The sequence below is a fragment of the Drosophila gunungcola genome, unplaced genomic scaffold (genome assembly GCF_025200985.1).
Source record: "Drosophila gunungcola strain Sukarami unplaced genomic scaffold, Dgunungcola_SK_2 000001F, whole genome shotgun sequence".
NCBI lineage: Eukaryota > Metazoa > Arthropoda > Insecta > Diptera > Drosophilidae > Drosophila > Drosophila gunungcola.
The window spans coordinates 9,661,835-9,950,192 of NW_026453197.1; the positions used below are offsets into that span (position 1 = coordinate 9,661,835).

At 37.6% G+C, this 288,358-nt stretch overlaps 15 protein-coding genes across 24 annotated transcripts; 10 read left to right on the forward strand and 5 right to left on the reverse strand.

Annotated features, from left to right (window-relative positions):
- Positions 1 to 15,571: 15,571 nt before the first annotated feature.
- Positions 15,572 to 17,068, reverse strand: LOC128261981 (uncharacterized). The gene is given in 3 exon segments (XM_052995977.1): positions 15,572 to 15,678; positions 15,680 to 16,011; positions 16,483 to 17,068. Coding segments are annotated over 3 exon segments (618 nt in total). The 5' UTR covers positions 16,715 to 17,068; the 3' UTR covers positions 15,572 to 15,624.
- Positions 17,069 to 30,351: 13,283 nt separating this feature from the next.
- LOC128261780 (uncharacterized) lies at positions 30,352 to 31,067 on the reverse strand. Its single transcript, XM_052995642.1, has 2 exons — positions 30,925 to 31,067; positions 30,352 to 30,860 (listed from the first exon to the last, which is right to left on the reverse strand). Exons 1-2 carry the CDS (start codon positions 31,001 to 31,003, stop codon positions 30,499 to 30,501), a joined length of 441 nt encoding a protein of 146 aa, XP_052851602.1. The 5' UTR covers positions 31,004 to 31,067; the 3' UTR covers positions 30,352 to 30,498.
- Positions 31,068 to 35,395: 4,328 nt separating this feature from the next.
- Positions 35,396 to 102,212, reverse strand: LOC128262351 (kinesin-like protein KIF20B). 3 transcript variants are annotated; one of them, XM_052996543.1, is made up of 4 exons: positions 100,427 to 102,212; positions 100,147 to 100,243; positions 99,613 to 100,075; positions 35,396 to 35,411 (listed from the first exon to the last, which is right to left on the reverse strand). In XM_052996543.1, exons 1-3 carry the CDS (start codon positions 102,116 to 102,118, stop codon positions 99,639 to 99,641), a joined length of 2,226 nt encoding a protein of 741 aa, XP_052852503.1. In that variant the 5' UTR covers positions 102,119 to 102,212; the 3' UTR covers positions 35,396 to 35,411; positions 99,613 to 99,638. The 3 variants fall into 3 exon arrangements, with proteins under 3 accessions (XP_052852503.1, XP_052852502.1, XP_052852501.1); XM_052996542.1 differs by lacking the exon at positions 35,396 to 35,411 and adding an exon at positions 73,861 to 74,183; XM_052996541.1 differs by lacking the exon at positions 35,396 to 35,411 and having other exon boundaries at positions 99,574 to 100,075.
- On the forward strand, positions 62,112 to 63,176 carry LOC128262353 (uncharacterized). Its single transcript, XM_052996544.1, has one exon. It carries the CDS (start codon positions 62,264 to 62,266, stop codon positions 63,089 to 63,091), a length of 828 nt encoding a protein of 275 aa, XP_052852504.1. The 5' UTR covers positions 62,112 to 62,263; the 3' UTR covers positions 63,092 to 63,176.
- Positions 102,213 to 107,719: 5,507 nt separating the features above from the next.
- LOC128262244 (uncharacterized) lies at positions 107,720 to 144,014 on the forward strand. Of its 6 annotated transcripts, none has more exons than XM_052996392.1 (7): positions 107,720 to 108,344; positions 110,299 to 110,621; positions 130,082 to 130,290; positions 133,697 to 133,832; positions 142,405 to 142,667; positions 142,734 to 142,857; positions 142,926 to 144,014. In XM_052996392.1, exons 2-7 carry the CDS (start codon positions 110,435 to 110,437, stop codon positions 143,024 to 143,026), a joined length of 1,020 nt encoding a protein of 339 aa, XP_052852352.1. In that variant the 5' UTR covers positions 107,720 to 108,344; positions 110,299 to 110,434; the 3' UTR covers positions 143,027 to 144,014. The 6 variants fall into 6 exon arrangements, with proteins under 6 accessions (XP_052852352.1, XP_052852353.1, XP_052852354.1 ...); XM_052996393.1 differs by having other exon boundaries at positions 107,720 to 108,256; XM_052996394.1 differs by having other exon boundaries at positions 107,720 to 108,181.
- Positions 144,015 to 144,138: 124 nt separating this feature from the next.
- LOC128262245 (uncharacterized) lies at positions 144,139 to 145,635 on the forward strand. Its single transcript, XM_052996398.1, has one exon. It carries the CDS (start codon positions 144,285 to 144,287, stop codon positions 144,657 to 144,659), a length of 375 nt encoding a protein of 124 aa, XP_052852358.1. The 5' UTR covers positions 144,139 to 144,284; the 3' UTR covers positions 144,660 to 145,635.
- A 1,648-nt stretch (positions 145,636 to 147,283) lies between these two features.
- LOC128261684 (uncharacterized) lies at positions 147,284 to 147,898 on the forward strand. Its single transcript, XM_052995485.1, has one exon. It carries the CDS (start codon positions 147,433 to 147,435, stop codon positions 147,805 to 147,807), a length of 375 nt encoding a protein of 124 aa, XP_052851445.1. The 5' UTR covers positions 147,284 to 147,432; the 3' UTR covers positions 147,808 to 147,898.
- Positions 147,899 to 149,425: 1,527 nt separating this feature from the next.
- LOC128261995 (putative gustatory receptor 36a) lies at positions 149,426 to 150,902 on the forward strand. Its single transcript, XM_052995989.1, has 3 exons — positions 149,426 to 149,746; positions 149,930 to 150,684; positions 150,750 to 150,902. The coding sequence occupies exons 1-3, from the start codon at positions 149,479 to 149,481 to the stop codon at positions 150,900 to 150,902; spliced, it is 1,176 nt and encodes a 391-aa protein (XP_052851949.1). The 5' UTR covers positions 149,426 to 149,478.
- A 3,037-nt stretch (positions 150,903 to 153,939) lies between these two features.
- LOC128263483 (uncharacterized protein CG31750) lies at positions 153,940 to 155,453 on the forward strand. The gene is given in 4 exon segments (XM_052998554.1): positions 153,940 to 153,975; positions 154,799 to 155,077; positions 155,080 to 155,184; positions 155,187 to 155,453. Coding segments are annotated over 4 exon segments (687 nt in total).
- Positions 155,454 to 155,922: 469 nt separating this feature from the next.
- On the forward strand, positions 155,923 to 157,204 carry LOC128263484 (putative gustatory receptor 36c). The gene is given in 4 exon segments (XM_052998556.1): positions 155,923 to 156,193; positions 156,256 to 156,738; positions 156,741 to 156,967; positions 157,025 to 157,204. Coding segments are annotated over 4 exon segments (1,161 nt in total).
- Positions 157,205 to 157,408: 204 nt separating this feature from the next.
- Positions 157,409 to 158,781, forward strand: LOC128262354 (putative gustatory receptor 36c). Its single transcript, XM_052996545.1, has 3 exons — positions 157,409 to 157,754; positions 157,814 to 158,568; positions 158,629 to 158,781. Exons 1-3 carry the CDS (start codon positions 157,433 to 157,435, stop codon positions 158,779 to 158,781), a joined length of 1,230 nt encoding a protein of 409 aa, XP_052852505.1. The 5' UTR covers positions 157,409 to 157,432.
- Positions 158,782 to 163,423: 4,642 nt separating this feature from the next.
- On the reverse strand, positions 163,424 to 241,483 carry LOC128261586 (uncharacterized). Of its 2 annotated transcripts, XM_052995363.1 has the most exons (7): positions 241,099 to 241,483; positions 231,436 to 231,556; positions 173,793 to 174,004; positions 169,886 to 170,021; positions 166,797 to 167,062; positions 166,045 to 166,180; positions 163,424 to 165,978 (listed from the first exon to the last, which is right to left on the reverse strand). In XM_052995363.1, the coding sequence occupies exons 2-7, from the start codon at positions 231,488 to 231,490 to the stop codon at positions 165,698 to 165,700; spliced, it is 1,086 nt and encodes a 361-aa protein (XP_052851323.1). In that variant the 5' UTR covers positions 231,491 to 231,556; positions 241,099 to 241,483; the 3' UTR covers positions 163,424 to 165,697. The 2 variants fall into 2 exon arrangements, with proteins under 2 accessions (XP_052851323.1, XP_052851322.1); XM_052995362.1 differs by having other exon boundaries at positions 163,424 to 166,180.
- A 5,668-nt stretch (positions 241,484 to 247,151) lies between these two features.
- On the forward strand, positions 247,152 to 248,570 carry LOC128261337 (phenoloxidase-activating factor 2-like). 2 transcript variants are annotated; one of them, XM_052994988.1, is made up of 3 exons: positions 247,152 to 247,375; positions 247,450 to 247,494; positions 247,551 to 248,570. In XM_052994988.1, the coding sequence occupies exons 1-3, from the start codon at positions 247,193 to 247,195 to the stop codon at positions 248,454 to 248,456; spliced, it is 1,134 nt and encodes a 377-aa protein (XP_052850948.1). In that variant the 5' UTR covers positions 247,152 to 247,192; the 3' UTR covers positions 248,457 to 248,570. The 2 variants fall into 2 exon arrangements, with proteins under 2 accessions (XP_052850948.1, XP_052850950.1); XM_052994990.1 differs by having other exon boundaries at positions 247,453 to 247,494.
- Positions 248,571 to 265,505: 16,935 nt separating this feature from the next.
- Positions 265,506 to 266,572, forward strand: LOC128262101 (uncharacterized). Its single transcript, XM_052996165.1, is given in 4 exon segments — positions 265,506 to 265,576; positions 265,637 to 265,786; positions 265,866 to 266,167; positions 266,170 to 266,572. Coding segments are annotated over 4 exon segments (909 nt in total). The 5' UTR covers positions 265,506 to 265,512; the 3' UTR covers positions 266,563 to 266,572.
- A 3,948-nt stretch (positions 266,573 to 270,520) lies between these two features.
- LOC128261457 (uncharacterized) lies at positions 270,521 to 271,652 on the reverse strand. Its single transcript, XM_052995172.1, has one exon. It carries the CDS (start codon positions 271,521 to 271,523, stop codon positions 270,645 to 270,647), a length of 879 nt encoding a protein of 292 aa, XP_052851132.1. The 5' UTR covers positions 271,524 to 271,652; the 3' UTR covers positions 270,521 to 270,644.
- Between the last annotated feature and the right edge of the window lie 16,706 nt (positions 271,653 to 288,358).

Genomic DNA, 288,358 nt, shown 5'->3' on the forward strand with positions numbered 1-288,358 from the left:
AGCCAGAGTAGATTTAATTAACATTGAAATGGTTTCAATTACGATGGGGAATTAGCCGAACTTTTGTTGTACAACTTGGACCAGGCGCCTGATTGGGAAAACTAGTGTTTTTGCTGCACTTTGCGCAACTTGTCGACTCTTAAATCGGGTATTTTGAAGTCAGGAAAATGAGATGATAGGGGAGCAGTATGTATATAATAATCTCATAATTGCCACAACTAAGCTTAAGTCGTGCAAATGAAGTCTTGAGTTTCAGTCTACATATGCACTTGAACATGGACACGCCGAATTTCCATGTTGCCGAACCTGAGAGAAATTTGAAATTTCACAAAGATAGGTAAATAATCATGTGAAAAACAAGCACGGTATTTCGCAGTCGAAAAACGTACAAGTCCGTAATGTTATCCGCTCCCCATATTTCCCATTTCCCATGCAATAAATACAAAATACTTAAACTGCAATTTCGTTGCGCATACGCCATGTGTGGCACACAGTGCTACCGCTACCATCATCGTTCTTATCGTCATCCCCGCACCCATCATCATCATCATCTACATCGTTCTCCTTGCCATCGTCGTTGCTTAAAACAATTAGAAATGCAACATTGTTTTAATCTCTTTCGCATTTAACGCAAATTGCTGAGCATTAAGGCGCTTGCCGAAAACACCCGCAAAAGAGCAAAAGAAAAGTGAAAGAAGAAAATTCGTGGAAAAGCGAACCCAACGCTTGAGGTTTTCCAAGCTCGCTTTTGGCTTAGACAGCCAACGAGTGCAATAATTCGAATTTAAGCATTTTTTATGAGCTGCACAGCTTGTTCTCTCTGTCTGCCATTCAATTGTAGCTTATCCCCGTCCTTTTCCTCTGCTTTTGTGTTGCTTTTTGCATATGCAGATTTTCTCGGGACTTGTGTGGTGGGTTAATCAGTTGGGTTGATGTCACGCATTTGCGGTGTCCAAAATGGAAATGAAAACTTTGACATTGGGGTTGTGAGGATTTCAGGGATTATGGGATTCTATGATGCACTTGAAATTTATTAGAAACTTGCCTTACTGGTCAAAACATAGAGACAATGGAATACTAAATGTTAAAACTTTAAGACCTAAAACGAAGTGGAATTACAGACGTGTTTGTGATATTAGTAAATAAAGCAAAAAGAGCGACAAATTATTTTCAAAGTCTTTTAATATTAAAGACACTTTTCTAATCCGTTAAAAGCTTTGTCAACTAGAAATAGTTTGACAACAGATAAAAAATGCACTCCAACATTAAATAATGTTCAAGTGGGCACGCATATCTTATGTTTCTGCATACCCCCATAAACTCCAACATTTTTAGTAGCTATTTCACTCATCACCTCACTCACCTCCTAGTTTTGGTTTCATTTTTTCTTCAAGAATTTTTCTTTTTAATTTGTTTGAAGCGCGCTCGCGTTCTATCACACGCAACTAACCTCGTTAAGCGAGTTGAGCCGGCGAAATGCCACCTGCCACCCATTCACCTGCCTGCAAATGCCGCATGCCACACACCTGTCCTGACTCTTGGCTGAGCTGCCACTTGCAAGTTGCTTTTCTTACGCAACGCCAGCAGTGTGGCAAAGTTAGGTGTTTGCTAGCCAAGTTTTTATAACAGTTCATTTTTAGTCAATTTTAAAATGTTTTGGTACGAAATCTTGCCGTCACAATATATATAAAATATGCTTTGTTTAGAATAAAGTATCGCCAAAATATTTCCTAAGTTTTAAGTTTGAATTACTTTAATCTTTGTGTTATCATACCGCCACCATTAAATATGTTTTTATCAAGACAAAGCTGGTTTTTATTATCTATAGTTGTCAACAATATATCAAAAGTATTTTCTACGCATCACAATACTCCCCTAAACTATTTTTAAACCAAATGTTAGCTAGTTTTTATGAGCTACAGTTGGCAGCACTCGGCCTCACCCTCGGCATTAACACTTTGTCATGTTTGCCAAATTCTCTCTGAACCCATGACCTCGGTTTCTGTCTTAAAGGGGGCTTACAGAATGCGTGCGAATTTGGATGGCAGGCACCAATTAGTGTGGGCCAAATGCTGTTTCATGACGAAAATGAAAGGAAAGATTTTGATATTACTCAAGGCGGCCTTTGATTTCGTTAAGGTTGATGGATTTCCTTCTATTCCGCATTGGTTTTGTGCTCAATAACATTTATTTATACATTTATTGCTTGGCACAGCAATCAATTGCTGTGGCCAAGAATAAATAAAGCTTAATTGCGTAGGAGTCGCTCACGTACTATAGTGGGGGAAATGGAAAGAAAACCGGGATTTGGCATGCGGGCACACAGAGAAAACCATTTAAAGGTTATCCCCGGCATTATTTTATCAAAGGGAATTAACACGCATAACAACAACAGAAATAGCGGCAAGATCGACAGCGCTGCTTTTGTTCCCTTATCAACGATTGCAGCAGTGAAAAGCACGCAGGTGCACTTGAAAAAAATATGTAAATGAATTGGAGAACATTATCAAAATTAGGTTGTAGCACAGATACTTTAGAACCTCTTTTTAGAATATAGACTTCGATTGCATACTTTAAATCATATAACATTACGCAATTAAAATTAATTGGATTTATTATTTTACAACCAACACAAACCAAAACTTATAATTTAAAAAAAAAATTTACAAAATAATAAAAAAAGGAAAACATTTTACTTTAATATATATATATGAATTTTAATATCTTCAAAAAATTAACTTTTAACTTAACCCTTCGGTTTAAGTCAGTAGCAGGCTTTGCTTTTTATATTTTTGACCTGTTGGGCTTATGTCATGTGTATTTGTTTTCCGTGCAGCGAGGTCACCCGCATTGCGTGTATATGCAGTAAACGCAGCATGGGGCTTTAAGGCCCCAAACCAAAGCCCCTACAGTGGGGTCAGCAGTAAAAGCGTTAATAAATATTTGCTTTCCCGCCTCTATTTCGTACCGCCCCCCTCCCGTTTGCCAGTCAAATGTATACCTGTCATGGAGCTGCTTTGGGTCAATGGATTTGTCTTTGGATTAAACACTTTGTAGTTTAGGGCTTAGAAAGAAGCTCAAAATACACGAATGACCAAAAAGGGGATTCAAACTTTCACACAGACATGAAACCAGGTTCAAACGTTTCGATAAGGGTCAATAGTCACACGAAAATTGTGGCCACATAAAGGAATTAGCAACTTTAAATTGGGTAGATGCAAATTCGATTTAATTTGATACATTTTTCTAAGCTGTGTTTTATTAAACAACAAATTAAGATTTTTAATCAGGTTTTAACTTTATGTAAATATAAATTATTTGTTTTACGAATTAAGTACATTTTTTAAAACAATAAAATTGAGTAGAGAATAACCTTTAGTCATTAATTAAATATTTTTAAAACTGATGTATGCTTATTATGCGATTGGTTTCCATAAATGTTTTAAATATTACATTTTTATTGAAATTAATAAATATTTATCAAATAATATTTCCTTAATTTATGAAATTATGCAACCGGTTTGCATACTTACTTAAAAGTTTTTAGGGTCGGCTGCATTTTCTTTTATATTTATTTCCAAATTTATCTAGTACCTGTTTTATTTGCATTACTCATTCGCCCCGTGGGACAAGTGCCAATCTGCAGTCAATTTGCGGCAATATATCAATGTGTACTTTTTTTTCGCCGACTTTAGATCATACTTAAGATGTCATAAGCAGATGCCTTCGCCCCCAAATGTAGGTGTGGCCATCAAGGCCATTGGGCATGTGTTATGTGGATATCCTTGTTTCGGTCTCTCGGCCGCTCCGCTACAAATTGATCATAATCTGTAGGCCATTTATCTTGCCAACACAAGCATCCGAAATGGATCTGAGTTTGTTAGACGCTATTTGGGGGAGTGAAGGGGAATGGGTTTCTGGAGGGGATTGACAGCGGCGGCTCAAGATGAATGACCAGAGATGCTCATCGCACGATTGGGCAGCAGCATCGTCGCCATGAATGACACCGTCTGAATGGATGGCTTTGTTTGAATAGATGAATTGCCTGGCGCACACCCAGTCGGTTTTGGAATCCCTCCCCCTTTACCTTTTCACCATATTCTCCATTGCCCCACCAAACCGATTTGTTTCTGGTGTTATTTTTTGTTTTGTTATGGCGGCTATGCGCTAATTTGGCAATTTGTTTATCGATTTTGTTTTTGGCTTGTTTGCCGCTCCACAGCGTTAAGTGGCCAATAATCAAAATCACTTAAGCCAATGTGTTTGGATTAGTGGAGGAAAACAGGAGACAGGAGAACATGTTCGAAAAAAAAGCTGATGCATATAACCACGACGCATATATCAAAGATTTATTCGAAGTATTTTGACTGATCAAATTTATAAACATGGAAAATAAATTTAATAGTTCTAGTATTTCATTAAAATAAAAAAGTATTTAAGTAAGTCAATAATATACAAATTGTTCACTTAACAAATGAACCTCTACAGTTTGTTTATATTAACCATTTATCTCTTGCATGAGCAGATTCTGCGATAATAGAGCTTCCGGGTTAAATAAGCAATAGCACATGAAAATAAAAGATAAATCTATTGATGAAATAAAGTCATTATTCCACTACATTGGCTGCAATTTGCGTTGTTTTTCGGCTGCGCCACATTGTGTTTATGCCCCTGAGGGCTGCCAAAAGGTTAACCAGCATGCCGATGCCGCATTTTCCCCATTTTGCCATTTGCGATTTGCCACTTAAAGTCGCAGCTCCTTGACCCGATCACACACATTCCTTGCCACTTTTGTGCGACACAAATTTGTGGCTCAAGCAAACAAAGTAATACCGAGGGTGGCAGGCAGGGGGAAAAATCACTTTATGAGCACGCCATGCACATATTGATCAAGTGACAGGCTGGCTGAGTGACAAACAAACTGGGTCTCCTATGCTTATTATGCAAATATGCAGGCCAAATTGATTTGCTGCGGAGTGGGCGGATGAAAGGCGGGCGGTTACCACTCGCAACTGTGTCAGCAAGACGGAAAACAAAACGCGGCGTATGCGCAATTTCCCTTAACAACAACAACAACAAGAAAAAATTCACCGCAAAATGTATGCAAATATCTGGCATATACGTAGGAGGCAGAAGGCATACGCCACGTAAACAATATAGGGAATTGCTAGGCGCAAAATTGAAAAGAAATTGAAAATATATTATATAAACATATATATATGCAGATATATCGCACAGCCAACGGGCATCACCTGAGTGAATATGTGTGGGCTGAGAAATCTCAGATTAAACTAATTTTTGGCTTGTTGCATTGGCGCCAGCCACTGAAGTTGCCTTTGAATATTTAATAAGCCCAGAGAAAAAAAGATGCCAAACGCCAAAAGAACAGGAAGTGAAACGTAAAAATAGGCTGTGCCACATGGAATGGGGATACACTTTGGATTCAATAAGAATATTATAAGAATCTGAAATCACTTTATTAATTTTTTTTGAGTTGTTTGGGTTACAAATTGGGAAATTAGACGGAATTGGAAAACAATTTACAAGTTCTCTTTCTTAGATACATATATATGTGTATATTTACTGAAGGAGTTCAATGATTATTTAATATTCATCAAATAAAAACTCTAGCTTTAAACGAAACATTTGAAATTTATTTAAATTAATTTTAGGAACATCGGCTTTTGTAGTTATTCTAATTATTTAGGAAGTAGGAAACCCTCCACAAAAGTTTTTTGTATGTTCCCTGACCCTACAAATACCCAACAAATGACATAACCCAGTTTACATTTTCAGCCAAACTTCAAAGAGAAAATGCTCAACCAAAAACTTGTAGAGCACACACACACACTCCCACTTGATTGTCCTGAGGGAAATATAAATGAACTTGGCGGAAAAGCGGAAAAACCAAAGAGGGCCAAGGTGAATACAACTTCCACTTCCAGGATGAGGTTGGGGGTGTATTTTAGCCATGGCCGTGGCCCCTCAACGGGCTGGCATTTTCATGGCCATAAAGGGACCTCGACTTTTACACGAAAAGAATTTGTACACAAATTATTGAACGCACAAAGAAGTACAGTGCGTTGCGGGCGTGTAATGACAATGGTCACAAAACAGATTTCAACTTTTTATTTGTTGCTTATTTACTTTTGAAAAATATAAAACATGTTTAATCTTATGTGAATTCAATTTATTTAATCGTTACGAACTGCAAACAGTCTAAATTAATTTATGTAATAAAATAATATTTGATTTATCAAAAGCACATTTTATCTATTTAAGGAACTAATGATTTTTCGATAACGTTCAACAATTTTGTAACGCTCTACCTTTATTCGTTGGGGAAAAGGTTACTTTGTCCAACTGTGTGTGCTCACGACCCATAAATAAATTTGCGACAAAATAATTATAAAAATGAAAGAAAAAGGAAGCCTGGCCATAAAACTAAATTCACACAGACACTTTTTCGATTACAACTTTTTTGGTCCCGCTTGGAAATATAAATAAAATTGGGCAGCCATTGTGCCACGCCCCCAACTACCACCGCTGCCCCTCCTGTCTGAGTGCGTTTCCTCCCTTCACCCCGTTGGTCCGTCTCAAAGTCCGTGTCCTGTGACCACCTACACAATTTCTACTTAATGACACAACAATCACGAATGCCATAAAACATTTTCATGCTCGTGTCCACACACGTCTACATGTATATCCCCAAATTTATTTTGGATTTTTAAAACTATTTCCGTTGAATACCCAACGAAACGCAGAAAATTTGGTTGGGCAGTTGGTTTTTGGCCACTGGTTTGGGAATGCTTTTAGGGTTAACACCCTCGAATGGGAGTTTTGGTCTTGAAGCCAAATAAAGATGGTCCTTAATGGTCCCTTTCAATCGTTTTGTTTCGGGTGTTTTCTAAGAGATAAACTCAAAATTAAGTAATATGACAGCAACTTAAAACGTCTTTCAAGTTATTTTATTTATTCAAAGTATTTACGTTATATGATAAGGTAATTCAATATTCGCATAGGTAAACCAACTGACTTCCTTGTTTAGATTTTTGGCTTTGACCAGCCTCTGACCCCCCGCAGAAGTTTTTCTATTATATTCAAATTAAACTTTGGCGCTACCTGTCTGCCAGATGGTGGTAGGATTTTTGCCCCGGGCCAGCAAATTTGTTTTATTGCGATAGGAACAGAATGTTGCACACGTTAGATGTTTGATGGCTGTCTGACTCTAATGGGACCCGCTGGCCGTGACTTGTGGCACGTTCCGTCATTAAATTCAGAAAACGGGCCGGCGCTTAAAAGCGTCATTAATACGTGGCCACGCCGGCTCTGGCGCACTTTCTTGCCATTTATTTTGTTCATTTAATAATAAATTTCTCTGCACCTGAGCTGGATAGTCCAGAGTCCGAGTCCAAAGCCTCTGGTTCGCCTTGTGCATTTTAGCAAGTTATCAAGCACTTGACTGTAATTCTATTTATTGCTGCATTTGCCATGCCAAGCAGTTCTCGGTTAGGAGAAGAAGAGCGACCCACAAAAGGCCAAAACAGGACAGGCCTGGCAACATGAAATCGCCGGCGGTTCCGGCAGGAATAAATGCCCTCCACAGCAGGGCATCTGGGGATTCGAATGGCAGCAAACGTCGGCACTTTCCCAATAGATTTGTCCGCAGGAAACTCAAATAATGAAATTAGTAAAGTTCGTACAAGTTTCAAAAAGCAAAAAGGATTAGGTATTGTGGCTTTACCAATTTGTTTTAATAGAATCATAAATAGGAACTACCCTTTAGGAAAAAATTACTAACTTAAATATTATAATATAAATGTTTTACCATTTTATATTGAACGATTTTTCATACTGCAACATATCTAGACATAAAACCACCAAATTTATTTCCATAAATACAAATAAACTTGTGCAATAAATCCCAAAAAGTATTTGGCTACAAGCAAACTACATTTTTAACTGCTTCAAGGGACTGTGCAGGGGATATTTGCTGTTGGCCAAGTCTTTATGTTAAGCCCAAGGCCAAGAAGCCGCAGACTGCTAATGTTGCCATTGCAGCTGCTGCTGCAATTTTAACGGCCTTTTTCTCTAATTTCTCTGCAGTTGGCCATTTTCCGGGTGCGAGCTTAGCACTTGCGCTTTTCTTCCCAGGCTGGAAAAGGGCTTTGGGGGAACGGAAAAACTTAGGCATAAAGACGACTGGCAGAGTCAGAAGTTTATTTAGTTGGCGAGGCGATGCCTCTTCTCCACTCTCACAGAGTTACACTGACAGCCGTCGTCCATATTTCTTATTGATTTATCTGTTAATTAAAATTCCTAGCACGTAACTGGGTGTGTGCTTGGGTGGGGCTAAAGCACACGAAGATGCTCCGCTATGTACAACATATATATACACCATATAAAGTGCTTCACCACCCACACAGATACAGACAGGCAACACGAAATGCATTTCCACAGCTTGTCTTCAAATTGCAATGCTGTCTTTGTGTGGGTGAGTAAGACATACGGGTCGCCTTTTAATTTGATCAAATCCGCCCACCCAATGGAGGGTATTCCGGCTCTGTTGTCGTCGCATTTGATTTGATTGATTTCTCAAAAACAAAACACAACCAGCAACAAACAACAAACAACGCAACAATAAATAACTTTGGTGCACAACTTTCATCTGCTGACAATGCAAAGTTGTCAAACCCAAAAATAAGTTCAAAAAATAAACAAGTTGTTTGATTGAGCGATGTACAGAATACTCTACATTTTATTTTTTTTTTAAACAATTTATTTGACTATTTATATGACAATAAGTTTTTTTAACATTTTGTTTTGTTTTGTTCCTGCGTTTCTTTAAATTAAAATTTTTTTCAATTGTTGTTTTCCCATAGTACTAAAATATTCAATAATAAATAACGAAAACACAATTCCAAAAAGTGCCCTTAAGGCAAGCCCATTTTTTAAATTAATAAATTTATAAAATGTTGTACAATTTTTGTATGTTGTTCTACTTTTCTCCTAAAACCACTTTCGCTTTGTTCCCTGACTTATTCAGTAAACTCTCCTCGACAGACATTCCTAGGCAATCGAAACTTTGGACAAATTCAGGAGCCACAGAGACGACCAACTGGAAGTGTAGGGAACTATCTATGGCCGCATCTACAGGCGAGTAGCTACCAAAAAGTGACACAGACAGGCAGACGACAGAGACATAAGCATATTACAATATTACACTGTCACCGGAAATGGCTGTTACGGCAACAACAAGATGCTGGAGAAAAAAAAACAGGGAAAACCATGGGGGAAACTAAAAGAAAAGGCAAGCAGATTGTATGCGACAAATGGGAGATAATGTAGCTGGTGAGTGGGGACCTCGGGATGTGGGATGGGATCTGGATCCTGAACCGAAACCGAACCTAAGCGAAACGAAACGAAACGAAAGACGGCCTGTCTATGTCTGTGTGGCATTATTTTAACATTTTATGCTGGCACAACGAAAATCTGACAGTTGACTAGCGCAGAAAATATGCTCACAGGGATATATATGTGTGCTGTATGCAGGATGGAGGAAAAGGGAGGAAAATTGCTGCCGGAAACGAGGACGCAAAAGTGTTAAGCGAGGCCCTGCAGAATGAGGGATTCCTTTTGTGCCCGGGCGTTGATATTCAATCAGCGGCACTCATATATTCATCATCACCACCAGCTAACCCCACGGCCCCCACACACAAATATCCCTATGTCCCTGCTGGGACCCACCTAGGCCATCATAATTGACAAACCAGCTCACGTAGTGAATCAGTGATGAATGTTTTTATGCTTATTGTTGAGTTCACTGAGCGAAATGAGTTGTTTGTCTGTCCGTCCGCCAGTTCGTCCGTGCGCTCACGTATGTGTCAATGTGTGGGCATTAGCCCGACCAGCAAGGTGGGCGGAGTAGGTGGGGGGCATGGCACGTGCGCCCTTTGCACCGTGGAAAGATGAAAAACTCACATACAAATATTTATTTAAACTTAATCTGCTCTATATACCAAAGGGTCCATTTAAATACCTTAGTTACGGTAGGGATCTGTAGGGTATTTTTTTTTTAATATTAATTAGTCTACTTAACAGAAAAGAAGCGCGTAATTCAATTATAAAATTGGGATTTTGTTTTATATATTTCTTAAATGCCCTGTTAATTTGCCAAACAAACTTATTATAGGTTTTGGATCAGTTTTTTTGTATAGATTGTATTCAAGAACTACCTAGGACTCTTGATTGAGCTATAAAAAAATCACAGTTCAAAACAATCACTCTCAAAATACCTTAATAATACGTTAAATAGACGGAGGATTTATTAAAGAGATTTGCTATTACCGTCAAAAAATATTAAATATGGTTTAGTTTGAATTCCACTTTAAATTAGTGAACCGCAAACGATACAAAATATGGCTAATTTAAAAAACATTTTGTAGGCAAACTCAAGGGCTTCAAAGTAACCGAGGAAATAAAAACCGCAGAGCGACTGCCAGGGTTGCCACCACAAACACACAGGCGGCTACTCTGCTGTGGCTGTTGCATTCCGCGTTTTGCCAAACGGCAATCGAAATTATTAACATACATAGATGAATGACAGACATCGACGCGGCGGTTCGAGCTTCGTTGGGTTCCAGGGGGTCATAATAAATTAGGTTGATTGCTGTGGGGATTCGCACATACGATATATGTGCAGTGGTTGTTACACCCCCTCGATTCCTTCCTCGCTTGTTTTTTCTTTTTTTGCCCGAGGAAATTGTTTGTTTTGCGGCCACTTGAATTTCTCAAAAAGCGAATCAACTCTTTTGGGTATTTGATTACCAGTCTGAGTCGCTGGCCCATCATCAATTATTCGGTTGGAGGGCAAGTGAGAACGTCATAAACGGTGTCGGGCCTTGAGGATATATACCAAAGGAGCAGGACGACGGGGCAGGACTGCCGAGGAGAGCAACAATTGCAATAATTAGCGAATGATTTAAAACCGTCAGTAATCATCATTACCGTTGTCGTCGTCGTTGTCGTCTCCTCATCCTGTTTTCTACACTGCAAAGCAATGAATGCTTCACTTGAGAAAGTGTTGTTGAATTTATCCTAAGTTAAAATTCAAAATAAAATTTCTTATTTAAAATGTCCAAAGTATTTACCTAATTTTTTAACAATAAAAAAAAACACGCAGCTTCATATTCTGATTTATTTTAAAAGTATAATACTATTAATTTTTCTGTAGTGTACCTTCATTAACAAAGGCAGAGGGCCAGTACCGAACCAACGCGAATGAACCGCTGACGACCGCAGGCATTTCATTTAAGCTCGTGAAATTTTCAAGTGAAAATTTCGTTTGCGGTCTGCGCTGATGACGATAAATTGCGTCGCCATCGCACGGGCCACTATAAATAAGTTTCGCTCGGCTTGGCCCGACTTTTGACCCCGATTTAGGCCATGAAAAGGACAGGTGCACCCCATCAACGAAGGGCTTAAAAATGCTGCGCAATGCGTTCTTGTTCCGCAACTGAATGTAATTTCGATTTATCAAATTTCAGCCGGAAAGGGTTTAACTTGCCCACAAAGAAGCCGGTGAAATGTGTGCAGGTAGATTAGGAAGGAATCTAGTTGATCTATAGTGCAAGAATTATTTTGCTATTCCTGGGACTAAAGCACATAATTTTTTGTCCCACAAATCAAATAAATGTAAAGTTTAAGTACTAAATTATGCTAAAATGAATGAATTTAAAAATAGCATTTTTAAATACATAATTACTTATATTGATGTATATGTCTTTGAACAAATAGCCAGCTGTGTATTTAAAAATTCATAGAAAATCCTATCAGTGATTCATATTTGTTGAATCAAACTTCGATTTTGGACTGCATCAAGTGAAGCTATTATTTATCGATCAGTTTTCCGTGTTTGTCAGTTATAACTTATAGAATATTTTCGTGTGTCAACCTGTTGCTAAAATTTTATGGATGTCAGTTTTTTTTTTTTGGTTTAATGTGTATGTGTATGCCTACAGGGTAAAAATTCGAAAAGTGCGAATAGTTGAGTGGAAATGGCGTAGTTGAGAAAAGTTAAGAACGTCGATAATATATTTCATATTGGAAAGCCAAGAACAACGCACCCGATAGGAAAACTTGGCAAATACTAAAACCCGATGCCTGGAACACTTTACACATATTCACTGCAATACGACCACGAGCACATACAGCTGCGGTTAAAAAAATAGCTACGATATATTTATTTTTTCACAGAAATAAAAAAAACGCTTATTTGTAAGCTCTAGCAAAGGTTCTCTAAAAAAAAAGACACAAAATAATTAATATAAAAGTCTAAATTGAAGAATTCAGATAATGTTATTTCGACCTCAGCTGTTCGTACGTGTATCCATGAAATTCAAACAAATGGCAAAGTTAAATTTGAAAATAATAGAAAAACTTTCCGCAGTCACTCTGGCAAGCGGCAACAACACTAGCAATAACAGCACTAAAAACAACAACGAACAAACAATAACAATAATGCAACTAAAATGAAACTATTTCGAGTGAAATAAATCTGTTAGAATGTGCAAAACTCCACTGCCAGCGCATTGCGGCTTGCATTTTTCGAAGCGGACTCCAAACTGGAGATGTCTGAAGGAGGCGGTGGGTGGTGGGCTGTGGGCGGTGCCCTTGTGGGTGGAATGGGTGGCGTGGCAGCAGCAACTGGAAGTGGAATCATTTTTATTGCCAAACGTGTTTGTTGCTCAATTTAACTAAAAGTGCTGCCAACTAAAAGAGAGAAGTGGATAAAGGAGTAAAAGCAACAAAGAGAAAGATCCAAGGGAAAGTTCTTTAAAGGATGTCAGCAAATGTACCCTAGGAATGTTATTTATCCGATTTTAACCCTTTTTTTTAATATTTTAAAAGCCTTTATAGAAATCAATCATCTGTTAGTATAAATTAATCATACACATTTTTTAATACCTTACGAAAGTCTAAGTTGATTTTAAGGCAAAAGAAAAAAAATATCGGCTAAAATAAAAAAAAAATGTTGCTTAAATTAACATAAATAACCACATTGCCTAAGATCCCCTGTCGGAGTGAAATATCCCGCGGGATATTCAGCTTGTACTATAAACTGAAAGACAAGACAAACTTTTGTTGGTCATTGAACTGATTGCCATTTTAGTCGTTGCTATATCGTGGCATAAATATCACAAAATGAATTTATTTATAGGTGCATAAAGACAACCCGACTGTGTGGAGTGCACACATGTGTGGATATTTATTGCAGGCATTGTTTGGCCATATTCCTGTGCTGTCTATTTATTTGCCGCCTTCCGTTTTGCCGTTGTGTTTATTTGCGACTTTCTTTTTCTGGTCCGTTCTGTTTTATTTTGGTGATTTGAAATCGATGCATAAATAATGGTTTATGCCAGCGGCTATGGTTTCCCTTATTTCCACATTCTAGTAGAGGCCTGTACAGTGCGTTTCGTCACCTTAAATAAGAAATTAGTGTTTATATGCAAGTGAAGAATTTGTAGGGATTTATGTATATATTTTTAAAAATTGTAATATTAAATCTGAACTCCGAACTAAAAGCTAAATTGTGTAAACATATGCTTGAATATGCCGACGAGTATTGAAATGTCAAAACTAAACGAATTTGCAAAACCACGTTTTCAGACATCTAACACTTTTACGTGTTCGCAACGTACTGTCCTGCTGACGGTGAAGCCGCAAAATATCAGAAATGTGACAAACTTTTTCAATTGCACAATATACGGGCATAAATTTTATGCAATAAACAGCAACCCAGAAAAAGCCACCAAAAACCATGGTAAAAAGGAAAAAGTTGCAGTCGAAAAGGGCTAAAACAAAAGATTGCCAAATCAACAATCAGGCGAAAAGGGCGCGAAAGATCGTGAAAAGTTTTAGCCGCCTTCGTGACGTTTGCCAATTGCTGAATTCTCGATTCCAATGACAATCGCCGCAGGACGATACAGAAACAACAACAAGGCGAGTAATAGCGGCAAAAACAAGGTGATGGCACGCCCACTTACCCAGCTGGCGGTTCAACGCCCCCCAAAAAGGGCAAGGAGCGAACGGGTTTCGTCGCTTACGTGACTTGTTTCATAAACAAACAGAAGGCGCAGAAAATTGGCACAAAATTGCCAGCGAATCCTTGCCTAAGGACCAGAAATCGGGTGGCCCAGGTGTACTGGTGTCCTGCTGTCCCGGTGCTCACATGTCCCGCTGACATTGAGCGGCGTGAAAGTTTCGCCCTCTGCTCCATTGGCAATTTGGCACTTTTGCATACGAGTTGGTAATTGTTTCCGCCAAGCATTTGTGCAACTGCAGATGGGACCAAACTGTGTGTTTGCCGCTTTAATCATTCAAAAGTAGTGGACAGCTGCGTTGTCCTTGGCTCGGGACATCAGACATCAAAACCAGGATAGCTCTAAATGAGACATCGCAACGAAACGAAAGTTTTCTCATTACAAGACACACACACACACCCACACACACATCCAACCCCTTATGAGTTTTCCTTTCTTATCCAAAAAATGTCTGAAACTAAAATAATCAAGAAGCGAAAAAATGGAAAGTTGTCGCCACTTTGCTTAACAGGAAATGGCAAAAGTCTGCAGTAAAAAAAAGCAGTTGAATTTAATTGAGTTACAAATTAATTAAATATTCTAAAAAAAAGACATTTTTAATTTTTTTATAAATCAAACAATTTTAAAATATTGAACTTAGTAGAAGTAAAGTTTTGACTTCAAAGGTTATGTCTCTAAATTAGACAAAATGAAAAAATGTATAAAAAAATATAAATATAAAACCAAAAGATTTTCAAAACTTAGAATTTCTAAATCAATGGTTTAAATTTTGTATATGACTCTTAAATAATTCATTGTACACATTTAAGTAGTGTTTAATTTTCAGTGTAATTTAAAAGTGAAGGCTGTCCTACAGCCATGCAACCCATAGACAGGTGAATGAAGTTTTCTGCTGCCATCCGGGGGGATGCGTTCAGCAAAACTTTTCATGCATATTCAACATCATTAGAAAGTCAGGACAAAGTAGCTGAAGGCAGCAAGGCAAGAGCCTTCGTGGAAAGTAAAACAAACCCGTTCGGGGCGCTAAAATGTAGGCTATAAATTATGTCATAGGTATAGTCGACCTTTCTCCACGAAGCTTCCTTTCTCTCTGTCTGCTGTAAGTGGGCTTGAAAGGAGTGCATTTATAAAGTTTTGAAAAGCGTCTTAATTGCAAAGCTGTTTAAAGATTCCTGGGAGAATTTAGTTTATTGTTCAAACTTGAAGCGATTTAAATGCTGCACAATTGTAGGCAATAATTTATGTCCCAATGAGGAATCCGTTGTTTTAATTCAGCTACACTAAAAATATACAAAATTTATGATCATTTGATTTAATTTGTCCTTAAGTTATCGATTTGGCTAATGGCTTTTGGTATTTTTGTTTGCTTTCTTAGAGGCCAATGCATAATATTCCTCCAAAGTTAATATTTGTTTGTACCTAAAATATTATTTAAGCCCTTTATATATTTGAAGAGTGATATAACGTTTTAATAAGTCTAAATACATATTGAAAACGAATGAAATTCGCCAGTCCTTGCGGCCTACATGAGCAGACAGCATCTTTTGGTCGATCTGGAGGAGCGGCGATGGTGAAGGACCATTGCACTTTCCATCATCCACGGTTTCCTCCAGTTGCGAATGTGCATCTACATCTACATCCCCCACAATTTCGGGCCCTTCCATTGCCTGGCTGGTTGTTGTGCTGCCAGCAATGGGATCATAGGCCTCGGCTCCTATGTTCATGGCCTGATGTTGGTCGAACTCCAGTTCCCCAACCTCATTCTCGCCAGGATCCAGGCTGTAATCGAAGCGAGGATTGGGCACACGCCGCTGCTGCTGCGGGCTAACCTCACGCCAGATGGAATCGTAGCGGGGTCCATAGGATAAGTTCTCCGACGAGGCCGTGCTCCAGCGGGTATACGGTGAAACTGGAAATACAGTTTTGATTAATAAAGAAAATAACTAATTGATTTTTCAGAATTCGGTCATACAAATGTACAATAGTTTATAAGACAAGACAAGCACATTATTAAAAAAAATTATAAAGCTAATTGCACTTAATAGTTAAAAAGACAAACGAAAATTTGTTATGTAATTTGGATATATTTTATTTTATAACACTTGCTTTGCACTAAAAAAATATAATAAATTTTGTTTTTATTAAACATACAAAAATGAAATATAAAAAATATTATTTCGTAATTCGGGGTTACAGATTTCCAATGTTATTTTAGCGACTAGAGCAAAATAATATATAGAAATTACTAGCCACTGGAGAACACAATTATAGAATTTTCGAAGTAGATCAACAGAAAACGAAATATATTTTGGTGTTATGTATTGTATTTGTAAAATTATCCAACCAAATGCACTCCGAGTGTATTTGGCTAAGTACTTACAGTCATCGAAGAGTCTTTTGGCCACCTGGCTGGCCTTGAAGTCGGGCACAAAAACAGGGGCGTTGGGGTTGAGGCGGTGGTCCAGCGTGCGACTGCCGGCGGTAATTTCCGGCAGCGGGCGAGTGGGAGGCGTGTCAGCGGGAGTGGACTGCGGGGCGGCAGGTGTCGAATGCGCTCCGCCCAACTCCCGTGCAAATCCGCTGGTCGATGCGGTGTTAATGTCCTTGGACATGTTCTGCAGAACGCGTATCGCTTGAATAGTCTCTCGACTTTACATTTGACTTCCAACCGGACGATTTTTCGAACAGCTATTTCAGACTGTTTGATTTTCGATCTGACAAATAACGCAGTAAACTCTACTTGAATTGTTGAATACGGGTTGTAAACTATAGGGTTCCCAGTGGGTTTTGATTGGGGCTATTCGAACCCGTTCGTTTTGGCGTTATTTATTTACACAATTTTGGTAAAGTCCGATTATGTTCGTGTTTACCTCTCTAAGTGTCCGTTTAACTACTGATTAAACAATTGTGTTTCATTATTTGTGTGCGTAGTGTTTTGAATGTTCGAATTTTATAAATATCATTGGATGCACTACGGAAAGGCTACTTTGATGAAAATGACAATGCAAATGGATTAACCTGTGTTATGCATTATTCTTCATTTTTATTTTGAAACTTTTTTATTAAACGGATAACAAGTCCTTAAGCTTTTAAAGAAACCATTAGAAATCCGATTTTCATTTTCCATTTTCTATTTTAAGTCAAAATGATTTACTCAGCCCAAATCCTTTCTAAATAAACTGAACTTAACTTTCCCCACTTTGATTTAAATGAAATTTCTCTAATTTCTCTAATCTATTTATTCCTCTTATTGGAGCTTTGTCCGTAAGCTGCTCAATTTCGTAAACATGTATTTAATTGATTTCGTAAATGTTAAACTGTTGAACTTTCATCATTTGCTCTGCAAACCGAGAAGGAAATCAAATTTGACAAAATTTTAATTAAATAATGAAACTTACAAAAATTTTAATATGCCGTATAAATAAATTGGAATAAATTTCACACAAAGTGAGGTGAAATTCCCTAAACTCATCCGTATATTTTTCCTTGTCACTGTGTGTGTGCCAAATTTAATTTTGTGAAAACCGCAAATTGACAAATATTTTCGTTTGCATAACAAGAAGATGGCAAAGCACCCATTCAATCTGGCTGGTGAATTTTAATTGATTTGCGCTAAAATTTATTGATTTCATTTTGTCAACAGTTGTTGCCAGATGAACCGCAATGAACCCCTTAAAACCTCAGACCCATTCACCCATTCACCGATTTGCCCAACTTGAGCTCATTATGGCGACCCCCTTGGAGCCCAATATTTGCATTTATTCTGTGCGTGTGCTAATTTGCATGTGCGAGTGTGTTAAAACATAAATTAGTTGACTCTGTCGACACACCCACGCAATCAAATAAAATAAAGGGTAAGGTGGTATGGAAGGATTTGCCCCCAACTTGTTTTGGAATAGAGAATTTATGACCAATTCATTGCATTCGCGCTGCTGCTTCCGACCGATTTTCGCTAACCGAACTAATAGCGGTTTCAACTGTTTTAAGTTAATTGCGCAAATTACTTGCGCTAATTTATTGGCCAGCTTTCAATGGCCATTTTGTGGATTCGAGCTTTCCAGAAGAAGTTTATTTTTGTGTTTCGGTCAGAATAATTAAATTTGCATATATATTATCAGTACTTTCTGAACTGTTTTAGATAAACCCAAAAAAACTTAAGTCCACCAAATAATTGATACAATTAAACCTTCTCCCAAGAGTCATCAATGTGATGACCCCTGAAATTCATAAATCCCTTAATGTTGGGTAAAAGGGGGAAGAGGACCAAGTTTATTTAGTTACTCAATCAGGGACACAAGCAGCACTCGAGTTGTTGTCCAGTTTCAGTTCCAGTAGGCAGGCAAAGTAAATAAATGAAACGAAGTCTTCGCACTTTTGTAAGGTCGCTCCTCCTCAGTGTTGGCGGACCTCTTTCGAAGGACTAACAGCTCATGACAGGATAAAAAGAGATTGTTTGAGTGAAAATACAAAAAATAAAAATAAAGGCAGCTCTTAACTTTAACCAATGCAAAAACAGGTAAAAGGCTAGACAGCTTTATTTGCAATAATATTAAAGAATATGTCAATTAAGGTGATGCTTACATTTTAATATTTGGTTTTAAAACCTACGTTTTTCAAAAAAATTTTAACTTAAGTTTACAGACTTTGTTATTCTTACATATGAGACATAGACATTTTTTAATATGTGCTGTATTAAATTTTTGTAATGATTTGGTATTTTTTCAATTATAAAATTTATGTTTTAATTTTCCTTTTTTTTAGTTAAGTCACAAAATGACCAATGCAAACACAAATTTTCTCTTTTCTTCAAAAAACTTGACTAAAGGAAAAATCTGAATTTGAAGGGAAAATAGCCAGGCTGGCAGCTTCAGTCCACCTCCAGTCAGTCAGTCAGTCAGTCCGTCACCCACTTGGTCAGTCACTTGGGCTGCACATTCAAGTGTCACTGATTTGAGGATAAGCACTTCACAGGCAACTTGATAGCCCCCGCATTCCATTCTCGTTCCCGGTCCAGTTCGGTCTGGTTCTGGTTCTGGTCCCTCCTATATAGAGTAGGATTGGATCGGTAGTGCCGTGTGCCGAGTGCCGACGGGTTGGCTAGCTGGTTGCCTGGCCAGTCAGCCGTGGTTGGGAAATATCACAGCAGTACGCTCTCTCATTCGAGGGCCACTCGTGCAAAGCGAACTAATTTGAATATATAAAATCAGCAGCACTGCGGGGAAGCCCCACAGAAACAGAAGCAGAAACAGATACACATACATACATATATCTGTACAAAGACTGAAGATAGTCGGAGGGCAGAGGCCAAGGGGCACTTCGCAACTGAATGACTGAATGGACGAATGACTGTCCAGGGAAAATTGATGAAAACAAAGGCCGTCATTACGCTCGACCATCTTTTGTGCCGCTTTAATTGGTGTGCCTTAAATCGTTGACAAACTCGATTTAATCCGGCTAAAAGGGTTTCCATTTGATTCGTTGGTTAACATAAATGAAATTCATTTGTGAATAAGTCCCTCTGTTATGGACGATGATTGACAAAGGGACTTTCTTGTCATTTTAAATGGTTTGAATATTATATATATTTGTTAATTGGTTATTACTCTCCAACTGATAACTCTTTTACTGGAAACAGAACTATTACTAAACAAATTTGTTTAAAACCAAAAGAAAACAACTCAACACGAGTTCCGCTTTATTCAATGGTTCAGTTTACGTTTTACCACAAGAGTTTGTATTTTAAAGTCCTACCTCTTAACATTATTGACTCTTTAGCTTATTGATCTTACCATTTTTTATATACGCATTTCAGCTAGGCGTTCAAATCATTTATTTGGCTTTTGATCCTCTTACCCCTTTCTCTCTCTGCCGTTGCCTGGTTGTTCATTTAGCCCTCTTACTCCGTTCCTGTCCCCCGCCTTTCTCCACTTTCTCGCGCCCGCCTAAACAAACACACACACAGACAAGGTGTCCAAATTACTGCAGGTTGCTGGTGTAGTTCTGCCACGTGTTGTTGCTGTTGCATCAGGGTTGTTGGTGTCGTTGCTTGGTGTCAGTGCTGCCACCTTGTTGGCAAAAGCAACTGCAAAAGCGTGACAAAATAGGACAGTTTTGAAAACCGAATCTTATACTTCTCTTACAAAAAAAAGTACAGTTTAAAGGACACTTTAGGAAACCTAAAGAAAATATAATAGATATCAGATAGTTCAAAAGGTCATAAATTGAATAAGGTAAATATTATTTGGAAATATAAATGACAATTTTTATGTTTTTAAATCTTTTTTTATTTGTCCACTTCAAAAAGAGTCTTTGAAATGTTAACTGACCTTTTGACTAAATAGATTTATAGAAATCTTTCGAAAAAAACTGCATATTCTTATCATATTTGGTATTCATTTCTTCTTTCTTAAGTTCATTTGGCTGTTGGGGCCTTTAAATTCAGGGTAACATACCCTTTTTTAGGGTATAGAGAGAGACTACAGCGGCTCAAACAGTTGCAAATGTTGCATTTGCATGCATGGCCAGTCGGCAGCGAATTTCACCTGTCCCCTATCAACCCCCAACCCCCCACCCCCTAGCCCCATCCATCGTTTGGCCAGTTCAGGTGAATGTTGTCGCTGCTATTTAGACAAGTGACATATGCGCCAGGCACAGGTGAAAGGCGCCGGAGAATGGGGAGAAAGCGAGCGAGAGAGACAGCTCATGCAACATGCAAAATGGTGTGTCAGAAAGAAAAGCCGACTCGGTTTTTGTTTGCCACCGAGCATTTCACAAGCCCATCTCGGCTAACCACCCACAACGCCCACTCAGATCTGGATCTCCTGCATCAGGTAGATAAGAGAAGAGTGTCGCCGTCTCCATAAAAGGACTGTGGTTAGATTCCAGGACCAGTCCTTAATCTTAGGTAAGTTGAATTTCATATGGTTGAAAAACTGATCTGTAACTGAAAAATGTTCTTCAAATTTGTTGAAAGTTTTTGAGATCTTGTTTAAGGAATAAAAATCTCACCTATTAGCTTTTTTACGAAAAAAAAAAAATTGAAAAAATTTTTAAAATCGTAATATATTAAATTTTAAGAATAAAAATTCCAAAAGAATTTTGAAAGGCCACCTGCGTTTACGTATGTTTATTAAGAGGAAGCCTTGGCAGTGCGCAAATTGCAGGAAGCAACGGGCAGCGAACAAACAGGGCGACAAACAAACAAACAACCAGAGCTAAATAACAAACTCGTATGTGAATCTTTAGTTTCGCTTCGTTGCTGTGTGTTTTTTTTTGTCGCAGCTGTTGGCTCCTGTTTTTGACACTGTTCAGGGGAGCAGTCAGCGTTATATTCGTGTTTTTCTATTTGCCATTTTGCACTCTGCTCTGCTGTTGGCTTCCGTTTTTAGTTGCAATTAAACAAGCCAGTGCACCGCACAGACAGAAAAATAAAGGCAGGAGTGCAGAAAGTCCAACGCCAGCAAAGGACATCGCTCATCAGTGCAATGTCCAATTTGCATGCATTGCCCCCTGGTTCCTTCACTTTGAATACGGGGATGTATCCCTGTGAGTCCCTTGTTGTAACTCACAATCAGTTGTGCGAAGGTATATGGAAATAAGTGAGCCGAAGTAGCTTAAAATTGAATAAAAATCACATTTGAGACAAGGGGGACTCTTTAACTTGAACTTAACTTTTATAAGTGTTTTAATAAAAACTTATATGTGTGATGCAATTAATTAACATTTGATGTTCATTACATTAAAGTTTTTCAGAACAAATCTTTTTTTGTTAGAATGTTACTCAAAGGATATATTAGTATGCATTCGTTTGTCCAGTAACGAAGTGTGTATGTTAAAATAAAGTATTATATTTTTTGACGCTTTAAGAAACTATAAAAATTGTAAGCCTATATTTCAAAATGTCTAAAATAATATATATATCATCAATAAATGTTTTCTCTATATTTTGACTGTATTAATTACCTTTACCAAGAGTTATTAAACCATTAGAGAACTACTCCGATCATTGGATAAGTATCATTTATAGTGAGGTTGCCAGCCAACCGATGTTAAAACTCAATCAAAATTTGACGTCAGTCGATTAGCGCCAGTTTCAGCAGGTTTGCCGACAGTCAACGGAGCTCCAAACAGGAAAAAAAACGCGGACTGTAAATATTTACCTATAACATTTTTTAAGCGTTTTATGTTTGCACAGCAGTTGCCATGACAAAATATATGCAAACATGTATGAATATATGAGTAAAAAGTCAAGGCGCAGCTCGGCCGTATTTCTTTTTTTTTTGGTACGGCAAAAATTAAATTAAACATTTTTTATGCCTTCGATCCCGTGGCGTTTCGGGGCAAATAAATTTCTGTATCGCATGACATATGCATCAAGGTGGCGGTGTGGGCGTTGTGGGCGGTGCCTGTCGCAGCTGTCAATAAGTGCGTCGAGTTGACGGTAAAAATCAGGCAATGGTATTAAAATATGCTGTTAAAAGTGCAGATCCCCAACGAAAAAGCGGACCTGGTGTCCCCTTTGTTAATGCATTTCATGAGCCACAGCTGCCAGTGATGCGGTGCCACTTGCATGTGGCAAGTGAATTTAAGCTATACAAAGCAAACTTTGTATCGATTTCGGGCACCGATGTTGTACAGTCCATGTACCTTAGCCCTTTACTCTTTCGAATCTCCGAATCTCTTCCCAAAAGTTTTGACTTCAATTTAATTTGTTGCAAAGTTCGGGATAAGCTGAAGGATGAGAAGGGGGATATGATAGGGTCTTCAAATGTGTGCTTGCATAAGAGCATATTTATAAACGAGGGTTGATTTATTTGATTTAAGAAATAATACAAATTTAAATATGTTTATAATGTAATTTTTAGGTTATAATATGTCTATAATTTTTTTTTTTTTTATGTATAAGAAGTATTTATAGTCTTCAATAGTTAAAACTTGGGTTTCATTTACTTTTTCTTTTAATGTTTTATGGAATTGCAATGCTTTACAGTCTCAAATGTCTATAAAGCTTGAATTGATTACATCAACATACTTTTGCTGTCAAAAAGAAACATTGGTCCTATCTTAATTTTAGAAATCGAACTTCATTTTTAATTCTTAAACTTGAGAAACTACCTCCGCTCCGCATATGAAGAGGGCAACTTCAATTTGGCTTCGAATTGGGCTGGGCTAAATCTGTGAAATGGAGGAGGAAAAAGTTTTTAAATAGTTACACAAACTACAAAACGCTTTTCATTTTGCGTTCGGACCGGCGAAAACGGATTTACGGAGCATTCGGAACAAGCATTTTGGCCACTACCATTGCACTTGGAATTCGATTTAGCTGCACACAAGTATAAAGAAGTTTTATGAAAGAAAATGAAATGAAAATCCGGATGCAATCCCTCAAAGCCTGGTAAACTAAGAAAATCTTTAGTTTTTGGCTTTAAGCTTGTGGCAACAATTAAATGGCAATAAGCCGAAAAGAAAATAAGATTTCCGCCCTAGAGTCACATGGGAAAATCCTTTTTGGGAAGAATGAAAATACGGGGATATCAATTAGTAACTGGAATGGATGTATATCCACTTCGAAATTGTTTCGGACATGGGTCACTCATTAGGGCGTCTATATTGTTATACAGGGAGGCACATAAACTAATAAAATAATAATTAAATGTGTCAAAGTTTCCAAAGTGTAATTAATTATAATTATATAGAGAAAACTTGACCAAATCACATATACACATGGCAGGCGATTCAGAATGTGCCCATTAAAAGTACAGTGATTACTTTGATGAAGGATGTTTGTATTATAAAATATTAAATATTACTTCATTTTATTTTTGAGAGCCCTCTTCGATATTTTATAATTGAAATTTAAAATAACTAAAAATTAATTTAATTTAATTTTTATATATAATTTTATTAGTTTTTGGTGTTTTTACTGTCTGGAAACTTCAAAAGTTTTCTAGCATTAAATGTTTAATGGGCTTGTGAAAAAGCACCTGCAAGAGAAACAAAAAAATAATCACTTAAAGAATATAGTTTTTTAAGAAAGATTTTAAGTTTATATTCAGCTAACAGAGTTAAATTATAAAAATGGGTTCGAACGAAACTAAAAGAGTTATACTAATATATTGTTTAACCAATTTCTGAAAATTTGTTAGCTTTTAATCTTTGTCTAATTAATATATTTTTTACTGATAAGTATCGGATGCGTTCTCTCTTCAATATGCTCTTAGTGTTCTATATTTCCCCCCCAAAACACAAACTTATCTTCTCGTCTGGAAATTTTTGCTCACACTTCCGTTTGCCCACCCAATCCATCAGTTAATAAAAATGTGTCAAAATGAATGGGTTTTGAAAGTGGGGAATGGATAGAGAAAATGTCATAAGGTTGATCCCTCAGAGCAGATTGAAAAATAATAAATCATAGGAAACGATTTCAGAACAACACCGGTGGCAAGCCAAAACTTAAAGTCAGGACATAAAGTGCACCTGTGGGGTGTCTGTGTCTCCTGCGAACAGCAGCTGGCAACAATTTGCTACGTGCCTCATGTGCTCGTCCTGTAAACTATTATCCTCGCCCAAAAAATTTATAACAAAAGAGAAGCCAAGGGGAAAACGATGGGAGGGCTTTCATGTGTGTGCCAAATAAGTTTAATCACCTTGCTGAAAGTTAAAAAGGAACTAAGAGAAAAGGGACTTACAGGGAGGGAGCTCTAAAGAAAACTGATAACTTTCGCATTTAAATGATTTAAAGTGATGTTGTTAAAACAACAAGTATCTGCCAAAATTGTATTTTTAAAATATAAAATTTTTACTGTAGTAAGTAAAATTAAAACTATTTATTGTAGTATTATTTTTACCCTGTTTAATACTTTCTAAAGATATTTTTCCAAGAAACACAATCATTTCAAATAAAATTTTGTATGCCTATTAACTAACTAAATACTTAAATTTGTTTTATAAAATAACCTTAATATTAATAATGTATGGATTTTCACTGTACTCACATCCTTTTACTGGCATTTCCTTCAAGAGATAGTTGACATACTTTTTGAAGGCGTTGTAATTGAAGTGTTGCTTAAACAAAAGCTAAAACTTAAATTGCTGCGAAATTGTCTGTGCCAAGATGCCCTTCCCCTCCCTTCCCAAGGAAAATGGCAAACGTTAGCCATTTTTTGCAGTTTTTTAGTCGTTAGTTGTTGGTGCCACTCGAGTGGCACCGACTCCAAAGGAACAGCAGGATGTGGAAGCCGGAGTTGGAGGAGCAACATTTATGGCGTCGGCATCGCTGCTTAACTGTTCCGAGGACCACTTGACTGACGCAATGCTTTGACCAAGTAGCGGGTGACAAGCCAAGCGCCTTTGTGGCTGTCAAGTTGCTCCACGCCCCCTTTCACCCATCCAACCCCGTTTTTTGGCGCTGCTGCCTTCAACTCCACACATAAGTGCACTTGCACGGGGCCACAGAGACTGCAACAAAGTTGCCTTTGCCACGAATGCGACAGTGGTTACAAGCTCGAGCTCAGTCGCTCTCTGAAGAACTTAAAGCGGTGACCTTGAGTGGCTGTTGAAGGTGCCAGCTGAAGGGCTTATTTCTTAGTTAGATTTTGGGTCTTTGTTAAATATCAAATCTCAAAACGATATCAACAAGGGAAACGATCATAATTAATACATTTTTAAAAATTTCTCCCAAAAAAACAAATTTTTTTCAAAATGTTGACATTTTAATTGAGAGATTTTTTAGGCGAGATTTTTTACTTTGAGACCTGAGCCTGTGTCAGAAATCTGAAGTGTTCCATCTAAGAAAGTTATATTTAATTAAGTTATTGGTTTATTAATCTTAATGTACCATTAAATCCTTTCAAAATTTAAAATATAATATATATATATAACATTATATCTTAAAAAAGGTTTTAATAAAGTTTTTCAAACTTATAATGTTCTCAATTGTTTTTTTCAAATTTAAAATTTTAATGACCTTTAATTTCAAATGTATCACTTGTTCAACCACTATGCAGTGGCTGTCTCAAACGACGACATCGACGATGGGCACTTTGTCAAAACGTTGCCCCGTCCCTTTTGCTGTTTGCCAAATTAAATCTAAACCATCAGCCACAATAGCGCAACATCTCAGTGAACTTGGCAGAGGAGTTGGTATTTTCCGGGGGCTCAAACTACCCATGGGCACAAGTGTGTACAGTTGTGCGCGCAGACAACTATCGATTGCCGCGGCTTGAGGCGCAGCTGTATCCAAGTCAAAGATGCCGAGGGGTGGTAAAAGGAAAAAAATAAACTTTTGCTAATACAATAATAAAAAGTTACTACGTGCAGTGTTGCAAGAAGCCAGATAGACAGGGAGAGTGGGAAAACCAAGCAAAAATAATATAAAAAATTAAGTAAAAACTTTTCTCCGCTTTCACACTCGCCGAGAAGTTGGCGGAAACTTTTACTTAACGTTAACCTTAAAGGTGGGCAGGAGGTGGGCGTGGCGGATTAGTGTGGCCGCGACACTGATTAAATTTATCAGCAGGTCGAGTTGCACATGATGAACGGCAAAGAGGGGGCGGTAAGGCAAGTTACTGCAGCAACTTATGCAAAAATCCAGTGCAACAATCAAAATTCAATGAGACAGCGACACCGCAACAGCTGCCACCTCTTGCGGCAGCAACAGTTGTCAATTGCCAATGGCACTTGGCGATACCCGTGGCGTATGTGCACTCGGCGAAAACCGATCCAACATGAGATTCCATTAATGGTAATTAATAAATATATTAAACAGAGGTTCAAACGTGCCACAAGAATAATTAAAATCTTTATTTTTAGGTAAGTTAAATAACGTAAACAATTATAATTGGTAGAAACATACATTTTTATGTTAAAAGCAAGTGAACTATTTGAATTTGCTTCGAACATAAATCTAATTTAATGAAACCTAATGCTCAGAATATTTTTAGATACATTTTAAGCCTGGGGTTTTTAATATTTTAAAAACATTACAAAAAATATTTTCTAAGTGCTCACCAGTTTTGTAAGCCAATTGAATTGTAGTAACACGACAACGCAACATGGACAGTAATGAGTGGAAAACAGCAGTGAGTGGCAGTTGGCGAAGTTTAATATTGGATTAATGCAGGAATTGTCATAAGAATGGCAGTTATGTAATCGAGTTCGATGGCAAAAACATAAATGGAGAATGGAAGTCTCATAGCTGTACTTTGCCCCAGTTTCCATTACACACATCTGCAATCAAAATGCCAAAGGCTCGCAACCAAATGTCGCCTCGTTCCCTTCGAAAACGGTTGATCTGCTTCCCATTTTACAATATCTCACAAATATCACGCGTACAAATCATAAATGAGCCATAAATAACACATTGCCATCCAAAGTCATAAACACATACAGAACAAACAGAGGGTGTGCTGTCAGAAGAGTCAGTCTGGGATTTCAGTAATGATTATGTTGCGATTTACCCTGTGATATGCCATCGATATGCTTGTATTTAACACAAATATAGCCATAATGCTACCCTATCTATAACATGTAAGCAACTTAAAACTGATATTGATTTCTTTCTAGTTTACGTTTTATAGCCAATCAGTTATTTATAAACAAATTACCCGAAATATATTTTTACTTAAATCATTTTGTACCAACATACCCTAAGTTGTTTCAGGGGATATGCAAATGTCGGTACTTACGACCAGGATCCATAGATTTATAGATGACGAAGCTGGCTGGAACGTGCTTGAAACGTTGTTGTATTTTCTGCTTCTGTTTCTGCATATGTTTTCCATTGGCTTTTCTTTTTTGGGGCATTCTTTCGCCTCCACTCCAACCCCCTCAGATTTTCCCCAGCCCCCTTTATTAAAAGCTTTGCTTTTGTTGTTTTCTGGCGCTGGCAGTTGCGCTTGTTGATAAAATTTAATCATATTACACATATTTCGCTCTTTACGGTCTGTTACCCCAATATGGCCCCAGGATTTTTGGGGGCCTTTTGGCTCATGCATCCTGGAAGTATTTACTCTTGCTTACAGTTGTGCACCGCCGGCGAAAATGGCCAAAAATATTCAATTTGAAAATTAATGCCTTTAGGGTATTATTCATAAAACTCATGTGAGTGATGCAGCATGGAGTGAGTGAGAGGTGTACATATGCTTAAAATGCACTACTGCTGTATGGCTTCTATAACGAATCTTTCCCGCTTTCTCCATTTCCCCCCCCCCCCCCCCTCTTTTTTCCCAGCATATTTTTGCATGTATATTTTGGGCTACCCCCTTTCCCCACCACCATTGTAATTGCCCTGCGTCATTTGGCGCGTTGAAGTCTTGCCAGCAACCGCAAAAGTTTATTGTGCGCTATAAATTTAATGCAACAAACCATTTGACCGAGCAAACCCAAACTGACAATAAGGGAAAGCCGGAGAAAGGCGGCAATATATGGTAAAATAAAATGAAATCTCAAACCAAATTAAAGTTTGTAAATTCTTAGGAAAGTCATACGGCTTGGGCAAGGCAAAACTTAAATTTTTAGTCAATAGGAAATACGATTTTTGGTTTGATTTTTAATGATTTTTAATTGGGGCACTCGCACTTTATATATTAACTTACACTGTTACTCATTTCCCGACTTTTTACTTTGTGTTTGCTGTATCAAAACTGAGAAAATAAAAACCGCTTCTGAGCAATCGGTAAAAAAATCATAAATGTCAAGGTTAAATTTACTAAATGTCTCAATGATTGAATAATCGAAACATTGAGTGAAAGGGACAGGGATTCAGGGAATATCAATAAGCGAAGCGGCATAAAATGTTGTCGGAAATGATTGCGGAAATTACACTAAAACGCAAGAAAAGCATATGACGCCAGCATAAGAGAAAGGAAAATCCCAAGTGGAAGTGGAAGAAGGGCGGAAAAAGGTTGGGGGAAATGCCTCAACCGTCTGACTGGGTTAGAAATTTCACTCTATCCTCTTCTCAGACCCTATTGTTTTTAGATGTTTTACGGAATTCGTGGGAGAAAAATCATTTAAAATTCTATGCGTAAGGAAGCTTTTAATATGTTGAAAATAAATATGATGGGGTGGTCTCATACATATAAAGGTAGATATGAAAACATACAAATGAATACAAATATGAATACCTTTTTAAAATAAGCATACAACTCTGTTTCATTTATTTTTGCAATTGTATAGTGAAATGTATGACAACCATAAACGACTTTTGAAGATGATGAAAAGTCGTGGACATATAAAAATATTTAACCAAATAAAGAACTTAAAAACTTGAAGTAAACTAAGAAGTTGAACATAAAACACCCAAAACGCACCCAAGAATGTAACCTGTCTTTTTTTGGGGACCTCCGCTTATGCCAGGCGATCGGTTTAATGCCTTTACTTTCGTTCGTGTCGAAGCGCTAAATTATTTCGGTCGCGTGTGCATTTCAAACTCCTGGGAGGGCAAAACACGGAAAATGGCGAAGGACCAGAGCACCAAAGGACTTAGAAGCTTCTGTGCTAATTATGCCAATGGAGGTGATGGGACTTCTTGTGCATTTCACAAGTGCCTTTGGAAGTTCTTAGAATTTCCCACGCAACGCACCAAAGCTATATTATTGTACTCGAAATGTAGAATCACAAAGATCAAAAGCCACCATCTGCTGAATGCACCAATTTGGAATTAATTAATTTCGTTTCCACACATAGTCCTCCACAACAACATCGAATTGCAATATATATATTCATCGAGTATTTCGCGTTCAGTTATTCAATTGCTAAATATTTGCAGTTTGTGTACATAATTTGGAAGGAAAAATAAAAGACTGTAAGGGGAGAGCAAATAATGAGAGAAATATTTGGAAAACGCAAATTAATTATGCTTCACATGTATTTGTTTAAGTTATCTAATTAGAACCGAACACAATTCATTTTCGATTGTGTGTCGTAATATGCATTTGAATATTTATAGTAATACCTATTTAATTTAATATAGTACAAATTGCCAGCCTTTTTAAACCATTTTTGTTGGTTTCTTTTCCATGCCATTAAATGAATTAGCAAAGTTTTTTGGATAATAAAATGAATTATAAAGCAATTCTTTACAAAACGAACTCTAATTAAAAAATTTGCCTTTGCCTAATTGGAGTTTACGAAAATTTAATTCTAATTAGTGTGTACAGCATATCAAATGATTATGTATATTTTAAGCAAATTTCAAACCAGATATTAAATTTCAGTCTATGTATTTGTAAGAGAAAAGTATAATTCCAAATATTTAAATTATATGTTAACAAAGAGTTAGTTCTATCCAATATCAACAAAACATCTATCAGCGGTGCCTTTACGATATTCCAAAATACCATTTGGGTTTAAGGCCAGGTTAAAGAGGCCTTATTATTATACCTGATGCTTTTGCTTAGTCGTCGTCGGCGTCCTTCTTAACTTCGTCTGTGTTGTCCTCCCGATTGGTGTCCTCATCGTCGGAAGACAACTCTTGTGAATCCGTCAGAGCATCCTGGATAATAAGCTGGAGCATTTGCTGCTTGATTTCCGCACCCTCGATCAGGTGGGCTGGGTGGATGTAAGTACGATTGGCACAGCCGGCAACTGGGCAGCGAATGCCGGGGTTGTTCTTGATGAGGCCGTGCACAACGTCGCGGTCGTAAATGTGGCCACACACTGTGTTGCGAACGGGGTTCCTTAGGAGGGCTTTGGTCCAGGGATCGTATGGTGAGAAGATATTGACCCCAGGCAGCTCCATCGAGACTACGTCGTCGTCTGGCAGTACGACATTTGAAGTTTCTTAAAATATTTCTTTTTCTGCGCCCATGTGATAACTTACCATCGCTCATTTCCTTAAGCAACTTTGTGGTGTCCAAATGCGAGGTGAGATCCCCATCAACGTTGTGATTGAAGTCCATATTTCGTAAAAACTTATAAAAGATTTTAGAGCTTCTGCAAGTGACGCACAGGGTCGCTAATCGATTGTGGGCAATATCGATAGCCTTTGGCACATTTTATGCAGCCCTGATTTTCTGGTTCGATAGTAAGTTTAAAGTGGTTCCGGAACCAGTACTTAAAACCAGGCATTTTTTATGTTTGCAATTTATAATTATAATTTAAGACTAATAAGCTTTCTAAGCTTTTAAGAGTTTTATGAAATGTTGTAATATTTTCCAACTTCTTTAAATAAGTTTGAAAATTTTAATGAATTGGTTTTGTTTTCCAAAGTCTTGAAGCTCCACTTTCCCCTGGAACTTCAAACTTATCCTATCTAATTGCCATTTGTATAAGTTTAAAATAAAATTTTGACTTTGCCGGTGCATAAAAAATTGGCCAGACCCATAAATATAATTAGTTTGAGCCACGCCCACTTCGGTCTGGAGGTCAGAGGCAGCAGGCTTTTAACCAAACAGCTGCCAGAGTCACGGCCATGAAGGCAGAGCCACATGCATACACGGACAGAGCGCCAAAACTTTGCCAAATTAGTTCAAAGTTCAAAAATTTTCCTGGCCAAGCGGGAAGCGGGCGGCAGCAGCATGCTGGCCAACGAAAAAAAATGCAGGCCAACACCAAGTCAATTATTAAAAATAATTACTTTAGCCCAAGTTGCCAAAGCGAAATTTTCGTATTTGTATACTTCTTTATTATATTTTTCAGCAGTTTCCCCATCGAGGTCTGGAATGTGTTTAACTTGTCTTACGCAGAAAGCAACCAAAGATTTTGGGGATGTAGTTTAGATATATTTATTTTTTGTGTGGCTTATAATTAATCGCTTATTTTAAGCAACTAGTAAAAATTTATTTTTAAAGAACATACGTGTTTAATTGTAATAAATCTAACAATGTATTTAAAAAAAATATTTTATTAGATATTCAAATTGTGGGGTGCCTTCTAATTGGGCTTTTTTTTAAACAATAATTATCATTGCTTTGTTGTTTTGGGGTTTATGGTTCTTTTTAACTTAAACTTTTCCGGCTCGGGTTCTTTTAGCTGAACCAGACAAAAATGGCCCAAAACGCGTGGCATTCAAAATGCGAAATACCTAAAAAAACACGGCCAGCCACTCGGCCACACCCACTCCATCCCAATACCACCCACAGGGGCCACGCCCACTCTGGCTAAAAGGCAGGCAACTTACGCCATTTGTTATTTATAAAAGATTAAACCGCAAAAAAGCCAAAGGAGAGAAATGGATTGGGAACAGGGGCAGTAGAAAAATATAGAATACGGGTAAGATGGTGAAAACACTGAGGAAAAAACTGTATGCCTGCTTAATAAAAATCAATTCTAATTGAAAACATAATCGGTCTGGCTGTAGTGTACAATTTAGAATTTGTCATTTAATCATAATCAGATCCTAATACATTTTAAGTGCCATATATGTAGTTTTATGATTACACAGTCTAATTTCGACTTCTTTTTTATTTTTTGCCAGTGTGTAGAATCGTTTTATCTGTTTCGTGTGCTTGCCAACCGCAAAAGGCGATGACCAAAAAGAAAAAAAGAAAGTGAAATTATAATAATATTTAACTAAATATGCCTTCAGTGGGAAAGTGGGAGGGGGAGGCAACCCCCAACTTAATTCCCCCCTCTGCCCTCCTGTGTGTGTGCGGCCTTATTTATGGCCTCGACCCTAATTGAATTGCAGTTTATTTGAGCCTCTGAGCGGCGAGCTACTTGGACAAAAGCTTTGGCCCGCTACTCTGGCCACAGTTTTTTAATTAACTTTCTGCGCGACCGAAAGGTAATTTCTGCTCCTGTGTGTTTGTATGTTTTTGTGGACTGAAGCCAAATGATTTATACGAAACAATTATCAGTTTAAATGGCGTATTGAAATTTCTGCACAAAAGTTCCTCCACCTGAAAAGTGCCCTGGAATCGGGCTTTAATTTTATTATGCCGTCCAAGCTAACGAGATTAAAAAGTTTTGCCAACGCCTGTCACAGCTGCTGGGAAAATGGCAGGGGGAGGGGGCGGCTGGGAAAGCGGTGGAAAAGAGGAAAAATGGGAAAATTCAGGGGCCCAACTCAAAGTGTTTGCGATAGTTGCAGCTGAGAGCTGCAAGCTGCATTGCATTAGCCGTGAAAGAGGGAAAACTTGTTGCTGAAATGAAATGGCAACGGCCATTAGCAGAAGTTCCCAAAGTTGGCACTTTACTCGCCCGCCGCAACAATAAATCAAAGCTGAAATATGCAAACATCCCATACAAATCAAATGAAAGCCAAAACCAAAGCCACACAAATAAAAGACAAGCGCCAACCGAACTAATAGAAATCCCGGGACCCAATTCGATTGCAACTGCCAAAGCAAAAAAAACCAAGCGGAACTAGCGTGGCGCAAAAACCAAAAATATATATATGTAAAGTAAAAACAAGAAGCGGGCCATAAAAACGCCCTCGCTGCGGTGGTGGGCGTGGCCGGCAGCAATCGGCGTAAAAGGCGGCCAACGACTATATTGACGGCGGGAATGCGCGGGATAAAGAAATCAATTTGGTTTGATATCATACTCAAATTAAAGCGAATTGCGATTCTAGACGGAACCATTTTATTGGGACTTTGATTGCGGATTGGGTTCTGTGCTCTTTGAGAGTTTGAATGCTTTTGTTGATTTTTTACAATTACATTAGAAGAAGCGTGAGTGTTTATTAAAACAAAATTATTTTTAAATATTTAATGATATAAACCTAAAACAATTAAAAAATAAGGAAAACTCATTTGTTTTATTCGGTAAAAAATTTAATTGAATGCAGATTTTTATGATTTTGTAATCAAATATATCATTCACAGTTAATAAAAATAAAAACTGACACTATCATAACATAAAAATTTTAATTGTTAAAATTGTCTTAATATTTTGATAGTTATTTTTATTAATCTCATACATTTTTGAATGTTAAATCAAACCTAACTCCTCCCTTCACTCAAACCTAAGATCGCATTTTTCATTAATGCCATCATTTATTGATAGTTTTTCCCATCAATTGGAAAAAATAGTTATCCTCAAAGCAGCATCAATTGCAATCCGAATGAAATGGCGAAAAACTGCAATCAAAAATTTGTGAAAAAATTCGGGACAAATAAATGTTCACTGCGGTCAACTAAAACATGCAAATGGAATGGGAACATGTGATAGGAAAACCTAGAGTTGAAACCTATATGCTCGTCCTGTTTATTTTACGATACAATATTAAAGCGAAAGTTTGTAAATATTCTGTGTATATGTGCTTGCACAAAATTAAATGCCATAAAATGCAGCAGACGAGGGGAGCTGCAGTGCACAGACATTGGGAGGCAACCAACATATTTTAGCGACAAAACAATTAAAACTGCATGCTGAGCGAACTGCGAGAGGCATCTACGTTCAACCCTTCATTCCTCAGCCGGAGGCGAAATGAGCAGTTTCCGCCTCGCAGGGGGCGTGGCCAAAATGGATGGGGGCGTACACTCAAAAATGTATAAATTAAAAACTTTAAAGCCTTATAAAAAAAGTTCTGAAAACTAATCATGTAATTTTCTTGTTTATGTTTATGTATAGAAAATAATTAAGATCAGCAAGTTTATTTTATAAATGATTTGAAATAAATGAAAAATTGCTTGAGTAATATAAACAAATGAACAACAAATGTCTAAAATATTTTCAAAAATCAAGAAATATATAAAATAAATCTTTGTATTCTAAAAAACATATTTTTTTTCAGAAAACACTTTTTTTCAACATTAAATAAAACAATATGTTTAAATATTGCTTATGTTATTAAAATATTGGTTTTAGTTATTAAAATTTTTTTTTCAAAGTGCAGGACACCGCGAAGTCTAGTTGCAGCTTTAGCAAAGAGTGTCACGTTTGCGAGCCATAAATTTCACATTATTGCGCGCGTATCCGTGCATAGATTTTCATGCACATTTGCTTAATAAAACCCAGACCCCCGCTATTTTCATCCACCCCCAAATCCGCACCAAAGCAAAACAAAAAAAACACCAAAATCCAACTGAAAAAAAAGTGTAAATCAAAAGCGCGCCAGTGAACGAGCGCAGCGACGACAAAAACAAAATTTTGATGGCCCACATGGCGTATGCTTAACCACATCCGACTACACACTTCCGCGCATTTGGCGCTGGCCCTGAAAACCGCCACCGCTCTGGATTGTTAACAAATGACTCGATGTGGTTGCCCCCAGGGTTGAAAAGGGGGTGTTTTTTATCAGGGTTGCGGGGGCGGATGCCCGCCTGATTGCATATACATACCATATCTGTAATGACTCATTTCGCATGCCCATTTATATTCCCTCACAGAGGGTGGTATAATTTCGAGCGAGACTTTGTAGAGCTGAAAGGAAAGAGTGCAAAAGGTATTAAATATATTGTTTTGGGTTTTTTTTTTATATTTTTTAGGGAATTAAAAAAAGAGAATTTAAAAAAATTCACTGCTTTTAAAAAAAATAAATATATTCACTTAAAACCCAGCCAAACTTTTTAAAAAGTATGAATTAAGCTGTTATACATACTATATATACTTACAAAGCGGTCGTTGCTTAAAGTAAGACTCTCAAATATATTATATTGAGTTTTTAATAGGGATTCATAACAGTTAAATCACTTAAAAACTTGGGCTCTAAATTTTATTAACTTTATAAGCATTTTTTAATTTGAAAGAGTGTCTAAATATTCGTCTATAGAATCCAATCCTTCTATTTGTTTGATGAGGTATGGTTGCTTTTGTTCGTCGAATCAGCGCATCAGCACTTTGAGTGCCCGAGTGCAGCTGGTCAACATTTTCAAGTTGCAAATTACAATGGAGTGGATGTGGAGGACATGCTGTTAGCGGAGTGAGCGATTGGCGCTTCTCGGTGTGGCAGCTGCGGTCAAGGGGCGCCCATTAGTCGTCCGCCAAAAATGAAATCTATACGTGCGACGCCTTTAATTAGACGAGAGACAAACGCTGGAAACAAAGAACATGGAGTTCCATGTCTATGTATTCATACCCCCGAGTAGATCCCATTGCCTTTTGGCCAAATACATGAGAGTTGAGCACTTCAAAGGGCTGGTTATCACACGACCCCCGGGCATCGGTTTCTGTCCCCAATAACTGTCCACTATCTGCAGTTAAAGAAAAAATTACTATTCTTTTTTCGTTAACATTGGAAATAATTCTTTAAAGTTAAGTTGTTTTTTTATTGTTACCAAATATATCAATTATTTTGAAGGAATGTTATATATTTCTCAAATTTCTTTAGACGTTAAAAATATTGTTTTTACAATTTATTATCAATTATACATTAAAAAAATCAAAAATTCTATGAAATAAACACTTAATAGGCATTTTATTTTTTATATAATATATATAATAATACAACGAAATTGAGTGTGCGCAAATATAACTATATGCATTATGAAACACTTAAAAGGCATTTTTCTGACGTAAAATAGTATTTGCATTTTGGATACCAAACATTTCGTGAAGTTTATTTTTGTGAGTGTGAGTGTGAGTACGTGTAATTGGCGCAAGTAGGCTGCCATCGGGCATTTGGGGCATGCACCTAAGGGCCACGTAAGCTCTGCAACACAGATACTCACGCATACTGCCGCATTTGACCCGAGGCCATTGTGAGCTGCGTTGTTGGCGCCATGTTTTCTTTATGCATTGCAGCTCCTATCGAAGGGCCACAGTCTGGATCCCGTTCATCCATTAAGCCAAATGCTCACTTCATTGGCAGGCGAACGGGGCGAATGTGAGACATTCGATGCTGGGATTAAACTAGATGGAGTTGAACAAAGCTGGACGTTCGGAAATTGCTTCTATTGACCCATTTCATTCAGTCCAAAAACAGTAACAATATCAAACTAGAATTATGTATAGATTACAAGCTCTTAATTTAATACCACATGTTTACTTATTAATTGTTGTAGTTTTAATTATTGGTTTTTTTTAAGATACAAATTTTTAAATTTTATCTCCAAATTTAAAGCACATCTGTTTTTCAGTATTTTAGTTAGCAAGTTTATTATAGCGCGCAACTTAAGTTAAAAAAAAAACTAAATAAAATTAACAGCAATAAAGTCCTTCCATATTTAATAAAATTCGACTGCAAACTTTTTAATAAACATGCCAGAACCATAATTTAACACAACAAAAAAATGTCAAAGAATTTGAAAAATTTTTAATTGTTCGACTAAGTTTAGTTAAATAGTTTAAGCATTCCGCCCGTAGCAGGCCGTAAAATGAAAAATACGTAAGGAAAAACGAGAACGAAAGAAGCAAACCTGAAGAGTGTGTTAGAAATTTAAAATATTTTGCGGGACCCGCAGGTAATAGTCCCCTAATGGCGGCAACTTTGTGCCACCCACAAGGTCAACTACATGTGCCAGATAACCCTCTGCGCAAAACGCAAACTTTTTTTTATATCTGTTCGTTTTTGGACTGGAAAATGCTGACACTTGCAGTCGCGTCCAGCGATGGCTGCCAGCAACAATTTTGAGTTTATCACACGTGCCAAATTGTGCGGCCACTTCCTGCGGCGACAGGAGCAGCGGACAAGAAGTAGGAGCGGCCCCAGGACGGCAAACGTGGCTTGGTCTACGTGAGCCAAAACTACGAAACGAGTCGCCCCCAAAAAGTGTTAGCCAACTCTCAGCGGCACTGAGAAAAATATTAATCTACTTTTTTATTGATGGTGTCACTGAAAACCATAGGAGCTTATACAAAATTTAAAAGCAAAGTTGTTCTAGATTTTAAATATGTTGTTGCACATTTTCATACGAATTTATGCATAGTTTTAAGACCGTAGTGATTTCTGTTACGCCCTTAATTATATAAAAGTAGTAAACAAATTTGTAAATCAAGATTTACAGAATCTAGGATCTGCCATTTGATAATCTTTTAGTATATGTAAATGTTTTTTTTTTTATAAATTAGCAGCATTATCTATATATACATACAATTAAAAGGAATTCCTTAACAAAACATTTAACACACTACATTATTTTCTAAACTTTTCCAAAAGGAATAGTATTTTTTCGAATGCATTACCCGATCACGACGCATTTCCAGTTTTGATTTATGCAGCGGAGTTCAATGCAAAAAGTCAACTTTTGCTTGGCCTAGTGTGGCCATAAAGAACATAATTTATGTCGTTTCACTGATGGCTTTCCATGCGCTTAGGAGTTGAGTGCTTCGATGGGGTGTTGGCTCTCGCTCTCTTGTCACATCCCCCGATATTCCCAACCCCAAAACCCCACCCTTGTCTCCGATTTTGGCAATTGAATCGCTGGACCCAGAAGCAGGCACAAAGCGAATTGACCGGAAACGCGCCTAATTGACTCGACTTTTTCCACAGCTATTTTTCTGTTCTTTTCGACTTTCTTTTTGTCAAAATTTAAGTGCATTAGCCTATGTCCTTAGAATTATTATTACAATGGGCGATGACTTTACTTTGATTGGGTCCAACTCTTAGTTATACTCTATTCATATGTGCGTTTTTATTCTTAAGAAATGGATTACAAAAAAAAAAACAGAATGTGTTTAGCTACAACATGTTTTTTAAACAATTATTTAAGCTAAAGCAAAAGTTTACCAAACGAATTATAATGAATGCGAAACAATAGTTTAGATATTTTTATGTCAATTATTTTGCGTTGCACTATTGGTGTACTCTAATTATGTACATAGTACCAATCTAATAAGTAGCATTTTCAATTTTTTTATTCGAATATTCAGCAGAGCATTGCCAATTCCACGGTTGAAGTTCATTTCGCATTTTGCTCCTTTCTTGTGGTGGGTAAGCTCTTTTTGAGAAGACTTTCTACTATTGTTGTTGGCTTTTTATTTAGCCATTTTCATTGTTATGCGATTTTGTGGGCCATATTATTGTTACGGTTGCCGCTTGACCGGTTGCCCTAGCATCCGCATGCTGCCATCGTCGTCGCCCATCTTCGTTTATGTAATTTAATTCAATGTACCGTTTCAAATTGAATCTGTGAAAAGCTGCGCAAAGAAAAATAAGCTTCACAACGGACTAACGGAAATTTCCATTAGCCGTGGAAAAGCAAAATATCACAAAAGCCAAAAGCCCGAGATGGAAGACAGGTGCAGGTCTTGTTTCTCCCTGTGGCATCCGATTTAATTGAGCAGCGGACAGGAAATATATTTCCTTCTTTTCGATTCCCGGTAATGGCACTTTTCCATGATGCATGTCTTGAGGATTTTAAAATTTTATATTCCGTTTTAAGGGTCTGTCGCTGCCTTGGGCAACGGCTCAAAAAAACTCTTGGCTAATAATGGTTTTGTGCGATCCATTTATTAAATATAGACGGATATTAAATATAGAAATTTTTTTATAATATTTGTATATTTTTTGTAGTTTAGTTTTGCAAATTTTTAGAATATATTAGCTAAAAATGTCAGGAATAATATATCATTTAATAAATATGCAACAATAAGGCTAGCATAGCTATATCATTTATCATTAGCAATTATAAGCTGAATATCTGAATTTACAAAGAGTTAAGCTTAAGAATAAAATTATTAAAAAAACACAAAAATAACGCTCAAAACAAAATACAATCGTGCTTAACACGAGTTGAACCCGAAATAAAGGCAACTTTCAGGATACTTTTCGAAACCTCTCCCCCGAAAAATATTCTCACCGTTTGAGAGGACGCACACACACAACCAGGAAGTACTTAAAACTAAAACTGAACTTAAGGAAATTAATTGCAATAAACGTGGCGAGGAAGTTTTCGGTGAGCGAGGAAGAGGACATGCTGCGGGAACATGAGATGCCGTTTCGCCAGCAGGACGACTTGGCCGAAACTAATGAAGTGTCGCAATGGGATAATTAAGCTTTTAATCGCCGTGTCTGCAACGGTGTTAGTGGGTGGCTAATTCCATCTGAGCCAGCAGCCAGAAGCCAGCAGACAGCAGCCATGAGCCATGTGCCATGAGCCATGAGCCATGAGCCATGAGCCATGTGCCATGAGTTCCGGGAGAGCGTGTTAACGCTTTTAGTTTGGGCAGCGTAATTAGTGTTTTATGATCGATTTGTGTTCACACATAAAACCATAATTCAATTTGCCGGCACTTTAAAATGCTTAATGGCTGTGCGTCAAGAGGGTAGAGAGGTGTGTGTTCGGTTTTTGGGGTACTTGTGTGCGATGGTATGTTGTTGTGGCCCGTGAAGGGGCGGAGCTGCCAAAAGAGCCAAGTTAAACAGTTGGCCAAACAAACAGGCGGCCAGAGTGTACAAACACTGACACAGCCAAACATACTCGGAGATTTCCAACAAGAACAACAACTTTGTACAAGACCCAACGAACCAAGTACCAGGAACCAACGCCCTGAAAGAGGGGGCACGGCCAAAAGTCTCTTGGCCAAGATAAACACGAGAAGAAGAATTAGAAGAAGAATGGCAAGACACGGGAATTGGGGAGCAGCCGGCAGAAGACTCGGCTTAAAGCTGCCGCCGTGTGGAAATGGTAAAAGCCGCAGCTTTGAGGCTGTTAATCCTTTGAACACAATGGGGGAACAAGGCAAACGAGGGTTGCCCAAAAATAAATCAAAAAGTGACATACAAAAACTATAAACAGAAGCTCCAATAGTGATATTTTAAAATGTATTGAAGAAGGTCGCACTGTCAAAATAGTATAACATTTGCAAAAATAGATTTGTAGCCTCCAAATCAAAAAGTGACATAACCATATCTTATTTTATTGAAATTATTTCGCCCTATAATGGTGAGTCTTTCAAAGGAAGTAGCTTTTAGCCCAAATGTATAATTTGTCTGTTTGTCGACTTGATGCCTAAATCAATATTTTATTCTTGGAAGTTTGCAAAGATCTTTAGCACTGATTTAATGTATTTCTTGACAAATGTAACCCACAATAAATCTTACAACCTTGAACCAGCCCTCTTTTAAAGTACACACACACAGCAAGGAGTGTGGAAACACCACAATACACACATAGATATAGGTTCAGGCAAGCTTGAAGGACATTAAGCTGATTGTTTTGTTTGGCTTAACATTGAAATGTTGATATAAATTAATTAGTCCCAAAAAGGTCAACCAACACATTGCCTAAACACACTGGATCTACAGTTTCTGGTGACTGAACTCTTTGGTGACCCAAATCAAAATTAATAGAGCAAAAATTTTTAACGATTTGCAAAATTTACAACAATATTTTGACTTTACTCCTGTGAAATATTAAATTAGCATTCTTTCAGATAAATATTTTAAATGCTTATTAAAAGAAATCAATAAATTGTTTGATTTAATTTTTTTGAGTTGAGCTAATTGGGTAAGAGTTGGCCATATTTGCTACAAATTAAGTAGAGTTTACAACAGATTTTTAAATGAAGTAAACAATTGGATGAACTCAAAGTGAGGTAGCTAATTCGTTTAAAAATAAACGTATGTTTAATTGTTTTAACAACATATTCTAGAATTTTTATGTTAAAGCTGTATTCCATTTAGTAGGAATACACCGAAATCTTTTCATATTAATAGGAATTTCTTTTGTAGAGCTTATGACTGGTTTTAAGAGCTAAATTTTTCAATATCTCCAATATTTCCCAGTCCCAGTAAACTTTTTGGCTGATTAGCCTTGCCTCTAAACAATTGCCACGACTTGCACACAATAGATCTTCTGTCAATCAATTGGTGAAATACCTCTTAACAAATAGGTTTATAATTTACTTGTGAGCAACCTCCTATAGAGATGCAACAATGGACTAACAGGGAACAAAGGCCCCACAACATATTATGGCTATCTCATTACCCTCATGCCCCCTATTTCTAAGCGACTGTGTGTGCTAAATACACAAAATATGTCATGGCAAATGGACCTTAATATATGCAATTAAAACACAAAACGCTGGGCTTATTATGTGCGTACCACTCCCCTGTGTCTATATTATATACCTCATCTCCATTTTCACTGGCCAGCCACCAACAATGGGATTATTCAACGTGGCCTGTGTTGTTACTGTTCTGTTTGCCAACTGTGGCCAAATCAATTAAAAATTACGTATACGCGGTGTTAATATTTGGAAGAGTCTGCCATTTATTTGCACACGCACACACAATTTCCAGTTTTCAACAGAATTTCGGCGATGAATTAAGCAACCCGTGGATGAACTCAGGTTGAAATAAATAATGAGTTAAGGGACACAGAAAAAAGATGTTTTTATATTTATAAATCTCATTAATTTAATTTAAACAAAATTGACCCGCAAACTTATTATCGTAAAACCTCACCCAAGCAGTTCCTAAATATTTGTTGCATTTATATAACTTAATGTGTTAAAACTGAGAAAAAACTACCAATTAAATATGTGTAATATGTCAGTAAATAACAATCAATTTTTTTCGAGTGCAGGTATGTCGACCCTTTGATGGGCAATAAATTGTGTGAGGACTTTGTTAATTAAAAGGCAGCGTGTTTGGCAGATTTTGGTCGCTTTCTCATGTGTCTGTTTTTATGCTGCAGGAAATACGTGTAAATATTTTAGCTTGGCATCAACTGAAATAATCTCTTCCAGGTTAGGAAACTTTTTTGTGAAGGAAGTACATAAATGCCAAGAAAAACTACTAAAAAAATATAGAACTTTACAAACAGCAAAAAATCGTCAAAGGTGCGTGGGAGTTTGTTTGTTTCCGTGGATGTCACAACTTTCTGATGTCTGAGTAAAGCTGCAAGGCAACTGCGTTGGCCACTGTGACTGTGTGTCTATCTCAGAAGGTTTTTCCCACTCATCTGCATTTCCCCCAACATTTCCCGTCAGCCCGCTCAGCTCGTCTCACTTTCATTGCTGACACAAAAGTTTAAAGCAAATATGCAATGCGCTTGCCAAGCCAAGCCATGCTTCGTGGCATGCAGCAAATATCAACAACATTTTCCCGCTTTCCATGCAAAGCGAATGCAGCACAAAAATCCCGCCTTTCCCCCCCAAAGAAAAAACAAGCGAATGAAAATGGAAATTAGGGAGCAGCAAATGCAGATGCACTACGTACCAGTTTAACTTAATTTGTTGATGCTGTTTTTGTTTTAGTTCGCGAAATCGGTAAAGAATTAATCAATTCAAGTCAGGTTTGAATATTCAATCCACTCGGATCTTGAAGAGTCTTTTATTGGGCACATAACGAAAAGAATATTATTAAATTTTGTCAATAGTAAATGGTCTTTCTTTACCATAGAGATATACATAACTCCATTAGTGAATTTAATTACAATGTTGACGCTTTAAATATTTTAATATATATATTTTTAGTGTAACACAAAAAAAAGGAAACATGTTATTAACACAATTTTGTTTAATTTTTTTTTTTAATTTAAGTACTTCATTTTTTGTATTTAAATGGCTTGTCATCCCTTAAACAAATAAATACTTATAAGAAATGGATGATTTAACCCCCCGAAATGTCGCCTGTACTTTGCAGGGTATTTGACTTAAACTGAGAATGAACTTGTGCATTTATCTTGATGCCAGACGCCAGAGCAGCCAAGTTTGACTGGCTGATTGCAGCCACTGAACAACTCGCAGCGTTACTATGCCGACCAGGGGCTGCAGGGGGTTAAGATGTATGTTCGTGCGTGGCGAGAAAAAACCGGGGAAATGGCAGCGAACGAATGGCAAAGTCTTGCAATATTTTCTGTGACATTTATATCTCACCCGCCTGACTCCCTGGCATTTAAAAATTTATGCAATAAAGTTTGTCCGGCATGTGTGTGCGAATACTTATTAGATTTTTGTCCCAGAGATTTTCCACACTTTGCCATGTACAACTTTGCTGAAGGTCAAGTTAAGGGAGAGAGCCAAATGAAAGTCTTCAAATTCCTTAATTATTCCGGTGGAAAAGACGGTGGGCGGTGAGGCAGTGACTGGCCATTTGGCTGGCCTGCCAAATAAATCAGCCAAGAACTTGACAGACGCACTGAAGTTACTAATTTAATTTACATTTTTAATTTATTTTTGCGCTCAGCTTTTCCTTTGCCGTTGCTCACTCTGGCTCTAGCTTTTCCCCTGATTCTTTTGCCGTCAAGTGAATAAGTAATGAATTTACAACTTCTCGAGAAATCTCAAATTAAAAACAATAACACAAACGGGAGTACACCGAATGCGTATACAAATGGCAGTGACTGTGGCAGCGGAGGGAAATTACGGCACAAGTAAAAACAGGTGCCGGTTTTGCATATAGATTTCGGGCAAATGACTAATTAAAAACGGTTGGGGGCGTGGCACAGTTAGTCAGCAGAAACATAAAACAGGCAGGAACCAAAGTTGCGATGTTGCACTCAGGAAAAGCGGCCAGAACTCAACAGTTTTCAATTAAATTAAATTGAATTTATTTAAAAAAATCCATTTGTCAGAAATTTTATAATTTGTTAAATTATCCTTATATTTATAATTTTAAAATTAAGTAAAGACTATTGTATACAATTTCAATTTTCAAACACAAAAGGACTTAATACAATGAGGACAAACTTTAAGAACTGTTGGAACTTTAAGCAAGGACTTTGCTCCTTGTTCTTCTTCTTCCGCCTCCTTTTCTTTGGTTGTTGTTTTTGCATAGTCATTGCTGTTGTCTGCAATTGCACCCTTTGCCCCCTGGTTACCGTCATTTGCACCTCTTACACTTTACACTTGCAAAAATGTCGGCCACAGAGCTTCATGCATATGCAAATTGCATTTGCCCGACACTCGGATGCCGTCTCTATCACACACACTCGCCGTCCCGCTCTGTTTTCACCCCACCTTAACGCTGTTTGCTCCTGTCCAAACTGCAACTGAGATTGAGGCAAAGGTCCACCTGACTTGATCAGTGCAAGAGCAAGGGCACTTGGCTCATGTTTTCCCCACTACCTGTGCTTGTTTCTTGCTATCTCCCTCACGCAATCGGAACCTCTCACTCCCCCATGCATATGGATTTGACCCAAAACCCCAACCATAAATAGGTAAACATCTTACGAAATTAAAGTATGTGTTGGGTATTCGTGAGAATTGCTAATGGGATATTTTAAGGACTTTAAAATTACAGGAATAAACCATAAATTCGGATAAAGAATTTGTTAAAAAAAATAATGGGAAGAAATAGGTATGCAGTTAAACGCAAATACCTTTATGTTGGTCCTCAAAAGAAAAGGAATAAATCATAAGTACTAACATAACGTACCTCGGGAAAACATGATTATTATTTTTTAAAAATTATCAAAAATGATAATAATATTATAAGCACTATGCATTAATGCATTTGTTTTGGAGTTCTCCTGCGTGACCTGCAATTAAAACATGATATATTACTCATACGCCATGATGTACGGAATGCCGAACAATTAACACAAACAAACTATCTTACAACGTTAAAAAGACAATATAACCATTTACCCTTCATCCTTTATTTGCCTCCTACTACAAACAATTTTCTGTCCACCCCTTCAGTTGACTTTATCTATGCCATTTTGATGGACTCAATAAAAAAAGACATTTTCGCATAACAAAACAGAGCCCTTGATACTTGTTTCCAAATTTCTGCTGTTTGATTGCAGCCAACTCCACAAAAGCAAAGAAACGCAAGTTAGAAGAAGGCAAAACACTGCGTAAAATCAGAGAGCAGAGCGTAAAAATTAACTTTGTTAAAAAAGTACTGGGTTTTTTCTGCTCAAATGTCCATTGGACAGCGTACAGCAAAAAGGTTTATGAAAAAACACCTCAGCAAAGGGTCGACATGGAACGGGATAATGACGGGGTTTGGAAAGAAAAAAGTTACGCAAAATGAAAATTAAACGACGCTTAAAATTACTTTTTCGTCAAACTCTTTACGCGCTCGTGGATTTTAAGTGGGAAGTATGGTTCTTTCCGTGATTCTGTTTTACCTTCATTATGCACCTCAAACCAAACGCATTTTTTCTACCTTTTTCAGGTCAGATTCCGTAAACATTTTTTAACTTAACTGTAAATTTTAAGAAATCCCAAAATGCAATAATGGACATCGGTCAGTTTTCGTTACACATTATTTAGTTAGGCTTTTGGCTTTTAAATATTTTTGTTTTATTTACATTAGCATGTATTTTTTACATTTCAAAGTTAAAATCAACCATGGATCCCAGATTTTATGTCAAATTATGGTATTTTGTTGTTTGCCTTTCTCTCCGTTTTCATTGTATTCCTTTATTTGCTTTTGTTAAATTAAATTTTTTAATTAAGCGACGATTGTGGGTTTGCTTTGCGCTTTTCCGCTTTCTTTTTTTCTGTTTCGGTGTTATTTTATTGGGACCGTCGACATTAAAATGTTAATGAAGGCGCATTAACATATGACGGTCATAAAAAGGTATTAGCTCGGACAAACACACGGCGACGCAAACACTCACACACACACACACTAAGGCACATGAGCTCATGCAGTTAGTGCAGAATTGCCAGGAGATGGGCGAACACACCTGAATTTAACAGGAACTACCCGCTGACCGCTTGATCCTGCCCCATTCCATCCCCGCTGACTTTCCCAGCCCTGTCATCCCATGTCCTTTCTCAGCCCTCTTCTCTCTGCTTCACCTTGTGCCGCATAATCCCCTCAAATGGACACTGAAGGAATTAAATAGTCGTAAGAAGCTGTTTTTTAATGATTTGTCCGATTTTAATAAAATTTATATCGTAATTCTGTAATAAAATTCTGAGAATAAAACAAATTTTAAAACAGCGATAAAACGAACAAGGATAAAAATTAAGCTTTAATTTAATTTGTGACTAACTAAATTGAATAAAATAAATATTTTAGCCTCAAACATGATTTCTCTCAGTGGAGACACACAGAGCAGAAGACAAGAGAGGGTGGAGAATTAAGGGTGCCATTGAGTTTAGGACCTGCACACATGCTGACAGACCCCACTTACAGTCCGATGGTGGCCAAATGGCATAAAGTTGGAATACAAGTTGACTGGCTGCGGCTGCTCGAGCTTTGGTCCTGAATCTCCCGCTGGATATCCCACCTTAGCATTAGCATAACCATTGGCATTTTGTGTGATGTGAAGCGCAGTGTTTTTGGCCCTGGCAAATGTCACCGCAGTAGTTTCCATTCCCTCCTTTTTATTTGGGTCATTTTCGGAGATCAGTGTTGTCAGGACAACGATCAGGGCAGAGATGTGCCAATGAGGCTGAGACACAACCGTGAACACGAAAGCCGGATTAATTAGATATGCTAAAACCCTTGAGGAATTACAAGAGATTAAGTGGGGCGATGAAGAAATTATGGAATTAGAAGTTGTCAAATGCAATTCAAATGGATGGAATACGATTTAAAATAATAGTACCATATTTGGGGTAAATAATACTATAAATAAATATATATTTCGCAAATGTTATGAAAGGAAACATTTATTGATATCAAGAGTTTAATTAAGTAATACGAAAAGATAACCTTGGATCTATACTACCTCTATCATTTTATTATGGTGGTTTTTTGCCAGTTCCGAATGTTTTTCCTTTCTTTTTGTAGGCTTTTGAAATATAGGGATCATTTAAGTGACTCAGCGTCTCTAAATATCCCACATGTTTTTATGTTCGCAGTTGCTCTAGTTGGGCAAGTTAATTTGGCGGTTTTTGCTAAGCCAAAAATGCGCCGCATATTTAAAGAAGAAGTTGTGCCACCGAAAGAAATGCGGCAGTAAAAATTTCGTTTATTTTTCTCTCTCACTCACATGTATATTTATACGCACATAAATTTCGCTGGCCCTGGCAGAGCTTACATTTTTATGCATGGCAAAATGCCGGGCCGAAACGTCGCTAATAAGTTGGCCCAGAACGGGAACAAAGCCGCTGTATATATTCCATCCAAAACTATTCCCCCCACACACCACCGCATACCCATCGTTTCTGCACACATTTCACGCATTTTGATATGCAAACAAAATGCACTGAATAAAGCAGCCGCACATGGCACAAAAGGTTGGCCAACAAAAACACCACTGGAAAACGCAAAAACTGGGTGGGGGGGTTGGTAACAAAATAAAAAAGCACAGAACTAAAGGTAAAAACCGTCGAAATTTGCACGAGAACACAAAGAAGCAATTTAAAAAAAAGCAAATGGCAAATAGCACAGCAACAAATGCAAAAATGCAGTGAGAAAAAATTATATTCCATTCTCCCTTTTTAGCCACTACCAATAATAATTTACATTTAATTGACATGAAGAAAATATGAAGTGCCCTTCAAAAGACCTTACAAGCAACTAAAATGTCAACAATATAATGACAAGTGCCCTTTAATTTATAAGTAAAAATTGTAAATATGTATATATATCGTTAGGCTTTATAACTAAAATACTCTTACCCATTTTTTCTCTCTGTTGACAGGTGCAACAGGAAGGCTTCCATAATGCACATGGGTTGTGGATTCTGCGCTCCTCTTTTCTATCTGTGTGTTGTTTATTAAAAGTGTAAACAAAAGGCTCTTACTGGGAGCAACAAAAGGCTGAGCATGGCTTGTGTTGTTACTTTTTAGTGCAAACTGCATAATTTATAAACGTGTTCCATAGCTGATGGATGGCTAGAAGTAAGGCGATGCATCGGGATGTTGGCAAATATGGAGAGCGAAACGACATAAGAATATGCAAATATTGCGAATTTCGCTAGCAGAAGGTTGCAAAGAAATTTGGGACTACAACCGTATTTTCAGATGATATAAGCTGAAGTTTCTAGTGAATTCATTTGTTTTTTAACTCTCAACTTAACTTTTAATATAGTTGGGACTATTAGCGTGATTTCAATGATTTCAATATGCATTGAATTAAAATTTCCAGACACCATAAAACGCATTGCACCATGCAGCACCCACAAAAACAATCAGTTTTCTTCTTCTCGCGCTCGAATACCAAAAAGTGAAGGGAGACCCAACTGCCGTTTGTCAACAAGAACCAAATCGCGATTTTCGGCGAACGTGAGTGGACCGAGAGACCGGAATATACCAATAACTGGGGAAGATGCCTTCGACGGCGAAAACAATAACAAACAATATTTTGCAATAAACAAGCAAAATCAATTTTCGTTGCTGGAGCAGGCAATCAAGGCAACGAGATCACGCGACAGGGACACGCCCATTAGCCCCTAGTGCCCTAACTTTTTCATCTACCCCAAGAAATCATTGTTTACCAACTCGTTTTAAGTTCCCCTTGGGTTAAACACCGTTTTTGACGGGTCATTTGATGCACGTTTCTCTTCGAAGGGGGAAAATGACTTTCACCTGGACACGCACTCATCGAAACTGGCCAATTTGATCAGCTGATGGGGCATCCACACACTTGTTGCCAAATTTGCCATTTTAAATTAAGCTTTTCACTTGCTTTTTCAACATCTTCCGCTTTTCCTCACTCTCATTAGCCCAAGGAATTCATTAAAAAACACTGACAACTGGCAGATTCAAATAATAATAAAAAAGAAAGGAAGACGGAAAGGAAAAGAAAAAACCAAGTGACACAGAAGCGGCGGCAACAAATTAAAAGCCATAAAAGGCATCAAATTATGTGACGCACTTCTGGGTGTTGCCACAAACGGAAGAGGGAGTCGGAGGACTCGGGGGAAGGCCAAGTCAAGGCAGCCTATTTGTTAACCCCAGCGTGCCGGCAAACAAAGTTTTTCAATTTCAGACGCATAATAAGGCGACACAAAGAGACACGGCGGGAGGATGGGAATACAAAAAAAAAAAATTGAGGGGGAAGCGATAAAAAAAGTTAAAAACCTATCGTAGGAACTACTCTTTCTAAGTATTTTTTGAAAACAATTTCTACAATGAATAAATATTTAATTTTAATTTAATTTTAATTCGACAATACGTAAATCATTTTAAATCTTGTAACGGCTTATATGGAATACCGATTTTTTTGTTAAACTTATATATACAAAATAAATAATCTGTAAAAATACATTAAAAGTGTAGTAAAAAAATAAATGTTTACCTTATAAAAATTTTTCTAAAGTGCAATAAGCTTAGGACTTGCATACTCGTAAAACTTATTAATTGTTTTTATGATCTTTGAAAAAGAAGGAACTTTCTGTCAGGGTATAATGACAAGTAAAATGGCCAGAGAGAGTGGGACGAGGACATAGCGAGTGCCTTCGTCGTCTCAGTGGAAAATGAAATTATGAATGTGCGTTTGGCAACAACCGCACCCCAGACACCCACGTAGACCGACCTCACCTGGCGCCCATGCCCCCTATGGCCCCTCTACACCTGTGGTGTGTGCTCATTTTTCTGTCAAGGTGTCATAAATGACGCGACGTTGGCGGCATCGCCATTGCCATCGCATGCGAGTAAGTAAAATAAATGAGGCTCGGCACAATGGCAGCGACAGCAGGCAAAAATTGCGGTGGGTGGGTAACAGCCAAGTGGAACAAAAGCCAAATGAATGACACAAACCACGGAGCAACAGTGCCAAAAAAAGGAGGCATACAGTATCAGTTAAGTGAGCCCGAAATTACCCTAGAAATATATGAATAACAGGAGTTTTCTTTAAAAGTTGCTATAGAAATTTGTTTTATTGTATCATTAATTCCGAAAAGTCCAGACAAGTTCATGTAACTAAGAACATTAAACACTAAATATATTTAGAAATTATTTGTTATTAAGAAATTTAAAAGTATTATTTTATTAGTAAATAGCAATATCAATGCAAAACATTTTGTAGCTGTCAACTTAACTTAATTCAGAGGCCATTTACGATGCACCTAATACGCCCTGTAACATTAATTTCACGTGGTATGAATATCAGGTATAATGCCAGAAAGGTCATGGCGTACAGCCATTTTATTTATGACATTATTTGCATACGCTCAAATGAACGGTAAACATTTTTTAAGTCATAAAATAAAAATATAAGTAAAATTTTGGACGTTGCAATTTAAATGAGGTCGCTGATTGAGAGTGACAGGTTCATGGATTTGGCAGGCTAAAAATATCATTTGAAAATTATGATCCTGGTTGGGGTAAAACTTTTGGTTATTTGATAATTAACCCTGCTAATTTTGTGCGTTGATTTAATATATTTGCCTAAGCTCAGATGAGGAATCAGAAAAACAAAGCACAGAAGTTAGTAAGACCTCAGACAGATTCAAAACCAAACTAGCCAAATGCATTTTCCAAAAGCAGAGCATTTGTTATTCAAAATACTCATTTATACACCCTGCTCGCATCTTGTTCGGAAAACCCTTCAAAACGCAGGCAGCGAACGATGCTCAAAAAGAAATCCAATTTAATGACTGTGAAGCAGTCCCTGCGGATTCTTCAAGAACCCAACTCAACCGATGGACAACCGTTGCCCGATGACTTCTGCTGGTAGCAGATGCACTGAAAAAAAGTATATATTTTAATTTTTGTATAAAGTATTAAAGTTAATTATTACTTAAATAAAAGAGGATTAAAATGATGTTCGCAAGCTGAAGTGATTTTTAATTTACATTAATCTGGTTTACTATATTATTTTTTTTTGTTAGACAAACATTTGTGGTTTTACATCAAATTTATAACATTATTGTAACCGTAGCATTTCGTTTTCAATCTATTTTTTTTATTCAGAGTATTTTTTTTTCAAGTGCAACCCTCATTTTCATGCCGGATCCAAAGTCCGCGTCTTTGCTTTCATTGTGGCTGTCACTTTGGACGCAGAGCCACGTTAATGGCAAGTGTAAAATGCTTTAAGCCAAGACCAAGACCTCCATCAGCCTGAGAGGCAGAGGAGCAGTCCAACGCGAAGCATCGTTGGGAGCAAAAAAAGAGTTTAATTAACACGAAAATGGTTTCAATTACATAAAATTACGTTTCTTTGCAGTGACGATGCCATTGTAGTGGATCCTTTCTCTGCCTTTCTCCCTTGGTGTAAATGAGCTTACAGCAATGCAGTGGGTGTGGACCTAAGGGGCGGAGGCGGAGTGGGGGCGTGGCCAAGTTGATTTGGACACGGAGATTTATTGGGCGTCAGTTGAGCAAATTAGTTGAAATTGTCAGTTAGGGCTGTTGAAAAAGTTGCGACTGGTGCTTTGGCGGAGTTTTACGATGGTGTACTTGAAGTTTGTATCGGAGGGAAAATCTTTGACAACGGAGAAAGGAGAAAGGACTTGGGCACCCTCAGACAAATATAAGTTTTCATTAGTCTCTACATAGTAGATATGTGCTGAGCATTTATCTAAAGTATTACGGCTTTTACTTGTTTTGCTTCAAGGTCATTTTTTTTTGTTAAGTTCTAATATAAAAATAGAATAAATGTTTTATTGTATATCACCCAAGACAAATTGGCTAGATAAATGATTGCTAAATGTTTAAAACTTTTAAATAGGTATGCAGAAATTTGTTTTAAATCATTATTAAGTAAATTGCAATATTCTAATAAAAATAAAAAAAATTGTTGTCAAAAAACTGCATTTGTTTCAAATTTAAAGTTTGTTCGCTTTAATCTGCCAAAGCACTTTGTCCAACATTCAATTCGACTGGAGTTTTTCTCCATCGTTATCTGAAAAATTCCGGGTCGTGGTCCGTTTGCCATTATTGACACATTAATCAAACAATGGACAAGTACTTTCAATTTATTTTCCGCCATCATTTTAAAGCGCTTCCACTCGACGGAGGGGCAAACAAAGCGCAGACATACAGTCGAGGGTTCAGAGCACTTCGGTGACCTCGGCCTACGACGGGAACAGGAAACGGGGATCGGGGGGTTGGACTGCCCTTTCTGCAGATTAGCTATCATTATAAATATTGACCGACTGGCTGATGGACGGATGGACAGATAGAACGAACTGCAGACACGACACTGGACAGGACGCACTGCATACGACAAATTAGGTTGATTGCTTGGGGTCCAAGTACCTGTCTCTATTCCCGCCCTCTGTCAGCGTTTCAATTAAGGCCCGCTCTGGGAACTTTTTTCTTTACTTAATTCGATTCATCTATTTTGATAGCGGGCTTCGTGGAATGAAGGAATCGCGAAAACGGAGCCTGACATTTTTGTGCGATTTTGCTTTGCATATTTTAGCGCTATTTCTGTCGCATAACTTTAACCTGCGAGCGTGTGCAAAAATAGCAACAAATGCCACATACTTTTGGCTTAATAGTCATAAATTTCCTTTGTGCCATTTCTTGTGCCGAAACCCGTAAACTCTGGGTCCCTCCCTTTTACATTCGCCTGCTTTACGTTTCTCTTTTGACCCCAAAAAGGCGCAGGAATATTGCCTCGTTCCGCAGCTGATTTTATACAGCAACTTAATGGGGTAGTATAATTCAGATGAGAACGCGTGAAGTTTTTATGTGATTTTTCTAGTCTGGAATTAGCCGGCACAATATAAGATTTAGAGCAATGTTAGCTTCTCATATAAAATAAATATAAAAATATTTAATTTTGTTATTATTATATAAGTTCTAAAGCCTTACAAAATTTCTGCGATTGTAAAAGATTAAATACTTACCTCTGCTTATTATTAAAGTGAAATATTGGAAATGCTGCCTTAAACATAGCCTATAGTATAATGACAATACAAGTTTCCGTTTGCAAGTACTAAAACATTCCATTTCCTTCAGCCTTGTAAGTGTATACCGAATTTTCCTAATTCCCATTTAAATTTACTTGACTTTTGTTTACCCTCGACAAAAATTTAACGCCACATATTTTACTCATGAACATTCATCACATTGCAATGCAATTGAATTTCCATTTTTCACAGTACCAAAACACGCTCGTTTTTCACCCTTTAATAAAACACACACACACAAGCTAAAAACATTTATTAGAAGGCAGCCCCAAAATGTAGGCAATGCTTTTTACATTTACATTCTAATCAGCTATTAAAGTACAATTATTTACAACAAAGGTAGAGAGGGAGATACACACACATAGTTTCCCGTGCTGACTATAAATTAAATCACTGCGTTCTGACCTCGGGGGCGTGTGTAATTGATTTTGAATGACCACGCCCACGCCTAAAGTTACGTTTACCGCCCACCTCACTTCGCAGCAAGTTCAACAAGTTTTCAATTGAAATTGCTGTTAAATATTGATCTGGATTTACATGTTTTTACAAGTGCAACAGTTTGTTTAGCAAATGGTTCGCTTATTATTGCATTCGTATTTAAAGGTCGGTGGCCTTTTCGCAAAATGTAAATGTAAAGCAAGTTTTTTATCTCTGATTTATTTTAATTAAATCGGTATTAAAAAATAGGCAAAAGTAAATATGTATGTAAGTACATAGTCTCTCTTAGTTAGCTAAGTTTGGTTTATGTGCATTTATTTTTTAAAGCGGAAGTAAAAAGTGTAATTTAGTAGTTGGCATTAGGATTGCTATGCTGGTCGAAATAGTCACATGTTTAAATTCTCCGGGTTTTTTGTACAATTAACTTACTTTTTTTTTAGTTTTTGTTGAGATATTCAGTCGATTAACTAGGTCACTTTTGATAGCTTGCTCTGAGCTTTTTTTAATTTAAAATTAATTGAAGTAATTAATTCATAATGGAAAATAACTAAAATAAAAAAATGTACACTTAATTATGAAAATGAACAATCTATTGTCTGCATATTAAATTGTTGTTGCGCTTAGCTCTGGCTGTCCGAAATAATTGGCATAGCTGGAACGCGTGCCATGGAGATCAAGTGACCTGGACAAAAGCACACGCAGGAAGATTTACGTGGAGCTGGGGAAAAATTCCTTAGCGCTTTGTCTCCCATCGCACATTCTCGTGGGCATTTAAATTTTGTGAAGCAGCCATAAATTATGCGCTTTATCAGCGATAAAAGTAAATACAGTTGTTGCTACAAACACGCCTATTGGGAGGCGGTGGGCTTAGCAGTCTTACCTGGTCCTCCCCCGTTCAAATCCCCACCCAGCGGTACCTTTAGCTTTCCCTATTGGGTCAACTGTCCCTTGGATTGCGTATATAAAACAGGGGAGAATAATGTTGCCCATGGTAACTACTACGTAATACCCAGTATATATCTTCAATATTTTATACTTCATAATGCTTTCCAAAAATTAAAAAAATATTTAATGTGATAAAAACGCATTTAACTACATCGAATTTAAAACTTTTTTATTTATTGAAACTAAATTATTTCCTATCTTTAAATTAAAATCTCATAATCTTTTCTGTCCTTTAATCTTGGGCAGTACACATCATTTCTTATTTGGTCGTTTAATGATTATTGATTACATAATATAATATGTTTTTTTTCAAAGTTTATTTTCTTTACCAAAATTGCAGGGTATAGAGAAAGTCACCTGCAATAGGGACATGTAAATGAATAATTCAAAGTGTCCTGCAACGGTGTCCTGCGTCGAGCGTAATGCGTAAAGCACGCAAAAGATTACACTTACCAGGGCACATGTGTATGCGTGAGTATCTGTGTGAGTGCATATCTGAGAGTGTGTGTGTGTGTGTAGTTAACGCTTTATCTGAGGGGTGCCAAACCAGAGACGGCCTACAATAGCAACAACAGCATGCGACAAATATTTAACGTTGGCATATTTTTAACCCACACATACACAAAGAAAGGGAGCCTCACAAAAGGCCTTCACCACCCAACCCAGCTACGCCCACCATGAGCCCTCTCCTGGCTTATGCATGTTTTATCTTGCCCACGTGGAATTTGCGTGCGTTTAAACGTTTTCGATAAGGTTTCCCTTTTAACCCGCAGACGTTACCCCAGCCTCGAATTCACCCCCTCACCAACACACACACATTCAATGAAGCCTTGACTTGTTTATGTCTCTCTGTGTGTGTGACTGCAGCCGTGTGTGAGTGTGTGTCTGGCATATTTGAATATGCGTGTTAAGACCTCGGCTGATAAAAATGCCTTTGGTTAAACATTCTCACCCTTTGACCCTTGGGGTAGGCATGCATAACATACGATCCGGAGCCAAAAAATAAAAATAAAAACACGAAATATTTCCCTCGGTGGGGCATTGGAGCGTTAAAGATTTTCAAAAGATTTCACCGCATTTTATGGGGTTAAGCGGTGGCAATCGCCATTGATTGGATGTCCAGTTCAAGAGGCTTTTAAGCACCTGCGTTAAGAGAAATAAAAAAGTTTAAGTTTTACATAGCTTGCTCAAGTAAAAATGATGGATTTCGTTAATTTTTGTTATTCAAATGCTTTTTTATTTAATTTAAAAAATACTTATACTACTGGTTAACATAAGATAATTAAATATCAAATATTTACAACAAATTAAAGTTTAAGTTTACTATAAAACAAAGCCTCCTTACTCTCGATATTATTATTTTAAAGTTTATATATAGCCCTCAAAAAATATTGCTTCCAAAAATGTGCAGAGTCTGTGCGAACGCCAAAAAGCGCTTTAAGCTATTGTTATCGACATGGAGCGTCTGCAGTGGCGTTTCCGCGAACCCCCTTCAGAAAGGCGTATCGCGCATCGGGATCAAGGGCTGGGCAGTGCCGGCTTCGTGTTATTAAACGCGGATTAAGTGGCAGACCCGGGACCTGAACCACACCAAAACCACACCAGAAAACCGACCAGACGACCCCGGCCAGACTCCGTGGCTTGCATGTGCATAAATTATAATGCGACGCTTCCTGCCAAATACGCCCCTCTTTTCTGAATGGGATTGCCCGCTCCATCGCCATCGCCATCAAGTCCTCCAGCTCCAACTCCATCTGCAGGCTCTGCTTACTTTTACATAGTCCAATTTATCGTTACTTTGTTTGGCACACAATTTTATGCTTAATATGTGTCGGCGCACTTGCATATGGGGCTGTACGCTGGAAAAAAAGAGGTCGGAGTTTGATCTGGTAATTTTAATAAAGAAAATAAAATTATAAAATAAATTATTAAATGAAAAAACGTTAAAGACTTTTGATAGGTTGACTAGAAAAATGTATATTTTCATTTTATATTTTTATGATAGGCTGTTTTAGCATGTGCCAGACAAAAATATATTTTTCCTTAAGCTTTTTTTAATGGAAACAATATTTAGAAAAGGGTCTTTATTTTAGTTTGAATACCCGCGTACTGTTAAATCTATTAATGTACCCTCTTTTTTTTCCCCTAAATTTTATGTAAGCAATATTTTGTGTTTATATTAAATACTTTTTCCCAAGTGCATTGAAGACCCCCAACAAAGTTGGTACTTGGGTCCGGCTCATTCCTGCTGCTCGTTCCGGTCACGGCTTATCCTATCGAAGCACATGCAATATTTAAATTGCAGTCATGGCCGTAGCTACTCCATATCCATAACCGTATCTCGAGCAGGGTATCTGGTATCTGCCACCCATCCATGGATGCATACTCGTATCGTTCCCCGTTCGTTGACATGGCCAACGGCACTGGCATTGATCGGAGGAGCCCAGAAAAAGGACCCGAACCAGAGCCCCGAACTCACAGCTACTATGCAAAGTCACAACTGCATAAATTTACCACCAACTTTGCATATATCATAAGGGAAATGTGCAGAAGAATGTCATCTGCATGCGACTCCCACAAAACAAGAAGTTTTCTGAGTGGTTTGAAATCAAAAAGAATTAATCCTTAAAATACATTCATTAAAATAAGATTTAGAGAGATAATTATTGAAAATTTAATTGGTGTCATTAGATAATATTAAGAAACTTAAGAGAATTACAGAATTTGTGTAGAATTATTGTATTAATAATTTTATAAATAAAACCTGTTCAACTCTTTTCTGGATCATTTGCACAGCAAATAAAAATGATTTGTTACATAAATTCTAAGGCAACTCAAAAAATGAAATCCAGAAGAGCTGTGAGTGCAGAAACATTTACAAATACACAAGTTTTCCCATTGGCATTTGAAAACTAATTTAACGTAAATGAAAAGCCAATCGAATAATCAATAAGCAAACACAAACATGAAAGACAGCTGGCTAGTTTTTCACTTGCCAATTCCGATTGCCTTAAAAATGGCACTTCAGCTGAAGGACGGATGACCAAGCACTTCGGTGGTTAAACAATGGATACATGCTATTGCAGATGCATAAATTCGGGACTGAACCTACGTTTCCATTCAGTTCGATTTCCCCCCGGCAGTTGCATGTCACAAACGCTAAAACAACATGCACTTAAAAGAGTCAGTACATCGCCTCCGCCCCTCCGTCTAATGGATGTGTGTACTTGTGTGTGTGTGCTGTTGAGAAAATAAACAAAATGCTTGTTGATATTTTGTGGCAGCCAATGAAGCAAACAACTTTCTGTCCATCCGTTTGTCTTGTGTGTCCATAGCATCCGTTGGCCTGCAGCGGTATCGGCAAAATCAACAAGAGCCCGAGTCCCCAGCAAAACGGGATGGGGAATGGTCAGGTCAATCGTCCCGTTCCAAATCTGCTTCCATCTGCCCCATAATTGCAAAGAAAAGCGGAAAATATGTGTGCCAATCGGTCGGGATCAGATCCGAATCCACAGCTCAATCTCAACTGGAATTCGAGCTCAGTAGTGAGTTATTACGTTTCACTTGCTACCTTTTAAATCTTTTGCCGCAAATTGTAACAGGGCAAGACTGCGCCCCGCCAAAGTAACTGAGAAAGTAATCAAAAATTACAGAGTCTCAGGTGACAATTCATCGGCAAAACACAGAGGGCTTCAATGACTATCAAGTATAAAATGAAATAAAAATATCTTTAAGGTGGCTAAGCTTAAGACTTTAAAGTTTACTGGTTTTAAAACCTCATTCGTCTAATATTATTTGCTTATCGATAGGAAAATTTTTCGTTATTAAAAAGAGACAATCTTTGCAAATTGTTTTTAATTACTAACAAATTTATAAAATAGTTTTTATTGGAAGCTCTCTGTCTATGCTGGAAAGAATAAATTATATAATATGATTATGCTTTGTATCATTGACAAAATATTTATACATATTATTAAGTTATATCCGTATTTCTTAATGTGGTATTAACATTAGTTACAAAAACTTAAAAAAAGATTAGTATTTAAGATAAGTGTGAAGCGTAAGAATAACTGAATTACTGAACCCTCAATTTTGATCACCCTGAAAGACCAGACAGATTGTACCCACATCAAATCGCCATATCTAAGCCCCCGTCAGATTGACGTCTTTCCCCGTGTTCCACAACCAATTGTCAGCATTGTTGGCGACAGATTTTAGCCGCTTGTTAGTGGCCAACAGTGGCGTTCATAAATACACATCCCGAGAGCTGGGTTAGCATCGAATCCTTGTCACATGCTGGGCTACACCTTAAACCCCGCGTGCGTTGGATATTTTTCTGCGGCATTTCCCACTTTTCCCGCTTTTTCCGCTCAGAACCGCGCGTTCGACAACAAAGCAACGTTTACGGCAGAAACCGCAGCGCCGGGCACAAGGTAACCAGCACACACATCCCGAGTAAACCATATAAATAAACAAAGTTGTGCCCCTCATCCTTCGTGCTGCGTCCCTACGCACTTTGTCGTGGAGCGAGAAACGAGAGGCAAACTGTCGAAACTGTCAGGATGTCAAATAAGCGACAGTGGGTGGCAGACAGCAGGAAGTGCGGTGTTTTCGAGTCCAGAACTGTACAGAACAGAAGCAGAACCCACGGCAGTATCAGGATCAGTGGAAGGACCACGTCCACCCTAGGCATATTTATTGGAAATCTGAAACAGCTCGAATGTCGGCACTGGAAAAAAAACTGTAGTTCAAATTAACTACTTATCTTCAATTTTGATTTCACTTCCATTTGATTATACTTTAAAAACTCTACTAAACTAAATGCCGCCTGAAGAACAACATAAATGTTATTTAAAAGATATCTACAAAATAATTATTTAAAAAAGGAACATCTTGTGTCGGTGATTAAAAATAAATGTCTACCGCAGTTATCAATATAGTAAACCTTGTGTTAATTTTTCCAAGTGCTTTTCTCCACCCACTCCAGTGGCAGCCACTCCTGACCATGTATCCATGTCCGGCATCAGGCACAAAGAATTTGTTACATGAAATTGTTAACGGGCTGAAGCCGACGCCTCGACTCGACTGCGTTTGATGCCTTTTGCTGATATATGGCCAACCTTTGACATCCTTTAAACGAGCAACATGATGCTCTAGATTATGGCCAGGAGATTGGCTCGACTTTTCCCTGTTGGCTCCTCGGTTTGCCCGGATTGTCTCACTTGGGCGATACGTCAATGTGACAGTTTGATAATTTATTTTGTTCAAATTTTGTTTTTCCTTTGCTTGGGGGAAAGCGCTTAAATAAGTTATCAACGAGGACCGAGGGCCATGTAAATGGCAGCACGTAAATGAATGAAATTATTTTGCGACAAATTAAGGCAAATTTATGCGTCAAGGCGACAGGACAGGGGATTCGAGATGGTTTGGCGATGGTTTGGCGATGGGAGCCTGGAAGCCTTGTAACCGGAAACACAATCCACAGCCAAACAAACAAATGCGAAAACGGAACGGAACAAAGCGAGCCGAAACGAAACGAAACCAACTAAACAAACAAACAATGAAACGAAAACGGCAGTCTCGAAGTGGAAAAAGCGTAGAGTTTTCCTTCAGCGAAATCCGAGCAAGGCTTTGTGCAGCTGCCCTCTTTTCCGCACTTACCCCGCAAAACTCGGGCTAACTGGGTCCGCTCTGCACTTGTACATATCCAGATATATATATTTTTTATTTCCCAGCCTCACTCGCCGAATCAAATGTCAATAGAGAGTACATTTCATTCTGCCGGGTGATGCCTTTCCACCCATCAACACCCACTTTTCAGTTCCCGCATTGTAACTGTCACAGTGTTTGTTTGCGGATTTGGAGCTCTTTCCTCTTTGGTAACGCGCTTTTTTTTACCACGCCTGCCGTTATCCTTTAACGAAGGAGTAGCCACAATCTTAAAAAATCGGTTAATTAATTTCTAAATACATAAATTTAACTTAACAAACATTTACAAGAAATTTTAAGAAAAATCGACATTCCTATGCTGACCCGAAAATTTTTAAGTAATTGATGACAATTTTGGATTTTCTTGTGTTTTTTTTTCCTCAAGAGCATCTGAAGTTCATGGGTTTTCTTTGGAGACCCCTAATCCGCTTTCTGGTTCTGATTCTGGTTTTATTTCCGGGCATCTCCTCGATGCTGTCCGCCCCGTTTTCCAGCCATCGACTGAGATGCCCTGCGTTTGCTTTTTATTTGCACGGAAATGTATAATTTTTCCGAGTCAAATGTAAATACTTTTAGCGTATTTTTGTAAATTTCATTGGTTGGTTTGGCTTGCCTTGAATTTTTCGGTGCTGGAGCAGGGGGCGTGGCACATGCAAATGACATGCCTGATGCTGCGTAAATAATTTTAGCGCTCTCTCTTTTGGCATAAAATGCAAAATAAACATTTTATTCTTGGCAGAATTCGTTCTTTAAATGTGGGTCAAATGGTGTCCAAAAAAGGCACTTGTATCTCGAAACCAGATGCCGAAAATTCAGTTTAATTGTATGCGTATTTGCTGCTGCGGTTGTGTTTGAGATGGTGGAATTGTCACGTTTCAACAGCTCAATTTTCGGTTTTGGCGATACGCGAAGAAAACTTTTCAATCCAATTAAATTCATCGAAAGCCGAAATCTCGATTTGACAATTTATGCATCCTTGTGAGACACCGCTGGCATATTTATTCCCATCGTTGGCTAGACAATGGCGCCTGCGGCCCAATAAATAACGCTCCCTTCTTTTGACACAATCGAAATTGGCTAGCAAACAAATTTCTCTGGCCTTTTTTTGTTAATGTCAACTCGCACCAAAGGTCAAACTCTTAACCCGCGTTGTGGTAAAAAAAAATGTGACATCAAATTATGGAATGTAAGCGAATCTCTGCCATTATCAAAAACAATCTGGTAGCCATGGACCCAGACAGAAAAAAAATTTGGGTTCAATGGGAAGAACTGGTAGGGTGAAAATAATAAATTAAAATAAAATGTAATTCGTAGATAGACAGCTATGAAACAATTTGCAATCCGTACAAATCAAAAGCTTCTAGCAATGTAAAATCTGTTCTTTTGCTCAAAGACTACTATCTAGTTAACCAGTCACCCAAAACTCAAAATTTAAAGTTTAAAAGTGAGCTGGTATATCAAAACTCATTCCATATCTAGACTGGCAACGAGCCACATAAAATATTTTTAAAAATACACAAATAATAACAATAATATTAAAAATAAGTTAACAACCATTGTTTTCACACAATACAACTACTGACCATGACGGCTAAGAAGACAACGTTTGATTTGATGAGCCTGGGATATCCCATTCACTCGGATCCCTACGAAGTGCATTTCCAATCTTCGTCATCGCCAAAACTGCCCAGGGAACCAGTAATGTGCCTCAAGGAGCTGAGGCAAAAGTTGCACAAGGAGGCCAGGAACGTGATGCCGGACTTTTTCATGCGGGATCCATCCTCCAGTTCCGATGAGTCGGATGATTTGGATTTTCCGGAAACCCTGAGCGAACGGGCACGCCGCATGTCCTTCGCCCGTCGTCGCAAATTGCACTACAACGAGTTCGCCACGGTGGAGTTGGCCAGGCGCCTGATCCACGACGAGTTCGCCACATTAACAGACAGTCTATGCAGCGAGGATATCGACTTCATCCCCGAAATCGCCGAGGAGGAGTGCCATCCCTGTGAACACGATTCAACTGACTCGTACCCATACCTTCAATACGATCGCTTCACCACCCATTCACAGATTTCTGACGACAGTCTGCCTAAGGAGGATCCGGAGCCGGGATTCGATGGCAAGCATCACTGCTTCGAAAAGCTCATGGCTGGTGTCGTGGATCATCCGGCGGTGGTAAACATTCCCACTGAAACAGAACCAACAACAACACCCCCACCCCCGGAACCGGAAGTGGTTGACATACTAGTCGAGGAGGAGGAACCTCAAAACCACGACATTGGGAAAAAAGAGTCAAAGCACACGCGGGTCGCGGACAAAGGCAAGAACTGGGACCTTAGAGCTGTTAGGACCGAGACGAAAACCATTCGCTCGAAAAATGCTAAAAACCGAGTTAATCCGCGCACTTTATAAACTAAGATGGAGTGAAGAAATCACAGATCTTATTAAAACTTAAAATTTTAACTTGCAATGCCTGTAATACAAAAAGTTATTTTTTGTGCATACTCAAAAAAAACCTTTTCTTTGACATTTTTAAGAAATTTTCAAATATCGTTTTGGAAGCTTTAGATTATTTTAGATTTAGATTATTTGTTAAAATTTTGCCATTAGCTTCCTTGAATCAAAAAATATTTATTAATATGTCTCTTATGAAATGAGTAGCAATAACAGCCCTAATGGAATCAAAATGAATGTGTTGATACCAAAACCCTTTGTTAATGGTATTTAAAACCAAAAACTTAAAAATAATGTCAGAGTCCTTAACACACTCTACTTTATTTTAATCTTTGAGGCAAAGGGGGTCCTCACACGCAGACGCATCCAAACTAATTTAGACACCAAATAACCGTTATCGCCTCTGATCTCAAATGACTCCATCTAACAATTTCTTGGCCAGCACAGCTTAAAAAATATAGTTTTTGCAACCCAGACACCGCACAACTTTTTGGGCCATAATGGACCCAACCCACACAGACGCACACATGAGAGCACGAAGGACTTTCGAAGGGATAACTAAGTGAGCAACAACGATAATGACACCTAACGGGCTTCTCACTTTCACTTGCCTTGGTGTGCGTGAAAGGAGAAAGTAAGGACGAAGGATAGAACAGAGGAAGCATTTATTTTGGAAATGTAAATGTAAAGCTACAAAATTCTCAATATTGCGATCGATTATATTGCTTTTTTTAACTTAAAACATGAATTTACCAAAACATTGCAAGTTGATATCATCGACAAAAAATTTATAATAATATGCATATTTAACAACATACCCATATAAAAATAAACTATATGTGTTTGTAATACATAGTCAGCAACCAAATTTCGTTAATTAAATAAAACTCCGCTGTTTTAAAGCCAAAAAGTGTCAATTTCAATTTACATTTAAAATATAAACTTTAGGTATCTGTACAACCCATAACAATTATTTCACTTATTTCCACAAACGATTTTTTCTGCGCTTCTGTTATTATTTAAGAATCCATGTAAAGGCCAACATAGTTTGCGGTTTTGTGTATGTTAATATACTTTTGTTTCTTTTGGTATATTTTAATTACAAAACATGTGCTCTTGCTTTTGTTTTCGCTCGGTTTACAGTTCAATTTTATTTGCCTTGATATTTTTTTTTAGCTATAAAACGAAAAGAGCTTTGCTCAAAATTTGTCAGTTGATGATTAAAGTCTCTCACATGTTTTTTGTGCCAGATTTAATAAGTTAATCAAGAGCCAAGAGGCTTTAACGGAATTTGTGTGACTAAAATTGATATCATCGTAATTAAATTGACAGCACTAAAAGCATATTCGTTTGCCTCCCATTCAACATATTCAATTTCCAGTGCCATATATGCGATACAATTCGGAGCTGAAGCGTCGTCGAATTTTCGCTAATTTAACGTTCCTCTCGGCCATGAAATGAAAATAAATATCACGTCATACGATCTGCACCAAAAATCCGTTGTTGAGCTAATAAAGACTTTGTTGTCTGAGAAGGATAAAGCTGAAATTGTCTAGACATGCTCGGTTGCTTGAACCCCGGGCCTGTGGTCGCAGTCCCAGCTGCTGCCCTTCGTCTCAAGTTCAAAAGACAGAGCGAAGAGATTTCAATCCCTATTTTAGTACGTTGCGGGCACTTTTATGACATTTAATTGCCTTTTGCTTTTAGTCCACACACACTCCTCGCCTGGAAAGTTTGTTTTAACTAAGGGAAAAGGGACGAAAGGTCAGCACTGAATACAAGGGTTAATTGTTTTTTTTACCGATAAAGGTGTTTAGCTTGAGAGATATTTTTACAAAATGTTGCTTTAAATTGATAATCATAAATATAATCATTCAATATCATCATTTTAATATTGAATTTAAATATTAATAGATTTTATTTAGAAATCTAAATGTTTAGATTTTATATAATTGCTATTTCCAAATTTCAATTTAATAAAACGCTGTACATTTAAACACACACATTAAATACCTCTTTTTAAATCAAATTAATTATAAAGGGTATGCTTATGTGTTGGTATTAAACTTTTTCGCTGTAATTTTTGTTTTTTTTTTTTTGTGACTCATAAAGTGACACGTCATGCCGACGAATCAAGTCGAGTGGCTAGCAAGTGCCAGGTCCTAATCATCATTCAAACATTGTGGCCAGTCATCGTGACATATGTTAACCCGATCAAGTGTGTCCTTGTTTGTGTCCTTGTATACGTATGCTTTTGAGTCACCAGGACACAAAGCAATTGTCCATTGCATTCAGCGGCATTTGGCGAGACTTTGAGTTAATCAATGGGGGATGAGCAGAATTCATCGTTCTTCAATGGCAATCGAAGATACTGGCGATTGGTTATCGGCAATCATAAGTAGAATCTGTTTCGGAGTCCCTATTATGGTGATGGTTTGATCTATATTAACAGTTGGTATTCATTAATTTATTTTATATAATTTATTCATCCACTGGATAATAACATTGATATACTAAGGGTTGGTATTATTAATTTATTTATATAAAATTATATATCCACTTGGATACATAGAAATTTTTAAGTAATCAAATCATAAGCAGTTGAGCGCATCCCCCTGATGTCGCCTTGATTGATTGATTGGTATACCCCATTTGTAAGCACTTATGGGACAGTTTACCCTTCTGACCAACCGCCATCGAGCGTGAAGCTGTCAGAACGTGGGCCATTCTTGGGATTCGGGGTGGTGGAACGAACGATATCCATAAAATATGACTTTAAGCCGGGCATCACGTGCCACGTGAGTGTTGACCCCAAAAGGAAACCAAAAATCATAACTCAATGTCTAGCTAACCAAGTGCAAAGCGCGAAATTAGTTTACACTTGAACCATGGGCCACCTGTCCCGGACTGTCCGCCAACCTGGCCACCCCTCACCTGTTTTTCCCCTTGCCTTTTCCCCCCACCTTCCACCCACTCATTTTTGGGCTTCTTTTTGCTGCAGTTGCAGTTGCAGTCGCATTCGTGTTCATGCATAAACAAAATGGCTGCTGCAACAACCGGAAACTGACAGCAAACGACATTTGCGATATGCATCATATGTCTCCCCACTTTTCCGCCCGCCCCGCCCCCACTTTTCCGCTGTCACTTTCGGCGATCCGGGGCGGGGGGGAGTCAGCTACTTGGCATATTTCTGTCGTGTCATTGTTCCTCGTGCGTCTTTTTTTGCAGCTGCTCCACCTCCGGTTTTCCCGGGAAACCCCCGTTTTCCAAACTCCCCACCTCCACGCTGTCTGCGACTGTTAGCCTTGCAGGTGCAATTATGACGACGGGCATTGCATCGGTGTCTCTGAAAAAGTGGATGTGGGTGGTGGGATGGTGGGAAGTTGGACTGGTAACGAGCAAAAGCATGAGGCAGTGGGGTGGCAGTGTCAGCGACACATAAACATAACATCATCAGGCAACTTTTTGTAACTGTCAGAAAATGCCAGCTACAGCAAACAGAGAATGCATCTCACGGCTCATCAGTTAACTGCTGGAATACCCTTCAGCGTTGGTAGCTGAAAAATTTGCCACAAAAGCTTGAGCTTCAGTGAAATTCCATTAGATATATGAAAGGGCTATCCTTGTAAATATTGCCAATTTGCGATTAAAGAGCAAATTGCTTTGATAATTGATTTAAAATTCTACAGAGCGTACAAACCTATTTGTACTAATAATAATACAAATAAATGTAAACAGAAGCCACTATTTAAATGTTCTAAAACTACTTAAGAATTTATAATCTTAGTAAATAAATAAATAAGACAAAAGCTAAACAAATATAGGTAAATTTAAAAAAGAGTTTGTAGAGCATATCCCCAAAAGCTAAAAAAAACTAAGAACAGTGAACAAGTTGGAAACAAATGAATGTTGAATGAAACAACAACAGCAGCAAGAGGAGCAGAAACCCATATCCTGAGTTTGCTAAGGCTACAGAGATCATTCATAAATAAGAAATTTGAAGTATTACTCATGATAAGTTAAATTTTAAGTATTAAATGCTTTAAATATTTAATTCATTAAGTATTAATACTTTTAATAATTTGAATAATAGTATGATATTATTTCCTCCTTTCTTCCTAATTAATTCTAAATTAATTCTTAAAAATAAATGGTATATGAATACTTTAAAATTGCATTAAAATGTTTTTTCTTTCTGATATGTTTGATAAAAATTTAAATAAAATCATTGTATAAATCGATTGTTTAAACATCTGATTCCTTTCTGAAGGATACTTAGAATTTTAGGAGATTAGAGATATAAGGACGTCGTTAAGCGAGTGTTCACTGTAGTGACGAAGCTTGTGTCGCGTTTGTTCCAATTTCTGTAGCTTCTTTTGACGCTTCCACTGCCGCTGTTGCTGCATTTCCGGCTGCTGCTCCTGCTAAGCCGGCACAGTAAATCCTTAAAGCCCCCTCCACGCCCACTACCATGTCATGGCTCTAATGAGCTGAGTGTGTGTGTGTGTGTCTGTGCTAGTGTATGTTGCATTGTTGTTGACGTTTCAGCTGGCATATGATGCTTGTTAGTGAGTTTTCCCATCGCTGTTTTGCTTCTTTCGCTGGATGCCCCTTACCATGGGCCAGTGTGTGATCCTCCGGTCGGGGTTGAAATATTTTCATGAGTTTTGACAGTAATGTGTCGCAATGTTTGTCTCACTGTGTGTGTTTTTTTCCCCGCTTCCAGTAAGCCAACAGTAGCGCCATCTAGCGACGGAATGTCCGGACAGAGAAGGATATATCTGTAGATATATAAAGGGAAGCTTCCGTTTTCGTTTTCTTAATTTTAATTTTCTAGTGCTTTTGAATACAATGCGTTATTTTCATTCTTAGAATTCGGCTTGTCAAGTTGATCTTTAATATTATTGAACCAAGAACCATGTCTTTAAGATGACCAATCTCAAGTAAACTAAATAAAAATTATCAGACTAAAGTTGTATCATATAGTATGTTGTATGACCTTGGAAAATATATATAAAATTTGTTGAAAAGTATTGAGAAAGATAAGAAGTTAAAGAAATAAATATAAATACATAATGTCTAATATATCTTGTAGATAATTTAAACTTATAAAACTGCAGAATTCAGGTGAAAACTGGAACACCCTTTGTAGAGACTAAATACTGCAGAACAAGAAGGCGTAGATAGGGACATTAGTAGAGTAGCGAGGAGACAGGGACATGTTAGAATTCCGCTGCGCGTCGCGAGTGTTTAAGCGTTGATTACACTTTCGTGTTTTGGCGTTGCTTGTCACTTGTCTCTTGTTCCTGTACAAGTTACTCTGCTCCATTGTTTTTCCGGCTGTTGTTGCTCTAGTTGGTAGTTGTTCATTTGCCACATCTGTCTGCATTTGCATGTTGGTTGTGCACAACGAGACCGTTGACTCCTTCGTCCTCCAGCAGCCTTTTTGTGTCCCATATGCAGGCGGAAGTTAAGGAAGTTGGTACATGTGTACGATTGCATATTTTATGGGCATGTAAATATTCAAGTGCATTGTAAAATAAAATAAAGACATATAGATTGATTTTTTATTTACTGAATAAATAGTTGCGGTTTCTAAGCAAATGTTGCGTGTTTATTTGAGAACAAACCATTCACGAAAAATTATAGATAAATAACAGGGCTCAAAAATAAATTTTAATTGTCGAACGAAAAAATTAGATTTTATATTTTTGTATTTTATTAACTTTGCGACCACTTAATTTTATTTAATAACCAAACACAGTTATATAAAATTCTTCTTTAAAGTTTACTACTTTTCAGATTTACAGAATTTAGCTAATTAATGAATGAATGTTCTAAATAACTATTTTAGAATGTCAAGAATTGTGTAGATATTTTTTTTAAAGCCAAGTTCCCTCTTGAAATGGTAAAATTATACCATGAATTTTTAGTGGGATGCAATAAATACATCAGCGATTCATGATCTTTGATATAAATAATTGCATTTTGTTATGTGCCAAATTAAAATGAAATGCCATCATCATTTTTGATAGCATGTCAAATGTTGGGCATTAAGTTTTCAACCGAACCGAATTCCCTTTAGGGGACGACTGACTGACTGACTGGCTGACTGACTGGTGGGCCACAAATCTTGCGTCAGCGTCTGGTGTTGATTGCCACAATGGGCATTCTGCAGGGCAGGTTTGGGATCCACACCCACCACATGCCCACTGTACAGTGCGCATCCACACTGGCGGACGGAGAGAGAGCGAACGAGAGAAACAGTCGTAACAAGCGATATTTCATGTACATGCCATATATCAATGTCACTTTACTTTGGCAAACAGTTTCAGTTAATACACAATCAATGTACCAATGTGTTATCAATAATAAATTGCTGGCGATTTATCAGTCATTGCAGCAACGAAAACAACAACATAGGCAGAAGTTACTCTACCCAACAACCAATAGTCGAACACTAGCCAAAGTCTTAACTTAACTGGGAAAATATGAGAGTCACTGTTAAGATTCGAAGACGAAGATACCTGTTTTTGGTTGAGCTTTTAAAAATAACAAAATTGTTATAAGAGAAAGCACCCAATACCACAAATTTGTCAAAATTAAATTTAAGAAAATTAAGAAATATTATTGTTACTAAAAGTAATGGGGAAATCGGAGAATATATAGTTTAAACATTTTGTAATGAAAATGTATTTATTTATTTATTTTCTAGTCTACATAAATTGTTTTCAAAACTCTTTTTAACCGTTTTATGTATTAATCGAGACAACGTGATCTTCCTGAAGTTTCCATTAATCTACTTGGTCTATCAAGCGATCCAGCCGAGAAATAGGATATTCTCCTGGGAATGTGGGGGGAAAAAAATGGTGAACCTAAGGGAAACTTTGAAATCCTCCCACCCTCGACGTTCAACCACTGGCCGCACACAAAAGTCAAACATAAATCGCTCTACCATTCCCATTCCACCTTTTATTTCTGCCCTCTCACTCTTTGTAAAAATTATAGCTTTGGTTGTATGTGCAGAGTAAAAATGTCCTTATGCCCTTAAAAGTATTAATATATTATGAATACATATAAATAAAAGTTTATTGGTCTTGATTACCCTAAAAAATGCTTTATTATTTAAGTGTTTTTTAATTATAAAATAAAAAATGAATTCAATAAAGAATTGCTTTTGAGTTATGGTTTAAGAAAGGCGATGAAAAGCTGATTCATATAATATAAAAAAACGAAATCATTTTTTAAATGAGTATTGCTTTTTGATTTTTTTTGCATTTGAATCATTTTTTTCAGTGTTTATGTGTGTGCAAGTTATGCGCAGCATGCAGAACTATGCACGTGCTCGGTTGAAGTGTATAAATGTGCTGGTGGCGAATGGTCCCTTGCCAGGCGGTGGAAAAAGCCCCATGCCACGCCCCCTTTTCCACACCACCACCGCCCCTTTCCGCCTCCGTTGACTGCTTCACCGCTCCTTCGACAATGCGAGTCATGCGGTGGACTCATATCGGATGACAATTAGGCCCTGGTCATCAATTCCAAGTGCACAAGCGATAAATCTTTGGTAATTTGTATCTGTGTGTGTGTGGTGCTCCATCTCCATATCCCGGTCTCATTCTCTAAAGGGAGATGGAAGTTCGGGTGGGTGTGTGTGTGTGGACCATGGCAGGTTAAGTGCCGGCAACTCTGACTAAATGTGGCTAACCAAAAATGGAAATATTCGTTCCAGTTGGCGGTCTAATTGAAATTTTTTTTCATTTATGGTTTTTATAAATTTTGTGCTGGGAATAAATGAGCGGTTGATTCCTGTGATGAAAATAAGTTTATCTTGGTCTTTGGCAGAAGTTTTTGTGCAAGGACTTGTCAACTTGCGGAGGTATAAAACTCAATACAAGGTTAATATCATTTAACACTTTAAAAAACGTTTGATTTCTTTTTGAATTCTATGAAATTGTGTTTTTGACTAAAATTTTTAACCAAATATAAAGGCATACGACAAGAACATTTTAAAAATAAAAACAGTAAAATGATTTGAATAACTCATTCATATGTCACTGTAATCTTTAAATATTTTTCAATAAATATTAATAATCCTTGCTATTTTCCTCTAAACTTAAAATGCAATGGGCAACGACATTCGGGTTAAGAATTGTTATAAGTTGGGATTAAGTTTCCACCCCTCGAGAATTGATGTCAATCTAATTTGGTGACGTAGCAGCATTTGGCATTGTCTGAATGTTTTATCTGTCTATTTACACACGGCCAGCCACAAGGCTTTAATTTAAATAATTAATAAATTATAAAGCCGGCCCGGCTGACTGACTGCTCCCTGTTGGGAGCGGATGTTGGCTAAAAGTTTCTCATTAAACAAATATTTTCACAGCAGTTAAAATTTATGGTGCAAGCTAGACGCAAACACTGCGTAAATATATGTGCAAAATTTATGCGACGTTGCGAGTGGGAGTTTTTGGGTTGGCCGAGCTGCAGCGGGTGCAGTGCAGTGTAATGAAGGGGGAAGGGGCACAAGGACATGCCAAAGGACACACATACACATAATGCAAACATGTGACTTCCGCATGCGGTGCAAACACTTACGCACACTCCACCCCCGTTGCATTCATAAAGTTGCTCCCATAGTTGTTAACAACTCGAGCCAGTCTGTGGATGTCCTTGTGTGCCTTCCGACCGCTTGTAGCTGGGCTTGTACGGCAGGACCCTCTGGAAGCCCCTGAATGCCCCTGAAAGCCCACACCCATGGCCAGCGGATGAGTTTGGGGTTAAGGCAGCATAATGTGAAATAACTTATTGCCCTTAAAATGTCATTTATGTCAACGGTAAGATAAGTTACGCATACGCACTGTGGGTCCGCCCTCCCACACACACACACACACTTCCGTTTATCGTTTTGTGTTATTCTCTCCGCCTGGCGGGCTTCTGACAACAATTAAAGTCAACAGGAAATGTGACACATTTGCTTCTGGTAATGTAATATTTTCAATTATTTAGCATAAATGCATTGCACATCATTCACACTGAACGCAAGGCAAACGATTTGGGGTATTCTTAATACGTGCTCAGTAAGACTTGAGATAAGTTTGTAGTCATTAATGAAACTTCTGTTTAACATTAAGTTTCTAAGTTTAGGTCATAAAATATATATACTCCTCTGAAAATAATATTAACATTTTTTAAATTAATTTATTAATTTTTTACACTAGCCGTTTTTAATTTTGTCAACACACTGGCCAGATTGGCATTTCGCAAACCAACATATATTATTTTTTTTTTGTAAAAAAACAAATATATATAATTTTTCCATAAAAGAGCGCTTAAAACTTCGGCAATCACCGAGCAACTTTTTCCCTTCTTGTTTGTAAATTAACACGTGTTTTGCGTTTTACCATTCGAAATATCCTGCGGCCTTTCCAAAAACTAATTAGCTGCCTTGTTACAGCTCCACTCACAAACATAATTACACAAAAACAAGACATCCGTTCTCCTCAACGTTGACATACTGCATTGTGAACTGCGGTTTCAATTTTCAATGCATTACACAATTTGTTGTCCATGTAGACGTGTAAGTGTCTAAAGTAAGTCCCTTGGTTGAGCTTTGATTGTCGACTTGCATTGAATGATGTGCAATTTACTTTTATTGATATTTTTAGTATTGACTACTTTTAACATTTTTTAAGGGCAATCAATAGAAACCCTTGTCTTATTGTAGAATAGCTCAAAATTTGTGGTAATAATAATAAATAATTTGTATTCTACAGTTTAAGCCGGACCTATTTTTTGTTTGGTAAATTCAGTATACTTTATTGATTATGATCACAATTTGTTTAGTTCCTTTTTTAATGAGTTACTGGCTACTACTAATCCATAGAAACACAATAAAAAACCAATTTGTGTTGATACTTATCAACCATTTAATCCAATAGAAATTTAAGCACGCATATCCCACACACTCATTTAAATATCCGAAAAAGTTTAACAAATATAACGAGAGGCAACAAAACCATATACACCAACTACTTACCACGCATTTGGCCAAGCCAGAAAACGCCAAAAAAAAAAAACCCAAACACATTACCCACATTTAGTAGGGATAGAAAAATAGGTCTTTCTGGTGGCTAGATATACGGAGTCTAAACACATGTAATGCGGACAGGAAGCGGCATTGATAGAGGCAATTAACAGCTCGACACGCCATATTTCCTATATATGAAAAGGAATATTTATTCATGCCACGAAATAATCGGTATACTGAAAACAATTATGTTAATTAACTTAATCTATATGCATGAGATACAAAATTTAAGCCACTTGAAATTGAAAACAACTGAGTGTCGAATTTGCTTATTGTCATCAACAATATACATAATTCATGCGTTGCTAACTTCCAACTTTCTTAACTATCTTTTGCATGTCAACATATTTTTGATATTTTTAGAATAAGACTGAAGCATTTATTTGAGTGCAGAATTGCGAGCATCGGGGCATAACAAATACCAAAAATTTGGACACATAATTAAAAATACAAAAGCAAAAAGAAAGGCCAAAGGAAGTGAGCTGCTAATGGCTGTCGATGGCGATTAATTTATTGTTATTGCTTAGGTAAACACAAGGCGGTACCAGAATGAATCGAAATTGGAGACCATCCGCAGAAGGGGGCTGCATTATTAGTAAACCAAATGCGTAGCCATAAATTACCACTCAGCGAGATGCCCGAATGAATCTTGAGAGCAAAAACTTGGACCACAAAGGCAGATATGTAATGAAAATGGCTTGAACCTGAATGGAGTAGGGGGCTGGGACCGGTGGAGATGGTCCCACCACGGATTGGTCAGACGTGCATGGCCGCGCCCAAGGAACCGCTCACAAATTTGCGCTTTGAATTGATCGTGTCCTCGCATATTTTATTTGGTCAGCTCTCCCCCAACTCCGTTTCAATCAGCAGCGGAAAAGGCCCCTTCCTAATATTTGGTTTAGGTTTTCTGTTGCTTTTGTTGAAAGAAAACAAATTTGGGTAAAGTACACAATCCTTTGAGACCTAGAACGAAATATTAAAATATTGATTTAAAGTTTACTTAAACTGCAACCAGATTTATTTTCAATTCATTAACAACAATACAGGTTTCTCCGTTTGACCAAGAGAATGGTTTCTTTAAGTTAATTCTCTTTGTCGAACAACCAACAACAATCCATAGAGCGCTCCCCTTTCGGAAAAGCCATCTATTTCCTTAGCTTATTTCGTTTGTGTGCAAGGTGTTTTAATTAATTAGCTTTTTGTTTTTATGTTGGCACTCTCTTGCTGTTGCTTTTCCTTCTCGATGGCGTTTTTACGACAATGCGCGACTAATTTGTGTAAATTAAATTTATCGACCAGAAAATGCCACAGCAGCCGGCGACCCCTTAGTCATTTGCTACCCCTTCGGCGGCCCCATCTCACGTAAATTAATCATACGCAGTGGGGTTCGAGCGCAATGCAGCTGAAATTTGGGTCAGTTTACTGTTTGCTTGGCTTCGATTTCGTTTTTTGGGCTTTCCGCCCCGATTTTCGTTTGTTCTTCTCGCCGCTGTTTTCGATTTCCGTTTCGGGTACGTTAAGCATACGCAATGTGGTGCGGCTGCAATTGAAGCTGACCTGCTCATCATGCGCCACGCCTCTGCAACCAAATGTTGGCTTTTAATGGCCCAAGCCGTAAACAGTCAGCCTTACGAAATAGCCTGCCAAGTGCCCACTAAAGCCGAACTTCTTTTATTCTCACCTTACGCTGGGCCTGGCCAAATGCCAAAATGGCCCCTCCAACTTTACTGCCCTTCCCCTAGACACTCATGCACTTTCATTAAGTTTAATTAAATTCTCACTTTGTAAATGTCAATGCACAAAAACACACACAACAACGAGCGAAGGACTATCCATAAGCCAATGGAGGGGGGCCTTTCAAAATGGGAACGAATCAGTGATTCTGTAGGAAGTGGAGTTCAACTTTAAAGATGATATTGCAAAAGGTACAAATTATAATATCATAAATAATGATTAATTTTTTAGATCCTATTTAACTATCTGTGAATTATTTGAAAAATGTCTTAATGGTGACGGATTTCTGAAATACCTTTTCTTCTAAATGAATCAAAATAAAAATTCTAAATTTGTTTAAAGTGTATACTTTTTAAAACTATAATAAAATCTTGATTTGTAAGTATTAGCATTTAGTAATAGTAAATATTGCCCATATCCTCTTGCTGCCCTGTAATTTCCCCTGCGACAAGCTGAGCGAATTTATAGCCCTCGAGCATGGCGACAAAAATCTTTCGGCAAGCAGGCACAAATAACAACACGTTGTGGATTTTTATTCAGTTTTCGTAACGCCGCTTTGTGTTTTTTTTCTGCTTTGTTTTTGGTTCATTTTGCAGACATTGTTGGCTTTTAATTTGGCCTGCACGCAAAGGCAACAAAAGGTAACGGCTAACGGCTTATTATGCAACAAAAGTTTTCTATTTCTTTTGGCACTTCTCGCCGGTTCTCTCCTCATTCGCTTTGCTTTATTAATTTTTGCGTATTTTTCACGAGAAATTTTGCAGGCAGCCAAAGGCCAAATAAATTCAAGTCAAAAATTCTGCCATAAACTTAACCATAAATAATTCAAAATAAACTTGGGGCAGTGTGATTGTGTGCGAGTATTTTCGTGCTAGGATATTAACCCCAATTGCGCTTGGCACTTGTCGGGTTGCCTCCAGCCGTATTTTCCCCTTTTCCGCCGCCTCCCCTTTCGCCACGTCTTTTTTTTAAGTGTTTTCCTTAAGCGCCATAATCAGGCTCAGCGAGCGAAAGGAGAGAAAGGTGGAGAAAGACCCGTATAGAGAACACGCAAATATGCAAATATATGTGATATTTTCATGTGTGTGAGTTCTGGACTTCTGTGTGTGTGTGGGGTATAAATTTTGTGGAATGTTCGAGCTTCTTCTGTGTTTCTGGTTCCGCTTCTGTTGCTCCTAAAGCTGCTTAGAAGGCCGCCATGGGGCTAAGCAAACAACAAGCATCGACAACTCGCTGGATACCCTGCAGTGCGGCAGGATAAGAGGAGTTGATCAACTTAGCAATAGCACGCTTGCTCTTTAAAAAAATGTGAAAAAAGCTAATAAATATTAATTTCACTACATTTATTTATCAATACAGACTTAAAATATAAAATATTACAATTTATAGAGAAAAATCAAATCTGACAAATAATTTTACTTTAAAATAAGTAACACCTATCCAAAAACTTTAATTTAAATATATTTACTAATGGTAATATCTTTGAGTTCTGCTGCTGTTAAGACACAAATTTCTTAATATCCAACAAAACATTAAAATCGAATATTAACTTTTAAATTGGACAAAACTTCGCATTAGCATTTAAAGTGTTAGGGAACTTGTCTAAAGCACAAACTAAATTAAAGTATGAAAGGAAGGATTTCCCGATTCAACACAATGTTTAGGGTATTTCGTCTTCCCGAGACTTCCAATTACATTGCTTTTCTTGTACTTATGTCTTAGCTTGCTTGCTTGCACGTTCCACTCTTGGGCTTTTTTTTTACTTTTTGGAGCATTGTATTCTGTGTTGTATTTTTGGCCTATGCATGTTTAAAATTTTATGTTTGCCAATGTGTTTGGCATAAATGCGCGCCTCTCTCTGGGTTAGAAAGTGTGTTTGTCTTGTTGTCTAGGCCAATGTTTGGCACCATGTGGCATGCGGTAACATGCGCCTTGCATATAAATTTCCAATCAGCTGGGAGACAATTTTTAGAAAGCAGATTTTCTTGCAAATCCGGCTTTTGAAATCCTTGATTTTGTTTTAAAATTTGGTCTAATTAAATTTTCCGAACTATGTTGTGGTAAAAGCTTTCGGCTGACCTCAACCCGAATCAAAGCCTCAAAACTGTCAACGCATTTTGACCAGCAAATGCCCGAATTATGATGTCAACTTAGGAGTCAACACACAGCAACAGGGACACATGTACAACCTTTAACCCCCTAAACCTCCCATTGAACCACCCACACACACGTTCATTAATCATTACCAAAAGCTGAGAAATGTTCTCGTTGTTGGCCACAACGCGAACAAATTTAGCTTGGTATAATTGTCATGCATGTGGCATAAGGATCTTAGCAAGGAGACAACGACTACGGCATGACGAAAAAATTATATTTCATTTCGTGTTAAATTGCGCATAAATACTTATATGAAATGTGTGTGGGCGACTGCGTGGGCTTAGATGTTAGTTCTTGATGAGGCCAGTGACCCATTTTTATTGCTTTGCGACTTTATAGCAAGACCGAACCTTCGTGCTAAGACTTCTCAATTTTTATGCAAATGACTTGATTTGTAATAAGAAAGGTAAGAACTACTTAAATTTAAAATGGGGTTAATTTGTTCTTATATCTGCAAAATAATAAAATATTAACCATGTACAATTTTAAGAAAATTCATTGCAATATAGTGCAGAAGAAAGTTAAATTACTTAAATATAATTTTAAATATCTTTTCCCCAGTTATAAATTGTAACTTGATTATTCTGGCATTTAAAATATAATTCGGTTTCAAAGTGCAATACTGAATATTTCACTCTAATAAAGACCTTTAATTACAATTGGCCTGGTTTATAAAAATTGTTTATCCGCCCAAAAGTTTGTTTGAATCAGCGTCGAATGGCTTCAATTCAAGCGACGCTGCAATCGAGACTGAAGGCAGGTCGGAGTTCAAGAGCCGATATGTGGAGCCAAAGTGAGAGAAACCAGGCGAAACGAGAGCAATGCCGAGGTTAACAGAGAGTCAAATCGGGACACAACTTCTCTCAAAGCAGCTCTCATTTTCTCTAGAGAAGCTTTTGGTATTGAAACACCGCTGAGTTGAGACAAGCGGCATTGAAACGCAGCTTAGGTCTGTTCAAATTATCGTGGCTTTTCGGAATCATCGCGTTACCAAAAACAAAACTAACCTAAGGCTGCTCTGTGTCAGTAGCTGCACAAAGAAAAAATCATATTAATAATGCTTTTTTATTTTTTAAAATGTGAGCATATTTGTAATATTTATTAAATATGTTAATAAAACAAGAATTGAATAACAGAATGGAAAGTCAGCTCCTGCTTTTAGCATTATTTGCGGCTCACAAAAATTCAAATTTAAAACATTTAAGGACATAAATGGGATCCATTGTTGTAAGTACCTTAATCTTAAGGTATGTGAGTATTTTAAATTGTTCTATTAAGAAAATATTATTCAACAAAATGAGATGTGCTTTTGACAAACAAAAAAGTAAGCTAAAACCTAATTCTGAAAACTTAAAACATAAACAAATATTTTTCATATTTATGTTCCAACTTCTTTTCAGTGCTCTGCAGCACGGCAGGTGACCAAGTTTAGTGCTTTTTCGGGCCCAGAAATATATTCACTTAATGCACGCCCGTGTCCGTTTTGCTTGATGCGCCACGTTCTCAGTTGGCTGCCCCACAAGTCCTCCGCCCCTCGGCAAACATTTTTTTCGACCTGCCCCCTCGGTTTGTTCAGTGTATTTCTGTTTGTTTGTGTGTGTATGTGTGTGTGTGTGTGCTCTGACGGTACCGTTAACGCGTGACTTCGAGTGCCCTTAATGCTGTAAATGAATATTTAATGTTAAAAGCACTTGTCGAAAATGCAGCAGGAACGATGCCAGCAGTAGTAGCCTCAGCAGTAGGACCAACAACTGCAGCCCGGTTTGGTTAACAGGAAAAGGGGAGAAAAATGAAGGGAAATCGGTGGCAAAACAGGAGAAAAGTGCGGAACGGGGCGGAAAAGGGGTGTGGGAACGGGGAGCCCTTGTGTGCCGCTTCACTTAACGAGCAAGTTGATTTTAAATTGTTTTTGCAATTGGAGCATGCGATTAAATATAAATAGTTGCAGTCCAATTTGGACCAACTTTAAAGGCCCCCTTTGCAAATTAGCCTTAACTTTAACTGGCTCCGCATTTCCCAGTCTTTTGCCCGCTTTTCCTTGACCCTTGGCCGGCTGACATAAATAATGTTGTGCAGGCCCGGAGTGAGTTCTATTTCTTTGAAACGCTTTGCTGAACACTTGAAAAATTATTATATTAAATTTTGCAAAATAAGTAATACTTCCGTTTAATGGCAACATTTTTGATAGAATAAATATTTCGAACAGAGCACTTAATCTTTATTTTATACATTTATTAATAATATTTTTCATCAACCAAAAATTTTTCTAGACCTTATAATTAAAGAATTTGTTATCAGCTTAAATTTAGCTTATTTGATTGTAGTAATTTTTTATTAAGTAACATTACTAAATAGTAAAAATGTTTTATTCCAGGAACATAATCATCTTGTAGTCTTGGAATTTTCGTTGACATAGTATTTTATATTCCTTATTGTGCTCCTGACCTAAGACCGTCTAAATTTCGTAGTGTACTTCTGCCACTTAACGATGTCTGAGACAAATGTTTATAAACCGCTTAATTATTCACTTGGCCTTTTTCCACCCGCCGTCGTTTTCCACCCCCGAATTTTCATACTTTTCCCTTGTTTATGCGGTGCGTGAGTCAGTTTCTGTCTTGGGAAGCCTCGTGGCACGCAAAACAAATTGACACAAAGGCTCAGATTTTGCGGTGTTAAGTCGAGGCCGCATAAATCACGGAACTCCAAGGCTCACTGGCTGCTTATTTTTCCTTAAGCAGTTTTGCTCTATATTTCACAATTTCTCCCCCACTCCACGACTTTGGCTTTTTTCGGCTAATGAAAAATTCGCAGTGCTGAAAGGGCACTCATTTAGGCCCATATAAATAAAGCTAAGGGGAAATGAGAAGGAGCAAAAAGGGGAAAAAAAGGGTGCAGGCTAAGAGTTAGCCATTAAACTTATCAGTTTGGCTCGGGTTTTGCTCTTGGAAATGATGACCATCTCTGCTTAGCAGCAAAGTATGCAATGAAAGTTGTAGAGAATTATAAATTGCGTCTGGGGAAGATTTTTGGTAATGTTCTCAGAATCTCTCCATGTTTTATGTAAGCTCTTTAACTATCTTAGTATATTATCTGGACTTAACTAATAAAACCTAATAAATACTCCTGTTTGACTTAAAAAAAAATCCTTACATTCGCCTTATCTGATCTCTTTTCACCAATTTCTCTTTTATTTGCTGGATTGTGAACTTTACAATTTCACACACAAATGTGATTCTCAAGCTCTCCCCTTAAATATCCTTTCAAATGGCTTGCCAACAATCTCAGCACTTAGGGAGAGTTTCCCTCCCACCGGAGGTCCTTCACTTCATAGCAGGTCTCATGCTCGGCTGCAAATTGACCCGATTCACAATTGTTAATGCAACACGCACACGGCCAATTGGCAGCATGTCAACTCAACTCAAACTCAAAATTTATTTGCAACAACTGCAGAACTGCTGAGCTAAAGATACACTCATACACAAATTGGATCTGTAACTGCAATTTTAAGCCATCCGGTAAAAATAATTGGTAACAAGTATAACAATATTAAAGTTTACATTCCTAAAATATTGTATTTTTAAGGAAACATAATTATTAGATGACTGATTTTTTGATAGTTTTTGTAAATTTTCAAATAAATTACTGAAATGTAAATAAACGTATGAGTTATACAAGTGGTGATTGTGGGCTTACAGATATAGCCTTATCTTACAGTGTCGCGACATCCCGTCAGTCACTGTGTGGTAGACTAAATATAAACTGCACTTCAAATGACGGGGCAACTTCTGTCTCCGTCTGCATATGTGTGTGCGTTCTATTTTGCCTCGCTGTCATCACAATTGCTGTCATTGCACTTAACGCACTTGCGCCCATTCAGAGGCGTAGACCGAAGGGGGTGGACAGTTGAGGGGGAGTGGTAGCGGGATAAAACTGGGGGACAGCATCCTCATCTAGCGGCAACTGCCTGCAATTATGGCGTCTCAATGCGTTTTGTGCGTGGCTTTGGCAGTTAGCCTGGAAGCCTGCCGCTGCATACTTGCAGCACACGACGAACTGGGGACAGAGTTAAAAAGTACACTGGCAAATAAAACTTCCCGTTATTATATACATTTATATGTTAGATATTTTATTTGAACAAAAACTTTTAAATAAGTGAAATTTGTAATTAACATATTTTCAAATTATATTTAAATATTCGTTTATATGTTAGAACTACCATTTCCTTAAATATAAAAAAAAAATTGTTTCCGTAAACTATAGTTGTCTGTGCAGAGGAAGTGAGAAAGAGAAGGGAAAACAGGATGTAACAAGAGCCAACACTGGGTGGGAGCGAGACAGGAGCAGGGACAGTGGCGGACAAAAGCGTTTTGCCCAGACACAAAAGCTTTGAATGCCCACGGGGCAGCCATTAGCCTAATAACGCCATGCACCAACACACAGGCAGACGCATGCACATGAATCCCACACACAGGCACAGTGGAAAAATGTACTAAAAAATACATTCAAAAAATAAATATATAAATTATGATACTTAATTGAGTTTTAATTGAATCTTCCTACTTATGGTAATTTAATTTACAACAAAATAAGTACATTATTAAGGACTATAAAGAAAGGAATTAATAATGTTTTATACTCTTTTAAGTAGAATTTATAAATTAACTTCTTTTTATGGAGAGATGTATAATATTTCCTTTTAACTTAGGTGTTTTTTTTTTTTTAAATAAGTTTATTTTGTTTTTTTATAATGTTTCTTGTTACACAGTGCGGTGTATAAGACGAGGTGACACAGCAAACACAGGCGAGTACGAGTACACACTGCTGTCACGTGTGCAGCACGACCACAACAGCAACAACACGACAATGCCACAATAGTTGCAACAAACAGTCAAGTGTGAGGTGGTGCAAGGGAGAGGGCATTAGATGGGCGAGGGAGATAGACAGACAGACAGCGTGATGAACGTCGCCTCAGCTTCGTTACAATTAACATAAATAATAGCAAAGTGGTCGCTTGCTGTCGTTGTTCTCGTTATTCTCTTTGTTGGTGCTGCTGAAAAGTGGAAATATATTTTTCACTTTTCATTTCTAATTATGACGCCGGGGACATGCCCCAAATGCCACAAACAAAATGGTTTGTGTTCTGTATTTTGTAGTGCGGCCACAGAGTGAAAGGTGCGTTAAATTTGTGAAATAGATATTTATCGTAATTACTTTCGATTGGCCACTTGTTTTTGTGGGTCTGCAGTTCAAGCTTTGTTTAAATAGCTATAAGAGTAAATACTACTCGATAGATTTATTCCAAAAATAGGTTAGCAAGAGGTATTTATTTCATTAAAGCTTTATTTTAAAAATAATTCGAGCACTGCATTATTGCATTTAAGCCCTTTAAAAGTTAATTTAGACTGGTTTGGTTGGGTTTTTTGTTTTTATTGAAAATATCATATTAAGTACTTTTCGTACCTTACAAATGTCTTTAATAATTAAAATTAAATGCAACTAAAAATATATATTTATTCAGTTTCTTATCCCTTTGTTGTAGACTTTGTTTTTATATCTTACCCCTACTCCAATTTTGATTTGGGCAGGAACCAAGCTTACATCCAAATTGTATGGCCCCCGCCCAGAATTTGTGCTCGAAAGTCGCCCCAAAAACATTTTCGTCGTCAAACTGTCAAACTCCGTTTGAAGCCCCGCAGCAGTCAAAAGCTTTACTGCTTTTACCCCATGCTACCCGTGAAGTGCCCCTGCCAGCCGTCCATTCCTCTCATTCCTCAAAATGTGTGTGGCAACGTATGGTGGAAGCATTTTGTGGCATTCCGTTGCTTATGCAGTAACAGCAGCTTACGTTACGTATACGCAACGTCTGAGGTTTGGCAATAAAATTGCACATTGTTGTCCCTTACTGGTTGTTGCTGCTGCGGAAATTCCAACCATTGCAAGATTTATATGTTCCAGGCCGCTTAAGTGGTAGTCAGACATTGGTTTTAGGATCTCTCCCTTTCTTTATTTTGTACCCGGGATAAGACGACTTTATAAGTCTAGACGAGATGGAGTTGGGTGAGCCCGGGTGACATTCAAATGCCGAGCTAAATTTCCAGCTAGCTGCCGAGATTTATACGGGTTGGCAGCTTCTACCAGGGTCAAGCATAGTTCTTGGGCATGGAGAAAAACGCAAACTTTCTGCCAACATTTCCTGCACACCAAATTCAGTTGTCTTGTGCTATATATTTGTATATATATTTTTCTTTTGGCCAGATTATTGAGCAAGTTTTCTGGTATTTTGAGCACAACTTATGGTGCAAAAATTGAATTGAATTGCGAACTCGGGCAGAGGCTCAAGAGCAGGAACAGGACCCGACCGGAGTTCCTCGTGCCAACTTCCTACGAGTAGCAAGGAGGAAAAAGGAAGTCGCAGACCGTGCGAACCAAAACTTTTCTGCTTTTACACTCAACTTCCTTTCCACACACAAAATTTGTTTAATTAAAATTTTTGTGCAAAATCTGTAAATTGTTTTTGGTTCGTTTCGTTTGCTCATCGCTTTTGCCCGTTTTTTTCTGCTTTTTTTTTTTGCCAAAAAATAGTTTTGACAACACCCAAAATTATTGCCGCCAACTATGAAAATTGTTTAACTATTGCAAAAGGCTGGACAGAAAAAAAATATGGAAATGGAGCTTGAGATTGTTTTGGAACTATTTACTTACTAACTCTGTAAGTGTTTCTGTATTAAATTGAAGAATTTGAGATGGTACAACAAAAAACGTACTTGCTTTTAAATTATGCTTAATTTATAGCATACTTTTCGGGAGAAAGGCTTCGTCATTTTAAACCAAATCCTTTTTTAAGTCTTCTCTTACCCTTTAGCTAAAAGCTCATATTAAAGTACGCTTACAATTTTTTTTTCTAAAATGCCCGCAGTCTGTTTATAAATTTAAAATACCTTTATCATCAATTATTCACTAATGCGCACACAATATAGTTGTATAATTGTGACACCAACTGACAACAGTTTTTGTTATTCTCCTCTCACTACAAGCCAAATGCCACAGAAAATCCATCAATTTATCATGCGAAACGCAGTTTCGAGAAGTAGGTGTGGAAACTATCCGCAAAAATTCCCCCAAAAAGCGACAACGCACAAAATTATTCAAGTCAATGAACAATTTAATTTATCATTAATATTAAATCCGACAAAAGTGGTGGTCGCTCCAGGGGGGGAAGTGTCGCCTTGGCGTGCTGCCATCGCATGGTGCTTGAGCTAATCTCATATATCATCATCGCCATTGCTGTTATCTGCTAACGAATGACAGGAAACCGAACCGAACCGCTTCGCTCCTCTCTGAACTGAGCTGAATTGAACCGGAGCAGACCTGACCCCGACTCGCTTTTCGCTCTGGCTCGTCGAACAATTTTTGTAATATGTTTGATTTTACTTTCAAATGGGCGACCTCTCCTCCGCCATCCCCGTTGCCGTCCCGCATCCCCGATCTGCCATAATTCTGGCCAGCAAACTTGCTGGCATCAGCAGCATCAACAGTGCACTTGGAAAAATTATGGCCTTTGAAATTTTGTACACATAGCTTAAATAAATAAATAAATATATAAATGTATTCTTTTGATAGAACTAGAAATAAATACGAAATTTTAAACTCTGTTTTGATAGGCTACATATTGTAGCTCTAATGGATCGCACATATGATTAAAGGCACTCGAATTATATTAACATTTTTGGAAATATTAAGCACTTTTATAATTGTTTGTAAACTGACAATTTTCACCAGTCTAAGTTAACTTTTTATGTTTTTTTTTCCCAGTGCAACAGAAGCCGGGCCGAAAGCAGAAATCTGACCATTAATACTCAATTGGCTGTGCTTCCCGTGTGGATTGTGGTCGTGGCTGTAACCCCTCATCCGCAGGCTCCCCGCAATCCCGGAACGGTATTCCTATCTTTTCTGTGGGATACTCTACTGGGCTGGCTGCCGTCGTCATCTTTGTCGTCTTGTGCTGACACTTGAATTGAATCGAAATTGGTTATTAGCAATTCTTACGAGAATCGCAACGACCAACGGGAGAGAAATGCGGAGAAATCATGAGGTTGTGGGCGGAAAAGATGGAGAACGACGTTTGCTGGCTTGTTTTTCTGCCTTCCTGCTTGGCCGCATCACTTGAAAAGCGAATATGTTGACAAAAATGAAATTGGACAAGTTTGTAGGAAGGTGTTCGGCTTCGGTAAGTCTAGCTGTGTGCCATTAAAGAGGCTAAGGCTGAGCACAATCTAATGACCACTTAAAAAGGCGGGCTGATAACTAGAAATACATTTATCCTCTGAGAAATTAAGAACATTTAACAGATTATATTTTAATAATAAAACAACATAGGTTTTTATAAGTTACCTTCTAAAAATTCTGCAAAACTTGCATTTGCAGAACAAGCCCACTCATGCCCGTCCGATTCATGGATAACACTTACCAAGATTGCGAAAAAAATATATATAGATGGACATGTGCGGACGGATGTGGACGTGTGTGTATCTGCTACGCAATATTTATTTGCCACCTCATTTTTTATGGCCGCAAGTTGACGGCGAACGGGCGAACAAAGCCTGCCAATGGCAAGTCAACTTCTGCCAGTTTGATAGCCGCTCCGTGTCAATGCAAACAATGCAGTGGATAACACGAAGCTGTGGGCGTGGCCGGAAAAGGGGGCGTCGGCAGGATAACAGGAAGCATCGAACAGAGAGCGGACATATCAATGGTTATTTGGGGGCAAAATGAAATCGTTTTTGTGGGGTTGTGCATATAATAGTGGTTAAAGTACTAGCTCTCAGGGGAAATTGCTTTCTTTTACATGCTAAATTAAATATATTATATATTTACATACCTTTATTAATCTAAGTGTGACTACTTACTTTGTTTGTTCTCTTTTTGTCCGTTTTAGATGAAATTTAAGAAAGTTTAATTAATAAGAATAATTTTAGATTTGCCTAGCCTGTAAATGTACTTTTGTAAGATCTTCAATTTTAAACAAATTTTCTCTAACGAAAATTAAAATGAAATTCCTCATATTAAGAACGTAACGGAAACGGAATTTGATCAAATTAAGTAAAGAGTGTGTATCTTTTATAGTCATATTTATAATGATATTCATTCATTTGACAAAATAAAATCATCTCACATTCTATGGGCTAGTATTTTGGCCGATGGTGTAAGTGTGCCAGTTGCGTTTTCGTGGAATGGCAGCCATGTTTACGATTCGATCGCATTCGCACACGATTTTGATTTTGATTTGTTTGCAGAAAACTCGCTGCAGAGCTGGAGAGAGTGCATTCGCTCGGAATATCTAAGTTTGCCGGCTACCAGTTCCACAGTCGAGGCTCCTGCTTCTGGCTCAGTGGTTTTCTGCTGATGCTCGCACAAAAGCCAGCTACGAATCGCATGCTTTATGCATAAATAAACAAATCACTGAAATCAAAAACATTGAGAATGACTTCAAAACTCAATGTGCATCCAAGGACGAGTATGCATTCGCATTTCCATCGAAATGCAGTCGTTCAACATGTTTACTCAAAGTTTTTTGTCCGTGTTTATTTTCGAGAGTTTTCACTTCCTGTTTCGAAATTTTGTTCCCTTTAAGAAAATTCGTACTTCTCTCAACACTGAATAATAAATAGTTTCTTTGATGTAAACATATTCGGTTAAACAGTTTTTACAAAAATAAAAACAAATTTAAGAATTGTAAGGATTTTTAAACAATTTTGCTTCCTTAAACCATTAATAAAATATTAAATTTTCACCACCAGTTGTATCACTGGCCCATATAAAGAACCTTAAGAGCATAATAATTGGGTGCTTTCGAAGAACGCAAACGTCATAAAGCAATCATTTTTTTCAAAAGCTGCAGTCTCTAATTGGAAACGCATGTTAATGACTTTCACTCTTGCCAAAGCCAAATGAAGGTTATGCTTTGGCCTTCCACCCATTACTTCCATTTAGCTCGAGTTCCTTTGCCTTACCAAACATGTAATTTCATGCATATTCAGAACTCACATACGGCCCAAATGAAGTTGCCCCAATCATCATCCAATTAGAGCCGTAAAATTATACTAATTACAACTTTGAAATTAGAAATATGCAAATCTCAGGCGCTCTCTTCGTCTCTGCTGCGTCTAGAGCAGAGTTTGGACTGATTAAAAATTTCATCAAAACCGTATAATACATACTTAGAAAACGAGTATGAATGTCCGTGGGAGCTGCATATATTTGCTTAAATTATATTGACAACCGACGGTCGCCGTGCAAGGATACGGCTGCAAGACTCCTGATAAGTGAGCAAACCCAAAGCGAAGGCCATCAAAAAGTCTGCGCTTAGAGATTCAACCAAGCGGACACACACACGGACTTTCATACTCATGAAAGCCAAGCCAAGACCGTAATGCATAAATTATGACAAGGGGAAAACGCACAAGTTGCCAACTATATATGAGCCACATACACCTTCGCGTAAATAAATGAATAAAAATCTAAATTAAAAATACAAAATGGGGACTTAGAAAAACATAAAGGTTCGTATATAAAAGCATAGAGTTATCCACTTTAGCGTTAATGATTTCATACTAACGAATTATAATGTTAAAGCATTAAATTAAGGTAGCAAATTGAGAATATGAAAGTACTCTACCACAGTTTCTTTTTTAGGAATTATTCAACGCAATTAATCGAAAAAAGAATCGTTTAATAGGTTTGGAGACACTTTGTTGCCCAATTAGCGAGCTCATTTGGGAGGAGGCTTTGGGGGGTAGTTCCTGGCTCTTGGCAACCCCATCGTACAGTTCCATTTGAAGCATCTAAGATATGCCAAACACGCGTTGAAAGGAGTGGCGAGCGTTGGTCACGTTCCTGGCAAGTAAATTCAATCAATTTGCGAGGACGCAAACTAGTGGCAATTGTTGCCGAGCTCTTGGACAGGACATTCGCCTAATTGGTCGCTAATTGTAATGCATTTTAGCCAGCTGCACTCGAGGGTCACCTTGACGAAGGCGTTGAAGAAATACTGCTCTAACTCGTTACAATCCAAATAGTTTGGAAGATGTCAGGCTCAGACTTTTGGGAAGACTTCCTTTTCGTTTTGGGTCTGCCAATTTCCATCTACGCATTACTTGATCATTTTCCAATTGACAGCCCACAGCTGTTGCCCCGGCTTTTCCTGACTGCCTGTTTTCGAATTGTCAAATTAAAACGGAAAAATGTTGAATTTGATTAGCGAAGCGTTAAAGAAAAAGACACACAGTCCCAAAAGCAAAACGAGGGAACTAAGAAGGCCAAAGATAATGAGCCAGTGTTGAGGCGTCGTTTAAGCGAAACTTTTCGCCCTTTTCCGCCCTCCGTTTTTCCTTTGTACTCAAGCCGAACTAACGGCAGTTGTTACGATTCCAGGGATGGAAGTCTAAAAAAATAATGTTAAAATTGTGAAAGATTAAAAAAAATGTCATGCGTCCCAAAGAAAAAAATTAATTATTTCAGCATACATGGTTTTCTGTGTTTTTTGATTCAATGCTTAAATTGCTAACTTAAATGTGACAAAAACTTGTGTTGGCATTGAAAAATGTGAATTTCCATAATATTTTATCGTCTTTTTTTCTATTTTAGTAATGAGTTCTACGCAGCCCAGCCCTGGTAAAATAGTTATTCAGTCAAGCAGGAGGCAGCTATCATTGGCAGTTAAACGCTGAGTACAAGAGCAACTGCAGCTGCTATTCCGGCCACGCACCAAAGGCCACCGAAAAAAGGGGAAAAATGGAATGAATAGACGCTCCTTTGGTGGATAATTTCGTAATTATTTAACTTAATGGAAAACAAACTTAATTGTCAAGCGGCGAAAAAGAAAGCTGATGGAAAAAGTTCCCCAAATATAAAACTTCAATGCAGCTCTGCGCAAAATACAACCCTGAATAGGATGGAACCTGCCAACTTCCTGTAAATGAGCACTGCACTATTTTTGATGCGTTGGCTAGAGTGTTGTGAGTTTATTCGGGCGAAGGAAAGCAGGAGATTGGCGTGTTTTGCGCTTATCCCAAATGAACGAATTAAAGTGTAATTTTGCTTAATTATTTGTCTGTTGTTCAGTCTGAGGCTTTGACTAATTGACAGGGAAAAAAACGATAAAGGTACAAGAGGCGGGAACCAGCGAAAACTGCATGCCTTGCTATTCAACTTATTGCGCAAAGTTCAAAGGTTGCCATAATGAAAACGAACGGAAAATTGATAATCCCCTTGCCCTGCTATATTCCCAAGGACTTTCCTGAGCGGATAAAGTTTTACTTGCCGTCTGAGATCTTTGGTTATTAAGTGCTGCAAAAGTTCCCGGTCCCGAAAATGATAATTGGGCATTGAGAAGGAAGACCCCTTAGATCCCCAAGCCCCACTGTCGAAAGCTGCATTATTAACACAAAATAATGATAAAGTTCATGGCGAGCAACGCTTTACCCAATCGCGCAACCCATTCAATTATGTAAGTGTTCCCTCCTCAAGTTTCTGCGCGGCTAGAGATTTACAGCGAAACTTGGCCGGAGTTGCATTCTCTGGCGAAGCGAAGTCGCGATTGGATTGCAGTTCGGGCAGTTCGGGCCGCATCCTCGACAGCTCTTTTGGCAGTTTCCATCCTGATGGGTTTTCACTTTATTGTTGGGCGGAGACAGTGATGGCGGTTCAATGGACCTCCTAACGGAAATTGCTCAATAATCAGCTTTGGCCAGCTTAAACCATTTGAAAACGGGCCTGTGGGGGCAAAATATTCCAGGATGCCATTACAGGGTGAAAAATGTGGGGTATTGTGGAGATAAAATCCGCAAAAATAATCCGGGCAAATAGAGAACAGTTGAAAAATTGAAGGATCTAGTAACAAAGTTTCCTTTGCTTAAGGCAAAAAAAAACAAAACGATATTTTAAAGAACATTTTAAATAATTTCAAAAACAAATTCAACAATATTGAATAATAACATACATTTTAAACTTAATTTCTCTTTAAATCCAAGCAAAAACATTTACACTTTAAATAATTCAAAAATTTGTTGAGTAGAGAACTAATCCCTATTTTAGTTTGACATGAAAGCTTGCAAATTATAAATAAACCGCAATGTGTCACGGATGTTGAAAGCCAAAGATTCAATAACAAAAAATCCAATTAGGGCTTAGAAAGCATAAATGCAAATCTTATGTTAGAACAACAAATGAAAAGTTCCTGCAAAAAATTGAGAATGGGGAGCCCACAAAATTATGTTTACAAGGAGTAAAGCTTAAATAAGCTCCACCTTTCTTCCATATTTGCACCCATTTGTTCCTTGCATATATTTATTTAGTCGATGGCAATTAAAGTCGAGCTTTGCAAATTAAATGAAAACCATTTGCGCTCATTTCAAGCAGAATAAAATAATGCAAACTCTAATTTATACGAAACTGCGCGTATGCCAAACTGCGACCTCCTTTTAGCACTTGTTTTCCTTATTTTTTGTTAATTTTTCTCGCATTTTATTTTGTGTAGCTATTTTTTATTTTAGTTTTCCACTACTTTTTTAAATCAAAGCCAGCGAACGGGGGGTGTCCCACCAGCATAAGTGACGAGGGCCGGGGGAGCGGGCGGGTTGGCTAGGGTCGGGGCCAGTCCATTCCATTTCCAACTAAATAAATAAAAAGTGAATTTTTAATTAAAAGTTAAGTGGCAACTCATTTAAATTAATGTTGACTCAAGCGTCATAGCAAAACAGTTGGAGAGCCAAGTGGTGGAAAGGGGCAGAGTGCGGAAATTCGGGGCGTTGGGTAGGTGGGAAATGGAAAAAATAGTGCAAGGGGGGTTGGGAGCGTTGGCTGCGCTCCTTAATAAACACTATGCACCACAGGACCTTGACAGGGAAACACTCTGAAAATGAAGCAGAAGTGGAAAAAAGCCAAGGAAAATGGAGATGTATCACTGAAGCAATTAAGTTTCATATCAATAGTGAACACATATATTGACAATGAACTCTATGTCACTTATACGTTTTTTGTAGGTCTATCTATAATTTGTTCTAAGCCACAATTTGCGTATAATTGCACTTTACTGACACACATAAGAAATGACCAAAGGACCAAAGATTGTCGAAAAGGGATTAATTTACCCAGTTGCAAAGTCAAGTTCTTGGCCCAATACGTGAGTGATGAAAGTCGTCTGAAAATTGTCGAAAATTGCTCAAAACTTGTTTGATGACTATGTGTTAATTTTGACTGCCAGACATGGCCAATTAATTACAATTGATTCTGTGCGCACAGGTGTAACTGGGAACTCAGAAGTTGTCAATTCACTGTCCACGCATATTAAATTTGTTTGCCCAGGTTTATTGAACTGTTTGTCATCTGGGAATGGCCAAGGGGAGCACACACTTAGACCACCGACTGCTCCCAAATTGCAATTGATGTATTTACGTCCGTTTGCAATTTGCTACGTGTGCATGGAATATAGATTTCGCCCCCAAAATGTTCCGCCGATGGATGCAGTCAACCGTTGCCGATTCCGAGCCGAGTCCCAGACTCAGTCATTCACTCATTCATGCAGTCTAGTCTGACTGCTTGCACTGGAAAAAATCTTTTAATTGGGAGCAAGAAATAATCAGCTAAGAAAAATATGAGTCTAGTGAGTAACATTAAAAGCTTTAAATATTTTCTGAAATTTGAATTGTCCGAATAATGGTGCTTGAGTTAATCCATAAATTAGAAATGGCTCTCTATTGCAAATTATGTATAGTGTAAGTACATTTTAATTTTTTATGAAAGTGTAAAAAAAATATATATAAATATAATAATTAAATAAAGATAGGGGACCTATTTTTAAGATCATTGATATTTTTAAATTCTACAAATTAGTGCTGCGTTAGCTTATTTCATCAAATTATTTTAAAATTTTGCATTTTGATGTTCTTTGATAAACATAAATTTTTAAAAAAAATTTTTGTTGTGTGTATTTAAGTTAGTCTCTTGCTACATTTTCCCAGCCAGATTGTTGTATTGCTTTAATTGCATCATCCTACCCTCTCGTGCCTGCAATGCATTTAAATTTTCCAGCCTTCCCACCAATTTACCCTCCGCCTGTCTGTGTGTTTGAGAGAGTTTTCCCAGCTCAGTCAATATTATTGATCAGGCGTCAAATTTTGTGAGGTCTGAGTCAGAGTCGGTTGCACACACAAATTGTGGCAAATTTTCACAGTTTGGTCTATCCTCACAATTCACTGCCAGTGGGTGCAGGATACGCAGGAAAGTGTGGAGGAGTTCTGGCAGCCATTAGCCGGGGCAGTAATCGACCTCGATGAGAGACTTTCGAGCAATTAGCATTGGCCGGGAGCCGATGAAATCAATGGGTAACGCTGTTGATATGCTTTTCAATAAGGGCTTTGCAGATGATGATGAATTTTAAGCTGCTGATTGCGTTAGTCCACTCAGACACAAGATAACATGCACATCATTGTCGGTGTACCTTTTTGAATAGCAGAAAGTAAGTCCTTCTATTAAATGTAAATAATTATTACAAATTTAAAGTGCCAAAAATCCCATTTCAAAACTAATTCTGAAAACTCATTAAAATATCTGATATTGCATCTTATGAACAAATAATTAAAAGGTTCTACTTCTTATCTATTATATACAGAACAATTTTTTTACTTTTCCTTGTAAATACAAATTGTTTTGACTGTAAATTAACTTAAATTTCACATATATCATCATACTAAGCTTATTTCAGAACACATTAAGAAAAAACTAAAGCAAAAACCACTCCAATCCCTTCTCCACCCTGCCCACTTCCCAACAATGCGACGTTCTATTGCTTGGTGGTAGTAAAAATGAGTTGCCATTTTTTTGCTCTATTAATTTTTGTTGCCTCTAACTAGTGGACCCCTGAGGCCAAAGCCTTAAAGCCTGTAAAATTTAATTGAAGGCGGCGATAAGGGGGAAGTGAAGCGGGAAAAGAGGCGGAAGGAGAGAGTGAGGAATGGAAATAAAGTGAGGCATGCTAGACCACTTCCGCACGCACACATAGACGCGAAGGGAATTCGCCCAGGCGCCTGATTAATAAAACAAATACCATAAAAGAACTAGAAAACTAAAGTTGGCTTGAGGATCGAAGGTTTGAATACTCTTCCAGGCAATCTTTTTTATTTATGAATGAAACCAAGCTTTTAAATCTAATTGAACCGATAAAAATTATGTTATAAGCAATTAGTTATAGCAAATTTAGAACAAATTGCTCTAACAAACATTTTATTCTTTAGGAAGAATTTGTTAAGCTTAGTTTGTGCATCAGTTCTTAATAAATTGTAAAAACTCACAAAAAAAAATATACTTATATATTTACACAAAAGACTTGTATGATATTCTTTCAATACTTTGTTTTAATACTCTATTCAACGATGTACAAATAGAAAAAGAAGAGGAAACGCAAAATAAAAAGGAAGTATTTTTCCGCGGCATTTCCATATAAGCCATGTTTTCAATAACCGAGAACCGAGAGAAAACAGCAGAAAACTGACAAAGTTTCTTGCGCTTTTCGCAACTTTCTCTAGCTCATCCCGCCCACTTTTCCGCCGCCTTTTCCTGTCGCTCCGTCCCTTTCTATCTTTTGGTGACTGCCTTTTGCTTTTCGCCTTGGTTTGCCCCATTATTTGCGCATTTTATTTCCATTGAACATTTCATTGACACTTTGACAGCAGCATTGACATTTGCGTGACTCGGGTGATTAGAATATGCGCCTCCCAAGTTGCTTTCTCCGTGAGTTTCACCCCCGTTGGCTCTCTATTTCGGCCTTCAGTCTTATTATGCTTCGACTTAGTTTTTCATCGCTGCGCCATAAAATTGCCAGTGGAATTGGTGTGTGCAATTAATTTTATTTTACCCACAATGAAAGTAAATTTGTAATTTGTAATAAAATATTTACCTAAAATATTTTTTCCAATCTTTGCCTTGCAAAAATGTTATTCTTATTTAAAAATATTTATTTTTTGTATTTAATCAAAGATATAAGTGTAGGTTTTTAATGCAAGGGACTAATAAAATTGAAGATGCATGCTTAGTGTTTGCTTTATTTATTCTACTTGTATGTTTTAGCCGAATGCGAACTTAATAAATATATTAGACAAAGACACTGACTGTTTTATAAGAATACTTCTCCTTGATTGATTCGTCCTCGAATATCTGAACGTCTTTGTGGAGCATCTGCACTTCTCGAGCGCAAAATTTATTTGGCCAGTAATGCGATTCGCTTCACTTGTCGCTTCGTGTCGCATGGCTAATGCATGCACATCTATATACCCAGGTATATCCGGGATCCAATCCAACCTGGTTCGTAGATAAACGATTGTCGCTTAAAGCCCTTGATGTGCCAATTTTCATACTTGATGCTCACGTTTGGTTTCCTTTTACCGACTTGCCGGAAGATGTTGACAGTTGTGAAAGTGGACCGAGGTAGTTGTTGCATTTCACTTGGAGTTTTTACTATACAGTTATGACAGGAACTTTTGAACTTAAAGCATGCTCCCTCGCAAACGACAAGATATTTTTCTTGGCTAATTTAATATTCCTATATCACGCTGTGCCTCCAAAACCTTGTTTTCTCTAATTGAGTTTTCATCTGCTGCTGCCGATTTTTTGCCAGTTCTGGCCTGTTGTTTGAAATCAACTTTGGCAAGCCCAACCGCATCAAAATCCAATAAAAAGCTAATAAATTTAATAAAAAGCATGGCAAGACTGCGGAAAATACTTGAAGATACATTTTTGTAGGCTTTAAGATTAGGGATTAGGCAGTCAAAACAATATTATTATTATGTACTAAACAACTCAATGAAAAATATGTTTTTTAACTAAATAATAATCTTCACTCCTAATACCGCCTTATTCTTTTGCCACCTTGTCTAATTAATATAAGTAATCCGATTTTAATAAGCGGTAATTAAGCTTTTCGCCCAATTATATAGCACTTATCGTTGAACTGTCAACGAGTGTCACCTGATAGGATGCTTATTTGTATTCAGCCAAGTAATTGCACAGCACCCACCGAGTTGGGCGATTGCAGATGTGTAATGACCCGAGAACTGTCATTGCTCCATCACCCAGAAGGTAATGCACTTACATAACCAACCATTCATCTATCCATCGACCCATCATTCCAGCCATTTATCCATCTCTTGTTAACTCTAAACACAATCGAGTGACAGACAAAAGGCATAGGGAGCATGCAGTTTTAATATTACGTATACGCCTACGTGGTTCGCCTGACACACTGACTGACTGTTTGTCTGTGTTTGCACTCTAGTTTTTTACGATTCAGCTGCTTTTTTTGCCCTAAGCCTCAGGCATTTAATTGAACAAGTGAGCACTTTATTAAAATGTCACTCAACTGTGTTTAGTACGATATAGTAACAAAGGGCGGGCAGGTGGGATAAGGTGAGCATTTGATGGCGATGGTGTCAGGGGGCGACGACGTGGTCTGTGCAAATTTCATTACAGCAGTGTCAGGCATTTTGACAGCCAGTTGTACCTACATTTAGCATAGTCCTGGGAACAATAAGTGTTGGACAATACGCTTTTATTTAAAATTTCGACATTCGGTTGCTCTATGTTAGGATTTTTTTAAGTTGCAGTAGACACATAAAATGCATTTGTAGCTGTAGAAAATATATAAGGAGTATGTAAACATTGATTTGTTTTACAAATTTAGGTTATAATATTGTCGGTTTATATACATAGAGAAAATTTGAGCTATAAAGTAAAAGTGCTTACACTGTTTAGGGTTGTGTATATCTTAGAATAAATAAATTGTGATTGTTCAGATATGGTTACATGAGCCTCGTTAAAAATAACATTCCCTCAATGCCTGCCTATTACCGCGCATAAAAAGCTACAAAAACAGCAACAATAACAGGAACGGCAGCAGTTGCAGTCACGGATGCCGCAGTCGACTGCATTTAGCGTATGCATATTTAATATTTCCCAGGCAACTTGCAAGCGAAGCGAAACAACAACCAAAACTCCTGAAACTCTCTTCAGCCAAAGCCAAGGAACAACAGTTGAAAAAAGGGTTTTGAACTGGAGTAGGAAAAAGGAACATAGCTCATACTCGTATATCATTTGACCCTGCTAGCAGTTGCCCCCATATCCTTTTCCCCTCACCCGCTAACAAGAGGCAAACAACAGGAAAACCAAAAGAGTGCAAAAAGAGCGCAAAAAAAAAGTTTTGAAATGAAAAAGCAGTCAGCATATGAAATGAGTTTATTACTCAAAATGTTCCGCTGTGTGTGTGTGAGTTTGTGCGGCACGCTTTAAGTGGCATGCACCATGTGAGCGGCAAAGGGGGCGTGGCAGTCAACAGGAAGGGGCTGACGTTCTCTTTCTTCTCCGCTGACGAACCCACCGCGCGCTGCAGGCAAATAGTTAGCTAGATTTATTTATAAATAATTTCCAAGCATAAATCGCAGCCCAGCATAATCAAATTTGCGGCAGACAGTGAGTGGCGAAGGTACATGGCCACAGCGTTGAATCTTTTCGTTCGTATAAGCTATTGTCTTTATTATTCAACACGCTTTTTTGTGTAAAGAAAATATAGTTTTCATTCCATTATACGTCCTCATATTGCTAAAAAACATATTTTTGTAAAACACTTTTTAAACTAATGAGTTAAAAGTGAAAAATTGTTATACAGCATTTTTATAGTTGTATGGAATGGTTTTTAGGACATGTTCAAAGTTAAGTATCCTTTTTTACATTATTTTTTACATTTATTTAAAAAAATGATACAAGTTTGGGATGCGAAGCTACCATTTTACCTTGACTCCTTCATGATACTTGCAATATAGCGAAAACACTAACAGTTGCAGCATAAGCATCTGCATTTCGCTGCTAAGAAGGGAAATGCTTTGCAGGAAATGCTCTAAAATGCCAAACAGCGTTAATTGTGCGCGACAATTGCTGAAACAACAGCATTATAATATAATGCTGCAATTGCGGGTGCGGATGCGTTGGCAGCGGATACAGCGCAACGGAAATTGGCTTATAGATGCCGGGCCATAGATATTTAGCCTCGTCTTCCGTTCGACCAAATTGCAGATTGAAGATGCAAATTCCGACGTGCATCGCATATGTCCGCCCTAAATGCATTTGTGTGTTTGTCTGTCAGAGTGTGAGTGTGCTGCCGAGTACCTCAAATTGCTTTCAGTGTGGAGAAATATACCGTCGTCAAGAAAAAGTGACTTCTGGCAGAGGGTCTCTCAAAAAGTTGACCACACAAATTGTTAAACTTTTATTTAAGTCTTAAAAATGCACATAAAATATATTTTCGACAAATTGAATATATTTGAAATTAATTTATTTTACTTATTTACTTATTTTGAATACCATGTCCAAATATTTATTTTTTATTTCCAAATTCCACATTAGATAAATTCAACTGCTTTACGAAGGCCTCAACCTACCGCCTTGTTTTCCAACCATTTGAGTAAGCGCATCAGCTTTAGTTTTTCACATTTTTTCCTTAACATCCACATGGCCAAAGTTGGTTTTGCCTGAGGTGGCAAAGTAGGTTGGCAAAAGGTCGCTCCTCTGCATTAGCTGGTCTGCAAGGGGCTCAAGTGCAAAATCGAATTTAGCTAACGGAATTCCATCTAGCTTGCCAAGAATCTCGTAATATCGCTTTTTTAACTATTCCCCTTACTTTGGCCAGTCCCTTTATCTCTTTAGCCTACAAATTTTTCCCAAAAAAAATTCTTCTTTTCTAACCTCTTTTAACTGCAGCCGACGATGCGACGATGGCGATAAGCGCTTGAAACATGCGTGCTAAAAACACACATAAGTACACCCGTACAAAACCATTACACTTATAAAACAAATGTGAAAAAGTTTGACAACAATGAAGCGATCCTACAAGCCTATATTTACAGGTTGAGTTAAGAAACACTTAATTTTGTAATATTTATTGGCTTAAAAAGGTATTGCAATATTGGGCCATAACTTTGCCTGAAGTTAAACAAAATATTAAAAAAAAAACAAATTCAAATACAGCTGTTCATCGTGAAAATTTCACATATGGTACCTATTTCCTTTCAGTGCAAGCATGCACCTGTGTTCCCTCTAATGTTGGTCACAAAAACAACAAAAAATCGCCGAGTAAAGGGATGTTTTCATGGTGGGGGGGGCGGCATGGGAAAGGACTGCTTAGTTCGGGGTCAAAGGGTGCTGCAAATTCAGCTGGAGCAGCAGCATCAGCACCTTTGCCATTAACCCAACTCGGTTCGTTTTGGTTCGGTTTAAGCTGGATGCTGCTACTGCTGCTACTGCTGCTACTTCACCTTTTTTTTTACTATTAGTTTTCGCCACATGTTTGTGTGTGCTACCCCGCCCGAATCCCCCCGCTCGACAACCTTGCCTCGGGCATAGCTGCGCTCACCTGTTCGTTTTTTGTTTTTAAGTGCAACATGAAATGTGCATACCAAGGAGCAGGCCAAACCAGACACGGACATGAGCCTGGACAGACACTGGGTATTCCCCTCTTTTGCCGCCCAAAACCCCTTATACCTGACTTTCCCTGCCCCCCCGCCTCATCTGCATTCTGCTTGGCTCTTCCTAGGATGCCCCTCCAATTCACCACTGACTAATACACTCACTATCCATAGATATATGCCCGTGTGCCGACTATGTATCCAATGTTTTCGTACTCTTGTTTTAGGGCCCGGGAACTAAGATATATGGCAGCTGCCAAAAGATGCAAAACATGACTTTTCCTTACATACGTATTAAACAGTGCCCCACAAAACTTTGTGTACCACCAGCTTTGAATTTGGTTGATCTTTAAATTAAGTTGCTATTTAATAGTGGTCAGTTATTCACTTTCTGTTAAATAACTCGTTAGAAAGGTACTACAAATTATTTTTAACTATTTATTGTAGTTGAGTCTTTATTTCTGAAAAATAAATGGCCGTATAAGCAATAAGTTTATTCAATAAAAATAAGAGATAAATAAATATTTGTATTATTTATAAATTTCAAGTATGAATACTTTTGGGCAGTAGTATTTATTACGGCAGCCAGAACATGTCCCGCTGCGTGGTTTTCGAAGCTCAATGGAGAGAAAGTGTTGGGAGGGAAAAATGCACGTGTGTCTTTGACAGCTACTCAAAGTGAAATTCCTTGGAAATTAAAACCCCTGCCAGGTAAATTCAACCATTTCCATATTTGGCATAGCAAAATTTCTAGCTAATAAATGGCATACCTATATCATAATATCAATAATATTGGAAGAAAGACAATTAAAACGTTATGATAATATATATGGACTTAAAGCCCAGATTTTAACATTATCTTCATTGGTCTTGCAGGAAGTCAGGACTTACATACTAAGCCACTTACTAGTGCATTTTAAATTAAAACCTTTAAAGATATTTATTAAGACGGACTTAAGAGCTACCGTTTTCTCCCTTAGAAACTTTGAAAATCTTACCGACATTGAAAAGGCTTACTCCGTATTTACACCAACCTCTTGCTGGCTGGTCTAAGTGAGCGCAGTTGAGTCCTGAGCGACGACATCGAGCGATCGACGATGACCTCCAACTCCGAGTTCCTTCGCTCCAGGCGACTGCGTTCCAGACGGAGCTTGCCGACCACAACTCGCTTCGTTTCCAGGAGCGTCATGGTGGCATCATAGTCCCGCAACATGTCGGGGTAGTGCATCAGACAGCCGGCATTTCTCAGCTTCTTGGCCTGCTTCTTCAGTCGCTTGTGCTGGACCATTTCCGCATGGAGACGATCCCGGAGGTCCTTTCGCCGCTGCTCCTGCGTTCGCAGTCGGGACTTCATGTCTTCCAACAGCTCCTTGTTCGTTTGCTTCTTGTTCGTCAAATGAGCCATCGCATGTATTGAGTGAACGGTGCGATCACGCAGTCGCTTCAGCTCCAAGTCCTTCTCTTTGGGTTCAAAAACAAAAATAAAATTAATAATTAATAAACAAAAATGGGTATAATTTTTAATATTTTACCTTCAATCTTGATTCCCAACGCGTTATTGTGTGCTTGATTGGATATATATTCCACAACTTGCAGGCCATTGCCCAGACTTTCCATTTTCTCCGATTTCTTCAATAATTTTATTAATAAATAAACACTAGTTAAATTAAATTTACTAAAAAATATAAATGTAAAGTGAAGGTTTTTTGAATTTTGTGCACTGTATAGATATTCTACAAAGGCCACTTTAGTGATCTGTTGCAATTGGGAATAAGAAAAATATACACAAAAGCCACTCACATATGAACTTACATTTTTGATGGAATGCAATCGATGCTGAACGAAGATCAATTCCTCCCGAGCATCGGACATTTCGGCACGGATTTTGTTCATTTTTCGAAGGAGATCATCGACGACGTTTCTTAGGTGACCGCAGCCTTCCTTGCAAAGAGATTTCCGGACTTTATCCTCGAAATGGCTGATTTTCTCGGCATCCAGCTTGCGAACGAGTGACTCTTCCTTCCTTAAATCACAAATTCGTTTCAAGGACACCTTCTCAGTCTCGCTTTTTTCCTCCAATCGAGTGTCCAATTGCATCAGGGCAGTCATAAACCTTTCGCGATTTATGGTATCGACTTGCCTCGGCTCGCTCACTTGAACGAACTCCTTGTGGCGCACATAATATTCCGTAGTGAGCTTTTCGAGAAACTGATTTTGCTGTTTTTCGTATTGGTAGACGATGGCCATTTGATCCAGTTCCTCCAGCATTTTCACCTTATCCAATAGTCGCGCCCGTCGAACTGCAGTTCCTTCCGCAAACTGCACTGCTTCATTCAGTAAACCATCGAGGAATTGCTCAACCATCTCGCTGTTGGCCAAACGGGCTTGATATTTCGTATTCCCTGAGATGTCATCAAAGGCAGTTGCCCGGGGTTTAATACTTAACAAACATTCACGAATGTCCTCAATGCTCGCTTCATCTGGCACATCATCCTTTTCGATTTCCCCATCGCTTTCGATCGGAGTAGCGGAACTGAACGTTGAGCTGATTGTTTTTAGTTCCAGATTGTCGATGTTCTCGTTCTCCTCGTTGAAATCCGTTGAAGTCTCCGATTTACTCGGCTCTTGGCTACCTTCATCCACAGCTGCCACGAACACTTTCTCCTCTTCGGGATTTATATATATAATATCCGTACTGGCCGTGGCTGACAGTGTGTCTATATCAGGTAGCTTGTCAAATGCACTCAGAAAACTAATTCTACCGGCCTGGTCATCGTGATCTGGTTCCTCTACTCGAGAGTCCATTTCAGTTACAGAAGACTCTTGGTCGGACTCTAAAACTGTTAAGAGACTAGTTAAGACTTTTTTTGAGTCATTATCCGATAAACTTCTTATTTCTATTGAATTTGTATCAGATGATTTGAGGTATTGTAACTGATCTATATCTGTTTCTGATGTGTCTATGCTTTCTGCCTGCACTTTATTTTCTTGGTCTGCTGCATTTGGCTTGACAGCTCTTAGAAGATGTATGTGATGGCGATCCCGAGAATCGCCTGCCATACTTATCAATGACTCACTCTTCTTATTTCTCCTGTTGGATCTTCTTGAGGATATGCTGGGTGAAGCCGATGTGGTCGACGCCATAGAATTTAGGCTCGCCCGATCCGAGCTAGAATCCAAAAGCATAGTCCTAGAGAGGCGACCATGGGAAGTGAATTTTTCGCTCGATCCCCGTGATGCTTCTCTAAAGGATGCCCTGGACTTCTCCTCTTTCAGGATGGTACTCGTGGTGGCTTTCACTGACTCCGCTTTCTTTTTTGAAGTCCTGATATCCCTAGCCACTTTGCTAACCATCTTTGTCTCTTCAGTCTTTTTCTTTTTCTTTATTATGATTTCATTACCAATCGAGACAGTCGAACTGATCCTTGATCTTGGCTCGGAAGATATGGAGTTTCCTGTACTTTGCGATGCTTGCATAAAAGAGGCCCGTAGGGGAATACTCATGGTTGTGGTAAGTTTTAAAACAACGAAAACTGAAAGCAATAAATATAAAATAAATAACGAACGTTGGCGCAACGAAAACGAAAGTGTAAGTTTGATTTTTATTGATAGGTAACTAAACAAAAAAGACAGGTAACTTAATTTAAACATGATTCTGGAATTAAATACTAGCAAAAAACAAGTATATTGCAATTAAGAGGAGCTGAGATCTTCTAATCAATTATCTATTCTGTCCATCTATGAGAAAGTTGCTTTGATCAAAACGATTCCCCTCAAGTCAATAATAAAATTACACCCTTTAGCTTTTCGGTTTTGCCAGTTGAAACTCCACTTTTCACTTCAACCATCAATCCCAACATCATCCATAGACAGTATGCCAAACACCTCCTTGCGGCCATGAACATTTACCTGTTCTAAAAAAAAAAAGGAGAGAAGAAACCCAAATTCAACCGATTCTCCCTTTTTGGCTGACTAACTTTTTCATGCCCCCGTTTTCCCCGCGAGGAAGCTGCCTGTTGTTGGTTAATATCATCACTCATGTATGCCGCATACTAAAGAGAATTTATCATGTCTGTTGCTGCTGCCGCTGCTGCTGCTGTTGCTGTTGATGCAGCCATAAAAAATAGTAGAATCTGGCGAAAGGGAGGCGAATGCAGGGAGTCCTGACTAAAGGACCCACGGGGATCGAGGTTCGAGGTTCGAGACTCGAGGCTTTTGGGCATTCGTCTGCATTGCTTAGCCCCAAACTGTGGCGCCTGCCATTGTCGCTCAAGTGTTTCGGCAAACTGGCTTGCCATCTCTAAGGCAAGTGGTGGCGGAAGTGAGATGGCTAGAAGTTCCAGGACGAAGCAGAAAGGTCGGAAGGATATCTGTCTCACTAGGAAAAGGGGTAGCAAGTTCTCATTCGATTTTGACAGACTGAAGTAAGTGTGCTGGGAGTTTTTAACTATTAACCAATGTTAATTAAAAACCATTCTTTCATTATCATTTAGCTTACAATACATACCTATTTAAACAATAAAATATAAAATAATATATAATAAAATTTATATAGACAAAACCGTTTATTGTCTATTTGAATTTTATTAAATTTGTGAAGTTATAAACTAATTTAAATAAATTTAACTATTTAAAACACTGATTGAAAAGCAATCTTTAACTGCCATTTAGCATCTAGCAATTGTTCATTAAAATTAAAACGTTTTTGTCGGTATAAATTTTATTGAATTTATTTGCATGTATTTTAGTTTTTTTTAGTTATTTACTAACTTATTTCAATAATTTAACTGAGTATCCCAGCGGCGACGCCATTTTCGCAACACTTAGTTTAGTTTGATGTTGCTGCCACGGCTGCTGAATATTCGCAAATTCGTTTACGTTTACCTAGCCTCCTCCATGCCCCACTTTTGCCTCCTTCCCCCCGGGCGACCGCCATCAGCTAAGTAGATTTGGGATACCTGCATGCAGCTATGCTGCACCTGCAGCGTTTGAGTGGGTATATAGTATTTTTTGGGAAACGGTTTTTTTTTCAGCGACCCTCGCACTGCTTTTCTCTTTCCCTGGGATTTCTGGCAAATTGCCTAAAACTTTCTTTATATTTGATGTAATGAATTCCAGCGAGGAAGAAAACTAAACTAGATTTGAGATTGACAGAGAGAGAGAGAGAGAGTGGCCAAAAAAAAGGTTTTTCTGCTGGCCTTCAGAGCAAAACGAAAAAAAAAAACAGCGCCAACCAAAACGAAGTGAAGCATACATTGCGTATGCGTAATGTGTAACAGATACTCCACATACGCCACGTTTTATGTGTGTGTACGGTTGTGCGAGTTCCGTTTCCGCAATTAAAATGTTGATTACATGAAGTACGACTGCCGCTTGTTTGTTTCCCTTGTGCCACGCCCCCGTTTTGCCCATCCGATGCTGTGGACGCCACAAAGGAAAACGGAAATGATGTGTAGATGCGGGCGTTAGCGTTGGCTCTTAGCTGAGCTTTTCATTTGGCATTAACAACACTGGCGGAGTGGTGAAGGCAACAACAATGAGCAGAGACCATAAATTGCAAACATTTGGTTGTTTAGCGATAAGCAATCCGTTTGTGAAAGCAACGAGGAACGGGGAGTTTAATGACCCACCTAGATATTAAAGTCGAGACAAGAGATATACAAGAAAGTACCCTAATAGTAAAGTTCAACCAACGCAAGTTTGGAAATAGCCACACAAGCTGAAAAAGTCCTTAATTAACGAAGCACTATTTTTAGATATACAAAGCAATTATATATACAAAGCAATGGAAAATTTCTTGGGGCAAAGAAAACATGAGTTACTCATGTTTAATTTTTGCTTACATTCTTAACCATTATTATTTTTTTAATTATATTTTATATTATATTTTATAGTTCCCCTTAATTCGATTAAAAATCTTTGGCAAAACAAGTTTGTATCATCCATACTGATGTATTTAAAAATAAGAAAATATTCAATGTGGTTTAAAATGGTTTTTTAAAATTGTTAGTGCACAGTAAATTGTTCCGAAATTCAAAAAAAAAAAAAACAAAGACGCCAAGAAAAAGCAGAATGCTCCGATGGCTTGCAAAAACACGCCTTACACCGTAATTAAATCAATCATACGACCTGTTGGTAAGGAGGCCAAGACAGAAACAGAAGCGAAAGGAGCAGCCAAAAACAGCGAGTGGCCAGGGGGAGGCAACAGGCGTGACGAAGGCAACGCCCCCGCATACACCTGGAGAAATTCCCCGCCCCCCTTCGCCCCTGCCTACGAACACCTTGCTTAGCATAAATGAATATTTATAATTCAAACGCCTTTTTCCCATACTTTTTCCTTCAGTATGCAAAACAGCGGCGGCGACTGAAGATCCGCAAAGTGCTTTTTTTTTTTTTGGGAAAGAAGAAAGAGACAGCTGAATGTGGGTGGGGAGAGAGGAGAATAATTTTTTATGAATATTTATTTGTTTTTACGGAATCGAAGTTATGCATTTGCTGCTCGCTCTTTTCTTTGCTGAAAATAATGCTCTGTTAGACACACCGCCTGCCCCTCGAAGTGGCATCAAAGTTTTCCCTTCTTCGCCTGTTGAAAGGTGCGTAAGACAATTTAATTTATTTGATGCATTAAAGCAGAAATATTAACGCAATAAATCAATGGAAACAAAAGTTTTTCGTATTTTTCCCTTGTTGAGTTGCTGTTTCTTGTTTAAGTGTATTTCGTATTAATTTATGTGTGTGCCCTTAACCCTACCCCTGCACCTGCCCCATTTCAGCTTCCCTTTGGGCCAGGCCAAAAAAATGTTTTTCAGCGCGTATTTTTTTATGACAGCTGCGGGTAAAGTTATGGCAGAAAAAGTTGGCATTGGGGGTACGATTTCTCTGGAATGAGGGCTACTTTGAAATGTAACGATATGGAGAACAAAAATATAAAATATTTCTGAACAGAATAGCTTTCCAAAGATTTATATACATTAACACTATTATTCAATTTTAATTAATGGTGTTTAGATGCAAGAGTAAAAATGTATAATAATAAAAAAAATTTAACTTATCCTTAATTAAAAACCTTAGAGTATTGAAAGTTAAACTGCTACGTTTTTATTTTATTATTATTTATTTTTGTTTTAAAATGTATTCCCCTACCTAAATCTAGCAAAAATTCGACCAATTTAAAATTAAGAAATTTTTTCAAGTGCTTTTCTCTAATAATTCTTTATAATATAAAAAATATTTTTGCTTTATTCGTTAGCCTAGGATAACCTTTTTTTGCCAGCCAGAAATGTTTCTGGTTGAAAAGAAATCTCATCCAAAACAACCTAAGCCAGACTGAACCATTAGCTTTGTACGCAAAGTGGCGAGCTATTTCCTGGCCCCCCAAACTCCACTCTCATAGCCCAAACTCCACTTGTGCACCACATAAGCTTGAAAACTTCAAGTACTGCACCGATTTCAACCCGGCACAGGAATGAAGTGAAATGCCACTGACCCAGTGAGAGTATACAGATAAAATGAAAGGAGTTTTAGGAAAATGCTCAAAATCTAAACAATTTTTGAAGAATTAAGTTTATGCAATTTATATAGTTTAAAAAATGCATTATTAAAAAGTGTTTTCTTTGTATTGACTTTTATTTTATTTTATTTATTTTTTTTTTCTATTTAAAAACTATTTTTCTCAGTGTTGAGCAGTGGTCAGCGTATGAATTTGGAAGGGACAGAAACCAAAGAACTCAGGGAGTAAATACCTTCTCAAACCCAGAGATCAACCTTGAAAATGCTTATAGTTAGGTTTCGTTTTGAATTTTCCACGCAGAACGAAACTTTAACTCGATTAATGCGCACAAAGTGCTATAATTTGCATTATTTTTCATTTTCAATTTGAATTCCATTTTCGCTCGTTGGCACTGCTGTTGGCCAAACAAAAGTCGCTCATTTAACCCATTCGGTTGTGTGCATCGCATAGATAAAGTCATATATCAGGGATAATTTTTAAAGTCCTTCCACCCTTATCCCTTGTTCCTGACGTCATCAGTCGGAGTTTGGCTTTCTGGTCTGTTGGTTCATTAAATATTGTGATAATTTTTCATATTTATTTTTAAGTGGTTTACAGTGACAGTTAAATTTACATTTTATTTCATTAAGCAAAGCGCCATTTTTATTTGAATTTCCCATCCGTATTCACATGTGCTCATATATTCGTATTTATTATTTGTATATACATTTTTATTTGGTTCTTTGTTAAATGACGTTTAATTGAACGCCAGAAAATAATGTGCAATTGTTTTAATTTTTATTTGCCAGCCTTGAAACTTTAGCTGGAGTGTGTGTGTGACTTATGACTGAATATTAAATGAATGATTTTTTTTGCCAGACATAGCGTTCTCATACCTATATAACTAAAGGCTTCGTTTGACTATGCTTGTACTATTCAAGGTTTTTGTTTTAACAAATATTATTTGAGATCTGTTCAATTTTTCTACTCAGCTAAATATGTTAATATGTTAAATGGCTAACAGATTTATTTCCCAACACGAAATACCCGTATTAAAATCTGCTATAAACTCTAAATATCCCAAGTTTACAGAGAGCTGCTTCACATAACAACTTTTAATGTTAACTAACCTTCGCAACGTAATTGCGGTCATGAGGTTTTAATATGGATAATATTTGTATATTATTAGAGGGTTTTCTTGTTTTTAAATAATATAATATTAGTAATTACTATTACTTTTTGTATGTTTATTTCAGATTTTTTTAAACTATATATGACTTTTTTAAAATTATAAATTGTTAAGGGAAAATAACATTTAAAAGTTCTGTTGTATTTGGTACTTGACTCTAACAGATGTCCCTAGTGTTGGCCTGTTGACATCTGGCATGTTTATAGGAAAGTTCTTCTGTTAATCTAAAAACGTTCGGCAATGAAACAAACAAGGGGGAGGGAAAAAGAGAGAGAGAGCAAAGTCTTGCACTCGGAGCTTTTACTCTTTCGCTTTCGCTCAGCGAAGTACGTTTCACTATGGGAGCTTCGCGCGCTGGCCGTGCGATGGCGCCACTCGCATGCTAGGCACTGCGAACTCGAGTTTTTTTTAGTCACAATTTCAACTTTGAGGCGAACGCACGTCGTTTATGTCGCGCGCGTCTTTTCAAACCCCTGCTTTTTGAAAGAGCCCCACGAAAACCGAAACTGAAAACTGAGTCAAACGAACAACACGCACACTCGCCAGCTTTGTGTGCGTATGAGTGTGTGTGTGTGTGTGTGTGTGTGTGTGCGAGTGACCACTAAAAGTAATATCGTGTTTACAAAAAAGAAGTAAAATAGCCGTAATACTACACAAACAAAAACGAAAAAGTGCAAGTGCGACAGCAATCATAACAGAAACTTATTCAAGGCAAACCTGAGGAAGTGCATGCAGTGAAAATGGAAAATCTGTGAGCCTTACGCTTGAAATGCCGCCTTTGTTGTGCATGCCGAAAACATTTGTCAAGCATTTGTTGTTGTTGCTGGGAAAAGCTGAGAAAACTGTTGCGGTTGCGGTTAATTAAAGCGCGAAAAGTGGAACACAAGCAGTAATCATCCGACAACCCCAAAACTAGCCAAAATTAGAAATAGTCGAAACGACAGGAAAAGGGGGAAAACTAAAAGTAAATTTCTGTTAAAGCAAGGGCTAAACTTTTGCATCATCAGTTTTTATAGTTGGTTGTTATGGTTCTCTAAAATACCTTAAGAATAGTAAGCATACAAACTTGGGTTATACTTAGAAATTTGGTAAATATCATAGATTTTTTTAAAATAAAGGTCATAGTTTTCGAATTAAAACTAAAGTCAAAAAATATTATAATCATATAATCCTATATTAATGTGGTAAAATAAAGAACATTAAGCTTTAAAGTAAATTCACATAACAGTCACATGGATTTATAGAAAAGGATCCTAAATTGATGATAAAAATAAATATGTTATAATTAATCTTAATAGTTTTTTTTTCTTGGGAGAATACCAAGTTTAAGGTTACTACTCAAACGCTAGTCTAGCTTTTAATAAAAATAATTAAGCTGTATAGTTAATAAACTTACATATTTAAATTGAGCAATTTAAAAAGTCCGAAACGCTGAAAAATTCCAACTTGAAAATTTGCCATCATAAATTCCACTTTTAGCCAGAGAACATTTTAATCTTTAATTATATTTTGTCATTTTTTCTTGTCTCCCCGCTCCACCATCTCGCATTCTGGCTCCTGCTTCAGCTCCAATTTAGGCTAATTATGTTGCTTGGACGGGTTGGAGTAGATATAGTGTCCTGTATATAAGGCTTGGTCTTGGCCATTTATTTCGTGCTGCATATTTTTAGGCCCTCCACTTGCCGCTCTTTTCGGTTTTGCGGGTGAACGCGATTTTGTTGTTGCTGTAATTAAAATAACAGCTTCCAGTGTTGTTGCTTTATAACATATCTGCACCTGACTTGTTAGCTATTTAATTGTGTTTATCCAACCATTGTTGGCTTTAAATGAAAAAAAAAATGGCATACAAGCGGAAAAATGGAATATTTTTGTTAGCTGTCAAGTTATGACAGTACATTTAAATATATAAATATTTATAAATATTTGTTAATTGCCAGTGGTGTCGATAGGTTTGTAGGCCAATAAACAATATTCAACAAATGTGAAAAGTGGGTGCATGTATGTCAATTTTTTATGAAAAACTAAAGGATGTAACAAAGAAAGGGATATAAATGAATGCTTTTTTGTTTGTAAATATTTAAATATTATGAAAATGAAATTTCCGAGAGTCTTGTTAAATCCAAGCATTATTTTGCGCTTTTGTTTCTATTAAATAAGCTTCTTACTTATTCAAAACAATGGATTACATTTTACATTGCGCTGCAAGCTTAAAACGAGCTATGTGTAGTTATGATTTACCCTTTCCTTAAATTATACTTCCAAATTTTTGTTGCTTATAATTTCTCCCCTTAATTGATGACAATAATACAAAAATAATTTTGAACTAGATAACCGAATTGGCTATAAATTTCAACATAATCAGATGAGGCCATAACTCAGCAACCTTGATATATGAGTAATTCTCCGTGCGTCGACCCCAATTCTAAACATTCAGAGGTCCTGCCATAAACAACACTAAACCAATATATGATAATTGCATCTGCTTGCTTGTATTTAGAGTAGACATAATTTGTGTGATACATATTTAATAACTTAACATTGTTTTTAATAATATATAAGTACCATAAGTGCATATGTTTCTATAAATTATGATAAGTCATTTAAATATACATTTTTTTTAAGGCTTAAATTATTCTGCCACTTAGAGTTTCATTCACCAACTCAATTGCCTGGCAAGCGTTTTCCTGACGCTCTAAATCAACCAAGGGGTTAAAGAGCAATCGGGTACTGGAATTTTGAATTTATGTGGCAAGTCTTTCCTTCGCTTTTCCGCTTTTCCACGCTTTCCCCTCATCGAAACCGAGAAAAGGCTGCTGTGTAATTAATCTTGGCCCAAAATGCTTGAAAATTTATGTCTTTAACTTGACTGCAGTGCCGCTCCATGTGATGGAAGAAGCAAATGGGGGGCAGCAGGTCCTTTAATAGTTTTTGCCTTTAACTTTCCCGTTGTTTTCGTTCGCGTCGCGATTAAAAGTGATTAATAGCCAACATTTTATTACCGCACAGAGGCAGCACTAAAAGGGGAGCCCCCAGAACAACAACTTAATGTCCAAATGAAATAAGTGAAATTTTCACACCGAAATTAATAAAGACATTAGTGCGTGTGGGCGTGGCTCATTTGGGGCATTTAACGTTGGCAAATATGTGTGCCCTGGATCCCTTTACCCAGCACCAGCTGCCGCACCACCATAAAACCGAGCACCACCAATGCCACCAACAGCTGAGGGTGGAGCAACAGGCTCCGGGAACGAGGAAATCGGCCACAGGAAGGACGGCGGCCACGAGTTTGCAGATCTGGTATATCCTACATGTGATTCTAGTCCTAATCGGTGAGTTATAAATCTCTATCTCTATCTCTCCCTCTCTCTCTCAGTATAGAAAAGGTTCTTTTGGGCACATTTTAAATGGCTCATAATTAATGCCTGGGTTGCGGGACACTTTTTTGCAGTTTTATTTATTAACAAATATAATCGGGAGGGGTATGTTTAAGCACTAATGGGAAATGTGTGCCTTAGTTCGCCATAGTCCAGTGAGAAGCATTCATTTAAATAGGGTATCTAATTATACAAGTTTACCCATAAGGTTTACTAAAACAAATACAAATAATGGGAAATGAGATTTAAATAAATAAACAAGGCTGTTAGGGTTTTTGGAAGTCTTAATTCAACTAAAGTGATACTAATAGACTTTAAACTGATAATATAAAAACCGATACTTAACCTCTATGTCCAATTCAAATTATAGTTTTACTCTCACTACTATTTTAACTGCTAACAACTTTAAACTACTCTTTGGAAATCAAATATTTTAAACCAAAAATTTTGTTCTCACTAACAAAGAATTTTGGCTCGTTTTTCCAAAGAACTTTCAAGTGAAGTAACAAATATTTTAAATGTTTTTATAGAATTTATCAGAAAATCTGTAGCCAAACAAGATGTTTACGCATTTCATTACCAAACATTCTTACGGCATTGTTTCTGTGGATGAAAATCCAGCCTCCCCAAGACGAGTTCCTCGGAAAACCCCAAGAAAAACAATCAACAAATTGAAAGCCAAAGAGCAAAATAATCGAACAAGTCCAATGGCCATGGACAAAAGGGCAGATTGAGGACAAATTGGGGGACGCTGACGGAATAGAAATTAATAAATAGTCCATAATGTGATGCTTTTTATTGGGGTACATTGTTAATTTTGTTTGTTTTGGTAACAAAGAAGCTAAAATTGGTACTCTAGCTCTAAATAGCTCTAAATATTTCATTAACATCTCAATTTACTAAGCACTTGACCTAAAGTAGGTTGTCAAATAAGCAGATGCTGTTATAGTTAAAATAAGTAAATAAGCACTGTCATTTATTATCTTAAAGCAAGTTATTTTGATTTATAGTAATGGATGCTTTTCAAAGATAGAACGTTTGTTCAAAAGGGTGTGTTTTTGTTTCATATTCTCGAAATCTTTTGTTAAATGCTCTTGGTGCTTCAGCCAGTTAAGTTGACATTTCCGCTAGGGCAGGAACGTGAGGGTGTTACTAATAGGGGTGGCGAAAAAGCAGGGTGGCCAAAACTGTGGGTAGAGACTGTAACTGTCTTTTCATTATTTTCAAATCATATCACAAAAGCTAAAAGCGAAGGAGATGGGGATGAGGAAAGCTGAGCAGCGGAAACGGATATGGAGTCAAGCGAATGTTTGCACACCAGCGGGGATCTGCAGGTCCTTTTGCCCTCTCTCCCCATATCCTTCTGCTATCCTGTCTCCCCGCCTCGCCTGTGTGGGTGCGTTGGCTTAATTCAACGTCTCATTTGCATACATTAAAATGTCACATTTTACATGTCGTTTGTGCGTCTCGCCTTAAGCCTAACAGCAGTAACAGCATCCGCAGCAGAAGCCAACGTCAGTTAGCGTTAGGGATACTCCTACTCCTACTCGGAGCCAAGAAACCAAAGAGCCATCCAGCCAAACAGCCAACCAGCCAACCAGCCAACCAGCCATCCAGTCGGCCAGCCATCGAGGCCTTCGAAAGGCCCACAAGCACCGAGTCCTACACATAAACTACATTAGCAATTGGAGGCAGCCGAAGGCAGCCATGTAAAAATGGCTTAACGCGCAAATCTTTCAACTAAACATTAATCCTAATGGTTTTCAATTTTGTTGCGCCTTCTGTGGCAAGTCAAGTTCGCGTCTCTCTTTATTTTCCAGTCTGCTTTTTTTTTCGCAACCAACACACACTTTTCATTTTTTTCACTCTGACTTTGACTCTGGTTGTGGGCCCTGCTTTGCATGTTAATACGCTCTTTGATATTGCCGAGCAGCGCCTGCAGCCTGATTGCTTCTGACAGCGTCCCCACAAATCGCCCATCCACCCGGGGCAAACTGTAAATATGAAATTCGTTAAAATTTCATTGGAAATTCAGCTCCTTCTTATTGAATTTTGGCAAAAATAATGCTTAAGCACAAATAAAACAGCTCCACCTGCTTTCGCCTTTCTTCTCTACTTAAATATATATATATATGAAAAGGTATATCTATATCGCCTTCCCCTCTCATTAGCCGGTAACACAATTTCCCATTAATCAAGTCGGGCCCACAGTGGAAATCGCCCTTGACTCACTGCACAAAGAAAAGAAAAAAAATCGACAGGGGTCAAAATAATCATATGAAATGCGGTGGGTCACACCACCTCTCTCTTTCACTTAATTTTACAAGCTATCCTTTCTCTCTCTCTCCTTATTTGTTTATATATTTATATATTTTCTGGTAATTGATGTGAACTTTATTTTGATTGGGGGCTCAAAAGGTATGTCATTTATGATACGCTACAAAAGTTGGATTAACAATTTATAATTAGTACTGGGAAAAAATATCAAAATTAATAAGTTTGTTATACAAGACTTTGTGCTTAAAAGTTCAATAATATAGTTTTAGTCATTTAAAAGGTTTGTTATTCATTTTATAAGAATATTGGTGCCCATAAAAATATGCTATATTTATTGGATTGTATGTATTATTACCCATAAAAGTATGCTATATTTTTAATTTGTATGTATTATTACAAACTCTTATTATTTGCTGTATTTTTTTTGTGGGGATCATTGGAGATCAAGTCAATAATCCGACAGCATTTATATATTAGGATAAATATATTTTCTTTGCACATTTTCACAGAATACATCTCCAGCCAAAAACTACCCAGCAGATGATGCATATGTGGCCATTACGGGCTACATGTGTACACACTAACAAACCAACTGTGTACTTATTTTCCCACATCCCCTGATCCATACATTGCCATTAAATTGTCGCTGGCAAACTGAGCATAAGCTCAAGTAGGCTTTTGTTTAAATAAAACTGTGTCGCCACAATGGCCAAAGCAACTGAGTCTCTGTGTGTGTGGGTGAGCGTTTTTCCCTGCTCTGTGTTTGTTTTGATTATTCACACACGCACACTCAGATTGTTGCAATAGATAGAAAATACACACACATCCGTATCAATGTCCTGTGTTTGCCAGACAAAAACATTTTGAGCCACTAAGCTTTTGTTGAAGTTTATCTCTGCATTTGCCCAATTGGTGAAAGCACCTCGATTGTTTCTATTTTCCTTCCTCGTTTTGTTTTTTCTACTTTTATTTATTGTCGTTGACATAAGCAGCAGGTCGCAAAGGTGCCTCAAATACAAATAAATCATAGGGGGAGCGCAAATGTTCATCAACTGTAATCCAAAACATTCGTAAATATATCATGGCACTTTTTGGTGACAGCAATTTGATGGAACAAATTGCATAAAATGTGTTTGGTGTATAAATTATATAAGCATTAAAAATATATATATTTAATTTGTTGACTAGTTTAGTATTACAGTTTGGGTTTTATATGACGGTTAATTTTATTTATTTGATAAATTCCATGAAGTAATTGACTTTTGGTAGAAAATAAACTCAATTCAAATAGCCAATATCATAGGTTTACATTGGTTTGCTGATTATAAATATATTTAAATATACAATGGAATGTTACCCAATGCTTTTGTTAAATTAACTATTGCATGAGACCAAAAATCTTTAAATCTCTTTTGCGTTTTATTAAGTGATATTGATTTTCAATCAAAACTTTATATGCGTCTTTTCAATTAAAAGAAATGTCTAAAAGCCAACAAAAGAGGGCCAAGAGCACCCAGTGTCACAGGACAAGACAAACAGTTTGGGACCCAGTTTTTCGGTTCAGTTCGGTTCAATTTGGTCCGATCCGGTCAGAAAACGCCCCTAAGCAAATTGAAACAAAATAAAAGTCCGTGAGTTGACTTGGGCTTTTTTGTAGCCTCATTGAAATCATTAGAGCGTAGAAAAGCACAAAAAAGTGTATATTTGGGCTTCGGTAGGACTTAGCATGAATGTCTGCCGAGGCTCAGACGAACGACCGACTGACGCCTATTAATCATGCAGACTTCACATTCCATTAAGCAGTCAACGAGTGGGAGGTGGGAGGGTATAAAAAGAAAACGGAAGATGAAGACGTGTGAGGCTTGCCCAAAAATGTTCGAAGCATAATTCCTCAACATGGTCGGATTACGATGGGTCAAGCCAGGACTATGCCTAAACAAACTGGATCAATCACCCAGGTTAAGGGGCTGCTATAGGATACTCAACGGACTCACAGAAATTTGAGGCTTTGTACTCAAAAGGTTGAAAAAATCCACAACTGCCAGTCTAGTTATTGTGACATTAATCTTAAAACAAATTATTTAATAAATTAAAAAGAAAATAAGAAAATTAGAAAATGGAGTAAAAACTATTTATAAAGTTTTAAGTGTATAAACTTAACTTAATAATATACCCAATATAAATTTTATCTGTCATCGACTATCTACACATAATATCTAATAAACTAAATAGTTTTATTAACTATATAAATATAAAACACACTAATGTTGATTTTCTTCGAACTATCGTAAATCCCAAATTGATAAAATTGCTACCCTTTTTATTTTTAAAAACTCAATGTCCTGATAACCAGTCCTCTCAGTTTGCAACCCACCGCTTGCAGCATGTGCGAAGGTTCAAAGGGTAAGCGAGTAGAGAGCCTCAGCAAAAAGAGCAGACAGGAACAGAGAAGCGCAAACATGGAGCAGCAAACAAAGTCAGTGGCCATTTGTCTGCTCCCAACTTCTGGCTCCTAATGGCCAAAATATTGTATTACAACAAATTGTGCAGCTAGACCGAAAAAAGAGCAAGTCAAACGGGGAGAAAACACCCTTTAAAACGGACCCACGAAAGGGTCCGTGTCGCCCCTCGTTCCTCATCAGCTGCTGCTGCTGCTGCTGCTAACGATATGGAAAATTTATCAAAAAATCCAAGGGGCCGGCAACAACATGACACCGTCTGACCGACCGTTCGTCCAGGCATAAAATAATCAGCACAGTGAAGGATCCCCACAGGATGGGTGTGGGAAATTGGTAGGAAATTGTGCGGAGGCCGTAGGAAAAGGCAAATGTTGGGCTAAAAGGCTTTCCAGGTCAGACCTGGCAACCTCAACCTCAAGGGCGTTGATGGCCAGCAAATTGATTTGGATTCGCAGTCAGAAATTATCAAATGTGCAAATCGAGCAAAGAAATCTGTGTAGGGCATCGTGATAAGGAGTGGGGGATTAATATGGTTACAAAATCTGATACGGGTCAGAAAACAACGTGGTGAAATTTAGTCTTGTGTGTGAATACTCTTTCTTTATGTAAGTTTTTTAAATAATATAAATTTTTTATGATATATTAAAACATGTTTTAATATTTTCGTCTTTGGAAGAACTTAAATAAAATATTAAGCATGAAAGGATAACAGATTTTCTCATTATACTTATTATATATATAATTTATTAAAAAATTACAAAATGTTAATTGATTTTTTTTGAGCCAAGTTTTAAGTATATTACTTAAGGTGGACTAGTTCTGCCCATTCAAACTAAACAGAGCTTGACCTTCGGTATGCAAAAAGTGCACTTGATTAAGAGAAATTGCAGGCAAGCGAAAGCAAAAGGCTTGATACAATCGAGCCGGAGAAAGAGGGGGGTGTGTGAGTAAATAAGACGCTCACACCCACAATCAGAGCTCCGGCTAAGTCGTGTAAGCCGCTCAGCAAAGCGTAAAGACAATTCAATCGATGGCGCATACGCACACAATCACACTCGGGGAAAGTTCCTTGCTCACTTCGGGCCAAAGTGTTTGAAATATTTTCACTTGTGTCATTTCCTCGAACACATTCCCACGGAAGTTTAGGGATGGGCTCGTGTCTGGCCAAGGAAACATTACTTACATGTGCCTGCAACTCGAGCTGATTTATTCACGCATCATTTGCCACGCCCCCCGCCTGTCACGCGCCCATCGCTGCCAAGACGCTCTCAAGAATGGCCCTGGAAAATGGCAAATGGCAGCTCAATGTTGGTTTTTCGTTTTATTTTTTTAGGAGACCATTAAACGGTCAGTTCAAGGATATCTTGTAGGCACGGAACTGATCTCTTCAAGAATATATACCTTATATTGCCACTGCTGATATACAAAAATTTTAACGAATAATATGTATTGTGTTTTGAATGCTGTATAAAAATTTTTTCTTAACTTAAAATCATCATTTGTTGGGCCGCCAATTAATTTAAAATTTTATTTATTCCTAAAACATACATAGGTACATGTAAAATTATTAAAAAGCAATATTTAAAGTATTTCAAGAAAACACAAACATTTACTATCAAAAATATTGGTTGTCAAATTCAAAAATTGTTATTAATAATCTGTTATTTTGGGTCAATTGCCAAGTTTGATTTACTTACAAGGTATCTTTAGGTCTTCCCCTATCTGTTCTAGTCACATTTCTTGTGTTAGGTGCCTGCAGTGGATTTTTGGCAGTCACTGTGCGGCGCAAATAGAGCGGAAAAATTCCGCCTCCTGCTTTTGCTTTTTCTATTCCCTGACTCTGTTTTCCCAAAGTGAAAGTTGCCGGGGAAAGTTTGCCATTTGACTGGACCAGAGCACTGAGCTCTCGTAATTTATTTGGGCCGCTGGTAATCAATGCCTCCACTGAGTGTGCGGATGGGTTAAGCTTATCGCATCCGCTTCTCGGTCCGTTCCGTGGTCTTCAAGTTGTAAAGTGGCCCAAATAGATAAGGGGAAGGGCGGGATCGGGATGAGAGACAGTTTTATGGGCGCCAGTTGAAAGGTCACTGCAGATGGTCGATTTGTGGCCCTCACTTCCACGTTTTTCACAAGAATTTATGACGAACATGCTGCAACATCCTGTTAACATACCCATTTGCATATCCACATGCACATGGGCAGATTCAATGGTCCAGTAAAAAAAACGAAAAAGTACTGGTACAGTCACATCCATAACAATAAAGCCGCATTAGCAGCTGGCCCTGCTGCAAAACAATGCCGTCCGAAATGGTTAGCTAAATTATAACCATCATTTTAATGGTTATTTTCGTTTTATTTTTCTCTGTCGCAAAAACCAAGAGCTCAGCACAAAAATCGCCGCACAAATGATGCTCAAGATGGGCAACAGCAATAACAGCAACAAAAGAAATTTAGATCGTCATGGCAAGTACTTTTAGCATCGGCTTGAGTGGTACTTTTATACTCTTAAGTCAGCTTTGTGTTATAAAAATGGTATCTTCTACAATTTGTTAAGGAAACATACAACCCTTTAATTTTTTTGAAAGGCTGAACTAACAAATTTTTCTGTTTTAAATGATTTAGAAAACGCGAATATACAAAGGCAACATTTTATTTTGAATCTTTTAATTTTGGATTTAAGCGAAGCAATATCAAAACCTTATAATACTATCAGCAAAATTTGTAATTTTTATTGTTTGGCTTAATAAAATTGGAGTGATTTTCAGTCAGCTTAATATGCGCTTCGGCGTGTGGGTAGGGTATTCATAAATTTTTATCAAAATGCGCAGCACTTGTGTGCAGTTGTCGCCGCCACAAAGTAAAGAGAAATGCTGGGAAAAGCGCATAATGGCGGGGAAAAGCGGGGAAACTGCCAATGGCCTCAATGAGCGTTTGCGGGTGTATGGGTATGTGTTTGTGTGTGTGTGTGTGTGTGTGTGTGTGTGTGTGTGTGTGTGAGTGTAAGAGCTGAAGTGCAAGTGTGTGAGTGGGCATGCAGCTGCTTTCATTATGACGGGAAAATATTCCCCTTTCCCGCCGCCTGCTTAACTTTCCTTTTCTCTTTTTTACGCCCTCTGGAGTCGCTGCTTTTTGCTGCTTTGTGCATATCATAAAATTTTAATTGAATTCTGACATTTTACCATGCGGGAATGGGAGTAGAGATTACACCAACTTTACAGCTGTCAATAACTTTGATGTCGCCGAAAGTCTCTTTGCCCTCTTTTATTTATACGCCTCGTTTGGTTATTTTTTGCATGGAAATGGGCGAACTACTTTTCGGCTTTTGGCGTTGTTAACATTTCATTTTTGCCGCATTTCATTTTGTCTGCGATGCGTTTTATGAATTCAGTTATTCCGTTGGGTGCATATTCAATTTTTTATTCGCTCTCCCACCGCAGCTTGGGGTCTTCTTTATCCGCTCATCTCACCCACTCGGCTTTTCGTGGATTAATTTGGTTCGGAATAAAAAAAAATTTCCCCGACACTTTTAATGCAATTTTAATATGCGCGCGCAGCTTTATTAAACATTTAATATTTCCGCCATTTTTCTTGGTCTGCCCTCTACGCTGGTTAAAAGTTAATTACCATCCATATTTGTAAGCGCAGCACTTAATATATTCAATAAATTGAAATAAGAGCGAATATTCTTTTACTTGCTGTGTCCCAATGAGAAGAGGAAATATTTAAATTGAATTTTTCATTTTCCAATGAAAGCCAATGAGAAGCTTAAATAATGCTTTACTTATAAAAAGGAATAAAAGAAATTATTGGCCAATAATGGCCATTTTAAAACTTAAAGCCAAATTGCCATGTTTGTAACTCATCGATGAGCCATAAAACCATTTTTTTGCGGAAAATTATTTTTAAAACCTAAACAACTTCTAGATATGTTTGTGAAATCTACCCACACATGCTCTTTCCCGAAAAACGTCAAAGCAAATATCTATTTTATTATGCATTTGGCGCCTAATTAAAATTACGCTGGGAATGAAAGGACAAAACTCCGGAAGAAGTAATATAAAAATGTAAAATAAAAGCGAAGCTAAGGAAACAAAAATCATAAAAACAATAACAAAAAGTAATCAAAAAGTGGAGCACTTTACTTTTGTTTGTCCTTACCACACAGGGAAAATAAAGAGGGGTGAAAACGGGAAGGGGCAAGTCCGTTCGGGCAGATGTTTTTATAGCTCATAAATTCGTAAGATGCTGTGCGGAATTGCCAAGAGTCGGAGAGAGCGGAGAAAGCGTAGAAAAGGGAGGAACGGGCAACCAAACATCAGAATTCATTGGCTTCTTCTGCCAAGTTTTGTTTATCCTTTCGCTGCCATGGCATATAAACGCTTCTTTTTCCTCAGCTCTCCCCCAGCCAAATCAATACAAAATTGATGAATACAAATGATCATAAAAAACAATAAAAGGCAATGCCAAAAAGCAGCTGTATCTCAGGGTGGCAGGTCTTGTCCTGATTTGGTTATAAAAATCCCAACCACGTATTTTACTCTGTTTGCCTTTCACCCAACATTGTGGGCGAAAATTGGAATTGGAGCGAAGTAAAGATTTCCAGACAAATGCATTTTCGTTTATTATTCATATATGACTCTATATAACGACAGTCAGCCACTCATTTGAAATTAATTTCGCGGAATAAAGCACCAACCCAAAGATGTACCAGATAAAATATGAGAAAAAAAAGAAAAAGTTGGAAATTTAAGGGGCTGTAAACGGAGGATAAGGACGCGTCTCCACTTGAGCTTGTTGCTCGACTGCACTCGGCATCTATGGCAGCTTCCAAGGAGAAGCCAAGAATTGGAGAAATCGAGGGACTGTGAATCACCTTGTTTGATTTCAAGCGTATCGCTATCTAATGCAGACACCTATCCATACACAACAAAAAATTAGGTTAAAAGTCGCAACTTCAAAGCAAAAACAAAATAAATGTTTTTAAAAATATTTTAAGCACTTATAAATTTTTGAATGTTGTTGCTTTTGTCTGCCTCTAAAACCAAATCAACAAGCTTTTACTGTTTAACAACTTTGGAGTTCCATACATTTTTAAAACAAATATATATATTTTTATGGAATTAATAGTAAAAATTCTTAGTAAAAGCCAAAAAACGGATTATTTTCTCCAGTGTCTTATCAAAGAAAGTAACCAAGTGATAGCAAATATATGCATAAACACAAACACCCCCCAAAAATCAAGCACACACAACTCACAGATGTCTCTGATGGGAAATTGATTTCAATCAATCAAATGTTGTGATTACATTGCTGGGGAGCGAGTCCCAATCGCTATCCCTGTGCCAGACCTTTTGTGTGGGCCATTAGCAATAATTTACTTAAGGGCTTAAAAGGAGTCGAAGACACATGTGTCAACTGGTTAATAGAAGCCTTCTAGAAATGGAGTTCCCTTGCGGTTAGAGAACACAAAGCAATTTTTGCACTTGGTCAAAGCTAATCTTGTTGGCCTTTAATTAAATATTTCAACATTTAAATTAAGAAAAACATTTGATTTTAAAGGTTCACATTCTAAATCGCCGAGAATGAAAACATAAGCAATATTATTATTATATTATTATATTTTTTATAATTTAATTTAAGTTTTTCAACATTTAAATACAAAGAAAATTATTTTGAACAGCTCACATATTTTAAATTCCCTGCCTTCATTATGCTGACCCTAAGTTTTCCTAACTTAGCTTATTTTCTCTTGCCGATAATTTCAAAACAAAATTTGTATCTTTATAAGTATGCACTACATAGGCAATCGTATTATTTTTTTATTATTTGAGTAATTCCTTTCGTTGACCATCATTAAGCCACACTTTAAAGTATTTTCTCTTCAAATTCAAAAACTAATGACCTACAGAATGTCTCGTTTTCTGAATTTTTTTTGCCAATTGCATTAGTTTGATATTCTTCATCCTGCTGCCAGATGCAGTCACATAAAACCTCTTTTCCCCTTTACAACTGGCTTCTTTGTTGACGCTTCCGTTTCTTTTTATGATAAATTGATTGATATTTGAATTTAATGATAAGCTTTCTGTGAGACGATGGGAAATCAAAAGGAGTGGGGACCCAGACGCCCAGTTGGCAATTCAATTTGCCTGGCCTTTCATTTTTCAACTTCAACGACAGTGGCAGCCGCGTGTCTTTGGCTTCTGCCTCATGTCTTGTAGGATATGCAAATTTCTTGCCACATTTATTCCCCGCCTTTCTTGTTTTTTATCCTGTTGCTGTTGTCGGAGTCATTTTTGATAAGCAAACTTTTCCATTGATAATGATATTTTTATAGTGCGTTGACGAGCTTGAAGGGCATTAGGAGGAAAAGGCCTGAGATATTTTATATTGGGCTCCGGTATAATCTTTGTAAGAAAATCTAAAGTACAAGAATAGTTTGTTTGGACTTACTCTATTTGCGCTTTAAAAATATTTATTTATGTCTAATGAAACTGTATTAGGAAGCTTACTTAAATAATCGTTTTAGAATCCAATTTATATTTTTTAAAATAAGGAGGAACTATATAAAACCACCAGATTTTTTTTTTTTTTGCATTGGTTGTCATCAAGACAGAGGTAAAAACTAACGGCAATTATCGGCAATGCCGACGATTGGCAATCGATTTACAGGCCAATTTGCATAATCATTAAGTTCATATGCCGCCACACAAACACACGTGCACAAATACACTCGTAGGCAATAACTTTTACTTGAGCTTTAGAAGAAACAGCAGCAGAAAAAAAGGTTGGCATAAAATTTTGCTTGAATTTTTTATGCGAAATTGATTTTCCCCAACGCGGCTGCTTACCTCCCCTTTTTCTCATTGCCACTCCCAATCGAACATCCGGCCCAGACAATCTCCGCCCACATTTGGAAATGTCATGTATATTTACCTTTATCGGTTGATTTTCCATGGCGCTCTGCAATCCGAGTCAACATATTTCTTTTTGCATTCAGGGAAAAAATGTATGTTTTATTTATATTGTATTACAGTTATATATATTTTTTGATTCAATATTATGTCTAAGATTCAAGGTATATATTTATTATTAGTAAAATTTAAATGATAGGAAATTAAACATTTTGAACAAAATTTTTAAAAATAATTTTAGTCTTTTGATTAATAAGGCTTGCATTACAACCGATCTTTTTCGATTGTATTTTTCCAAGTGAAAATAAGGCAAAGGCTGAGAAAAAAGAGAAAGTTTTTCATAAATTCCTCTACCTTTACCTGGCTACGAAAATTGCTTAAACTCGTGATGGCCAAAGTCCGTTTTGGCCTCATTAAAGCGCCTCCGGTTAGAGCCGGGCCACTGAATTATTTATAATACTCTCGGTCGGTCCAAGACATCGTATATCCCTCGGCATGGTAATGTGCCATGGCCAAGTTGTCTTTATAAATATATATATGTATATCAGCCCCCTGCATCGCCCCTCTGAGGTGTGTGTCCATCCCCTGGGGCTGGTTGAATAAAAAGCAAAAGTTGAATAGGAAGTTCCTCAAATTATGCCAGAAGCAGTCAAAAATACAAAAAAAAACCCGGAGAGAAGGTAAAGTAAAAAAAAATTGTTCGGTAGGAAGCGTGCTTATGGCCTTTTATTTTAAATTCTCTGCTATGTATTTAGGCACATATTCTACGGCAGTCTATGAGCCAATTTTTTAGCTCAACTTTCGGTCCTGGCCTCGAGGCATACGTATATATTTTTTTGGAAAACTTCGAAAGGAACTTGAATTGAGAACGGTAATCAAATATTAATGTACGGTGGAAGGAAGTACGAAAAGAGGATGCAATAAGTGGGACGTAAGCTAATGGAGGATTTGTGGTGGTATTTGCAAGAACATGATAGTCCAGCTATTTGAATAAATCATCACGCGTTGCATACCCCAGAGATGTAATTCTATTTTTTTGCTTTAAAAGGCTCTAAAACGTAGATAAAAATATAGATTTGAATAAAATTAAGAATAATAATGATAATCACCACATTAAAGCCTAACATGTCTGTAATTTGTTTAGGCTTTTTCAGTATTCTCATCGTTAAGAGCTTAAGCCGATTTTCATCTCATGTTACTTCCAAGTCCCCTCGTTTTCTTCTTGACTGCATAATTCATATGGCAAAGGGCCGGGCCAACAGGCGAAGTTGCCCTGGCTGTTAGTTGGCTCAAAGAACCAGGCACTTGGCATCGCCTTAAGCCGCCTTTTTAGCGCCGCAAATTGCATTTAGCGCATTAATTTGACGCCTGTATACTGGATAAAAAGGAGAAGTTAAGCCCGCCACCTCTTTAATTAAAAGCAAAGATGATCTAGGTCCTGCATTATCGCACATTGTTTCTTTTCAATTTGTGCGAGGCCAGGGTAACAATTGAAGTATTACCATTGGAAAACTAAGTGAGCTCCGGGGATTTGTCGAGGTCACCAACTGCTCGTTTCTGCCGTCAACCACAGAAAGTGCACTGAAGGAAATGACTATATCATATCATAGTATATAGCTAAGATTATTACATATTGTGTTTTATTAGGAAACCTGTATTAAAAAGTGTATTTTCTTAAATATTTTTTCTTTTAGAATTAAAAAAAAACATTGTTTCTCTTTTTTCTGATTTTAGCATCTTTATTTCATATTTGAGTGGTTTACCTTTGCTTTATCTCTTATTCGTCACCTGACTCGAGTTGACTTTTGGTCGTCGTTGTTCGCTCTTTGATGTCTTGCGGTTGCTATTCCGCCCCGGAAAATCTCCCGGGAAAGCGGATGGGGGGACGACCTGACCCCAAACCAGGCGCGGAAATTGTGCGCCGCAATCTCTTAAGACCGGCGACAAATATACTTGGTCTGCCGTTCGAGGTTCGGGGATTTGGTGTGGGACCGGGGCTTTAGGCATTACCAAGACTTAACAGCAACTTCTGGGCTTTTGTCGTCGGCTGTCGCTTGTCTTCCGTCTGTCTGCGGGTTAAACGATGCGAGTGAACTCAGGTAGAAGAGGACACGCCGCTCGTAAATAATTAATCTGCCCGCAAAGTGCGATTATCAAAGTGTTGGAAAAATGTTAAATAGCTCCCGAGGGCAGCGATGCCGCCAACAACATTAAAATGTGGCGACAGTTCGTGCCTAAGCACTCAGAGAAAAGTTGAATGCCACGAAAATATATTAATACAAATAGGCTTTCTAATAAATATTTTTAAACTAAATTAAAACTCCAAGAAACATTTTCTTCTACTCCTCTATTAAGATTCAAATTGTTTGAGATTGTTTGAGGTGCACGTTCTTTTTTTTTCTTATTTTTGCGCAAAAGGGACACACATTCCTTTTCCAATTTAATTTACCGTAGTGTATCCTTTTCTGTCGCCTCTTTCGGGACATTTGTCCGCAGGCTATTCAACTTGGAGTTCTTAATATTTTTTGACTGCTTCAGTTGATGTTTTCCAATTATGCAAATAAAGGGATTAATTTGTTGCGGCTCTCGGGAGAAAGGGGCGGGGATATATGGGTGGGGAAGGCAGACACTGGAAATTGTTTTAAAGAATGCGCCAGGCGCTGATAAAAGTTTGTCCCAGTCGAGTTTTCACCCGCCCTCCTCCCATTTTCATTTCCTCGAGATAGCAAACTGTGCGACAACTATAAAAATTTCAATTACAAAAAGGGGGTTGAGAATTTTCGAAAGGATGGGTCCCGAAATTATATGAGAAGAATGGTGGGGCGGCACGAACAACTTCCAAAATTGACTTCATTAAAGTCGAAACAATTTTTGTCTGCGGACAAGTCGTCTATTTTGAACGTGTGGGAATGACATCGAAATGGTTGAAAGGAGTCAGGGAAATATGAGGCACAAAGATAATTTGCTAGACGTAATGAAAATCTTCTAGTTATGTAAATGAATTAAATATACATTTTAAAAGGTTATACTATCTTAGATTTGTAATTTTAGAGAATACTTAACACAAAACAATATAACGAAAAATATTTTAACACATATTTCCAGAACAAACACATTAATCGTCGTTAAATTTTCCGAATGGTTTTAGAACAACTTCTTTGCAAAAGGTCTACAAATGAAACACAATACTGCGCTTCATTTAATTTTATTTGTCTCCAAGTTTGGCTGGAGTCAATTTCAGTTCCGTGCGAGTGTATTTATTTTTGAGGGCTGTTACTTTTCTGGTTCCTTAGCATTTGTCTTACCCCTTTTACCCGCCATTTTATTTGCTTTTTCAATTGTCAGTTGAACTGGAAGTGGCTGCTGAGTATTAGGTCTAAATGGCGAATTTCAGGCGTTCCGCCAAAAAGGGGAAGAAGTGCCATCAAGAAACTCTTTATGGTGATATGGTGAGAATGGCGAAACTGGAGCCCTGAAAAGGAGGGTTATGTTGTGGGGGCGTTGCACAAATTAAACCCGAATGAAAAGTAAACGATGCATGAAATTACTTTGCTTCTTTTTTTTTAACTTTTTCTCATTTCTGCTGTTCGTTGTTGTAGGCAAAGGTCTTTTGCAGCACTCCCCTTGTTTTCCCTCCTTCTTGTTCGACTTTAGCTTTAGCTTTTGGCTTTTGACTTTGAGCGGAACGGGTTTCTTCTTTAATTTTCCACACACAGTGGCGTAAGAAAAGGGTTAAACACCAAAACATCCTTAAAAACATTTTTCAACAAATTCCTTTACTGGATAAGAGTAAAAAAGCTTCTTTAAAAATACATATTATTACACCTCTTCGGATAATAAAATTGTGTGTTAGTTGTACATAAATGTATCCTAGTTACGTTAGGAATTATAAACCATCATAACATTACACATTCTTTTATAAGGAGTTTTTAAAAATAAAGAGCACTTTTAACGTACTTGTTTACTAATATATGGCCAATTATTTTGCGCCTTAAACCATTTTCTACACTACACGAAAAGAAAACCTTTTCCGAATAAACACCTTTTTTAACCCCTATGCAGAAATCCCCTGCAAGCCACTGTCACTTCACTTCGTCTCAAGTTCCTCAGTTGTTTGTTGGCTTTTTTAATTTTTAATGTGCAGTCAGTTGTTGTTTCTGTACTCTGCAGTAGAAAAAGGGACACACACCATTTACGCAGTCAGTCCTGCTGCCGCAAGAGGAAGAGATGGCTAGAGGGAGGGGAGGGAATGTCCCAGGCCAATTTGCAAAGTCAAATGCCAGTCAACTGCAATTAAGGCGCTAAAATCGTGGGGAGTGTCCCCTTAAAAGGACGTGGGCCATGTGGCCTTAAATTAGCAGGATTATACATTGAATTTTGTATTCTTGAAAGTTTTAAATTTAAGTTCTTACTAAGCCATTGTAAATAAAGTGTTTATTGATTCTGGAGAAAATCCCGTGGCTTATAACTAAAAAGTCTGTAAAAAGTCGTTTAAATATTCAGAAAAGAAAGAACTTTTCCAAAAAATTTTGTAAAGTAGGTTATAACAAATGGTTTAAAGTAGTAAAGAATAAACTATTAACAGAAAATTAAACATTTATTTATGAATTAAAAAACTCCTTTCCCTTTTCACAATTTTATCTTTATATTGGCGTTGACCCTTTTTTAAGTATTCTAAAACACAAAAAGGTGTACGGCAGGCTCCTTACACTGACACAAATCCTTTGCTTATTAGCACATTCTATTGCACCACCAACTCCATTTGTTTGCCTTTTTCTTCTGTTGGGCCAACAAAAATATGCCGACACGGAAATGAATTTATAATGCATGATGTTTGGTGTTGTTGCAGCTGATTCGTATTTGGGGCTATAAAATATTCGAGCCCAAAAAAGCGGACTGCATGTGTGCCTTTGTGTGTGTTTGTGGAACAGCAAAAAGGCAAACAACTAACTCATTTTGTGGCTGCCATCGCTGTCTCTTCTTCTTTTTTATGCCGATTGTCTGCCACCGACAGACAAACACACACACACATACGCAAACACTAACACAGGCCAATCGACACACACAAACACACGTGGATAAAACCACGCTGAAAGCATTCGACGTATTTTTTATTGAAGGCGCGACTGCGATTTTGATTCCGATTGCGAATCCGCTGCTCTCTTTACCTTTCACCCTCCCTTTGTCTCTTTCTGCCCTGCTCTATGCACTTAGAGAAAAAACTCCAGCTAGTTCGGAATCAGCATTGGGCTTTTAAAAGTTAATTTCAGCAAGAACATACAACATACTCTATAAAATAAAATAATTAATTACACAGCGAAATTTGAAAATTACATTGAGTTGGTTTAGTTGCTTATAATTTAATATAGCTGAGTTTCATTTTTAGATCAATTACTCATTCGCCCCGTAACATCGATTCAGATGAATGATTTTAATACTGAAACAATTTTTTTTATTGAATATTGAGTGTTGTTTTATCCGCCAATTTTTATAAGCTTAAACACTATTTTACATTTTTTATGTATTACACATAGGCCACAGTGTACCATCCCTTGCAAATATATTTTAACAACTACATTTGGTATAGAAATGTTGAACTTTTAATTTGTTCGATGTTACTACTAAGTTCTTTATTTGTGTGCACATTGTTCAATATTTCAGATGCGACTGTGGCAGTGTGTGCATGACCTCCGGCTTCTGTTTTTGAGTTGGGCGTGTGACAGCTCAATATATTCGCCATTTGTCGCTGTATAAACCACACACACTGCCCCATTTCTTTCCCCACTTAAGGCTAGGTTCTCTGTCTATTTGCTGGCGGTACCACGGCTGCTAGTTGTCATATAAATGTGGCTTGCTGAGTGTCGCAAAACTGTTGAACGATGCTATAGACAACAGGAGATGCTCTCTCTGCACCTGCAACACCAATCTGCCACTTCCTAACAAAAAGAAAATGTAACACTGGTTCCACAATGGTAAAATCATAAGCCTGTTAGGAAATATATAAAGCAAAAAATATTAAAAAAGCAAGTCACAAAAATCTTTCTTAAAAAAGAAAATGCCTATGTGCTAAAAATAAATACTTCAATTAAATAATATTTTATCGGAAGAGAAAGACAATTAGAGTGCAGAACCATATGCTTATTTTTGGTGATTCCAGATTAACTTTCGTATAATGGTTAAAGAATTAGAGCCCAAAAGTTGAATGTGTAAATTCGTCAGTTACATTTTCTAAAAAACCACAAATTTTCATCCTTAAATTTGCATTTACTGGTTTCTCAAATTCGCCAATTTAACTGATCGTGTAAGTTACACATTTCCGTGTAGTAATTCATTTTCCTTATCAGGTAACCACTGTACCTCTAGTTCCTTGTGCATGAGTCCCTTTCCTTTACTTTACTTTCCCTTCGCTTCCTTATTCGTGTTGTTGTTGGAGCAGCAAATGCAGGAAAATCAATTTCGTTCTCCATTTGCAGTTGGCAATTTGCATAATAAGGTCGTTTGGCGCAATTTGCATGTGAATGTGATAAATTCAATGGCGGCGCTGCACGTTACACCACACACATATATACATACATACGAAACACTCACACACATGCATATTCGTCTGAGATGTCGTCTGTGTGAGTGCGAATATCTGTAGGCGTGTGCGTGAGTGTTTGTTTTTTCCCGCTTTCCCACAAAACGAACTCACTTTTTCACGTTTGACGTTTGGAAAAATGAAAAGTGTAGCGGTATATTAAATAAGTGGGTGCAACCCCACCCACACCAGTGCAAATATAACGGTTGCTGTCCTGGCCACTGTTACGGTTACCGTTATTCCTCCTGGGACTGGCCGAAAACCCGCCAAAATGTCGCGCAAGGCAAATATGGGGATATGTGCCTGGTTTTGCTGTTTGTGATTTAAACGCTTTTGGGATCTGTTTTGGGTACGAAATGTCCTTCGGGGGTATGCCAATTTTTGGGTTGGAAATGGTCTTGAAAGTATAATATCTATTAAACAGCATAGAAATCATTAAAGCAATCATAAAAATAGTGCTGGGAAACCTTAAGAGAGATTTATTTTATATATAAGCTTGATTCATAAATAAATAATTTAAATAATTAAATTCAATGTTGAAGCAAATAATTGAAAAACATTATTAAGACTTCATTTTGTAATCAAGAGGATTTCACCATTTATTTCAACCACATATTCATAGAATTTTAAGTAGAACGCTAGTGTAAAACCCTAATCATTATAATCATTATCTTAATGAAACTGAATATGACAATTACTTTCATATTTAAAGCAGAATGGAAAAAAAGTTTCCAACAGACAATCAAAGTATTTAATGCATATGGAAGTAAAGGGTATTGCCAGAGTATCAACAAGTCACCTGGTTGAGCCTAATGTTTTTTCCTCAAAACTTTGAGTTTTTTGCGCATGTGTTTTTGTTTCGCCTTACACGTGAATTGTGGACTGCAGTGACGTGCACTGGATTTCCCGGGATCTAAAAGCCGGAGTCCAGCAGGACAAGTCAAAATTCATGTGACATGGCCGAAAAGGCTTTTTGTGTTTGCTTTCTGGCCATTTGGGTGGGAAAATATGACCATCTGGAATCATAACAGCTGAAATATGAATGTGGCTTAGGGCATACGAATTAAGGGTTAACTTTGCGGCTGTTGCAATGGGAATGGAAATGGGAATGGCATTGCCAAGGGGATTCCATTAAAAATAATTTCGCCACACTAACAACCCTTTCTGTTTCTTTTCCCACGCTAATTGCAGACATTACCAGTTCGCTGACAATGACCGAGGTGAAGATACCCAATCACATAATGCGCCTGAAGAGCGCCACCCTGGGCTGTCGTTACGCCCTCGACGGGGAGTCCTTGTACTCGGTGAAATGGTATAAGGACGGCAACGAGATCTACCGCTATCTGCCACGCAACAAGCCCCCCGGAGAGGTGTTCCCACTGCCGGGCGTCAACATCGATGTAAGTGCCCCAAAATGGGTTATTTAAATAATAAAAATTAAAAAAACTTATAAATCGCTTCTAAAATTTAGGAACTATAAGTAATTCAAATCTAAGTAATTTTTAGAAATGTGTGCCTAGGCTCCATTTCAGTTTATTCAATAAACTTTATTGCCTAAAATTAAATTGCTGTCCTACTTTATTTACTTTCTCAATGTTGTGTTAGTGTAGCCAATTTAAAAAAAAAAATTACGGTCGGCGAAACGAAACTGACAAAGAAAATTTCATCTAATTACCTTTTTTTGGTATATCCAATTGTTATTATTAAATTATCTTCCAAGTCCAAATATAAACACTAAGCTCTCAACATTATATAATAACCGAATATGTTAAATTATTTTTCTCAGTGTTATTTAAAAACCGCAACAGGTGTTGCTTACTCAAAAAAAAAGGAGAAGGAAGCACAAAATTTAATTTAGAATTTTATTACAATTTATGGTGCTGATTGCATGGTTAGTGGGGGATGTTGCTTTGGATTTAGTGTTACGACCCGATCATAATGATTATTTTAAAACATGTAATTGCCACAAAGGCGAAGGAAACCCTTAGTGCTCTTTTACCACAGTTCCACTCATCCTCTTTTAACTTAGCTTGTTGCTGATTACGTCGTCGCTGGAATGAAAATTGCTGCCACGTAGTTTTGCCATTTAACTTTAATTTAATGTGGATGTAACCTCCCTTTGTTGCCCATAAAAATGTGTGTCCTGTGTAAGTTGTTTTTCCGCACCGCCCGCCAGCCCTGCATTTGCTCTTCCCCTCTGATTTAGCTAAGGTCACGTGTTGGTTTGCTTGCTTGGCGATCGAAAAGGTTAACGGAAATCACTTAAAGCTGTCAATATCCCAGACTAAGTTGATATCCCTCTGCTTGCCCTCCTTTCTTCGAGCCGCTCTAATAATAATAATTTGCCAAAAGCACTTAAGTGCGTCTACTTTGTACGGTGGGCAGTCAAAGCAAAGCCAGGCAAAGTTAGTCCTGCACGGTGGAAAAATTACTATTTTTCTGGCTAAAGTCAAACAAATCAACACTTATTTTAAGTTAAAAAAAATGTTACTATTTCCAATTATTAGAACTTTATCAACATTTTAAAAATTAATTTCGTGTTTTAATTTTTTTAAACAGTATACTTTTAAGTTATTGCAAATTGTAAATTTTATTCAAAAAAAATCATTTTTTCTCTTCGTGCTAAGCAAAGTAAATCCCGTCAATTGTCGGGGCTAACGTGGCGTATGAGCAATGTGCCAGCGTGTTTTATGGCCTGTGTGCGTGTGGCCAAGCGGCTGGAAAGGGAAAAAGCAGGAAAAGCCAAGGAAATGGGGTAGCAAGTGGAAAGAAAAACTCTGGCTAAAGGAGGCTTCTTAAGTGGAAGCATAATGCGTAATGCGGCATAATTTTCGTTTGGTTTCAATGTCTGCATTTCGATGCCGCCCTCTCGAAAAGGGTTGAAGGCCGAGTTGAGGGGAGGGAAATAATTAGAACAAAAGACGGGCTCTTCGGGGGTTACAGATGTGTGGTATGGCTGGGGAAAGCATGATAAAGTGGGAATAAATTCATGAGAGGTTTGCAAGTTGCACTGAAAAGGAAATTACTTAATTTAATTGAGGAATTTTGGTTGCAGACCGTTTCTTAATGCGAGATTCTAATTATCATTATTTGTAGTAGAAACTATGAGTTTTTAAAGCCTTTTTAAAGTCACTTTAAACCTGAAGGCATAGCTTCAATGGAATGTTTCTTCATTGTTGACGACCTTTGTTATCCGTTGTTCTTCTGTGGAATGTGGCTCCCTTTTACTTTTTGGCCACTGCAATCACAGCAAGATAAACAAGGTTAAAGCGCTGATTCTTTCAAGCCAAACCAAATTTGGAATTACAAATAAGAACTTCAATCTGCAGTCATGAGCGAAATGGCCGCGCATGTTTCGGGCAGTAGGGGGTTAAGGCGGCAACGAGAAAGCAATAAAGGGAGACTGCAATTTGAATTGCGGTTAGATTTGGTTTTTTGGCGAGCACAACCATTCTAGCCACAGCTTTCTTTAACCCGCCTTGCAGCCCAGTAAAAACGACCCCCTCAGCTAAATTTTTAGGAGGGGTGCTGACAACTTGAGCGTGCCGAAAGAATTGGCAAAAAGACGAGGACGCAGCTGCAGAATGAGAAGAAGAATCGGCTTAAGTACTGCCAAGAAGGCAACAAACAAAAGCCAGTCCACAGTCATTGTAAAGGACCGCAGAGGCAGCCAAGGGTTAAGGGGGAGACGACAGCCGAAAACAAGCAACAAACCAAAAATAATGTTGAACGTGACTTTTGTGATTGTTTACGCCGGAGAAAGGGAGTGGGTGAAATGTGGCCAGAGGAAAGTACAAAGCGAGAGCAAAGAATTTTCATAAAAATTTGCTCGAATCAAATGAAACTTTCTCACCGCATGTGTGTGCGTGTGCGTGTGTGTGTGTGTGTGTGTGTGTGTTTGTGCGTTGTGCGATAATAAAAGTGCAACTTAAAGGACTTGACTTGACTGCAATTGTTGCCCAGGGAAAATGAAAAGAGGGAAAACTATACGAGTGACTTTTACAACATACCGCCCTCACATGCGTATCTTCCATCTTTTATTCAGACTCTGTTGCGATTGTTTCTAGATATTTCATTTTCATTTGCTTGTTTGCTTTTTCGGTTCCGGCTCTTACGACTTTTTGGTTTATGACTTTTGCTTTCCTTTTTCTCGTTTCTCCTGGTCGCACACCCTTGAGAAAATTACATTTTCCGCCTACAGTGTGGCTAAACTAATAATAAACTGCCTTTCCCATCATCAATCTTCATTTTGCGTTGAATTTGTAAATGTTAAAAATCATCCATAGAAAAATCTTCAACTCTAATTGCCTTTGATTTTATGTCGATTCATTGCCACGCAATTTATCTTGCTTAATTTTTTTAGTCTTAAAAGAAGAGAGAGAAATGCGGGATATTTTAAAATGCTTATTTAATTTAAATTATAAATTAAGCATTGTTTCCAACTAAAATTTTGAATTAGAGCATATCGACATTTGTTAATTTGTATACATTTTAAGTTTAATAAATCATTAAAAGTGACAAACATTGTTAAATTAATTTAAGTTAAGAAAATGCCTGACTTACCCATCCCAAATTTTTTTTACTTTACTTTACTCCTTACATAAACTGCTGTGGGACAAAGTCCACTTATATATTTATTTATTTAGTTGTTTTTCTTGTTTTTGTTTGTCCTTTAAGTATAAAATCAACAAATAGTTATGTTTACTATGACTTAATGTTTTCACAACCAGTATAACTGATTTCCCACATATTTCTGTAAAATGGCAATAAAACACTCAATAATACCTTATTATTTTTCGTCCACAGCTGCGTAACTCCTCGGACACCCAGATCCTCCTGCGCCGCGTTACTTTGCAAAGTTCCGGAGTATATCGGTGCGAGGTGTCCGGCGAGGCGCCCGCATTCAACACCGTATCCGAATCGGAGACCATGACCGTTGTGGGTGAGTTTAACATAAGGGCGAAGGATAAATGTGGGCTGAGTGAGGGACGTATACTGAAAGCGAGGCACTTGGACAACAGGCGACAGCAGAAAATTTAATTAAAATGCTAATAGTGCCGGGCAGCCAACAATGTTGTGAATGACAGTGGCAAGTGATGGGGCATCTGAAGTTGCTGGAGCCCGAATGCAGAACTCAGCAACCGGAATGTGCAACATAATTGCTGGGAGTGGATAAAAAGTGGAGCCAAAAGGCAGCCGAAGGGGATTGACAGCGGCAAGTTAAAGGATAACAGCCAAGGACTCCGGATCCTGTCACCGGGCTGAAAAACTCGATTCCAGGCGAAACCATTTAAGAACGCATGCACGGCATCTGAAATCTGAGGTTGCTGAATGTAAATTGCATGCAGGTTGTCAGCTCTCTGTCGAGGAATCTTTGATGGGTTTCCCTTCATACAAAAACACGTGCTATATGAGGATTCCCCTTTTCGTGCGGAGAATGGCATACTAAGGTGGCCTACAGAGTGACAAGAGGGATATATCTTTAAATTGAAACGAACATTTGGGGGTCCTTAAAGGTGGGTGAAATTGAAAATATACTTTAAACTTTTAAATTGAAAAAAATGGACTTATACAGAAGCTCGCATTAATAAATGGCATTGAAATTCATTATTGCTATATAATTCTTTATTTCGAATGTCAAAAGCACAGATTATTTTTTTTAATTTTACTATTTAAAAAAAAATCTCGAAACACAATTTTGTAAGTACGTTTAATGGTAGTTCTTTTTAACTGCTAAAAACAACAAGTATGTATAGCCTACTTTTTTTAGAGAGGGTTATATTCATTGATTTGAAAACATGCACCAAAAAAGTTTCAATAGACTTGTATTTCGGAGTAAATTCTTCAAATATTAAATTTTCTCGGTTTTAATGCCACACTCTTGAGACCACATTAATCATCTTAATGAAATGAAATTCCTTGAGTTTCCTTGCTCTTTACTCGGCTGCAACTGAAGGCGGGCGACAATTTAAGGCGCCCGCTTTCCGCAGGTGGTGCATATCCTGATGGTGTTTGCTGTGGGGCTCTTTCACGGGGACCACCTGGTCGAGGTTGCTGGTCTCCGGTCTCCGGTCTCCGGTCGCCAGTCGCCAGTCTCCAATCTCCAGTTTCAGTCGCAGTTCGTAAATGGAATTCATGCTACATGGCAATGCGTTGCAAATGGCATTGTCGAGTCGTCTTAACTCCCTGGCTCCTTGTAAACTCGCTCGCTTTCCACTTGTTCGCTGCTTTTTAAAGGATTTCATCCTCCGCTCGGATTTTTTCGCCTTTCTTTGCGTTTCGCCTTGGCAACCGGAGACTCTACATTGTACTCCTTCTGTTCTGTGTGCCACCCCACTCTTAATACAACTGCATAATCTAAGCAAACAATTGAAATGGAATTTTCGCAGTCGACGTCTGCGCTGCGCTGCGTTGCCAACAAAAGGCGCACATATGTGTACAGTGAAGGGGCGTAGTCGTCGGCTAAGGTGGGCGTGGCCCGGCTGCCACTGTCATTGCAATTTTGAAGTAAAATTATGTTTTCATGTCCGACTTTCAAGTGGAAAAAAACTGGGCTAAGACAATGGCGCCATCTGGTGATGCAAAAAATATCGTTTGTCCTCTCACCATTTACATAAATCTGGGGAGCGTTCGTTGGAAAATAGCTTCTGAAAAAGACGGTTTTAGGCATTCCCAGATACCCTTAGCATATAAAAATAGCTTTTTAAATTGTATTATTGTGTAAAAAATAAATCAGGAACATTAAAATATGTTAAGCCAAACCAAAACCAACTTTTTTATTTCTTGAGCAAAAAACAAATATGAAATAAATTTTAGATCAGTTTTTTCCATGTGTAAAAAGTTTACTACTTTCTCAAAGCCCTCGCTCCTTACTTTTCTACAACATCCAAATTTCAAGTTTCACGAAACCCAATCAATTTTTCGGATTGCGCCTGAAGTTAATCACAAATTTATAAACTCATAAAAGAATCAAGCGGTTATCAATATGTGCAGCACCAGCAGCAGTCGCCAAGCAGGGGAATCCCCCCTGGGAACAACGAAGAACCACAGGGGCAAATCGAACCACCGACATCATCAGTGGAAGCCGCAGGCCCCGGGACAGAAACCTGCATTAACTTATGGCAACAAGGAGCAGGACATCGCCAAGAAAGGCGGCCACGCCCCTCACCCACGCACTAAGCACATTTCATGCTGATTTTCCTTTTGGCCATTCCCTCAGCTCACTCCCATCCCCCGATCCCGCCCACTTCAGCCCCTTTTGCCCGAAGACGCATTGGAATGTCGGGGAAATGGGAAATGGTTTTGCATATTAAACAATGTGTCTGGGCAGTCAAATTGAACGATATTCGAACCAAAGTCGCAAAGAAAAAACCAGAAAAAGTTTGGGGAAAAAAGGGAATGAAAGGACAAGCATTTGGAAGCTACAGTGGTCATTGGATATTCGAAGATCCCGGTTATCTAATATCTGAAACGAAGTACCACCCTCTTATTTTTATTGATCAATTCATGATTTCTATTTAGAAACCATAACAGATAGTGTTGTTTTTAAAATATATATTATCTTTCTTTGATACTCAACTAAAGTCGATTTCTTCATGATATGTTTTAAACTAAAAAGCCTTCTTTTAGCGTTTCATAAATACGAGAAACCACACTCGAATGTGTGATTTTGTTGTACAGTAGAGTATTATCTGTTATCTAAACCAACTGTGGGCATTGCAAGTCGCAGCAAGAAGTGGAAAGATGGTAGCCGAGTGGAGTAGCCAGAAACCTCATAATCAACAACTGTGTCAGCAGTGTCAGAGAAAGAGGATAGAGGGTTCTCGTAAGAGTTTGGGGACTGGGACCTTCGACCTGCTAATGCAAGTGAACCATAAAATGTGCTCTAGTGAAAGCCGATTGTTCCCAATGGGAGTTTGCCAATGTTGATTTAGCGATCGTAAAATGTCAGCGGCAACATTTCGGATGACGAAATGACTTGAAGTATGGATTTTCGCGGTCTTGAACTACGGGCTTTGATTTATTTTAAAATTTTGTTTAGAAATCTGTAATACTTAACTTTACTACCCATATAAGCATTTTATTATGTTAAAATACACCCAATGTAAATAATTGGGTGTTTTAATTTGAAAGTATTTGGATTTATTATTTAAGTATTATTAGTGGGCTTAGTTTTTAAGTCCCAGCATACTTCTAAGAACTAGGTTATTTCACTTTCAAACTGTGTTAAAGTGTGCCCCCGATTGGAAGCACTAAGCTTTAATGAGCGCCTTGCCTTTGGCCTCGTTTTGGATAATTTACAGCTCATTAGTGTGACCAGGCCAAGGAGCAACAATAAATATTATGGCAAAATGCCGCCCCCAGCCTTCGCCGGCACCAAACTTCGCTCATAGCTCATAAAAATCACATTTAACTTTGCTTGCCAGTGGGAGGTTGCCTGCGATTGTTAGTGAGGGGTCCTGTTTCAGGACCTTTATGCAGGCAATTGCTTTTTTATATTGTAAAATCGATAAGCGATCACATTATACGTCTGTGTATATGAGTGTGTCCGAGAAAATGATGGTGAAAAAAAAATAAATAAAAAAGAGATAGGTGGAGAAGAAACTCAGCGGGAAAACTGAGTTATATATGTGTTTGTCCTTTAAAGTGCACTTAACCATAAATTCAGGAACAGGATGAGGACCCGCAGAGACACCCAGAAAATCGGGCGGAGAGAGAGAGAGAGAGAGAGCAGGACATGTGCCAAGCGTTGAGAGCCTTGCGTGCTCATTAATTATAAAACAACGCGCGATTCGCAGCAGATACACTGGGCGAAATCGGGTTGCTTTAGCAAGTTATTAAAGCTTATAGAATACGGAAAATAAATAAAAAAATTACATATTCATGCAAACATTGTGTAAGTAAAAGGCAGTAGCTAAAGAATCCAATTTTTTTTATACTTTAGCAGCTCCTTTCCTTCTGTTTTCTAAAACGTTGTTTTCATTGTTTTTTTTTTTTAACACAGGAAGTAATTTTTAAAATAGCCCTTCAGTATGATTTATACAATGATTTTTGCCAGTTAGGGATCTGATTTAAGATCAGTTCGAATAATTTTCGCTCTGTATACACAAGCACACACGCATATTGTGGCAGTGGAGAATCCGATGCAGATGAGGATACCGCGGAAGGGCCGCGGAAATAACGGTAACTGTAATGTTGTCTTAACTCAAACATGCCGCAACTGAACCGAAAGATCCGAAGGCAAAGGGGAAAGGACTCGTATCGTGCATTAAAAATCGTTGCCATATGCAAAATTAAGGATAACAAACGGGGAATGTCAGGGGGTAAGGAGACTCCAAGGGGATGGGAATGGTCGGAGAGAAACGGAGCATAAAGTTACTGGGACATGGGAGGTGAAACGGAGAAGTCGAATGGCAACTGGAGCTGTTTTTGAGTTCACCACTGCTGAGGGAAACTGTCGCGAATTTACACTTTATCATACTCTTTCTATTTATCACAGTTTAATGTGTTTCTTCAATGTAGTTTCGTATTTCAATATTTAGTATTTTCTGTTCAGGTTTGACTATGGTTGAGAAAAAACACTTCAAAATTTAAGAAGGGAGTCTTAAAGACCAAGGTAGAAAAATAAGAAACTCCCGAATATCTCTTGCACTCAAATGGCTACTTTACATAATTTTATTGCATATATTAACATTTTCTCTTATACCAGACCACTGTCACCAGCAATTGAATTGAATAAATTTCGTATAACGAAGTGTAAATTATGTCTGAAAATATTTATTAAAATATTTTAGAGAAAGACAAAGAAATACTAAAGAAATAAGGGAGGTGGAAAAAACATTTAAGCAAAGAGCCCAACATGTGCATAACCCACACTCCGACACACACCCCCGATAGCTATAGGCCCTTTGCAAATAGAACAGGTGAATGCCTAAGGATGCTGCCACATACCACCCCCCATCAGCCTCATTGCCAAAATCCCAGCCACCTGACCTGGCTTATCACCTGCTCAGAAGAAGCTGCAAAATGCGCTTCGAGCGATGAAGGGAAGGCGCTTTTGGGGGGACGGTTGGGTGGCAACAAAAAATATACCGCAGCGTATTAAAAGAAGACCACCAACTGAGTAGGAAAGACTCGAAAAAAACCTAGATAGACAGACGCCCACTTTCAGTGCTTACTGTAGTTGTTTTGAATATACATACCTTGCATGGGGTAAACTATATGTTCACTGTGTATGTTCGGAGTGTGCATACTCTTGCACATAGTTTGCTATGGACTCGATAAGAAGGCGATGAATTTTAAAAAAATATTCATCACATTCAATGCGTTCTTTATTCTATATACCATGTGAGATATCAAAAATGTCTTCATTTTAAGCAAGCTGGTAATTTTCTGTAAAATGTTTAAAAAATTGTTTCTTAAAAATATATTTTCAAATATACTATATATGTAGGGTATATCCGTTTTGAGATTCTAAATCTAGAGTCCTCTCTTGTTGTAACCTGCGTCTATTTTTTGTTACTATTCTAGGTACTTATTGTTGCTGCTGGAAAGTGCTTCAGACATTTTTTTACTTGTTTTTTTTTTATTTTCTGGCTACTGCACAAAAGGTGTCCTCTCCTTCATTTTTCGCCACCGCCCACTCTTTTCGGCAACAGAAACTGCTTAGTCATAGGAAAATGCCGAAAATATACTTGAAGCATGTGGCTATTCGACATTTGGCCATTTCCCTTTTTGCTTTTAGTTTTCGGCTTATTGCAGGTCCTGTAACCTGCGGGTTTTTCTCCCCATCTCCACATTATTCCCCTCATCTGGCTCGATTCAGACCCTGTTGTCCCTCCTTCTTTTGTGTGTCCTCTATCGTTGCGTGCTAAGTCTGGCCAAAATAAATTGCCAACTCATACAGACATACGTGTCCCTTTTGCTCCATGAGCCCCTTCCCTTGTCTGGTTTTCTCTCACTAGATTTATGCCGCAATATAAAATTTAAGTGCGACAATATGGCGTTGACTTAAAAAATGCTCACCTAATATATATAAACAATTATCCGAACATAACCCCAATCCAAGCAGGTGAGCAGGGGGTTAAGCCAAAGACTTTGGGTCTTAGCAGGAAATGTATTTCGGGGCAATAAATATCGGGCCCAGATAAAGTTAAATTTATTTGGTCGTCCATTAATTTTTCTTTTGACAAGCAAAGAACGTTTAAGAGGATATGATACCATAAAACTTTAACATTTTAATAGCGTAATAGTTTCTTATGCGTTTTGTTATTCTAAAGATGTATCTTTATTTTTAAAACAATATTAATTTGATAATTACTTTTTTAATTGATCTTATCTGCAGATTCTATTTTTAGCAACACATTCGGAGAATTGTTTGAGGTTTGTTTGAACAAATGAAATTTAGAATAGCAACAAAGCGAACACAAGAAATCATCTTTTCAATCTCTACAAATGCGTTTATCAAAAATGCATTTCTCCAAGTTGAATTTTTAGATTGCGCCATGATTGGCCTTTGTGTGACCCTCTCTTCCATCTTTAACTCCTTTCCACCCAGAAAGTCAATTGCATGGAGTAAATTATGTTTATATGAGAGAGACGAGAACCAAAGCAAAGTAAACTTCACTTTATAAATTACAAATAAGCAAACGGAAGAGAAATATGCAATCCCGGAAAAGGGCAACCTGCCCAGGACTCTTACACTCAGCCAAAAAATATATATCTTTCAAAAATATTATACTCAAGTTTGTAGGTTCTACTCAGTTTTTCTATACAAATATCGTTTAGTTTAAAAATCAACAAACTTCCAAAATAAATCATGAAGATTTTAGTTTTTGATTTTCATATTCAAAAATTTTTTCCGAGTGCAAAATCTGGATTTTACTGAATCCACATCCGAACTGACCAAAAGCCACAACAAAAACACACAACGACTTCTAAGGAAAATTAATTTTTTGAAAACCATTAAAAATTAATTTTATTTTATGGCACACTCACCTACACAGAAGCCGCAATGTTATGAGAAAGAAGATTTCCCTTTTCAATTTTTCTCGGTTTTGGCAAGAACGAATATTTTTAATGCATACAGAAAACACTCGACTGAGATGAGAATGGTGGAGGGTAGGAGATATAGGGGACATGGGCAGCGCCTGAGGAGGAGTCCTGATTCTGGTCCTGTTCCCACTTGACTTGGTTTTTATTTCTGTACACGTTTTGTGGAGAAGGATAAAACGATGAAGGAGGTAGCCATTGAAAACAATAGCGATGTAAGAAAAGGGAGAACAAGCTTTAATATTTTCAGAAAGTTATTCTATTTATTTTATAATTGCATTGGCTAAGAAAAAAATATATAACTTTGGTGAAATCCACAATTATTTGAATGCAAATAAAATGAATAATTTAATTTAACTTTTTATTTTAATTTAATTTAAACTTTAGCTTGAAGAAAAATAAATGTTTTTCAGCTTACAATTAATTATTGCAGGCGTGTTGATAAATGTAGTTTGTACAATTTATTAGCCTAAATTAAATATTATACGTTGTAATTTAACAAAACAAATATTTTTAAGCTAATCTGACTTTTTTCTGCTTCTTATACCTTTAAAAGATTTATATATTATCATAGTTCTTCTTGGAGTTTACCCAATGGCGTTGGTAATGGGTGATGACCAGATGCCCTCCAGTGTCTATCCCCCAAAAACCCACCCATCCAAAGAAGCCCACACTCACAATTACGTTTACATGTGCTAAAAGAAATACACCCACAGAGAAGAGCATTGCAGGACAAACCCACGCTCACATGGCCAAATAAACTTTGAATAATCATTTCGTATGCCCAAAACGAAAGTTTTTTCTCTCAATTCCTTGTATTCTGTGCTTCACCTTCTGCCCCCATTTTCACATCCACCCACCGCCTGGCGAAAATCTCCACATAAATCTTGGAAATGCTTGGCCAGCCTTCATGAGGAAACTGCCTTTCCCCCGCACATTTCTTGTTTTACTTATGGGGCAGTGGGCCAAATAAGCGAAGCTGCATATAAAATAATAAAACAGAGTAGAGAGCGTGGCACAAAATGGCCAGCTAGTTCTCTTCTAGGAAATATTCAATTTCCCCGGCTCATTAAAATTAAATAACTAAGCTCGGGTGAGACTACAAATGAGGGAATGGCTAAAGCTATGGCTCCTCTAAGTAAGCAGGGGAATGAGAGGATTTCAGGGAAACTTAATTGAATTGCAACAAAACTTTGCTGGTCCAAAACAGTCATAAATGTCGGAATGTTATATGATTTTCTGAATGGGGCTAAAAAAACCTTGTATTTATTGGACTTACATTTTAGCCAATAGATAAAGAAATAGCTGGTAAGCCTGGGAATGCATTCAAGTAAGAATAAATGGGGAAAAAATTAAAAAGATCTGAAATTTTAAATTTAAAAAAAAAATGTTTTTTATTAAACATTTTTTTTTAACAGTTTATATCCTTCAACTATTTATGAAATTGTTATTATCCCTTTCAGTAACTCCCAACCACGGACCGAAGATAACCGGTGGGCAGCCGCGCTACCAAATTGGAGACACCGTCCGGGTGAATTGCACCTCGTCGCCGTCCAAGCCCGTCTGTCACCTAAGCTGGCTAATTAACGGGGAGCCAGTGCAGAAGACCCACCTGCGGCAGTTTGACAAGGTGGTGGTTAATCGGGATGGACTGGAGATGGCCCGCCTGGGATTGGAGTTCCGGGTGAGGGCTTACCACTTCAAGCACGGCGACATGAAGTTGAAGGTGGGTTGCAAGAAGAAATATAATTGAAAAGTGATTTTTAATTGACTTGGTGGTATATTCCCTTAGTGCGTGGCCAAGATCAGTTCATTATATCTGCAGAGCAACGAGGAGAGTGTGGAAAGCGATCGCCAGCAGCGGGCTCCGGCCTTGGAATCTCGTGAGACGGTGGCGGCCAAATCCAGCACGATTGGTATAAGCCTTAAATAAATATTTATTTTCTTTTTAAAAATTGCAAACTAATAAAACCTTTTCTTCCAGCCGCTGCCACTTCGAAACTTCCTTCTTGCCTAGTGGCATTACTGCCTTCACTTTTCCTGCTGCTGCTGTTTCAGGATTGGACCTGGCCCCGAAACAGTTAACTATTCAAAGAATAAGGACTTTAAAAACTTCAGCCCTTAAACTAGCACAGCCATTCGCAAAAAGCAGACATATCCTATGCCAAAAACTTTGAGACAAAAACCAAAGGAATTATTTATATCTCAACCTTTGGTTTAACGCGAAATTCAATAGATGTATGTGTGCATGAAAATGGGGAATGAGACCCCAATTAAGAGTCAGATATTATACTGAAATATCAAAATAGTAACTACTCAACACGAGCATTTAAGCAGAGGCTAAGCAACTGTAAATATTTACTTATAAATTTAGGCAATTGTCTGTAGTGTTAAGATATCGTTATTTAGGCAAAACATTCATTGATCTTTTGTGATATTTTCTTCATTTTGAAAGCGAAAGGAAGTAAAACAGTGTACGATATTATTTGGAGTCAAACAATTTTGTCTAACTTTGTCCTTCCTTTTCACTTTGTCTACCCTCTTTGGGCATATCAAAAGCAACAAAACATTTCGATTGTAAAAAACATATTTGCACTTTGATCTACATACCAAATCAAGTCTAAATCCTAACCCAACAAAACTTTTCATTAACATAAGAGTCTAAGCAAGTGTAAGAAAATTGTAAAGCAAAAACTCTAAACATTATCAACTGAAAAATATACAAATCATAATTAACAAAATACCAAGCAGAAAGTAAGCTTAGCTAAGATAAGGCAAAACTTAAATTTGCATTCCAAAAATTCCTCAAAGAGAAATATTATATGTAAGAACTTTTGATCAGAAGCCTGTAAATAGCCTGAGAAAACGCCAAGATAGCACAAGTTAAAAACTTTAGAATTTGGCAAAATATCTATCTAAGTGTGTGTATGTATCTGAATGTAATCAGTTTAATCAGTGCCAAGCTGCGAGATCTTTATTGAAAAGAGAGAAAATGCTAAAATAAATCTAGATATTCATGGGTCCCTCCACGTTTTTAAAATTATGATCGCTCACACGTTAAAAGTACTGAAATAAAAGAAACGGATTTTACATTCATTTAACAAGAGTTTTAAATCATGTAATTCCCATGTTGAAAAATTCCCTACTGTGGGTTAAAACATTTTAATCTAATTTAAAGATTTGAAAAAACTGGAAAACTAGAAAACAGATTTGAGCTTCTTTTTTATGGGATATTACTCATTGCTTATTTACTCACATTTGAAGAAATCTAATACTTCGTTAACACATTAAGCAAATAACTCAAAAACGTAAAAAAAAAGTTAATTCACACCTACCAAAAATAATGAAGGGATACGACCAGGTGATATTCACGAATGAGCTTTTGCACCATCGATCTGTGGGCAGCCAAATCGAGGAGACTCGTCGAACTTGGGAGGAGCGGTGCTCTTGGTTTCCGGCTGCCCAAAGGGATCTGTATTCGAGGTGCTCTAAGATTTACGAGGAGTGTTTGGAAAAGTACGGCAACAAAAATTACGAATTTTATGCGAATAGAAATCGCCTGAGGGTAGAACACAGGGTCAACACCAAATCATATAGAGATCGGGAGGAGAGAAGGTCCCACATGTCTATGGAGCACTTGAAGGGCTATAAGGCGTCCCCTACTTCAAATGGTCAATATGGCAGTGTTAAGCCAATGCAACTCTTCTACTGCTTTTAGATAATGAAGATAAACGATTTTGTTCTCCTCAAAATCCTCAGTTTCAATCAAATCAAACCATTCGTAAAAATGGAATTTAATAAACAGAAACATTATTGAAAAGCTTACATCATATTTTTTTAGTTTTTAAAACAACGATTGCCAGAACAATTAAATAATTGTCGAAAAAATATATTTTTAAAAATAATCGACAATCCCAAGCAATTTAGATTTTGTGAGCTCTTCTTCCAATATTTTAATTTGACTTACCCAAAAATAGTAGTAGTTCGTTCTGCCTATTAAGTCACCCATTAACAGGCGTGAAACACGCACAAATAACACAACAAAAAATAAAAAAAACAATAAAAAAAAGAAAAGAAATTAAAAAAAGGAAAACATAAAACGAACAACGAAATATTCCTTTACACCAAGCAAAATAATGAAGATAAATGATGAGGTGATATTTACGGATCAGTTATTGCAAAAAAGAACTGTGGGCAGCCAGATCGAGGAGACACGCCGATCTTGGGAAGAGCGGTGCTTCTGGTTCTGGCTGCTCAAAATGAATTTTACGGACGGTATTCACAGATTTACAAGGAGTGTTGCAAAACGGAATCGGCTGAGGGAGAAGTATAGGATCGATACCGATTCAAACAGAGATCGTGAGGCACGGTACTATCACATATCGATGGAGCATTTAAATTCCTATAAGGCATCCTTTACTTCCAATGCGTAGTATGGTAGCGTTCGGCCAATGCCCCTTTTTATGGCTTTAAAGATCACCTAATGATAATATTCAACCAGAATTTAAGTCGGCGGAAAAGATTTAGGACTGCGGTTTATTACATGGCAGATACATAAAATAAAATGTAATAGTAGTCTTAGCTGCACATAGTAAAAGCTAAGAAAAGCCCAGTAAATTAATAATTGTACAGTGTAAGCCCAGCCCAAATCACTTTTATGGCTAGCTGAACTTTCGAAAATAAAGCTAATTTAATAGTAATTCACGTCTGAATTGTTTTTTGCAATAACAAATTTATTAATTTAAAAAAAAATATTATTTAACTAAAAAATTCAATTGTTGCAGAATAAAATTGTACTCGATTTCCCTAAAAAATTGTAATTTAAAATTTCTTAAGGTATTCTTACACATAGTTTATCAATTTTATGTGAAATTAGAATTCCTTAATTCTGTCACATTTACTCATTGAGCTGGAGCTGAGTCATTCTCTGAGTTAACAAATTCTCCCCTTGAGAAATTAGCCATATGCATGATACTAATCCTTTGGCTTATGCTAATTTGGCTCAAACTGAGTCAGTGTTCCCTGAGGTATGATACCGCCTAAACGGGGCATTGGCAAAACAGTAAAAAAGGTGGAAATTGCCGGGGACATGCAAAAGGCGAAAATGCGCAACAAACCGCAATCGAATGCATTCATGTCCAAACAAAGTTACCAACAAGCAAACAAAAGGCCAAAAGCAGTTCATGACTCATGCGAGGGACAGAGGGGGATACATATATCGCATGTCTGCCGGGTTCACCTGGGCGTGAGAAATGCAATCCAAAGGCTCATTTGCATACAAAGCCGTTCGATTGTGGGCCAAAGGCAGCAGGGCCCTGGCTACAAATGCCCCGCAAACAGCTGCAGCTCTTGGCCAAATTTATCTCGTACAGCTTGGCATTGATCGACTGGCGGGGGGAAAACCCTTCAAACTTAACCAAAATGAGTGTTTCTTGTACATAGCCAGCGTCGTTTGAACTCAAATTTACTTAGGACCTAAGCAGGCAAAATCCTCGGCAATTCTCTAAGCATAATCTGCATTTAATTCTAAGCAAATCTTGTGCGTGTTGTAAATTTAAAAATAAAACAATAAAAACATAACTAAACCAGAAACCAAACCACGAGAGGAATATAAAATTTCCTTGTTGGTTTTAGCTAAGTCAAAAAACTAAACCTTCCTTCATTAACCTTCATCAATGTTAACGTTTCAGTTTAGCATTTATTTGTAAGTATTATGAAATCAAATGTTTGACAAACAAAATAAAAACCAAGTTAGTTTGTAAAACTGAACATGAAAATGAGAAATAAATTAAGTCCAGAAAAGCAAGCAAAAGGGAATGTCTTTTTATTCAATGAGGAGCTCATTTCCGTTTCCGGTTGGTTTCTTACCTTTATTTGTGTTGCTTGGCATCCCGTTTGTGCATTAGTTTTTGTAAGCCCTTTGGCGTCTTTGAAATAAACTGAAACAAAATCCATGGCAAAGCGAAGCAAAAACGTCAGACACTATTAAATAAAAAGGAAAAGGGTGCTTTAAGCCACAGCTTACCAATAAATGCTAAAATTAAATGCTGGTACTGTATTATAATTATATTATTTATTTATTTTTTTCATTATAATTAATAATTAAATATTAATTTAATATAAAGTAAAGCTTCAAAACAAGGGGTATTCGACAAATTATTAATTTTCTTTAAATGGTTTCTCGTATTGTGTTAATAAAAAAAGTTTATAATCTAAATAGTAAGCTTCAACTAAAGTGTTATTGTTTCGTAGTTTATTTATTATAGTGAGTTGTTAATGCAAAAAGGTTGTCATCAATGAAAGCAAAAATCAAAATTCAATTTCGGAATTAAAATCATAGCAAGCTTTTACTGCGCTACTGCCTGTCACTTTTTATATTTTCAGTAAGCAAGACCTATAAATTATACCTTAAAATATAGCAAACAAAAACAGAAAAGAGCATTATTTTTATACTTTATATTTTTGGTGATTATTTTAACTTCTTGTGCAAGATGAAGGAATACGGCGAGATCATATTCGTGGATCAGCTGAAACATTTTCGAGTTGTGGCCAGTCAGATTCAGAAAACTCGTAACGATTGGCAGAAGTATAGCTCCTGGTTTTCGGATGCCCAGAAAGAGAACTACTCCCAGTTGGCGTCTGTATATGCTGAAAGTTTGGAAAAGTACGGAGATGAAAAGTTTGGGTACTACGCAAAAAGGATTCGTCTGCGCCCGGAGTTTGCCGGCAAAACTAGAGCTGATACGAAACATGAAGATCGAGAGGCGCACATTTCGATGACACATCTAAAAGGATACAAGTTTTCAGTAACTTCCAATGGCGAATATGGAAGTGTGCGTCCATCAGAATTATTTTATTGTTTCTAAATTAGTTACCAGTTGCGTTTTAATTAATTTAGTCAAAAGACAATATCCAAAAATATCAAATGCTTTAACAAGACACTTTTTACGGGGGAAATACCGATTTCTTGTTGTATATCTTATAAAAATGGGTCAATACCACTTGATATGGAAGAGTGTCTAAGAACACATTAAAATATTATTCTTCAAGTGATTACCTTTTCCCCAATAACTTCTTACCCTCGAAGTCACTCATTTTCAACACTTGTGCGCATTGTGCAAAATTTATGGCGGAAACATTTAGGCATAAAAACTGCAGTAAACCAGAGGAGATCCATGCAAATGGCATTGTGGGCAGGGGATGGCGAAGGGCTTGTGGCGTGTTTTAAATTAATTTTATATACGAATTACCCGTCCCAGAGCGACACTTTAGCGGAACTGCCAAGCACTTGGCTCGTAAATTGGTAATGTTTGTAAGCCCAGTTTTATGGCACGGCGGTAGCCCAGTCTGTTTACCATAATTACCTGTTTATAATTAATTAAAATGCAATAAGCGTAAATTTGATAAAAGTGCCACGCACATGCTTACGTGGCAGCGATAATTTCGGGTAACTCCGATCGACTGCACAGTATCAGCCCTTTGAATACTTTTAAATTTATAATTATTGTGTTGAAAGTTAAATATATGCAAATTTGAGAATAGTTGAAAAATGTTGGGGGAACTAAAATAGTCTTAGAAGTGAAACCTTTTAATAATTTTAGTTGATTAATTTCCAAATAGGGTATAGATTTTCTTTTAAATATGATTAAAAAAGTGAAATCAATTTAAATTTGTAGATATGATGAATTACTTCTTATATCTTAATATAGTGAAAAAGTTTTCAGTGCTCTGTATGGCAGTGTTACTGGTAAATGGAATTAAATTAAGCAACTAAATTACAATCGAATAGATAATGCGCAATAATGGGAGGCCAAAATGATTGCATAAATTATTCAATGGCGTTGTGAAGCCGCTGAACCCCTTGCAACGTACAAAATTAGTGGGGAAACCGCGTTAAATTGCAGCATAAACACATTGGTTAATGCAATAACCCGGACAGCAACAACAACAACTCATTTAGGTGAGCTTGTTGTTTTTCTGCCCGTGTGTGCCACACGTATTGACCATGAATAACTAACGGAAGTGCACGAACTGCGGTCACGCCCCTCGCTCACCCACACATTAACTGCCCCTTTTCGTCCTACCAAATCGATGATTCATGGTGTGACGTTTAATTGCGGCTACAATTTTATTTATGACGACAAAAAGGGAAAGTGAAATAACGTATCCAACTATTTTTTGGAAAAACCTATTTTTAGTTGCATGCAATTTATTAATTTTTTTTTGTATATATTTTTAAAAATTCAAAACAGAGTTATCCAATTATTTTGTTTACAAAAATTTAAACCATGCCCTTTTTTTAAAGCAACAAATTTTAATATTTAACATAAAAATCGGAGCAGCGGTTTGTTTTGTTTTATTTTTCGCTATACCAATCAATGAATAATAATTCTTTATTTAATGGCAATTACCTACCTTTTCTAACTCCTAAAAATAATTGGACATTTCAATCAAATCAGTAGATCTGTGTCTGGAATCAGAACATTAGGCTTGTGGAAGTGCTTGTAACAAATTATGTGCCCTTTCAGTTTGCCAAAATGTTCAACTGGGCCGGATTGGTTTTAAGGGCAGTCTACTATTATGGACACCTAATCGGAGTCAGCAACTTTGAGTTCGACTGGCGGACTGGTCGCGTCTTTGCGGCCAGAAGAAGTACCTTCTATGCCATTGTCATCAATGGCATTATGTTTCTACTTTTGATTTTACAAAGTACCAAGAAAATGGACTATAACCTGATCATCGGCAAGTCAAACAAGCTGCTCCAATATGTTATCGCCATTGTATTTGGATTGAGGATGGCAGCAGGTTGGATTTTTAAGCTTACGTTGCTTATTTATTGTCCTGATATTTGTCCTTAATAAAAAGTCGAATTTAATTTAAAATTTAAATTTTTTGGAAAAAAAAATTTGACAATTTTTAAGGTTTGAAAATAAAATTGATATAAAATTATTTTCAAAATAATAATATTTAAAAAAATACTTTTTTCAGGGATTTCCGTCGTTCTTGTTAGATGGACCCGGAGAACCCAGATAATGCGCTTGGCCAGGATGGTGATTCCTCTATTTCTGGAAAAACCACAGGTTATAAGAATGTCCCGCTGGGGTATTCTCATTAAGTTCATCATTGCCTGCACGACTGACTTTCTACAAATGTCAATAATCTGGGAAGCAATGGGTTACGCGAAAGACAATCAAATTCTAGGAATGGTTTTGCAGTTTTGGATGTCGACCATTCTTAATATAGCCACATCGCACCATTACCTGTTAGTTCTCTTCGTTCGGGCCTACTATTATTTGCTTAGCACAGAGCTAAGACAGGTGATTGAAGTGAGCAGAAAGATAAGTTACCATCCCCAGCGGAATGGTGCTTTCATGACCAGATGTTGTTCTTTAGCGGATCAGCTGGAAAACGTAGCCAAACTCCAAAGTCAACTCCAGTCGATTGTTAACCAGGTGTATGATGTGTTCGGGATCCAGGGTCTGATGGTGTACGGCGGATACCAGATTGTTACGATAGCTACCACCTACCTCACCTATAGTATCCTCAAAAATGGCCACGAAAAACTGGAGATGACTTTGATATCGATGATCTTGTCATTCTGTTGGTGCTTCTTCTACTATCTGGATGCTGTCCTCAACCTTTTTAATATCCTAAATTTAATAGACGATCACAAGAAGTTGATACGTCAGTTGGAGGAGCGAACAATCTTTGCCTCACGCTTGGATGTTCGTTTAGAGGAAACTGTAAGATTATTTTAGCTTTATCAACAAACTTTTTTATATTAGACTTAAATATTTTTCCATTGCAGTTTGACAACTTACAACTACAGCTGGTACGGAACCCACTCAAAATTAAAGTACTCAACACATTTACCATTACCCGCAGTTCTACATCGGAAGTGTTTGGATCTCTTATAACGTATTCAATACTGCTAATTCAGTACGACATTGAATACTTTTAAATTAATTTGTGTGCTAGTAACAAAATATTTAACATTTCCGTACTTTTTTACTGAAAAATTATGACGATTCCTTATTGAAATAATCCGTTATATTTATAGAAGTATTCAATTTAATATATGTATGTAATGAAAAAGCAAAACCATATTTGTCTTAATACCTAGTCCATTAAATATATTGTAGTTTTGTTACGGTAGTTATTTCATCGATTATCGCCAAGGGTTTTCGCTTAATGTTTACATTAAGTTTATTTCTTCCTGGGAACATTTATCTACTAAAACCGATAAAAAAAAGTTATGGAATTAAAACTGCAGGTTTTTCGGAAACAAGGTAAGGAGTTATGTCGTAAAAATATCAACCAAAACATTCAAAACAAAATTTAAATGCAAATTTTTAGAGGCTTAAGCCACAAGAGTTTGAAGATATACAACTTTGAAATCGGATGCATGAAAGAAAAGTTATGGATTTAGAACTGAAGGGTTTTGGTCACTTTTCTGCAAAGACTATTTTTTCGGAGATTTAGAAAGGGGTTACATCATAAAAATGACAAACAATCGACCCGAAAATACAAACCAATCTTTGCACGCAGAGTTTTAGAGACTGAAGCCCCAATACTTAAAGGATATGCCATTTTGAAATCGGATGTTTGCAATAAAAGTTATGGAATTAAAACTGCAGGTTTTTGGTGCCTTTTTTAAAATGGTGTTTTTCAGAAATAGGTTAAGTAGTTATGTTGTAAAAATATCTACCCAAACTTTCAAAACAAAATTTAAATGCAAATTTTTAGAGGGTTAAGCCACAAGAGTTTGAAGATATACAACTTTGAAATCGGATGCGTGAAAGAAAAGTTATGGATTTAGAACTACAGGGTTTTGGTCACTTTTCTGCAAAGACAATTTTGTCGGAGATTTAGAAAGGGGTTACATCATAAAAATGACAAAAAATCGACCCAAAAATACAAACCAATTTTTAAACGCAGAATTGTAGAGACTGAAGCCCCAATACTTTAATGATATGCCATTTTGAAATCGGATGTTTGCAATAAAAGTTATCGAATTAAAACTGCAGGTTTTTGGTACCTTTTTTAAAATGGTGTTTTTCGGAAATAAGTTAAGGAGTTGTGTCGTTAAGATATAAACCCAAACTTTCAAAACGAAATTTAAATGCAAATTTTTAGAGGCTTAAGCCACAAGAGTTTGAAGATATACAACTTTGAAATCGGATGCGTGAAAGAAAAGTTATGGATTTAGAACTACAGGGTTTTGGTCACTTTTCTGCAAAGACAATTTTTTCGGAGATTTAGAAAGGGGTTACATCATAAAAATGAAAAAAAATCGACCCGAAATTACAAACCAATCTTTAAACGCAGAATTGTAGAGACTGAAGCCCCAATACTTTAATGATATGCCATTTTGAAATCGGATGTTTGCAATAAAAGTTATCGAATTAAAACTGCAGGTTCTTGGTGCCTTTTTTAAAATGGTGTTTTTCAGAAATAGGTTAAGTAGTTATGTCGTAAAAATATCTACCCAAACTTTCAAAACAAAATTTAAATGCAAATTTTTAGAGGCTTAAGCCACAAGAGTTTGAAGATATACAACTTTGAAATCGGATGCGTGAAAGAAAAGTTATGGATTTAGAACTACAGGGTTTTGGTCACTTTTCTGCAAAGACAATTTTTTCGGAGATTTAGAAAGGGGTTACATCATAAAAATTACAAAAAATCGACCCGAAAATACAAACCAATCTTTAAACGCAGTGTTTTAAAGACTGAAGCCCCAATACTTAAAGGATATGCCATTTTGAAATCGGATGTTTGCAATAAAAGTTATGGAATTAAAACTGCAGTTTTTTGGTGCCTTTTTTAAAATGGTGTTTTTCAGAAATAGGTTAAGTAGTTATGTCGTAAAAATATCTACCCAAACTTTCAAAACAAAATTTAAATGCAAATTTTTAGAGGCTTAAGCCACAAGAGTTTGAAGATATACAACTTTGAAATCGGATGCGTGAAAGAAAAGTTATGGAATTAGAACTACAGGGTTTTGGTCACTTTTCTGCAAAGACAATTTTTTCGGAGATTTAGAAAGGGGTTACATCATAAAAATGGCAAAAAATCGACCCGAAAATACAAACCAATTTTTAAACGCAGAATTTTAGAGACTGAAGCCCCAATTCTTTAATGATATGCCATTTTGAAATCTGATGTTTGCAAGGAAAGTTATGGAATTAAAACTGCAAGTTTTTGGTACCTGTTTTACAATGATGTTTTTCGGAAATTAATTAAGGAATTATGTCAAAAAAATTAAAAACCCAACATTTTAAAACAACATTTAAATGCAAATTTTTAGAGGCTTAAGCCACAAGAGTTTGAAGATATAAAACTTTGAAATCGGGTGCGTGAAAGAAAAGTTATGGATTTAAAACTACAGGGTTTTGGTCACTTTTCTGCAAAGACAATTTTTTCGGAGATTTAGAAGGGGTTACATCATAAAAATGAAAAAAAATCGACCCGAAATTACAAACCAATCTTTAAACGCAGAATTGTAGAGACTGAAGCCCCAATACTTTAATGATATGCCATTTTGAAATCGGATGTTTGCAATAAAAGTTATCGAATTAAAACTGCAGGTTTTTGGTACCTTTTTTAAAATGGTGTTTTTCGGAAATAAGTTAAGGAGTTGTGTCGTTAAGATATAAACCCAAACTTTCAAAACGAAATTTAAATGCAAATTTTTAGAGGCTTAAGCCACAAGAGTTTGAAGATATACAACTTTGAAATCGGATGCGTGAAAGAAAAGTTAGGGAATTAGAACTGAAGGGTTTTGGTCACTTTTATGCAAAGACGATTTTTTCGAAGATTTAGAAAGGGGTTACATCATAAAAATGACAAAAAATCGACCCGAAATTACGAACCAATCTTTAAACGCAGAATTGTAGAGACTGAAGCCCCAATACTTTAATGATATGCCATTTTTAAATCGGATGTTTGCAATAAAAGTTATCGAATTAAAACTGCAGGTTTTTGGTGCCTTTTTTAAAATGGTGTTTTTCAGAAATAGGTTAAGTAGTTATGTCGTAAAATATCTAGCCAAACTTTCAAAACGAAATTTAAATGCAAATTTTTAGAGGCTTAAGCCACAAGAGTTTGAAGATATACAACTTTGAAATCGGATGCGTGAAAGAAAAGTTAGGGATTTAGAACTGAAGGGTTTTGGTCACTTTTATGCAAAGACGATTTTTTCGGAGATTTAGAAAGGGGTTACATTATAAAAATGAAAAAAAATTGACCCGAAATTACAAACCAATTTTTAAACGCAGAGTTTTAGAGACTGAAGCCCCAATACTTTAATGATGTGCCATTTTGAAATCGGATGCTTGCAAGAAAAGTTATAGAATTAAAACTGCAGGTTTATGGTACATTGTTATACCATTGCAGAGGGTATTATAATTTCAGTCAGAAGTTTGCAACGCAGTGAAGGAGACGTTTTCGACCCTATAAGTCTATCCGTCCGTTTGTACGCAAACTAGTTTCTCAGCATTAAAGATATCTGCATGAAACTTTCCCAAAAGTTGACTTTCTATTGCAGGTAGGACATAAGTCGGAATGACCCATATCGGAAGACTATAGCATAGGATCAATAGGAAAAATAAATGAAAAAATAATTATAAGTCTGCAGTTTGTTATTTTTTTTTTAGTTCTTTGACATATAATTTGGTTAAATATTTTAGAATTAAGGTTTAAATTTTATCAAAAACGGACGACTATAACATTAAAGCTCCCATGGGAAAAATAAAAATATAAAAAAAAAAATTTTTTATGTAACTTTTCTGTTTTGTAATTTTTGTTTTCTTTGAAATTGATAAGCCTTCGTTTTTTTTTTATATCTTACTTTAGCAGATTTACCATCAGGAGGAGAGACCGAATAGAAGACAGTGTTTAAAGTTTCTGCAGCTGTTCCGCCTATATTCAAGGGTGAGCAATGGCCACCAGGAGATCCAGGTGCTGTGGCTTCCGGTGGCCGGTATACTTTTTTCCGATATTGTGGGGCTTGTCGGCAACTGGCCACCTATTATACACCACATCCTGAGAAACCGCCTTGTGGGTGAAGACGATAAATGGGATGTAGTATCCTGGAATTACCTGATCGGTGGCCAGGCACCCTTCGTTAGAATTCTTTTTTTTTTGCGCTGTGCAATGATCGCTTGGCTCGAATGCAGGCTTTTCTTAGATTGCAACTCCTCTTCGTCGACTTGTGCAATTAAACGGATAGTCAAAAATCTGGTGGGTGTCTTATATTATGTGGTTCAGCCTTCTTATAATCTCTCCACCACAGCAAACCTGTTTCGATCTACAGTTCAGAGTCCAGCCGATTAGAAATCACATATTAAGCATGGATCAAGAATGCGGATGCCCTTTTGTACTAGAATTCTTTGTTTGCACACTGTTTAACTCTATAAGCTATGTTCAGCTTGTTATATCCATTGACAGACACTCGTACAACTTATATTCACTATCGAATAATGTGTTACAGGTGAACAAAATTAATGAATAAAATCGTATAATGGTACTTGCAAGATTTTGTTTATTAAATACTTTTCTTTTTTCTCCATCCTACCTTGAGCTCGAAATAAACTTATCCACATTTATTGACCACTAATATGACACCTACACTCCATAAACATTTAGATTGCTTTTGCCAAAATAAATTCAATATATTTCAATATGTTAATTAAAACTTGTCTTGAATATCCCGACTTTAAGCCATGTCAAATATGGCTTTGTATAGGTATCGCTGCATGATTAAATGCTAGCCAGCTATACATTACCAACCAATCATAGTAGTTTGTGTAAAGCTTAAATTGTATAATGCATATATATTAGGATGTTTGTACATATATGTTAAAGCTTGTGGACTCCGATTGTTATCGAATCTAATCTGTAGATCAATGCGTTAGGTCATCGTCATGCATTTATTGCGCGCTCTAAAGGCCCAACGGCCAGGAAACTTTTAGTTTACTAAAATGCTCGACTGGACTAGTTGGATATTGGGGATGTTCTATTTGTATGGCCACATGATTGGTGTTAGCAACTTCGAGTTTGACTGGCGGACAGGTCGGGTTTTTAAGGCGAAAAGGAGTACCCTATACGCGATCGCGATCAACTTTGTCATTATCATTTCCTGTACTTACCACTGGACTAGGCACACAAATATGATGGTGGTGATCTTCGGAAAAGCAAACAAGTTGCACGAGTACGTCATCGTCATTATGACCGGTCTGAGGATCGCTGCAGGTAGTTAAAAGCATTTAATGAACTACTTACAAATACAAATGTTTTGCCGTTTTAATGGTAAGGTCTTGTCACTCTGGTGACTAGATGGCAATGGCGCTGCGAGATGATGGACTTGACAAGGAAGGTGATTCGCGTCTTTAATGCTAGGCCGCAAGTGAAGAGATTGTCTCGTTGGAATATTCTTTCCAAGTTCCTTACCGGAGCTCTGACCGACCTCCTTCAAGTACTGATCACCTTGGATGCAATGGGCCGTGTGGACTCGGAGTTCTATTTGGGAATGGCCCTGCAGTATTGGATGTTGGCCATTCTAAATTTGTCCATATCGCAGCATTACCTGATTATGCTTTTCGTGCGGACCCAATATCAGCTACTCAACGCCGATCTGAGACAGGTGATCGAAGAAACTAAGGAGTTGAGTAGGAATCCTCAGGGGCAGGGAGCTTTTATTACCAGGTGTTGTTCCCTGGCGGATCAGCTTGAGGATATAGCCAAACTTCAGAACCAGCTGCAGTCTATTGTCAACCAGTTGGAAGATATATTCGGCCTTCCACTGCCTACATGACCTACAGTATCCTCATACACGGCTACAAGGACATGCAGATGACACTGTATACTGTGATTCTGAACGTATTCTGGTGCTTCTTTTACTATCTGAATGGAATGCTAAATCTGTTTACCATGCTATATGTCCTTGATGATCACGGTGAAATGATAAGGCTACTAGAGGAACGAACCATATTCGCTCCAGGCTTGGATGTTCGCCTCGAGGAATCCGTAAGCTGTGGTCAGCTCATTTAAAATAATTTTTAAATAAAACTATTTTCCTCTCAGTTCGAACGTCTCCAGCTGCAGCTGATTAGGAACCCTTTAAAAATAAGTGCAATGCAATTGTATGGCGTCACTCGCAGCTCTACCATGGCAATGTTTGGAAATTTGATAACGCATTCAGTTGTACTTATTCAATATGACATGGAAAACTCTCTTCACAGCGCAACATTAAATTATTCATAAAAAATCACTTTAATTTTTCCTGCAATTAAATATTATTTCCTAATGATGACAGTTTTATTTGTACACCAGAAAATCGATATTGGTACAAACGACAATGAATAGGGTAATGAGTTTTTTATCTTGATCAGACAAATTCCCTGGTTAGTTTCCAAGTGATTTGATGGCATCACTGAAAGACAATTTAATTAAATATAACCCGTTAGGGCCCTATGTATATACCATAACTTAATGAGCATTCCTGGGAAAACAGCAGCGAGTGGTTCAATTCAGTTATACGAAATGGTCGACTGGGTCAGTTGGATTTTGGAGGCGGTCTACTCTTATGGTCACCTGATCGGTGCCAGCAACTTTGAGTTTAGCTGGCAAACAGGCCGGGTCTTCACTGCGAAATCGACTACTTTCTACGCCATTGCAATCAACTCGCTTATGGTTATTCTCTATTCCTATCAATGGATCGGGCCTACAAATGAAATGAATTTGGTCTTTGGGAAGGAAAACCAGCTGCACGAATGTGTTGTTATTATCATAACCGGAATGAGGATCTCTGGAGGTAGCTCAAATAGCTCATGGTATCTTAGCCACCTATTTGTAAACGTTTGAAGTTTTTAGGACTAGTTACGGTGCTTAACAGATGGCGTCAGCGTAGCCAGATAATGGACTTAACCCGAAACGTGCTTCGTCTGTTCTTAAACAGGCCGCAACCGAGGAAGATGGCACGCTGGAGAATATCTACCAAGCTCCTCACCGGATTTGTGACCGACCTTCTTCAAGTTATAATCACCTTGGATGCAGTGGGTCGCGTGAACTCCCAGTTCTACATGGGGATGGCCTTGCAGTTCTGGATGTCGGCCATTCTCAACTTGGCCGTATCGCAGCATTACCTGATAATGCTTTTAATTCTGACGCAGTACCAACAACTCAACTGTGAGCTGCGACAGGTGGTCGATGAGAGTAGGGAGTTGAGCAGGAATCCTCCGCGACAGGGGGTTTTCATGACCAGGTGTTGTTCCCTGGCGGATCGGTTGGAGAGCATAGCCCAGCTTCAGAGCCAGCTGCAGTCGATTGTGCACCAATCGGATCGAGTATTTGGGGTCCAGGGGATCACGGTCTACGGTGGCTATTACATGACCATGGTTGCCACTGCTTACCTGACCTATAGCATCCTTAAAAATGGCTACGAGGAAATGCACATGACCTTTAAAGCTGTGATCCTAAGCTACACTTGGTGGTTAGTTTACTACCTGGATGGCGCGCTCAGTATGTTCGTCATATTTTTTGTCCTGGACGAGCACAAAAAGATGATGGTTCTTTTGGAGGAGAGAACATTGTTTGCCGCTGACTTGGATGTGCGCCTGGAAGAATCCGTAAGATATATTTAAACCACAACTTATTTTTTTCTAGCTGAATGGAATTTTGAATTTTAGTATGAAAGCTTTCAGCTTCAGGTGACGCGAAACCCTTTTAAAATGGAAGTTATGAAATTATACGAAATCAATCGCAGCAGGACCATGGCCATGTTCGCAAGTTTCATAACGCATTCAATATACCTAATTCAATATGACATGGAAAACTTCTAACGAGTGATTCCCATTAAATATTTTGACATGTTCCTATAAAAGTAAATAAAATATTATCCACTGGATATTGTGTTTGTAATATTATGTTTGTCTGGCTAAGAGATATTTTTATAATTAATATTAAAAGCTTTATCACAAGAAACATAAGGATTGTTAAAAAACAATCCAGAACTTTAATCCGTAAATTGTATTGTAATGACCGGTTATTAATTAAAGCCGTTCTACTGATTTAACAATACCACTACATTTTGTTGCTCAATAACACCACCAACCGATCAACTTACTCACATTAAATTAATATTATCCCGGAGGCACCTTTAACAATAGAATCTAATCATTAGATCTCAGACCAAAAATAGCGCGACGTTAAATTAATTACCTTTTCCAGTAAAGCAGCAGCGAAGTCCTTTTTAATTTTACAAAATGGTCACAGTGCGGATGCCCTTTAGTCCTGGAATTATTCTTCTGCAGTTTAGTATAGCCAATAATATCGAATCTCTTATAGGTTTAGATAGTTTCTTTTAAAGTTATAACTATAGGATACAAATATTTCAAGGTTAGGTAATATTAGGTAATTACTTATAAGTTACCTTTTTACCTTCAGTTGTCCAATGCAATGCTCAAAAATTTGTAAAGCTTTTACTTAGTTCCTTGAATAAATTTAAATTACATCATTCTCAGTTCAATATACGGAAACGAATAACAACAATGTCATATTAAATTGTTACTCGACACAATTGCGTTTGCCACAAATCGCCTTTGGCTAAAACTGAACAAATTTAATTGCAATGTGATGTAATGTTGAAACAGAGAGAATGGCAAATTGAATTTATTTTTTGGCCATTTAATGGGAGACACGCTAACCAGGCTGGATGCCAATGTCAGGAAAAGTTTTGCCATTTTCCAGTGGCCTTTTTCGAATTTTGTTTGTTTGAGCTTGAGCTGTGGCCGGCGCACATAAATTTCAATTAACATAAATTTAATGCCAGCGCCCAAAGTTGGGCCAACAAACTCGGCCAACACGCACATGGACACACAAGCACACACACACACACAGAGAAAGCATTTTCAATTATTGTCTGCAGTTGAAAAGTTTGCTTTCCGAGTCCTCTAACCAACGAAAAAATATCTTCGCTTTTCACCCGAAAAGCATGCAGCTTTCCAGATCTAATGCACTTGACTCTTGAAAGGTTTAGGGCTGGTGGAGTGCCACTTTAAGCCGCATATAGCAAATGGTCAGAGGCAAAGCAAATTGCTGAAAGGCGCTTATGCAAAGCGATCAAAATGCGAGGCGACATAAACACAAAACGAGAAGAGAAAATCCAACCTTCAGGCAGGAAAACCAATTTGAAATTGTTATTTTAAGCGCAAGTAAATCGCAAGAAAAGGATTCAGTGTGGGTATGTGGGATGTGGGGTGTGGTCGTAAAAAATCAAATATCGGCTGAGTCTGCTGACGCTTAAGATGGCATCAACCATTTGCGGCCAGATAAGCCGGAAACGGGGCAACTTTCCTTTTGTTTAGATATATGAAAATTGCCACAACACATTGAAGGCTCCACCCCCCGCTGTCGACCATAAAATTTCCAGGTAACGAAAGGTATTTTCTGATGAAATCAGCACGAGATGAGGATGCGTGTGAGGGTTCCTGTTTTAAGGTTCGAATCTGAGAGTTGGGTCCGAGCTGCAAATCTTTGGAAGCCAATAAAAATGGCCAACATAATGAGCCAAACAACAGCAGCCTTCTCGATAAAATGTAAATTGGGTGAACTGATTTTATGTGCGCCTACTTCTGGGGTGAGTTTTTTAGTCCAATGGGAAACAAGGTATTCAAGGCTTTAAATCTTTAAATAGCTGAATACAAGAAATTTGTCCTAATGGATGTTGATTGAATTTATAAAGTATTCAACAATTTTTATGAAATGCATTTCTTGCATACATTAAGCTTAGTAGAAAACGTACATTTTGTAAAAAATTAAAGCTGCAATATCGTGCTGAAATTTATATATATTTTTTTTTTTGCTGCTTCCGGACTTGTGTTGCCATTTTCACCATCACGTAGCTGCAATGACACGAAATCATTTCCATTTCCCCGGATAAAATGGCTTTTAATGGGTCGGACCGGCGACCATCTAAGCCTGCATGCCAGAGTGTAGAAATGCTTTCCAGAATCTATATAATTTACGGCCTCGGCGATGCCGAATGATGTGCCAGAAATTGCAGCCAAGGACCCAGGGACTGGCCAAAACAGAAACTGACGGGAAGGCAGCAATTTTTTATTTATTTTTATGAGTAATTTGTTCGTTGCCACGCATTTTTATGGCAATGCAAGAAAGATGATTGTAGCCATTGCCGTTCCTGTCCATTTTTGTTTGTGCTTTGTCCATTGCCGACACACCGAACAGGAGCGGATTTATAATTCGGGGTTTTGAAAGGTATCTTCTTAAAGGTTTATTTAAGTACAAAAAAAAATTATTTTTATTATAAAAAGTAGTATTATTTAAATTTAAATCAGGATATCTGACATAAGTGCGCCTGTGGGAATGCGTAAAGTCCAAATGCGAAGTTTTGTGGGACGTTGCAAGGCGAAGAAGCCAGAATAAACAAAAGGCAATTACGTGGCAGTGGCAAGGACAGTGACGAAGCCAACTCATCCGACAAAGGCTGGATGAGGTCTACCGACCAACAATACCAAACCCGGCACCAAGGACAACAACACCGACTATGGACAGCAGCTGAAGTGGCACGTAATCTGCCAATGGGGCATGGCCAATGGACAGTGTCAGACACTTTTATTGCAAATCATTTCAAATGCTGCAAATGCTAACAACAATACCAGGCGACAACAACGAATGGCAACAAATAATGACAGCCGGCGACATGACATTGTGTGGATTGCTTTCTCCCAGCCCCTCACTTTCCCCAGAGTTTCCTCGAGTTGCAGGGAAATCGATTCGAGGTGCAATCATCCTGTCTGTCTGCCCCCGATAATTCAACTCAATCTGGTAATGGATAAGCAGAGTGGACAGCTAGGGAAAAGATTGCAGATGATTTCGGGAATCTTCACTGTAACTGAAGTATTAAAGTTAATATAGCCAAAATACCTAAATAAATTTAAGAATCAATATTAGTAGCTTAAATGAATAAAACCCGGAATTAATTCTATACTATTCTCACACTTTTTAAAACCCTACCAGTCCAAGTCTTCACATAACAAAATGTCTCCCAGGCTTACATGTCAAATGGAATATTCCTTCCAATTGAACGAGCCCAATTAAACTTTTCGGGCATATCGCCATCAGTTTTTAACAGCTTTCCCACGCCCACTTCACTAACTCACCGCCCACCGATTTGTATGAGCAGCTTAACTTATCATTGTGTGTCGGTGTGTGTGTGTGTGTGTGTCAGGTGAGGGGGCAATCAAAAAGTTTACCTGTGCCGCAAATTGATGCCTTCTTATCTGTGCGAAATCAAACATGAAACTTTTAAGCCCCAGACAATTGAGCTTAATATGCCGAAAGTATCTTCGAGATACCCGGCGATGACATCCCAAACTACAGATTAAGTGGAGCCGGAATTATGCCAAGCAAAATAGGGAATTAGCCACGATACGGACTTCTGTATGAGTTCGTGGCCAAATAAATAAACCCTGGGAAATCTGGATGTTGTTTTCATTAGAAGACAAATCTGATTTATGTGACATTTGATGGCGACGATAGCAGGTGGGCACTTCTTTCCGGCTGCTCATTTGCGGCCATTTGTCGGCTGGCTAATAAATCTGGGAAGTCAACTCCTGTTATCCCTGTATCACAGTCTCCCTGTAGCCCAGTATCCATGTATCCCTGGCACTTATAATTTGTTTGGCTTTGTCCTCGGTATTTATCAAATGTTCTTATTTCGTTGGCAGCTTATTAGTGAAGTCCAGTGAGGACGTAGCTAAGGTGCGACTTACGGATAAGTCCGTAGATATTTTCTATTTATTTTCCGGCTTTGTTGGTGCTGTGCTTTTGTCTTACGGTTTGGCTTGTCGTCTTGTTAGGGGAAAGAATTTTTGGAAACGCTACAGATTCCGCAAATTAAACTTTGGTTACCAGGACCACAGATTTTGTTGACTTCTATAACCTTTAAGTCTTTATATATAAATTAAGCTTGTAACTTGTAACTTCACTCACATCTGAGCTTTTAGTTTCCTTACATAATTTTCAAACCTTTTTTATAAAACATGTACGGACATCTCTACATCACATTGCTGTTCATGTTCATTTTTTCTGGCATTTTTACTTTTCGGGTAACTGCTCCTATTTTACTGCTAAATGTTTTGTGCCCTGTCTCCCCCTGTGCCTCGATTACTTTTTTATTTGTCGTCGAAGGTTGTTGTCACGTTCGGCGAGAACATTTTCACGTATTTGAAATATTTTCTTAAAATTACCCAATTTTCTTTGTGTTGCATCTAACGAAAATAAAAAGGAATACTGAGAAAGTACCTTCCTGCAACTGGACAGGTTAACTTTCCCTGTCTTTGCCATTTAATTGAAGCTTGCTTAGTGTTAAGGAACATAAACAAAGCGACCAAATCTTTCCCTTTCCTTCTTTAAGACACATGAATAAGCAGTCTTTCGTTTGATTTTGAAACAAATATGTTTTATTAATGAATTTCCACTCGTGCACTTCACAATTCTGCGTTCGGTTTTGGATCGCACATTGAATGAGGCTTAAAGATATTTACAGAGATTTCTCCTCTTCGTCTGGCATTTAAATTCAGTTGAAGTTACTTTATGGCATTTGATTTGAGTTGAGTTGTAAATAATTCCTATTTGCTTACGTGGCAGCTTGTTAGGTTTGAATTGTTTACGGTTTCACATAGAGTTTATCGTATAGATTCGAATGCATTTAGTTTTTTATGTTTATGCCTTTTTATACATCTAAAAGTTGTTATTTAAATACACAAATAATTTACACTTACAATTACCACACATTTATGTTTTGTTTTTCGAATTAACCGTAATTCAATTTATAGTTTTTTTTAGTATTTTTGCATTGTTTTTAAGTGTTTTGTTTTTAGTAATTTTTCAGTTAATTGCAGTTAATGGCGTCGATATTAAATAAGACTTAAAAAACAGTTACAGTTGACAACAATGCAAATTTATATATGTGTGTGTATTTTATCTATGCTTAAATTCGCATTCGCACACGCACTCACATATTCAGACGCTCACAATTGTACTCAATTAGCATTTGAATGTCCGCTCATCGATAATTAAATGTATAATTAATATTTTTTCAATTGTTTTTCGCTTACTATTAAAATTGGCTCTGGCATTTTGTTTTGTTTTGTTCATCTCGATTCTGTGATTTTTGTTTTGTTGCTGCTGCTGACATCTTAACTTTAATTTAGTTAGCTCATAATCATATTTACAGACAGAATTTATGGACAGTGGGAAAACAGTATGGAGACCATGGACAAAGCGCATTTCTATTTACACAATAAAATCCATTTCACTTCACTTCGTTTGATTTGTTTCATTTCACTTAATTTCAATTTTGAATGGCGTTCAAATTTGTTATTAAGGCTTCATCACAATCATTTTGCTATTGTTTAAATTTGTTTTCATTACTCATGCTCTTTTGATCTTTACTATTGTTTCTAACATTAGGCTAACTAAACTGTTTTCATTTTCGCTGGATGTTGGCTAAGTCGAACCCGGAATGTTATTAGTTTTTGCAGGAAGGATCAAACACACACAGAAGCACTCACTCGCTTTTAGTTAATACCCATTAGACTTTGGCAATTCATATAAATGTACGATATGTTTTTGTTAGTTTTAAGACTTTTCCAACAGTCACCAAGTTTTAATTTCTTAATTTGATTTGTTTTCTCTCCTTCCGTTACTTGTTTTTTTTTTTGTTTAATTTTAAATTAAGTGCTTTTTTGGTTTGCGTTTATGTGATTTCTTATCTGTAACATTATTCAAGTTTAACTAATTACAATTTTACATTATTTGATGCATGCTCAACGAACAACAAAAGTTTATAAAAAGAAGACATATTTTAGTTTAAACAGATTTGCGAGACAGTTTTACAGTACATGGCGAAAGTATTGATAGGAATAAGCCAAAAAAAAAGAAGAGAAATTGAGTTGAAATTTACGTTCAACTGATAACGCTCTATTATTTTATAAAAGCAACTATTTTTTTTTAAAAAGATTATTGCGGAGAATAATTGAGACATATATATTTTAAAGTATTCAATTACTTGGACGCTCATACTTTCGCCACGCACTGTACTGCTCACACTTAATCCCTAAAATTATTTTTATTTTTCCTTAGCTAACACATTCTTACACATTTTTATTTTTCCTATTTATTTAAAATTATGCATTACTTTTATTGTTAAACTCGTATTTTGCCTTGATCAACTTTTGTTGAAGGATTTTTCATTCTTCTCATTTTGTCCTCTATTCTGTGATATTTAAATTCTGTTTTTGCGTGAGTGAGCTTAACAATTATTAACATACAATACAGTTACATAAATATATATTTAACATTAACTATTTACAATTGGTTTGTTTTCTTTCGACACGGGTCTTAACATTTCCGAAGAGAGTTAAAACATTTGCACGCTTTTTCACATACAATTTTTCACGACCGCACACAATAAAGTTTTAAGTAATTGTAATTTATGCCCTAGATAGTTTTGGTTTTTTGATACAAATTAAATTCATGAAAGCTTTTGTTAACGGCATAAACAAATTATCTTCATTTCTTTCGTTTTTCTTGGATTTTTATATTTTTTTGCATTCTCTGTTTTTAATTTTCAGTGTGTTTCTTTGTTTCTTTTTCTATGCAAAGCGAAGACGGAAAAATCGGTGAAAAGTGTGTGTTGTGGAGGGAAAGAGCCGCCTTAGTGGCTTAATGCAGCTACCGTGCACTCAATGCCATTTTCCCCAGCAGCGTCGCGGATTTTCCGGCTCTCGCACTGCGCTTTTCCTCCTCGCGGCCAGCCAGCAACTCACTCGCCTCCGGAGCTCCACCGTTCGCCATCCCAGCGGGAGCAGTCCGATCCATCGATATCTTATCCACATTCATGTCCTTGGCGATCCCCTGCGCCAGGTTCGATGCCAATGCCACCACCACCGCCAGCGACACCAGGAGCAGGACGAGCGGTGATGCTGTGGAGGGCGGCGGAGCCGTGGAACTGGCTGCATTGGGGTGGACGAACAAGAGCGATAAGATTTTGGTCACAAATAGTTCCCGGTAAGACGTACCTTGGACGGGATCGGCGCGCGAGTTGCTGGCATAGGCCGTTTCCCGGGACTCGAGCGCTGGCGCCTTCTGCGGCCGGTCGCCCTCCACGGACTCCTCGTTGCTCCGCCAATACAAGGTCGACAACTCGGCTATGCACTGCAAGATCCAACAGATTGGGGTTAGCTGACTGAACTTTCGAAATACCATTAAACTTTCGCGACTCCACAGTGGCCAAAAACAAATGTGAACTAAAATCTTTAGGCCCCTTTCAAACTTATAAACTCAAACGCATTATCTGAAATCAGGCCTATACTTTCTTTAAACTTAAAACAATTCTGAAAATAAGAAAATATTTTCACACAACAGAAAGAAATTATAATATTGTGTATGAAATTTTATAAAATGGTCACTTCAAAATGGTGCTACAGAAATTACCTTGGCCTTGAACTGATTTATAAAGGAGTCAATGAGTATGAAATAAAAAATAGCTTTCATCCATGGATTTTTCGTATTAAAATTATATTTTTATTGTATATAACTTATTTTAAGACACCTTTATAAGTGATTTCAAAACCCTGGTGATTTCTGATCTTAATAAAACATTTTTAATTAATTTGTTTATGGTAAACTGTTAAACACACAGTTGCAAAATATTATTAAAACATAAAATTTTTATTTTTTGTTTATACCCAAACCATGTTCAAAATTGTTTTTGGAATTGTTTTGAGCCAAAAAGTTCGACAGTTGAAGTAATTTCAAATGCAACACTCACCTTAAGTTTCATGTCGCCATTGCGGAAGTGTTTCTGTTCCACTCGGAATTGTAGGCCCAGTACAGAGGTCTCCAGACCGTCGCGTCCCGAAACGATGGTGTTGTATTTGCGCAGCTTCTGCAGGTCAGCGGGCTCTCCATTCACTTGCCAGGATAGGTTTACGGCGGGTTTCGATCGTCCGGCGGTGCAATTGACCTTTACATAATCTCCAACCTGGTAACGCGGTCGTCCGCCACTGATTTTTGGTGCTCCTTGATCGGGCAGAACTAGAAGTCCAATGGAAATAAGTAAAAAACATCAGTTTAAAGGCTTGCCGTTTAACGAAATCGGGCAACTGGAAATTTCATTTACGGCCGCAGACATTTGGCGGTGACTGTGGACGGCGGGAGTTAGTAACTGAATTTTGCTATAAAACCATAGCAACCAGAGAAACAACAAGGGAGCTGACATAGGGACGGCTCCAAAGGGAAAAGAAACCCAGCGGAGCGCAGCCGGAAATTCAATAAAAGTTCCAGCCGCTGATGCACAGACGGACTTTGGCTAAAATTACAAACAGCAAGCAAAAAATAAATATGATAAAAATGCAGAAGCCCCATCAAAAAGTCTAGCTGAAGTGTCAACACTCTGAAATTCACTTTATCAATATTTTAGAACTAAAAGCAAATGGTATTTATCTCTTAGGCATTTATTGTAACTTTTTTAATTGAATCTTGTTTAGTTTTTAAGGGCATTAAGTTATTGTCAGAGCACTTTTAAGATTAAAAAGAATTGATTAGAAAAAATTTATGAAAATGCCTCTTTCTGCTAAATTTAAACACATCAGAGTCTGTGTCCCAAAATAAATCTAAGTCTGACCACCCAGTTAAAATGGCCTTAACGAGAGATCCGCAGGAATCTCTGTGGATCTCCGGGCTTCACAAACGGAAACGGAAATGGTTTCGACTTGTTGTTGCTGTTGTTGGCCTGGCTGTTGTTGTTTGCCTAAGGGGCCCCGAAAAATAGCATCTGTGGGTGGAATTCGGACTGCGTTGCGTTGGTATGGTTGAATGCTGGCTGGTGGGCGGTGAGTTGTGAGTTGGGAGTTGTGAGCCGTGGCATATGCCCGGCTCGTTCTGTTGGCGAAGCTTTTAAAAACTTTGATTGAAAGCCAAACATAACCAGTCGGGACGGGACCGCAGCAGTATGAGCAGCAACAAAACAACCGAAAGCCAGAAAACAAAAGCACAACAAAAGCCCCCGGTTAGAACAAAGACCTAGTCCACGTTAAACAATAAAAGGGAGACAGCCATAGCGAAATGGGGGCGGTGGGAGCAGGAGAGGGCGTGTTGGCACGCCCACACAAAAGTTTTATAATTGAACAAACGAAATGTCAACGCCAGTTCATAGAGCACCCCACTGCACGTGTGGTGGTAAGTGGGAGTACAAGAAGTGTGGTGTACACGTAACAAAATTATTTAATAATTATACCAATTTTTTATACTCATAAAACGTTTTTAAGAAAATTAAAATTACAATATCTAAGTTAAAAATAATTAATTAACAACAAGAGTCTCATTAAATTACTCTGTAAAAGCTTGTTTTCTTTAAAAGCTTTAAGAAAATATATCTTCTGAAATTGGTTATATAAAAAAAAAATATATATACTTGAAAATAAAAAGTATTATGAATATTATATATATAAATTGTTTTTTGTGCTGAAAAAAAAGAAGAACAGGATAATAACTCGCGTCTTAAAGCTACTGCTTTAGTTGTTGTTTTGTTTGTGTTTTCAGTTTTGTGGCGGCGTCTTAAGAAAATTTTTGGAATTGCCCTGCAGAAAATTTTGGTCATGACAGGAGCCATTGGACCCTGGGACAGACAACTTCCAAAATTAAGTTAAACTGTTAAGCTCTGGCAAGTTTTGCCAGGGGGCGAAAGTGGGAGTCCGGAGGAAGTTCACTAAGCTTATTTGGCATTAGAAGCATGAAATCAAATGAAGCCTGTCAAATGCACTGCAAATGCTTTTTGACTAAGCAAACACAATTCCGATTGAATAAAGCTGATTGGTTCAGGCTGCTGGAATCAGGTAGAGCTAGTAAACGAACGTAGCCAAGGCCAAGCTTAAGTCAATGGCACGGCCGGGAATTCGATGGCGATTAACGGACTAAGTGTGTTTACCTGATTAGTTTCTTTATTCAAACGAAAACTTCCTCGAAGTTTTGTTGGTTAAGTGTTAAATGAAGCTTGAGGTTTTCAACAGCGATTTCTCAAAATCCAATTTCTTTACAACTCTTTAAAAAATTAAAGTTTTCCTTGCAGCATTTCAATCAACAGTATCCGAAACACCTTTTCCTGTTATTTGTCAAAGTGTTTTAATTACTTTTCTTCTACACGTTTAACCCAAAAGTGATTTTTGGAGTTGAATTACTCATACTGACTAAAATATGACAAAACATTGATTAAAAATTGACATAAAACATATAATAAACTCCTAAATTGAAAGAATTAAAAAACAGTTTATTAAATAAATAAAAAATTATTATTATTAAATTCTTAAATAACATTAAGAACCAAAATATAAGACTAAGTATGTCTAAGGCCAGCTGAAAACATAAAATTAACAAATCACAAAAATTGCGATGAAAAAATACAAATAAAACTCTGATTTATTGATAAAACACTTAATACAAATTACAAATTTTAGTCCAAAACAAAAAACACTGTCACTGTTTGTGTTATTTTAATGCATAAAATAGTATAGATTAACTGGAAAATTTAGGTAGCATTTTATTCAGGTAAAATGAAAACACTCTAAGGAAAATTAACAAAATCCGTAAACACGAAACTGAAACCGTTTTATAGGGTTAATCCTGATACTCGCCATCCTGTGACAACTTTCAGGAGTCAAAGTCAAAGCGAGAGTCGGTTACCGACCGACAGGACCCCGTTCCCCGCTCTTAGCCACAGCATCTGGGCCACCAGCAGTCGACGCCAAATGGCCGCAATTTCTAATTAGAGTTATAAGTTTTCGCTCGACTCCGCACTAGCTGTATACATATAGACGGCATGGGCGTGGGGTAGTGCAGAGGGAATATATATATGCTACTTACACACAACAATCATGTCGCCGTGCTCGGTGACCGTTTGGAAAGAGGGCGCTTCGCCAGAAACCTCGCACCGGAAGCGGCCCGCCGACTGCAGATTGACGTTACGCAGCGTAACAATTGCGTCGCTCGAGTTGTGCAACTGCAATTAAAAACGAAAGCGAAAAAGAATGGTCATAATGAGGGGGAAATATCAGATGGGAAAGTGTTTTCCCGGCTCGAAGTATTTAATTCCCTAAACAGGATATGAGGCACTGATTTCTCCTGCACCATTAGCAGTAGGTCTCAAACTATTAAATATTTTTAAAAACAAATACTTCTTATTTTTTACAAAGTCAGTTTTTAAAAATGTTTTATTGTTTGTGTCACAAAGTTTAGAGAATTTCAGAGTATACAGTATTAATCACTAAATTTCTTAAATAATATTTATTTGTACATATAAGCCATATTCTGATTACCTACCAAATTTTGTACTAAATTAAAATTGGTTCCCAAAGTAAATTTACCTTATTATAAGAATAAAAGATTTTAAAAATCTATATTATATATATTTATTTAATTATCTTGCAATCGAAATTCAAAATTTAAATAATTAATATATTTATATATATTTATATAATATATTATATATATTTATTCAACCTACCTAATTTTGTTTTAATATTAAGCCAACAAGTTATTAAAAATAAAAATATAAATAGCAAATGCCCCAAAAAAACATATTCCGCTTAGGTGAGATGTGGTAAATGGGGCACACTAAAAATACAAACTTAAGCAAAGACAGTGTCTCGATGAAGTAAAAATACCTTCAATTAGGGTACAAAGAAGAAGACTTTGTCGAGTCGAGAGAGAAATCGTTGAGTGATGGCGACGCTGCAGAGGGCTGGTTAAAATTAATGTAACGAAAAGTGGGCAAAAAGTTGCAGTCCCACGGAAAAACCCCCCTTTTTTCTGTGACTCTTGGCGTTGTCATTGGCAGTTTCAATACCATCAGCCAGGGGCGTTGCGAGAGAGGGATCGGCGGGGGAGTGGCCTAGGCAGCCACTTTGGACGTTAATGTAACGTAATTGCTTTTGAAAACTGCCGCAGCTTCGCTTGTTTTTCAGGCTGCCCTTCTTTTTACTCGTTCTTCTTGTATTTCGCATTTGTTTTTTGTTTTTTATAAATGCCTTTTAAATGTCCGAGATGTCCGACGCCTTCTACTCCTTTAAAAAATCCCCCCTCAAAGGGTCATTGCTGAATGTCTGACCGAAAAAGGGTTAGGCAAATATTTCACTTGAACTTAAAGCCATTAAATCCGGGTCCAAATGGGAACGGGGATTGGGGAAGCGTTAAGGAGATCAGCTGCCTGTTGTTTAACCCTCGAAAGCCCCGCACCACCCACACTTTGTTATCTGGCCAAGCAGAAAAGTGCACTTTGTTATCTTTTATTGCGCATTCTTTGCCGGCCCACCCCCTCTCCTTGTTGTTTTAACCTAATTTATAGTTTACCACACAAACACACGGACACAAGGTAGAGTTGAGCCCAGGTAAACCGCACGTCTAAGTCCTAAGTTACCCGGAGTAACGGCCAACTATTGCCCAACTGCAATAAAACAAGGCGAAACGGCAACCAAAACCCCTTGCCCATTTATCTCCCCGCCGCAGTCACTCAAATCGATTATGCTAAAACAATATCCAGCAAATGTAGCCAGCACCCATACTCTCGAAAAGCACCGGGCACATCAATTGGTTATCGCTAACTGGCATCTTCTGTAGCTCCCATCGTACTCGTCCTCACTCGCAACATCAAAAACTTTACCGCCAGGCAGCGAAAAGAACAGTGCACAGTGGGGTGCATATAATAATGAAGTGCTTAAAATCAGGACCAAAATAATATATTTAAAAATTTGTATTTGTATTCGTACTCATAAGAGTTTACAAATAAAAGAGATTTTTGATTAGTTTGCAAAAAAAAAAACGAATATAAGATCTAATATCTATTTTTTTTCAAGATGTGCAAAAAAAAAAAATTTTTGATCATTTAATAAAAAGAAGTAAAAAAAGTTAGTTCGCTTAATTTTTTTGTTCATCGCTGACATTAGGTCATCCACCAAATATGAAAAAATTCGCTGGAACAAATAATTGTTTTTTTTTGATTAGAGCATAATGGTGTTGCCCCCATTGTGCCACCGAACGGAAATCGTTTAGCGGTAATGTGGAGCGTGGATTGTGGAGTGTGGAATCCGCTGCGGCAAGGGTAACGCGCTTTATGGACACTCTGGCGACCACGCCCACTACCGCCGGCAAACGCAAAAGCGCAACTTGAAATATTTATTGCACTTTACGAGCGACGGAGACGGACTGAGCCGGAGCGGGATGGAGCATATGCAAGAATGGGAAAGCAGATTTCACTTTTTCGGTAGCCAAATGGAGGAAATGCAGAGAAAGCGGGTCGAGATTTGGGGAAGGAAAAGCGAGCGAGGCATGTCGAATGTAACCATCAACTGACTGCGAATGTCTGCTCACGTGCTTATCTGAAACTCGCTTTTCCCATTCCCCTCTTTCACCCACAGCATTTCGCTTTTCCGATTTTCCAGCGGTTTGGGGTTTCGGTGGGTTAACGTCTAGTGCATTGTTACGTGCCAAAGTTTTAGTGGCTAAAATAATGGAGCAACGCCAAAAGAAGTGTCCTACACTACACTCATTCCATTTTTGCGGTCGATTTAACAGTTCGATCTACGAATGTTTTATCTTCCTTGACATATGTTTGGCATGCCACTTATATTTGCTCTTGAAACTCTATACTTGGCTTTAAGCGTTCCTCGAAGTAAATGTAAAACAGGATTGGTAATGCCTGAGACAAAAGGAATCTCAAGGCATAATAAACTGAAAACTTTGTTGAGTCCTAGGAAGCGTATACCTGAGGTATGTGCTGTGCCTTTGCCTTGAGTGTGTAATTTTGGCAACAAAAAACTGAAGGTGAAGTTTTGGCATTGAAAACTTTTAAAACTATTATCTTGCTTTCTACGGAATAATCTTAAATAACAAAGCTTCGGGCAGTTTTAAAACATTTTAGTCAGTTCCTTGATCCACACATATAACTTCAAATTTATTTAACTGTTAGCTAGATAACAAATAAAATTAGTGTGCTAAAGGGTTTGAATAAATGCAAAAAAAAACATGTTCTTAAGAAACATAATTAAATGGATTTAACTTTGTTTATTTTTATTTCGTAATCTAAAACTTTTATTATCTTTATCTTATCTTTATCTATATGTCTTACCTAATGAAACATTTTTCATTTGAGTTATCAAAATCCCAGTCTAACGCCAAGTTTCTTGCCTAGCTTTCCCAACTTCTAGCTACGATACCAAACGCTTAGTCTAGAACTTCTTTTGTGTGTTAGTTTAGAGACAAGGACTCACCAATCCGTGGTGTTGTCTTTCCTTTCCCCTTCTAAAATCACCTTAACCGCCGCACAAAACAATTCGGTTTCTTCCCTACACAAACGGCATAAAAGAAAATGGGGAGTGATGTACACAGAAACAAATCTGAAGTATAAAATATTTAACTGATCCCTGATACAATTTTAAACTAGATTTTATATTTATTTAAAAACATTATAGTGCTTAAATATGCTTATTAATTTAATGTGTAAAGATAGGATTATATTCTTTCCTCGGCTTATGTTTATATTATTGATAATTAATGCAGACATTTTTTCCGACACTCGTATGAAAAGCTTTTTCTGTGTAAGAATAAAAAGAATTAAAGAAGTATGAGAGACCTGGCGCACTGCATTTTTGTTTCGGCAGACACCACAAAAGTATGCAACGTTGTTTTTAATGTTTTGTTTCAGTACCACGCCAGCACAAACTATGTTTTTTTCAATGCCTTAGCTGTAAGGGGATATATATGAGGATATACTCACATCCACGATAACACCGGGCAAAAGGAAGGTCTGGGCGGGCGGCATGTCCCTCGGCACATAGCGGTAGAACTCGTTGCCATCCTTGTACCATTTCACGGAGTAGAGGGCCTCGCCGTCCAGATCGTACAGGCACTCCAACTGCGCCGGGGAGTCCTTAATTACGTACTTCGGAATGCGAACCTCGGTCAGTTTCAGGCCAGCAACGCTGAAATCTGCAATAAAATTAAAGAAGGAAGGTTAAATGAGTTAAAGCGTGCTTAAATTAAGTAATTAGAGTACAAGGGCATTGTGAAAAGGTTTGGGTTTAAGCTCGTAAATTAAACAACAGATAAGGTAAAATGAGCCTATTTTCAATATTAACATTGCCAAAGAATAATTTAAATATCTTATTTACAAATTTTTATTAACGTTCATATAATAACAACAAAATATAGTTTCATTATTTACAAGTCTGAAAAGCAAATTCCGATTATGTATACATTCAAAAAAAATTTTCCTTTTTATTTATTTTATTGTTACTCTGATAGCTTTGGATCACATCAATTTTTTACTACTCTGTAAAATGTTAAAGCCTTCTGAGAGAGAAAATAAACAAAAAAAGTGTACGAAATATTCCATTAGTGAATAAATCGCTTTTCGCAAACCATTTAAATTTTTGTTTTGTTTTATCTTTTCAGGTGCTTGAAAACTTTAATTGGCTGTGGGAGTCAGATGATGGCGCCTGATTGATTTATGTAGCTGCACATTTTTAATTAATTACCAAAGTTTATTTTCACTAGAGCCTGTGTCAACCGACCGACAAAATGAGCGATGGACTCGTCCCGAGCTCTTTAGTGCATAATGTATGTTTTGTATAATTTATAAAAAACATTTTACCAGTTTATCGACAACTCTTTCTCGTTTAATTTGCTAGAGTGCTCCGCAGCAGAGTGGTTATTTGTTTTTATATTATATTATATAGATTAATAAGTCAATGCGTTGACAGGGAATGATGTTTCGCTTCGACGACATGATTGAGGGTCCCCGATTCACATATTAAGTTGGGCGGGGCACACAACTTTTGCCGCTCAATGTGGCTTTGCCACAGTTTACCCACTTGGCTCGACTCGTTTTGATTCTTATACCATTTTATGGCAAACTTGTTTATTGTCAATATTGACAATGATACACGCTCGCACACAGTGGGCGTGGCAGAGATGTTTTATAGAGATATAGGACATATAGCCATCGCACACCCATCCACTCTTTTCGGCGTTTCCCACATTATTACACAGCCCGAGGATGACTGCTCTCTTGGCTTTCCCAAACCAGAGTTTTCTTGCTTTCCACCAATCGTTGCACACTACAAGTGTAATAAAATGTAAGAGGATATTATTGTTCACAAAGGCAAGGACAAGGCAGCACACACACAGGCGCATATCAATCACTATGACCACATCTGTATCCATATCCTTATCTTTACCTAAAGCCTTAGCTATGACTTGCAATTGTTGTAACTCCAGTTCAGTCCACTTGAGTTCAGTTGAATGCAATATCATGTCCAGTCGATGACAGAACATCTTTCAGATCAAAAGATGGTGAGGGACATTTTGACAAAAAGTCATTCATGATTTGCAATTAACTTATGGATAAGCCATTCAAACTGATTGAATTACTGTGCAGGAAATGGGATAAAAATGACGAACAAATACTTAAAGGTCAATCCGAATTTTTTTTTTTATTAAATCAGGTATTTAGTATAATTTAAAGGAGAAGAAGATGTAATATAAGAATTACATGTGTTTAATCAATAACACTAAAGCGAACAACAAAGCTGGCATCAGGGCTGCCAATAAACAGGATTTGCACAGATGCCAGAATCTTTAAGCACACGTGTGTACGGTTACATAAACGTAAACTTGTAACCATGGAGATGCGTACAGAAAGACAACCAGGTGGGAGAGTAAGAAGTACTTTAAGCTGCCACTTGCAGCAACTACCTTGCCACAATTTGCAGCAAAAGTTGCAACAAATGACAGTCAGCTGGGGAGGAGAAAAGCTGGCAGGCAACGCTGCGGAGAAAGGAATGCAGAGACTGTGGGACATTAATGAGACTGCATGGGTGAAGTTGTTGGTAGAGATTCTCTACACAAGCACCATGTCCTCTATGCGAAATGAACTCCTTTGGCGAACTTGCTGGCCAGCATCCAAAACAAAGAAAAATGCGCACGGGAAAAAGGGAAAATAAATACAGGAAAACGGAAAACAAACAGAAAAATTCTCATTTTATTTAGTTTTCCAGCGAATTTAGGTTACAAGCTTCCCTCTTCCATGCGCTGCTCTCATTAATTCTGCTTAAGAGTCGAACTGCAAATGGAACTGTGACGCAAAAGAAGTAGCCCATCCAAAAAAAATGTACTACAGTCAAGTCCTGGGACCGAAGACTTACTATCTAGTCGTAAACATTTAACAGCATCTAAAGAAAATCTCATAACAATAAACATGCACCACTGATCTTAAGGACTTAACTAAACTTAAAGGCAAAAATAATTAAGAACTAAACATTAAATTTAAAAACTCAAAATGTCATGTTATATTGAAACGAAACATGATTGGCATGAAATCCTAGAGAAATTGGACAAGTGTTTAACGCCAAAAGTGTTTAGTGAAAAGATTTTCATTTCTCATTGAAAGATATTGCAATTTATAACGAGGTCGCACTGTAGCCATCCATAGAAGAAGACAAGCAGCTGAAGCATTAATAGAGGCAGCAGCAGTTTCACCAAAAGTTTCGCTTTTTGGGTAATTTCAGTAACTTTGTCATTCGGGTGCCTTGACACACTCACAAACACAGTTGATATACACACACACACACACACACACACACACACAGACACACCAACACACTCACATCGCACATGCAGAATGTCAACAGGGCACACAATAGCTGTTCTTGTATCCTTTGGATCTTGCCGGAGTTGAAGTTCGGGTTTGAGTGGAATTAATATGCTCAGGCTGCGACCTTTGCCAAGTCAAAAATCAATTTCCCCATCATCAACACTATGCGAAAAAGTCGATCTAAAAAGAGTATTTAATTATTTGTACAACTTTATCTTTATTTGCAATTATCAGAACATGAACATGTAATTAATTATACCGCTTAAATTATTATAAAGGTTTTTCCTGAATCTTAGAATAGGTTTATTATGCCACCTTATAGAGGATTTATAGGATTTTTTAAGTAAAATTATCCTGTTCGTTTAAATATTATAAACATTTTTTTTATTTTCCTTATTTTCTCTAGCTCTAAATGAAACCTAATTTTTTCTGTGCACTCGCATCGAGAAAAGTAAATTTCGCTTTCTTTGCTGCTGCTTTTTCTTCTGTCAACTTTTTCTGTGGGCGACAAAAGTTTCCTTTCATACTTCATTGGGGTTAAGTGATTAAATTTGCAAAGGACACAAAAATACCCAGAAATGTTCGCTGAAGAAGTAACTAAAAGAGGGTGCGTAAAGTAAATTGTGAAAATGAATCAGCATAGAATGAAGTAAAATAAACTTTTGCACATATGACACGAAAATTTATGCCGGTCTTACCCACGATGATCTTATTTCCCCCTTTTTATGACATTATATGCGTGCATAATTGCTAACAAGTCGAAACTTTTGGTGGCAAATGCTTTCAGGCAGTTTGTTTTAGTTCTTAAAGGGAACGATATGTTACTGTATGATAATCCATCTATTTACTATTTCCCAGGAACATTCAGCTCTAGATTAAATATTTTAAGTAAATAATTATAAATAAAAAATACTTTTTGGTCAAACTTCTAAGACAAATTGAAAATCTTTTTGCGGCGAAGTAATGGTTAGTTTTCCGTATTAGAATGTAAATGCTCATTATTTTTAATTTCTATAAACCTTGTAATAAATAAATAATTTTTGAAACAACAAATAGCTTGTTAACGTTCTAATTTCTTATAGAAATGTTTCATTTTAAATTTCTTAATGCACAAGTTCTAATTTACTACGCTATTACTCCCATAATCTCTTATATTTGCGATCTCGCCCACTGTGCCTTTTAATAGGCGACAAATCATGTTCGATTCCGTTTTGCCTTTGGGGATGTTCTCAAAAATGTCCCATGCTCATCTGTTGCTGCAGCGCCCCCTGGCGGTGCTTGTTTAAGCTGTCATCGGTTTCGAAAGGTCCTGAATTTTATGGCGATGGTCGGGGAAGTGCGAGTGCTTGGGGCAGGTCACTGTATCGCTACACTACAGCCGGACATCTTTAATCTTTGGCAAAAAGTTAGTCTCGTTAGGGTGTGGGCCTTTTTCTAAGACCGAGCCGTTTTTTTCCACCCATTTGTCCCCCTTGTTTTTCCCCTAGGATACCTCTATTTTTTTGGATCCTCGAGGCCGGTTCAGGCTTAATATCCGCTGCCAGCGCTGCCATTGTTGTTTGCTGGTGCTCGTCTTTGGTTTATTAGTAGTTCGTGCCAGGACACCGAGGATGCCAGGATGCCAGGATACCAGGGCAGTAGATGAAAGGAGCCGGCAGCAGAAGCTGTTTGCCTATGTAAATGTCTGCACATGAACCAGGACTCTGGACTACGGACCATTCGCATCCGCATCCGCACTCGCATACCCATCCTCCGACTTATCCTGCCAGCCAGGACAAACAATGGCAGTGCGTGTGCATGGTCCTGGTTGGTGGCTAGGCTCCTACACTCACCCCACTGTGGCCAGTGCCCGAGGTAGCAATATTTGCTTTCTCCGCTCTCATCATTTGCATATAATGGCTCTGTAAAAGTTCATAAGGACAGTATAAGGCGGTCGGGAATGCGGGGAAATCCCTGCAATTCGATTGCGGAATTTAATAAAAACCCGTTGCAGGCTATGCATTTCCTGGGATTGAAAATTACTACAGTAGAAGCTCGGCAACAGCGAAAATAACAATTTGGCCAGCATTATTGGCTGATTTAATATTAGTAGGAATTCTATAAGGAAAAACTTTTGTTTGCCTTTGATTTTTTATAATGGATTTGTTTTTTAGCTTTAAGAGCCCAATAAATCCCTTTAAATCTGTATAAACTAGGCATATTTATAAAAGTTAAAATTTGACTGCTTAAATAAAATTGAAATATTAAAATTCCCCTTAAAATCTAACTTTTTGTTAAATTCAGAACATGTATATTTTAGTGTATATTATGAAATGTATTTAAATGTTTGTTATGGGATGGTTTCAAAAGGAATTGCTACAGTAAAATTAAACGATACAACAAAAATTGGATCTAATCTAACTGAGCCAAATCCGAAATAGGAAAGGGTTAAGCGTTGAAAGGCAACCAACAATTTTTGCAGCAAAAATATTTTGACCAGCTCAGATTCTGACTCAGCCGTGCTATCTGTTTTTTTAGACCCCCTGGGATGAGCAAATATTCGCGACTCTCGCTTGGCCTGACTTTAATGTGTTCGGGGGCCGAGGGGCGGCGTCTGCCTTGGGGGCGTGGCAGGCAGCGCAACAATTACTTCAGCCTTCCCTGGGGCAACATCAAAAACTGGGTGGGGGAGGAAAAAAATGCTGAGGGAAAAATTGTACGGAAAATGAAAAGAAAACAATGCGAAATGATGATTAGGGGGAAGGTATGGGGCAACTGGACCCGGAACTGGGATTCGGATTCCGCAGGGCCTCGGTGCAAATGGAGGTTAAACTGGACCATGACTGTAGCCCCCATTCGACCTCAGTTTTCCCCAGCCCCACGGTTGCATAAATATTAAATTGCTGAGACAATAAGATAAGAATACAGCCTGGACTTGATTAGGGCCAGGGAATAAAAGAAAAGGGGCGTAGCATTTTTTATCCATAATTTTGTGGGGGGAGGCTGCTTTTTAAATTTGTGTGAATTTGGCTGGCCTCCGTCCTGTTGGATTTAAAATAAAAGGGATGGGGAACAGTCATTCAAATTAGCTTTGGGTTGAATTTATTTGATTTCGTTTGATTGGATAAGTTGCTATAAAGTTATTGTACCCTCAAAAGTCACATATATTTCGTTATAATTAAATTCATGAAATTTCATAAATACTTATTAACGTCTAAGATTTTGTCACATTTTCACACAATACATTTATACAATAATTACTATCTTTTTTTTGCAATCCATGTTTCTTCTAGGATCATTCCGTATTACTAACATCTTTTTATATTTGGGTATCCTTGCTTTTCGTCATCAATGTAATGCCTTTCTTCCTCCATGAATTTCAATAAACCTATCCCAACACATGAACAACCTATATATCCTTGCCTTTGTCCATGTTTATTGATAAACCATGATTTACTCTCATTATTTGCTTTGCCCATACCCATACGCAGATCCAGCAAGGACGAGTCAATTTGCAATTGTGTTGGTGCTAAGCAATTTTCCCACACATCAATGCCAACATCTACTGAAGCAACAGAATCAACAACAAGCAGAATAGCAACTGAAACTGGCTGGCCGTCATTTGAGTAACGCCATTATATTCATTAGCAGCACACACAATCGCACTTTGGTGCACTTGAAAATATTTATAAGTCAGACAATTATTTTCGAAAAGAAGCCTTAAAAAATTAAATGTGTTCTGATCAGAAGGTAATATTAAATTTAAAACAGACATTTTATTAAAAATACACACTAAAACAAATAAAAAACTTTTGATCGAAACATTTCAGTTTTATCTGTTACCATATATTTGAGAGCGGATTTTTACATTTTCTCCGGTGTGTAACCCTCTTTTTCTAGTATACTCAGCGGCTCAGTAACCAAATTGTTGCCATTGCCATGCATTGCACATTCCTTTTTCTATATGCCATCTGAGCTTCCCCTCCCCAATGAACGATTATATTTATACACATGTGTGTGAGCTGGTTTTTCCTTCCAGCGGCTGTGTTTATTTTGGTGCTTCCTTTGCCTCACCACCACCCCCGAATTTTCCATCTATCCCCCTTTACTCAGCTGCTGAAGTTTGTTTGCTCTACTGTGTTTTCTTTTCTGTTGCTGCTGTTGTGTTATTTTCGCTGACTGGCGTCAGTAATTTGCTCCTTATTGAGATGTTTGTTTATTTACCGAGCAATTTGTATTCATTGTGCGGCCCAAAGAGGCAGGGGCCTGCTCCTGCGGGGGGAGATGTGGGGCTTGGATCCCTCAAGTTTACGATGTGCTTCTATGTTGGCCTTGGTAAGTTATAGTTTCCGCAACTCATTTGGCCGCTTTGGTTGGCTGGAATTGATTTTTATGCCGCCATCAGCTGGTCAGAAGTCTTTCCTCGTTCCTTTTGGTTAATTTAATTGTTTATTTTGGTGGTTTTCTCATTGCGGAGAGAGCGATTTGGCCAGACTACGACCATTAGCCAGCTGAGTTAATTTATTTGCAATTAGTAGTATTTTTTTTATGCGCTCAAAGCATAAGCTTGTTTGTGTGGTGTGTTGCTTTTGATTACCTTTTTGTGTTCCTCAGGGATTTATAAAGGAAAAGGCTGAATTCGAGATGCTTAACCTTTTTAAATAACTGCAACTCTGTAACTTTCTCCATGTACTACAATCTGAGCTCATGATAACACAACGGATTCTGTGCTTTAAATTCCCAGAACCCCTTCCTCACCTACTCCTTTTAATTTATATACAAATGAGCTTCGAGCCTTGAGGTAAGACCAAAGTTTTTACTAGAAATTGTCCAACAAAAACGGTTGGAACTCTGTGTGATATGCAATTCACATAATACAACAACCAAAACTTTAGCTGCACTTGAACTTTGGACGAAGTGTGAGAGGAACAGCTATACGGTGGCCGAAAGAGAAGGGTATATGGGTGTAAAGAGAGAGGGGGAGAGTTGCACACGTCGCCTCTGGGCAGAAGCTGAAACATTTTGCTAATGGAGCTTAAAATTTATGTAAGCTATTGTCGAGCTCCAGCCCGGCATCCCCCAAAATCTGGACCCCTTTCGCCCACCGTCCATTTCATGCATGCAAAAGTGCAGTGGAGCAGTGAGAGAGCGGTAAAAGGGGGTCGGCAAAAACATATTGCATACTTTTGTGCATGCAAGCTGAAAATTAAAAGCGCTTACGTTGGCACAAAAAGCAAGAGAAGAGCCAAAGAACAGGAGGAAACCGAATAACGACAAACGAGAAGCAAATGAAACGAATGCGTACCCAATGCACCACCCCCATTTTCATCGACCCCTTCACCCACTGGAAGTAAATGAAGCTGTCTTGCTATGCGATTTTCCACTACCAACCACATTTTTTCTTTATCAACAAAACCGCAGTGGCTGCGAAAAAAGGAAAATTATAATTCGAGGTTGTTAATAACCGGCGGCTAGTAAAGCAAAGGAATCAAAGTGTAAACCCCCAAAACTTTACTGTTTTCAATTAAAACATTATTTTTTTAATGAAAATATTTTTAAATAAATTAATTTATGTATATGCTATTTTAATTCAGAAAAAAAAGTAGTTTTACTTGCTTTCCAACTAAAATATTAAACTGACTTTATTAAAAGTTGCATTCATAGAAAACAAGAAAGTTTTAAGCCATTCCTCTAATTAGCTTATAATAATTGCAATTTACAGTTCGTAGAAAAAAACTTATTTGATAGTGGCTGTTATAACGAGGGCATCCAGCAAATAAAAAAGAACAACTCAGAAGAAGAGAAAAACGGACTTATAACAGCTTTTGACTTTTGTCTGCTTTCTCTGCTCTTTTTTGTTTTTCTTATGACTCTTGGCACGAACTGCAGCTGTTGGTGCTGATGATACTGATGCTGATGACGATGCTGACGATAATGTCGCCGATTTGCCACATGAATACAAATACAACAAAGGAGCCGTGGAGACACTGAGCTCATCCCATTTTTCCACTGAAACAGGAATAATTTAGTGCTTTGTTGGATAAATGTTTCTGTTAAAATTTAGCAATTCGTTGCAGAATCAAGAGAAAAAGTCAAAAATGAAAAAACCGATAGCAGCAACCCGAGACCAGGAAAATTGTTGAATTTTTCATTTGGGGTTTCCACTCGCACACAGTCAGACTGGGATCCCACACTCACGGGATCCCGTCATCTCGCTTTTTGTTCTGGCTCCTTGTCGTAATTACTCTCCGGATCTAGCTTAAGCCATTTGTTTGACTTGAAATTTATCTGGATATTGGCCTGTTACTTTCTTTCCCTTATTCACTTCCGTTTTTTTTTTTTTTTTTTTGGTTTGCTGAAAAAGTTGTATCTTATTTCAGTTGGGTGTATAATTAAAGAAAGATCCAAAGGAGACGAGAAACAATTATTAATTTATCGAAAGCGTCTAATCTGGGTAATCCGAATCGATAAACACTGACAAAACTCAATTTTTATTTATTTTGGCTTGTAAATTTTAATTATAATTAATAATGAGCATTTAGGACTTAAAAAATGCTTAAATAAAAATAAAAGTATAATTAGAAATCCTTTATATTGGAAAAGTGTATTTTGAACTGCCTACAACTTTTAATCAATACCCAATATTAATTTGTATATACCCACACACTTTTTTTCCTTCGCTATTCAATCGTCTATAACTTTGTTAATCTTGATAAAAACTTGTTTGCTCGCATAAAACCCATTGGAATTCCATTTAACCGAAACCAATCAGAATTGTTGATTCAACTAGATGTGATTAGGATTCCTGTTGCTCAGTGTAAGTGGAGGGCATTTTGCGGTAACCTCAAGGCCCCCAGATAGCCATCAGGATTCGGGAAAAGAAGGCAAGGGGCCATCGAGGAAGTGCGTCTTGTCGCTGCCTGCTTATTGAGGCTTAGATCCGATTTGCCAAAAGACAAGCCGCCCATGAAATTGTTTGTTTATTGAAAAATGATTGTAAGGGGAGTCGCACAAGGACACCCAAGGAGGGGAAGGGGGTTTTGGCAGAAGGAGGATTTGTGAAAGACTCGAAAGACAAGAAACCGAAACCAAAACAGAGAACAAAGGCAACAGTAGCCAAAGTCACAGCAACAACAAGAAATCGACACAGTGAGCGAAAGCAAGGACTTCATGGCTGAAATTTGATCCGATAAGAATCAGTACCTTTAAATATATATTTAAGCAAATGAAGATGAATTAAGTTGGAAAGACTTATATATAAGATTTTAAATATTAAATATATTAAATTTAAAAATTAAAATAAAAGGTTTATTAATGATTAAAAGAGTTATTACTTAAGTTACATTTTTTTTTTGATTTTATATTTTATAATTATAAAAGTGCTAATGATTATGAGTTCTATAAGGTATTGCCTATTAAGAGAAAAAAAATATAAGTTTTAAATTAATTTAATCCATTATCCTTATTATTGAAAAAAACTAATTATTAATGAATATATGCATGTTAATCTAGTGATTAAGAATATTTTTTGCAGTGCACAAAGCTGGGTGGCTGGCAAGCGATGCGATTAAGCGATAACCCGACAGCGAACCTTAAGCCGCCAAATGGTCTGTGAATGTTGGAATGCTGCCCAGGTCCCCCGATTCCCGATTCCAGAACCCCCCTCGATTCCCATGGCTCCGCCTCTGCTTGGCAATGGGCTTTTGTCGGCTTTTGGGGCCCATTATCATTTTTGAAATCAATCTGTTTACAAGGCATAAAAGTTTATGCCTACAGATGTATATTTCACTCTCTCTCTCTCTTACCTTCTGATTGTATTCTGATTGCTTTGTCGCTGTTTGAAAAATCGTTTGTTGATTTTTCCATTTCGAGCCTTAAGTTCTTGGGCAGTGTGAGTGTTCTTTTTTTTGCCCACTTTATCTGTCGCACTATAAATTTGTATTTTTTTCAGCTGATGAGTGCTTTATGTGTGTGCGTACTAGCGAGAATATCTGTGTGTTTGAGTCGAGTGTTTGTGGCACAAAAGGCGCCGACTGTTGCTGTTTGTGTGCATTGATTGAGTGCATTGAGTTGTTGAAGTTTGTTGCCAACAGTTTTTCCCCTGTCCCCGTCCCCGTCACCGCCCCTCATAAACAACAGTTGGCCAAAAAAGTTTTCTGCCTTTTTGCGGTTTTGTGATATGGCCAACAAACAAAAGCAGGCAAAAATAGAAAAACCAGAAATCGAGTAAAGTGGGAAAAAATGTTGACAACAGATTGCACTGGGCCATGTTAAAATAGCTCAAAAGAGTATAAAAAGGGAAAAGCGGGGAAAAGTGATGGAAAAATAGGACAATGGAGAAAGGAGGAGAGGAATTTCTGCCTGTTGAACTTCTGGCTGAAATATTTGACGAGGGCTGCTTAAAACGTTTTAGCTTTTGTGAAAGTATTTTTAGTTCAAAGTTCTTGGTTTTATAGTGAAGAAAAACGGTTATGGTATAATTCTAAAGATCCCTTTTAATCTATGCTTTTGGGTATATTTTTATTGTCTAGTTTGGATAAAAGCTAAAACCAAAATTTTGAAAATTAGTTTTTCAATATTAAAGTTATCTTTTGTTGCTACGATCAAAAAAAATAGATCCTTTTCAATCCTACTTCCCCACTACAACTACCCTTTACATACTTTAAAAACAAATAAAAAGAAGACCTCTTCAAACATTTGAAATGTCTGCATGAGTGCCAATCCATTTTTTCTGTGCTTCTGTTTTTTATTGTGTTTTAAATGGTTAAATTGAAATGTTTTGCAAGTTAATTGAAGTTTTGGTCGAGTTGTAAGCAAAATGGGAAAAAAAAAACACCCGCTGTGTTGGAAATACACACCTACTGCCATAAAACACAAAGGTCACTCCTAATAGTAACGCCCACTTCCCAGTCACTCCACCACAATTTGCATCAGAAGTTGAAAAGTCGTAGAAAAGACAGCCCTTAAGGGAGGTGACAGTGTCGGACATTAAGGTAAATGCGTCGCCAAGAGTCTACGATTACCGCAACCCAGCCCTGAGCCCCTGACCCTCCGATTCCTTTTGTCCCCGTAAAATGACACTTGCTCACCTCTTGACTAATTGTATTAGATAAATTGTGAAACCTTAATCATGTGGACGCCTCCGTCTTTACTTGGCTTTCATCCATTCCCCCCCTAATTCCTATCATCAAGAAACTGAAGTGGGAGATACATATTTATACGTGGGTAGGGAATAATGGGGAGTAGCCAAGGGACAGGCCGACTGACATTGCTCCCCTGAGGTGTTTTGGCTGAAAATTTGCCGTGTGCATTGGAAATTATATGTCTTCGGGACTCATCCAATCTAGGGGTGGAGTCTTCTTTTTTTACTCGTACTGGTACATCCTGGTTCTTTTTTCTTGTACCTTTCGGCTTTGGGCGAATGTGTTTAGAGGGTATATGTATATGTAAATATTTTATTACCAAGGGTTGTCAGTATGTTCTCCTCGATTGCATTTTTTTGTAAGCGATTTTTATTATAATATAATTTAAAAATTTCGGGTTTTATTAAGTGTCGGTATTTAAATATTGTTTTTGACTTTAGAAAGTTCTCTAGTAGGGCAGAGCTATATATTTCTTATTAATGCTATTGGTTGATCCTATTAAGAGGTATCACTGAATTCATTTTGTATTACTTATATCCCCTAGATCTTTTTTTATTTTAAACTTGTCTTGGTTTTATATTGCAGTCGTCTTACCTTTGTCTTTGTTCCCATTTTCCACCCGTCCTCCTGCCACGCCACCACCTCCCTTATTCGTCCACGCAAATGGGCTTTATTCAATTTCAAGTTTCATTTTACTGCTCTCTTCTCCCCGTTTCGCTTTGGTTTTGTTCTGTGTTTGTCTTTTCCTGTTTTATATTTAACTTCTTGGTTTACCTTTTTTTTATTTAATTAATTTCATTGTCTGTCTGCGAGTGTGTGTTTGTGTGTGTGAGTGGGTGGTGAGTGGGCGTTTTGAGGGTGTGTTGGAAATGGTCAAAAGCCCTTTGGCCTATGCCAGGGAATTCAACGGTGCGGGTCAAAAAGGAACTGTATTTAATCTAACTTCGTTCCTCACTGTCTGCTTCTCTGTCCCTTTTCTTTCTTGCTCTTTAAAAATGTTATTTTTCAAAGTTCCCAATTATAATTTTCGTCATTTCCCACATGCGATAACATTTTAATTACGAAATAATATTGTCATAAAACTGTATGCAAATTCGTTTTGGAGTTTTTTTCGCATCGCCGCTTATTTATCATTAATCGCCAGTAGTTTCGCTTGGGGGTTTTCAATTTTATCTATTATTACTGCAAAAATCCCATAAATTATGCAAATTTTTAATGAGCACCAGGATAGGGATTGCAAGTGGATGGGGGCAGACTTTTCACTGCCAATTAGAGAGTGTCTCAAGGCTTCCGGCTGTCGCAGCTTGTGGCAGACATCCGCCCACCATTTTGGGGCCGCAATTAAAACATAAAAGTCACTCATACGTCATGTAGGCCGCCCACCCATCAACTGGCTTTACTTGCGTGTGTGTGTGGGTGTGTTTTGTGAGCGTTTATGGCATTTGTGCACAGCAGGAGGTCCGCTGATATGCCACTCCCCCTTTCCTGGCCGCCCCCTTCCCTAAAGTGCGGCCACAGGCGTAACAGAAATTGTTGCCTACTTTTGTGGGCTGCCCACCGTGAAAAGTTATGAAAAAGAAAAATGCAATGATAAAAACCCAACATGTAACGAATGCAAATGAAATAGGCCGGAACGTTACAGAATGTAATTTATTGGTATTTGTCCGGCCTAAATATTCGACTAACGTTTCCATTTTAGATACAAAATAATTAAAATAAAAATTATTTGTGTTTTTGTTTACTTTGCAAAGTTATTTTGGGTTTGGAGCTTATTAATTAACCCCTGCATTATAGATGCACCTAATTTTTTGTAATTAATGTTTGTTTATCTATGGAAAACGTAGACATTTTGATGAGAATTGTCCAAAATTAAAACGTTTTTATTATACGGAATATCCTAAAATGTTTAAGCAGTGAAAAAATTTATAAATGATAAAAATTTAGGAACAAATTTATTAATGACTATTCTGAAAATATAATGGTTTACAGCCATACATATATATGTATACATAGTTCAATTTGTTACTAAAAAACGATTTACCCTTTAATTAAATTTGTAATAGATGACAATTAAGTAATTAACACAAAACATATTTTACCACAATAGACGGGCGAAAAAGAAGTGTATATTTTATATTTATAAAATTAATTTGTGCAGCTTAAATACTTAAATATTTTTTTCCTCCGGCCCTCGAGCCATTTCAATTATCCATTTGGGTTTTGTGGGTTTGTAATGAATAATTTACACTTTTCTCCCATGGTGCCTGTCCCACATTACGATATTTTATTTATATGCCAGCATTTTTCCCCATTTTTCGTTTGTTTATTTGTAATAGCAGCACACGCATGCCCCCTTGCTGTTTTTTAGCCCCCCTTACCATTTGTTTGCCTTTGCTTTTACAACGAAATATAATTTGCGCATTTCGTTCCCCTTTCTTCCTTTTTGTTTCTGGTGGCACGACAACTTCTTTCACTTCCGCTATCCGACGACACTTTTCCTTGGGAAATGGAGACGGGGTGCACTGTGTGTGTTTTACTATGTAAATGTGTGAAATTGCTACGCGCCGTATGAAAATTCCCACATGAGGCGCCACACGAGACTTGCCTGCCATTCCTCGCCGCTCGCTCTGTTTGCCTTTTGTTATTATTTTTTCCTTTCCCCTTGCTTTCAACCTTTTCACCTCCTATCGTGGGAGTCGCTGAGTGGAAAGCTTCGATGCACTCTAAAAAATTATTTAAAACTCATTTATTTAAAACAAGTTATACTCTTTGAACTATTTAATCCTTCTTCTTTCCTTCTTTGTTTAGTGTTTATGATAACCGCTAACTTATTGCTAATAATTCTAGCAATTCAAAATTCTGTATCTCTGTGTAGCGTCGTTAGTTTTATTTCATATTTTTTTTCCTTCTCCTTTCTTTACTTTATGATTATTATTGTTGGCGCTGCTTTTGCACAGAAGTAAATATGAACGTCTCGCCCCGGGCTAAATGTGTTGTAACTATAAAAATGCTCGTTGTTGTCTCGCTGCTGTTGCTGTTGTTTGTGTGTGAATTATTACTAAGGCAAACTTTTAGCAGTCACTGTGCCAAGGGGGTAAACATCGAAATGCGTTTAAGACGACTGCACGTCGGCCCGGGGCTTCTTGGATCTTAGCTCCTTCTTTGGCTCATTCTATCCGTGCTACTTCTTCGAATCCCTTATTTAATGCATTCTCTAGCTGAAGCTTCCCTTTGAAGCCCTTCTTTCTTAGTTAGTACTCCTTCGCATGATCCTGTTCGCCGTGGCAGAAGTCTAAGCGGCTTAAGTTGCAACTGTGGCATTCAAATGAAAGCTGACAACTCGCGCCGAGTCAAAGTTCAACAGACTGGCAGCCGGGGGGCGCTGAGTTGTTGGGGGCTTGGCACATTTGCTTGCTCTTACATTACAGCAAGGCAAACAAAAGATGAGGACACAAACAGACACTGCAAATCCCTCAGGAAAGTCGCAGAGGCTGCCACGCCCACTTGATATCCTAAAAACAGGGGCGACAGTGTCTCAAATACTTTTCTAACAATTCACCCAATGTGTGTGGCGCAACATCAGCTCATCAAGTGTGTAAAAGAGAGCGGAGTGAAGTGGGAAAGCAAAAAAAAGGAAAAAGAATGGAAAACAAAGGCGAACTGGGAGCTCAAAACGCTGCAGGGCGGCATGAAAATGTTCAAGTGTGTAAAATGTTGAAATTGCATAATATTTTTTCACACACACACTCGTGAAAACAAACGAAAGGATAGACAAGGATCTGGCTGCCTTATTGTCGCCAGACGCTTATCGGGTTAAGAAAAGTAAACCCATCGTGGCCTAAGCTTAACGCGTAGACTAATTGATACCCCTCAATATATTTCAACAATATATATAAAATAAGCCTTTTGAATGCATAATTCTTAATAGTTTAATAGCTTATACTGAAAACCAGCTTATGCCACTTATAAACATTTGCAACTTAATAACACCTTAAAAAAAAGGTAGATTATGATAATTATTTTTTGTAGATTAAAATATTAAAAACAATGTTAACGTTTTAAAATTATGGATAATCGCGCAGCAGCTTAGAGTTTATCTATTCCAATAAAAGCTTGTAAGTGCCCTAAACATTTATTGGTCATATTTTTGTATGCAAGCTTTAAAAATGTAGACTTAAGCTCGAAAACCGGTAATATTACTATTTGAAAATGTGGAATAAAACTCAAAATTGTTTACTATTATTATATAATTATGTTAATGAGACTAAAAATGATATTTCGATTTATTGATTTTGTTTGATATTGATATAATTTCCTGATTACCCATATGCCCCAATTTCGTTTAATTGCCAATGGATGAGTGAGTAGAAAGCAAAACAAGTTGCCAGTTCTAAGTACCACTGCGAGCTGTGCGACACAATCACCCGACACCGCCAAAAAGAATGGGGAAAGGGTAAAGGAAGGGAATAGAAAATCTTGGATGAGGGGTGGAGAAATTAAGGGGCAGCTGAAGCTCAAGAGCGAAATTGCAGTAAAAAAGGCAACTCAAGTGCGCAGCCCTTAAATGAGGAAAGTTTAATGCTTTCATAAGCACAACAAATCCTAAAACAAACCCCCCGCTAACCCGCTTTTCACCCCCTTTTCCCCGCCGGCTATGCTTCCAGCTTTTCCATTTTTTTCTCCCAGTGCCGACCAAGTGAAAAATAGACGAACGCTGCGTGGCGCCTTTTTCGAGGCATATCTTGCCGTTTTATGAGGCAGCTCTATCCATTTCGTTCCATTCCCCCCTCTCACTACCAAGCATCTTTTTTTTGTTGCGACTGCTGCAGGTATAAAAATCAAGAGTTTGTTGTCTTTGGCTGCGGGGCAATAATTTTTCCTCCATTTTTGCATTTCTTGCCTCCTTCGGGTACATTCCACCTTCTTTATTTCACTCCTAGCCTCGTCTTCATCCTTTTGCAATGAAAGTGCACAAGTTTTGCGCTTAATGGGTCATTTGTCTTTTTTTATAGGGTTTACGGGGGGGTTTTGGTGGCGGTTAGGTAATGCTAATAGAAAAAAGGTGGAGAAGAAGTTTTCTAAGAGCACACTGGTTCCGGGTTTCTGCACATGAGCCAATTATTCATTAAGGCTTTGTGAAATTTGTTGATTTCTATGGCATACTTTTAGGCTGATTATTGAAATTAGAAGCAACATAATTTATTTGCCTTTTCACGTGATACATATCAGTAAACAAAAAAAAAGCGAATTGGAAATGTAAGGCTTACATTATTAATTTTATTAAATATCATAATTTTAAGTTTCCTAACTAGGGAATAAATTATACAAAATTATTTCCGAATTAACTGAATGAGAGATTTATTTAATACCACAAATAAGGCAATAAAGCATCTGCATTAGATACCAATTTATTCATGGGGTACTAAACTAAATTTATTTCTATGATATTCCGTTTTTAGCACCCATCAATATTAGCACTAGCTGGTTATTTAATCCATTGCACGCTGCCACGGTTGTATTTTATTCATTTAAATTTAGGGGCAGAGAGAAGAAAATGCATGCCGATGCTTTTTAAGCCAAATCAATTAGATTCCGGCGCTCGTCCACCCAACCACAATCAATTTGGCCACGCTTAATGACCAAAAAGGCGTGGCATGGGCGGTGGGTGCCCCCACCCCTTTCTACCACAATTAAACGCACGCAAATTGTGGAACACACATAAAACAAAAAATGCTGAGCAAAAATTATGGTCTCAAGTAAAAATTAAAGGCGAGCTTAACGAGCTCTCCTTCTATTTTTTTCTCTTTTTCTGGCCATGCTGGAAAATTGATGCAGCTGACAGCACAAGAAGAAAAAGAAGCAGCCCAAGAACACCATTAAAATGCAGGAGAAGGAAAAGTCGGCGGAAGGAAAAGCGAGAAGGACCGAAGTGGATATTAAAAGTACACGCAGCAAAGAGCAAACGAAATAATCATAATTTCTGCTAATAAATTTTATATATTGCCCGCATTCCTTACCCCTCGAACAACTGACCGGCTTCAAGTAGGGATATATATGTATAAATGTATATAAATGTATATATATGTATATATCTCCACAACCTGCTGAATCAGCTCGAATGCCGCCGCTTATGTGGCCATAAAACTTGAAGAGTTTTCCCGCTTTTCCTCCTCATCATGTGTATGTGTGAGTCTAAGCTGGGATAAATGCTAGCTGAAAAGCAAAAATAAAAATTTTAACATTTTCCTTTGGTCTCTTTGGCAAAAAAATTAACTGCCATAAAAAAAAAAATAGGGAACAACAAAATGTTACGAAAAAAGCGTGCAAATGAGTATCGTACGGGCAAAAAATTAGAACCAAAAGTGGTGAGTACTAGGAAAATGCTTATGCGGCTAGATGAGTCCCAAATGTTTTTTATTCTCTATTAACGTAACTTAATTTAAAAATAAAAAAATGGCATTTGCTGGCTTAAATTAATAAGATTTTAACCTATTAATTTTCGTATTCACAATTTTATTTTCCGCTACCCACTGATAAGCAAACACTCTTTTTAAACTGGCCAAGCATAAAATTTCCCCACTCGACTGTGTGCCTGCGCTAGTATTTGTGTATGCTGATGCACGGGTGTTTGTGTACGTCGGTGTGTGTTTTGCCTTGATGCACGCCAAAATGCAAAATGTTACGTTTCATAAATTCCGTTGCTTTAATTACAAAATTTGACTTTGGCTGCCGCTGTTGCAGAGATCTAGCATCTCCTGGCCCTCATTTCAGCGGGAAATCCCACGCACACAGAGGCGGCTGGAAAAAAGGGGGAGGAGATCCCAGGGCACTTGGCTGGGCATTCAGTCTAACGGCATGTAATTAGTGTGGCTCTATTAAAAGGCACCGCCTGTGCAGCAGCAGAAAAGGAGGAATATATAGTACTACGTTTTTGCTTCGTTTCATGGAAATTAGTGTTTTAATGTATGCTAAATGCGGCCATTATCCTGTCATGTCCTGTGCCAGCCACTCTCAACAACAATTGAGCAGCAGGTCCAACGGCATTAGGAATTCAAATCCCAGCAACATTATATATCCACCCGATGAGTCTCCAGTTAACCTGCTCTAACACAGCAATAATCCTAGCTGACTAATTACAAATAATTTTCAATTAGCAGGTGCTTCTCCCTCCATCTCTCCATTTTGATGGGTCCTCGAAAGCAATTGCCTGGTAATTGACTTAGGTGGGCGTGGCATTCTTTAATTAACCCTGCCGTTGACTATTGATTAGGCCGCCAAAGTCAAAAGTTACCGCATCTTGCGGCTGCAGGCAACAACTTGATGTGGTTACCAGTGCCCAATTTGTGGTCTAAAAACTGCATTAAGTCCTTAGATAAGGAAACTAGTAGTTGTCACATAGTCAATAGCCTAGGAACCTATTAATCACAATTAAATAGCGAAGCTTATTAAAAAACATATTAATAGTATTAAAAACTTCAACGATTATAAAAATCAGTTTATATTTGAGCACGTTTTCTTTTGTTGACCTGCGTAATCCCCTGAAAATCCCAATAGAAATCCCGTTGAAAGTCAATGAACATTGCAAATTCAGTGAGTTCTGAATTATCTCACAGTCTGATGCCCTATGAAAATGTCACAAAAGAAGAATTTTTCCTTTATTTTATGCCAACGTATGACAAGTTGTAAGCGCGCAACAAGCTGCAACAATTGGAGAAGGAATGCAGAGCGAAGTCCTCCGAGGAATCAGAGGGGTGAATTGTTGTCTCAATGGGTTCTGTGGAACAGAAGGAAAACGGGGGACAGGCTGTCTGAGCCTGGAAGATGCCCAACTAGCGATAAGCCAGAAAAACCAAGAGGAAAAGCAGGAAAAGCATGCAGCGTCGCGGCGGTTGTGCTAAATGAAATATTTATGGAAATGGCCAAGGCAGGAGCTACAGAGAAATGTGTGTGTGGGTCCACAGTCAAATCGAGATATCCACTGCAGTGTGCAGCTCCCTATTTATGGGCAATGCAATGCCACACAGATGCTGCCACAACAAAACGCACAGCAACAATTTTATTTATGAGCCAAAAGTGCCAAACGAAATTATGGACACTTGGCAGAGCGCTTCTGAGACGAGGCAATTGGCCAATAGCTGTCAATATTTAAATGCGAGGGGGGTGGAGAATGAGACTGTTGAGAAGAGCTGCACAGAAAAGAATGCTAATAAGGTACAATAAAATTCATAAGTTTTAAAATGTTATTATGAGAAAAAATATATTTTCAAATCGATTTAAAAATAATAATTAATTAATTTTCATTAAATGAAAAAAATAAAGTTGCAAGGGAATTTAGTTTAATCCCTGCACAGACACTAAGAAGTGTTGTTAAACTTTAAATAACAAAATAGTAGATTTCGGATTTCCTTTCGAGATTTAAAATATGTTCTTAATTTGTTTACTATAATATTATGATAAATTAAATATAATGCAACCTTGGATCAAGAGTTGTTTTTATTCAACTGAAAAAAACGTATACAAATTTTTGTAAATTTATTAAATAAATTTAGATTTGGGGAAATTGAGATTCAACCCATTGGTTTTTTAATTACCTAATAATAAGTATAAATTGTTATAACACATGTCTTCAATATATTTTTTAACAGTGAGGTAACATTGCAATTGCGACCCTGACTCTGTCCATGATTTTGACTCCGTCCACGGTTCTCCAGTTCTCCGCACTTCTCAGTTCCCCGTTCTCGATTCTCCGCCTTTCATGCTCCGTTTGACTGCCTCGCTGTCTGTTGCAGATAAGATACACTGCACACACACTCAAATTCGGGGGCATCAACTGCGTTGCCTAAGTAGCAAAAACTTCATCCCGGATCATTTCAGCTACTTCATTCATTACGAGGGAAATGCATACTTTTTGCGCTGTCTTTTGTCAGTTTGGAGAACATCAAGGGAGAAAGGGGGAGAGAAGGAGGGACAGCCAATTCTTCCTTATTTTTTGTGAAATCAATTTTAATTGATTTATGGCTTAGAGTGTTTTTTCGTCTTGGGTCAGAGTCGAGTGCTTGGCACCGAAACGGGGACTGCAACTGTGGTTCCTTGATTGACAGGCTTCTCTGTGGGGTCTCGCGGTCACTTGCCCCACTCACGCACTTCCTCACGCCCCCTCACTCCACCAAAAAAAAACCCCCTCGAAACCCCCTTTGTCGAACACCCTTGACAGCTGGCTTCTACCGGAGATTAGTGACGCATAAAGTTGCATCTTAATTGCATTCGAGCATTACGGGTGTTGATACTTGACCTAGGAACGAAATGGGGAAAAAGATAAAGCGAGCGCCAGAGATATCGCCTGCAGTCTTAAGTGCTCATCGCTTTGTGTCGAGTATGTTCTTGAGCAACACTCTGTTTGATTTTGAAGCAATCAAATAAGGTTTTAATGAAGTTAGAACTTTTAACTTAGAAGTGATATAGTCCAGAAGGAATGCTTCAAAAATACTCGAACAACATTAGCTAAAATAAAAAAGCTCAAAATGCTACAAGTATCAGTACAAAAGTTAATCTGTGTAAATGTGTGGTAATAAGCGCAAACTCTGTGTTATTTTCTTTGTTTTTACCTATCCTTTGACATAACTTCACACTCGCGAAACAAAAATACCAAGGAGTACAAATTCAATCCCTGAAAGAAATGCGAAGAAAGGAAAATCCCTAAAATTCCTTGTACTTAGCAAATCTGACTGGCCTTCGTTTTAGCCACTTCTTTCTTGTTCCGGCATTATTTCTTTACATTCCAGCCTGATCCCATGATGGCAGTCAGTCCCCATATTTTCCATTGTCGAGATACAAAAAAAGAAAGAAATAAAGAAAGGAATGAAGACAAGAAGAGTCCGACATTTCGTCGCATGTTAACTTTGTTGACAACACAAATTAACACTCATAAAAGTTTTTCTCAGCCTGCAAACCAACATAAACAACAATGAACAACGAGAGTTTATGTGAATACTTTTTGTGCACAATAACAAAAAAAAGGGGAAAAAAGGGGGAAAAAGGAAAAGGCGGTGCAGCTCTTGCACTTTCCTACATTGCAATTTCGTCTAATTGACGCATTTCGTGGCCTGACAAGCTCACACACACTCACACGCACACTGGCCCGCCACTTGATTTGGGAAATGTCGGAAAAACTGGGCGAAAAAGGGGTGCGGTGCGGAAAAATGAAAGCGGAGAAAGGGAGACGGAGGCTGGTTAGCGGTCATGCTGGCAACTGTAATTGAAAATGTCTTACGCTTGTCGAACCGCAAGACAGAGTACGCATACATACACAGATAAAAACACAAGCGAATCGGATAAACACGGACACAAGAAACACACACACTGATACACATACCAAATACAGCAGCACGTACTTTCCTCAGCCATTTGGGGCTTTCGTCCTGAGCCAAAACGTGAAAACTAAACAGAAATTGGCTAAGAAGTGAAGAATAGAAACTTCAAATACCCTGAAAACCTGAATCTTAAACTGGTTAAAGCATTTGGAAGAAACTTTTTAACCAATTTCTGAGCAAACAAATTTGAAATAAAAAAATTGTGCTTGCCTAGTTTTTGTGGTTTTAATACTTCAAGGAACTTTAATCTATAGTTATATCATTTTATTAGCTAAAATATTTAAATCATTAATTATATAATATAAAGTTTTTAAAAGGTAGAACTCACCAAGACAGTTATTTTTTTAATCAACAATAAACTTTTAATAAAATTTTACCAAAGTTCTTAGATGAAATCAAATTCATTTTAAAAGCTAATTGTAGATCAAACTTGAGCCAGTTTAATTAAACGATAGAGATGATATACCATGATCCATTTTTTGGTCTCCAGTTACACGTTAAAATGACCGTCGAAAGGGTACTCGTTAAAATGAGCGTCGAAAGGGTACCAAATAATCCCCGAAAACAGAAAATAGCGCAGCAACGATGGAGTAGAATCGCTGGGAAAGGCGAAAATGAGCGTAAAGCTTCGAAATGACAGGTCAGAGGCGGAACAAAAGGGGGTCTGGCCGCACGCCACTCGCAGGGCTGCCAACTTGTTTATCTGGCGACTGCACAGAGCCCCCGGTAAGCCGAAAAAAATGGAAGTGAAGAACCTCCATGGTGACCCGGAAACAGACACGGACACGGACTCCGTCGCATCGTAATTGCCCCATGGTAAGAGACAATCCCAGGACAGAATCAGAAGCGGATACCCGAGAGCAGCTTTGGCAACTTCATTTGCACCGATCCTAAGCCACCGAAACATCCCATTCCCATTCTCATTCCCATCCGCTTACCATCTCCCCACCCTCCAGTCAGTCACGTCATTTTGATGTCTGCAACAGTTTCTTGTGCCATTTTCCTCCCGGTTCGGTGATGCAGCTGGGCTCCAGAGATGAGGTCAACTAGTTGACACTTTTTGCGCCTTGCGTGTTTTGTGGCAATTTCCTGAATAAGTGGAGGGGCATTCAGGGGCTCGCGGGGTGGAATCTAGGCCATCTTGACATACTTCAGACGGTGCAAATATGCGGAACAGTCAACCCAAGACACCAAATTGATTTCTATCTTAATAAAGTTGAAACGAAGATGAAATTACCAAGAAAAAAATAAATTAAAGGGGCGTCGACAGCGAAACATACAAAAGTGGAGAAAAATAGTTCATCACTTGAAAAATTATTTTTTCAAATTAAGTTAATGGCTTCACCTCTAGTTATGTTTTATTAATCCATGGTGGCTAATTCTCAGAAAAAAATCTAATCATGAATCAACACAAATACTTTGTTATTTAATGGTACCCTATTATTAATACAGTGCGGGGTGTATAAATTCTTTAATTTATGTAAATCTGAAATAGAAAATCATTTGTGATTTTGATTACATCTAATGCTTTTGTTGGTTATTTAGAGGGTATCTTCAGGCTTATAATCCACAAACTTAAGCTCTCTAAGTTTCTTCCATTGAATTTCATAATTTATTATTAATTGGTTTTGGGCTCTGACACACAATAGCAATTCATGGGGGAGTTACATGACCAACAAAACCAGTTCAATGAACATTTCAATTAACAAGAACAATTGGAACACGAAAAGCCAGGAAAAACAAGAGGAACATATTGATCAAATCACAATCAAAAGCAAATAAAAATCGAAATTGCACATAAAATTTGATGCAATTTTATGGCCCAAAATGAAAGTCCCAGAGGAAATAGAGAAAGAAAAGTATGAGTCCCAGAGATTGGAATTATTGTTGCGTGTGAAAATGGAACAATGAAATGACCGCAGAAAGGACAGAAAAGCGAAGGGGAGTCAGAATCGAATTGACATTTACGCTAAATTCAAAATGGGAAAAAGGGTGGGCAGAAAGGGGCAGCTCAGAGTTGTGGGTTGTCCAAAGCAAACACTGCATTATGGTTTGTAATCGTTTTTCGATTTAATAGCCAAAGTCCTGAGCTCGCAATAGCAACTGGGAATTTCAGACAGCAGACAGGAATATAGACAAACAGGGTTGCCAACTTCATTTGTAGGGGGGTTGCTGTGGGGTGGCAAATAGTGGCGGTAAATAAAAATGTCCGTTGCATGAGACAGCCGAAAAACATGGTGGTCAATAAATGCCTTTTGTTTGAAAAGGAAAATACCCTAACGAAGTTATCTACAAAGAATCAGTACATTTCATGACTTAATCTACCCACCACGGAATGTCTTATTTAATCTGAAAAATTAAAAAAATAAATATATAATATATTAACGGAGCTAAAGCGTTTCTTCACAGTTAGAGTTTTTGTCAATTCGGTGTGCAAAGGGTATCCCAATGTGTTTTCCCCCTTCCCTGTGATACGTTCAGTTGACATCCTTTGGGCCACAAAAGTCCTTTGGGGGATTCCCATTTTGGGCCTTAAATGAGTTTGCCTGCGTCTGTGTGTGTTTGTGTGGGTGGGCGTTTGGGGGCTAACAAGGTCCACACGCTAATGTATTTCACGCTTGGCTGGAAATCATTCAAAGTGGATAAAGGGGGCCTTGGTGGTGAAGGGGAAGGAGAAACGGCTGCCCAGCCAAATAAAGAGAGCAATTAAAGCGTATTGACCATGAGGAATTTATAATTGAAATACAAAAGCGAAAGCCAAATAAGTAACAGCCCAAATCTGGGCGGAAGGTCGGCAATTAAGGGAAATCGGAGAGGAGGGGAATATGATCTGCCTGTGGACTTCCCCGCCCTCCCTTCACTCAGCCACGGTGTCATCTTCGTCATCGGGGTCACGTGCTTGCTTTATTTAGTTCGACTTCAAATACGTTTCGGTTATGGCCATTTCACCCACCCTCTGTTCCCTGGACAACCCCTGACCACTGACCTCTGACCCCTGATCCCTTGACAGAGCCTTTAATGCCTTTGGAACAGATGTTTTCAATTCTAGTTTGATTCTTTCATTTTTTTTTCATTCTAGCTAGTGCCGCATCAGCAGATTTGGGAGGGTTGCAATCGGATGATAGTTTTATGGGGAAATGTTGGAAACTAAGAGCAAATGTATCCTAAGGTCAATTTAGTTATAAACACAATATATTAGAATTAATCCCTAGATTGGTTGTAACCTATCATTTTTTTTAGATCATTATTTCAAAAATATATGCAATTCTCATTAAATAACTCTTAAATACGTTTGAAACTAAGTAATTTACGCTTCCTTGAAATACCAATATCGAAGATAAATTATATGACAGTTATTTTCTAAAGAAACCTTTAGATATCCCCAAATATTTATTAATAAATTTTCCTTTTGTTCATTAATTTAGTACGTCTGTGATTTTAGCCATTTGATCCTTGCTCCAGTACACATCAACTCCTTTGGAACAGCTATGTGATTTCCAACCTTTCCTACATTTTCATAAATTTGCCTAATTAAAATTGTGCCATTAGCCCAAGAAAACACAGCAAATCCAACTGCTTGAGCAAAGGTAAACCAATATTACAAATATCTGCATGTATAATTGCAACGTCCAGAGACAAACATTGGGCTTCAAGCGGTGCAGCTGTTTATTTTCAGTAGGCTCAGCACGAGACACCTGGAGAAGTCCAGCCCAGTCCAGGTAGCTGCCAACGAATATCAATAAACAGGGTCCTTCTGTCCATATCCTGCTGAGAGAAGCGGTTCGGAAAAACAGGGAGACGGCCCGGGGCCACGTGCTGATTAATTCATTAAGGATTAATGAGCAGGACATGGGAACAGGTTCGAGTGCAGGACTGCTATCCGGGAACAGCTGACTTCCGTCGGGCATATGCTGCGCACCCAAATTGTGTAATGCCCAACTAAATTGTTATTTTATGTGGCATCATCATAATAAGCGCATTACCAACAGGCAAAGGGAATATTGTCTGTGCATTTAGGAATATATATTAGCAGGAGCACACAAGTCACAAAATTCCCCGAGCAGTCATATGGAAAACTACGCACGTCCAACTTGGCAGAAGGAAAGGATGTAGACGAGTGATTCTCACAGGTCTCAGTTGTAGCTGTCATTGCGACGATGCCTTGGGGACATTGAACCCTCCTCATTCAATTTCTAACCATTCTCATCTTTGGGCTTAGTGTTGCCAAATATTACTCTAACTTTAGTAAAAACAGAGGGAGACAAAGTTTACTTAAGCATTTCCTTTAGTTATGAGCTTAAAGCGGATCATCTGAAGCCATATATGTATAAGAAAGCTAATATTTTTAAATAGCAATTTAACTCGTTGTCAAAACTTAACATGACATTTAGAAATGTATTATTTATTATTATTTACTTTTATTTATTATTTTCTTTTACTAACTATTTGTAAAATCTGTACAAAACTGAAAACTGAAAAAGCTGAAAAATGTTTCCGCCAATAAAATAATCAAGAGTTGGCTGGAAAATTGCTAAGTTGCCACCAGTGTACGAGTAACTTCATCGGGAAGCGTGCCGAGAGTTCCCAGGCTCCAAAGGTGCAGACGTGTGGCTCAACCGAAAATAGATACTTCGACCCTTCGCTAGACGGGCATCAAAAATTATAAACATTTTTTAAAACACTTGCCAGGGAATTTATGGCCCCAGCTACGTGCTGCGGTCACGCATCAATTTTCTAGAAGCTTCATCTTCCTGCGAAGTAAGTTCACTTTTAATAAACTTCCCTTGTGGCGGTTTCAATGAAGGCGGTCAAAGTTCGCCTTCCGTGTCAAGTTTGAGGGGTCAAATTTGATTGGGTATAAATTTAAGAGCTGCCTTTCCAACTGGCTTTAAGTATTTTATTTCATTAGAGTAAGATCTGAATATTCATCTAACATAAATGTAAAACTTTTTTTGTATAGCCATAAAAAAAATTAAGATTTAAGTCAATATTTTTTTTTATTATTTCGAAGATTATATTAACTCTCAGTTTTATTTATATTGGCTTAATTGTGCATACCGATTAAGGATATGGGATAATGGTAAAAGTAGATCCCCCATCAAGCTACTTTTTTCAATATTTGCATTGTTTAAAGCGGTTCAGCCGGACTGTCCTCAGATTACACATCATTACACGGAATCGATGGCTCAGAATGGATCATGGTCCCGGCTCAGGTTTATTTACATTAAAACATCATCAACATGTTTATATCAACATCAAACTCATTTTACGCATCACCAAACTTTGCGTAATCCTTTGATCCTATAAGGCGCCCGGCACCCACAAAAAAAAAGGTCACAAAAACCAATGCGAGGCCAAAGGCTCATGTGGCAACCTAGGAAGGAGCTTGGATGGCGGAGGTGGCAGGCTGGCTGGCTGAAAAAGGGTTTCACATGTCCCGACGACCGCCGGTTGTTGTCACAAATCCGAAATAAATCAGTTAACTTCCCGAGTCGAGGGCTTGTTAATTTGAAATTTATACGAAAAACAATTTAAGCATTTCAACCAGATATGTTGCCCCGAAATTGGATATCAGCCGCAATCTATCGCCGTTTCCTTTGGGTCCTTGTGTGCGACCTTGAGTGGTGTAATGTGTTGGGATAGGTCTAGCTCTGATTGGAATCTAGTTCACACTTGAGATCTTTGATTAGAATGTTGGCTGTTGAAAATGGATTACAATTTGTTGGCTTACTAGTGTGGTTCTTGATTTGTTTTATTGGGGGCTCTGAAAAGGTGAACAGATTTTAGCTTCAGTATCTTTAAAAGGCGTTACTCGCTTGTACATTTTGTTTTAATTACAAGTTTTTAGTTAAAAATTACTTTTTGATCTCCGACGTTTGAGGCCAATGTAAGAAAAGCTTTTTAATGATTAAGGGAAAATATTCTTGCCCGCACATCGCATACAGAACTGAGTTCTTCGAAACATGTCAAACCTGTGCCCAACCATTTATGTACGCTATTGCATTTTGAGTAAATTTTGTATTTTGCCAACTCCCACATGTATCCCTAATGAACCGGCCCCAAACCCTCGGCTGCAAATATTTATCTACGAGATACCAGCCGCACAAACATGACTTGACATTCTGGGGAGACGAAGTTTCGACGCACCTGAAAGTGACTGGAGCCACAAACAGAGCAAACTTGACAGTTTCAATTAGCTCAGCCGTCTCTTTCGTTCTTTCGGTGGCTATGAGCATTCTGCAGTCTCATTACGAAATATTTAATCATATTTTAGGGCAGAAAATGCTCAACCACAGCGCCGAACAATGCAAACAAATGTGCAAAACCTCAGACATCAGATGCACACGATGTGCTGTGTGTGAAAGGGACTCGGAATTGCATGGATACAGATACAGATACAGATACAAATGAAATGATTTGAGTGTGTTTGCCAGTTGGCAATAATATCAAATTGCACTCGACTTGGCATCCCCAAGGAAAGTGTATCCAGGGGATACACAAATATCCTGCAAATGCCAACAAATGTGCAAACATCACCGACCGCCCTCTCTTCGCTCCCTCGTGTGCACATTATCCAGGACTTTTTGCAGTCGGGTTAAGCTCTCACTCTTCTATATATATATATATATATTCCAATCCATTCCATTCTCCTCCTGGCTCAGCATTTTTCTCCACTCGTGTTGACAAAGTTTGTTTCTTGTTATTTGATATGCTACGCGGTTATTTGATAATAACAGCTGTCTGCGAAGGTGCCAGAGGGTTGGGAAAATCTGGTAAAATCTGAGAAGGGATCCTCCTGGATAGCTGTCCCATTATATCAATCGAAGTCCTTCGCTGATGAGGCATTCAATTGTTTGCCAACTGATTGTTCGACTGACTTTGAGTGCGGAAATTCCGCGCAAGAATGGAAATGGAATGGTAGAAATGAATGGGGAAAGTTGTGTGGATGAAAAAGTGGCAAAATGTAATTCACTTTTGTCTTTTCGTAAAAAAGGAAAAGGTTTTTGGAAGATTTCTCAGTCCTGAACGTAATCTGTAAGACATTTTATTTCTCAGCTTGATACTTTTTCAACGAAGTTTATTTTGGGTTCCTTTTGTTTATAACACAATATCCATTTTGTTGGACTTAAAGGTTTAATTAGTTAACATTAAACTTAACTAAAAAAAATTCGAATGGCTCCAAAAGAACAACCCATACAAGCAAAATTAAGTTCTCAGTTAATAATAGATTTGTATCTAGTCCTAGATCAGTTTGGAAAGCTTCTTAAATTTGTAATGAATCACAATCAGACACGAACCTTTGGTTGTCTATCAATTAATTTCAATTGGTACTAATTTAAATTTGAATTTCCACATTTATCCCAAAAGTCAAAAGCAGTGAAAGAGCGAGAGCTCACTTAAGCCTCAACTTAGAACCAACATATAACCGAAACAGGGGCAAAGGCAATGCTCTGGCCAAAATCAATAGGACTGAGCGAAAGCTTGACTTGTCTTAACCACCAACATATAGATTCGTTGATGTCCGATGACCGGCAACAAATTCGTTCTGCTTCACAGCGAAAGGCAAATCTCATTTGCACTTTCTGTTTTGCTACTGTCGCAACATTAGAAATGCATTTGGGTGGCTTGGTATGTAAATAATTCATGGCTACCTCAGGCCAGCATACATATGTGCTGTCAGCTTAGCATATATGTCTGGGGACAGTGGACTCTCTCCCAAGTGGACAATCGAGGTGACCAGATCAATCATTTTCGATAGACTTTAAGGTTGACATACACATTCATTTTCCTATTTTGATTTCATTGAATCCCCTTAATTTCTTTCGTGTTCTATAACATCGAATAACCAAAATTGTAATAAAATACTCAAATTCTCTAAGTTGCATTTCATAATTTTGATTTTAAGCCAGAATTTCAAACTTAGAAATGTCTTTCCGCGTTAGGATTTTTTGTCACAATTTTCCATGTTTTAAGTTTGTATTTTGCCCCGAAGCTTTTTTGCTCTTCGCCACTCAATGGTTCTTTCTTTCTTCCATCGATTGACATAGTTCCACTTCTAATGGATTTTTTCACGCCAGCAACAACGACACAGTTGTTCGGAGGGCACAAAGAAGTTGAGTGTTTCCCTTGTTTACCTTATTTCGGAAGATGGTAGAAGTCGATGGGTGGGCGGTCGGAAAAGTTCTCTGCGACTTACCTGAAAGACAAAGAAAATGGAAGGAATAAGAGAAATGTTGATTAAAGTTGCAGCTAAGCTCAAACTTAGAAATTACATTTAAAGTTTGAGATTAAGTTGGAGTAGTTTTCATTATATTTTGTAGAGTACAAAAAATGTGAAAGAGATCTAATACGAGTTTGTTAATTAATACTATTTTAAGTTTCTCTCTTATTTGTAATGGTTTTTACCTCCTAAACTCATCACAAAAGTTTTCCTACACTTTTTTTTCCTACCCTAAATCTATTTGTGTCTCCCAATGACGTATGGAAATGAACACATTTCCTTGATATATTTATGGTCTGGTTGAAGTAAGAAAACTCATATTTAAAATGAAAAGACTTATCAGCTTTGGCTTTGCTCTGAATAATAATTTCTAATTGGAAATGAAACAGAAATAGGAATACTTATGTATGACTGCTTTAGTTTATCGCATCTGTAATCTGTCAGATGGAGAAGTCAGTTGGGGTCGGACCAAGATGGCTTAGTCGCTGCAAGAAGTCGGGCCAAGTGGAGTGCACTTCTCTATCTTCGGCTGTGTCCCTAGTTGTTTCTCTTGTGTTGTTATTAAAACCGACACTTTTATTTGTCAGCAGCACGCCCGTCTCGTTTTCGAAGAGTTGGCATGCCCTTGCCGTCCTTATGACACTTTTTTCCAGTACGTACATATATTTTATTATACATTTTCCCCTTCCCTTTCTGCTTTTGACACATGTCATGTGTTTCGCTACGCCCTCGGGGCAAAAAGAGAGGGGTTCGGGATGCTTCAGATGCACAAGTGTGTAAGACAATTGATTTTTTGTTGTCGGCCCTCAAATCTATAAAAATAAACTCCGATTCCGCTTCCTGGGAACGGAGGGGGGAAAATGCATGGCGGGATAAGAGCACGGTGGTTGCTAGGAAAAAGGGCAAAAGTGTTGAAAATTGAGTTGAAGTGTTCTCAGTCGGGGTTTTGACATTGGCATTTGCAGGGCGATCAATCTGTTAGCAGTAGTTTTCAGGCATCAGTACTTGTGAAAGGGAAATTAAATGGAAAAACTCTTTGAGGAAGTAAAATGTTTAAGGCTAGAGTAAAAATGACTTTTGAAAAGCTTAGTTATTGAATAAAATATTCTATTGTTTCCTCTTAAATTCAAACAGATTTGATTACAAATTAAAACAAAATTTTAGTTTTGCTTTTTAGATTAAATAAATTAATTTTGTCTTCGGAACGCATTTATTAGTTTTTATGGATGATAAAATGGACTCAGTAATATATTATAGTTAGAAATAATTTTCTAACCTGCCTGTGACACTTATTATATTTCCCCTCCGCTTTCTAATTTTTTCTCTGCTTTTTATACAAATTCACTTTTCTCTTAATTAAAGTCAGTGGATTTTCTTTTAAAAAACAGGGAAGGAGGGGTAAGTGCATGAATCAGACAAGCTCTACATCCACTTTCCTATACACACCCGCGTCACTTAGTTTCCCTCGCAGCCCCTTTTGTTTTTATTGTCAGTTTTATGAGCCAAGTCGGACGCCTCTGTGCGGCTGATGTAGTTTTTAAATGCTCTCGCCAATCAACGGTTAATGCCGGCGGGAAAATTGGGGAAAACTTCCGAGTGGGGCAACACTTTTCTCACCTTCCCGTTTCATTTGATTTTATTTTGTGTTTTTCTCCGCTCCCTAACGCTCCGTTTTTCTTTCGCTTTTCTTTTTTGGGTCACTTGTGGCCCTTGTCTATTAACTTTTTGTGGTCTACGACATCCGTTGAACGTTGACAAAATTAGAAAATCGTGGGCGGGGGCTTGACTTTGTGTCAAACGAATTAATAACATAAAAATGTCAATCCTTAATTATCATAAATAGACTAATGACAACAAATATTAGACGACCCATTTGTTGTTCGTTTTTTAAAAATGCGAAAATTAAGTTTTCCCTCCTCTCTGTTATATGCCTAATTATATATCTATGTATATTTCCATATACATATATTTTAATGGCTGCTCATTAGTTGGAATTGGCTTGACACTAATTCGCTGGCGTGACAATCAAATTTATGAAATTACAACGCATCTCTTTCTATCCCCAATGTCCCCCCTCTTGTTTTTCCGCCCGATGGATTCTAAATTAATTTGTTGGCGTTTCCATGAATTAATTAATAATGGGAAATCAAATGAGGAAGGTGTAACAAATTGGAATTGTTATTTTTGTGGCATTAAAATGTTTTAGTGAAGAAGGAAATGATTAGCTTTAGTTTGTGGTCAACAATAAAAATATGAATAACTTTTTTTTAAGGAGTGCCATATTGATTGTATGTATATATTTACGGCGTTTTTTATATAACACATTTTATTAAGGAAATGCATTAATTAAAGATAAATCAATTAATTTAAACCAATTTTACGGCCCCATTTTTACGGATATACGTATATACAACGTATATGTTTCTAAATATATAATTTAATTAAAGGCATTTTAAGTGATTAAGCCTTATTTTATTTCTAAGTTGTGTTTCAAATTTTTTCTCATTAAATAAATTGAGCATTAAATCGAAAAAAAGAGTTTTTTGGTTATATACTTAGGATTTAATCATTAAAATTCACTTTGCGCCTGCTTTAAAATCAAGTTTTTGGAAGCGTAACGAGAACTGGAAGTTTGGGATCTGAAGGGGTGGTGTTGTAGTTGCTGAGCATATGCTGGCCGCTCCGGAAGAATTATGTGGCGCAAAATAATAAAAGAAGAAACTAACGCAGGCAAATTTATGCGTTGTGAAAAGTTTTTTCCTTTACAGTGCGGTGCCAGAAGAGGCAGCATACTTATGGCACCCACTGTCCAGCCTTTGAATGGAGTTTTTATTTTTTTCTTGATTTCTTTTTTGGGAGGCCGAGCAAATAAATTTTTTTCGGCCCCGCTCTGCCTTTTATTCTCGCCTTTTCCCCGTCTCCATGGCAAAATGAGGCGCAACGGAGCGTATGACAAACAGATTTTTCTCAAACACAAATCTGTGCGCTAAAAAGAAAAGAAAAGGCACTGGCAAGGCAAGAAAAAGTGTAGGAATTTCCATAAAATTAGAATAACAGCAGCCGGAGCTGCGAAGTCGACAGAGGCAGCGGCAGTGATTCTTTACCGCCGACGGACAGCCCCAAAATTTATGAGCAGCGCCGAAAAAGAAAATATGCAAGGAGCAAGAACAACAACGACGACAATGCGAACTAAAAAATGTGCAAAGCCTAGAGAAACACTGCTAAAATGGTATAATAATTCCAAAAGGGTGTTTACACCTATCGACATTTTAATTATGAAAATATATGTTTATGATTGAATAAAAGCAGCAGTTGTAATAAAGCTTCAAGAAATATAATTACACAATTTATTTATAGACATAATTATGTTAAATACTATAACTAGTATAGTATTTCTTAAATTTAAACAAATATACTATAACAAATTGGCGGCATTCTATTTCTAACATAATCGTTTAAATCTCATATATCAATTTATCACCTATGTAATATTAAACTAAGAAACTTAAATAATGCAAATTTTTTTTGTATATGTATATATACGTTTACTTTAAATTAATGTTTTTTCTCTGTGCAAAAAAGAGCTAGCGCAACGCCAAAAGAGACAAGAAAATTGTGTAAAAAATAATTGAAGTCGAATCTGCGACAGATTTTACACACGCACGGCTGTTGGAAAATCTGGGTGGTGAGGGGCAGCGTGCCAAATAAAATATTAGGGCAAAGGCAAAACCCTTTTTTTTAGTCATGACCACCATTTCCGACCCCCCTCTCATCCCAGATGTGTTGTCCCTGGAGGACTTTTTTATTCGCGAGTGCAGAATTTTTTATTTTTCAATTTGTTCAGCGCCAAGTTTTGTGGGAGAACTTACGGTAAGTAATTTATCTTGACAGGGGCGGTTTAGTCGTGTGCTTGTGTGTCTTTTTGTCTAGAAACGAATTTAATTTAATTTATTTTAAAAAAGTCTTTAACTATATATTTTAACACAAACAAAAACCAACATTATCGGCAAAAGATAGATAGGGCCAAATGTGTTTAATTAAAGTTTCAAAAATATTGTTGTGTTTCTTTTATGCAAACCCTTTGGCAATAAATTTTTGTGGTTCACAATAAATAGGTAATGAGGTAAAACGTGGGCTTGGGGGTATGCACTTTTTCAACTCAAGCAAAAATTTTGTTATTTCGTTTATAAAGTTCCCATTAAATACATAAATCTATATTAGTCAGTAAAATATCATTAAATACTTTAACTTTTTTCAGGTGATTGATTTATCCTATTAATTCTTTTCCTTCCCATAATGGTTTTTTTTTTTTATTTCGCCATTTCAACTTTGCACTATTTTTTTCCCCAACGTGGTTTTTTCACTCCGTTTCCGAATTTATTTTTTGGTTATTTTATTTTAAAGGTTTTTTGTTATAGTTGTAGGTTGTTTGTGGTATTTTTTTGGTGATATTTGCTGTGGTGCAACTATTTTCCCGCTCTCTATCTTTCTGTTTTGTGTGCTGAATTGGAATTTCAAATTTTTTATTACTTTGCGGGCGACTCTTTTTCTCCGTTTTTTATTTGCTGGTCGACGGTTTCTACGTGTGGCTGTGTTTTTTCATAAATCTCAAAATTGAGATTTATGTTAGTTTTGCATATTTTAGCCATGTCCGAGAGCGGCTAGCATGCCCCGCAAAAGGGCGAAGCCAAAAGCTTTAAAACTTTTAGTTTTCGCATTGAGGTGAAGTGGAAGGGGATTAATAAATTAGTTTGCGGTCGAATTGTCGCTCTTCTGGCTCTTAACTTTTTGATAGCCGTTGGCGGTTATCTGACAGATGGCCAGCAATTAGCTGTTTTGGGAATCCAAAGTTGGTTCCATTTTGAGTGGCAAATGTTGAGTGCAAAAAGTGAACGGTACTTGTCGGGACCACTTGGTTAAAATAAATTATTTAAAATTTGTAAATGTATATTGAATATTTTTTAGTAACTTGAAAAAAAAACGTATGGTTTGACTAGATTTTTAACTAACCAAATTAAATATTTATTACCAAACAATTTTCATTTTTCTAAATTTTCAAGAAGATTTTTAAAAAAGTTGGTATTAACAAGCTTTTAACCTTTCAAAAGCCACTATTTATGTAAGTAACTAAAATATTCCCAAATATTGAGTACAAAGAAACAGATAAGGATTAAGAAATATTTTTATACATCACTTAAAACTCTCCAGACCCCACAAAGTTACGAACATTATTGTTAAGCCCTTTCACGGACTTTCCCCTCAATAATTTTGATTTCCACTTGATGATTTAGATATTCAAACTGTTTTCAATATTTATGCAAATGCCTAATCCACTGTCAGAACTTGAGCTCATCGCATAAACATAAGTATTTCTATTGGGACACGCCCACACCCCTGGCAAATCCATAAAATCCTCCAAAAGCTGCCAGATGTTTTCCTGACGCAATGGAAAACGAGGGGGAGGAGGAAAATGCGGAGTGCGAGGCCTAATAATCTGTACGATTTGCCTTTTCGCCTTTTGCCAAGAGATTTATTACCGCCTCGTTGCGGATAAGAGAAGTGCAAGGACGGACAGAGGGATCGGGGGACTGTATAAGATATATATGCGACTCGGGGACTTGTCTCCTTGTTTATGAATTTCTGCTGTCGCATCCACTGCAATGAAGTCATTTTGGGACACTTGTGTTCTGTTTCGGCTGCTACCGCCGCCTCTGCTGATTTGGTTATTTATCATTATTTCTTTTATGACGCCATGTGATACAATATTTATGTGCTGCGAGGGCTGGCCAACGAGTTATGGCCGGCATTTGACATTGACACAGTTGCATAAATCAGGGGGACGCCGGCTGATCCAACCCTTTATCAATTACTGGCGAGAAAAATTCAATCTCATTATGAGCTGTCAGTTACGCAGGCCAATCAACGATGCCATTCGGATCTAATTTGATGAGAATCCCACAATCACTTATCCCCCTCTCTCCACCAGATTGATTTAAATATAAGGGGGAGGGAAGAGGGAAAAAGGAAGGCTGCCATAAGACAGCTTGACAAATCTGCTGGAAGCTCGGAAAACTATTAGCATACGGGGGCTTACATGTGTGAGCGGTCCCTCGATAAGAACCTAGCCCCTTCTATCCATCTAAAATCCCCCAAGGCGCTGACAAAAAACTTTCAGACAAGTTAATCATTTGCGGGATATTATCAATCCATTTTTGGGTTTTACCAAAACGTTTTTCACTACCCTCAAACAACACAAAGGGAAAAACGAAATTGCAACTCAATTTGTTTGGCATTTAGGTAGTGTGATGAAGGAAAGATATGTGCCCTGCTTAAATTTGGCACACATTGTGTTCTTAATTTGCCGGCTAGTAATGAATTGTGTTTCAGGGTAAAGCTTTTCCTATGAATTAAAATTAATTTGAATTTATGCAATTATATGCATGTAGAGGATCATAGTTGGCTTACAAATTACATAAAAATGTTAGAGTATTTGCACATCGATACAAAAATCTCGTCCAGTCCTAACCAATTCCTTTGTTTTACCAACCCCTCTCCCATTTACTATCATTCCTGCAGACGGAATTCGGATTATAGTTTGCCTCTGCGTGTGCGGGATTTGGGCACATCATTACAGAAAACTCCCAGACGTAAGCTGGAGCTCGTGCTTGGGACCGACCTTTCGTTCTATATGTGGTATATGCTTGGGGAGGAACAAAATGCCGAAGTGCTGAGGGCGAAAAGAGACGCAGGCAGCTGCCATGGCCAGCATAATAAAGCTTATAACACTTTGCATTTACTACACTAATGCAATACGATGTGAGCAATGTGTGTAACTTTTCACTTGAAACAAAAACTTCACTAAACAAAATCAAATTTAAAATTATAAAATTAAATTAAAATTTGAAAATAGCAGACAATTAATTATTAAATAGCTTTAGAAGAAGTAATTAAATTAAATTTAGAAATTCCAAGTAATGGGTACTAATACACTTGTTTAACTCAGTTATTATAATATAGCGTATCTACATTAACTAACAACAACGTATCAAAAATATTAAAAATTGCTATTCAATACAATATTAAAATACATTTCCAGGCTATTTTCGCCCAGTGTAAAGCCAGTGAGCGTGTGCTCTGCATCCCATTTCGACTTCAATTATGCCCACATATGTCGGTTGAGGCACAAAATTTGTTTAAGCTTCACTTTGGGATTAAAATTTGCGACTCAACGAGCAGGGCGCAGGATCAGGGCTTTGGCCGGGACCCGCAACCCCGGGCCAGGATCCAGGACTAAGGTCCAGGAGCGGAAACAGGACCCCTGGCTGTGCCCGTGCTGTGGTGTGTGTTGGCTTAGATAGCTCCATTTGGCTTGGGTCCTTCGGTTACTGCGGTCACCGAAGTTTACTGCGGTCTGACTCTGCGGCCCTAAGCCGGGGTAAAAACGGGTGTTCAGGGGGTGGGATTTCCTTCTAGGACCCTACGACCTCATGCAATGAGAATTGAACTCATTACGGCTAAAGGAATTGAGATTGAAACGGAAGTCTGGGGCTTATTGGCTTATTGTTCTTGGCCAACTTGAGTAACAGATATCGGTTGAACTACAATTAACAGGATCGTTTGGAAATATCTTGTAAATATTGGCATTGAGGTTAATAATTTGGGATCATGCTACCATTGTGTATATCTGAAATCAATAATTAAGTCTTGCGAATCGCACATTAGCAAGCTTATGAACATTAGTTTCCTACTCTAATTTCCCCACTACAATAACCACGGCCAACACTTAAATTGTATGCTATGCAGCTTGCTCTTTTTTTTTTTTGCATTCCTCCCACACGAAAGCCTGAAATATATAATAATGTGATTTGAATTTGCCGCCGTATGCTTGGCACATTTTGTTTAACCCCCTTCAAGCAGCATTTTGTGCTGATTTAACACTTTAAGCCTGTGCCACAGTGTGGCACTCAACAAGATGATTTATGGCGGGCAAACGAGAGAACAAGAAGCGGAAAAAAAACAGAACGGCAGCTCGCAAAAGTATGCAACACACAAAAAATAGGTTATAAGTGGGTGGAAGTGCAATGAGAGACAGGGTGAAGAAAACTTGCACACAGAGAGTAATTTTGTAGCAAGTTTAAAAAATGTATTTATTTTCAATATATATTCCTTACAAATTTGCAGAAAATATATGAAATCTTAAATGTGTTAAGCCAGCAATATTGGTTTATTCGTAAAACAAAATTAGTAAAATGATTGTAGCGTGTTGGTTTAAATTTAGTGGTTTGAAATGTCTTTCAAAATACAAATTGTCTTTTTATGTAATATTTCGAAAATACAATTTATTCTCCTTTGTGTAGCAGTCGGCGGAATGTCGACTGCAGTCACTTAAAAATGGGTGAGCAAAAGGTGAAGCACATACAGCGGTGGCCGAAATGCACTTAAAATGCAAGCAGAAAAGCAGAGAGAATGCAACAGCAACGTCAACTGAAGCAACAATAACAACAGAGCAAACAGCATCAACAGGAAAAACAACAAAATTTAAAGTAACATGGAAAAGACGGAAAAGCAGTTGCAGAAGGAAAAGCACAGGAAAATGGGCAGGTAGAGAAGGGCCCAAAGCAGCAGCATCAACACATCAGCAACAAGGCTGCAAGGTTCCTACCTGTAAGCAGCAACAGCGAAAGCTTAAAAAAGGCAACAAGGCCAAGGGAATTTATAAAACAAAAAATTTAAAAGTGCATTTCAGAAAGAGAGAGAGTGGGTCAGAGGAAAGGAAACGGAGTACATCACCTTCACGGTGGAAGAGGGAAAAAATAAATTACTTAAAAAACTTTAACCTGAAGGCGGCCAAACTAAACTTACGTTATACATATATATATATTATCCGCAAAAGTATAGAAGTGTTTGTGTGTGTGGGAGAGTTTGGAGTGCCATAAGCAAACACTTTCAAGTGCATTTAAAGTGCGGCACAAACAGCAACAGCAGCTACTTCAGCACACCCCAGGCCACTCTCGCCGGCTTTTCCGACTTTTCCGACCCCTTTCCCCACCACGTTCCTTTCAGTTCGCCAGCCATGAACTGTTAGGCCCAGACACCCACTTCAAGCGCCCATTGTCAGCCTGCCCGCTTTGCCACTTTCAGTGTTTGTTGCCAATAATATTTACACTAAAAAATGTGCAACGCTGCCACCAAGAAAACAAAAAAAAAAATTAAACAAGAAAAGTGCAACAGTTTTTGTGCTTTAGTTAGAAAAGGGAAAATACGGTCCAAAAATCCCGGAAACGGATTCCAACTGTGCCAAGTTTTGTGCTCGAGCAACAGTTAGCTGGCATTCTGTGCCTAAATATTTTCCAGCTAAAAGATTCCGGAAAAGCTGTTACTGTTCTCCATGCCACACCCACCTTAAGCCCGATCCTGTTGCTGTTGAAAAACTCTTTCCTCCGCAAAAGCTGGCTAATTTTGAGACCTAATTTGTGTCATCCTGTTTGGAAAAGTTCACTATCCCCTCCCTCTCTTTTACTCCGTGTAACTTTGTCTCTTTCTGGTTGAGTGGATTTTTGTCTCATGTGGTAAACCATGGGATAATTCGCCATTGTGTGTGCAAATGGAAATGAAAACCAGTTGAGGAAGACAGTAATTATCCTATCTACTGGGAAATATCAAAAGGATGAACTCTCTAGAATCGGAAATAAGGAGGTGTGATTAACTTTTAACTTATTTCTGGCAATTTATAATACGTTTTATATTGTTATGATATAATAATTATTTCTTTATAAGTGTTTCATATTTTTATATACTTTTCTTATATATTTAACTTATTTGATAAACGATTTAATGACAAACAAAAATTTGGCCTGCCTTCTTTTCTCATTTTATCTCTTCATACATCAACTGACATATGTCTTATGTTTTATTTTCGCACATATCATTCGTTTATTTTGATAAATGTTTGCGATATGACTTGCTTCGATTTCATGGCATCCCATAACCAACAACAAAATTTCTACCCCCAATTTTTCACAAGCCATTCGTTTTCAATAAGTTGCAGATCTTGGAATTAGGGAAGCCCAAAAACATATTGATGCACATGTGTAGGAAAATATTTTTTATAAATGTATATAAATTCGAGCATAAACGCCAACTAGAGAGTCACGCTGACTTTCACTATCCCACCGAAAAAAATTTTGTGTAATGCGAGGCGTAAATTGTTCGCAGTCAGCTATGAATATCCAACATGCCCCTGCCATTTTTTTTTCCCACCCTCTAGCTAACGAATTGAACTACCAGACAACTCCACCTTTTTCGCGTTTCGAAATCCAGAGCAGCCTCAACAGATTGCGGCAACTTTGTGACGTTGCGAAAGGGCAAAAAAACAACGAACAGAAAGGAAATCATGGGAGCTGGAAAAACCCCAAGAAAGGTGAAAAAGTTGAGTAAAAATAAGTAAAGTATTCGCCATATATGTGGACTCAGGTCTCAGGATTCAGGTTCATGTGTGCGGTGCGGGAAGATGTGTTGGCTGCTGTAAAAATTACTTTGTTTGCCAGCTCCTTCGTCGTGCAATTTTATTGAGCCTCGAACAGTGGCTGCCAAAAGTTTGCAACGATAGCGAAATCTCAGTTGGTTTGGGGCTGAGATTTCTCTGTTGTATTGGGCTAGTTTGCAATATTACTTTTTCCTCTTTATTGCCATATATACTTATATGTGAGTATATAAACCAAAATCGTAAAAGTGATTTTGTGACGATTCAGCGATTTCCCAGAACAGGTAAAAGTATAGTCGCTTTTGATGGCAAAAGGGGGGTGGGGTCTTGTTAGTAAAGAGAAATGGTTCAGCTACCACCAGGTGATTGAAGACAAATGACGCTATTGCGGATCGCAGGGAATGTTTTCCGACACTCAAATAGTTTGGCTTAAAGAGTTGCCAGTTGGCGAGAAATTGCGGTCATAAAGCTGAGATTGCTGGAAGTGCAAATATTGAAGTGTGGAAGAATAATCTCGGTATGTGCTGGCAATAACGTTAAAGATTAATTTAAGAAATAATATTAGGAAGGGATCCAATTTATTTAAAATTAAGTTACTTTTTGTCAATGAATTTTAAAAGTTATTACAATTAATCTTATTTATTTATTTATTTGTTAATAATCTCATCTTCGGCAAGTACCAACTCATATTTTTAGTTTACAAAAACTATATACTGGTATACAATTACTAAAAAATAAAAAAACATTTTCATTTTACTTCCTTTTTCTTTGGTCTCTCTGTTTTATTTCGTTTTGCGGTATATTTCTGACCTTGGCTGGTTTCATTTCAGCTGCCATTTGCCATCTGACTCCCTCACGGTCGTCTAATAAACCCATTCGGGGTTAAGTAAAGTTCAATTTAACTCAAACCCCCACTTTTTCTCCCCTTATTTTAACTTTCCCTCTTTCTCTTTACGCTTTTCACTGTTCGGTTGCCTTGGGTCATGGCACATATGTTTTTAATTATAACTTCTGCACTCAGTCCTCGTCGAAGCAACTCAGACATTGCTGATTTCTCCTTGTTGAGCTCACTCTTTTTTATGGCTTCTGGGCCTGAGGCTTTGTTCTACATTTCACTCTTTCTCCGACTTTATTCTGCGCCCTTTCTTTTGTCCTGCCATAATGCTTTGCAAATTTATGTTGCGTTACATTCACAACAAACGAGACATTTTATAGCAGATCATCAATCAATTTGTCAGCTTTTCTCGGGAAGTCTTGGCCTGGCACTCCAGATCAGGGTCTGGACCACGCCCCATATGTAATTAAACATTTTGCCCTGCAGCCAGCCGCCCATAAACTTATTTTTAATACGGCCGGGAGCACCAGCCGGAATATGCTATAAAGTATACTTTTATGGCAGTGAAAACCAGAGGCGCCTCGAGCCAAAAAAGAAATGTCAAAAACTTTGGATGATGGGGCTGAAAATACGGGCACAGCTCGCTGCAGTTGCCATGCGTTGGCAAACTTTTGCCACATTAATTTCAACCGCAAAAAATACATCACGATGACGGAGTCTGTCAATGTTGCTGCTGTGCATGTTGCCTGCTGCATGTTGCATGCTGCATGTTGCCGCCGTGACAAAGGCAAATAAAGCGAGTTGCTGCTGCTGCTGCCACAGAATGAAGACAAATGGCAGCCTGCTGAAAGCTGTGTAAAGTGTGTGCCGAGTGTAATTAGACAAACATTTGGTCGGGCCAAGAGCGAGGCCAATTGCTAATTGCCTCAATCAACAAAACTTTTCATATTTACGCGACAAACGTGACTAAAAGTGTTTTTTAATACTCGAGCAGAGAGAGAAAATCTGGCTAGGTTAATTATCCTCAAAAAACAAAATTTGTTTTAAAATATTATTAAAGTTTAATATTCAATAAAAGAGGATAAGTCTTACAAATATTTGGTACCCATTACATTTTCCTATTTTATGTGAGAATCAAATTCCGTTGAGACTGCATAAAGGTACTTCAATTAAAGTGTACAATAAAATATTACCACTTCAGTTAAACAATTTAAAAAATCCCCTAAAATAATTGCATAGAAAATAATTTAATATTTTGTTGAGTTAATTTACTTCAATCTAACTACATTCTTCTTTTAACATTAAGTAGTTATTATTTAAATATATATATATATATATAAATATATATATATATATATATATATATATATATATATATATATATATATATATATTTTTTTTTTTTTTTTCTGTTTTAATCAAAATATTTAGATTAATTTTTCACTGTGCATTGGAAATTGCACACTTGTCTCCTTCCGTGATTCTCCTGCTGATCATTTTTGTCGCATTCTGCGTTAATGACAAGCGACGAAGCGCGGCTGTTTCTAATTGTTTTAGCACTCCCGTTGGCTGGGAAATTGGGGGAAATAGAAGAAAATTGGGGAGTAGCAGCCATTGTTAATGGATGTTTTCCTCGTCTGCGGACTGGCAAGTTCAATTTTTCGGTAAGTGTTAATTACACCAGCCAGCGACAAATTTTGAAAGATTCCTCCATGCCAGCTGACAAACCATTTGTTGTGGGTTGGAGATTTTCGGGGACGACAGTTGAGGTCCAGGCACTGCGGTTAAAGCCACCGGACAGCAGCAACACTTGACAAATGTGAACCAGACATGGGCAGAGAAGTTGAGAGCAAGGAGCCGATAGGGGGGAAATGGGGTGCAAATGCCCCGATGAGGAAGCAATGAAAATGCTCCGTCTGCTCTTGACTGGCAATTAAATTGCTGCTTCTGATGGAGATGTTGATGAGCTTGTTGGTAGCGTGCTAATGCCGTTTATGCTGCTGGTGGTCCTGCAACTGTTGCTGCGGTCCATTGTTAATGCCATTGGTTAGAGAGCAGTCTAATTTATTTTGCAATAATGTTGCTTCTAAAATTTCACTTTGACTATGAATATTATGCCAAATTAATTAGCATTTTCACTTAATTGATTTATGTTTCCAAATAAATATTTCAGCTTTTATTATATTTTCTTTAAATAAATTATAAACAAAAAGAAATTATGGCAATAGCCATAAGCTAAAAATACAAAATTAATATTAAACTCAATAATTTGAAGTCCTTTACTTTGTCACATTTAAGTTTTGAGTTTTTGTAAGTTTATGTATTAGTTGCATATTAATTAAGCATTTTCATTAATTTCATCATTTTTATTTATTTCCCTCTGTATATTTTCTATTAAATTTCCAATCATAAATTATTCCTCAATGAACTATATTATTGCATGAAATATTTCAGATATTTGCTTAATACTATGTCCGTCACAGCCTTTCCATCTACAACTAACAAGGGACATATACTTATACAACGCACTGGGGCTCACTAACATTACGGTTATTCACTCAACATCAGGCAGCTTGAAGTGCCCTCAAATCATAGTCACGTTGCCAACATTGCGATAATTGCGTCTAATAACTTTTGATGGCTATAATTAATCCCCAGTGGTGACCTGCCTCGGTCTTCTCCGCTCTCAATCCATCACTCCACTAAAGGATGTCAACGATGTGGAGGAGCAGCGCATCATCATCTCGGGCGATTCTGTCATCCATGAAATTGACACGTCTTTGGTATTAATTGGTACATTGAATAGTCCAAATTAATACCCGTGCTCCATGGTTGTTATCCGCGTTGTTCAACCGTATTGTAGAGATGGAGGTTTGGTCAATGGTCTTAAAAGGGGGCCACCGAACTAAGAACTCGAATGGAATTGTATCTTGGTTATTATTTGTCACATTACTGAAAAGGTTTATTATAAAACTTTAATTAGCGAAATTGTTGTATTGCTGATGTGTTACATTAAATAAAATATAACTTTTAAAATATAGTACAATCCTTTGATAAATATAAGAAGTTTTTTAAAATTATTCATCATTCGATCATTTGATTCACAATGCGATAATAGATTAATAGTGAAATAACACACAAAAAAGTATTTATTTTAATTATTTGCTTACATAGTTTACATTAAAAATCGACGAATAAATAAGCAGAATGTCTCTTTTAAGCAGTAACATGAGTACAAAAGATCGTCAAAGTCTTCTGGGTAGCCTTCTTCCCCATTGTCTTGTAATTTCTGCACTTTCCAAAGCAATTAAATCGGGGGCGCAACCCTCTCGAGGGGGCGGGGAACAAGGACAGAGAGGTGGCTAGATGGTGGGTGGGTGGTGCCTTCATCTGGGCAAAAGAAATGAACATAAAGTGAGCAAATGTGCCATAAATTAAAACTAAATGCCGACCGTCGCTGTCAAAGGCAGAAAAACGTGAAGACGAGCGGCGACTGCAGTCGCAGTTAAGATTAACGCACACACGCATTCGGCACGCCCACAGAGGGGCGTTGACACCCACACACACGCACACTCATAGATGCACACTCACACTCACAGGGAATCTCTCATAGATGTCAAGCATTGGCCGCAATGATTTACGGCTTCGCATAGGGGGAAATTGCGCATACGCCGCGTAGCCGCCACTAAGAATTTGTTTGCCCATTTTTTTTTCGCTGTTGTGCGCTGCTGCTGCCTTGGCTCATAAATTGTACGCAGGAAAAGTATTTCAATGCAAACGAGAGGAGACGTTTTAGTCAGGATTCGCTCTTTTAAATACCCTCTAAGCCACTGCTTATGTTTTAATTAAAAAAGCTTTTGACCACTTAAAAGCTTGTCTTTTTTTTAAATTTAATTTTTAATGGCTTGTAATTTTTATAAAAAAAATAATCCCCGCACAAAGTTTACAACTGTAGTGCAGAGGATAATAATGTGAATTTGAAGTGCCCCTTGAAATTGTAATTTATGTGCCTGAACAAATAAAATGTAATTGAGAAAATCATCAAACAAACTCTTATTAATGGCAAAGGTTTTTTAGTGAAAAAAACCAATACTTATACAAACTTATCGTTTAGTGCACATAAAGTGACTTCAGAGAAGCACAGAATGTGAGTGTAGAAGATGAAGACACATTGTTGTTTAGAATTAAATTCAGCCTACGTGAAAAACGTTTTCGCTTTGGGTGGTCGCCTGCGATTCTTTGTCGCCGTTTTTGGTGGCGACACTTGGCAGACATTTGGTCATTTGTTGGCACAGCTTGTTGCATGATGAAAAGTGAGGAATAGTACAGAAAAACCGGGCAGACGCTAGAAAAAAGTTTGCGCCACATCATCTTGTTAGCATTTTGTCAGCCAAGTTGTCACATTCGTTTCAGCGAGAGATCTTCACTGTTTCGCCTGCAACAAGTTGACAGCGACTACAGCGATGGAAAAGTGGGTGGGAAAAAGGGGAAAATCGAGGGGAAGGAAAATCGGGAGGGGGATAGAGAAAAGTGCCGAGGAGACTTACGGTGCAATGGTTTTCCTTTACACACTTTCACCCCTATCCCGCATGCACTTTACGCCTCACTTGACTTACATTCGGGGCAACGCCAACCAAAGATGAAAACGCCTCCGCCTCGTTTTTCCCCTTTTTCCGCCTTCCTTGAAACCCCTCTAGCCTCTTACCCTGTCGCGCAAAATCTTTAATTGTCGCGCAATTTTCCAGTTACTGCATTTGTCGCTTCACCCGCACTTCTCACACTTGCCTTACGCCCTCCTTAAAATTGCCAAGGAATCCATGTATTCATTCATTTGTCCAACGAAATGCACAGTGGGTTCGGTTGCAAAAATTACAGTTGGTTACCAAAAAAAATCATTTAAAAAGATACTCACACGGTGGCTAATATAATTAACATTTCAAATTCAAATTGAACATTTTACAAAACATTTCTGTTCCTTTTTGATTGGAACATTTTCCCAATGATTAAACTAAGTTAAACGTTTTAAATGGCCCCGCATATAAAACCCACATAATATTTAAGCATATTTTTATTGCATTTAATCACTGTTAGCCCATTAAGAGGTTTTTATTTTATGAGCTGCCCCAAAAAATGTGGAAATAACCTGGCATAAAATTTTATTTTAATAGCAGACAGTATAAAATAAATTGGAATCGAAATTCTTAAGAAAATTCCAGAGAGAACATATATTTCAAAGACTTATTTTTTAATAATTCCTCATCAATTCCAGCGATCCACTGTGCCCATTCACTCGGCCGTTCAGTCATTCTCGATTCCCATTCGGGATTCTCATCTTTCGCCACTCGTTCTTCGCATTCTGCTGGCTGCTTTCATTTGGGGCGCCACTTTCCGATGCAAGTGATATGCCCCCTGACCCCGAGGCCGCCTCCTTTATGGCCACGCCCACTGCGACTACCAATTAGGTGGCCAGAAGGCGGTTGCAATTTCAATTAAGAGAATTAATTGCGTGTGCGGCAGTCAGTTTGAAGAGTCTCCGAAGGGAGAAAAACTGGCGAGGAATGATAATTCTTAGCTGGATGTTCCAGATAAGCGACACTTATCTAAATACATATTTACCTGGCAGCTGGGTGAAGTGGGGGGGAAAACGATGAAAAGTTGAGCCTGAGGATGGGGATGAGGAAAACTTTGTATGCAGCCCGCATATTGTCAAAAGCGGAAATTGCAGGAAGCTGCAGATTTTTATCGATGCAACTTGACAGGCGCCAGTAGCAGCACTCGATGAAAGTTTAACCAAGCACTATGTATACAACCCACCACGCCACCTGCACCACCCAAAAAAAAAAATATAAGAAAAACCAGAAGAGCTTTCCTAACCATTGCTTCCGTTGATTTTCAAACGCAATGACGAAACCGGAACAAAAAAACTCCATGTGAATTCCAATTAGGAAGAGATCAAACGATCCAGAAATGGGAAAAAAGTACCACCAGCATAAACATAAGCAAATCGTTGTGTGAGCAAAAGGCAATCGAGGGGTGGACTAAGGGAAAGCCATTAAATTTAGTCAATCGATAAACGAAGTCACAAGTTTTTCATCATCAATGGTGCAACCGAAAGGCAGACCAAAAAACAATTCCTAAAAAGCCTTGCACCATAAAAAATACATTTTACGATCCTCACGCAAACTATATAGCCACGACGGGAGACAGAGATAGCATTGGGTGGAAGAAAGAGCAGGGGAGATATATAGGGGCCCAGAGACAGCGACACATTGTGAGTGTCAATGCTGATGTAAAGTGTCACTTAAAACGCGCTCAATATTTGATGGCCCGAAGACCAAATTGAGCCACCTCCGCAATGCAAATGAAAAAGAGATATGCCATGGTACACGCCGTGACATGAGTGTAAAATCAGGTACGTAAACCCACTCTAAAGATAAAAAATCATTATATCTAACAAACAGTACAAGTAGTTATATTAGAAAGAGATATAACCCTTTTTTTTGGTGATTAAACCAAATCATTGTAAGACAACAATGCTATTTGAATTTATATTTTTTTGTCTATTTATTTAAGCAACAAGTCAAGTCAATATGAGTCAAATATAAATGTAAGTATTAAAATCATTACTGTGCGAATTCGATACGGACTGTCCCCGTACTTTACTTACAATGTGGAAGACCTGCCCCATACCATTGAATCCCCGGCAAGCTAAGAAAAAAACCTCTAAACGATCTTCGGGCAAACAACGTGAACGCATTATAAAAATGTTTTACGATGCTGAACCCAAAACGGGAGAGCAAAGAACAAAACAACAGAATAAATACTGAGCAACCGAAGCAGAGCGAGTTTTATTATGTCGTCGAACGTTGGCGAGATAAGGTCAGTTTGGTGGGCGGGGGTGTAGAAGTGGGAGTGGTCAGGGGCGGTGTGAAGGGGGTACTGGCAAGGGGGAGGAGCACGGGGACGAGGGACTAAGGCCAAAGAGCAGGGGCCCAGTGGATTGACCGCTTTGCATGTCGCGCGCTGCATTAAGCGAAACCAAAAAACGAAGCCGATGACAGCAGAAGGGAAAAGTAGGGGATAGAATAGTCCACTGAAAAAAAAATAGATTGCAAATGCCATTGAGGAGAATAGAATGTATGTTGAATTCATAATTGTGGTAAGGGTATTAAATAAATTCATTTGCAACGATTCAGCTTTTTGACATTCAAAATATACAATTTAGGAGGGAATTATTTTAAGCAGAATAGATTTTATAAGTTTGATTAAATTTAAATTCTTTACAAATTTTAGTAAGTCTCAAGTACTTTTGGATAATACACGTTAAGGAAAATATTAAAAAGCATCACTATTTCTTTCAGTGTACTTTTAAAAAGGAAAAGGGAACCCATCGAAGAATAGTGGAGAACAGAGAACGAGGGCTGAGAACAGAAAAGCGACTGTCTGGACATGAGCGCGAACATGAATCGCTGAAGGCGGCAGCTTAATGGATATGGATATGTTGTATATGGATGTGAATTCCATGTGGATCTTCCGACTCCCAGTTAAAATTTTATTAAAGAAGCTTTAGCTTATAACTTCTCTATTCATAGGAATTTAGATGCGTTTTAACAAAAAAATTTAAACATGTTCAAAAGTTCAACGTTTCCTTTAGGTCATAATTTTTATATTTTTTCTGTTAAAATAAAATAGTAAAATTCTAATAAACTATGAGTTCAACAAGCCCCTGTAGTTATGATTTTTAAATTCTCAAAATATACTGCCGCAAAAGCGTATTGAAGTTCAATAAATAAAGCGTGCATATTTGAATGTAAAACACATAAATACGTTCGGGACTTTGGTTGTGCAAAAATGACTTCATAAATATTCCACAATGCAAATGCAGGCAGCAATGAGAAAATATTGAAGCGAATGTAAACTTAAATTTTGCAATATTTGTTATTCCTTCCTAAATAAAAACAAAGTTGCAGAATAAAACTTGAAATCTTAACGGGAACTTATATTTAATATTATTTGATTTCTTATGTCAACTTTTTGTTTAAGTCTTTTTGTTTTGTCTTTTAAAAATGTTTATTAATATTATTTATGGCCTACTCATTAAAGGGTATTTAAAACGTTTGCTAAGCTTCAACTTCTCATTGTTAATTCCTTTTCATTTCGTTAGTATTTTTATATAGTTTTTGCGCTCACTTATTTGCTGTATTTTCCAATTTCATTATCAAGTTTAATGCTTGGACCATCGGTTTATTAGCTTGTGGCCAGACGAAACTAAAAACATAGAGCCAAAGGCGGTGACCTTTTTAGAAGATACCGCACGCCAGTCCCCATTTTGTCAGCGTATGTGAAGCGCCTTTTAGAGCGATTTCCATGTTGTTGTTTCAGTTGTTTGTTGGGCAATTCAATTGAATGTTTGCGGCTGGATCACAACTGGCGACTCATCAGTGCCACGTCATCATGCTTTTCTGCCAATGGCCGGGGGTGAGGGGTGCAATTCAGAAGGGGTTGCAGGGGGTGAAATGTCCGCGATTTAACGCCGGCTGAACATATGCAACAGCAACAATATCGAATGGGCTATAAGTAAGTAAAAATAACAATAAACAGCAGACAGCAACTCCCACAGTGGCAAATTGAGTTGTTTGTTGTTATTTTTTTCCAGTGTGGTTATTTGTGTTTTCATTTTCACATTAAGAACGCAACGCAGCTGCTGAAGAAGGTTAATTGTTGTTCTTGCCGTCGACGTTGTCATCGATATTGATTATGATAATTTTTTAATGGAAGGCAGAAAGATGAAAGGCCCCCAAGAGATGAAAGAAAAACTTTAACACGACTGAGACACAATAAAGAAAAGTGTGTGTGTGTGTGTGTGTGTGAACATTTAATTACTGGCTTGATAAATAATAAAATGTTAACAAATCAGGCAGGCAAATTGTTTAAAAAATGCAATCAATTGTTATTAAATTTAATGTCAAGACAAAAGAGTGATGTTCAAATTACTGTACTTGAATGCGTGGCTTTTGCCATTGGATTAATAAGTCAATTTTTAAGTGCAAGAGGTATGGCACTCTAAAGAGCTTAAATATTAATTTAAACATTTTATGATATATTTAGTTCTGACAATTGTTGCACATTTTTTTTAAAAATTAGTTATATATATAAAAAAAAACATGCAATTAAGTAATTTCATGGACAGAAATATTTTAAGTACACTCTTAAAAGTCTAAAATAAGTTCTCAGATTTTTGTATAAAATCCCAGCAACTTAATTACAGTAAACATTTTGTAAAAAACTATTTCGGCATTATTTTGTGATAAATTCTTTTTAATTTTTGTCCCATTGGCGTACATTTAACCGCTTAACAGGCACTCGAAATGTGGCACAACCTCAGGCAACCGCCTGCCTACGCCCCCCTCCCCCAGGCAACCCACCGCCCACTCATTCCAATGATGCCAACCGTAAGTGCACAACAATTCGCTGGCCAACAACTTTTAACAACAGCGCCCACAGCAGACACACTCACACAAAGGCAGCGATAACAACGATAACATTTTAGCACATAAATTACAAATTCATGAAAAATTTTATGCTCGTGTTGTGCACTCGGTTCATTTTTTTAACCTTTTTTCCAGGTTTCCTTTTGCATTGTTTTTATTTTGAGTTTTCTGTTTTTGGCGGTAAACGCAACGAATGTTGCTGCTGCCATTTATGTTGCTGTTGTGCCAGCAACATGCAACGCTTGCAGGGAGTCGGAATAGCAGTCGGGCAGTATGGTGGCCAAAGTTGGACAGATATCGCACATACATATATATACAAGTACAGCTGGAATGGGATTGAGGTTCACCCAGAATTGTCCGCAAAAGGTGGCGGCAAAGGTGCAGTGCGGTCAATGCGTTATTTGCAATTCATTGCAGCCATGGGATTCCAATTGGGAAAAGGCAGGAAAGTGGGGGTGGCGAACAGATGGAGCTGGCTGGCCAGGCGACAGATCCGCACACAGAGAACCACCGTTCACGGTCCGCTTTCAGCTTTATGGCTTAATTTTTGGTCCTGCTGCAGTTGCGCTTGCTGTTTGTGCCACACATTTCGCAAGCAATTTAAATGCTAATCAATTTGCCGCGTTTCACGCTCCGCCAGCAAAACAACATGGCAATGTGCCCCACATGTGAGCCACCAATCGCTACAAATCGAAACCAGCCACCCACCAAAACGCAGCGTTGCACACAATTCAAACAAACAAAGTCGCCAAGAATTATGAAAAGGCAGCGTATTCTGCACAGGGCCCAAAGCAGAAGCCAAATGAAATAATAATCACACGCTAGGGAAATAAATATGGACCAGGAATGGAGAAAAGCCAGGGGATATAAATTGTACTAGAGCTGACAAGCCATCCGCACTAAATTATGGCTGAATCATCAATGAAATCGAAATTGAGTTGAAAAAACTATTCTACTTTGATTAAAAATGTTGTGATTTAAATTAATTTTCTTTACTCATCTCTCATTCAACAAAAATATTTATTAAACGATTTATTATTTCCGGATTTGATTAAGATTTTTTTTGCAATAACACATGCAGTGATGTTGGCTTTTTTCTAAAACACAAATAGGAAAGGGAGTGAGGGCAAATATCGCCAAACGGACACAGAAAAGTTATGAAAAAATTCAACACGTAGCATTTGAATAAAATGTGTGGGGCAAAATACGAGCTACCAGAGATCGGGGAATTTATTTGATAAGCGGAACGAGAGAGGAAGTAAGAGATAAGAGTCTGGAAAAAAAATATATAGAACAACGTTTGATTTATGGCTTCGGAAGGGAGAATTGTAGATTCGAACAAAACTATAATCGAAATCAGACGCACATTCAAAAACAACTTTGATTGTAGAATCGGGCCTGTAAAAAAAAACACAATTATATAAATCGAATTTTAAAATGATATTCATTTAGAATAATTATTTTGTTAATTTTCGCATAAAAATATTTTTGTATCTTATATAGAAAAGTTAATGAGGAAACATTATAACTTTTGCCTACAATTCTAAAAGCGGCGTATAATCTTTACAACATCCGAAAAAAAGACGCTCTTTGGTAAAGTTAATAAAAAAAACATCAGCAGCAGATGGAGTAGCTTAAAAGGAAAAAAAAAAACAGAACCAAGATAAAATTGCATTATGTCGATTTTGTGGATTTTTCTATGCAAAGAGAAAAACGCAAAGGGAAAAATGACGAAAAAAGTGGAATAGAAGCGGAAGCTCGAATGGCTGCAAGTGACTCAAAAAAGTGCCTCAAGATGTGGCAACATTGGTCCAGGACAGCAGTTACTTTGCATCCTTTAAGCACTGCTCCTTGGACGGTAATACCGGGGATAGAAAAGGCAAAGCCAGTGGAGAAATTGAAGGTAAGGGGATAAAGAAGTTTTCATTGGATTCGGCTGCGGGCTGATGATGCTGAAGCAGCTTCAGGTATCCCCATCCTTTTTATCCAGCCTCATAAAAATCATTCATTTGCGAAAAGCCAAATTGCCAGGCTGGAAGCCAAGAACTGAAGTGAATTGATAGGGATTTTAATGAAATTTTTGGGGATGCTCTTAGAAGTTAAGATTTTTGAATTCATTTCCATATTAAGTTTAGCATGCTGATTAAATATTTATATATGATTTTTTCCTAAAAAAAAATTTAACAAGGTCCATTGAAAACTAATTTTCAAAAAAGTTTGTTTGGTTTCTTTTGATTTATGGCCTATTGATTCTTTTACTAATAAAAAAAACTCATAAAAAATGTCCAATATTTCTTTTGATGTTTATGAATTATGTCAGACGATTCAGGAATTTTATTGGGGAACCTTTGACATGGTTTTAATCAAGGGAAGTAATAATTATAGAATTGAGAACGAATTTTAATGGAGCTTTGTTTTGTAAGAATAGGCAAGTGAGTTAATAATTGTCTTTATTCTGGGAGATAATTTAAAGTCCTCTGTAAGCGGTTGTTCTTTAACTAAAAACACATTTTCTAAAGACTCTTCTCGTGGCGTTTCGGTTGAATTTGCCAACCCTATTCACCACCCTTTTCTGCACACTCACCCACCCGAAAACCACAAAATTTCCCCCTTGGGCTTATCCGCTTTAAATTTGTGTTTATCTGGGCACACGACTCGATTAATTTCTGGAGGAGGGTGAAGGAGCCAAGGCAAAGACGACTGGGTGTGTTTTTAATTGCCAGGGACAATTAAAAACAATTTTGCAGGCACAAAAGAGTTGGCAATAAATTTAATTGGCCCGCTGCCGTTACGCCCATTGATTATTTTGCGGTGTGGGCGTGGCGCCGAGCACTTTCACACCTAGTGACAAGGTGTCCAGGGTTGCCACAGCCCAGAAAAGGAATTTGGTGGATGGCATCGTAGTATTGGCCGGAATGGGGCAGCAATTTATGCGGCTGTCAGTTGCAGGGGCAGCTTGGATTTTTATTGGCACCCGGCACGCAGCCAGAACTCAGCTCCGTTAAGCTTCCTCCCAAGTAATTGCATCGAGCACATAAATCAATTGAATTGCATTTTCATGCGACAAGTTTGGCCAACCCTCGATTGTCTGCAAGTGAAGTGAAAGCCAAAAGTAGTTTTCCTCCGGCGCTGTCTCTCATCTTTTTAGCTAGCCCCTCGAGCGTGGCGTAATCAATTGAAATTGCATGCAATGCGTCACTCGCAGAGCTAACCCCACGGAGTCAAGTTCCGAGACTGAATCCAAGACCCTCTTTTATCAGCGCACGTAAAAAGATTATCGGAAACTTCGTTTATGGCTTATCAAATTAAATGATTAATGTTTCCCTATGTTTCCGCTTTCTTTGCCAACGCTCGTTCCCCAAAAATGTCATCAGCCGTTTTCATTTCGGTTGCTCCGTATTTTATTTTCCTAGCTGGAGCTTAAATGCTTTTCGTGTTGCGGTTGTCGATTTGGTTTAAGTTTTGTTCAACATTTTATTGAGAAAGTTTTGTTTGTAGCACGACCTTTATGCTTAGCTGATTTGTGGCTGGGTGAATTGTTTTGAAATATTTAGTGTCAATAAGATTCAAGGAATTAAAACTAACCTGAGGTGTTGCTTTTATGGGGAATTCAATTGAGCTTGAAGTTTTTATGTAGTTTGTCATACAAGTCGCAGTTGGCTAATATCTCAAACTCAAAATAAACCGCATCCATTTTATTTTGTTTAAAATGATTTAAAAAACAATCAACAAAAGCTATATGGGTATTCCGGCTAAGGAAATAGAATACCTTAATTGGTCAATGAATTTTAAGCATACCAGTTTTTAGGATCCACATACGTTCCACATCAAGGTAAACATTTCGTTGTTAAATTTTGAGGGGAATTACCCATTTTCTCCGATTTCTTGTTTACTAGACCGACTTGAAGCACACACAAGTTCCACAAAATTCCCATAAAGTTTCACATAAGTTCCACATAAGTTCCACATAATTTCAACAACAATATAGCCCTAGAAACCAGTATCCGACAATTGAATTCATGAGTCCACACGCGTTTCACACCATAAACATTTTCTAAAGGTCTGAAGTAAATATTTTAAGCTTATAAATTGACCCAATATGTGATAATGATAATGGATCAGGTTAAACTGTTTGCCCCTTATAAGCTTGTCGTGTTTCATGCCCCACATTATCCTCTTCAATCTCATTATCCAATCAAGGTTCACCGTGTGCCAAACGTAAAAATTCTTGAAATTCCATTTGCCAAAGTTTTTATCATCCACAGAGTTTATGATCCACACCGCACACATCACATTAATCAGTCAGGACAATGGGACAGACACACAGACAAATACGCACTCGAAAGTATAACTCATCAGGGCACAAATTACAAAGACAAACGATGACTGACAACCGCAAGGCTTTTTTGGCTCACGAGTGGCGAGATGTGGCGAGATGTGGCGAGAGGTGGCGGAAAAGCGGAAAAGCGGAGAGGGCTGCGTGGTTGGGGTCACCACTTAGCACCCACAATCCACAGAGCTGCAGCTGAAAGGGAAGAGCCAGGGGGCCCCTGGCTGGGACATCAGCGTTTTTGTTAATTAAACAAATGCCGCAGTGACATGTGCACATCACGAGAGATGTGATGACTTTGCCGGGGTTTTGGTTTGGTTTGGGCCGCTGCGGTTTATGCATCTGCATTCGTGATATAGGGTCGGTATGTCGGATAGTTGGGTGGTTATATGGGTGATTGGGTGGGGCTGCAGTACTCCAGTACCCACTGACAATTCCGCTTGACAAAAGCGCACACAAATAACGGGAGAAAACAGGCGACATCGCTGACAATGGCTCCGCATGCAATTTAATTTATTTCAATTGCAACGGAATTATTACGACAGACGACAAAGTGCCGTCGCAGAGCAATTTGCCCAGCATCCCTTGTCGCCCCCCTCCTCGTGTCCACCCCTCGACGACCCATAAGACCCAGCTTCTTTATCGCTTTTTTAGGGAACTGTTAATAAACAAATTCATGTGCGAAGAAAGTAACCGCAACGAGCGTCGATTTCATTTAAACAGACGCGTGGCTCCCGTTGCCCACTCAAGCTGATAATGACCGCAGTGGCGGCGAAAAGGGGCCTTTGAAGGGGTTCTTACAATGGAGCGACCCACTCTGAACGCCAAAAACTTGCCGAGCTCAACGGTCAGAAAGTGCAATAACTTTATTACTTTTGGAAGCACAGCGGTTGCAATGTGAACAAATGAGGCAATGAAATATGCTTAAGTTGACAAAACAAGAAATCAAAGAAAAAAAAATAACCAATAAAATAATACTCTATCTATAAGATACAAAATGATGCCATTTATTAAAAGTTAATGAAAATCCCTTCTGTCTGTATGATTTATTTATTGTATTGTATAATGTATATATAATATAATATATTATATATCGTATAATATTTTACTGATGAGGTAAGAAAATCGATTACGAAATAAATGTAGAAAATTAATGGATTAATGATTGTAGCAATTTAAAACCCTATTTGCTCCCATCTGTCCTGATGAACTCCATTGGAATGAATCGTAGTGTAAAGTCCCTGTTCAAGACACGCAATTCCCGGTTGCAATTTCGCAATTCTGACCCATCGTGGGTGGTTTGGGGCATTCAGTTTCGCCACTGTTGATTTCGTTATTTTTGTTTTTTTTTTTGTTGTAGTTTTTGTTGCGGCAACAAAACACTTTTATATTTGCTGTTGTTATTGCAGTTTTTGTTGTTGTTTGGCTTGGCCAGTTTCAAGTGTAAATTAATTTATGAGGCACGCCATGGAGCCGGCGCCAGGCTGCGGTCACAGACACCCCCTTTTACCCGCCCATGGAGCCATGGGGACAGGGGGGAAATGTCAGGCAGAGTGTGAAATTTCATATTTGAATACTCGCCAAAACGTTGACAAATGAAGTCAGCATAATTGGCTAACATTTGGTCATGGAATCGGAGAGCTTTAACGAATATGAATACACGAAGGGAAATTGTAAAGTAAAATTTAAAGTTATGCAAATCTTAAATATTTAAAATGCATATTAATAAAAAATATTGATCTTACTATTTAAGTTCTGTTTAAAAATGTATTTAAGTGATGTTCAAGACCATTTTTTTAAAAGATCACTTTATATATAATGTTTCTAAAGATTCTGCGTAAATGAAATTGAGACTTAAAATTTTTTTAGTGCATGTATAAAAAAGCGTGTGCAATTTGAGTTGATTTTACTCACCTTTCAGTGTGCCGATGAAAAACAGAGCGGCCAGCAAATTGAGAGGGCCAAACATGTTGGTTGTTGATTTCTGTCTGATTTTCGTTTTGACTCTCTTCTGTGACTGTGCTCCGTTTGATTACTGCAATGGAAGAAGGTAAAAAATAAATATGTAAATAATTATTTATTGCTCCAGACACGCCCGTGAGTCAGTCACTATAAGCGACTGAACAGAAGGCAGCAATTTGTTTGCTTGTTTGGCCGAGCATAATATAGACATTTTTGGGAAGAGGGTGTGTGTGGTGCGGTGCGGTGCGGTGGGCTCGGCCCAGGAAAACAATAGCAATGACAAGTGCCACGGGCGGAAGAAGCACCAGCTGTCACCTGTGATCTGTTACCTGTTACCCATTCCCTGCTACCAGTCACCGGTTCGCTGTCATCATTCAAATGCCATTTTCCAAGGGGGCGGGCCACAAATTGCCGATTGACACGGCACCTGACGCTAATCAAAACTACACATGCACTTTTTGGACACCCTCAGTTCATTTCCCCTCCCCTTGGCAATTAAACCCGGTTTTGTGTTTTGGGCCTGCTAAATTTTCATTACTGTGGCCATTGTCTGACCCTGGAACCGGGGGGAATTTGAATTCGATTTGGAGCCATGGGTAAACCTAAGCCCACCTATTCCCCCTCAAATCGTTCAATGATTGTCATCGTAGGTGTGACTAATTGTTGGTCATTTATCTTCTTTGCTTTCTTCTCGAATTTGATTTTTTCCGTGTCCCCCTGGCCTCTTTGTTTTTCGGTTTTCCATGGAAGTCATGAATAATTTCCGTTCTAAATGGAAAGGCTGGGCTTTCCTCTTTCTCCCTCTTTCTCCCTCTTGCTTCTTTGGTGTCTCTAATTGATAGATAATTGAAGGTCTCGGTGGGGAAAGGGGAGTATTGATCAATTGGCTGGAGATGAGGCAGCCGATGATGAATGAATGCCCTTGATTGACTGAGGGATAAGATGGGGATAAACTTGATCATGAATGCAAATTCTTTAACTGTGAAGGAGTGATGTCACTACGGCAGTTGTTGCATATTTCCCGAGAAGTTTAAATCTTCCCTTGAAGTTTTACTCTTGAAAGGGAATTTAAGTTACGCTTAACTCTAAAATGTAGTTCAGCTTAAAACCTTACTGTTGTTTATTTGTTTGGTTTTATATACATTTTGTATTTATGTTTTTCTAGTGGCTACTAGTTTTTTCCTCTATCAAATTTCATCAGAAGCAATTTTTCATTTATTTAAAAATATTATTATCTTCATTTAAGATCTAAACACCTTTCGGTTAAGGTTTAATAAAATCCCATAGATTTTGGATACAAACTGTTTCAATTAAATGTCTGTTTTTTTAAAAAATAACATTTCAAAACCATTACAATTTTATAAAACATATGCAGACAGTCCAAAAATCCAAATCTTTAAACTTGTGATCGAAAATTCGTGGCAATGTGTAATGCAAAAAATAAATATCTTAAATCTCTGACACGAAGTTTTATATAAAATTCTCATGTGGGTCACTAAAAACTTTTTGATTGACAAATGCAGAAGACATTTATGGTGCGGATAGAATAAAATCAAATAAATTAGAGCCTCGAATGACTGTCAGAAAGTATTCGCATGCAGATGTAGGCTTGGGCAATTCCACTGAACTAAACTCCAACTAGACTGTGACTATATTCCGACTATAATGTGACTTGCATATACGTGTATCTTTTGTGTCCTTGTATATCTGTTCCCCCATCCGTTTGCTTTGTATCTATTCGCTGGCACCGTAAACAAGTCAACAAGGAGCGACTGCCAGGGGCAACCACCCCCTCTCCAACCCTCCAAACACCACACCCATTTGCAGGTGGATTTCCCGCCCCCTCGACAGGTGCACAAAACGTAGCCCTTACATAGTCACACACGTCTCATTTTCCTTTCGCTCTTCGCTCCTTTTTTTCGGTTGTGCCGGCAAACTAATTTCAAAGCAAATGCGATACTGTCGCAAGTGACTGAGACGACTCCCCAGCCTGTTGTTGGGTTTCCTCCGCCGGTTCAGGTGGTTCATGTGGCTCAGGTTGGGAGTGCTGCTCGTATGTCACCCTGTCAGCGATACCCTAACTCAGGTGAGTCCTTAGTGACCTCAAATGTTGGTAAAAGTGGAGTTTGGGTCCTTGTTCTTGGGGGGTTCACTATCAAATTTTATACAAATAAGAAATACAAAAGTCTATCAAAAATATTTATATTCATCTTAATAAAAAGATTTAATTTTAATTGGAATTGCATTTAAAAGCCACTGCTGAACCTAATAAATATATATATAAATATTTAGTAGATTGTCAGTATGTAATTTTAACTTAGAGAATAGAAAGTAAAAATAAACCAAAGCTTAAAACATCAGTGGAGTCATTTCTTGCGGTGCATTACAACCACAATTTTTACACAACAAACAGATCTTTAACCTTGCGAGACTCACATTATTTTTTTTCGGTTGCTTGATTTGCATAATTTTGTCGTTAAGTGGCGGAAAAGTGTAATCGAAAAAACGAGTAGATAGTAGAGTTCAGGGGAATCAAATCCCACAACAGTACTAACCATCAGTAATTAGATTTTAAAATTTGCAAACAAAAAGTAAAATTGAAATTGAAATTTTAAATCAATAGAAAAGTGAGTAAAAAGTCATTTTGACGAATGGACATTTCGGTCCGATTCCTGCATAAGGAAAAGCAAAAGCCCTGCAAGTGGAAAATAACAGAATGATACTCGAAAAACTTTCACTTTTCCGATTGTGATTCATTGGCTTTTTAGTTGTTTCGGGACCATTGTAAGTGAAATGTGAGAAAATTCTATGGGGAATGAAATGTTGCTAGGTCTCCACATTCATGCCATTTTGCCCTTGGCTATGGAAAATTGAAAAGTTATCAATTACCGTTCCTTTTTGAGTGATTGACTTTCCCAATACCCGCCCCATTTTCGAATGAAAGTCTAGCATATGCCAAAAAATGTTTTGTTTCTCGGTTTCACCTCGCCCACTGCACATTTTCCGAGCTTCTTTAGCTCAGGTTACAATTTCATGGCCCAAAGCGTTTTGGGGTAATTGAATTTTGGTTTTTGGCCAAATAACTGATGTAGCAAAAGTCTTCAAACTACCTGACAAAAATTTTTCAAAATTTCGGTGTGTAGATTAAGTTTGCCATTATTTGGGGTTAAGTGGTTTGTTGCTAAATTTTACCACAATTTTTAGGCAATCATAAGCACAAGCGTATTATATTTAAATATTTATTATTTTTGATAATGAAATCATATAATTAAGCACGTTACTTTCTGTTTATTAAGTTCTTTTTCCAAACAATTGTAAATGAAAATTAACCCATAATGGCAGCACTTAATTCGTTTCACCCACTGAACCACTTGACTTGATGGAAGTCAGATCGAATTGCTCAAATAAAAATCAACAATATTACGATGATGGGAATTAATTAATAAGTTCGGCCAATAAATAACAATAGAACTCTCAAGATAAATTTAGAAACGGAGAAATTCCATTGCGAGACCAAATAAAGAGGAATGTGTTTTTTTAGAATTTATTACGTTTGTGTGGGAGGGCCACTTGCCGCGTTGCCAAATCGATTTCAAAACTTCATAAACAACCCGGGCGAAGAATCCCCCTTCGGCAACATTTGAGAAATCTCCGCTCGACCATTAAACTGGGAGCAACAAATACAGCAACGAATAGAATCGAAATTTATAATCAACAAAATGCAGCAGTTTGTGCGCTTTAATTTGTTTATTTTGTGCTAAAGAGCAACACGCATCGAGTGCCATAAAAAATCAACAGGCAGCATAAAAAGCCGAGTGGCGGGGGTAAACTTACAGAATTTATAAACTGTGCAAACTCTGGCCGAGAGCCGGCCATAAAAAAGGCAAAAACTGAGTCGAAAGGGAATATTTATGCAAACGTCAATTGGGCTGCAATTGAATTGAGCCACGAGGCATGAGGAATGAAACATGAGGCATGTGGCACGTACTTTCAGATGCCCCATCGGAAAGCGAGATCTTTGGAGAATACCCTATGGAAAAAGGGTTGTTCTGGTAATGCGATGAAAATCAAGATATAAATATAATTCATATATTTAGGAACAAGTTCCGCAATACCATTAAGGATTATTTAATTTTTGATTTGATTTTGGTTTTATAAATCCAATCGAAATGTAGTTGCTGATTAAAATACTTTATTTAGTTTACTATTGGTTTGACTAAAAAGGTAATATGCATTTGTGCATATTATTCGTCGGGTCAGTAGATAACCAATTGCACTCAATTAAAACTAACCAATAAATGTCAACACATATGCACAAATTGACTGCTTATTTCCAGCCCAGAGCATTTCCAATTCGTTCGATGAGCTTTCATTTGTATCTTTTATTAGGCGCCCATTCCGAGGCCCGCCCAATTTGATAAACAAGTCAGGCAACGTGACGTATGAGTGATGATGCGTGTGCGCCTCCTTTTCGAGCCCCTCCCCCTTCGGCCGCCCACCGTGTAAACATTCAATTCGTTGGTAGCAGCATATGATTGCCATATTTGCCAAAGCGCCAGTTCCGAAAAGTGTTCGATAAATGGGAAATTAGGTTGCAGTGACGCCGGCGCCAATTCAAAAAAAGAAAAGGAACAATCGGAAAAGCGAAAAGAGTTTCCACTGGCTTGTTTATGCCCGTAGCAGCCACTTGAGTCTGTTGGAAAAACCCCCTTTCCAGCAATGGCCATCGTTTGATTGACTGACGAGCGAACGAGTTGAATGATTGCCTGCTGCACATATTGATTTGCATCTAGTGGATCTCCCATTTGCCGTAATTTGCCTTACACAATGCCATAATTTATTTGATTGATATGCCATATAAGCGCAAAGTGTATATATGTCATCAATACATATATATACACATCGCATGAATTTTAAAATTATTTGCCTTGGCTTATCGCCATTTGTTTGCCGCTAATTTGACTGTCAATCAATCGGGCCATATAAATATTTTTCGCTTGTAAATTCGCCATATACATATATATATATATATATACAAATTTCCCATTTGTTCGATACAATTCGCTGACGTCCAATGTTTGATTTCATTTATGCATATTTATTGGGATTTAAAAGTAATATTGTTCCTCGTAATAACACAATATTCACATATATTTTTTTTTTATATGTTACATGAAATGGATCACTTTGTTTTATATATTGTTTACCATAAAAAAAATTATTAATATGGTAATTTGGCAGCCCATGTATAAAATGTTTCTAATTCCGCAAGGTATTGTATATGTGGTGGATTTAAATATTTATTGAGTCAATGTGATAATAGTATATGGACGTTTTTTTTTGAGTGAAAATGAATTACAATATTAACACGGAACTGATAAAATATCAAATAGATATATTTACAGTAAGTCAATTTCAATCAATTCTGGCCCTGGCCACTTTATGCATCAATTTTTCATTGAATTTGTAAGTTATATATTATAATAAATTCCATACCAAATTTCCATGGAGAGTAGAAAGCTTAAATTAATTGTCGGTGAGAAGTGCGAGAGAAGAAGATATTTCTTAACAAATTGTACCGGAAAACGAGAAACAGAGGTTTTATTTAACTTGGGCCATCTCAATTGGGAATATGCCATAAATTTGCAGAAAAATGGAGAACAGAGCAAGAGAAAATACGATTTTACTGTGTAAAATATATTTTTGTGAGTCTTCACTTTTTGGCCCGTAATATCGTCGTCATCGCCGTCATCGTCATCATCGTCTTGGCCATCATTTATTCATGACAATTTTTGCTTTTCACAGCTGCAGCCTGGAAATGCGAAATGAAAATGGAGTCACAACTATGCCGAGTGCTTTGAGGTGAATATTCCTGCAAATGAAAAACCCCATCATCGATAATGCAGGCGAGAAACCGCAGTAAAATGGGGGCAGAGGAAATATAAAGCAATCTTCGTCCCATAAATGAATGAGGAATTTACTTTTCTGGCCAGACAGTATCCGCAGTACAGTTGTAGTTTTTGGCTAACAAGGGAAAAGGTCTCCATTCCAACCAGTAAAGAAATACGTATTTTCCATAACTTTAGCTGGCTGAAAAGGGGGAAGCCCGAAATTCAAACAGTGCAAATGAGTTGGCCACAAAATGTCAGTTACAGTCACCTCACCCAACTTTATTTTCCCCTCTCACGAACCGCAAATGCGTTTAAAATTTTTGGGGTGGAAAACGAAGAGAAGGAGATGGTTGAAGTTTTCTTTTTTCCCAATTCGTGCAAATAAAATCAATCAATTTTCAGTCTTGCAAGTGGCAGTAGCAACGAGGGAAAAGCAGCAGCCAAAGCAGCAGTCTAAGTGCTCGTCCGACACTGAAATCTATTTGCCAAGGTGTTGACAAAAAGTGTGGAGCCAAAGGGGGGAAAATTGGAAAAGTATTAAGGGGCGTTTCGACTGCTCGTTTGCTCTTAAGGTAGATCTATAGATAAGCCAGAAGATATGTTGCTACCTTAATCGTTTTGAAAAGGAATTTTCGGATTTCCCCAAAAATAGTAGTTTAAATTGTTTGCTTTACTTATTTAAATAGTTTACCTTTTGATAAAGTTTATATTTTTAAAAAGATTGCAATTTCATTTCTTATATAAAAACTTATAACTTACCTACTTGTAATAAAACTAATTATTAACTTAAGCACACAAATATTTTTAACTTAATTTTTTTTTTTTTAATTTTTAAACTTCTACATGCCAATTTTATTCAAATTTTTTTTTTTTGCACATGTTAAAGATGACAACATCTATTGATTGAATACAACAAATCTTATCTTAATAAATTAAACAATTTTAAACGAAAATTTTTGAAAAATTATGTAACTTAGAGAAACATAAAAGAAAACAAATTATTTTTAGAACTTTGAACAAGTTCATCTATAACTATGGTGTCCACCGGATGGTTTATTTTTTAGTGTCTTTGATAGAAAAATTTCTTTAGCAGAGATCTTACAATATTAAATTGAAAATTTCTTTTAAATACTTACTAAAGTAACACTAGGGCTTGTTTGTTAACAGTAAAATCGCATTGCTATTGATGAACAAACAAAATATATGGTGTTTTAAATTTCAATTTTATAAAGCCATAACAATTTTTTTAATTTGTATAAGAAAACTAAAAATATTTCATAATGAAAATTAATAATTTTGTTGTTCATCAGTTTAACACATCATATCAGCCAGGATCTAAGATTTTTACCACAGCCCCAGAACCTAATTCGAAGCATTCAAACCGCTCCCATTCAGACGAAACTCCTTAATAAGTCATCGATTTCCAGGGCAGACGGAACCAACCTACTTTTGAGTTTGGTTCCGTAATTAATAGAATCAACTGGAGAAGCAAACCCTCAAGTGTTGAATGATTTAGCAGGGCCCCCCTGCTTCCCATCTAGAGTTTTCCTTCCGAATGCGGCAGGGAATTTTCATTAACAAAAACCGCAATGGGAATGGGAATGGTAACACACATTTTTCGAGCACTGTGTCGATTTCTGTGTAATTCCCGAAAATAAAAATCAATCAACACGTTCGCTTAATAGACCATCGGCTCTTCGCTCAGATGTAAATGTATCTGCAAGATACATCTTCGGGTATATGTATTGCACAAAGACAAATTGCTTTTGTCTCTAATTTTAACACGACTTTGACGCGGGCTCTTCTTCTCTCGACTTTGCTTTAATTTGTTTGCCGTGGGAGTGGAAAAATGTTCACACGGTTAAGGGTTTTTTGTCTACGCTTTTTTGTTGTGTATTTCTTGAGTTCTGTTTGGAATTGATTGGCGCACGTTTTGCGCGTGGATAAGCAAAAAAAAAAAAAAAGGAGAAACATAAAGAAATTACAAGGCAGAAACTTTGCCCAATAACCAAACAACAAGCGAGAGTAAAAGTAAAAATTTTTTATGGGGGCGCACGAAAAATGCATTTCGAAAAAATTCACATTTACATTTGGGGTTTTCACCGCTCTGCTTTATCTTCTTCGGCTTCTTCTGCTGGTTCAATCTTTATTGAATGTGTCTGCCCGGCGTCTCCAACTTCTTGTTTTATATTTTGTCTTTTTTTTTTTTTGGTTTTTGGGGCCAGCAGCACTTTGTGGGTGCTTTAAACAGCTGACAGGCCCCACTGACAGATTGATGTATGTTGATTCTTCTCTCCCTTCTCTCCCATTTTCTCTGGTGAATATTTTCCACACTCTTAATGAAAATATTTCTGTTTGTGCTATTTTCATTTGACTTTGCGGCCTGTTCGAAGATTTATGTCTTTGCCGGGATTTTCGCCCGTCCTTAACCTGAGTTAATTTTTATTGGAGGGGCTAATAGGGCACGCACCTCGACGTCTCTTAAATCGTTGACAATTGGACTGCTTTAGGGCCGAAATATATTTTCGTTTTAGTGGGGTCTTTTAAACGTTGTGTTTTACAAATTTTGGATTTGTTTGGCAGGCGAAAAGGTCAAATGCCGTGTCTTTAAGTCACTGAGAGGAGAAAAGCAAATTAACAAAAAGTGATCAACGTCGGAGGATTAAGCTCTATTTTTCTGTCTGTCATTCTTTGGGGAACTTTCCGTTTATGCGGGTGTTCAGTGGGGAAAAATATAGGGGGAAAGTGGGTGGAGAAATAGAGGCTTAGAGGTGACATCTCAGGTGACTGGATCAGCATCTTAATACCTTTTGGGCTAAAGTGTGTAGACACTTTTATTGAGCACTAAGTTTCTGTGTATACTTGCTTTTATTTTAACAAAAAGTTTCGAAAAGCTTTCTTTATTTGAAATTATTAAACTATTACAGATGCGACTCATTTTAATCGTATTTGATGGTATTGAGTAGTAGTACTACAATTGTAAGAGATATGCAGATAAATCTATAACAACTATTTTAGTTGTTTAGTTAGAGGTAGGATCTACTGATGAACTATTTAACTACTATTTGCAGCTTTACACCCAGTAAATATATATATGTCACTCTGAGAACTTAACAAAGATCATTCGCCGATGATCAACAAAAGTTTTGTTGATTATGAATCCAAACAAATCGTTTTTATCAGTTGAGGAAATGTAAATTTAAGCCTCAAATTATAACAGCAATCTTAGTCTGAACTCTCGCTGAGATTAAACCATTTCAACAGTTGGAAATTTATTCAAATCCATTGACAGTTGCTTGATAAATGCCCGCCAAGGATTTGGCACATTTTAAACCCATTTTCCCCGCACCCAAAGGGCAAAAGTACAACTTGCCAACGCATAAACAAATATGCCAAAAACAGAGTAGAAAAAAATGTGTGGAAAATCTCGCGCGCTTACACAAAAATAAACAAAACAAAGGAAAACCTTAAAAAAATAGGTTCCATTTGCTGACCCCAAAAATGGAGTAAATAAAAGGATTGCCTTTGGAGGTGGGCGGTAGCTTGTTGGGGGCGTGGCGGTTACCCTCATTGTGGGTATTCGTGTTTATCTTAGCACAAAATATTTGTTTATTTATACAAGTTTCTTTTTTTTCGCCGCACTTTTTTACTGTTTTGCATAAATGTTTTGACAGTCCGCAATTGTTATTGTTTTATTTAATTTTACTGGCTGGCTTGCACTTACATTTTGTGACTCTTTTGAGTGATTAAGATCTTCCTTCCTTCCTAAAAGACCGATTAATTAGAACACTTTTATCTAGATCACTTTTTTTGGTTTTACTGCTGTTTTGTTGGCTGTTTATCAGCTGTTTTCGATCATATTTCGTTTGATATCATTTCGAAATATATTTTTTTCAAATTCTCAACTGTTACACTTGTGCACTTTTCAAACCACTCATGCGCGAGTGGCGTTTTTTGGGGGTTTAGTGGGTGGAGTTTTTTTATTTGTATATATTTTTTTGTTGTTGACCGGTCACACACACGCACACTCACACACAGATGACACTGGGAGCAATAGTACCGTTAATCCAAGCGTCCGTGACCTGCGATCCGTTACAATGCTCGCGTCGAAAAAGACTGAACGTATCTTTCAGATACATTCGCTGTGCAGTTTTTTCGTTTGTAGCCGAAATGTCAAGCAACCACGAACATGTTGGGCCAAACATGTTGCAGGAGCCTCTGTTGTGCGGAAGTATCTTCCTGATTGGTTGATTTTACTTCGCGTCCAAATATAGTTTCCGGTTGCAAATATCTTATCGTTTTAAAAATTGTGTCCCAGCGAAATAAACTAGGCTTATATTTATTATAATTATTTTTATAAAAGTCCCGTGAGGATAGTTCATAATCCTGAGGCCTTTAACTTATATGTTAGCGTTTCCTAAAATTCATGTTTAAGGTCAAAACTCGGTTATAAAAAAAAATGGTTCAACTTCTAGGGTGAAGCAAAATGTAAATAACTTTTAAATTTTGCTAAAATTGCCTTAATTGTTTAACTTACATTTTTGTAATTTCGGTAGTTAAAACGAAGCGAACACGAATACAGCCGAGAACTCACGAACTGGCGCCCTCTGGTGCGTTTTGTTTGCAGCACCAGTCTTATACGCGCTTAGTAGAGTTCTAACAGCACGAGTTCGATGAAGACAGTTTGAAGAGGAGAAATAGTTTGAGGTTGCGGTACGCTCGAAGCGTGTTCGATGACAGCCTCATTATTGTTAAACAAAAAAATGCAAAAAGTGCATTATGCTTGCCAAGGCAGCTTGGACCAAATCTTTTCAAATGATGGATGGTTAATAAGCTAGCAAAATGGTTGCAACTCCAGGAGATTGCAGGCGATTGGCAGTTAGAGGTATCAAGAATACGTGTGAGTGGGCGTAGGTCAGGGATAATTAGGAAATTATGATACTTTGGAAATAGATGGATGTTTCGGGCCAGCTACAATTGAAAACGAAAGAATATCAGAATATGAACTCTGTCTTATAAAAACAACAACAAAACAATTTTTTTTTTTGCTTTGTTGATCTTAAAAAAATTAATACAAAAATTAAATATAATTCTTCAAGTGTTCTTGTTTATTAAATTCATTTTTTTGAACTTAATTGTCTGTTACTTAAACTGATGTACTACTATAATTATTTTCAATCAATTTTATTAATATCAATTCAATTTTATATACGATTTACATTGAAGTATGGATAAACTCGAACATATATGCAATAACTTAGTTGTATTAATATTAAAAAGAAGAAAAGTAAAGTTTTAAATAGGCATCACTAATAATATACCTAATTTTCAACAGGTTCAATCGTGCAAGTATGAACATGTCAAACAAAAATGTTTTTCCTGCAGTTTTATGACCTCTAACTGATAAACAGGTAAAGTCTAAGGACAAGTAACTATTAGTAGGTAGAAAAACAGATGGTCATGTTTACTAAAGCATACAAAAGTTTGAAAATATAACATGCCATATCACTTAGTTAGAACATAAATATTTTTCTTATAAATCAAAAATGCAATTAAATTGCGTTTTAGTTAAATAATTTTGTATTTAAATAATTTTTGTTTAAAGAAAAAATTGCTCGAGAATGAAAGTCTAGCACATTATAATGAAAATACCATCGGTGCATAAACTAGGCCACATTATGGAGCACCTTGGACTCCTGAAACCCGAAAACTAAGGCGATTGCCACCTTGCCCCCGAATTCCCCATTGAGAAATGCCGCAGGAAAATCTCCTGACCATATCTACTTATAATGTAAATAGCGGCACGCCCATAAAACAATTTGACCCGTCTTACAAATAACCCAAGAAAGAGGCAGCAACAAATTTAACACTTAATTGTATTAACAGGCACAGTCATACAGAAAGGCAGGGATATACATAAGTATAAATAAAAAGGGCATGGGCATGGGTAATCCCAGGCAAAAACCAAATCCGGACGCGTGTCCAGTTTGTTGTTGTTTGCTTAGACAGTTTAGGGCCCGCACAAAGGGCCAATACAAAAAGGGGCTATAAGGCCAAGAAAACAACCCGTGGAGGCAGAGATTGGAACGGGGAAAAGAAAGGGAGGAGCGCCCCGGTTTGATTGATGATTTTATGACATTGTTTACTCAAGTGATGATGAGAAGAGTAAGCAGATAGCCAGCCGGCCATCCTTTGTGTCCTTTCAAGCCGGTGTCGAGTGAGACTCGCTCCTCGGACTCGGACTCGAACCCGGACCATCCTAATAATTCCCTCGGCCCCCAGCCACACTTTCCCTTTTTTATGGTCCTTCCCCGGAATGCTATCAATCTTTTGCTTATTAGGGATAATATTACAATTACTTGTAAGTGAGATAAGCCCCAGGGCAGCCGACAGTCCTTAGTCGGATTTGGGATTCGGGTTTAGCCGGGGCTCGCCTTGGGTTAAGTGTTCAAGTGGTCGCTTTGATCTCGGGATGAGTGCGAGTGTGTTGTGTGTAAACAGATATCGGTTCAAGCGAAGAAGCCAAATGATTGACAAGATATTGTTGGAGAGGGTCTTCGTCTTCCCGACGAAGAGTTCTCCGTTCGAGGAAGAAACAATTTGAGGCGCCGTCGCTGATTGTTCTAACTAAAACAGCCGCCAAAAAGATTTAATTACATCTAAAAATAAATTGTTAACTTTTCTTTATCAAAAAATAAATGGTACTTGGTCAATCAAACACCAATTAATTAAAAAAAAATAAATTAAAAAACCGAGCATAAAATACTACGCTCCCAGATCACTTACACTATTGGAAATATAGAATTCAAGTTGTTATTTTTCATATTTAAATTACACATTCAACTATATTTTTAAAAAGAATCCATGTTTAAATGCTGGATTTAATATTAAAATACTTGAGATTATATGGAAAATATTTGATTTAAAAAGGGTTCTATTATATGCATTATATTCAAGTTTTATTTTATTTGAACTTCACATTATTAAACTAAAAAATAATCAAATGGAATATTATTAATAAAATATTTGAACACAACGTTTCCAGTGTATTTTCTTTTCACTTTGTAGGCTAATATTCTCCTTCTTTCTATACTTTTCTATGCCGTCTTCAAAACCTCCAAAACTAATGAAACTACTAGCAACTTTTTGGGCTCCTTCACCTGTCTCATCCCTGGTTCAACCTGTTTCAATTTAGTCATAAGCTCTGACATATATACCTGCAGCTAAAAACACCCGCAGGTTTCAGTTGAGCGCAGTGTTTTGTGTTCCGTCGGTTTGGCCAGGAAGCCAGCTGGTTCCATGGTCACTACACCGCCGCATGTCCTTTATCCTTTTGTCCTGGCCTGGTTTGATGATAAATTAGACGGAAAGACATGGGACGAGGATGAGGGCAGGGCAGGGCAGACAGCATTTGCGGCTCTTTAGTTGGCCTCACCGGCGTTTACCTTTCTTTCGCCTTTCTTCTTCTGGCCCCTCTATTTTTTATTGCTATATTATGGTCTTTGGTACCGCCGAGTCCTGACTTGTGCCAAGGATCTCTATGGAAGTTGATGAGTGTTTGTGTTTGCCCAGAAGTTACGGAGCCGATGAGTGGTTACATCACCGGTTAATGGCTCGGTAATTGCCTAGGGAATTTCTCATCCATTTTATGTACCATTGCAATGTTTAGTATACATTTTTTAATCGAATTTATCGTGATTAGAAATCATATTACCATCATGTTTTCTATATTTATGATATAAGTAGTTCATAAAAATATCAGTGTAAAAACTTAAAAACATCCAGACTTTTGTAAATAAAAATACGTTTTTTGAGGCTTTGGAAGCAATATTATAATTCTTACAAAATAATTTGTAATGTATATATTTCAAAGATCCCCATGACACGTGTCAAGGAGCGACAAACCCTAGGCGTATTCCCCGTTTGTTCTCGATTTCTCATCAGCTGCTGCGGTTCTCCCCAGCAATAAAAAAAAAATAGATCAACCTTGAACCGCACAACAATAAAAATTAAAACACGTTTTCGATCCGTGGAAGGACTTGTTTTTTCCGAAAAGGGGATGGATTTGGTATTTGAACACATGTCAAGCTGTCAATGTTTATCGGTTTTGGGGAAAGTTGCCTATCTGTTCTCTCTCCTTTTCTCCTTCAACTCTCCACGTGAAGTGGCAGCCGTGAATTGAGGATTATCGGGCGTCTTGTTGATTTATGGCCAGGCAAACACACACAAAATGTACCAAAATTCGAGTCAAAATGTGATTGAAAACTGATAAGCCACATAGGATTGTCTCTGAGGGGGTGGTGGACAAACCAGGGGCTGGGGGTGTTATAAAGGTGTAAAAGGGGGTGTAAAGGGGGAGCTTAAAGGGGGTGTAAAAGGGGTTGTAAAGGGGGTTATTAGTATAACTGTCAGCTGGACGAAAGTGTTGAGTGCACGTCCATCAAACTTGGTCTGCGGTCAGTGGACTGGGATTTGGACTCGAGAGGTATTGCGATATTCCTGGAGTTTGTCATGTTTTGTTGAGACTGTACACGGGCGGAAAAATGTCCTGAAATCATAAACTCCAATTGCTGACAGGTAGGAATTTAGTTTTAACACTGATCTTGATAAAATTGATAAAATAATTCAAGTAATAAACTTCTTATCTACAAGGTTACTAAAGTCTAAGCTTAGTTCTTTATTAAATTCTACAAGAAAAATCAATTATTTTAGACATAAGCAATATTAAGATTTTTAATTTTTGTGCAACCATAAAAAACGTTAAAAAAAATTTTAAATCAGATAAATAAATGGGATATGGAGCAGACCACTAAAAAGTGTATTGAAAGCAAGTGCAAAGCGTCAAGTTAATAGTTTTCCAGTGCATCGAGTGGGTAAGCAATGCTAATGCCTTAATTTACCACTAATTCGTGCTTATCACGCCGCACTCCCCTGACAACTATGTGCCACATGCTACGCCCGACTTGGGCGGCAGTTGGAGCTGCATCAGAGGAAGCAGGCCTGGGAACGGGGAGTTCCGTGTTGGAGGAGAAGCCCCACTTGCAGCCGATGCAAATCGCTTTAGCAACGCCTGTTTATGGGAAACTGCACTCGGCTAAACAATCTGGTAGGCGGCCAAGCCCCAAGTCTGAAACTGGACATCACTCAAGCATTTATCAAGCATAAGCCCGTTCTGGCGAAGGAATTCGGGTTCTGGGTGCTCGACAGTCTCTTTTGGTGAATTTTGTTGCCATTTCGCAAAGCGATAAGAATGAATTTTGAAAACTGTATAACGGAAACTACAAGTCCAAAGCTTAACATGTTTTGTATGACTTAATGCTGTTTTTTTTTTAAGGTTAAAGTATTATAAAGCACAGGCCACAATGCGTTTTCGGTGCTCCTCAGCTGAAAATACGAAATTTTTTAATTACATTTGCGTTTATCTTAACCAAATTATAAAGTTTTTAGTGCTGTTAAAATGCAAATTTAAATATTAAATATACCCTACGATAGTTAACTGCCAGAACTAAGGCATAAAAAATCGTTTTAACGAAATATGAAATTAAGATCTAGTGTACGACGTATCAATGCTAATGATAATGGTTGGTCTTCCCCAAAAATAATTCTTAGATTTAAAAAATGTCAGAGATCAAATTGCACAGATAAGACTATAGCTTCTTGGAACAATAAAATGTAGAAAAACCTTCGTAAAAAAATGTATGAGTATGTGCTTAAGCTGATAATGCGAATATAATTTGTGTAAAATCAAATGCGGTCTGAGGCGTATAAAAAGAAACACGTCCCTCTAACAAAAAGTCACATTATATTTCGGCGCAGACATGGGACACTTGTGGACATTCGGAGCTCTTATTTTAGGCAGCATCCTTTCGGGTGAAGCCTGTACATGTGTTAATAGCATACAGTGCAGGGAAGTGGAACCATTATATATTTGGCGAGTTTTAAAACACCATGGCACTATGGCCTGCCCTGCCGGTCAAATCTGCTGTGCAATTCTCTGGAATGTAAGTTTATGCAGATTACTTGTGTTCTTAGATTTACATTTCATCATATTTAACTTAATTTTTTTAATTATTAGCAGAGTAATGAAAGAAACACTGAAACCCCACCGGTTGTGCCTGTAGTGAGTTTATAAAATATAATTTTTTTTGCTAAAGATTAATTGTTGCTTGTTCACAGACATCGCCACCAAACGTGCCCAGAACAATTCACCATAACTGGGGGAGCAAGGACACAACTGTCGTCCATGCTGCACCACCTTCTACTGAAGGCAAGAGCAATCCATGCGGATTGGATGCCACCAAAACAATCCGGAATGGGCATTCGTTGCCTGGTCAGTTTCCCTGGGTGATAGCTTTGTTGCACAACGGTGCGTATTTTGGGGGCGGCTCCCTGATTGCCCCAGGATTTGTCCTCACAGCTGCCCACTTCTTAAGGTACAAGTCCGCACACGAGATTGTGGTCAGAGCTGGCGAATGGGACTTAAACTCCCCGGAGGAGAGTTTTGCCCCTGAGGAACGTGAAGTAGAAAAGATCGTTTCCCATCCGAACTTCGATTTTAAAACTGGTGCTAATAACTTGGCGATTCTACATTTAAAATCGCCTTTCGAGTTAAAGCATCACATAAGAACTATATCGATTCCTATGCCACAAAGTTCGTACGATGGACAACGCTGCACGGTTGCCGGTTGGGGTAAGAGAAATTTCGAAGATTTCAATTACTCGGCCGTTCTGAAGAAGGTCGAGTTACCCGTGGTTAGCAGAAACGATTGTGAGTCAAAGTTGCAAAGAGCCAAGCTGGGCTCGAATTATAAGCTGCCTGCGAGTATGATTTGCGCCGGAGGTGAGCCTAACCAGGACACTTGTACCGGCGATGGAGGATCTGCCTTATTCTGCTCCCTCGGAGACGAGAATCCAGATAGCTATGTCCAGGTTGGCATCGTTGTCTGGGGCTTGGACTGTGGACAGAAGGATATTCCCGCAACTTACACAAATGTGGCTATCTTCAGGGAGTGGATTGAAAACAATATGTTACCTTATACCTTTAGAAACGGAGCATTCAAAATGGACAAAACTCACCAATAAAAGACTATTGCAATAAGCTGGTTTCAACAAGCATTTAAAATCAGACACTTTAAGCAAACGATTTGCAAACACTCAAATGTATTTGAGCCATTAAAGTGTCTTTGTTTAGTTTTCTGTGTAAGTCTCTTAATCAACTTTATTAAAATTAATAAGCTGGAGAGCAGGCAGAAAGGAGAGGCGAGAAACAATGCTAAAACATTCGTCAACAATTATACAATTACACTCCAGGCCAAATTGCCCGGAGAGAAGCTGAGAAACGGAGCTCTTAATGGTAATTCACTTAAACAATCATTAGTCAAACAATTTCAGGGGCCAACAACAAGAGTAGCAACCCTTTCCCCTGGAACCGCAAAAAGTGGAATAATGTGGGGAATAATGTATTCTTTTTCTTCCTGTTGTTGTTGTGCTTCTTATTTATAGCTCGAAATTCGGCCAGGAATTGTACTTTATGCCCTTTGGGGGTTGCTCCCTGGTCCTGAGCTTCGGTTTTGTGTTGGGTTTTGGGCTTGCAGAGGCCACTCCAATTGAAATTCAAGTGCTCACTTCATACCCACTTAATTTCTGACGCTGCGACGCGATGGACTCAATCAAAATAATAAAAGTAACAGGGGTTTCCATAAGGAATAACGGGCTTTGAACTATAATTAAAATTCGCAAAGTCACAGTGTATATGCAAGCAAACCAAATATTATAGTCAAGAGATTTTAATTTTCCTAATTATAGCTTTTAGGGGAATTAAGAGCCATTTTTCAGTAACCCGGGGCCATCCACATGTCAAATTCCATTTGGGTGCAGTACATATCAAAAATCTAACTAGCAATCATTTCGCCATGAGTAACAAAATACGTTTTCCCTCAGTATTCTTTGGTCAGCAATTATTCAATTATTTCAAAAAGCCATACCAACCCCAGAAAACCCGGACAAAAGCTCTTTTGTTCTCATTATCAGCAAATTTGGCCTCAAACCGATTCCTGGCAGCCAGACAAACACTTTTCCTTTCCTCGATTGTGTGCACTCGCCTGCCCGCTTCCCGTTTCCCCCTCCCACTCCCACTCTCATTTCCACCGCCCCTGTCAAGGACATACACACACACATGGGCTGAGTAACCACAGACACGCCCACAGCTGTAACCGCCTCCTCCCCCGCTTTTCCTGGGCCAAAGGCACGCGACATACCAAATGACTCAGCAATCGAAAAGTTCAACAAACCTGGGACTGACCATAAACTATAAAAACTATAAAACAAAAAACACAAAAACAAAAAACCGAGAGAAGAATGGTAAAGCAGGAATCTAAATAGTGGCAAACATGCATTGGGAATTGACATTTATGACCCGGCATAAAAACCATATTTGTGCCGACCTGGCCATGTGTTGTGGGCCAGCCTGACTTTCGGCTTGGCTTGATTCCTCGTCCTGGTCACGCTTCTGTCTGAGTTTTCCTCCCCTGCCCTTCTTGTTAGACATTTTTCGATGAAAGTGAAAAATATGCCCGCCCATAAACAGCAAATATGAGTTTGAATTGGAATTAAAGATACCCTGAACTAAACTTATGACGAAAAATATTTAACCAAAATATAAAATGATTTAAATTAATGAGTTAAATGCTTAAAAAGCTTGTAATATATATTTTAAAACTTTTGTATAATATTTAGTGTATCGATTTAAAAAAACCAGTTGCTTTTTAAATTTATATAATAATTTATTAAACATTCTAACATTCTCTGTCCGCATAATGATGTAAAAACAAATCTTTGGTAATAGAAATTTTTGGTTATGTTCGACAGATATTTTCTTCAATGTGCTGAATGTGCAGATAGATTTTTTAGATTAAATTAATTTTAACTAAGTACAAAATTTTCCAGTTCAAAACTTTTAATAATTTTCAGTATACCCAACATACTAAAGATAAGTACCAAGAAAAAACTGCAACACAATTCATATTTAAACAGGGCCACAACAATGGAGCTGAGCTGAAAAACCGAAGGCAGACTAACTGCAAATTGTGTGGGTGACTGACTGAAGGAATAAGAAGGGGGCGAGCGAGAGGGGCTGAGGGCGAGAATGGGAGGGTGCATATGACGTGCCGACAGGGTGTGGTATGTCCTTGTCCCTGTCTCCCTCCCCGCCATCACCGCTCTTTCTCGCTCACTCTGCTGCTGTTGTCGTCATGGCATTGCAGACTTAATTAATTTCAGCACGCAAAAAGCTGCAACTGCCACTCAAAAGTTATTCATAATAATCCAAATGATTCATGACAATAAAATGCACAAATTGAACCGTAATTTTTTTTTACTTTTCTCATTGTGGTTTTCATTTGTAAGTGTACAAAAAGTGATTAAAGTTAAATATCAGACATTGTTTCCTTTGTAAATATATATTCAACAATTCTTTTAACCGGTTTTTAAAGTTAGTATGCTATTCTAAAAAAAACTTTGTTTTGAGCTATTGTTAATAAGAGCAGTACACCTAACAAAAGACTTCTATTTGTTTTGAAACAACCTTTTTTAAATTCGCAAATTATACATTTTTTAAATAGGCGTTTTTGTAAACAACGTAAAATAAATAAGTAAAATATATTATAATATTATTAAAATATGTTACAGAGATCTAAAAGTTGAATATGTTAGCTTAGGTTTCTAAAACATTTGCATGTCTAAAAATCCTCTTATAAATCGTTGTTATCTGCTTAAAACGTACTTTTCGTTACTAATTTTTTACCATTATAAACTGTCTCAAAGCTGTCATCAATACAGCCTCAAGTAAACTGATATACCACACTTTGGCCAGCATTTTCATCCATCATTTCGTATTACACAACATGTGCAAAATAAAAAATAATACAAAAACCGATCCCGTCAGAAGAGGGAGCACATTTTTACGGTAATTTAGTGCAGAGGCTTGACCAGACCCGAAAAAATGAAGAAAAAAGGTGTTCAACATCCGACATTTGTTCAGCTTCGGTAGCGACGGCAGCTGCCACTGAAATTAAATCCTCCAATCAATTTAAAACGCAACGAAAATAAGAGAAAAACGTTAAATCCACGAGGTGAACCGGTTCTTATGCAAAGCAGCTTGCATGTGGACGGGTCCGGGTCTCGGGATTCCCCCATTTCCCGCTGACCTGTCTCCGGTCTCCCTTTTCGCCGATACCCAGTCTCAATGTCTCTGTCCCAGTGCAAAAGGTGTTCGTGTGTCGACAACGGCAACAATAAAAACCAATCATGGCCAACAACAAGCTGCACAACAATTGGCAACTGGAGTCGAAACACATTTGTGCACCTGATGATCCGTGGCCAAGACGCGTGCCAAATGTGACAACAAAGGATTTGAATGCACTTCGATGGTTGTTGTCTACAGCAAACGGAGGGAGGGGCAAACCCATAAACGAGGTAGTAAAGTTGGCTCGGAAAGAAAATTTAAAGAAAAGGGGGTACTTGTGCTTGCTACATATGTCTGACTGAAATGGAAAGTCGAACCTCAGCAGCAGCAGGTTTCCCCATTCAATAAAAAGAAAAGCAATATAGCCACACCAAACTGGTGGCTGATGATTATTGCTTATGGGGTGCTAGAGATTTCAATGCACTTTCAGACTGCCACAGAAACATAAGTGGAGTAGATAAGTAATGGGATTCAAATTCAACAGTTTAAGTTCGTAAATGTACTGAAAATGTTTTGGGTTATTTTAAATTTACTTAAGGGCAATAAAAGATTTCGTTTTGGTAGTTCTCATTTAAGAAAAATGCTTCGAATAATTGTAGATCGTAATAAAATCTAATTCTAAGTTTGGAAAATAGATTATTGAAAATGATTAAACATTTTACTTTTAACTCTAAACTTAATACTAAATTTCAAATAACGTCTTTGAAAAAGATATATAAAAAACGGTTATAAATTTGTCCATTGTTAACTATAATTTGTATTTTAGCCACTCCACCATGTTTTTTATATATTTCCTCTCTGAACTTTCTTTCCATCAACTTGAAATTTGAATAACATCTAACATAAAATTCCATTTGAATTTAATTAGTTTCAATTGACAGCTTATCTGCTTGAATAATTGCCCTGAATTTGTAGAAAAAGTCGATTTAAATTAAGCATATTGCCTTTGCTGTCGTATATAAACTTTTTTTGTTGTAAGCAATTAGTGTGTTTCAGTTTTTAAGCTAATCGATTCTAAATTAAATTTATTGCCATTAAAAACATTCAAATACTTTGTATGATTGTTATATGTAAGTATGCATACTAACAATGTACACATTTCTAAACGCTTTTTAGGCTTTTTAAATACCTAATTTGTATTAAAACTTTATCATGGTAATTGTAAAATAATAAACCCATAAATAACCATAATACAATAATATTTTTAATTTATGCAAGTTAATTAAGGGAATTTCTTTTTGCGAGGGCTATGACAATATCCGAAAATAATTAATAAGCTTTTATTTCAATTAATAATGTTTGCAACCTTTGGGCGGCTCACCTGGACATTAAAATATTATTAAAATATATTACGTATGCAGGGCTAGCAGCGATTTGCAGTGGAAAAGTTCGCAGCATTAACAAACCATTAACAAGTTGGGGCCAATAAATTTTTATTATGGCCAATTAAAAGCAAATAAAATCGGCAACAAGGCGGCTGGCCTAAAAAATGAGCACAAGTGCCCAACAAATTTCGATTAGTCGAGCGGGGCGAGAACTTTTTGTAAGTGTGTGTGTTTCTTGGTTTTGTCGTATTGCCGGCCACGCCCACTTACCCCACCACCGCCCCCCGCTGCCGGGCAGAAGCTCATCAACTCCACTTACACATTTGCGGCGCAAAATGTTGCCACTGTTCGCCGCTGCAGCACGTTGCATTGATTTATTGTGGCTGAATTAGAAGTCAGCAGATAACGAGCCACGAGCGGCCCGCCGGAGGAAGAGGAAGAGCGGCGGTCCAGAGGGGGATGGGAACAGGGAAAGGGGCTTCAGCGGACGAAGAGCATTGCCATTGTTCTATATACAAAATAGGCGGCAGTTTTTATACTGCGCACCGTGGATCAGTAACCGAAAATGCAAGCAAAAATAAATTTACCAAGTTCAAAAATCCACTGAGAAATTTTTAAGTAAGCATTTCTATAAGCGTATTTACTAAAAATATCTTCTCTCTCTGCTTTTCAAGAAAGATAAAAACAAAAGATTTCAATTAATATATTTATTTTGACCAATTATCAAACTGAAATGGCGTATAATTTTAATGTTTTTCGTCGCCTTCACGAATAATTATCTTAGATTTTATATCTTGGGTTTTCTGCAGTAAACAACATTTCTTAAAGATTTGTTAATATCAGAAGGGAGTTTTTTTTTATATTTTTATTATAATTTTTATAATTTATATATATTTTTATAATTTTTGCCTAGAGCGCACCACATCAGTCCCACTGTGCCTGACCCGGGACTCGACTTGCTGGCATCGTTGGCCCGAAGCAACTTAATACGCACGCGTAATCGTATATTTATTTAAATTTATTGCCGCCAGCTAGAAATTTAGCTACCGTAGAGCTCGAACTCTCTCTCTCTGTCTTTTTGGAAAATGTGGAAAAGGGGAAAAGTGGGGATGATGGTGCGATGGCGAGGGGGGCCAAGGGAGCTAAGGGAGATCGTTGCCACTAAAGTGAATTTCTTTTGTGCGCTCTCGACGCGTCTACGTGCAGCATAAGAAATATTCAATTAATCACACTTTATGGTTTAGTTCAACATTTGTTGCAATTTTTCTTGCTTTGCTCTTGACGCTTTATTACAATTGTTACTAGCCCCAAACTCCTTGACCCCTCCTTGTTTCGCCATGTTTCCAACTTGTAAGCAATTAAATTCGTGCGTATGTGAGGACCAAAGGACGGGACTGCGAGCATGACTTTCAGCTTTGCTTAATTAATTGCACTCTGAGCAAGGCTTCAGCTGGCTGCTTTCGCCGTCTCCTTCGAAGTTATCCTCTGGCCAGAGGATCCCTGTCCCATCCTCTCATGTCCACTTCGGTATTTATTCTGCTCGGTTTTAAGACATTAAGCATTTGCGAGAAATGCGATTAGAGCTACTTGGCCAAAAGGGGAGCCATGAGTATACGGACTGCGAGTGGATGGCATTGTGATTGCCCATGAAAGTTGCAGTAATTCCTTCCCACTTCATTGTGGCAAAATTTAAGTTATTTTAATAAACGTTTATCAGTGTTCGGGATAACGGTCTTCCATTTTGCATTTAGAAGAATGAAGAAAATCTCTGATGTTCTAATTTCCTTAAAATAGAATATAAAAGCTTTCATTTCCTAGAAGTTGTTGAATATTTTTTTGTAGCCCCATCTCGTTGGCTGTCATAAATTATATACATTTCATAAGCCCCAATCGAACCATCAGATGTCGAAAAGTTTCCGTTTACTCAAAGTCTAGGGTCAGTATGGTATTTAGACGGAGCAGAAGGGAGTGCCTCATCATTTCCTATCCGATGGCTTGTAAAACTGTCGCGTGAATCACGCTAACGTGCTAGTTTCCCTCATTTTCGCCAGCTGCCAAAGCCCCTATTTAAGCCCCCGGATGATTTGCAAAATTTTCGTGCGATTTGCTATATGTTTCTATAATTTTTTGCGGGTGCTGCCAGACCGCGCCTAATTAGGCCCCGCTAATGGCGGGAGTCGCGCAGACTCAGCTGCAAGTCACGAACCGCCTATTTAGGCCCAATACCCTCCTGCCCAATTTATTCCCCTTTATTTTCCCACTCAGTCTGAGTTGGCAATTTTTTTTTGCCTGCCTCATAATGTTAGATTTGCATGAAATTTGAGCTGCGAAAAAATGAGCAAGAAAAAAATAAGAATTAAAAAAGACGGCAAAAGTAAACACAACAATTTAAAAATTATAAAGAGATTAGAGAATTAAAATTGTATACGTTGAAAAGTTGATAAGCCGATTAATAAAAACATTTTAGTTAATAACATAAATTTGATTTTTATTGGATGTATTTGTTATGATTATTTATCGTTGTATGTCTTACGTGTAGCTTTTTCATATAATATTAACTAATTTTTTTTATTATTTTGAAAATATATAAATTTTTCTAGAACATAAAAGTTTTAATGAAATATTATAATATTTGACTTTAATATTTACCAAAGAAAAATGTTCGCCAAACCAGTTATCTCTTTATAAATTTATCTCACATGTGTATCTTCCTTTCTTTTTAATTAATTAATGCTTTTAATGCACATATAATGTGCGGCAAATGGGAAATAATTCAGGCGCTTATCAACACTGATAATGATTAATTTTTGGTTGCATTTGCGGCTCCGTTTTTACAGAATTTTTGGTATTGGTTGTTGTAGATTTGTCAATTGTAATTGCAAATTAAAGCCAACAAAAAAGGCTCCATAAAAATAAATGACAAATGAAAGTGGTTATTTTCTCTGTGACTTGCTCTTGTTGTTGGAATATGAAAATATAATTTTGTAATTGTAATGGCCATGCATATTTAAAATGGAGGTCAGCGTTGGGAAATTGATTCGGAGAGATTAATGATTGAAGTACAGAGAAAGAAGGACTCTTTGAAGGGGAAATATTATGCTTGTTTTATCGAGTTTACTGGGCAATGAATGTTGAAATCGCTTTATGAAATATGCATTATGATTAATATTGATGGGCGTTGTCAAAAGTTAAAGGGATAATTTAATCAGGGAGTGATAATGACAGTTATTTTTTTAAAGTCTTCCAAATTCAAATATGAAGAACATTTTATTTACAATTTCTAAATTGCAGTTATATATTGACTTTGTTAGCCATAAAACTAATATGATTATTTATTAAGTAATCTTTAATCATCAAAATAAAGAACAATATTTGCAAACAAAATCATGCATTGACATTTTATGTAAAAAGTGTCGTTGTTGCTATTTAAATCAGGATAACAAAGACCCTGAAAATTGTTCCCTTATCAATACTCCCACCTTCGGTTTCCATTGTTGATTGACATTAAGCCAATTTCGTGCGCATATTGATATGTTTATTGACAATTTGTGGGCAGTGGGTTATTATATGTGTATAAATTTTTCCACAAGTCCTTTACCCTTAAATAAAGTGTTTTGACAGTTACATATTGTATAATCATTTTTATTACTTTGTCGCTTAATAATTATTTAAAATAATGTTAATCCTGCTTTTAGTATTAGGATCAGACATTTGACGATATGTTAAGAAACACAGTTTTATTTAATTAAGATTTAAAGATAATTTAGCTGAATTAAAAAGTATTGCAACTGACCATAGTGTGTTGAGTGGTTTCGCATACCTGAAGCCAAGTTTTCTTGTTTATTTGTGGCTCCTACCTCTCTTCGATTACGTTGGAGGCAGAGTGAATAAATCAAATTACTGGGGGGAATGCCAACATTGGATCGGACTTTTAATTGCGCAACAAACATTTACAATTGTTGCCTGTCTTAACTTACCGAAGGCCGAAACTCTGGGAGGTGAAATTTCAGTCTGGCAAAAAGATATGAAAAAGCCAAATGGCCAGACACCGCATAAATTGCCATGAAGTGCAAAAGTTAAGGCTCATTAATCATAAATGTTAAGGCCTTACGTTCGCTCCTGAAGCTGCGTGGGTGGTTTTGGGTGGGTTGAGTGGGTGGCTGGGTGATTTAACCGGCAGACAAACAGCGGAGGCGCAACTGTAAATTGTTTGGCATTAATAGACGATCGTTCTTTCCCTCTTAAGTAGGCACTTCCCCTTTCATCCCCATATGCCAGACTTCCATTGGCTCAGCATTTTTTAAGGATTAACGCGCGGAGGCGTGTAAGTAGCATAAAAAGTTTCACGAAATAAATGTAAATAAGTAAAATAATTAATAGCCTGTTCAAAGTAAAGGCCAAGCAGATATATTTGCTGACAGATGGATATAAAAATAAAAGAAAGGTGCTCAGGCAAGTGAAATATTAAAGAAGTTTTCGAAGCCTTTTTTTGTAGATTTAGCACTTGTTGTGTAATTTGTCATAAACTTGGCAGGCGATAATATAGATCCACCAATAAAATCTCAAGTATAAAATATGGAAATTAATTTGCTTTACTTCTGAAAATAAAAAATAAAACACTATAATGTTAATTAAATTTAAATTACGTATTGGTCTATGTTTAATTCCAAGCATTTTCCATCTCATCTTTATATACATGACAGAATATTCCCCTGGCATTAAATTTACTTCAGATCCCTTATTAAGCTATTAATTTCAATCGCATTCCCTTTTGCACTTCAATTTTCCAGTAAATGAATTGTAGATTAAAGGAATGTCAACATCCTTTGGGTTCATATTCCATTCCGCTGGTGCAAGGGGAATGGCAAGCGGGAAGGGGCATGTTTAAATTGAGTAACTTCATCAACTTTCTCTTTCCATCAAAAGCAACTCAGGCCGAACTCACACTGCGGGAGCTCTAACCACTCGAAAGGACCCACTCCCCCGCACACATCCACACTTTTTACATGGCTTATTTAGCATAATTACAGTCCATTACCTGGTCACGCTGTCCCACTTCCACTCCCCACTCCCATTTCCTCTCGTCCTCGAGGGTTAGGCAAATTGCCCGGCAGGCTTTCGGCCAGAGGTGCCATATGTTGTCAACTGGAAGTGGCATGTTGACCAAAATGGCCAGCCGACACCACCAACTGCCCCCTTTGCACCCCTGCACCACCGCCCCTGGCGCACTTTTTTACGTTGGGAAAATGTAAATTTAATGAGAGCGTCGCAGCATTGCAACGGAAAATATTTAGCAAACATTATTTACATCAAAGTGCGGCAACAGCTGCCACAAACAGCCACTGGCAAATACGAAGGAAATGGGATGGTTGCAAGTAAAATGCAGAACATGGAATTCAATATAGGGGCGTACTGGAAATTAATCACTAACAGAAGAATTATGAAATAGAAACTTGTGCTCTACAAATTTGGGGAGGCCTTTGAGTTTTTTATATTTAAAACTTTTGTTCTTAAATGTTTTAATTTAAATATGTTATGTAGATTCCGTTTCGTAATTAACATTAAAAAAACAAATAATTAAAATTGGTTTAAAAGTAAGTATAAAGATTAAACAATTTTTTTTTGTTTTTTAGTCCTTTCCAATAACTCAATTGACTTCCTGCTATTTGCGTAAAGTCAACTGCGGTCAGTTGGTCGAAAAAAGGGTCAAATGCTTAGATCACTAGACCATTGTCCCAGTCAGAAGGTTGAAATAGGAGAAATGGGAAGGCAAAAGTTGGTCTAGCATTTGACATTGGCTACGCTTTTTAGCCAGTTTAATTAAAATGCAAGTAGGCAATTTATATACACTTCGGGTGCCTCGCAGCAGCATCGCAGCAGAAAGGAAAACAAAGGGGAAATCGGTAGGAATGAAGTGGAAACACAGGGAAAACGAGGAAAAAAGAGGACTAGCTGTGTGTGGCCATTAGGCCGGGTTCTTTTTGATTTATGTTTTTACACGCTTAAATGAACTGTGGCTCCAGCCCTCTCGGCTCTCGGCACTGGACCAATTCTCTCCCATGGAAAATTTTTGCACATGAATGAGCTAAACTTCCCAATAAGAAAGAAAAAATAGAAAATAAATATGAAAAGCTGGCTTAAAAGGGAAAAATATTTTTGTGACATAGATGGAAGCGATTAAAGATTTGTTTGCCATTCAATTTGGCCAATTGAATTGTCGGCTGATGATCGTATTAAATTGTTCGCAAATGCAGTTAAGCGGTAACCGAATAAATACCGAATATTTAATAAATTAAAAAAAACTTTTAAAGTTTCTATTTTAAAACACTAGATACTTTTTATACATACATTTTGACTATAGCCTTAAATAGACCAAAGCGAAGTTTAAACCCAAGGACAACATTTAAAAGCAATATTCCAAAGTCGTTCTCTTAATGGAGTTATCTGTCTAGATAATGAAGACATTACCCATTCGACTGATATCGCTTTTTGACCAAGTCACCCAAAAACAAGTGAAATATACGATTATTTATTCGGCATTTTAATGTTTTGTATTTTTTTTCTTTTCTTTTCACCCTCAACACGCAACTGCTTTCTGACCTCTGACCCCTCACACTCACAAATCGAATAGAAATCGATGGACTCAGGGGAAGAAACGCAGCGAAACGAGCCAAAATGCATTGTCAAACTATCAAATTCTTAAATTGCAACTGACAATCAAGTCACGTGCAGCACACTGAACCAAGTCACGAAAAATAGAAAAAAAAAGAAAAGAAAAGCGTATGAGGGTGTTGCATTTAGAGAGTGGATTTTTAGGGGTTGTATTGACCTCCAAACACTGCACATTTTTATGGTATTTTTTGGAAAGACAAAATTAACTCGATGAAATAAGTCATTTAATTATATTGTGATAATAGAATATTTCAACTATATTTAAATCTTTACAAATGAAAATTAATGTTTACCTGCTCTAGAATGTCTTTTATTTCCTGCCGCTTTCTAGTGAAAGTGAGGTCGTTTTAAATATGTATTAACCCAATCAACTTTGTTGATTTCGGGGGATTTCAAGTGGGTTTGCTTGACCGAAAAACAAACAAACAAATACGGCAAAAGCCAACGGAGCGTGGAATACTTCCAAGGGCAGCGAAGCCACATTCATTTTGCGGTTGAGTAAACGTTTCCAATTTGCACGGCGATATTTAAACTCTAATTAAAATGCAGAAACGGCGGCTAGGGAGCGGGAAGTGAAGCAAAGACCAGCAGGCTGCACTCATTCTTATTTAGATAAACAACTTTAACTCAATTTGCAGCAGCTGCCCCAAAAAAATATTTACACAGGTCTAATTGAATTTTCAATTAAGACGCGCTGCAAATGCCCGGCGAAAACTTAGGAAAAAAAAACGAAAAATGGAGAAAATGAAAACTTAACCCGAAGCAAGCCAAATGAGGCGTACAACAAATATTAAGCATACGCCGTGTGCAACCGCAAAAGTGCCAAAAAGGGGGAGAGAAAAAAGAAGCGAGGCGGCAAAACCAGTAAAGGAAATCCATTAGCCAAAGTGTGCAAATATAAAAGCGACGGATCTCTGGCTACATAGCTCCCTCTTTGAGCCTAGGCGCAAATGAAACCAACGACATGCAAATAAACAAGTTCCATACACATACTCCTACCTCACAAAAAAAAAACAAAAAAAATACCCAAAAAATAGCCAAACAAAAATAGGAAATGGGGGTAGAAAAATGGAAGCCCGACGAGGCAAAATGCGCCATCAACAGTCAGATTTGCATGTTGCTGTTAGAAAGGGCTTGGAACGGGTCGCAGGCGGTGGTGCACAGTGAAGAGTGTGAAGGGCATGAAGTTGAGTGTTGCAGTGCTGCGGTGTTGGGGTGTTGGGGCAGTAGGGCTGGCCAGCTGCTCACATATGGTAGCCATATAGGGACAACTTTTCGAAAACCATGTTAAAGTTGGTTCTGACCAATATGGCAATGACAGAATTTATTTTTCATATCCTCTACGCATTATTTTAAAAATCTGTTCATTAATTCATATTTTATATACTAAATAATACAAATATAATAAAAATCTCATGTTATAATATGATTTTCTTTTAAATCAATTGATTAAGGTAAAAACATAAATCCTATAAGCCTAAAACAAATATTTAAAAACTTTATAATATTTATTATGACAAAAATTGTACAAAACTTTTTTGACATATTGGCTTGTATATATATGCGTAACTGAATTTGAGAAAAAAATTAATTTGATAAAACTAAAAAAATTGATTTTTTAAAATTTAAAATTAAATAAATTTATACATTTTGATTTAAGGAATTCAGTGAGCCATGAAACTAAACTAAATTGTACGATAAAGTAGCTCTATTTTCTAAAAGCTATAAAATAGCTAAAGAAAAAACTGACATCTTGAACCACACACACAGGCTAGCCATAAAAGTTTACAAGTGCGAAATTGCATTTCATGAAAGTGTCCTTGGCTTTACTATGAGAACACACATTCGTTTTTTTTTTCACTACACTCGTATTTTGTTTGTTGTTGTTTGACTTTTCGTTGGAGGTGATTCTTTTTTTGGCTCTTTTTGCAGCCTTAGTCGCCGCCAACGCTTTTTAAATTCACTTATTCAAATTTCTTTTAGGCGACCACACAGAGCCACACACAAACACAGACACAGGCAGAGGCACATGCATTGTTTGGACATGTCACGTGCATAACGAATTTGTTACCGAAATCTGTTTTTGATTTAGTGAACAGCTTGCACTTTTTCAGCGTTCAGCGCTCGCCTTTGCCGCTTCTCCTTTGCCTGCGCTTTTTGCGCTTTTGCCATTTTTTTGTGTTGATTTGAGAACTTGAAATAAATTGAATTTGTCAGAACGCGGCCTAAGGGTACCTAAAAAAGGTAGGCAACTATTGACAAGATGTGGACTATAAAAAATCCTTGATGTGGATGCAACTTTAAATTATCCATAGATATGTACAAGCAGCTTAATATTCTAAGAAACCCAAATTATTTTTATTTTTTACATGACACATTGTTGAAAGACAAGGTTTAATTAAAATAATATTATAAAGTTGGCATGCAATTTTTTTTGAAAATTGGCTTAATAGAAAACAAACATACCCTTTTTTTTAAACAATTCAAATAAGTTCAATATCAAATTAAATTTAATTATAAAATATATTAAGTTATCAAAGGGTAATTATAATTCCGCTTTAGGATGTCACAAAGTTTGTATGCAAAAAAAATACTTTCTTCTTAATGGCTTGTGCAAAACTGGTTAACTGGTAATCAAGAGCTTTTGGGAAAAACTTTTTCGACGTTGCTGCGATTTGAATCAAATCAGCATTTCTGGCTGGCCTGATTAATGTGCTTGTGTCTAGAAATCAATCAATTCGTCGAAGAAAGTTTGCCCACTCGTTTGCTTAGATTTTTATTGCCTTCGGGCGATGGCGATCTGAGTCTTTAATTTCTGCCTTTTTCTTATTTGCAGCAGAGTGGAGTGTAAGTGCGGCACGAGTGGACCTAATTAACACGTCCATACATCAATCATCTGGCCAGCGAAGGACGAAGAGTTCAGCGATGCGGATTATTGTGCGTAAATTACTCAGCTGGTCCGGCAATTTGTGCGATGGGTTGGGGCGGAAAAATGTGGGTGGACACGTGACCTTTGCCCCCGGGCTTTAAGCTTGCTTTAAGTTTTTTACCAACGTCATTGTCATTGTCGTGGTCTGTCATGTTGAGTTTCCTTTTTCCCCAAAGCTTATTCCCATGCTAAACTGTCAGTTTGCATTTTGTTGCACGCAGCTATGGGTGGTTTAGAGGGGTCGGGAGCCGGGGCAGGGGGCAGTGGTGGTCACAGGGTGGCGTGTCGGGGGGTTGGGGTCACGAAGCTGCGTCGCTTATAAATGACATGACATCAAAGCGTAACAAGCGGCACTAAATCTAAACGATGCACGCATACACACATATAACTTGAGAAGGAGACACTCGAAAAAAGAGTTTTAGGACCCTTAAAATGTATTATACAATTCAAGTTAGTACACTCGTAAAATAAACGTTAAATCTTAAGGTTTCTAAATTTTTTCTAAGTTTATAATTTAAATCATTTAAATAATTTAAGACGAATAAAATATTCACCGTCAAATATTCTTGAGAGCTGTCACCTTAATTTTAAAACAATAATAACAAATAAAAGAATATTTAAAATGGAAATAAAAATGCAAATAAAAAGTGTTTTCAAAAAATAATAAATTTGTTTATGCTTGCAAAAGTTAAGAACATCAAATTGAAGAAAAAATATACAAAAAAGTTAAGGATTGAAAAATTACAAGCATAATTTTTAACTTTCGAGTCAGCCAAAACCAAAAACAGTTTAAAGGTTTTACCTAATAAGCCAGCTAAAGGAAATTGTTAATGTATTTTTTAAGTGCAAAAGTTTCACACAAGCACGAATGCACACTCGCAGACGGACAGCTGTCGAGCTGTTAAGTCTCCGCCGGACAGAAAGGATGAGTTCGCCCCGTTTGCGGGCAAAAAGGGGGTGTGGTCAGGCGCCGATTTTGTGCGGCTGCTTTGGGTTTGAGTTTTAGTGGCTTGTTATTTTGTATGCTTTGAAATTAGAGCTAAAAGTCCACGAAAATTTTATACAATTTTTTAATTACTATAAGAGGAGTTTATTGGTTCATATTAAAAAATTCTTTAAAAACAGTTTTTCTTAAAGCAAAACCAATTTAATAGCTATCAATTTATGTTATAAACTTTAAAAATATATTTTGCGGCTCACCGAAAAATCTCAATTTGGCTGGCGCTTCTACAACTTTAAAATATTTCATGAATGAAAATAAATAGAGAAACAAAAGCGTAAATAAAAGCCGTTTGTCAGCTAAAAATTGAAATTTCAACGCCATAAAATCAATGAAAATATTTTCGCCAATAACCTTTTGCCAGCCAAAAACAAATAGTTTCGTGTTTATATTTATTTTAGCTATCGCGCATAAATTTAATGCCAAACACTTGACCGAAAAGTACCTTATAAATTGTCAGGTTCGTCTCTATAGCGTGTGTGTGTTTAATTTTTTTTTTGATCGGCTCGTTTTTAGCAGAGAGCAGTGCAAACAAACGATGACCAGCCTGCCTAGAATTTTGGCTTGCAAATTCCTTTACTGCAAACTAAAAGTTTAATAAAAAATGTAAAAAAAAAATGTGTGAAACAGTGGCACAAATAAATCCAATCCTTGACCAAGTCCAGTCAGTCAGTCAATGAATTGTGCTGAAGAGAAATTCAAATATTGTAGAATAGTTAAACCATTTTAAAATTTGTATTTGTTTGTTTTTTCGTGCCACATTGTTGAACAATCACTTTCCGTTACCAATAGCTTTTTTCAAACTAGTTTCGGCTTTCAAAGGTTTCATGTTTTTGGTATATTCACACTATTGGCCAAATTAAAAACAAGGGAAAATTATTTGGATTTATAAAATTGCTTTTGTATACATAGAGTATTCGAAAAAAAAACTTCGTTAAGGCCAGTAATCAATAAATAAGTTTAAACAAAATTTGTATTTATTTGTAAGTGGCTACAAAAACATTTAACAATGTTGGAGCATAACTCTGGTAATTTAATCTCTGCATTCCATCAAGTGAAAGTTTTTACGCCAAGTTCCGGGTTAAGTTGTGAATTATAACACCATTGCGGGTCTTATATATACATATATAGGGATGATGTATACATTCTTGGGGATGCAAACTTTTTCAACTGGGCAGAAAGTTGAGGCCGTGTTAGGCCAAAGAAGTTTAGCCAAAGGATTTTTGCACTTCTTGTAGCCAGGAAATGTTTACATATGCGCATAAAGATGCAGCTACATATCCCCACTAACACTGGTCTAAACTTTTCCGACTTCCACGGAAGATATTCAAGTGTCGGAGAATAAAACTTTGTTTCATTTGTTATGCTCGTAAATTGTGGAGATGGAGGCCAAGAAAATACCATTTGCGCTAAGTAGGCAGTTGACAATGTGAAAGAGCATACCAAGTATGTGCAACTACAAAAGCAGGAAGAAGAGGCTACAAAAAACCATTTATAATTCTAGTTTTGTCATTATCATTATAAATATTTCAATGTTACATTTTATTTGTTGCCTATACCTATTTCTCAATGTATAATTATTGTAGTTATTAATTTTATGACTCTTCGTGAAACAGGTATTATAAAAAACTAACCATTTCATTTTAACATATCCAAATTGTATGATCATAACTGTTTTATGACTTGACCTTGGAAAAGTTCAATGCCATAATTGTGTAAAAATATATAACGCGCTGAGCTTTACAAAAATCTGACAAATACCCCGTGACTATCTCATTCATTAGGCCAATTAACCAGTAGTATTTAATTAGTCCAAGCTAATGTTTTCATTTGGTAAATTTACTTTGACAGAAACAATTACAAAACGTTTTCATGCATGTTGGTCCCAAATGTATAAAAATGGGGGTGATTTGAAAACAGAGTTCAGAAAGTAATTTTTGTTGTGAGGCAACGTGAAAAAAGACTCGAAAATGGGACAAATTGTTTGGGCTTGCCTACTTATAGTAACAGTCGTCAATGTTCACGGCTACAGGAGTAAGTGCTTTATATTAACATTTTAAGGAGGTATGACGCTATTAATGTAAGTTTAAATAGAATATGGACGTAACTGCAGAGATATATCATGCGCTCCGGGTCAGAAATGCAACATAACCAAAAAACCTTGTACAGAATCAAATCAACTGGGGGATCAATGTGGGGAGTATCCTACATGTCAAATAACGGAAAAAAACTCATTGGTTTCAGGTTCGCATTTCTTATTTTATTTTTATATTTAAGATTTTAAAAAGTTGAGTAATTTTAAAATTAACATTTATTCATCCAGGGGATTTCTTGAAACGTCGGAAGCGTCAAGCTAATCAGCAAGGATATGGAATGGGTGGAAGTGGAAAGGGCAGAGGGCAGAATGGAAACGGAATGCGGGAAAATGTTATGGGAGCAATGGGTGGACAGAATGGAAACGGAATGGGAAGTCAGAACGGATATGGAATGAGAGGAAACGGTATGGGAGGAATGGGCGGACAGAATGGAAACGGGATGGGAGGAAATGGAATCGGACCAATGGTAATGGGAGGTCAAGGTGGAAATGGAATCGGAATGTATGGTAATGGTATGGGAATGGGTGGCAATGGAACGGGATGGGTGGCAACGGTATGGGGCCAGGCGGAATAGGCGGTAATGGAATGCGTTATGGTGGTATGGGTGGCAATGTAATGGGTGGCAGGGGAAACGGGAACGGTGGAGTGGGCGGTAGTGGAATGGGAGGTCAGGGTGGATACAACGGAATGGGCAGACCAAATGAAATGGGCCGTCCAAATGGAATGGGTAGACAACCTGGCGGTCCAAATGGAATGGACGGACCACCTGGCAGTCCAAATGTGATGGGTCCTGGAAACTGGCAAGGAAATAGTAACGGTGCCAACGGATATAATGGTAATGGTAATAATCGCTACTGGGTTGGTAACTCTAATCAAAGCTACAGTACAACTGCCGCTACAACATCGAATGGCTGGTTATCTTAAAAGACGGACAAAAAAGGAAAGCCTGAAGGCGTTTGGAAACTTTTGTAGTAGTAATGTAGTTTTATTGTTTTCTATGTTATACAAATAAATCGTGAGTTATGCATTAAAAATAGTTTATTTTTTCGTTCGGGAAAATTTTAACGGGACGAATTGAAATTTTGGTTTGATTGTCATATTCTCAAACATTTTGGAGCCTCTAAGAAATGTCCCCTTATCCGAAAAAATGATTAACAGGCTTACTTCATTCATTGATTCCAACTATTATTAAATTATTTATGCGTGCTCAAATAATTAATTATTGCCAGAGAAAATGGGTGTTAAACTTCCTTCAGCTGCGGTTTATTAAGCAAACAAGTCACGCCACTAGCGAAGGAACGGGGACAGCTGGCTTTCAAATAGATTGCCTTATCCTTTAATTGATTACAAATAAACACAAACTTAGTATACAAGAGAGAGAGGTCGATATGGAAAGAGTAAAAGAGATAAAAGGACATTTTTCCGGTCTTTATCCTGACTACGTGCTCGCTCCTGGCTTGCGTGCATTTCCATATTTGTTTAGGCTAGTAAAAAAAAAGGGGTGACCTGCATGACCCTGACCTCTGGCTCGTGACACCCTTAATCCTGAGTGCCGAATCCAGTATTTTTGTTTGGCCAGGTGCACCAAAAAAATCCACAAATTTAAAACTACATAAATCTTTATTAGCTTTTCCAGCTAGTTTGGTGGAAAAAGAGAAAATTGAGTGGCAATCAATTAAACAATGTCACTTGCTGGCCACACTTGCAACGCTACATTTACATGACAGGGAAGGAGAGAAAGGGAAAAGCGAAGAGAGGCGTGGAGAATATGAGAAAAACCAGATCGTAATGATGATACGCTCTTCCTTCTAAGAAAACCTTCATGGCACTATTTTAACCCATTGAATGCTTTTTAAAATTTATAAATAATTAATATTCAATTTTATAAAGTTACCAATAAAATTTTTCATTGGTCAAATTTTCCAAATCAGATTTTAAAAAGAGTTTTTAAATATAAAAACTATTAAAAGTATAATTCCCATTTTTCACAATTGATTTTGTTCAAGGAGTCAGGCCATTCATTAATTCAATAAACCACAGCGGAAGTGGTTTTAAACTGCTACAAGTTACGATGATTGATGTATCAATAAAGTGGCTACCAGAACCGCTCCTTATATCGCGGCCCCTATTCATTTAACCATCTAAGCTGCTTTGTTGTCTCCTCTCCGAACCCATTGGCATTCAATTTTCAAGGCTGTTGCCATGGGTTAACGCTGGCCACGGCCAGGCAATCCATTTATCCCTGGCCAGAGGATGTGCTCGGTGTTCGGTGCTGTGTGCTGGGTGCTCTGGGTGCTCTGGGTGCCAGCGCTGGGCCATTTTATAATTTATCAAAATGAAAATTGATGCCCCAGCGAAGCAAGTGCAGCTTAATCCCCATTTCCCCCGGCAATCCTTTCCCCTGGGCCTTCCTTGCGTGCTGCACTTGCAACGTGAGATGCCGGAATGGTGATTGTGGAGGGGAGAGCATGCCACACGAAATGCCATCACAAATAGCGAAAATGCTTTCGCAAATATTTAGCCGAACTTTTTTAGCGACACGCGTTCAGGTCGAGGTTCTTTCCGAAATGTGTGCAGCTGCTTTAAGGCAGCCTTTTTGCTTGCCCTCGCTTTCTGTCCAGATCTCCGTGGTTTCTGTTTTTCTGATACCCTGTGCCGGATTTGGGTAAAGATTTTCTGAGAACTCAAAATACAAGATAAATAGTAGCTAATTTAAATCCAATATTTTCAACATTAATGTTTTAATATTCAATCATTCAATTTAAAATGCATTGTATTTAATCTCGAATAATAAATATGACATTTTGAATTTAATAGTCAGATATTTATTTTTACTTATCCATTTTTTTCATTAGAATGGTATTTAATAAATTAATAAATACATACTGTCAAATTAAATTTGTACATTTTAAAGATAGCAAAAACAGCCATTATACTGCTAATAAATCAGCGATATATTTAGATCAGTGAAGGCAATGCCTAAATAATCTTAAAAATCTAAACCTGAATTCTTCATTAATTTATAAAAGTGTACAACTACAAGCTTATAATAAAGAATGGCTAGTACCCATTCGCTTTCACCACTGCATTCGCAATTCGTCTTGAAATTTATATACATTTTTTTTTGGCCAGAAGCATTTATGCCAGTTAAGTTGTTGGCCAGTTCGTGACTGCTGGCGGCCTTTATTTGCGCTTGCATTTTCATTTGTGAGTGTAAATAGCATTAAAAATAATTTTCCGGCTTAAAATCGCTTCACATGAACGGAGCAGGCCAAAGTGGAAAAAGTGTAAAAGCAAAAGCAGCGAGAAGGGTCTCCGGGTGAAAAGTAGGATAAAGGAGAGGAAATATGGAGAAAGGTGGAGAAGGGAGCGCTGACAGCCGGACGGGCTTATGCACTTAATGAAATGTACACGGCAATTGTTACGGAGACCGAGGCGGAGGTGGAGATGGAGTCGGAGATAACAGGAAGAGCCGGACTTGAGTCCGGAGAAGGAGAACCGGACGGAGACAAAGATGCTGCGGCCATCAATTGGAGCCAACTTAAATTTCACTTCGGCCATCATTTCTGGCCAAATGGCCAGTTCGCATTAAATGGCTTCACGGGGTTAAGGATGCTGCCAGCACGTTAAGCCATCCATGTTGTTTGTCCAGTTTAAGTGTTTTTCGGTTTAAATGCATTTAAAAGCTTTTGGTTAAGGATCAACAGTTAAATGGGCAGTTTGCAAATGGACAGCTTGCTGAGGTAAATAATACAAATGGGCATTTTCTTAATGGTAACAATACTGGATTAAGTAAAGAAACGCTCTTAAATAATTGGACAAATATTATTTACATATTCAAAGAAGAATGTTAAAGTCGTCTTTAAATTTTACAACTTTAACGCTTGACCTTATCGTTTTGTTTATCTTTACATACCCAACTTTGCTCAACCTTGTCGCTTTTGTTCATTTCACTCTAACAAAGTACTCTCAAATAAATTTAATTGAAATCTATTCATTGATAACATGGACCCTATAAATATTCATGACACTTCCCCCAACCACCATCCGGTTTCTTGTTGTCCTTTCATTTGCAAACGAATTGAGCGAAGCTTAATAATAATAAAACTGAACTGCTACGACTTCTAATGGCTAAATTAAACATTTTGCATAATTATTTCAAGTGATTTTGCAGGTGTAATATTCGAGGAATTATCTTAAAAGCCAGAAATCAGATGCCTTAACAATTGAATTGGCCAAAATATTAAATCAAAACGAAGGCGATTGGCCGGAAGGAAAACTCCTCGGCTACGTGAACTGTCAAAGGTATTTTCAATTACGAAACAAAATGCCACAATAAGTTATTAGGCAAACTTTGGCTTCGTGTCTTTTGTCGCCCCAGTAGTAATTACAGTTGGGTCAGGGCGTAATTAAATATTACTCAGCCAAATGAACTCGGACAGCCGGAGTGCCGATGGATAGACTAACTAGAGGTAAGTGGGCTAATCATATTACCATCTCAACAATTATTAAGGCCAATGGTATCTCTGGCCATAAATATGCTAAGCATCTTAGGCAAACAAAGCTTAAATGAACCGGATCTGAACAAAGGCAAATTAATCGATGGGTGGAAAAACTTTATTGGCAGATTGGTATCACTCGGATTTTAGTGAGAACAGCTTCAACAAAAAAAAGAAAATTAAGGCCTAATGGAAATCAAAATTATTATATTTGTTAATGGTGGTTGCAACAGAAATCGCAAGGGTTTTGAAATAGTTTGTCTAAAACTAAGCAATGAAAAATAATAGCATAATGAAACATTGGGCTTCTGGAGTAAATGGCATGTATTAAACCTAGTAATTTCTGTTTCTCCCCCTAGAATTGAACTGCAACAACATATATGTTATATTTTAAATAGATTTTATTCTTTAGTCAATTTAGAGAGCCCAATATCGGCTGGGGAGCAGGATTCTTCACAGCATAACTTTAAAATTTGTTCTAAAACAAATCGCAAAAGATGTTATGATTCACGGGGTTGTTTTATTGGAAGCCGAAGCGTGAGTATTGGAGCTTACTTTGCATATACGTGCAGGTTTTGATATTGTGATTGCAGGCTTTGCCTCCTGAATGGTGTGTCGGGCACTTGGATTGATCGAAGTGTTTGGACCCGTAGGTTCCTGATGCGTTTCCGAGTCATTGACCGAGGGCAGACGTTGCAGATGAGTCAACGAGGCGAATTCCACTGGGGCTTGGTCAAAGATCTCGGCCTTCAGTTTTTGGAAGCAAGGATGGCTGGGAGAAAATCCGGGCTCTGGCTCATTCTGTTCCGATATCCTGCCCTCCGATTGAGTGGCCGAAATGGTGGACCTGCTTTTCATTAAGGAGCTTACTCGGCCATCGAATGAATGAGAAGTTTCGCAGCATATCTCCTCATAGTCTCCACTGATCTTCTCACTCTGGATGCTAATATCACAGCTGGACAAGTCGACGAGTTCCTCGGCAATAAGTCGTCGAGCCAGAGGCACCGAAAAAAACTCCTTATAGTGCAGCTTACGACGCCTCTCAAACTCGATCCTCCGCACTTTCTCCTCCACTGATTCGGGAAAATCCTCATCAGCCGAGGAATCATCAGAGTCTCCTTCGATCCCAAATGCTGGCGTTTCTGACTTCGATGTTTGGCGTAACTTCTCGATCAGCGCATTTGTATCCAGCTCCGTAGGCAAATCATCTTCAAAAACGAACGGAGTCTTTGGCTCATCGATGATCATGTGGCCGTAATCCTTGCCAGCTGGATGAAAAGTGGCCAGTATATTAACCTCATCGAACTTGGCCGCCTTGAGACTTAATTGTGCACTATTCGCCTCCGACTTTAAAATGCCCTTCACTAAACCATTGTCGCTCTCCATTGTTTGCGTTTATAAATACAAAAGTATTTTAGTAAGGAATATTTCTTACAGAAAAGTTACTTTATGGAGCTGTGTGTAAAATTGTGTATCTTGAATTGCTTGTAATATAAAACTGACTCAACTCATTTGATTTTTAATGAAGATAAAAGTCGAGGGCTACTTTTATAATAAATATTTTTAATTCTAAGTAAAACTTATAGTTATGTATGTTATATGGATTTTCCTTGATTGCTAATGTTTTATTTTACCACACAATACTACTGTTCTCTTTGGTAAAATAAGTAACAAATAATGTTTATAAATTAGAAATGATTCCCTTGAAATCACGGATAATAACTAATCCCAAGCCAGGCAGCAGACAGAATCACTTTCACATGGTATCAAGTACTCCGTGGTTCCTTCGTTGAAATCGCAAAATAATTCTCGTTGTTATTGCTGCGGTTGTTTTTGGGTTGAGGATGTCAAGAACTCAGTGTACTCGATGTAGACGAATGTATTCGGTACTCAAAACTCGATAATTCATACTCCACGAGAGCAGTCGGCAAACGCAGCCATCAAACCACAAAGTAAACTCATTTTGACGTGTTCTTGGTGGACAGATCAAGCGAAAGGGGGATTTATAAAGCGGAGTCAGAGCAACGCTTCATTATTGATGCGCCATAGTGGAGTTTTTGTTATTGATGTAAACATATTCATCACCAACATGTTACCTCTGATGGAGAGGCAAAAAAGTACAAAAATTGGGGAAAGGGGTGGAAAATAGTGGAAATGGGGGTGCGGTAAATCAAGTGGTGATAAAGGCGCAGGGCCACCAATGCAGTTGTGGCAGTTGCAGTTGTGTCTGTGGCAGCTGCCACTTCAAAACACTTCACTGCACACCATTTTTCCCGCTTTCCCTGAATTTCGCAAGAGGGGGAGGATAGGATCAAAGGGGGTGCAATATATGAGCGACGGCCCAGGGTCACAGAGCGCTGTGTTGGGAATTGATTGCAGCACATTATTTCACAATTTTGCCAGCAAATAAACAAGCCTTTTTCGACAGTACATTCAGATACAGGAGGTACAAGAAAAAAAAATTGACTTGAAAAATATAAATAAATTTTATATTACAACTAAAATAATGTTATGCATTATTATTAAGAAAACGGTATTTATATCATAATAAAACTATTATACTAATAGAGGATTTTTTAAAAATTAAAGTAACTTTGCTTACTCTTAATGCTAGAATTTTGTTTGCAAACATTTTTAAAACTTTTAAACTTTTAAGGGTATTTTTATAAAATAAAAATTTAACTTACATTTGCACTTTGTAGGTTCTGGAAATTGTCAAAATATTTTCAATTTCTCGCTGTGTACATCCCCTGGTATTCTGACGTGCATATGACGAGCCGCTGCTTATAAGCTCAGTGGATGCGACAAAACAGCTCCATAAAAGTGCCGATGACGAGGATATGTCCTCCGCTTGTTCCTCCAGTTGATGATGATGTTTCGATGTTGCCCTGTTCCGAGGTGATGATGATCATTATCATCGTGATGGAGCTATAGGCGATGCCCGGCAAACAGTCAACAACTGTTTTCCAGCTGCAGTTTTCCTGCCATGTTTGATTGCCTCTCTGCCGGAGACGAAATGCGATGTTGATGCGGCTAGGAAATTTTTCCTTCGATTTACGAAATTGCTGTTGGCCCGATTGCATTTCTTATGTGCATCAATCGCAACAATGTGCGCTGAGAGCAGGATGTGTGCATTGCGTATCCGCAACTGTGTATCTGTGTGCCTGAGTATCTCTGTACCGGAGTATCGGAGTATCTGAGTATCTGAATATCCGTATCCGTAGCTTTGTATGTGCGAGTCCTACGTGCAACGTGTCCCATATGCGCATAAGTAACCACTGCGAGGTGAGAGAGCCGAGGGTGTGGTGCAAGGAAACTGACGGAACAGGCTTCCTTTCACATATCAACAGGATTTTATGGCAAAATCATAAATTCCCCTCGACTCTTTCGGCTTTCGTCTTCCGCTATGCTATGGAACATCCGTTTCCGCAAGAAGTTGCATCGAAACGCCCTTCTCGTTTTAAAGAAAAATAGGGTGCTTGGCCAGGAAAATACAGTGGAGTGGAAAAAAAACTTCCATCAGCGGAGAAAATATAAATATTAGTTATTAAGCCCATAAAAAATGTTTAGTTATATATGAGTTAAAAAAACCACGTTGCATTAGTAAATTATGAACGCTTTCATTTCTAGTTAAATCATTGCATTTAAAGTAGTTGATTAAAAATATTCTCTTCATGTTTTAAATTAATTTCCTAGGCATTAAAGTCAACTCAATAACTTTGTTTGACTTACAGCTCTCAGCAAGATATCTCTTAATACCTTACCACATTTTCACATCTACCCAATAAATTGGATATTTAGCTTTCCATTCGATGAGATCTCCCACTGTGTTTCAATTGGATGCGCAAACGGTTATGCATATTTATTAAAAACTGTCTGTTGCGATTAAAAGCCAATCAGACCAATTGCAAATTCCTTTTATTGGCCTACCATCCTGTTCCCTCGTCCTTCATTTCGGTTTTCCACCCCCCACCCACTTGCACAGCCTGTAGCTTATAAATATTTAAAATTTAATTTTTGCATTTCCACACACACACAGCACTCTGCCTATCTCTTTTTCACCCACTCACTGTATTCAATGTGGGTTTGCAGTTTGCGTTTCTGTACCTGGTCATTTTGTGGGGGTACATACAATTTGCTGCAGATAATAGTTCTCTCTATAATTAGTTTTAAAATTAATTTTCGAATTTGATTTTATTTTTATTTAAATTATTATTTTTATATATAACTATTATTATAGTGTTTTTTATTGTTTTTATCAATTAAAAAATAAATAAAAAATCCAATTACTGAAATTTTAAATCACTTCCATTTGATTTCATTCATTTTGCGAATACATTTTACAGAAAATAATATATATAACATATTTTTTATTGCTTATATCAATGGTCCGATGCAAGTAACTCCAGAAATGCCTTCTTCTTTTTTGTAGTGAAAAATGTTTAACGGAAACCGTACTGCAAGTACTGCATTTTTTGTCTTAATTAAGAAATTTACACAGAGTAAAATAAAAAGAATATGAGATATCTGATAGTCGGCAAACTTTATTTCAATTTTTGCAGTAAGATTAAAATAAGTACTCCCTCTGCACTTTCCCGTATTCACATTACTGCCTTTGCTTGCGATTCAATCGAAGCGTGAAACGTTCCAAAAGGCAAACACGTTGAGCGCAAATGTACCGCGTTTCCCTTTTGGCCTCCTCACCACCCACTGCACCAACCACTGCATCACCCATTGCACCTTCCAGTGCACCACCCAGTGAACCACCCAGTGAACCACCAATCGCACCACCCACAACACCACCCCTTCGAATTTCGCAGCCAAAACCAAACCAACACTGGGATCACCTGAAATCGTGTTGTGTTTGCCAGTCTGTGTGTGTGTGTGTGTGCGTGTGTGTGTGTGTGTGTGCTGGCAGTTAGCCAGCGCTTGACAGCTTGGCAAACAGTTAAATAAAGTTGGCATCTCTCTCCCCAAATCCCAACTAAACCTCCACCCCTCTTTCGAGTGTGTGTTAGCCTGATTATTATACACTACACGTTGGAGAAGAGTGTTTTCCATTTGGCTATCAAGTTTGTTTGGAATTCTATTTGACTTTTATTGAAAGAAGAGCCAAAGTTTTGTTTGGCTAAACTTTTCGTTGACGAAAATAATTTAGATTCTATGCTAAAAAATGGAAAAATGGTTAAGCTTTTAAGAAGTAAATATAGTGTATAATTTTAAAAGCCAGATAAAATACAAATTTTTAAAAAATAAAAGGAGTATGACTAAAAAAAATATATTAAAACTTTTTGTGTAAGTATAATTTAACGATCTTTAAGTGGTCCAACAACACATTTTTTTTGTTATAAGTTCATATTTTGTAATAATAATAATAATATTAAAATTAAGAAACTAAGTTTTGTATAACGTCGTTAGAATTCTTTGGCCACTTTCTTGGTAAGCTTCTAAAGCGTCTGCTAATTTAATTAGATTTTCACCAAGTTTGACAAGTTTTCTGATGTTGTTTTTTTGACATGGTTGCTACATGATGCTAAACTGGAATTCAATTAAGTTGGTGTAAACAACAGCAGAGCAACTGACAGCTTTTGATGATCTCATGCTTAGTGAACTATATTACAAAAATGTACTAAATTGGCTAATGCAAAACCAAAGTTGTACTGAGTTGGGCAACTATCCAAAGAAAGTGAAAAATAAATTATTTGAAAATACAATAATAATTTAATTGAGATTCTGCTTACAGATATAAAGTATATATTCGGCACTCTCTTTTAATTTTTTTAACTATAATTATTGTGTTATGTTAAACTGGCAAATAAAAAATAAAAAAAATTAAAATGTACTACCCCAATGTAGTTTTTCTACTCTCACACTAGCTTTATTAATATAGCAATACTTCAACACATTTTCTGCCTGAACTCCTTGTGGAACTGCCTAACCAACTTAATTATCAACGACTTCTCGGCAGAATTACAATTTCATGAGAATGACACAATGGGGCAGCTAATGAATATGAATTACACGAGTGTCGCTCCTTGGCACCCTCCTTTCCCTGGATTTGTTTGTCCGAGGAGCAAACACGAAGCCAGCGACAAGAGCAGCAACAAACAAAGACACAAACAAACAACAAGCCGAACAAGACAACTGCAAACAAACATTGAGCTGATTGTGCGACAAACAGAGAGGGGCATATGCGGATAGAAAGAGACGGCCAGAGACTTACCCACTTATGTGAGGCAGCAAAACTTATGCGACAAAGTTTCACCTACCATAGTCTGTGCTGTCTTTTCGCATAAACTTGTTGGTAGTTACTGCGAGTTACTCCACTGTCTTTTCACCCGACTCACACACTTTCGCGCTTTGTCCTCGAACCAAAAAACAAACTTCATGGGACAAAACTCACATAAATTACACGCGCACAAGCAGAAGTCACCAAATGTCAAATGCAGTAAAAGCTAAAAAAAAATAAAAATACGCACCGACGAAACTAAGACCTAAATTGCAGCCGAGCTGCAGATGAAAAGGAATATGCGCAGTGCACTAATAAAATAAACTACAATTTGTGGAAAGACATTGAAAAAAACTAGTGCTATCTTTAAGAATTTTCCATTAAAAGTTTTGACTTATCACATTACTATTATTTATTTATTCGACCAATCTGAAAATAAATTGGTAAAGTTTAATTAAATCCCTGTTAAGCATTAATGAAAAACAAAAGCCATAACACATTTTATTTAATGGATTGGTGCCAATTATTCGATTATTCGGTAGAACCACAATATATGTTTTTCTTAATAAGGAAAAAATTTTAATTTAAAGAATTACCCTTTTTACCCATTCAACAATTACAAAGTGTACACAATAAAATAAAAGAAGAACCCTCTTAGGACTGAGTCATCGTCATCGGCCAAGGTCCAGGCGAACTTTCCGTGAAAGGAAATGCGGCCAATTTGTAGACGTTGCACTTTTTCCCTTTTTGCCCACTTCCTTTCCAAACTCTTTTCCCACCCCCTTTTCGCTATCGCGGCCTTCAAAACTGACAGTCGCCGTGGGCGCTGCAAAAATGAATAGAAGGGACAATGGCAAAAAAAATGTAAAACAAAACATGACGAAACGAAACGAAAAGCGAATCATCACGCACCAACAAAAAACGTTAACTATGATTTATGACTCGGTGGCGCACGCAACAGCACTCTATCTCTTTCTTTTCCGCTATATTCTTCTCACTCACTCTTTGTTATGAAAAGTTTTGCATTTTTTGCCAATTAAATGTTTAAAATTATTTTTTTTGGTAGTCACAAAAGGAATTGTCTGCCTTCAAAAAAATAAATAAAAATAAAATAAACAATCAATCAAATTACCTAGCTTATTGATTTATATTTTTTTTTAACTAATATTATTAATTATATATATTAAAGATTTGTTTTTCTATTGTGGTTAAATTAAATAAAGAAATTAAAATTTACGTAAATAATTGTATACATTAGTTTGTTTGAATAAAATTACAATTACCAATCTAGCAACAAGTTTAACTGTCCCTAGGTAATTTTTTTATGTTTTAACGTTAACTCTCTCATTACATTTACATGTTCTTTAAGACCACAATGAAAATTTCCATATATTACCATCGAGATAAGCCTCCTTTTTATCGATAACCAAACTCTGATGGAGTTGACTTGACCATTTACTCTTATCTGTTTACCATCGAAATTAAAATCGGCAAGTTGATTGGAACTGGGAAAATGAAAAGGAAAAGCGGATGCCATCAATACTCATCCCTATTGCCCATTTGTTGGCCTATGTAATGAAAACTGTGTATGGAATGGGGTTTGAGAGAATGGCCTAAAGATAGAGGCTCGAGTCTGGCTAAAATGAAAAATCATGTAAATGAGTTTAGAACCAAAATGTCTGGCGGCCGAAGAGCAAGCAAAACGAGATGCAGTGTAGGGTTGGTGGTTGGGATACATTCTGCATATTCAGCGCCCCCTTTTAGCTTCCTATCCATTTCTCCGATTTTGGATTGAAGATCATGATGTGAAAACGAATCTGGGGAAATCACTTGTACAGTAAAGGAAAGTTAAGGGAGTCGACCCATTGGATGACCTTAAAGGCCATAGTGATATTTTATTGAATGCAATGTAAACTCGATAATTTCGAAGCCACTTGAAGTTCTTCCATTTGCCATAAGTCTTTACTGAACATATATATATTTTTTTATTGAAAGTTAACGTAAGGAGAAGTTAAAAAGAATAATTTGGCCAAATTACAAAAGAAAGGGAAAAGAACTTCGCCGAAAGGAACTAAAAATGTTAAATTAAATGCGCTGCATCTGGGCGTGAAAATGCAATTTACTTAGCCCGCCGCAGAAAATCAGTTAAAAATAGAACGAAGTGGTTGGATAACTGACTAGCCATCTCCGGCCGGTTTGCAGTCTGAATCCTTTGCAGCAGATGAATGCACTTCAACGGCTTTTTGGTAGTTAAACAGAAGCCTCTAGCTGACTTTCCCCAATCTCTTTCGTTTCCTCCACAACTTTCTCTCGCTGTTTACCCGAGGAAAGTTCAACAAGGCCACACAAATTGTAATTAAAACGAACACTTAGCCAGAACAGATAAATATCTTCTTGAAGACGAAAACAGAATCGGTTGTAGGCTTGAGTATTATAATAAAAAATTGTTAAGTGAAAGTATTTTTCTTGTCTGTAACCGGGAGATCCCACAAGAAATCACGAAATGCCCTTGTTCCGGAACATATTTTAAAGTAAGTACCTTTTGCACTACTTTTTTTCAGTTCACTTATATTTTGAGTATCTTAATAACTCTGTATAATTGACTTTCGAACCCAATAGTCCAATTTTCAGACTGCGGTGGCTTTAAACTTTCGTTTTAATTTGTTTCGTCTGGCAGAAATCAAAGCTCCTCCCCCAATCCCTATTCCAATTTTTTCATCATACACCTCCCGAAACTCTAACTAACCTTATGGAATGACCAACTGGGGAGCTGCCATAATACAATTTATACGAGAGCACTTTAGTGCGAAGTTTATGCGCAGTGTTTACAACGTGCCATAAAAGCTGGACAATGCGTGGTCCAGAAGGGGGTGGTGAAAGCGGAGTAAAAGTTGGGTGAAAGGTGTGGATTTTGGGACGAGGGGTAAGATATGGTGTTTAGTAGGGTGCGTAACAAGTGCAGTTCATATATAAGTACAGTGGTCCGGCATCAGAGTTCATTGCCATGTTGGGTTTTGCTTCTCTTTCTTGCACAGTTTCACCATCTCTTTCTGCCACCCTCCCGCCATCTCTTATACCATTGATGGCCTCTTGTTTGTCGCCTAAAATTGGCAGCTACTAAAAACGAAGTAATAAACTAACTCCAGCACACATACTCTGTGGATTTTTGCGGCTAAATACGGTTATGGCTTATGTGTTACGGTCCACCCCAAAATATAACAAATATGGGAATTTTAGAACACCACCATTCTCACACCCTGCCGACGCGTCGTTTTTAATGCCTCGACAAGTGTGCGCTGTCATTGTCGGTGTGTGAAGCGGGATTAAACTTCGCCGGGGGATTATTTAAGCACATATAGTCCGAACTGAAATAAACTGTACAGAGCTGATTTTCAGTCTAGCCAAAAGTTAGACGGGCTATAAAATGTAAACGAAAGTTTGCGGAGAGGATCATCTGGCGGCACTTTGGGGGTCATTCAGTCTGCTTTCGGATTTATAAGGCATAAGTTGTTATTTATAAGTCCTTATTAAATTAAATACGTTTGGGAAGCTTATGGCTAGCACTTCTCTTAGCAAAAATATAGTAAACTTTGTATGATATGGTAAAAATAAACATATGTACTGTAATTTTAAACCAGACATGGATTAAAAAAAAAGCTTACACCTGAGGAAAAAAATGATACAGGCGGACTTTTTACTATTTTTTAATGCTGTTTCTTTTGGCACACTGTTGGTTAAAGTGTTCTTTGTATAAGTGAAACATTAAGAAACAACATTTGATTTTTATTATTTCACCCAACACAATCAATTTCCAAAAACGCAGAAGATCTGCTCGTTGGATAAGAATATCAATTTATGTTGATAAACGAGTGGTTTCCACTCATTTCCAAGCACAAGAACCCAAACTAATTGAGATGACAAACGCCAAACACATCGTATTCCATCAGTCAGTCAGTGCAACCAGTTAGAAATTGCTTTTCTGCTTTTTCCATTTCTTGCTTTCCTGCTTTTTGACTTTTCGCTGGATGTCTTTGCTCGGTTTTAGTTCCCTTTTTTCGGGACCTCTTTTTCCCATTTTCTCCTCCGGCTCGTGGTCGTCCTGAAAAGTTCTCGAACGGAAACGGACTCCTAAGGGGAGTGGCAGACTCATCGCGAGTGACTCGATTTCCACTTGAGTAAACATTAACGTGCCGGACGCTCCATTGAAATTCAAGCGAGCAATTCATTTCCACTTAATTTTCAACGCTCTTTTTTCAACAAATTTTTCCTCCACCTCTATTTTCTGCCCATTCCATTGGTTTTTGAGCGGCTGCTTGATTTTAGTCATTTCCTTTTTGCCTTGGCCGTTTTTTTTTTCAGCGGTTGCAAAGTTTTTCCTTTTTTCCGAGCGAAATGTGTTGCAAATTACTCTGAAGTGTCTCTCCAAAGGCAAATTTATGAAAACTTTGAGGAGCAGATCGTGTAATTTGTGGCACTTTGAGTGACCAAATTGAAATCAATTAAGTGCGGTTCGGCACGTGTCCGTTTTTAGATTTGATTAGCTTCCGTTTCGGTTACAGTTTCGATTAAAATTAATGGCCTTCAGAGGGAAAACTCGTTTGCCACATTTTCTCCGAATATAACATAAATTTCCCGGCCACAAATTAGAGCGCCTGGATTGGGTTCAAATTTCTCGATTCGTTTGTTTGGACAAACGATTACACGACCTACAAAATAGACGAAAGGCATCTGTCGAATCCATTTTCCCCCCTCAATACTGTTTGTGTTGTTAAATTTCCTACAATTGTTAGGCGACAAATAGCTAATTAGATTTATTCTCCTTCTCAAGGCCTTGGGCCCATTTGCTCCTTTGGTTTAATTGTCACCTGGCCAAGCAAATTGATTAAGTGGAGTCTGTAAATGAGTCAGGCAAAAGAGGCCGCAGGCCTTTTTTGTGTTCTGGTTTGATTACATTTTCAATTTCGGGTGAAATTAACAAATCATTTGAGTGCCTCCTGCGGGCTGATAAAGGTCGCTCAGTGGTTTAATGCTATTTTCCACTTAAATACTGAGGGAAACCTTTACCGAGTGAGCCGAAGTGATTGGTGCCTCAAATTGTTTACTTTAGGACAAGTTGTTTGAGTTGTTGACGGTCCTAACATTTTAAAATTTGACTGAAACTATAATATCCTCTGCAAAAGTATATATATAAGAACAGAAAAATATATTTTAAAAGCAAGGTGGCACCTTTCCACCTAATGATATTTCCATTAAACATAATTATTTTCAAAGCTACCAAGATTAAGGGAATTTTCACACAATATTTCGGACAAAGTTTTGACCGCCAAAATGGATAAAGGAAAAGGGGAAAACCATTCCCGAAAGCAGTCGGCACTTAGAAATTTAGCTGGAAATGGGCTCGAAAAACTTTTGATTTACTGTAGGTAAATGTTATTGTTGCCTGCCACAGCTGCCACTGAAGTTCTTCCGATGCTGCTGCCTTTGCTGTTGTTATTTAGCAAAAGTTTTCACAGCAAGTTGAGTTAATTTGTATCCACAACTCAATTGCAAAAGTTTAACCGAGCAAAAGATTTATAAAGTTTATATGCAACAACAAGTCAAAAGGCTTCGGCAGTGGGAAAATCACTACCAGTTGCAATAGCAGCACCAGTAGCTGCTGGAATGGTAGTTCCTGGTGAAAAACAATAAACAAAGATGACTGCCGTGGCCGATTTGAGTGCAATAAGTAAGAACACATAAGAGAGGGAACATCAAACGGTCAAAAGATAATAGAGATTTATCAAAATAAGTGTTCTGGCTTATTTAGTACCTATTAAAAGCTATTCAAAGATCTAAAAAAATGAAACAACCATTTTTATGGTTCAAATAGTTAATTTTCACAATGAAAGGTTATGCTATTGCTACCCTCTATACTATCTTCCCAAAGTCCAAGAAGAAAGGAACAGAAAAAGCAAGCAAAAAGATGGCCAGCTGCGGGCATTTGCAATCAGCTTTTGATAAGCAGCAAATGGCCAGTCAAATGATAACGAGTACGATTCCCATTCCCATTCCGAATCGATGCTCCACTCCTCCGAGCTGGACGACATAATAACCGAGCTCGAACGGAGGCAGAAAAAGTAGCAGACGATTCGCCGCCGATTGACTTTTGTGCCACTAACTGCACTCGAAGGACGATGCAAAGTGGAAGGGAGCGGGACGCCAGTGAAAGCCAGCAAAATTAGTTTGGCCTGCGGCTAAAAAGTCAATTTTCATAACAATTTCCGACTCTCATAATGAAGCTTCGGTTCTCGTTGTCGATTTTCGTGCGTCAAAGAGGCAGCGATTGTGGGAGAAACTTTGGCGGAAAGCTTTCAAAGAAAATACGGATTTAGTTTCAATTTTGCTTATGAAAAACTAAGAATAGCCAAGAAAGGAATGAAATCAGTTAACTTGAGGTACATAGCAATATGTCCTATAATTTAAACTGGAATTCGTCTTATCATACATTACCCGATTTTGTTTCATGAATTATTTTCGCGTTCCTCATTTGGTTCACCCATTATTCAAATGAAGAGGGCGTGGCACTGAGCTCCCCTTGATTTACCGTGCAGCTGCGACTTCAGTCACAAGGTTTTCCACGCTCATTTTTTACTATTTACACACTTTTTTGTTTGTTCCGCTGCCTTTATAAAATATGCATTTGCAGCATTATTAAAAATGGAAGGCGCATTGTTAGTATGCTTGCATGTGTAGAGGTGGCATTGAAAATGGCGAGGAAAAGTTTGCAGCTGCAGTTTGGCTGGCGGCACACGTGACGTATGGGTAATGCCAGTTCTCCATATGCATAAAAGATTTGGGCGCTGCGTTCGAAATTGCTGCTGCATAATTCCGCATAAATTGCGTTGACATTTTTTAATCTGCGTTGAAAATTTTGATATGTATCCAAGTACATTCGTACGTCTATATGTATTTATTTAAGCACTTACATAAATCCCAATTGCATTGCACTTTTGCCTTCTGCCGTGTCTCAATGGCCAAATAAAATATCTTCGCTTTCGCCGCTCGGCTCTTAAGATGCTCAGCTGGCTGCACTTTAGCCTCTTTCAACTTCTCCGCTGGCTCACAGGATTCATAAAATGTGTATGAAGCGTGCAAAATGTTTTAAATTTATTACAATAAGACGAGCTGGAGTCGCGTCTCGGGTCCTTGCGAACGCAAATGCGACATAAAACGCTAAAAGATAAAGCAAACTTAGCTAAGGGAGTGCGGTGAAATTCCAAAATCGCAGGCACTCGAATGTTAAATACTCTAGAAAACAACTACATTTTAATATTTAAGGTTAGCAATTTACAGTAATTTTTTACAATTTTAGCTTTTATCTTTACAAAAAATAGTAACTGAAAATCTGTTTTTTAGATTTAGATATATGTGATTAAGATTAAGAAGACGGAAAAAACTAATTATTAGACTCCTTTAATATTTCTTTTACAAAAAATCGTTTATTCTTTTGTGGTGAGGGTATTGAAAGTTCATAAATGATAAAAACGCAAAAGTGACTGAGGGGAGATCGTCATTCCGATTGGGTTTGGCCACTTTTTATGCGCTCCTTAAAGTGCGTCACATAAAAATGACGACGCATGGAAGAATGTGAGCGCTCAGGTGACCCCAACCATTCCGTCATTCACCTTAACGAAACCCGACCTTTCTCTTTCCTTTTCTCCGGTGCTGAATGCATTGCGAGTGACAACACTGAAGGGAAGCTGGGTAGAAAGTGGGGTGGAAGGTGGGTTGGAAAGTGGGTGGGTGGGTCTCGTGAAGGTGGAAGTTCATACATGTCGCTTGTTCTACGTTTATGGGCTGAAGGCAAAGGTGCGTGAGTACACATGAATATTCACAGGGTTCATTCAAATATGAGAAAATATTTAAGTATTTAAAGTATTTTAGCATACTCTTAATACTTTAATAATTTTTTTAATTTTTAATTTAATTGTAAATAACGACGTTAGTAAAATGGTAAGTTAATATTAATTTTAGCGTCCGCAATAAAATTATTTATTTTCATCGTAAATAATTTTTAGGTTTTTATGGGTCTTAAAAATTCCCGAATGTTTGGATTTTCGAGAAATCACTATTTGCTATGTTTCTGTTTTCAGCGGCGTGTTTCTTGTACCACTCGCCTGTTTTCTCTGCGGCTGTTCGTCAGTTGCTCCAACTTTCTATCTGAACCTCCCTCCCTTCAAACGCATTTATTACATTGCTTTGAGCCAATTTTTTCCGGCCTTTTAACTGAAAAATTGGCACAGCGCATCGCCTGGCATGCAAAGCAGCCGTTTTCGGTTTTCCCTTATTTTTCAACCCACTTTTTTCCGGTTTCTTTGTTGTTGCTGATGCTGCTGCTGGCATTGTCAGTTGGCCACGCGCTCATCCTGACAAGGCTCAGAGGTCGTGGGTTAAAGTTCCAGGATCGGGGGTCGGGGGACGCGTCTCTGGCAGTGATGTGGTCTGTTTAGCAGCAGAGGAATACTCATCGGAATGCCGCAAATCTGCTCAACATTTCTTTATAGCACAATGGATTAGCAAAATACTCAGGAAGGAAGACGCCGACGCTTCGAAATTTACTTTGTTAATTTTTATTAGTTGTAAAACTGTTTATTTGTTAATATCATCACTTATGTTTTATTATGTTATTGTTAAATACGGTTTTTTGATATTAACATATTACTGCTTGCTTCATAGAATAAGTTTCTCCATTAAATGTTTTTTCTATATATATTATTTGAACAATATTTAAAAATATTTTTAAAACATGACGCTTAACTCATTGCGGAAATTAATTACAATCACAGGGATTTGTAATATTTACGAACAAACGTCAAATTGATAATATTGTTTATACCTTTTTTTATAATCTTTATTTGACAACAAATCACGCCCAAAAACATCGGTCTGATAAGATTAAAAATAAAGGTAAGTCGTTTATACCTAAATATGTACATTAACCATATTTACTGGATTTCAAAACTTGTGTATCCTAATCCAAGCCTTAATATAGGTCATTCCTGTTGTCTATCATTAAAGCATGTCCGCTTGACCACACACTTTCACTTTCTATTGCTTATTGAAGTGTGTTCAAAATCAATTAATGGCTTGTCTTCCCCTTCAAAGTTCGGTTTTCGGCCAGAGGGAAAGATTCACGCATGGCTTCGGCGTGTGTCAAGTGCAAAACAAACACAAGTGACCCAAAAGGGGAAAATCAATTTCCACATCCTTGGTAGCTGTGATTTTCATTCACTTTGATAATGAGATCAAAACATCCAATTCACTAAAATAGTGCGTTCGGTTCAGGTTAAGTCAATATTTGACCACAACACACAATTTTTCATGCCGCATTGCCCGGATGGGCCTTGGATTTTCTCCCTTGCCGATTTTCCGGAGTTTGGGTTTCTCCAGATTCTCTGGCATTCTTCTGTTGTTTGCCTTGGTTCGTTGAGTAGCCGCAGAAATTTCATTAAGTTCATCTGGCTGCCAGTGTAGATGTGACAAAGGGAATGGGTTAAATGGAAGCCACTGCGACCCCGAAAAAGTATGCAAAACTGCAAGGGAAGGCAGCGTCTCGCGAGATACACTGTATCGCTAGGGAAGCCAAAGTGCTGTTTTATATAGTGGCAAGAGAAAAATGCGAAAGAATAATAAAGTTCTGCTGAAGAATTTCAGTTCGGAATATGAACTGCAAGATTTTGAGGTTTTCTTAATATCTTTAGTAATTAAATAATACTTAATTAAAGTCCGTTTTTCATTGTATTTTAAATGAGATGGTAAGTGTGAACAACAAAATATAATTTATTTAGCGATGACTTTAAGCTTTCTTTAAATATAAATAAATGAGAGTACTGAGGCATGTAACATGGAGGAACAAAGTATGACTTACCATGCCTAGAATTTTATAATTTCCTGTAAGTCATCGAAGTTCTCAGAAACTTGTAGCCATTAGGTCTTTATCTAACTCCCTTAAATTTCTTCAAATGGGCTCAACTATCGCAGAATTTCGTGTGGCACTCATTAAACATGCCGAACTCGACACGGAATTGCTGCTGGAATACGATTCTGAATCTGAATCCGGCTCTCAAATGCGGCCAACTGTTGCTGGAGCTCAGCTGGGGACTTGCTGCAGTGGCAGGTTGCACTTTTGGACCAATTATACGGTTTGTTAACACACAAAACAGGCAAAATGTAATTACATTTTCAGCTGAGAACGGAGGAAGAAAGGCGATGCCGCCTTTTGAAATCCGATTTAATATTGTTAACTGTGTGCAAAACTTTGTCATTTCGTTTTGTAAATTTCACTGGAAAAGGTAAACGGGATGGTGTGCTGGGAATATGCAATAAGATACGAGTATGCAAATGTTGGAGACGTTTGGCAAATGCAAATTGCACTGGCAGTCCCCACCAACTAATGCAATTCTCTGAACACATTCCCCCCTCAGGAGCCCGAATACCCCCGCTCATAATGCCGCTTTAATGCCCTCCAACTAATGAGCCTACATTAAGGAAATTCGAGAACGCAGCAATTTCGGAGGCGCCACCTGCTGCTGATACACTGTGCCAAAACTTCAGATAATAACTTTAAGATCTTAATTTTATACTAATTGAAAAATGAACATTACGTTAATGTTAATTATTTAATGTTAAGGAACCTCTTAAAAATCCTGTCTTTTGCTAAGAAATAGTTAAGTATAAAACCGAATTGGCCCAAAAGTGTTACATATGTATTTTAATTTGTATTGAAGTTTGCACAGATTGTTCAGAATAAAAAATATATATTTTCCGTGTACCATTCAAAGACAGCTTAGCGAGGGAGAGTATTGCAGTTTGTCACGTAATTTATTAAAATGCTATACACACATATATCGAGGAGGCGTGGACATTTGGGAGGGGCGGTAGGTTAGAGCTTAAAGGGACAATTGGCGTAATCATCGTTATGCCATCGTCATAATCAGCGATGCCATTGTATATGCCTCGGCAGCAGCTCATTGATTTGCAATTATGGAACGTGCTACATTTTGGTGAGGCGCTGCGGATATAACCCCAACCCCTTTGAGAGAAAGGGTTCTCTCACTCCTCCAACACTCAATGCGGTTTTACTTAAAGCTATCCTGCAAATTATTCGCAATAAAACCGTTGAATTGGTCGCTTTTGTACCAGTAATCGAATTAAATTGCTTTGTGACTTACAAGATTGTGTTTAATAGGTTATCATTATCTCAATGATATATTTGATGTCAAAGTTAAATTGCATTAAGATTCTTACGAATTCGTATTTTGTTTCAAACTGATAAAACATTTTTAAGACTTACTGTGGTGATGAATATTAAAGCAATTTAACAATTAATAGGTATATATTTTATAATAATTAAAATATTATCATTCAATATTTTGGGTATATAGCAATTTATTTTTGTTTGTCAAAATTCATTAATCATATATTGCAAATAGAAAATTAAATATTTTTGTAAAAATATATTTAATAACAATTTTCTTTCTATATTTTTTTCAAACACAAAATCATTTAAGATCCGCTACTCAAACCAAGAACTTTAATTCCGTGAATTCGTTTTGCTTTTCGTGGCTTTTTGTCGCCATATTACAATGCTTAATTTTATTGCTTGCTTTTATTGTTGTAATTTTGTGAAATCTTCGTCTGTTCTGTGCTTTTTTTCGGTGATTCTGGTTTCTTATGTTAAAAAACTTTTGCAATTGTGTGCGGCTTGCTATCTGCGTCTCCATTGTTGTGTCTGTGTGTGCGGGTATAAAAATTAGCCTCATTTTGTTTGGCTTTTGTGCGCTGCCTGCCATTTTGTAGAAATGCGGGGGGTGGCCCTGCAGTAAATCAAAAGTTGAAAATTATAATAAAGTCACTTTTGGTGTTGGTATATCATGGGCTTACTCAACCTTACTCCCCATTCTATCTCCATCTGTCTCTGCTCAAGTTTTATCAAGTTCAGTTGCAGCAGCCA

Coding starts and splice junctions, on each gene's coding strand:
- LOC128261780 (XM_052995642.1), bottom strand. CDS start 31,003: ATGGACTTCAATCACAACGTTGATGGGGATCTCACCTCGCATTTGGAC. Junction 30,861..30,924: donor GCTTAAGGAAATGAGCGATG/GTAAGTTATCAC, acceptor TCGTACTGCCAG/ACGACGACGTAGTCTCGATG.
- LOC128262353 (XM_052996544.1), top strand. CDS start 62,264: ATGACGGCTAAGAAGACAACGTTTGATTTGATGAGCCTGGGATATCCC.
- LOC128262351 (XM_052996543.1), bottom strand. CDS start 102,118: ATGAGTATTCCCCTACGGGCCTCTTTTATGCAAGCATCGCAAAGTACA. Junction 100,244..100,426: donor GATTGCATTCCATCAAAAAT/GTAAGTTCATAT, acceptor AAATTATTGAAG/AAATCGGAGAAAATGGAAAG. Junction 100,076..100,146: donor GTTGGGAATCAAGATTGAAG/GTAAAATATTAA, acceptor TTGAACCCAAAG/AGAAGGACTTGGAGCTGAAG.
- LOC128262244 (XM_052996392.1), top strand. CDS start 110,435: ATGTGTGCCCTGGATCCCTTTACCCAGCACCAGCTGCCGCACCACCAT. Junction 142,668..142,733: donor ACGGCGACATGAAGTTGAAG/GTGGGTTGCAAG, acceptor ATATTCCCTTAG/TGCGTGGCCAAGATCAGTTC. Junction 142,858..142,925: donor GGCCAAATCCAGCACGATTG/GTATAAGCCTTA, acceptor CTTTTCTTCCAG/CCGCTGCCACTTCGAAACTT.
- LOC128262245 (XM_052996398.1), top strand. CDS start 144,285: ATGAAGGGATACGACCAGGTGATATTCACGAATGAGCTTTTGCACCAT.
- LOC128261684 (XM_052995485.1), top strand. CDS start 147,433: ATGAAGGAATACGGCGAGATCATATTCGTGGATCAGCTGAAACATTTT.
- LOC128261995 (XM_052995989.1), top strand. CDS start 149,479: ATGTTCAACTGGGCCGGATTGGTTTTAAGGGCAGTCTACTATTATGGA. Junction 149,747..149,929: donor TGGATTGAGGATGGCAGCAG/GTTGGATTTTTA, acceptor TACTTTTTTCAG/GGATTTCCGTCGTTCTTGTT. Junction 150,685..150,749: donor ATGTTCGTTTAGAGGAAACT/GTAAGATTATTT, acceptor TTTCCATTGCAG/TTTGACAACTTACAACTACA.
- LOC128262354 (XM_052996545.1), top strand. CDS start 157,433: ATGAGCATTCCTGGGAAAACAGCAGCGAGTGGTTCAATTCAGTTATAC. Junction 157,755..157,813: donor CGGAATGAGGATCTCTGGAG/GTAGCTCAAATA, acceptor TGAAGTTTTTAG/GACTAGTTACGGTGCTTAAC. Junction 158,569..158,628: donor ATGTGCGCCTGGAAGAATCC/GTAAGATATATT, acceptor TTTGAATTTTAG/TATGAAAGCTTTCAGCTTCA.
- LOC128261586 (XM_052995362.1), bottom strand. CDS start 231,490: ATGTTTGGCCCTCTCAATTTGCTGGCCGCTCTGTTTTTCATCGGCACA. Junction 174,005..231,435: donor TTTCATCGGCACACTGAAAG/GTGAGTAAAATC, acceptor ATTTTATTGCAG/ATTTCAGCGTTGCTGGCCTG. Junction 166,181..166,796: donor ATGGCGACATGAAACTTAAG/GTGAGTGTTGCA, acceptor TGGATCTTGCAG/TGCATAGCCGAGTTGTCGAC.
- LOC128261337 (XM_052994988.1), top strand. CDS start 247,193: ATGGGACACTTGTGGACATTCGGAGCTCTTATTTTAGGCAGCATCCTT. Junction 247,376..247,449: donor GCTGTGCAATTCTCTGGAAT/GTAAGTTTATGC, acceptor TTTAATTATTAG/CAGAGTAATGAAAGAAACAC. Junction 247,495..247,550: donor CCCCACCGGTTGTGCCTGTA/GTGAGTTTATAA, acceptor GCTTGTTCACAG/ACATCGCCACCAAACGTGCC.
- LOC128261457 (XM_052995172.1), bottom strand. CDS start 271,523: ATGGAGAGCGACAATGGTTTAGTGAAGGGCATTTTAAAGTCGGAGGCG.